The 277,037-nt window shown below is 52.6% G+C and overlaps 12 protein-coding genes, 1 long non-coding RNA gene, 1 other non-coding gene and 1 pseudogene across 20 annotated transcripts in view; 9 read left to right on the plus strand and 6 right to left on the minus strand.

Moving 5' to 3' along the window:
• The first annotated feature begins 699 nt into the window (after positions 1-699).
• LOC110569486 (uncharacterized) lies at positions 700-1,472 on the plus strand (annotated as a pseudogene).
• Positions 1,473-20,480: 19,008 nt separating this feature from the next.
• On the plus strand, positions 20,481-21,584 carry LOC135276672 (4-galactosyl-N-acetylglucosaminide 3-alpha-L-fucosyltransferase FUT5). The gene has a single exon (XM_064380732.1). The coding sequence runs from the start codon at positions 20,481-20,483 to the stop codon at positions 21,582-21,584; it is 1,104 nt and encodes a 367-aa protein (XP_064236802.1).
• Positions 21,585-27,656: 6,072 nt separating this feature from the next.
• Positions 27,657-48,693, minus strand: NRTN (neurturin). Its single transcript, XM_012436439.2, has 3 exons — positions 48,311-48,693; positions 31,573-32,144; positions 27,657-28,232 (listed from the first exon to the last, which is right to left on the minus strand). The coding sequence occupies exons 2-3, from the start codon at positions 31,739-31,741 to the stop codon at positions 27,808-27,810; spliced, it is 594 nt and encodes a 197-aa protein (XP_012291862.1). The 5' UTR covers positions 31,742-32,144; positions 48,311-48,693; the 3' UTR covers positions 27,657-27,807.
• A 12,179-nt stretch (positions 48,694-60,872) lies between these two features.
• Positions 60,873-69,798, plus strand: DUS3L (dihydrouridine synthase 3 like). 2 transcript variants are annotated; one of them, XM_012436391.2, is made up of 13 exons: positions 60,876-61,512; positions 62,477-62,780; positions 64,193-64,717; positions 65,531-65,572; positions 66,053-66,205; positions 66,502-66,618; positions 66,807-66,872; positions 67,257-67,367; positions 67,584-67,680; positions 67,886-67,961; positions 68,609-68,797; positions 68,897-69,025; positions 69,118-69,629. In XM_012436391.2, the coding sequence occupies exons 1-13, from the start codon at positions 61,415-61,417 to the stop codon at positions 69,188-69,190; spliced, it is 1,980 nt and encodes a 659-aa protein (XP_012291814.2). In that variant the 5' UTR covers positions 60,876-61,414; the 3' UTR covers positions 69,191-69,629. The 2 variants fall into 2 exon arrangements, with proteins under 2 accessions (XP_064238098.1, XP_012291814.2); XM_064382028.1 differs by having other exon boundaries at positions 60,873-61,512; positions 67,257-67,680; positions 69,118-69,798.
• An 18-nt stretch (positions 69,799-69,816) lies between these two features.
• PRR22 (proline rich 22) lies at positions 69,817-71,548 on the plus strand. The gene is made up of 3 exons (XM_012436392.3): positions 69,817-69,959; positions 70,051-70,113; positions 70,437-71,548. Exons 1-3 carry the CDS (start codon positions 69,830-69,832, stop codon positions 71,534-71,536), a joined length of 1,293 nt encoding a protein of 430 aa, XP_012291815.3. The 5' UTR covers positions 69,817-69,829; the 3' UTR covers positions 71,537-71,548.
• Positions 71,549-75,159: 3,611 nt separating this feature from the next.
• Positions 75,160-126,470, minus strand: CATSPERD (cation channel sperm associated auxiliary subunit delta). Its single transcript, XM_064380733.1, has 22 exons — positions 126,306-126,470; positions 123,086-123,140; positions 121,488-121,564; positions 119,366-119,438; positions 117,539-117,653; positions 116,688-116,755; positions 112,800-112,913; positions 110,371-110,454; positions 107,740-107,890; positions 104,922-105,017; positions 102,264-102,346; positions 98,013-98,189; positions 95,885-95,998; positions 91,845-91,934; positions 90,523-90,581; positions 87,114-87,192; positions 85,762-85,814; positions 84,144-84,218; positions 81,316-81,444; positions 80,148-80,325; positions 77,741-77,898; positions 75,160-75,469 (listed from the first exon to the last, which is right to left on the minus strand). Exons 1-22 carry the CDS (start codon positions 126,377-126,379, stop codon positions 75,160-75,162), a joined length of 2,412 nt encoding a protein of 803 aa, XP_064236803.1. The 5' UTR covers positions 126,380-126,470.
• Positions 126,471-127,038: 568 nt separating this feature from the next.
• LONP1 (lon peptidase 1, mitochondrial) lies at positions 127,039-150,383 on the plus strand. 2 transcript variants are annotated; one of them, XM_012435899.2, is made up of 18 exons: positions 127,039-127,481; positions 132,548-132,636; positions 133,559-133,678; positions 134,840-135,071; positions 137,462-137,523; positions 138,036-138,165; positions 138,724-138,807; positions 139,852-140,072; positions 142,574-142,712; positions 143,658-143,836; positions 145,924-146,011; positions 146,362-146,484; positions 146,561-146,677; positions 147,926-148,066; positions 148,146-148,311; positions 148,893-149,110; positions 149,191-149,355; positions 150,006-150,383. In XM_012435899.2, exons 1-18 carry the CDS (start codon positions 127,053-127,055, stop codon positions 150,180-150,182), a joined length of 2,880 nt encoding a protein of 959 aa, XP_012291322.2. In that variant the 5' UTR covers positions 127,039-127,052; the 3' UTR covers positions 150,183-150,383. The 2 variants fall into 2 exon arrangements, with proteins under 2 accessions (XP_012291322.2, XP_064238100.1); XM_064382030.1 differs by lacking the exon at positions 127,039-127,481 and adding an exon at positions 127,907-128,984.
• A 109-nt stretch (positions 150,384-150,492) lies between these two features.
• Positions 150,493-152,770, minus strand: RPL36 (ribosomal protein L36). The gene is made up of 4 exons (XM_012435900.2): positions 152,712-152,770; positions 152,439-152,533; positions 150,700-150,834; positions 150,493-150,626 (listed from the first exon to the last, which is right to left on the minus strand). Exons 2-4 carry the CDS (start codon positions 152,529-152,531, stop codon positions 150,537-150,539), a joined length of 318 nt encoding a protein of 105 aa, XP_012291323.1. The 5' UTR covers positions 152,532-152,533; positions 152,712-152,770; the 3' UTR covers positions 150,493-150,536.
• Positions 152,771-154,665: 1,895 nt separating this feature from the next.
• On the minus strand, positions 154,666-157,968 carry HSD11B1L (hydroxysteroid 11-beta dehydrogenase 1 like). Its single transcript, XM_012435901.3, has 7 exons — positions 157,834-157,968; positions 157,620-157,750; positions 156,241-156,352; positions 155,769-155,860; positions 155,354-155,447; positions 155,064-155,229; positions 154,666-154,972 (listed from the first exon to the last, which is right to left on the minus strand). Exons 1-7 carry the CDS (start codon positions 157,904-157,906, stop codon positions 154,777-154,779), a joined length of 864 nt encoding a protein of 287 aa, XP_012291324.2. The 5' UTR covers positions 157,907-157,968; the 3' UTR covers positions 154,666-154,776.
• A 4,573-nt stretch (positions 157,969-162,541) lies between these two features.
• Positions 162,542-165,721, plus strand: MICOS13 (mitochondrial contact site and cristae organizing system subunit 13). The gene is made up of 4 exons (XM_012435911.3): positions 162,542-162,644; positions 163,312-163,489; positions 163,673-163,724; positions 165,495-165,721. The coding sequence occupies exons 1-4, from the start codon at positions 162,616-162,618 to the stop codon at positions 165,590-165,592; spliced, it is 357 nt and encodes a 118-aa protein (XP_012291334.1). The 5' UTR covers positions 162,542-162,615; the 3' UTR covers positions 165,593-165,721.
• Positions 162,939-167,353, minus strand: LOC135276805 (uncharacterized). The gene is made up of 3 exons (XR_010344375.1): positions 167,054-167,353; positions 166,455-166,613; positions 162,939-163,016 (listed from the first exon to the last, which is right to left on the minus strand). It is a non-coding gene; the product is annotated as an uncharacterized LOC135276805 (long non-coding RNA).
• A 10,664-nt stretch (positions 167,354-178,017) lies between these two features.
• On the minus strand, positions 178,018-220,355 carry SAFB (scaffold attachment factor B). Of its 4 annotated transcripts, none has more exons than XM_012435915.3 (21): positions 220,044-220,355; positions 216,746-216,830; positions 204,197-204,261; positions 203,908-204,114; positions 200,012-200,074; positions 197,051-197,078; positions 195,601-196,111; positions 195,125-195,174; positions 194,321-194,415; positions 192,428-192,577; positions 192,267-192,349; positions 191,794-191,933; positions 191,532-191,620; positions 188,718-188,824; positions 185,427-185,714; positions 183,410-183,547; positions 183,128-183,170; positions 179,331-179,449; positions 179,018-179,115; positions 178,581-178,647; positions 178,018-178,326 (listed from the first exon to the last, which is right to left on the minus strand). In XM_012435915.3, the coding sequence occupies exons 1-21, from the start codon at positions 220,230-220,232 to the stop codon at positions 178,197-178,199; spliced, it is 2,745 nt and encodes a 914-aa protein (XP_012291338.1). In that variant the 5' UTR covers positions 220,233-220,355; the 3' UTR covers positions 178,018-178,196. The 4 variants fall into 4 exon arrangements, with proteins under 4 accessions (XP_012291338.1, XP_012291336.1, XP_012291337.1 ...); XM_012435913.2 differs by having other exon boundaries at positions 179,018-179,121; XM_012435914.2 differs by having other exon boundaries at positions 185,427-185,717.
• Positions 220,356-220,661: 306 nt separating this feature from the next.
• SAFB2 (scaffold attachment factor B2) lies at positions 220,662-256,503 on the plus strand. Of its 2 annotated transcripts, XM_012435916.3 has the most exons (21): positions 220,662-220,909; positions 222,009-222,096; positions 227,607-227,671; positions 227,758-227,961; positions 230,433-230,495; positions 231,439-231,466; positions 232,369-232,879; positions 233,310-233,359; positions 233,887-233,987; positions 238,862-239,011; positions 239,102-239,214; positions 243,302-243,432; positions 244,682-244,773; positions 247,961-248,097; positions 249,586-249,873; positions 250,858-250,998; positions 252,143-252,188; positions 253,167-253,297; positions 255,530-255,642; positions 255,743-255,809; positions 256,106-256,503. In XM_012435916.3, exons 1-21 carry the CDS (start codon positions 220,724-220,726, stop codon positions 256,260-256,262), a joined length of 2,862 nt encoding a protein of 953 aa, XP_012291339.2. In that variant the 5' UTR covers positions 220,662-220,723; the 3' UTR covers positions 256,263-256,503. The 2 variants fall into 2 exon arrangements, with proteins under 2 accessions (XP_012291339.2, XP_064238101.1); XM_064382031.1 differs by having other exon boundaries at positions 220,667-220,909; positions 255,530-255,809.
• Positions 226,091-226,231, plus strand: LOC135276906 (U4 spliceosomal RNA). The gene has a single exon (XR_010344456.1). It is a non-coding gene; the product is annotated as a U4 spliceosomal RNA (small nuclear RNA).
• A 17,901-nt stretch (positions 256,504-274,404) lies between the features above and the next one.
• TINCR (TINCR ubiquitin domain containing) overlaps positions 274,405-277,037 on the plus strand; it is a 6,108-nt gene continuing 3,475 nt past the window's right edge. The window contains exon 1 of the mRNA XM_064382148.1: positions 274,405-274,664. Within this exon, the coding sequence (XP_064238218.1) occupies positions 274,405-274,664 (260 nt within the window). The remainder of the gene's footprint in view (positions 274,665-277,037) is intronic.

Below are 277,037 nucleotides of genomic sequence, written 5' to 3' on the forward strand. Positions count from 1 at the left end.
CTGGTAGCTGTAGATGAAGCCTGCTAGCTCCAACATGCCACGGTGGGCTGTAAATGAGGGCGCTCCAGGCTCCACCCAGGGGAGCAGAGCTGTGCACAGCCCCGGCTGGGATGGATCGGGGCCTGCTGGTGGGCCCCCCCTCCCCTCCTCACCCGTGTCTGGCCCCATCTCTTTCCTTTTCTCAAGCCCACCCATGGGGCCTCGATGTGGTGAGAAGCCAGACTTCACTTTCAGCCTCATCTCTTCTGTCAGCCCCCAAGTAGAAACAGCCTGGATCTCCCAGGCCCGAGCAGTCCTCCCGCCTCAGCCTCCCAAGTACCTGGTGCAGCCACCGCCACTATGCCTGGCGTATTTTTAAAAATATTTTGTAGGCTGGGCGTGGTGGTTTGAACCTGTAATCCCAGCACCTTGGGCAGTCAGGTGGGAGGACTGCTCGAGGCCAGGAGTCTGGGACCAGCCTGGCAACACAGTGAGACCCTGTCTCTGCTTAAAAGATTGTCTTTTTGAGACGTAGTCTTGCTCTGTCACTCGAGCCGGAGGGCAGTGGCAGGAACCTTGACCACCCGGCCCATGTGGCCCTCTCATCCCGGCCTCCCCGGTAGCTGGACTGCAGGTGTGCACCACCGCAGCCAGCTAATTGCTTTTATTTTTATTTTTTGTAGAGACAGGTTCTCACTGTGTTGTGCAGGCTGGTCTCAAACTCCTGGCCTTGACCAGTCCTCCCTCCTGAGCTTCCCAAAGTGCTGGGATTATAGGCATGAGCCACCGTGCCCGGCCACCCTGTGTGGAGAGAGCACAGATGTCTGGCCCAGGCGGGGCCACACAACAGCTCAGGGTCACTTCCGCCTCCGGGGCTGAGGGCCTGGGCCTGGGCTGGGGCTCCCTGAGAAAGGGTAGACACACCCACCACAAGCCAAGAGGGGCAGGGGCCCTGTCCAAGCCCTAACAGAGTCATTAAAACAGGCTCTGGGTTCAAATCCCACCACTGTGCCCTCGGAGGATGGCAACACCCAGGCCTCAGCTTTCCCACCTAGTAAATGGGAATAAGGGCCTCAGAGATGCCCCACAAAGAAGAAAGACGATTCAGCTCCCTGCAGGTATCCTGTCCACTCCAGGGCACCAGCCTCTGCCTCCACTGGGGCCGGCAGGGGGCAGCACCCACCACAGCACGGCCTGCCAGCGTGGGCCCAGAAGGTATCCCCAGGCCCCCAGCCCCAAGGTGACACAGGCGTCAGATTCCATCCCTTCCTCCACATTTCAGGCCTTTTTCTGTCTCCTTATCCCCCTTCCTTCCCATGCATCCTGCCCGCAGCAGCCGGGAGATGACAGCTTCTAGGAATCGGCAACCCAGCCCCAAATCTGCGGCCAAGGACACTAAGGACCATACGGGAGAAAGGACCAGTCCAAGCTCCCACCACACTCACCCTTAGCCCTGCACCAAGGCTGCTTCTGGGGCTGGTTCCATGCACTAAGGCCCAGGGTGGGGGGGTGCTGGAAATTTAGAGGCAACAAGCCCCTTCCCACCCCCCAGCCACAGTTGTCCCCTGCGTTCAGGGGAGCCAACGGCTCAGAACAGGGGCTCTGCCCACCCAGCTCATTCCGGGCCACCCGCCAGGGTTGGTGCAGGCCTGCCAGCTCCCCCCCAACCCCGCCTGCAGGACAGGCCCCCCCAGAATGGAACAGGAGGGGGCGGCCTCTTGCTGGGCTCCAGGGAACCCCAAAGCCCAGGCCCCCTGGCCCATAAACATTTACTAGGTTGTGGAGGGCTGACGTCACTCCCGCCCCACACGCAGGAGGGCCCCCATCTGGAACATCTGCCCCCACGAGCTCCCTGGGGGGCAGTGGGGGACCCTTCTGGAGTTTCCCCCGAGCTTCACAGCGTTCTTCCCAGCCCCAGACAGTCAGGGCTGGAACTGAGGAGGGGCAGAGCCTCCCTGGGGAGCTCGGAGGGCTTCCTAGAGGAAGAGGGGGTGCAGCAGAGAAGACCCAAAGATGAAGAGGCTTTTCCAGGTGTGCCCAGCAGGAGGGTGGTCCAGGTAGAGCACACAGCGACAGGAAAAGGCCTGCTGGCAGGGAGAGCAGTGGGCGATCAGCCGTCTCCTGGCCAAGGAGAGGTCCTGGGGGCTGCAGGGCGCGCACTTGCTTCCCAGAAGCCAGTCCTGGAGACACGCCCCCAGCAGAGGCAAGGCTCCAAGAACACTGGCCTGGCCCGGCGCAGTGGCTCACGTCTGTAATCCCAACACTTTGGGAAGCTGAGACGCGGATCACTTGAGGTCAGGAGTTCGAGGCCACCCTGGCCAACATGGTAAAACCCCATTAGAGTGAGTGAGACTTGGCCTCAAAAAATTAAAATAACAGTGGCCTGGCTGGCGCTGACCCAGTCTCTCCAGGCCCTGCCGTCGGGGGTCTCTAAGCTCTTAGCGAGCCAAGAAAACGTTCATAAGACCAAAAAAATGGGGGTGGGATGGGGAACAACAAGCTTTCCCACCTGCCAGGCAGGTGCGGTTGTTATTTTTCAGCTCATTGTAGTCCTTTATGCAGCCCTGCGTGAGCTCTGTAAGGCATTAGTCCTGTTTTACAGATGAGGAAACTGAGGCCCAGGAGATGCACATAGCAGACACTAAAAGAAACGTTACTCTGGGGCAGGGCTTGGTGGCTCACACCTGTAATCCAGGCACTTTGGGAGGCCGAGGCGGGCGGATCATGACATCAGGAGTTCGAGACCAGCCTGACCAAGATAGTGAAACTGTCTCTACTGAAAATACAAAAATTAGCCAGGTGTGTTGGCGGGTGCCTTAATCCCAGCTACTCAGGAGGCTGAGGCAAGAGAATCACTTGAACCTGAGAGGCGGAGGTTGCAGTGAGGCGAGATCACGCCATTGCACTCCAGCCTAGGCAACAGAGCAAGACTCTGTCTCAAGAAAAGAAAAAGTGTTACTTCTCCTCCTGATAGCAACTGTTTGGAAAGTGGCAAGTTGTTCCTTTAAGACTTTCTAAGTGGTCTCAGCGATTGGAACGAAAACACCCCAGTGAGAAAAGGAAGGTGCTCTCGCTGCGAGCTTGAGCACAGCTGTACCCCAACAAGCTCCTTTAAACTTGTGTTCAGTGCGGGCTGCAGGTTCCTAGAAATGTGTTTGACATGGTTGGGATGGGACACAGGTGAGAAGACGCCCCCTGGGGCTGACACGTGCCCCTTCTTGGGGCTGGAAGGCTGGTCCTGCCCTCCCGAATCTCAACCCCCTTGGCCTTCAGAATCTGTCCCAAATCTGCCTCTGGTCTGATCCCATCATCACGACAAACCTAGTCCCCTCCACCCTGGTCACCCTGCTACCCCCTGAGCGTCCCACAGCCTGTCGTCCCCACAGCAGCCAGAGGCGCCTGTGAGTCCCTAAGTCAGGTCCCGCCCCTCCTCTGCCCACAGCCCTCCATGGCTCCCACCTCCCTTAGGGAAAAAGCCCGAGTCCTCTCTACAGTCCACCAGGCCCTGCAGTCCCGCCCCGTCCCCTCCCCCACTCCCCTCTTCACTGTTCCAGCCCCACCAGCCTCCTCACTCTTCCTCCAACACTCCAGGCACAGTCCTGCCCCAGGGCCTTTGCATAGGCCGCGTCCTCTGCCTGCAGTGCCTGTCCCCCAGATGTCCCGAGCTCACCCCTCACCTCCTTCAGTCCTCAGCTCACAAGCCACCTCCTCATCCGTCCCCCACCCCCAGGCCAGCAGCACTGCACACACATTTGCCTTGTAGTTTTGCCGTAGCCCGTGCCAGCTTCTAAATCCCATATCACCATCGCGTGTGTTGTTTACATGTACGGAGGGCTGGGACGTATCCTGGCTGTTACATCCTCTGCTTACACCCCGGCACCCGGCCGAGAAACGCGGCAGAGCTGGAGAACTATGTGCGGAATGGATGGATAAACAAATGAATGAATCTCCAGGTCTGCAAAGGGTGGGAGGTTCAGAGGTGGGGCCTGAGAACCACTAGGGGGTGGCTGTGCACCCTGCCTGGCCCTGCTGCAACGCCAGGGTGGTGTGAACTCTGGGCGGGGGATCAGGGTCCTTCTTACCCTCCCCCTAATGAGATGATGGCTGCAGTGGAGCGAGGGAAGGCAGAGGGAGAGAAGCCCTCCAGACCCGGGGGCAAGACTCAGAATTCATTCAACAAACACAGTCCTGTGCAGCGTAACAGCATTTGCATCACTGACGGCCGCATTTGTGAAGGGGGTCCCGTTAGATTTTTTTTTTTTTTTGAGACAGACTCTCTATCGCCCAGGGCTTCAAGCCATTCTCCTGCCTCAGCCTCCCGAGTAGCTGGGATTGCAGGCACCCACCACCACACCCAGGGAATTTTTGTTTTTTGTTTTTTGAGACAGAGTTTCACTACTCTGTTGCCCAGGCTGGAGTGCAATGGCATGATCTCGGCTCACTGCAACTTCCGTATCCCGGGTTCAAGCGATTCTCCTGCTTCAACGTACCGAGTAGCTGGGATTACAGGCTTGCACCACCACGCCTGGCTAACTTAAGTGTTTTTAGTAGGGACGGGGTTTCCTCAAGTTGGCCAGGCTGGTCTCGAACTCCTGATCTCACATGATCTCCCCGCCTCAGCCTCCCAAAGTGCTGGGATTACAGGCATAAGCCACTGCACCGGCTTCCATAAGATTTTATATCATACTTTTGCTGTACTTTTCTGCATGTGGGTGTTTAGAGACAGATACTTACCGTGTTACAGCTGCCTGCAGTATTCAGTACAGTTATGTGCTGTGCAGATTTATGGTCTAGGATACTGTAACACCCAGTGTGCAGCAGACTCTAATCTGAGTGTGTGTACGCTAGGATGCTCGTATCTTGGCAAAATCATCTAATGACGAATTTCTCAGAACATGTACCCATCAGGATGCAACTATTGACTGTATTTTTTTTTTTTTTTTTTTGACATGGAGGCTCACTCTGTAGCCCAGGCTGGAGTGCAGTGGCATGATCTCAGCTCACTGCAACCTCCACCTCCTGGGTCCCGGTTCAAGCAATTCTACCTCAGCCTCCCAAGTAGCTGAGATTACAGGCACTAGCCACCATGCCCAGCTAATTTTTGTATTTTTAGTAGAGACATTTTTAGGGTTTCAACCATGTTGGCCAGTCTGGTCTTGAACTCCTGACCTTGTGATCCATGTGAGTCACTGCGCCCAGCCTATTTTTTTTTTTTTTTTGAGACGGAGTTTCGCTCTTGTTACCCAGGCTGGAGTGCAATGGCGTGATCTCGGCTCACCACAACCTCCGCCTCCTGGGTTCAGGCAATTCTCCTGCCTCAGCCTCCTGAGTAGCTGGGATTACAGGCACGCACCACCGTGCCCAGCTAATTTTTTGTATTTTTAGTAGAGACGAGGTTTCACCATGTTGACCAGGATGGTCTCGATCTCTTGACCTCGTGATCCACCCGCCTCGGCCTCCCAAAGTGCTGGGATTACAGGCATGAGGCACCGCGCCCGGCCTTTTTTTTTTTTTATAAAGTAAGGTCTTGGCCCGGCACGGTGGCTCATGCCTGTAATATCAGCACTTTGGGAGGCCAAGGTGGGCAGATCACTTGAGGCCAGGAGTTGGAGACTGGCCTGACCAACATGGTGAAACCCTGTCTCTACTAAAAATAAAAAATAAATGGCCAGGTGTGGTGGCTCACGCCTGTAATCCCAGGACTTTAGGAGGCTGAGGCGGGCAGATCACCTTAGGTCGGGAGTTTGAAACCAGCCTGGTCAACATGGCAAAACTCCATCTCTACTAAAAATACAATAATTAGCCGGGTGTGGTGGTGCGTGCCTCTAATCCCAGCTACTTGGGAGGCTGAGGCAGAAGAATCGCTTGAGCCCTGGAGTCGGAGATTGCAGTGAGCTGAGATTGTGTCACTGCACTCCAACCTGAGGATAGAGCAAGACTCTGTCTCCAAAATATCAATCAATCAATCAATCAATCAAATTAGCCAGGCATCATGGCATGAGCCTGTAATCCCAGCTACTGGGGAGGCTGAGGCAAGAGAATCGCTTGAAATCAGGAGACAGAGGTTGCAGTGAACTGAGATTGCGTCACTGCACTCCAGCCTGTGGGATAGAGCAAGACTCTGTCTCCAAAATAAATAAATGAAATAAATAAATAAATAAATAAATGAAATTAGCCAGGCATCGTGGCGTGAGCCTGTAATCCTAGCTACCCGGGAGGCTAAGGCAAGAGAATCGCTTGAACCCAGGAGGTGGAGGTTGCAGTGAGCCGACTGTACTCCAGCCTGAGAATGGTCCAGCCTGTGGTTGGAATATTACACTGTCGTTACAAAAGAGGGGGAAGTTCTGCACTCGAAGAAAAGGCATCCGAGCTGCATTGTTAGGAGGCAGCTACCGTTCGAGATGTTGTTTCCGTGGGGAAAGGAAAAAGTGGAACACGGCTGGCGGGAGAAATGAGAAACAAGCAGCCGGGGACGGGAACGGCGTGGGGCTCGGGACGGCTGATACTCTAATCACCCGCTGGAATCTTTTCACTTCTCTGGCATGAGTCTGTTTTACCTCTAAAAGAAGGAAGGTAAACTATAAAATGTATTTTAGAAAGACTGCTGAGGAAAAAAAACGGCAAAATAGAAGACTTTGGATGGGGTGGCGGGGGGTGGCCGTAGCCTCCGGGCCGGGCCGTCGCTCTGCCTGCAGCCCCTCTGTTGGGGCTGAATCCCCCAGCAGGCCCCCTGCGAGGCCCCCCAGAGCCCTGCCCTTGCCCTGGCTCACACCTTTTCTACTCTGCTTCAGCGAGGCCTCAGAGCCCAGTGGGGACCCCCGGAAGGTGAGATGTGGGCTGGGCTGGGGCCAGGGACAGGGCGAGGCCTGCCGGAGCCCCTTGCAGCCCGGCCCGACCACCCAGCTTTCCAGGAAGCCCGAGGGGAGGCTCGGCTGGCTCAGAGGAGGACCTGTGCCTGCCAGTGGTGGGGCTGGGGGCCAAACCAGGCCCCTATGGGCGCCCACACTCTGAGGAGGACCACAGCAAGTGGAGGGAGGGTGGCTAGAGAGGAGGAGCTACGCAGGGAGGGAGGCCCGGGCTGCTGTGCCTCAGTTTCCCCGTGGGCCAAGTGGCTCACTGGCTGCGTGGCCCTTGTGGACACAGAGCATGCTCGAGATGAACCGGGACCAGGGAACTATGGCTCCCTTGGGCTCTAGCCTTCGATGCCCAGCCACGCAGGACAAGGCAGGGGCAAGTCCCGCCGCAACTTCTGGAGTCCTGAAGTAATGAGTGATTAGGCTTTAAGGGGAGCCTCCCGCCAGAACCCAGCCAGGACAACTTCCCGTCCCCTTTCCTAAGATCTCTATCCCCAGTCTACCCCCTCTACCTCCCGCTGTGCTTTGATGGGGACCCTGTGGGCACGGGGATGTGGCACGCCCCAGGCACTTGGGGCTCTGGCTATGTCTTTTTTTTTTTTTTTTTTTTTTTTAAGACGGGGTTCCACCATATTGGTCAGGCTGGTCTCAAACTCCTGACCTCAGGTGATCCGCCCGCCTCAGCCTCCCAAAGTGCTGGGATTACAGGCGTGAGCCACCGCGCCCGGCTCCAGCCACGTCTTTTTTAGAGACAGGGTCTCGCTCTGTAACCCAGGCTGGAGTCCAGTGGCAGGATCATAGCTCATTGCAGTCTGGGCCTCCTGGGCTCAAGTGATTCTCCCACCTCAGCCTCCTGAGTAGCTGGGACTACAGGTGTGCGCCACCAGAGCTAGCTTCAGCCCCCTTTTTGAGTGGCTCTTTTGCAGGTATCTTAGTGGGCCAGTGTTGCTCCCAGGGGTTTTTGCCAGGAAAAGGGAAGCGTTTGGCCCAGAAGTGCCTGTCTATGGTGGGAGCATGATCTGCAGCTGGCCACGGTGGCTCACGCCTGTAATCCCAGCACTTTTGGGAGGCTGAAGCAGGAGGATCACTTGAGGCCAGGAGTTCAAGCCTGGGCAACATAGTGAGACTCTATCTCTCCAAAAAATTTAGAAATAGGCCAGGTGTGGTTCATACCTGTAGTCCCAGCTTCTTGGGAGGCTGAGGCAGGAGGATCATTTGAGCCCAGGAGTTTGAGGTTGCAGTGAGCTATGATCTCACCACTGCACTCCAACCTGGGGAACAAGGCAAGACCCTGTCTTGTTATTATTATTGTTATTATTTTTGAGATGGAGTTTCGCTCTTGTCGCCAGGCTGGAGTGCAGTGTTGCGATCTTGGGTCACTGCAACCTCCGCCTCCCGGGTTCAAGCGATTCTCCTGCCTCAGCCTCCCGAGTAGCTGGGATTACCAATGTGCACCACGACGCTTGGCTAATTTTTGTATTTTTAGTAGAGACGGGGTTTCACCATGTTGTCCAGGCTGGTCTCAAACTCTTGACCTCAGGTGATCCACCCGCCTCGGCCTCCCAAAGTGCTGGGATTACAGGCAGGAGCCACCGTGCCATCCTTGTCTGTTTTTTTAAGAGACAGGCTCTCCCTTTGTCACCCAGGCTGGAGTTCGTGGTGCAGCATAGCTCACTGCAGCTCCCGGTGCCTGGGCTCCAGCGATCCTCCACCTCAGCCACCCAAGTAGCTGGGACTACAGGTGTGTGCCACCACGCCCTGATATTTTTTTATTTTGTAGAGATGGGGTCTTCCCATCTTGCCCAGGCTGGTCTCCTACTCCTGGGCTCAAGCTATGTGCCTGCCTCAGCCTCCCAAAGTGCAGTGATTATAGGCGTGAGCCACTGCACTCAGCCAATTAGCTTAAAATTTTAAATAAACACTGGCTGCCCCTCCTCTGGGGTCCCAAGCACAGTTCCAGCACCTTCTGTACGTGATTTCTCTGCCACCTCAGTTACGAGGGAGGTGCTGGTGTCTCATTTTTACAGATGGGGAAAACAAGGCTCAGTGAGGCATAGCTACTTACCCAGGGTCACACAGCAAATGGGAGCAGAGCCGGGGCAGCTATGACTGACACCAGAGCATGTCTGTCCGCTGTGAGATGGACCTTGCCCAAGACAGACGGAGTCCCCTCCCAAGGTGCACAGCCCAGCGGGGGAGACAACACAGTGTAACTCGGGCAGAGCAGGGTGTGATGAGGTCACACAGGCAGATGGAGACCCAGAGCAGGTACCTGACCCATCCAGGGTGTCCAAGGAGGATTCCAGGGGAAGGGAAAAGTTGTTCAGGAGAGAGGAACAGCATGCGTGATGGCTCAGAGGAGAGACAGGAGAGTGGCTAAGAGCACCGAAGAGTCTGAGGTTCTAGATCCTCCTCTACTCGTCAGTTTCCACTCCTTAGCAGTGAGCCGTTCTCTCGACCAAGCCTGGCATGTGGGTAGCTGGAGGGTCAAGGCTGGGGCAACCATCCTACCCCTGCCTGGGATATGGGGAGGCAGGAGTGCCAAAGCAGCCCTCTCTGTGTCTGGGGGGCCCAGCAGGACCCCATCCAAGTGGAGCTCGGGAGGGGTGAAGGTGTCCAGAGGTGCTTCCCTGGTCTCCCGCCTCAACAGGAAAGGAAATGGCAGGTCGGGGGTGGCAGCAGTCTGCTTCCCGCCCCCGCCTCAAATTGGATACTTCCTGCCCCAGGCCAGCTCCTCGGTGGGCTGGGACCCCTTCTCACTCCTCATGGGCTCTCCAACCCCCATTAGTGAGGCCGCCCGCTGCGAGTCTGGGAGTCCCAGGTGTTCCAGGCCTGCGCTCCCCCTGCTGAGTGAGGACCATTAAAGATGAATAATGAGTCCAGCTGGAGGGACCTGGGAGGTAGTAAGGGGCTGGCGCTGGGGGTGGGGGCCAGGGAGGCCCCGAAGCCTCCTCCGTTGGGCTGGTCCCAGAGGCACCTGGGAAGGCCATCAAGGAAGGAGTCCGAGTCCTGGAAGCCACCTGAGCGCCTGGTGTGGCTCTGATTTCACCTCCTTACTGCCTGCCTTTGCTCTTTGCACCTACCCCCTGCAGGGAACCCCCTCCACTCCCGCCCAGCTAAAGTCATCGGAGTTACCGAATAAAAATCCAAGGCATCCGGTTAAGTTTGGCTTTCAGAAGATAATGAATCGTGGCTTGGTGTAAGTATATCCCTTGCAACTCTTGGGATATACTTATAGCATCATTCATAACTTTTTTTTTTTTTGAGACAGGGTTTTGCTCTGTTGCCCATGCTGGAGTCTGGTGGTGCAATCTTGGCTCACTGCAACCTCCACCTCCCAGGTTCAAGCGATTCGTGCCTCAGCCTCCCTAGTAACTGAGACTACAGGCGTGCATCCCCATACTCAAGTAATTTTTGTAATTTTTGTTTGGTAGAGAAGGGGTTTTGCTATGACACCAGCCTGGTCTTGAACTCCTAGTCTCAAGTGATCCTCCTGCCTCAGCCTCCCAAAGTGCTGGGATTATAGGCATGAGCAACTACACTGGTCTGGAGTGCATTTTTTTTTCTTTTTTTGTGAGACGGAGTTTCGCTCTGTTGCCCAGGCTGGAGTGCAGTGGTGCAATCTCAGCTCCCTGCAACCTCCGCCTCTCGGGTTTAAGCAATTCTCCTGCCTCAGCCTCCTAAGTAGCTGGGACCACGAGCGCCTGCCACCACACCCGGCTAATTTTTGTATTTTTAGTAGAGATGGGGTTTCACCATGTTGACCAGGATGGTCTCAATCTCTTGACCTCATGATCCACCCACCTCAGCCTCCCAAAGTGCTGGGATTACAGGCGTGAGCCACCACGCCTGGCTGTTTTTTGTTTTTTAATATTTTAATTTTTTAATTTTTTTTGAGACAGAGTCTTGCTCTCTCCCCCAGCTGGAGTGCAGCGGTGCAATCTTGGCTCACTGCAACCTCTGCCTTCCGGATTCAGGCAATTCTCCTGCCTCAGCCCCTGGAGTAGCTGGGATTACAGGCGCCTGTCACCACTTCCAGCTAATTTTTGTGGAGTGGACGTATTTTAATATCTCACCATCTGCAGGAGGTTTCCACAGCCCACCAGCCCTGTCCTGTCCTTGTCCCTTCCTTGACCCTTCTCTGGCTCAGTGAGGGTGCCTTAGGTCCCCGGCAGGTCACTGGCACAGCAGGCATCTCTTGGAATTTACACGAAAAGACCCGAAGTTGCTGTAACTCTGGAAGCCTCTGGAGAGGTCCCTCCCTGGGGGGGAGGGAGTGAGGGGCTGCATGCCCGCTTCCCCCAGGAACTCATCACTCGGAGCCTCTTGCATCTCCCCTGGCTTTCAGGGAAGCCTCCAGGTGAGAGCACCACTCCCTGAACCCAGGGTTCGAGTCCTAACTCCGCCACTTGCCAGTTGTGTGGCTTTGAGCCTCCCTCTTTCTCGGTGCCTCGGTTTCCCTGCCTGTAAAGTGGGGATATACACTGCAATGCCATTATTGATACCGGCTGTCGGGGTTGTTGAGAGGACCGAGTGCGTTGATTGCTTCAAGGTCCGGCACACAGCACTCACTCAAGTGATGGCCAGGCCCCAGCCTCCCTCCTGGCCTGGGAGGAGGGGCCGAGCGGGAAGTGGAGGTTAATTTTAGCCCTGATGACACCCACTGGCCGCCTGCCTTGTCCAGACATCCCCAGCCAGGCGTGAGGTTCAAAGCGTCCCCCCACCCCCAGCCTCTGACATCCAAGGAGCCTGTTTATTCATTCTCGTCCTCGGCAGCATTCTTTGCCTGCCTGCGCCTGCCACCCAGGCTTCTCCATCTCCAGCCCTGCAAGGTCCTGCTCCGTGTCACTGGGGGTGAGGGCTACCTCACCTGCAGATCTCCCTGAGACAGGCTGTAATCCCTGGGGTGGTCAGCAGGGGGTGGGTAGGGGCAGGGTCACTCCTGTTCCAAAGTCCAGAGATCTTTATTCTTTGTTGATAATTTTCCAAGTGGGAGTTCAAACTTCCATCACAGACAGGACATTTACTCATCACCTGTTTACTGAGCGCCTACTGGGTGCCAGGTCATATTGGGCACCCAAGCCCTGCCCCGTGAGCTGCCCAATCTGGGAATGACACTGACAAACCAAGAATTAAACAGGATTTTTTTTTGAGACAGAGTCTCTGTCACCCAGGCTGGAGTGCAGTGGTGCAATCTCGGCTCACTGCAACCTCTGCCTCCCAGGTTCATGTGATTCTTGAGCCTCCACCCCTCAAATAGCTGGGATAACAGGCACCCACCACCACGCCCAGCTAATTTTTGTATTTTAAGTAGAGACGGGGTTTCGCCACATTGGCCAGGCTGGTCTCGAACTCCTGACTTCAGGTGATCCACCCACCTCAGCCTCCCCAAGTGCTGAGATTACAGGAGTGAGCCACCGCGCCCCACCTATTTATTTTTATTTATTTATTGAGTGAGTGAGACCGAGTTTCACTCTGTCGCCCAGGCTAGAGTGTAGTGGAGTGATCTCAGCTTACTGCAGCCTCCACTCGGGTTCAAGCGATTCTCCTGCCTCATCCTCCTGAGTAGCTGGGATTACAGGCATGCGCCGCCACACCGGGCTCATTTTTTGTAAGGTTCTGCCCTTGTTCTGAAGTCCGATCTCAGCACCGTCATGCTTTGGGAGGGGCGTGATCAGGGTCTGCAGCTGGGCCGAGAGGCTGAGTGGCTGCAGGTGGAGGCCAAGTGTAAATGAGGGCTATGGAACATTCTGAGAGTCTGGGTAGGGGAAAATTGCGACTCTCCAGAGAACACCAGCAGGGACAGAGCAGACTGCAAATTCCGGCGCATCTTCCCACGGTGGCGTCTTCATATGCTCCCCGCAGGGCTGGGCCGGGAGCCCAGGTTGCTGACTCTCCTGGCTGTAATTTTTGCCGATGGAGAGACAGGTATCTTAGAAAACCCGAAAACAAACCAAGAAAATTAGGCTTTTAAGCTCCAGGTTCCCACAGACCTTCTCCTAACTGTTTTCATTCTTGAAAATACCTCCACTGGGCCGGGCGTGGTGGCTCACGCCTGTCATCCCAACCCCTTGGGAGGCCAAGGCAGGCGGATCATTTGAGGTCAGGAGGTCGAGAACAGCCTGGCCAACGTGGTGAAACACCGTCTGTACTAAAAATACAAAAACTAGCCGGGCGTGGTGGCGGACATCTGTAATCCCAGCTACGGGGGAGGCCGAGGCAGGAGAATCGCTTGAAGCCAAGAGGTGGAGGTTGCAGGGGGCTGAGATCGCACCATTGCGCTCCAGCCTGGTGATAGAGCCAGACTCAGTCTCAAGAAAAAAAAAAAAAAACCAAATACCTCCATTGGCTTTTCTGATTCTAAAACTGCCACTCGCACACCTCACAAAACCTTTCCAGAATGAGAGAAAGGCCTCTTTGTTCCCCCGCCCCGTGTATTCCCTGGAATTTTCTCTCCCCAGGCAGGAGGTAAATGCTATTGTTGTTTTCCCAAACACAAGGTTTTGCAATGGGCTTTATTTCCACTCCACAACACATGGCCCCACGGCCTTTATTGCTAGAAATCGGAAAATGAAGCATGTCCGGGCCCCGCCTCTTCACCCACCGCGGGCTGAAATTCAAGCTGCATGAACCCAGCTGGGCCTGGGTACGAGGGGTGGGCAGACCCCAGTGTATTGGTGCCAGGGGGTCGGGGGTGAGGCCAGGGTCAGGTTTCTAGGGGTGCCAGGTTTCTGTCACCGTCGCCTGGGGCTTCCCCCACTCCCTGTTTGGTGGCACCAGCACCATGTAGATGAGCAGTGAGAGGCTGAGTTCTTAATAGTATTACAGGAGGGGAAACTGAGGCCTACCATTCCAGCCTGCAGAGGGGGTATGCAGAGACCCTGTGGGGTGGTGGGAGGATCAGCGTGAACCTCAGCCTCCTGAAGAAGGTCCCGGCAGGAGCTCCACTCTATAGCGGAGGTGGCTGAGGTCCAGAGCAGTTGAGAAACTCACTCAAGCTACACAGCTGCTGGAGGTCAAAGTCGGTTTTCTGAAGATCTTTGGGTCAAGAGCTCCAAAATCAGGCAAGTCCCGCATAGAGCCCTGCTCCACCACTTAGGGGCTGCAGGTGGCTTCTGATTGTAAATGAGGACGTCTGGAACATTCTAGTGTTGGGGGAAATTGCTGCTTTCTAGAGAATGCCAAGGGGGACCCAGTGGTGGAGGGTAGTGGTGAATCCCAGGGACTCTCTGAGCCTCAGTTTCCCCATTGGTACAGTGGAGGTGCAGAGGTGCCTGTGATACCTCCTTGAGGCCCAGGCGGGACGGTGGAGGGGCGTAGGGTGGGAGGGTGTGGGGGGTCTGGAGAGTCTCTGCCAAGCCCCCTGGTGACCCCAGGCCTGAGCCAGCCTCGCTGGGCCCATCACTCACCTGCCACCCACACCACACACCTGGGCCCCTCTCCTCACCACCTGGCTACAAGCCAGGGGTCCCGGTAGGGCGGGCCACACTTCCTGGCGGGCTGGGGCAGGGCCCGTCCCCAGGGGGTAAGAGGTGTGAGGACAGGCTGCTCTGTCCCCTGGTGCCCCTGGAGCCCCCGTGGTCACCGCCTCTACCTGAACTCACGTCAGCATCAACAGCTCCCTTTTCCAGCTTCTCTTTCTCTCCCTCTGGAATTTCCTCTGAGGCTTAGAGGGATGTGGAAACCCTCCTTGGGTCCCACAAGGGCAGAGGCCCAGCCACCTGGCCAACACTGGGGGACCCAGGCCTGCCCCCTGTGGAACCCCGGCAGCGCCCCAAACCCCCATTGCCTCCCGTCTGCCCCAGCTCTCACGTGTGGTTCACGGCACACCCAGCCCAGCCCGTGGGCCTTCTCCCTCCTCCTGAGCGGCAGCTGCCCTTGGCTCCCAGCCCTGAGACCCCAAGGGGAGAGAAATTTCCAGCAGGCTGGCAGCTCCATCACCCACCCAGCCCAGGCTGAGGGAGGACTGAGGGGTCCAATGAAGGCCAAGACCCCAACGAGGTCACAGATGGCATCACTGCACACCCCAAGCAAGTCTCAGCTCATCTGAGCCAGAGGGAAGAGATCCTTGTGGCCTGAGCTAGGATCGGGGCACAGGGGTGGCTGGAGGAGCCAGTGGAAGGGACTGGTCAGGCTGGGAGGGGAGGAAACCCCCTCTCTGGGGAGGCTACCTGAAGGAGCTGTCTGCACCGAGCCCTGAAGGATGAATGGGAATTAGGCAGGAGGCAGGGGGCAGAGTGTCCAACTGGAGAGTGTCCAACTGGTGCATTGGAGACCCCCAGTGATTGAAGTCATGAGCGCCCTCTCGGGATCTCAGTCTTCACACCTGTAGGACCGCTGTGTAGGACAGAAACCTTCCCCATCCCGGCTTGCCTGGGGCTCCAGGACAAAGTGACACCAAGACTGACAGCCCCATGAGTTACAGTTTTTTGTTTTTTTTCTTTTTGAGATGGAGTCTCAGTCTGTCACCTCGGCTGGAGTGCAGTGGCCCAATCTTGGCTCACTGCAACCTCCGCCTCCCGGGTTCAAGCGATTCTCCTGCCTCAGCCTCCAGAGTAGCTGGGACTACAGGTGTGCACCACCACGCCCGACTAATTTTTATATTTTTGGTAGAGATGGGGTTTCACCATGTTGGCCAGGGTGGTCTTGAACTCCTGAACTTAGGTGATCCGCTCACCTTGGCTTCCCAAATTGCTGGGATTACAGGCGTGAGCCACCGCGCCTGGCCTCCATGAGTTATGTTTTAATCAGTCAGAGACAGTGCCCAGGGAGGACATGAGCACAGCACAGACTCAGGCCACGCCTTCTGGAAATGGCCTGCTTGGGAGACCCCAGCCCCTGGCCCAGCCCTAGCCCATCTGTCCTCCCCGCTGGCCTGGGTCTGGCTGGGCACTGAGATGGTGAAAGTCAGGGCCAGCATGATACAGCCTCCAGGAAAAGATTTCTAGAACAGGGAAGTCGTGATACCTGAAGGTGAAATATGAGCTCTGTGGCCTCTGCACCCAGTTTCGGAGTGACAGAGTTTAAGGACATCCTCTGTAGGAGGGGGCGGGGAAAGGGAGTGGCTTTGAGGCACACAGAGGGGCTTGATGAGGCCACCAGAGGAGGCCTCCGCCACCAACATGTGGCCAGCGCCCAGCGTTGGGAAGAGAGCATCTCAGGCTGGGCGTGGTGGCGCAAGCCTGTCATCCCAGCACTTTGGGAGGCCGAGGTGGGCTGATCACTTGAGGTTAGGAGTTCAAGACCAGCCTGGCCAACATGGTGAAACCCTGTCTCTAGTAAAAATACAAAAATTAGCTGGGCATGGTGGCGGGCGCCTGTGATCCCAGCTACTGAGGCTAAGACAGGAAAATCGCTTGAACCCAGGAGGCGGAGGCTGCAGTGAGCCCAGATTGCATCACTGCACTCCAACCTGTACGCCAGCCTGGGCAAGAGAAGAAGACTATCTCAAAAAAAAAAAAAAAAAAAAAAGGAGGCAATTACAGGCAATCACCACCACACCTGGCTAATTTTTGTATTTTTAGTAGAGATGGGGTTTCACCACATTGGTCAGGCTGGTCTTGAACTCCTCAGCTCAGGTGATCCACCCGCCTCAGCCTCCCAAAGTGCTGGGATTACAGGTGTGAGCCGCCACGCCTGGCCAGAAGGCCACAATTTTAATTGTTCCCTTATAAGGATTGTGTGTTGTGTGACTCACCCACCAGTTCCTTGCGGGAGTGCCCGGCCTGGCACTTAGTAAGTGCTCAGGAAATATTGGTGGTTTTGCGTTTTTTGTGAGGGAGTCTCTTGCTGTGTTGCCCAGGCTGGCGAGCAGTGGCTCAGTCTCAGCTCACTGAAGCCTTTGCCTCCTGGGTTCAAGCAATTCTCATGCCTCAGCCTCCTGAGTACCTGGGATTACAGGCACCTGCTACCACACCCAGCTAGTTTTTGTAATTTTAGTAGAGACGGGAGTTTCATCTTGTTTCCCAGGCTGGTCTCGAACTCCTGACCTCAGGTGATCTGCCCGCCTCGGCCTCCCAAAGTACTGGGATGACAGGCGTGAGCCACCACGCCCGGCGGATGAAGCTATTTCAAAATGACACAGTGGTCGCCTGCTTTCTTCGTTGGGCCAAGTTGGTCTTATCCTTGCAGTGCAGAGTGGAAATCCCACCAGGTGACCTGATTGTGACAAAAAGGGACCCAGAGGCCAAGTCCCAAGCTCACGCCAAGGTTCTGGAAAGAGACTCAAAACACAGGCCCTCCGGGGACAGTCCCAGCCAGGAGTGGGAAGGAGGCTGAACTTTAACCAGTTCCTGCTTTGCACCACTGGGCCCTGGAGCCTCGGCACAGGTCAATTTTTATAAAGCAATTGATAGCAACATGGAATTACATGGGCCCTGGTTTCACGGCGGCTCCTCTTAGGAGATTGTGAAGTGTTTGTTAACGACCTTTAGAAGGGAAGACTGGGGACAGGTGTGGTAGCTCATGCTGTGAGTAATCCCAGCACTTTGGGAGGCCGAGGTGGGAGAATCGCTTGAACCTGCGAGGTGGAGGTTGCAGTGAACTGAGATCACATCACTGCACTGCAGCCTGGGTGACAGAGGGAGCCTCCATCCCAATTCAAAAAAAAAAAAAAGAAGGGTAGACTGGGGGAAACTGGGGGAAATGGGTGATTCAGGGCTGGTCAGGGCTGAGGTTCCACCCAAGTTGAACCCAAGATATTTTTTTTAGAAGAATGCCCAGTTCCACCTGGTTTGGCAAATCAGCCAGAACCTTCCACCCCCTCCTCCATCCTGCTACACACAGCACCCAGAAAGACCCCTGGCTGTGACTAGGGGCTGCTGGCCACATTCCAGGCCACCACACAGCCTGCGGACCCTCCTCAGGGGATTTCGTGCCCACTCAGCTAAATCCTGAATCACAGCAAACGAGACCGGGGCCAAGGGGAGGACAGATGGAGCCAGGAGGCCTTTCCACGCGTTCTGGGCTGGGAATGAAGATGCCCCAAGACTCTCTCCCCGGGCAGCGGGGGCAGTGTGCCCAGGGTGAGAGCGCCTCCGAGGGAGGCTGAGGACACAGTGCCAGCTGGATTCTCAGGACGTGGCAGAGGCCAGACCAGGTAGCAGAAGGAAGGAGTAAGTGTACCTGGGGTAAAGCCAGGCTCTGTCCAACCACTGCATCTGCGATCAGGTGACCCAGGGTGTCCCGTCCTCAAAACAAATAAAACAGCTTCTTGCTTGGTATATTCTCAAAAAACAGCAAAAAAAAAAAATTAAAAAAAAAACAGCTTCATCGGGATGTAATTCACATACCTTACAGTGAGCTCAGGTAAGGTGTACAAATCCATAAGTCAATGGTTTTGGCATGTTATATTATTTTTTCATTGTAATTCCACATATACATACATATATATATATATGTGTAACATAAAAGTCACCATTTAGGCCTTTTTTTTTTAGACTGAGTTTCGTTCTTGTGGCTCACTGCAATCTCCGCCTCCCAGGTTCAAGTGATTCTCCTGCCTCAGCCTCCCAATTAGCTGGGATTACAGGTAAAGTAGCTCATTAATAATTTTCTTTTGCTCCTTATGTGTATGAGATCATTAATGATTTTCTGCATTAATTACATGTTGAAATAACGCTTTGAATGTATTGGGTGAAATAAAATACATCATTAAAATTCAATTGGCCAGGTACGGTGGCTCACGCTGAAATCGCAGCATTGCACTCCAGCCTGGACAACAAAAGTGAAACTCTGTCTCAAAAAAAAAAAAGCCTCAATGGGCCGGTGTGGCGGCTTACGCCTGTCACCCCAGCACTTTGGGAGGCTGAGGCAGGCAGATCACCTGAGGTTAGGAGTTTGAGACCAGCCTGGCCAACATGGTGAAACTGTGTACTAAAAATACAAAATTTAGCCACTGCGCCTGGCCAATTTAATTTTAATGATATATTTTATTTCTACTTCACATCCTTTCTTTCATCCTGAGAAATAACAATCATATCGGAATTGGTCACCATAAACACGTCTCTATGTAGGCACTACATTTTCCGTGGCGTTGGTGACATAGGTTTCTACCAAAACGATACTGTTGTGTTTGGTGGGGAAAAAAGTTTTATTTAGGTCAGGTGAGGTGGCTCACACCTGTAATCCCAGCACTTTGGGAGGCTGAGGCGGGCAGATCATTTGAGATCAGGAGTTCAAGACCAGTCTGGCCAACATGGTGAAACCCTGTCTCTACTAAAAAATATAAAAATTAGCCAGGCATGGTGGCACCCACCTGTAATCCCAGTTACTCAGGAGGCTGAGGCAAGAGAACCACTTGAACCTGGGAGGCAGAGGTTGCAGTCAGCCAAGGCAACAGAGTGAAACTCTGTCTCAAAAGTAAGTAAATAAAGAAAATTAGCCGGGCATGGTGGTGTGTGCCTATAGTCCGAGCTACTCTGGAGGCTGAGGTGGGAGGATTATTTGAGTCTGGGAGGCCGATGCTGCAGTGAGCTGAGATCATGTTTTACTGCACTCCAGCCTGGGGACAGAGGAAGACACTTTGTTATAAATGTATTATTATTTTTTGAGACACCATGTTATAAATTTATTACTATTATTTTTTTGAGACAGTCTCATTCTGTCACCCAGGCTGGAGTTCGGTGATGTGATCTTGGCTCAATTCAAGTGATTCTCCTGCCTCAGCCTCCCAAGTAGCTGGAACTACAGGCGCCAACACTACGCCTGGTTAATTTTTCTGTTTTTAGTAGAGACGGAGTTTCGCTCCATGTTGGCCAGGCTGGTCTCAGACTCCTCACCTCAGATGATCCACCTGCCTTGGCCTCCCAAAGTGCTGGGATTACAGGCATGAGCCCCCCGACTCGGGCTATAAATTTTCTTTAATGTACTGTTCAGTTTTTAGACTTACATTTGAAATTGTAAACAGCCCACCCTGGCCTCCAAGCCTCACCTCACCCATCACAAAGCATGGCTCAGGTTCCCTCCTCCTCCTCCAATCGCCCTCTTAGCCTCTTTGAAGGTTTTTCTTTTCAGTCTTCCCAGAACCAGTGCCTCCACTCTGTGGGTCCTGGGCTCCCTCCAGTTCTGTGCTGGGCTCCAGGTCTTCGCCACAAGCTTGCTCCTCCCTCGGGTCCCCGGTCCCCCCACTAACTGCCTGGTCAGTCCCTGCTGCCCGAGTCTTCACACCTGCCCATTCTCCCTCCTATCTTTCCCACCTCTCCCCAAGCCTCGGCCTCTCCCCTAGGATAGGGATGGGGTGTCTGAGGGCCAGAGGGGTTATCTTTGAGTGTTTGTTGATTGAAGCACCAAGTGAGTAGACAATCAAGCCTAGACCGGCAGCCCTGAGCACTTCCTTTTATTTGCAAACTGCTCAGGTGTCACCATGCCAGGCTTTGGCACTGGCTCTTTCCTCATCCAAGGGACACTCTTTCCGTCAACTCCTGCCTTAGCTGGAGAACTCTTCTATTACCTGCAAAACCCAATCCCATTGTACCCTTTCCCTGTCAGAACCATACATTCAATCCCCAACTCAGGGGCACTGGGGGCATTTATTACGAGCTGTGTCACAAATTGCACCAGTTTCTCTCAGGATGCTTGGCCAGGAAGTGGGCGATTGTCCTTAATGGCCCTCACTCCTCTCTCCTCTCGTCCCAGCTGTTCTGACCCATGGGCCCCACCAAGCCAAGATGGCCGTGGCGCCACTGTCTGGCCGGGCTGCTATTTCAGCTGCTGGTGGCTGTATGTTTCTTCTCCTACCTGCGTGTGTCCCGAGGCGATGCCACTGGGTCCCTCATGGCAGTGGAACCTGTCACTGGGGCTCCCAATAGGTCCCACTGCCAGGACAGCACGGGGACCCCAGCCCGCCCCACCCTCCTGATCCTGCTGTGGACGTGGCCTTTTAACAAACCCGTGGCTCTGCCCCGCTGCTCAGAGATGGTGCCCGGCACGGCTGACTGCCACATCACTGCCGACCGCGAGGTGTACCCACAGGCAGACGCGGTCATCGTGCACCACCGGGACATCATGTCCGACCCCAGGGCCCAGCTCCCACGCTCCCCGAGGCCGCAGGGGCAGCGCTGGGTCTGGTTCAGCATGGAGTCCCCCAGCCACTGCTGGCACCTGCAAGCCCTGGACGGATACTTCAACCTCACCATGTCCTACCGCAGCGACTCCGACATCTTCACACCCTACGGCTGGCTGGAGCCGTGGTCCGGCCAGCCTGCCCACCCACCGCTCAACCTCTCGGCCAAGACCCAGCTGGTGGCCTGGGCGGTGTCCAACTGGAGGCCACAGTCCGCCAGGGTGCGTTACTACCAGACCCTGCAGGCCCACGTCAAGGTGGACGTGTACGGGAGCTCCCACAGGCCGCTGCCCCGGGGGACCATGCTGGAGACGCTGTCCCGGTACAAGTTCTACCTGGCCTTCGAGAACTCCTTGCACCCCGACTACATCACCGAGAAGCTGTGGAGGAACGCCCTGGAGGCCTGGGCCGTGCCCGTGGTGCTGGGCCCCAGCAGGAGCAACTACGAGAAGTTCCTGCCGCCCGACGCCTTCATCCACGTGGACGACTTCCAGAGCCCCAAGGACCTGGCCCGGTACCTGCAGGAGCTGGACGAGGACCACACCCGCTACCTGCGCTACTTTCACTGGCGGGAGACGCTGCGGCCTCGCTTCTTCAGCTGGGCACTGGGTTTCTGCCAGGCCTGCTGGAAGCTGCAGCAGGAACCCAGGTACCAGACGGTGCGCAGCATAGCGGCTTGGTTCACCTGAGAGGCCGGCGTGGGGCCTGGGCTGCCGGGGACCGCATTTTCCTGGGGCCTCACCTGAGTGGGACCTCACCCACCTAGGGACTCACTAATCTGGGGATTTACCTACCTGGGGCCTTCTCTGCTGGGGCCTCATCTACTGGGCTCACTTCCCTGGGACCTCACCTACCTGGGGCCTCACCAGCCTGGGACCTCACCTACCTGGGGCCTCACCTGCCTGGGACCTCACCTGCCTGGGACCTCACCTGCCTGGCACCTCACCTGCCTGGGGCCTCACCTGGCTGTGGCCTCACCTGCCTGGGGCTTCACCTGCTGGAGCCTTTGGTGGCCAGGCATGTCACTTACCTGGGACCTTACATGCTTCACTGCTTCCAGGAGCATCCCTTGTGGAAGCCTGGCCTGCTGAGGACCTCACCTGCTGGGGACCTCACCTGCTGGGGACCTCAGCTGTTGGTGACCTCGCCTGCTGGGGATCTTGGCTGTCGGGGACTTTACCCACTGGGACCTGCCCCCAGAGGCCTTGCCACACTGCATCTCACCTCCTGGGGACCTCACCCTAGAAGGCACTGGGCCCTGGGAACTGGCACCCTTGGGGCCCCATCCACGAGGGAGAGTTCCGGCTGATTTGTTTGTGATGTTGTTAACCGCCTGGGAGGGGTGCAGAGAGACAATGACTGTACCCTTTCCAGATGTCATACTGCAAGGAAAACCGATGAGGTGGCCGGGCGTGGTGGCTCATGCCTGTAACCCCAGCACTTTGGGAGACTGAGGCTGGTGGATCACCTGAGGTCAGGAGTTCAAGACCAGCCTGGCCAACATGGTGAAACCCCATCTTTCTAAAAATACAAAAATTAGCCAGGCGTGGTGGCAAGTGCCTGTAATCCCAGCTACTTGGGAGGCTGAGGCAGGAGAACTGCTTGTACCTGGCAGTCAGAGGTTGCAGTGAGCCAAGATTTTGCCATTGCACTCTAGCCTGGGCAACATGAGCCAGACTCCATCTCAAAAAAAAAAGAGACAGGTGTGGTTACTCATGCTTGTAATCCCAGCACTTTGGCAGGCCGAGACAGGTGGATCACAAGGCCAGGAGTTTGAGACCAGCCTGGCCAAAAAGGTGAAACCCCATCTCTACTAAAAATACAAAATTAGCTGGGCACGGTGACAGGCACCTGTAATCCCAGCTACTCAGGAGGCTGAGGGAGGAGAATTGCTTGAATCCGGGAGTCAGCGGTTGCAGTAGCTGAGATCTCGCCGTTGCACTCTAGCCTGGGAGATGTGAGCAAGACTCCATCTCAGAAGAAAAACAGAAAAGCAAACTGATGATGCGTTCTCCTCATTCTAGGACAGTGGTTGTCTCCCCAGGGTGATTCTACCCCCAGGACACTCAGCAAGGTCTGGAGATATTTGTGGCCATCGAAGTGCGGGAAGGGGATGAGGTCACCTAGTGGGAGAGGCCAGATTACTCTCAACCCCCTATGATCCATAAGATGCCCCCCCAACCAACAGTGATCCGGTCCCAAGTGTCCAGAGATAGAAGTTTCTATGGCCCCGGGGGCAGGTGTCGGAGCCCTGGGAGATGCATCTCCAGGTGCTTCTAGATCTGTCTGTTCTAGACCTTTCTTTTTTTTTTTTTGAGATGGGGTTTCACCATATTGGTCAGACTGGTCTCGTACTCCTGACCTCAGGTGATCCACCCGCCTTGGCCTCCCAAAGTGCTGGGATTACAGGCCTGAGCCACCGCGCCCAGCCTGTTCTAGACCTTTCTATGGCCCTGGGGGCAGGTGTCTGAGCCCTGGGAGATGCATCTCCAGCTGCTTCCTTGGGGTGGGCTCTGACAGAGTGGGGTGAGGAAGGCCCAGTGTGGGTGGGGAGTGGGGTCCCAGCTGTCTAGGGGACAAAGTGGGACCTGGCTGGGACAAGGGGAACTTTCCCACCCAGACGCAGTGCCAGGTGGGGCCAGTTAAGTCAGCCGAGGTGTTAAGGACAGGACAGAGAAGGGCAGAAGCTCCCCGAGAAAAAGGGGGGTGGGTGTGTCAGTGACCTTCAGCATGCGGGTGCACGTGGCTGGGGCGACACTCAGTGTATGGCCGCCAGGAACACATCACTGTGGGTGTGACTGTGTGTGCATGTGTATTCGTGTGGTGATTATTCCAAGTGTGAGACTGAACGTGAAGGCCCTGGGAGTGTATGTCGCTTTTTGTTTTGTTTGTGTTTTTTGTTTAGATGGAATCTTGTTCTGTTGCCCAGGCTGGAGTGCAGTGGCACGATCTTGACTCACTGCAACCTCCACCTCCCGGGTTCAATCAGTTCTCCTGCCTCAGCCTCCCAAGTAGCTGGGGTTACAGATGTGCCCTACCACGCCTGGCTAATTTTTGTGGTTTTAGTAGAGATGGGGTTTCACCATGTTGGCTAGGCTGGTCTCAAACTCCTGACCTCAAGTGATCCACCCACCTTGGCCTCCCAAAGTGCTGAGATTACAAGCATGAGCCACTGTGACCGGCCTAAGAGTGTGTTTTTTACTATTTATTTATTTATTTATTGTTTTAGAGACAGATGGGAGTGCAGTGTCATGATCACGGCTCACTGCAACCTGGAACTCCTGGGCTCAAGCGATCATCCTACTTCAGCCTCCCAAGTAGCTGGGACTGGAAGCATGCACCATCACGGGGGTCTCGCTATGTTGTCCAGGCTGATCTTGAACTCCCGGCTTCAAGCAATTGTCCGGCCTCAACCTCCCAAAAGGCGGAGATTACAGGCATGAGCCACCGCGTCTTGCCCTGGTGTGTACCTTCGCATGTGGGACAGTTCAGGGCCCCTCTCTGAGTGTGCAAGGCTCTCTGTGTCTATGTGGGTCTCTCGCTGTGTGGCTGCTGCAGGGCTGTGCATGGACACAAGTGTGTCTGCAGGTGTGATGAACAGGATGGCGACTCAGGCTACCTGTGCACTCTGAGTGTGTGTCTGTGACCATAGGTGTGATGCAGTGTGCTTTTGCGAATGAGAAGTGACTTTGAGAGTGTTCCTCTCAGGCTGGACATGGTGGTTCACACCTGTAATCCCAGCACTTTGGGAAGCTGAGGCGGGAGGATCACCTGAGCAGTTTAAGACCAGCCGGCCAATGTGGTGAAACCGCATCTCTACTAAAAATACAAAAAACAATTTAGCCAGGAAGGACACAGAGGCTCGCGTCGGGAATCCCAGCACTTTGGGAGGCCGAAGCGGGCAGATCATGAGGTCAGATTGAGACCATACTGGCCAACATGGTGAAACCCCGTCTCTACTAAAAATACAAAAATTAGCTGGGCGTGGTGGCAGGTGCCTGTAATCCCAGCTACTCAGGAGGCTGTGACAGGAGAATCGCTTGAGCCAGGGAGTCAGAGGTTGCAGTGAGCCAAGATCGCGCCACTGCCGTCCAGCCTGGCAACAGAGTGAGACTCTGTCTCAAAAAAAGAAACACACACAAAAAAACAAACAAGCTAGGCTTGGTGGTGGGTGCCTGTAATCCCAGCTATCTAGTGGCTAAGACACAAGAATCACTTGAACCTGGGAGGCGGAGGTTGCGGTCAGCAGTGATTGCACCACTGCACTCCAGCCTGGGTGACAGTTTAGACAAAGAAGAGAAAACGAGTGTCCCTTTTTGAGTGTGCACTTCTCTCACTGGGTCCACATGGACCCTCAGTCTCTTCATCCAGAGTGGCTCCACCTCCCTCTACTAACTTCAACTCCGCCTTCTTCCTCCCCAGAAGCCCACAGAGTGGGAACTGCAGATGAGGAGTCGCTGGGGAAGCAGGTTGAGCTGGACCTCAGTCTCCTCGTGCAGTGTGGCCCCCATTCCCCTCTCCAGAAGCCCATACAGCCCATGTAGGGTCATGGGTCCTGCCTGCTCAACCCTTGTGCAGTCCCTGTGCCTTGTGTGTGTGTGACAGACCCCCAGCCGGTGTGCGGCCCTGATGAGAATGCGGCCCCCGGGGACTGCAGGGGCTTCTCTGTTTATTTATGTTCCAACTCCCTGGCGGGCTGGGCCGTCGGCCTGTGGCGGGGACTTTGGATCTGCGTGGGGCACAGGAAGGCCGAGGTCCCAGGAGGCCCTGGAGGGTGAACAACACTCACACACACATATACACAGCGGCAGGGGAGCTTCGGGGCGGCAGACCCCCGTGTGTGTCCTGGGCTGAACAACTCTCCTCTCTCTGAGGCCAGGCCATCTAGGATGGGGGAGCTGAGGCTCAGAGCAAGCGTCACTTGGGCTTCTGGAGCATCTGAGAACTCCAGCCTCTCTGCGGAGGCCAGTCTGAGTCAGCCCAAACGGTGGAGGAATCCAGCACCCCAAACCTCGGTCAGGAGACTGCGGGGGTGGGCGGGGACCCCAGCCAGCAGCAGCCCTGAAACTGCTTCCCAAGCAGACCACCCACGGGCTGGGGCCTGGCCGCCAAGCCCTGCTCTCGGGGCTCCCGGGAAGTCCTGCTGATTAGCCGCCGTGAGTGTCCCCAGCTGTAGCCGGGGGTTCCCGTGAGCCAGGTGCCAGGGATTCTCCCTGGGGGCGGTCTTTGCCCTGATCTTTGCCCTCCAGCTTTGTGGGGGGAAGGGAGGGCAGGGGCGGGCTGAGCCTGGGGTGGACGCTGTGGTTAGAGGGTGGTCCTAAGGGCAGATGTGGGGGAGAGAGGGGAGGGGGCCCAGTTGAGGGGAAGAATTGTAGCCTCGGGAGCCCCAAGTCTGAGGGGCAGGAGGGGAGGGGTCCCGCCTCGCCACTGCCAGCCCTGGGCTCGCAGTGCCCGCCCCTTCCCCGCCCCTCAGACCGTGGGACCCGCCGACCCCTCCCGCGCTCTGGGAACCCAACACCCAAGGCCTGCCAAGCATCAAGGTGACACCGTGGGCAAATCTAAACACCGTGCCGGGCTTTTTCCATCCTCCGCAGGGGCTCGTCGTAAATCCCCCCTCGAGGCGCAGCCAAGGCTTTTATGAGCAGAGGACCCAGGTCTCTGGGGACCCAGCTCTACCCCAGCAGGCGCCGGCTTCGGGCTGGATGGATCTGGCGCCTGCCCCAGGCCTCTCCCCGCCGGGAGGTGGGCAGCTTGCGGGTATTTTTAGTAGCTGGTGGAAGGAGATAGTGGCTTTCAGCTCACCCTGGTTGGGGAGGACCGGCCCGAGGAGGCCGTTGGGCAAGGCAGATCTGGGTCCACATGGACCTCAGTCTCTTCATCCACAGAGTGGCTCCCCTGCCCCTCCCCAGAAGCCCACAGAGCGGGAGAAGTGCGGACCGGGAGACGCTGGGGAACTGGGTCCACCTGGACCTCAGTCTCTTCATCCACAGTGTGGCTCCCCTCCTCCTCCCCCGAAGCCCACAGAGCTGAAGTGCGGACCGGGAGACGCTGGGGAACTGGGTCCACCTGGACCTCAGTCTCTTCATCCACAGTGTGGCTCCCCTGCCCCTCCCCAGAAACCCACAGAGCTGAAGTGCGCGGACCGGGAGACGCTGGGGAACTGGGTCCACCTGGACCTGTCTCTTCATCCAGAGTGGCTCCACCTCCCTCTACTAACATCAGCTCCGCCTTCCTCCTCCCCAGAAGCCCGCAGAGTGGGAGACTGCGGACGAGGAGACGCTGGGGAGCTGGTCTAGTGGGGCCTCAGCCTCCTCGTGCAGTGTGGCTCCCTTTCCCCTCTCCAGAAGCCCATACAGCAGAGAGGTACAGACGGGGACAAGCTGGGGAAACGAGGTCCACCTAGACCTCAGAAGCCCACACCGCGGAAAGGTGAGGACGGGAACGAGCTGCGGAAACTGGGTCCATCTAGACCTCGGTCTCTTCCTCCGCAGCGTAGATCCCCTTCCCCAGAAGCCCACACGGCCGAGAGGTGCGGACCGGGAGACGGGCAGAGGGACCCGTAGGGAGGCGGGAAGGACGGTCTCTGCCAACGTATCCCCGTTCACCCTATTTTCCTTTTTGCCCGCCATAAACTTGACCCACTTTGCATCCACCCTTCCCTCGAAGCAAACGGCATCCTCCCACTGGTCCCCGTTTTCACGGCGGAGACGGCTCCACGGCGCACCTGCTAGCCCCTCGCCGAGGGTGAATCACGAGCCAGCTCCATTTCCCACACTTTATCTCAGTACAGTTATCGCGAGAGTCACGGGGCCGCGCCAACGTGCTCTGCGCACGCGCAGTCTGCCGCTGGGCCGGCCGGTGGTGCCGTCGGGGCGGGGGGCGTGGCCATCGCGCCGGCTGGGTGAGGTAGGGTCACACGCAGGCGCACTCGCGCGCTGACAGCTCGCGCACCGTGTGGTAGCGGCTCTGCGCGTCCAGGAAGGACACCTTGTTCTCGTAGGCCGTCGGGCGGCAGCAGGGCTGCGCGCGCACCCGCTCCCGCCTCAGGCGCCGCCGCTCGCGCAGGCGCTGCAGCCCCAGATCGTAGACGCGCGTGGTCTCCTCGCAGGCGCCTGCGCAGTAGCGAAACAGCACCGTCTCGTCGGACGCGTAGCCCAGGCCCAGCTCGCTCACGCGTACCTCCAGCTCGCGCAGCCCGCACGGCCGCGCCCCCGACCGCTCACGCGCGCGCCGCCGCGGGGGCCCCTCCCGACGGCGCGGACCAGGGGGCTGCCCGGCCCAGGGCGTCAGCTCGCGCAGCTCCACCGCATCCGGGGCGCCCTGCAGCAGTGCACGGTCTGCGAGGGGAGCAAGAGAAAGGAGGGGGTCAGTGGGTGCAGGGGAGCCTCCGCTGTACCCCTGCAAACGGAGACCCTTGGTGGGACGCCAGGCCTGTACGACTTCTCATCTCACTCCCAGATCCCAGGTTTCCCCACCCTCTTGCTGAGCTGCTCATGCACCCTCTCTGGGCGGCATTGAGGGGCACGTGCACACTCACACCCCCACGCTGGTCCAGCACCCCTTTCTCAACCCTGAACCTATATCGGCTGCCCAGAACCTGGTTCACCCTTTCTGGGCCTCTTTCCAGCCCATCCCACCTTTAACTGAGCTGATCAGGGTCTGGAACTCACCTCCTCTGGGCCCCACTCTCACCCCATTGCTGCTCCGTTCTCCCTGTCCTCCATCACAACCCTATCTGGACCCCACCTCTATGCTGGGCTGCCCCAGGACCCCGGTGCACCCTCTCTGGGGAGTGTTAGGGGGCTGCTTCCCATGCCCCCATTCCTCTTTAGTGAGGCTGTCATAGGTGTCTGTCTCTAGAGCCCCCTCTTCAGTCCCCAACGTCTTCTCTCAGCCCCGGAGCTTTTCAGACTCCATCCCTGCTGCTCTGCCCGTGCAGTGGAGCCTCAGTTTCCCCATTCAAGAAACTAACCGGGGTGTTTGGTCTTCTTAGAATGCAGAGGAGCAGCAGGCACTGCAGCCCACTGTGTTCGAGGCCTGTGTGGGGACCCCACTCCATGGGGTGGCAGCAGGTATTGTCAGGGCCACCCCACGTGACAGATGACAGATAGGTGGCCGAGAGAGACAGGCTTAAAGGACATTCTTCCTGCCTCCATCGTTCACCCAAATTTGGCCCAGGTCCAGCCGCCTTCTCCCACACTCGCCAGGAGGTGCCCAAGTCACCGATTCCCAGGGCCTGACAGCCTAAATTTATTACCCAAGCGGCTGGCTCCACCCCCAAACTCTGAAGCCCCGGGAGAGCAATGCAGACGTTGGAATGACAGGCAGCGCTGCTGACGGACCTGCAGGCGGGGGACTCCCAACCCCAGAGCAGGTGGCCGTCACGCCTGTGCTTGGGAGAGGAAATCTTGGGTTGAGTCTCCACCTGCCCCCAAGGCTAGTGCACCTGGCTGTCAAAAGAATGAGCCTCTGGGTGGCCCTGGGGGAGGAGGGGCTGTCTGTCTCCCGAGGGCAGTGGGGGAGGTGTCTGTTCCCACAGGGGGTCTCAGAAGCGGGACAAACCCAGCCTCAGAGACTGACTCTGCCACTTTTGCAACCTCAGTCTCTGTTTCCCTGTTCGTTCCGTGAAGCTCGCAGAATCTCTGCCTTGGCTGGGGCTGAGAGGGTGAGAAGTCAGTGTTGGGGAGCGGCCGATGACTGAGCAACCTGTTCATGTTCTTGAAGCCCTGGAGCGGGACTGGAGCGGCCAGGACTGTGCTGAGGGGTTAGGGGCACACCCAACCCAAAGGGGTGCATTGAGGCAGACATTTGTGGGCTTGCCAGATATAATACAGATGCCGGGCTAAATGTGCATTCCAAATAAACTACGAATAATCTTTCAGGATGTCTGTCCTTGCCTCCCTGCAACAGGGCTGGCTGCTTGCACAGGGACCAGAACACAAGGTCCCCAGCCTGAATTCCACCATGGAGCCTAGAACATGGGGACTTGGGGACTCAGTGGCCTCTCCCTTTTTGCAGTAGGGCAGGCAGGCACCCGCCCATGGGCTCTGACCCTCCCCAGTGCCTGAAACTCCTCCATTCATGATTTGCCCCCCAAGTCCTGGAGCATGGACTTTTGGGGACCCTGCCTGGGGTCTCTGTCCCAGTGTCCTAGGAAGGACTTCTCACTGCTTGCGGAGGGAAGTGCTGGGAGGACAGACGTGGAGCTCGTGCCGGAGGCCACCCTTGTGCATTGTAAGGACAAGAAAAAAGGATTGTGTGGGCTGGCAGGGGCGGGCGCAGACGTGCACACGGGCGTGCTCGCGGTCCTCACCCAAAGGTGCTGCACACGCACCTTGCTGGCATCTGCACCTCAGATGCCCGAGTGTCTGCACGCACGGACATGTGCATGGGCACGGGAGTCAGGGCCCGCGTACCGCCCTTGCCCCATGGCACCTGCAGTGGGGCAGGCACTAGGGATTGGTGGGGAGTTGGGAAAGGGTCTCGCCCTCAGGGTAGGTATTTCCATGTCCCTACAGCAGCCCTTCTGCCCGTGTCTGTCTGCCCTCAACCCTGTTTTTCCTTTCTCTTTCTCCACCCCGCTTACCCCCAAATCTCTGGGTCTCTGTTGTGGTTTTTAGCTTGCACTCCATCTCCTGCCTCCCCTTGGTCCCTGTCCCCTGGGGCAGGTCACTGGGACCTCAGATCCAGCCTTTCTCTCCCATCCCTCCCCCCTGCTGCGCTGCGGGGGCCAACCGGGCGAATGCCCAGGTCTAATCTCCATCTGGCCCCCAGGGGACCTCAGGGCAGAGCCTAATTCCTTGTGACAGCTGAGCTGAAAGACCCCGGTTCCCAGAAGTCACCCTAGCTCCGCCAGGCCACTGGGGGAATTTGCAACCTCCCTCCACCCCATCTTTTTTTAGAAAATTTATTTATTATTATAATGTTTTGAGACAGAGTCTTGCTCTGTTGCTCAGGCTGGAGTGTAGATGTGCAATCATCGCTCCTGCAGCCTTAAACTCAGGCTCAATCGATCCTCCCACCTCATCCTCCCAAGTAGCTGTAACTACAGGCGTGAGCCACCACACCTGGCTAATTTCTAAAGGCTTTTTGTAGCGATGGGGGTCTTGCTGTTACCCAGGCTTGTCATGAACTCCTGGGCTCAAGCAAATCCTCCTGCCTGAGCCTCCCAAAGTGCTGGGATTATAGGAATGAGCTACCATGCCTGGCCCTGAATAATCTTTTAGGATGTCTTTCCCTGCCTCCCTGCAATGGAGCTGGCGGCCTTTTTCCTTTTTTTTTTTTTTTTTTGAGACAGAGTCTCACTCTGTTGCCGAGGCTGGAGTGCAGTGGCATGATCTTGGTGCATTGCAACCTCCACCTCCCAGGTTCAGTGATTCTCCTCCCTCAGCTTCCTGAGTAGCTGGGATTATAGGCGCACACCACCACACCCAGTTTTGTATTTTTAGTAGAGATGGGGTTTCACCGTGTTGGTCAGGCTGGTCTCGAACTCCTGACCTCAGGTGATCCGCCCTCCTCGGCCTCCCAAAGTGCTGGGATTACAGGCGTGAGCCACCGCGCCCAGCGGCTAGCCCTATCTTTAAAAGACCTATGACCCCCTGCAACTTCCTACTCCACTGCCTGAAATTTCACCCCCTACATTGGGGGTTTGTCAGCCCACAAAGGGGAGGAGCTTACACTGGGCCAGGCGGGCGATCCGGGCGTCCAGGGTTCGAGGCAGGCGGCGCAGGGGGACCAGCGCAGGTCTGAGGCGGTGGCTGAGGAGCAGGCCCTCTCGACACATCCAGATGGACAGCACAGAGCTGCAGAGCACCGAGGCCAAGGCCGCCGCCTTCCAACGCTGCATCCTCAGCCTGCAGGCACGGGATGGTCAGCCGCACGCCCCGGTCTGTCCCTCCGGCAACCAGTGGGCGCAGGGCGCTGAGCCAGGACTCAGTGGGGTCCTTGACTTTGAACAACGCCTGCCAAATGGTCGATAATCACATGGGAATGATTCCTCAAGGAACCATTGAACAAGGAAGGGGTTGGGCTCCGTGCCAGGAGTCACGGGGAACCGCCCCCATCTGGGGGTCCTGGAGTGCCTTCCTGAGGAGCCGATGACAGGGTCCAGACGTGAACAAAGGTAAGAGTTGGCCAGGCAGAGGAGAATGGCATCACAGGCAGGGGACACAGCCAGTGCAAAGGCCCCGAGGCCAGACCGAGTGTGGTGTAGTATCCCAGGAACAGCGCGGAGGCCGGAGCGGCTGCAGCTGAGGAACCAGGGGAAGAGTGAAAGCAGGAGAGGTCATTGTCTGCAGGTGGCACTGCGGGACAAGGGCAGGAGGAGCTAGTGTTCAGGACGGTCTGGAGGCAGGAATCTGGGGCTGACACTGTTCCCTACACACTGGTGTCCTCCAGTGACTCCGCCCCTCTCTGAGTCTGTTTCCCATCCGGATGGATAAGCAGGCCCAGAAGTGAGCAGCAATGGACCAGTGCTGTCCCGGACACTGAGTCCCAGCTCCGGGCATTTGCACAGCCAGGTCCTTCCATGGAGAACACTCCCTCCCTCCCTCCCCGCTCCCATACCCCCCTTTTTCTTTTTGGTTTCTTTTTTATTTTCTTTGGAGATGGAATCGCTCTGTCACCCAGACTGGAGTGCAGATGGCGCGATCTCCGCTCACCGCAACCTCCTCCTCCCGGGTTCAAGCGATCCTCCTGCCTCAGCCTCCCGCGTAGCTGGGATTACAGGCACGTGCCACCATGCTTGGCTAATTTTTGTATTTTTAGCAGAGAGGTGGTTTCACCATGTTGGCCAGGCTGGTCTCGAACTCCTGACCTCAAGTGATCCACACGCCTTGGCCTCCCAAAGAGCTGGAATTACAGGTGTGAGCCACTGTACCTGGCTTCCATGCCCCTTGCAATCTCAGCTTGGACAGCACCTTCTCCAGGAAGCCTTCCCTGACTGCCTACCCTATTTACTTCAGCCTCTGGCTGGTGCAGGGGTACCCATGGGCCCCCAGAAATGCCCTGAGCTTCCCCCTTGCTCTGAGTGCCCGGTGGCTTCTTGATCACTGCGTATAGTCGGTGTTTAACGACTCACGTGTACACTCCCCACCAACCCCGACCCCGTCTGGGCTCCTCCCCAGCGTCCTGTGGCTCCACAGCCCGCGTTTACATTCCCCCTCCTGGCTGCCCAGTGTGGGGCGGCGTGGAGCCTGGCGGCCGGCCAGGGGTAAACATTTACACGGAGCGCTGAAAGCCGGGCTGGACGCAGGTCAGCGTCTCTGCGCCTGGGCTCGGCTCGCGGGGTCCCCAGGAGCCCCCCGACGCACGCACCCTGCCCTCCCGCCTTGTGCGCGACCCCGCATTGCGCGCGACCCCGCCTTGCGCGCGACCCCGCCTTGTGCGCGACCCCGCCTTGCGCGCGACCCCGCCTTGCGCGCGACCCCGCCTTGCGCGCGACCCCGCCTTGCTCACAGACTTTTATTTGCGTCAGATTTGCATTTCATTTGCATGGACCACGCCCCGTGTCCTGATGCGCAGAAACTCCAACCACCCCTTCCCCACCCTGTTCACCCTCATGGACAGCGGCCACAGGAGCTACACCCGCCAGACCTTAAGTAACAGGACACATTTATTAAGCACCAGCTGTGTACCAGGCATGGTGCTGAGCCCACAAGAGAGGCACTACTATCTCCATTTTACAGCTAGGGAAACCGAGACAAAACCGGTAGGGGCTTGTCCAAGGGCTAGAAATGGACATGGGATTTGAACTCGGGTTCTTTGACATGGCACACACCGTCTGGGCTGAGCTGGGCTTGGGAGCAGATGTCGTCACCCTGAGAACTCGCCACTATGGGTGGTACTTGCTACTGTTTGGTATTGGTGGTGGTTATTCTTAGGGAATGAGCTCCCGAATAGGAGGGCGTCTAAACAAATCCTAAACCAGCCTGGGGACTGATGAGAGTGAATTGCAGGGGAAGTTGATTCTCCTCCAGGGCCAGCCCAGCTGGTTCAGTGGCATAGAATAGGCGCTCGTAGACATTTGCTGAATGGCGAATGAATGAGTGAATGAATGAACCAACCAATGAACACAAAGAAGCTAGGCTGGCTGGATGCGGTGGCTCACGCCTGTAATCTCAGCACTTTGGGAGGCTGAGGTGGTCAGATCACCTGAGGTCAGGAGTTCGAGACCAGCCTGGCCAACATGGTGAAACCCCATCTCTACTACAAAAATGAAAATTAGCCAGGCGTGGTGGCATATACCGGTAATCTCAGCTACTTGGGAGGCTGAGGCAGGAGAACAGCTTAAACCTGGAGGCAGACGCTGCAGTGAGTCAAGATCCTGTCACTGTACTCCAGCCTGGGTGAAAAAGCAAGATTCCGTCTGAAAAACAAAAAAACAAAGCTGGGCACTGGGTGGCCCAGGTCCTGAATTGGAGGGTCCAGAGTTTCAGGAGTGAATGGATTGATGGATGGATTTACTGGGAGGATGAAAAAGTCCACAGTTGAAATCTCTGGGCTTAGTATACAGTTAGTGCATAATAAACAAGGTGAGTGTCTGGCTAGATTCACTGGGGGTGAGCAGGGGGGCCCTCCCTGAGGAGGTGAGGCATGCACTAACCCAAGCGTCGCAAGTCAGCCGTAGGAAAATCTGGGGGCAGGTGTTGGAGGCAGAGGCATGGCCTGTGCAAAGGCCCTGGGCCAGGACCATGCCTGGTGTGTTGGAGGAACAGTGAGGAGGCCCGTGTGGCTGGAGCAGAGTGAGGAGGGGGAGAGCGAGAGGAGGAAAGGTCGGGAAGGGGATGGGGCAGCTCGTGCAGGGACTTGTGTGGGCCATCGGGAGGACATCTCATGCTTGAGGTTTTGGGGAAGTGGATGGCAGCAGCAGCATTTTGTCAAAACCCATCCCCTTTATTTTATTTTTATAGAGACGGGGTTTCACCATGTTGGTCAGGCTGGTCTTGGACTCCTGACCTCGTGATCTGCCCGTCTTGGCTTCCGTAAGTGCTGGAATTACAGGTGTGAGCCACCGTGCCCAGCCCTTTTTAATTTTTTTAGATGGAGTTTGGCTCTGTCGCCCAGGCTGGAGTGCAGTGGTGCCATCTTAGCTCACTGCAACCTCCACCTCCTGAGTTCAAGCGATTCTCCTGCCTCAGCCTCCTGAGTAGCTTGGGATTACAGGCACATGCCACCATGCCTGGCTAATTATTATTATTTTTTTTTTTGAGACAGAGTTTCGCTTTTGTTACCCAGGCTGGAGTGCAATGGCGCGATCTTGGCTCACCGCAACCTCCGCCTCCTGGGTTCAGGCAATTCTCCTGCCTCAGCCTCCTGAGTAGCTGGGATTACAGGCACGCGCCACCATGCCCAGCTAATTTTTTGTATTAGTAGAGACGGGGTTTCCCATGCTGACCAGGATGGTCTCGATCTCTTGACCTCGTGATCCACCCGCCTTGGCCTCCCAAAGTGCCGGGATTACAGGCGTGAGCCACTCGCGCCCAGCCTAATTTTTTTATTTTTAGTGGAGATGGGGTTTCATCATGTTGGCCAGGCTGGTCTTGAACTCCTGACCTCAGGTGATCCACCCACCTTGGCCTCCCAAAGTGCTGGGATTACAGGTGTGAGCCAACAAGCCCGGCCATCATCTCCTTTGTTCTTAATGATCATCTACTTTATGTCCAACCCCATTCTACAAACTTAACACAGATAGTCATTCCATTCCAACCTTACAAATGTCCTAAGAAGCAGGTAATACGTAATACCTTTTTTTTTTTTTTTTTGAGACAGGATCTCGCTCTGTTGCCCAGGCTGGAGTGCAGTGGTGCAGTCACAGCACTCACTACAGCCTCAACCTACCCAGCTCAGGTGATCCTCCCCTCTCAGCCTCCCAAGTAACTGGGACCACAGGCATGCACCACCATACCCAGCCAGTTTTTATTTTTTAATTTTTATTTATTTGTTTTCAGACAGGGTTTCGCTCTTGTTGCCCAGGCTGGAGTGCAATGGCACAATCTCAGCTCACTGCAACCTCCACCTCCTGGGTTCAAGCAATTCTCCTGCCTCTGCCTCCCAAGTAGCTGGGATTATAGGCATGCGCCACCACGCCCAGCTAATTTTTTGTATTTTTAGTAGAGTCAGAGTTTCACAATGTTGGTCAGGTTAGTCTTGAACTTCTGACCTCAGATGATCTGCCCACCTCGGCCTCCCAAAGTGCTAGGATTACAGGCGTGAGCCACCACGCCCGGCCAAGTCTTAAATTCTATGTAGAGACGAGGTCTCATCATGTTGCCCAGGCTGAACTCCTGGGCTCAAGTGAGCCTCCTGCCTTGGCCTCCCAAAGTGCTGCGATTACAGGTGTGAACCGCTGCGCCTGGCTGCAAGTAATAACCTCATCTGCTCTGTGTGAATGAGAAACAGGCCCAGAGCTGGCAAGTGACTTGCCCAAGGTCACAGAGCCAGGATTTCAGTGCCAGTGGCAGAGGGGAGAGACAGGCAAGAAAGAAACCTACCCAGCCCTGGACCTCTCTGGACCCCCTCCACCCCGCTTGTCCACAGATACAAATCTTGGAGTGGTGTGACTCAGTTTCCCCATTGGACTGGAACAAGCCTTCGGCTGTGGTGATCTGTTTCTACCGAGGGCATAGCCCCAGCATAGGCTAGTCACAGGACCCTCCGGAGGCCTCGGAGCTGCAGACTCTCCCCACCTAGAGCTCTGGTGAAGGGCAGGAAATCGGGGGGCCATCGGCGGAGGGGGCCCAGCAGGCAGGGCTGATTAGCAGCCATGAACAATGGACCTCTCTGTTCTCTGGGGTCACCTAACTGGTTTGTCTGTGGCATGGACACGACCGGGTGGGGGTGATGTAGGTGTGGCGGAGGGCACGGGGAGGGGCTGGGTGTGCACAATGCGTGTGCCTGTGTCCCGGAGGCCCTCGCCTGGGGAGACATCTGTACCCGTCCAACTGCACAGAGATGGCCGGGCGCGGTGGCTCACGCCTGTAATCCCAGCACTTTGGGAGGCTGAGGCGGGCAGATCATGAGGTCAGGAGTTTGACACCATCCTGGCCAACATGGTGAAACCCTCTCTCTACTGAAAAAGAAAAAAAAATCCAACTGCAAAGAGACACACACTTGTAGGTACGGGAATGCCCACTGTCATTTGCAATCTAACCCAGATCATCTGCGCCTTGAGACCCCTCATCCTGGCCACACACACAGGGGAACACAGGTGAACACGCTGCCAGCATCCACAGCTGCCAGAGCCCAGGAGTTTGAGACCAGCCTGGGCACCACAGGGAGATCCCCCATCTCACACAGCACACTTGCAGGTTTACATGTGTGTGCGCACTCACACACCCAGGCCTCTCATGTCCTCACAATCACACATGCTCAAGCGCTCCACATTTGGTTGGGCGCGGTGGCTCACGCGTGGAATCGCAGTGCTTTGGGAGGCCAAGGTGGGTGGATCACCTGAGGTCAGGAGTTCGAGACCAGCCTGGCCAACATGGTGAAACCCCGACTCTACTAAAAATACAAAAATTAGCCAGGCGTGGTGGCGGGTGCCTGTAATCACAGCTACTTGGGAGGCTGCGGCAGGAGAATCACTTGAACCCAGGAGGTGGAGGTTGCAGTGAACCGAGATCTTGACACAGCACTCCAGGCTGGACGACAGAGTGAGACTCCGTCTCAAAACAAAACAACACTCCCACATTCACTGTTTTCACACTTCCACACTCAAACAGGGTTACACACACATCCCAGAATGGTTTCACATCCACGCACACACACTTGGACTTTTTCACATGAAACACAAATCACACATTTGATCACGATTGCACTCACCTACTTGGGCCCTCCCTCCTTCCCTCTCTCCCTCCCTCTCTCCTTCTCTCTCTCTCTCTCTCTCTCTCTCCCCCCCCCTCCCCCCTCCCCCCCCTTCCTCCCTCCCTCCCTCCCTGTCTCTGTTCCTTTCTTTTCTTCTCTCTCTTTCTCTCTCTGTCTTTGACAGAATCTTCCTCTGCTGCCCAAGCTGGAGTGCAGTGGTGCAACCTCGGCTCACTGCAACCTCTTAGTCCTGGATTCAAGCAGTCCTTCTGCCCAGCCTCCCAAGTTGCTGGAATTACACGTGTGCGCCACCATGCCTGGCTACATTTTTTTTTTTTTTGGTAGAAACGGGGTTTCACCACGTTGCCCAGGCTGGTCTGGAACTCTTGGCCTCAGGCGATCCTCACACCTTAGCCTCCCAAAGCACTGGGATTACAGGTGTGAGCCACTGCACCCAGCCAGTTTTTTCTTTCTTTCTTTTTTGTTTTTTAGATGTAGTTTCATTCCGGTTGCCCAGGCTGGAGTGCGATGGCGTGATCTTAGCTCACCACAACCTCTGCTTCCCAGGTTCAAACAATTCCCCTGTCTCAGACTCCCAAGTAGCTGGGATTACAGACTCCCACCACCACACCTGGCTAAGTTTGTATTTTTAGTGGAGACGGTGTTTCTCCATGTTGGTCAGGCTGGTCTCGAACTCGTGACCTCAGGTGACCCGCCACCTTGGCCTCCCAAAGTGCTGGGATGACAGACATGAGCCACCACAGCCGGCCTCAGTATTTTCATACTTAGACCCAAACGTGACCACTTGCACACTCAGATGCTTTCAGGCTCACATATCCTAACACAATCACACCCATACATCAGAACACCACATGAATGCACTAATGTGTTCTCACACTGACACTTGAATGCTGACGTGCTCACACGCTAGGGTGTTTTCACCTTCATTCAAAACACTATCATTGGCCGGGCAAGGTGGCTCATGCCTTTAATCCCAGCACTTTGGGAGGCCAAGGAAGGTGGATTGCTTGAGGCCAGGAGTTTGAGACTGACCTGGGCAACACAGCGAGACCCTGTCTCAGAAAAGACAAGGCCGGGCAGGGTGGCTCACGCCTGTAATCCCAGCAGTTTGGGAGCCCGACGCAGGCGGATCACTTGAGGTCAGGAATTTGAGACCAGCCTGGCCAACATGGCGAAACCCCGTCTCTACTAAAAACACAGACATTAGCTGGGCGTGGTAGTGTACACCTGTAATCCCAGCTATTAGGGAGGCTGAGTGAGGCAGGAGAATTGCTTGAACCCAAGGGGAGGAGGTTGCAGTGATCCGAGATGGCGCCACTGCACTCCAGCGTGGGTGACAGAGCGAGACTCCGTCTCAGAAAAAAAACAAAACCCACCACGCTCACACACTTGGGTGCTTTCACACTTGTGCTGAAACATAGTCACGTGCTGCCGTTTGCACACTCAGGTGTTTTCACACTCAAGCATCACACACACACACACTGGGGTTTTCCCCACCCACACCCGGTATGCTGTTCTCACAGAGACACGTGCTCGTAGGTTCAAGCGTATCCACTGTCATTTGTGCTCTGGCCAAGGTCCCCAAGACCCCTCCTCCTGGCTACACACTCACACACACAGGGGTGCACGGCTGCAAAAATTCCATGGAGCACAGACATGGTGGGCTGAGAGTGAGAGGAGGGGAAGCAGAGGGGGCCAAGGACTGGGGAGGGAACGGCCCCGCCCTGACCACCGCTCAGGTGCACCCCTGCGGGGATCTTGGGTGCTGTCTCCACCGCCTGTGCAGGGCCTGGGCAGAGGTCCCTTCCCGGTCCTGGAGAAAACCTAGGGACCCTGGAGAACCCACACTGCCTGGGGGGAGGGAAGATTCCTTCCTTCCTCGGGGGCCGTACCAGTCTGAGTTGTAGCAAGCGGACATAGGACAGATCCCCTCTTCTAGGCCACAGAATCCCAGAGCTGGGGAAGGAAGGGGAGAGAAGAGAAAGGGGCTCAGAGACAGGAAGTGAGCGGCGCAACGTCACACAGCGAGGCAGGCCCTTCCAATCAACCCGAGCAGCAGACAGCTGCTGTAAGGGTGTGTGTTTCCGGCAACTTCCTTGGTGATGCCAAGAAATGTTGCTCATTTTATGCACAGGCAACGCCCTGGCACCCTCACCCCCTTCCCCACCAAACTTCCCAGAGGACACCTGCCAGACACACCCAGTCCCAGGGATAGAAGCCTCTGTCCCAAAGAACTCCTGGTCTCAGAGTGGCACCTGAGAGAGGAGGAAGTGGAGGGGGACCCTCTCTCCATCTGGTCATCTCTTCTGGTCTCAAGGAGGCCTGGAATGGGGGCCTGTCTTAATTTGGCAAACTCCTACACTACCCTAAAAGCCCTAGCTCCTACAGCCCCTCCACCAGAAAGCCTTCCCGGCTACTATTTTGGCCACCCCAGCCATGGGTGCCTTCCTCTTGCCAAGCCCCGTGAGCATAGTGTCTGTGCCCATGACTGTCTTTGCTGGACTGGGAGTTTCTAGAGGTGCGTCTTGGACTGAGTGTTTGCATGGCACAGGGCTGACTTCGAGAATTCAGTTTACGGAGGCGTGAACTTGCCGCAGATCCCAAGCCTGCATACTTTTGCCTGTGGGGGAGCTGCCCTGCACACACTTCTCCTTCCTCTCCACGTCAGTCCTGTTCTGTGACTCAGTTTCCCCCCATTCTCCATCAGAGTGGAGTCTCACTCTGCTGCCCAGGCTTGAGTGTAATGGTGCTGTCCCAGTTCACTGCAACCTCTGCTTCCCAGGTTCAAGTGATTCTCCTGCCTCAGCCTCCCGAGTAGCTGGGACTACAGGTGCCTGCCACCATACACGGCTAATTTTTGTATTTTTTCTTTTTTCTTTTTTTTTTTTGAGACAGAGTCTTACTCTGTCACACAGGTTGGAGTGCAGTGACACGATCTTGGCTCACTGTAACCTCTGGCTCCTGGGTTCAAGTGATTCTCCTGTCTTAGCCTCCTGAGTAGCTGGGACTACAGGTGTGTGCCACCATACCTGCTAATTTTTGTATTTTTAGTAGAGATGGGGTTTCATCATGTTGACCCAGGCTGGTCTGGAACTCCTCACCTCAGGTGTTCTGCCCTCCATGGCCTCCCAAAGTGCTGGGATTACAGGCATGAGCCACCATGCCCGGCTCCCATCGTTTTTTTTTTTAAGAACAATTTTTTTTTTTTTTTTTTGAGACAGAGTCTTGCACTGTCACCTGGGCTAGACAGTGGCATGATCTCAGCTCACTGCAATCTCCACCTCCCGGGTTCAAGCGATTGTCCTGCCTCAGCCTCCCTAATAGCTGGGATTACAGGTGCAGACCACCACACCCGGCTAATTTTTTGTATTTTTAGTAGAGATGGGGTTTCACTGTGTTGGTCAGACTGGTCTTGAACTTCTGACCTCATAATCTGCTTGCCTCGGCCTCCCAAAGTGCTGGGATTACAGGCGTGAGCCACTGTGCCCAGCCAAAAAAAAATTTTTTTTTTTTTAAATGGCGTCTCAATCTGGAGTGCAGTGGTGCAATCTCAGTTCACTGTAATCTCTACCCCCCGGGTTCAAGCGATTTTCCTGCCTCGGCCTCCCAAGTAGAGTAGCTGTGATTACAGGCGCTTGCCACCACGCCTGGCAAATTTTTTGTATTTTAGTAGAGACGGGGTTTCACCATCTTGGCCAGGATGGTCTTGATCTCTTGACGTCGTGATCTGCCTGCCTCAGCCTCCCAAAGTGCTGGGATTACAGGTGTGAGCCACCGCGCCCGGCCTCCCATCTTCAGTAGGGCCTGAAGGGTGCCCCCCAGCACTGTGGGAAAGCCAGGGAGGGCCTGGAAGAGCTTGACCAAGTAGCTCTTGGGTTCTCATCACTGCCCACAAGGAGAGGATGCCAGGCTGTGAGGCTGGCACGTGCCAGTGAGGAAAAGCCCGTGTGTGTGAATGCTGTGGCATGCACGTGTGTGCGCGCGTCTGCGCCTCTGTCTTCCCTAAGTGCTGACAGCTTGAGGGCTCACAGCTGGGTCTGTTCCTAGGGCAGCCTCCTGGTCTCCTTTTCCCAGGTGGCCCCTGGGAGTTCCCTGAGGATCCACCGATGGAGAAACTGAGGCCCCACGAGGGGCGAGACTTGGCCAGGGGTCTGGGCCTCTCTCAAGGCAAGACTCAGTGATTCTGTAAAACACAAAACAAATTCCACAGCCCACAAAAATGTGCCCCTCCCTCAGAGGGCCCCAGGGCCTGGGCCCACCCCATGGCAGGATGAGGCGGCCAGGACAGCCGTGAGCTGGCGACACACATCTGGGGGCAAACCAGGAACATCTGGTGAGCACAGCTGGTTCAGATGCTGCATCTGCAGGGGCCAGGGGCCAACCTCTAGGGGGGCTTCATGTGTTGGGGATGCAGACACTAACGCCGCGGGCTGCCCCTGCCGGGTCTGTCAAGGGGAACGAGTCCAGCCCCTCCTCTTCTTCCCCCAGAACAGAAGGTGAGTGCTGCCCCACTGCTAGAACTTTCACTGGCTCCCTGCTACCCTGGGAATCAAGTCCCAGCCTGCGAGCTTGTCTCTCGGGTCTGTCTTTGCCAAAGTGAAGCTGAGGGCTGGACAGTCAGGGATCGTGGCTTCTGGGGAGGATTATAGTGGCTGTTTCGTGATAATAGTGGTAAAATAATAATTAATAATAATAACTGGGATGGGTGCAGTGGCTCACACCTGTAATCCCAGCACTTTGGGAGGCCGAGGTGGCTGGATCACTTGAGGCCGGGAGTTTGAGACCAGCCTGGCCAACATGGTGAAACTCCATCTCTACTGAAAATACAAATACAAAAAAACAAGCCGGGTGTAGTGATGCACTCCAGCAGTCCCACTTCTCTTGAGGCTGAGGCAGGAGAATCACTTGAACCCAGGACATGGAGGTTTCGGTGAGCCAAGATCGCGCCACTGCACTCCAGCCTGGGTGACAGAGCGAGACTCCATCTCTAATGATAATAACTGAAACCAACACTCATGAACAGTAGTGTTAGTGCCATACTAAGCACTTTACATGTAGTAACTTGTACCAAGGTATGGACTATTCTATCCCCATTTGATAGGCGGGAAAACCGAGGTCCAGAGAAGTGAAGTAACTTGCTCAGACTCAAACAACCTAAGTGGCTGAGCTGAGATTTGAACACAGGTGGTCAGCAAACTCCTACTCATTCCTCAAAGACTCACTTCTAATGCCCCTCCCTCCATATTCTTCTTTTTTCTTAATTATCCAATCAGTGGCAGCATAACTTCCTGTTTTTTTTTTTCTTCAAGACAAAGTCTTGCTCTGGACTGCAGTAGCACAATCTTGGCTCACTGCAACCTCCACCTCTGGGGTTCAACCAATTCTCCTGCCTCAGTCTCCCGAGTAGCTGGGACTAAAGGTACACACCACCACAACCGGCTACTTTTTTTTTCTTTGTATCTTTAGTAGAGATGGGTTTCACCATGTTGGCCAGGCTAGTCTGCAACTCCTGACCTCAAGTGAGTGATCCTCCCGCCTCAGCCTCCCAAAGTGCTGGGATTACAGGCATGAGCCACCACGCCCAACCTATAACCTCCATATTCTCTTTTTTTTTTTTGAAATGGAGTCTTGCTCTGTCGCTCAGGCTGGAGTGCAGTGCCACAATCTCAGCTCACTGCAACCTCCACCTCCCAGGATCAAGCAATTCTCCTGCCTCAGCCTCCCGAATAGCTGGGACTACAGGTGCACACCACCACACCCAGCTAATTTTTGTAATTTTAGTAGAGACAGGGTTTCACCATATTGGCCAGGCTGGTCTCGAACTCCTGACCTTGTGATCCACCCGCCTCGGCGTCTCAAAGTGCTGGGAATACAGATAGGAGCGACCACGCCCGGCTCCTAACCTACATATTCTTAACCACGTGCTGTCTGGCCTCTCTAATAACAATCACAACACCAATAACAGTAACACTCAGCATTGGCTATTCCGTTTATATACAGGCAGACACTGTGATGAGTGCCTTCCCTACATTTAACTCTCCCACAGTCCCTGAAAAAGACAGTATAATTACTAGCCCTGTTTTCCATGTGGGGAAACTGAGGCTCAGAGAAGCTAAGTCACTTGTTCAACGGCACACAGAAAATAAGCGGCTGAGGTCGGTCGTGGTGGCTCACGCCCATATCAGAGCATTTTGGGAGGCCAAGGCGGGAGGACTGCTTGAGGCCAGGAGTTCAACACCAGCCTGGGCAACATGGTGAAACCCCGTCTTAAAATAAAAAAAAAGCTCAAAAGTGTCTGAGCTGGGACTGGAACCCCGGGTCTGACTCCAAACGCGTTCTCTCCCTGACTCCACAGTACTGCCTGGGAGCCCCCTGGTCTGCGTTACCACGAGGAGAGAGGGCTTAGGCCCTGCTGTTGGAGAGGACAGTGGTGCTGAGACCCAGAGAGGTACAGGATTTTCTTAAAGACACACAGCAGAGCAGACCCAGCAAGTAAAAGGCCCCAGTGGCAGAAAGCCCAGAGTGTCAGGCTGGGTCCCGCCTCCAGCACATGAATGAACCTGACAAAGGCTTACTGAGCGCCTACTGTGTACCAGGGCCTGGCTGGGGGCCAGGGACTGGGTGGTAACCAAGGCCACCTGGGCCCCTCCCTGACAAGCTCACCATCCAGTTGGGGAGACAGGTAATAAATATGAAATAAACAAGATAATTAGATGTCAAGAGGACAGAAACAAAACCAGAATGGGGCTGGGCGCAGAGTGACTCATGCCTGGAATCCCAGCACTTTGGGAGGCTGAGGTGGGAGGATCGCTTGAGCCCAGGATTTTAAGAGCAGCCTGGACAATATAGCGAGACCCCCATCTCTACAAATATATATATATATATATATATATATTTTTTTTTTTTTTTTTTTTTTTGAAACGGAGTCTCACTCTGTTACCCAGACTGGAGGGCAGTGGCTCGATCTCAGCTCGCTGCAACCTCTGCCTCCTGGGGTCAGGTGATTCTCCTGCCTCAGCCTCCTGAGTAGCTGAGGATACAGGCAAGTGCCACCACATCCAGCTAATTTTACAAAAATATTTTAAAATTAGCTGGGCTTGGTTGCATGCACCTGTAGTCCCAGCTACTCGGGAAACTGACGCAAAAGAATCGCTTGAGTCTAGGAGGTGGAGGCTGCAGTGAGCTGTGATTGCACCACTGCACTCTAATCTGGGCGACAGAACAACACCCTGTCTCAAAAAAAAAAAAAAAAAGGATGAAGCCATGGTGACTGGAGGCTGCTTGTAGATTTCAGAGTCAAGGAGGGCTTCTCAGAGGAGTAGGCATTTGAGCTGACACCTGGCCGACAGTCAAGAGGCCACCATTGCAGATCTGGAAAGAGTGTTCCAGGCGGAGGGAGCTGCCCGTATAAAGGCTTGGAGGCAGGACCGTGCCTGTTCGAGGCGACCAGTGTGGCAGGAGCACCAGATGAGGTGGGAGGGAATGAGGGCCCTGTGGCCTGTGGGGTCAATAACCCACAGTCCCCCACTGGCACCTAGAGCGCTCTCTTCCTGCACCCGCCACCCAGCCATGCCTAGGGAGGGAGGCTGGGGAGTGTGTGTGTGCCAGGTTCTTAGGCCCACCGTTTCTGACCCTGGCCCTCTGTGGGTGGGCTATGAAGTTGCCACCTCGACCACACCAGGCTCTGGGCTGGCCAGGCTGGCCCGGGGCTGGCCTCACAGGCATCTGGAGCTGGCAGGAGGGGGGTCCCTGGGGTGGGATGACAGGATGAGCCTAATGAGGCCTGGCACGGCTAAGCAGCTGGCACGAGGCCCAGAAGGTGGCTCAAGCGACGTGGGTCTCCAGGAGCAGCCAGGAGGGCGCCACCGGACACTGGCCATCTGATGGAAAGGGAAACTGAGGCAAAGATCCCCAATGAAGGTTAAACCCTAACATTGGGTGAGACTGGGAACCACCCCTCAGTTTCCTGGGAAACAGGTCAGCGGAATCATCTTGTCTTTCTTTTTTTTGAGACAGGGTCTCTCTCTGTCACCCAGGCTGGAGTGCAGGGGCATGATCTCAGCTCCCTGGAGCCTGGACCTCCTGGGCTCAAGAAATCCTCCCACTTCTGCTTCCCAAGTAGCTAGGACCAGAGGGTCACACCTCTACAGCTGGCTAACTTTTGTATTTTTGGTAGAGAGAGGGTCTCGCTATGTTGCCCAGGCTAGTCTGGAACTCCTGGGATCAAGGGATCCGCCTGCCTTGGCCTCCCAAAGTGCTGGGATTACAGGCGTGAGCCACTGCGCTGGGCCATCTTTTCCATCTCCCCAAATTCAACTTGGGAATGGTGCCCCTCTCTAGGTCTCTGTTTCCCCACTTAGGAAGTGGGGGCCATATGCTGCAAGCTGGCCCCACTGTCTGATTTCTTCCAGGGCTTGCCCGAAGCCTGATTTCTTTTGGATTTGACAGGGAGACCCCTCCATTCCAACACCATCATCTCCCAGAGGCCCTTCCTGCAAACATGTCCCATTCAAGTCCACTCCCTATTCAGGCTTCCTTCAAGGCCATTACCAACCCTGCAAGTGCAAGGCTGGTTTGCGAGCGTCTGTCCACCTCCCACCTCCCAACCCCCACCCCAGCCACCACCTCCACCTTGAGGCCCCAGAGCCTCTGCCTTACCTTGGGGGACCAGGGAGATAGATCAGCGGAGGAAACCCACAGCCCCTCAGCAAAGATAGCCTGGCCCAGTGACTCCAGATAAATTAATGACTTACGCCGCTCTCCTCTGTGTATTCAGCCCCTACCTCCAGGAATGCAACCTTGAGTGCCCCAGCCCGATTCTTCCTCTACCAACCTTCCAGAACAGCCTCTCCCTCCCACACTCAGCAAGCCACCTTGACTATCCCATGCCTCCAGATCCTTGCATGCACAGTTCCGGCCACCTGGAATGCATTTTCCTTTCCCACTTAGAAAACTCCTACTCATCCTTCACAGCCCCACCTCCGAGGCCCCTCCTCCAGGAAGTCTTCTCTTACCCTCCTACCCTGAGGTAGAGCCCTCCATCCCCACTCTGGGCTTCCCCAGCCCGGTGTCCTTGGGTCTAAAGCTGGCTCCCTTGAAGGACAGCACCCAAGAACGCTGACACCAGTCAACCATGCGGGTTGCCATCGACCCACATTTGTTGAAACAATCTTTTGACTGTGTTGTGCCTAGGGGCAAACTTTGAGTCCCTTCCGCCCAACTCTTGAAAGCTGTATCCTCTGTTCGCTCCATGAAAACTGAGGCCTGAAACCGGAGGGGGCCACCACTGGTGGTGGAATGTCCGACGCAGTGGCCAGCTGAAGAGGGGAATGTTTTATTTTCTTCCCTGCACCCCTAGAAGAAGCTTTTTGCAGCTTCCTGGGGGTGGAGTGGCTTTGGCGCTCTGAACCTCGGGAGTCTTAGGATGAAGGGAGGAGGGAGGAGTGTCCCAGGAGCCCCAGGGCAAGAAGCTAGGGGTGGGAGAAGCTGGCAGTGTGGGTGGGATTCTGCCCTGCGATGACATTCTCCTAGTCTGGTCACGCCCCAGACGGGCTTCCTCAGCCCCCGGCACTCAGAGACAGACAAAGAGAGCCATGGAACAGAGACAAGGATGCAGAGAACAGGGAAAGGGCAGGGGAGGCAGGCAGGAGGGAGGAAGTCAGGGGTCTGGCCGCCTGCAGCCCCCTGCTTTAAGCCCCTGGCTCTGCTCCCCAGATCTGGACCAATGACCAGCTCTGCAGGTAACCACAGGCCTGTGGGCAGGACGGATGTGTTCTGGGAAGAGGGCAGTGGTGGCACTGACCCTGGGAGAGCCATTTCTCTCTCCAGCACACCCCTCCTCCCCACCAATCTGTCTGCAGTCCCCCTGGGCCTAAGGACTCCTAATCCGAAAACTACCTCCAGGGACGATTCGGGGCTACCCCTGCAGGAGACACCTTTTATAAAAAGCAGGAAAGGCAGGCATGGCCTCCCCCAACTTCAAATCCAGGCTATGCCCTTAAGGGACCCCCCCCCCAAAGGGTTTCACGCCCTCTGGCGGCTGAACGGGCTGCTCCAGGAGTCGAGAGGGCCCGGCCCTCACCGGAGGACACCGTGTCCCCGGCGGCGCGCAGGGAACGCGCCGCTGACAGATGTTTACTTCTGCGCGCAGCTGGGCCGCGACGGCAGCACCCCGCCCGGGCTCTGCGGGATCCGAAGCCCCCCACGGCCCCTTGGAGACCACATGGCTAAAGGGGTGTCTGGGTCTCGCCCTCCTAGAGGCTGAGGAGGGGATTCTGGGGAGGGGCACTGTGCCTTCCTCAGACGGACACTTGGAGGTCTCAGGAGGCAAGCGTGCGCCCGCCCCGTCGGACAGGGACACGGCGGCCGGATTCCGGCTTGGAGAGCGGCTTAGGATCTGGCTCCACGCCCCCGCCCCTCCCCACGCGCTGACCTGTCGCCCCCCTGACCCCACCCTCATCCACCCGCTGGCTCTGCCGCAGGAGGGAATCTCCTGGTCTACCCGGAGTCCCCAGCACCCTCCACGCCCCGTCCATGGGGCGCAGGTCGTCCCTGTCGTACCCTGCTGCCCCCACTCCTGCCCTTGGCTTACCTGCTATGGGCTCCCGACTACCCGTCAGAGGCGGCCGCGCCGGCCCCAGCCCCTGCCCCTGCCGCCGCGACCGCCATCCGGGCCGCCTGGGCCCGCGGTGCCCGGGGGGGGCCCGGGCCGGAGGGGGCGGCCGCGGGGGGGGCGCGGCGCGGGCCGGCCCATGGGGCCCCCCCGGGCTCGCTTAGCCGCGGGCAGCGGCCATCCCGGCCCGGCGGGGGCTGGGGCTGGGGGTGGGTGCCCTGGATGGCCGACGGCTCGGAGAGCGCGGGGCGCGGGGGCGCACGGACGGCCCAGGCAGCCTCGGAGCGCAGCGCGGGGCTCCGGGGCGGTGGCGCGAGGGGCCTGGGCGCTCGGAGCGGCTCCACGGCGCACTCTCCCGCCGCTCCCGCCGCGGACGGCTCGGCCGGCGCGGGGCTGGGGCGGGGCCGGGGGCGGGACTGGGGGCGGTGGCTCGGGTTTCCCCAGCCTTCCCTTCCCTCCCCATCCCCGCCGGAGGGGGACCCCAGGAGCGCAGGTGGCAGAGGCGCCGGAACCAACCACAGACCCCAGCCTTAGACGGCTTTCTCCCCTGGCCCCTGGCTCCCATTCGGGAAAGCCAGGACCCCAAGGCACCTGCAGTTGACCCGACGCCAGTGCCTTTGGCCCTCGGCGCCCCCCGGTTCTACCGAGGATCTGACCTCGCTGCCAGAACCCCCAAACCTGCCCAGGACCCCTTCCGGAAAACGAGGCGCCCAGAAGTCCCCTCACTAAGGAAGCCCCTCAAGGGAAGCTCCTAGTGCGGCCCCCTCCCAAACTAGCTGTTTCCCATCCCCACTCTGGGGACCCCCGACGGCGCCTCTTGCCTAAATTCGGAGCCCCAAGACGCCCCCACCTCGACCCCCTCTGGCGAACCAAGAGCCAAGACACCCACCCAGACAGCAGTGGCCACTGCCCACAGCTCCCCTCCTCCGACTGAGGATTGGGGAGTCCCCCTCCAGTCTTGCCCCAGGTCCTCCTTCCCCAAAAGCTGAAGGAGGCCCCTCCCAAGAAAGCTCTTCCAGGGAACTGAGGCGCAAAGTCTTCCCCTCAGACGGATGACGACACCCGCTCTCCTCAGCGGCCCCCATCAAGCAGCAGGTCCCCCCAGTGTGGCCTCGGAGCCCTGCAGGGGATTTTTCGCTCCCGGTTCCCGCCGGCGCCCCCTCCTGGCACCAAGATCCGCGGGCCGGGAAGCCCAACCCGTCCCGGGCTCCTCCCCGACGGCTCCGCGCTCCCACAGCGCCCCCTGGCGGCGCCGGGATAACTCGGGGGCGGGGCTGGGGTGGGAGGCGGGACTGGAACTGCCGCGGCCCCGCCCCTGCCCCGCGGGGTGACGGAGAAACTCCCGCCCTGCAGACTCCTCCCCGCGCCGCCTGCGTTCTTGGGGCCCCCGTGCTCCGGTTTCTCGCTCCCGCCGTCTAGGTTCTCCGGCCTTCTCACTCCGGCCCTGGCTGCCTGCATTTTTCCGATTCCAGCAGCCTGGGGGTTCGCATGTAGATTAGGCCTTCCTAGAAGATCCCGAACCCCCAACACATGCACGTCCCCCCAAGGGGCCTGTACAACTTGCAGGGCTGCGCAATGCGTGAGGTGACGGGGACACTCATGCAGCCTCGCCTCCTGCTGCACTAGGGCTGATGCACGGTGTTGTGCACGTGCGCGTGGTGCATGCTGGAATGTGTTTGGGGGTGGAGGGTCGAGAGAGCGGGCCTGTGTCAGAGAAGTGGCAGCCCGTTCCAGATCTAGGATGGAATGTGGCCTTGGGCCGTCCCCCGTGCCTCAGTTTCCCCACTTGTAACGATATTACTAGTAGATCTTCATTGGGTTCTCGTAAGGATTGAATGAGTGTGAATCAGCCTGTATAAGTAATGAGTGAATGTGAATAAGGGAGTAAGCTGGCTAAGTGGGGCGTGATGTCCCAATGTCTGCCATCACTGGTGTTCCCAAATGTTCACTCCCAGAAACCCACTCCAGTGACACACACGCCCTGACCTGAAACACACACCCTTAAACCTTTGTTCCACGTGGGGTCACACCCACTGCCATCTCTCCTTTTTATGAGACGGAGTCTTGCCCAGTCTCCTAGGCTGGAGTGCAGTGGTGCGATCTCGGCTCACTGCAACCTCCGCCTCCTGGGTTCAAGTGATTCTCCTGCCTCAGCCTCCCAGTAGCTGAGATAACAGGTGCCCACCACCAAGCCCGGCTAATTTTTTTGAATTTTCAGTAGAGATGGGGTTTCACCATGTTGGCCAGCCTGGTCTTGAACCCCTGACCTCAAATGATTCACCCACCTCGGCCTCCCAAAGTCCTGGGATTTCAGGAGTGAGCCACTGCGCCCGGCCATAATTGTTCAAAAATATAGACGGGGACCAGCTATGTTGCCCAAGCTGGTCTTGAACTCCTGGGCTGAAAGGATCCTCCCACCTCAGCCTACTAAAGTGTCAGGATTACAGGCCTGAGGTTCTTATGGCCTCCTTCTCACTCCATCCTGAACTCTCTCCTTTTCAAACAAACCTAGATGCCCTAGTGAGCACAGACATTCCTGCACAGCCACACCCCGCCCCCCCACCCCCAGGTCCTCACACGCAGACACGTGGTGACACAACCCCTCCACGGGTATCTCACAAGGACACGAGAACACTCTCCTTCGGGGGTCCTTCCTTACACCATGCCCTTCTGAATGCACTCATGCATACAGACACGGGGTTCACCCTGCCCCAATACACACACACACACACACTCTCAGCAGATCCTTACACACCCCCATGCTGCCTGGCACTAGTTAGCACGCGCATGCGCGCACACACACACACACACCAGCCCCGTCTGGGAGGTACAGCCACCCGTGCACACATACAGCCCGGCAGGAGCCCACCCCCACCCCAGCCCTCCACCATTAAGCTGTCACTAGCTGCCTCTCGGCCGCCTCCGGCTCACTCCACACAGCCTGTGCCCCCCCTCCTGTGCCCCCCTCTCCGCCATGGCTGGGGGCCGTGGGGGCGGGGGACACACACACATGTGCCCACCATGTGGACGCTTGTAAAACGGTTGCCCTGGAAACAGCGACTTGAAAGACTTGGTTCTTCCTCTGGGATGGTGGGGGGGGGGGGCGGGACGCTAGGGGGAGGGGCCAAGGTGGGGGGCGGGGACCCACGCCCAGCTACAGCCATCCCACTCAGGAACACACACGCTGAAATAACCACACACGTGGGCAGAGACCCCGTCGCACCCGGGGACGCGGAGACCCTGCCTTGCTCAGGGCCGGCGCTACGTGGTTACACCAGAAACAGTTTCTTCCACACTGACACCCTCCCAAGTCACCTGCACACCCTCTCTGTCACCCACCCACGCAGTGTCTGTGACAGGCGGCGACAGACACCCTGTCACACTTGCTGACCCACACCAAAGCCGGAAACTGAGGTGCATACAGACACACTGTCTCCTTCAGGACCCCTGCACCCCCTATCCCGGAAGGGAACCCCAGAGACCAGAACGCTCCATTAAGAACAGTCCTCTGTGAGCTAGGAGTGGTGGCTCATGCCTGAAATCCCAGGGGTTTGGGAGGCTGAGTCAGGAGGATCAGTGGAGGCCAGGAGTTTGAGACCAACCTGGGTGACATCCAGAGACACCCCCATCTTTACAAAATAATTTTTTTTTCAAATTAGCCTGGCTTGGTGGTGCACGCCTATATTTCCAGCTATGTGGGAGGGTGGGGCAGGAGGACCCCAACCCAGGACGTCAAGGCTGCAGCGAGCCATGATTGCACCACTGCACTCCAGCATGGATGACACAGCGAGACCCTGTCCCAAAAAAACAAAACACCAGCCCTCTGAATTCCACCCCTTTCCAAGAAACTGTCTGGGCTTGGCTGCCTGGGAGGCCAGGGAATTCAGGGGCCGGTTCTATTTGCAGGAAACACGGGTATTTACAATGCTATATTTTTAAATATTTTTTGTCCCAGACTTAGGCTGCCACAGGGCGGGGCGGATGTTGCCAAGTACTAAGACTCTCTCGCTTCGAGTGCAGCCCGTGGATGGGATCTGTAGTCTTCCCAGAGCACAGATGTGGGGAAACTGAGGCTCTGAGAGGAGCAGGGCACCCACAGGCATCTGATCTTTTTTTTCATTCTTTTTTTTTTTTTGAGACAGAGTCTCACTTTGTCGCCCAGACTGCAGTGCAGTGGCTCAATCTCAGCTCACTGCAACCTCCGCCTCCTGGGTTCAAGCAATTCCCTGCCTCAGCCTCCCAAGGAGCTGGGATTACAGGAGGCTGCCACCAAGTCCGGGTAATTTTTGTATTTTTGGTCGAGACGGGGTTTCGACATCTTGGCCAGGCTGATCTTGAACTGACCTCGTGATCCGCCCGTCTCAGCCTCCCAAAGTGCTGGGATTACAGGCATGAAACACCGCGGCTGGCCCTGACCTTTTTCTTTCTTTCTTTGTGGAGACAGGGTCTCACTTTGTCGCCCAGGCTGGAGTGTAGTGGCACCATCATAGCTCACTGCAGCCTTGACCTCCTGAGCTTAAGACCTCCTACCTCAGCCTCCGAGGAGCTGGGACTACAGATGTGCACCACCACACCCAGTTAATTTCTTAATTTTGTAGAGAGATGGGGTCTTGCTGTGTTGCCCAGGCTGGTCTCCAACTCCTGGGCTCAAGTGATCCTCCTGTCACGGCCCCCCAAAGTGCTGGGATTCAGGCGTGAGCCACCGTGTCTGGCCCAGGCACCCGACCTCTTTGACCGATTCAAGCCTGCTGGCATCAGGGTCAAGGCCGAGGCAGGGGTGGAACCATGCAGGGTGGCTGAAAACCACACCCCAAAGCCTGCCTGCCCTTTCTGGTGTTTGCCTGGAAATTAGGTCTGCTTGTTCACTGCCTCCTTAGATGTCTCCCCCAGGTAGCTCCTGGCGACACTCACCCCACCTCCGCCTGCTCTCTGCCCACTTGGTGGTTGCGAAATTCAGGGATCAGAGAGGTCAAGCCGCTAACCTAAGGCCACACAGTAAGGAAAAGGCTGGAAAGTGGGCTGGATGGCTGTACCACAATCCGCCCCTGTCCTCCCAGAGGCTGGCCCCCTGTCCTCCCCAGAAGGCCACTGCTCCCAAAGGGAGTGTTCTGTTCTCGGGTGGAGACTCCGGGGCAGAGGTTCTGGGAGGCAGGGGGCCGCTGGCCAAGACTCAGACTTGGCTGATGGAGAAGTTTCCATCTTAACACCAGGAGCTGGGCCAGGTTCCAGGGGCTTGGGCTGTACCTCGGGACCCCCAGGGACCAGCCCAGTGGGGGTGGGGGTGGCTAAATGCCCACTGTGTCCCCTGGCCGGAGCACTGCCACCCCTGCACACTGAGCACCACCCCAGCCCCCAGTGTGCTGGTGACTGAGCTCATGGGCCTCAGTTTCCCCATCTGCCAAATGGCTCCCACGTTTGTTCTATGCCCGGTGCTGTGGATGTAGTATCTCATCAGAGCCTTGGCGGTGGGCGCATGGAGAGGTGGAGCGACTTACCCAGGACACCGGGGCAGCTCAGGGCTCCCCAAACATGATGTTTTGGGGCTACCAATTCAACAAAGTCACTCTTGCCCCAGGCCAGACCATGCTGCGCACACACAGAGGCCTGAGCTCAGGCAGGGGACACAGAGCTGGAGACACGCTCCTGGCCGGGGTCACGCTGGCCCCAAGCAAGTTGTGCAGGAGCTGGGAGAGGAGCCCACCAGGCTAGGATGGGACCCACAAGGCCCGTGGGCGGCAGGAAGGGGCCGGCCCATTCCAGGCGAGGATGGTAAAAACAGGGCCAGCAGCCGTCCCCGCAGGGCCATTTACAGCCACAGGTCACACGTCAAGGGCCCCATCCCTGGGGGCCTTAGGTCAGCAAGGTGGGAAAACCATCAGGCCGGCCAAGGAGGCCGGGAGAAGGGGGATGGGGACTCGGGAGCGAGGTTGTTCGGGCAGGGAGCTGGGCTGGGGTTGTGAGGGTGTGTATGGGACACAGCAGTGGCTGAGCGGCTCTTCTCAGGACTCACAGTGGCACCAACATTCATGCACACACACACACTCAGAAACACACAGAGTCACACACAGGCCACAGCCACTAAGGCATATACACATTCCCTCATACAGCTTCATAACACAATAGACACGAAATCACACAGACACACAATCACACACACGCAGGCCTCCCCCAAGTCATGCCTCCGCGACAGACTGGCTCCCACACGCACTCACACTCAGGGACACGCGCTTGCACCCGGCTCCCCCGCTCTCTGCCACCTCCCGCTTGTCCTTGGCCCGGGCTGCCCTAATCCCGGGCTCGTGTCCTGAAGCCACTAGATAAGGGGCAGCTGCAGCTGCAGATAAAGGAGTCGCAGCCACAAATCCGGGGCGGCCGCGGCAGCGTCGGGCACTGAGCCCAGAGCCGCACCTGCCCTGTGGCCGCCACCCCCATCCGGTCTGGGCGGCGAGAGGGCTGCAGAGAGTGCAAGGGGGGGCTCAGAGAGAGGGAGCTAGAGGAGGGGAGAGATGCAGAGAAAAATTCGAGAGAGATTCAAGACGGACACAGAAGGAAATACAGAAAGAAAACGCAAAATGTTTTTTGAGTTAGAAACAGGAAGAATCAGGTCCGGCGCGGTGGCTCACACCTGTGATCCCAGCACTTTGGGAGGCCGAGGTGGGTGGATCACCTGAGGTTGGGAGTTCGAGACCAGCCTGACCAATATGGAGAAACCCCAACTCTACTAAAAGTACAAAAAAAATTAGCCGGGCGTGGTGGCCTGTAATCCCAGCTACTTGGGAGGCTTGAGGCAGGAGAATCGCTTGAACCTGGGAAGTGGAGGTTGCAGTGAGCTGAGATGGCACCACTTCACTCTAGCCTGGGTGACAGAGTGAGACTCTATCTCAGAAAAAAAAAAGAAGAAAATAGAAATTTGCAGAGCCCGAAGTAGGCACTGGACCCGCCCTGAGTCAGGGAGGCTTTTTTTTTGTTTTTGACGGAGTCTTGCTCTGTCACCCAGGCTGGAATGCAGTGGCACAATCTCGGCTCACTGCAGCCTCCATCTCCCAGGTTCAAGTGATTATCGTGCCTCAGCCTCCCAAGTGGCTGGGATTACAGGTGTGTGCCACCACGCTCAGCCAATTTTTGTATTTTTTTTTAAGTAGTGTCAGAGTTTCACCATGTTGGCCAGGCTGGTCTCCCAACTCCTGACCTCAAGTGATCCGACCGCCTCAGCCTCCCAATGTGCTGGGATTACAGGCGTGAGCCACCATGCCAGGCCTAGTCAGGGAGGCTTTTGGAGGGGAAAGAGGTGATTTACAAGGGTGGGTGGAATAAGCAACATGCCTGGGTGTAGGGAACAGTGTTCCTGGAAAAGGGAACAGCCACTGCAAAGGCTAGGAAGTCAGACTAGTTCACGAAAGGTCTGAAACGAACTTGGGGCTTGAGTGTAGGGAGGAGGGGGTGATGATGGATGAAGTGAGGAAAGGGAGGAGGGGCTGGGGTACAGGGCTGGGGCAGTAGGGAGCCCCAGGGTCAGACTGGTGTTTTAGAAAGAGCTGTGTCCGAATGCAGGGTGGGGTGCGGGGGGCAGGATGGGAGACTGAGGCCTGGAGGGGGGTGACAGGGAGAAAGGAGGGGGGATGGGCTGGAGGGGAACTCGAGGGAAAGTAGGGCCTAGAGACCACCAGGTTGAGGGGGAGACAGAGAAGCAGAATGGGGAGCTGGTGCCCGGTCTCTGGCCCGGGACAATGGGGCAGCCTCTGGGCTGGCATCTAGATTTCGAAGGAGTGCTGAAGCCAATGTGGCCCCCCAGGTGTGGGGGCCTAAGGAAGACACCAGCTACCAGGAGGTGAATGGAGACATGAGGGGAAGCTTTTGAGGCCACATCAGGTAACAACTCTTTTTTTTTTTTTTTTTTTTTTTTTTTGAGACGGAGTTTCGCTCTTGATACCCAGGCTGGAGTGCAATGGCGCGATCTCGGCTCACCGCAACCTCCGCCTCCTGGGTTCAGGCAATTCTCCTGCCTCAGCCTCCTGAGTAGCTGGGATTACAGGCACGCGCCACCGTGCCCAGCTAATTTTTTGTATTAGTAGAGACGGGGTTTCACCATGTTGACCAGGATGGTCTCGATCTCTTGACCTCGTGATCCACCCGCCTCGGCCTCCCAAAGTGCTGGGATTACAGGCTTGAGCCACCGCGCCCGGCCAACTCTTTTTTTTTTTGAGGCAGAGTCTCGCTCTGTCACCCAGGCTGAAGTGTAGTGGGGCAATCTCGGCTCACTGCAACCTCCGCCTCCCGGGTTCAAGTGATTCTCAAGCCTCAGCCTCCCGAGTAGCTGAGATTACAGGTGTGGGCCACCATGCCCGGCTAATTTTTATATTTTTAGTAGAGATGGAGTTTTGCTCTGTTTCCCAGGCCGGTCTCCAACTCCTGCACTGAAGCGATCCACCCGTCTCAGCCTCCCAACATGCTGGGATTACAGGGGAGAGCCACAGTGCCCGGCTCATCCCGGCTCAGGTGAGTTCTCATGGGGGCAGCATAGAGTCCCCCTGGAGGCTGAGGGCGTGTGGGGATACTGAAGCAAGAGGAGCGGGCACTCAGGTGCCCTCTGCGGCCCATGGAGCCAGGTGGAGTTGGAGGGATGCTTGTTCCCTCCACACCAGAACAGAGAGACAAAGACGGGAGTTACTCCATGAAAAGAGCTGAGAATGGGGCTGGGCATGGTGGCTCGCGTCTGTAATCCCAGGGCTTTGGGAGGCTGGGTACGTCTAATTCTTTCTTTCTTTGTTGTTTTTTTGAGACAGAGTCTCACTCTGTCACCAGGCTGGAGTGCAGTGGTGCGATGTTGGCTCACTGCAACCTCCACCTCCCGGGTTCATGTGATTCTCCTGCCTGAGCCTCCCAAGTAGCTGGGATTACAGATGCCCACCACCACGCCCAGCTAATTTTTGTATTTTTAATAGAGGCAGGGTTTCGCCATGTTGGCTAGGCTGGTCTCGAACTCCTGACCTCAAGTGACCCACCTGCCTCTGCCTCCCAAAGTGCTGGGATTGCGTGAGCCACCTCGCCTGGCCATTTATCTATTTATTTTTAGATCCATGGCCTCACTCTGTTGCCCAGGCTGGAGTGCAGTGGCTCAATCATAGCTCACTGCAGCATCGACCTCCCAGGCTCAAGCAATCCTGCCTCAGCCTCCCGAGTAGCTGGATCCACAGGTACATGCCACCATGCCCGGCTAGTTTTTTTCATTTTTTGCAGAGAAGGGGTCTCCTCTCTAAGTGGCCCAGGCTGCTGGTCTGGAACTCCTGGCCTCAAGCGATCCTCCTGTCTGTCTCCGAAGGTCTTGGATTACAGCCTTAAGCCAAGGTGCCTTTTCCAGTTTTCCATTCCCCGGGTTCCACTGTTTTATTCCGAGACTGTCCTGCAGAGGGCAGCCGAGGCAAGAGATGGAACACAAAATCCCCGCCCACCCCCCCAACCCCCGGCTTTCTCCCAGGTCCTGAAAAAGTAGATTCCAAGTCTGTTGTCTCGGGCAAATCCCTTCCCTCTTTGGGCCTCAGTTTCCCCTTCTGTTATACAAGGAGCGCAGTGCCTGCCTCCCTTCCCACTCCAGGAAAACCTTTGTCAAGTTCAGAGTTAAATGCAAGGGTGGCTAAGGAATGGGCTGATTCCACTGCTCACAGTGTCCCGAAAGTAATTCAGGAAAAATGATAATACTTGTTTAAAATTTATTGTTACTTATTGAATCCTTACCTACTGAAAAAGATACTTTGCTTTTTGTTTTTTTGAGACAGAATCTTGATCTCTAGTCCATGCTGGAGTGCAGCGGTGCGATCTCGGCTCACTGCAACCTCTGTCTCCGGTGTTGAAGCGATTCTCGTGCCTCAGCCTTCCAAGCAGCTGGGACTACAAGCGTTCGTCATCACGCCTGGCTAATTTTTGTATTTTTAGTAAAGGTGGGGTTTCACCATGTTGGCCAGGCTGGTCTCCAGCTCCTGGCCTCAAGTGATCCACCCACCTTGGCCTCCCAAAGTGCCGGGTTTATGGGTGTGAGCCTCCTCGCCTGGCCTAAAGGAGATTCCCTTTTTTTGTTGTTGTTGAGACGGAGTCTTGTTCTGTCACCCAGGCTGGAGTACAGTGGTGTGATCTCAGCTCACTGCAGCCTCCGCCTCTTGGGTTCAAGCGATTCTCCTGCCTCAGCCTCCCGAGTGGTTGGGACTACAGACACATGCCACCATACCTGGCTAATGTTTTGTATTTTTAGTAGAGACGAGGGTTTCACCACGTTGGCCAGGCTGCTCTTGAACTCCTGATCTCAGGTGATCCGCCCACCTTGGCCTCCCAAAGTGCTGAGATTACAGGCGTGAGCCCGCGCACCTGATCTAAGGAGATACTTTTATCAGCCCCATTTTATTGATGAGATGACTGGGGTGTAAGAGAGGCTATTGTTTCCAGCTGGTAAGTGGAGGGGCGGGGATTCAAAGCTGGCTGAGTCCAGAGCCCTGAGTTTCCAATGCACACCAAGGAGTTTTTTTTTTGAGACGGAGTTTCACTCTTACTGCCCAGGCTGGAGTGCAGTGGTGTGATCTCGGGGTATTGCACAGCGCCTCCGAATACTCTGGAACGCTACCTTAACAACTGCAGTTGCAGCGGTGAGCTATGATAGTGCCGCGGTACTCCAGCCTGGGCCACAGAGCCAGAGTCTGTCTCAAAAAAGTCAATGAATAAATTTATTTTTTAATAAATAAATAAATTTAAATAAATAAACTCCGTCTTTAAAAAACAATTACAGTTTGGCTGGGTGCGGTGGCTCACGCCTGGAATCCCAGCACTTTGGGAGTTCCGGACCAGCCTGGGCAACATGGTAAAACCCCATCTCTACTAATACAAAGTTTAGCCAGGTGTGGTCGTGGGTGTCTGCAATCCCAGCTACCTGGGAGGCTGAGGTAGGAGAATCTCTTGAACCAGGGTGGTGGAGGTTGCAGTCAGTCAGGTTTGTGTCGCTGCACTCCACCTTGGGTGACAGAGATTCTCTTTCAAACAGATAAATCAATATTTAAATTTAAATAACTTAAAACTCGCAACACCCAAGGATGGGTGTGATGGCTCATGCATATAATCCCAGCACTTTAGGAGGCCAAGGCAGGCAGATCACTTGAGGTCAGGAGTTCGAGATCAGCCTGGACAACATGGTGAAACCTCATCTCTACCAAAAATATGAAAATTAGCCAGGCGTGTTGGCGGGCACCTGTAATCCCAGCTACCCTGGAGGCTGAGGCAGGAGAATCGCTTGAATCAAGGAGGCGGAGGTTGTGGTGAGCAGAGATCACGCTATTGCACTCCAGCCTGGGTGACACAGCGAGACTCTCTTTCAAAAAAAAAAAAAAAAAAATTGCCACAGCCAAGGGTGGCGTTCCTAGTTGGCTTACTGCTTTATTACCACCTCGCTTATGGTTTAATCTACGCATGTACAGTTGACCCTCGAAAAACGCGGGCTTGAACTGCATCCATCCACTTATAAGTGGTCTTTAAAAAATAAAATACAGTTGGCCGTCTGTATCTGCAGGTTTCTTAACCGCTATCAAATGCGGAGGCGGGATGGGAAAGCTGCAGATACAGAGGGCGGACTTTTCCTGTACAGTGGTTCTGCTGGGCGACAGGGGGACTGGAATACACGCGGATTTTGGTATTCGCGGAGGTCTTGGAACCAATCTCCCAAATTCTGAGGTTTTTTTTTTTTTTTTTTTTGTCTGTGTTTCCGACTCCCAAGTTAGCTCTTTATTAAAGGCAAGGATTTCTCCATTTTGTTTACCACCACACCCCCAACATGTAGGTCGGCATCCGGCATACAGGCGCTCAACTAATTATTTGTTGAACTAATGTCCTGCATAAAGACAGTGTAATTTAGTGTTTTTGTTTTGTTTTGTTTGTTTGTTTTGAGACGGAGTATTGCTTTGTTGCCCAGGCTGGAGTGAAGTGGCGGATCTCAGTTCACCGCAAACTCTGCCTCCCGGGTTCAAGCAATTCTCCTGCCTCAGCCTCCTGAGTAGCTGGGAGTACAGGCGCACACCACCACGCCTGGCTAATTTTTGTATTTTTAGTAGAGGCGGCGTTTCACCATGTTGGCCAGGCTGGTCTACAACTCCTTACCTAAGATGATCCGCTCGCCTCGATCTCCCAAAGTGCTGGGATTACAGGCGTGAGCTACCGCGCCCGGCCTAATTCACTTTTTTTTTTTTTTTTTTTTTTTTTTTTGGAGACGGAGTTTCGCTCTTGTTACCCAGGCTAGAGTGCAATGGCGCGATCTCGGCTCACCACAACCTCCGCCTCCTGGGTTCAGGCAATTCTCCTGCCTCAGCCTCCTGAGTAGCTGGGATTACAGGCAAGCACCACGATGCCCAGCTAATTTTTTTGTATTTTTAGTAGAGACGGGATTTCACCATGTTGACCAGGATGGTCTCGATCTCTTGACCTCGTGATCCACCCGCCTCGGCCTCCCAAAGTGCTGGGATTACAGGCGTGAGCCACCGCGCCCGGCCCCTAATTTACATTTTAAAAAACCCTAGCAGGGACCTGGAACCCCAACATTTGGGAGGCACAAGTGGGACAATCGCTTGAGCCCAGGAGTTCGATATCAGCCTGGGCAACCTGGCGAGACCTCGTCTCTACAAAAAATTTAAAAATTAGTCAGGCCTAGTGGTGCATGTTTGTAGACCCAGCCACTCGGGAGGCTGAGACAGAGGATTGCTTGAGCCCAGGACGAAGCTGCAGTGAGTAGTGATCGCACCACTACACTCCAGCCTGGGCGACAGAGAGAGACCTGCTTCAAACAGAACAACAGACAAAAACCACTAAAACACCCTATCAGTATAGTCCGATGAATGCAGAAGTCGACTGCAGTCCGGTTTGCAACTGGCCAGGCTCTGGTTTATATAGGAACTGAGGCTCCACCCACGTGCAGGCACCGCCCCCGTGACGTCACGAGCGCGCAATGGCGTCATTGGAAAGGCAGGACCATGCGCACTTCCCCAGCATAACCACAGAAGACACGCGCGACCCGGAAGGCTTTCCTGCCACACTCCAGAGCGGGATTGAGCGGCGCCGATGGCGGAGGGAGCGGCGGAGGCCCCTCTAGAGAATGGCGGTGGCTGTGACTCAGGAACCGGCGCGTTGGAACGGGGTGTGGCGCCCATTAAGCCTCAGTGAGTCTCCGGGGCAGGAGGGAATCTCATGGGTCCTTCTCGGCACCCATAATGCGGCTTGAGCGGTGCATGCCGGGAGGTTAGGCAGCGGCTGAGGGCGAGAAGCCCCAGGTTCTTCAGTCCCGGCCGTTCTTCCGCCTGCAGCGTGGTCAGCGGAGGCACCTGAGATCCCGCACGTTGGGGACTGTCACATGCGCGAAAGACACCACGTGCATGCTAGGGCAAGCGGGATTTGAGGTCAGGCCCGCGTACATCCTGGGGATTGTAGTCCCTTCATATGGACGTACCGCGCATGTGCTGCGCCAGCGGCCTTTAGTGCTTGGAGGGAGTGCTGCGGCGCATGCTGGGGCTTGCGGTGTTTGAAGGGCCGAAAGGCGTGCTGGGAAATGTGGTGGCTTGGACTCCAAGGCATGCTGGGACTTGTAGTTTTTCTTAGCCCGACGTGCTTAGGGATGTTCTTGGCTGATAACCTGTAGTTTCGCGCAATACTTTTGACAACGAGGACCCAGGCACAATAGTATTATTACTATTTTTTTCGAGACGCAGTTTCGCTCTGTTGCCCAGGCTGGAGTACGGTGGCACGATCTCGGCCGCCACCCAGGTTCAGGTGATTCTCCTGTCAGCCTTCTGAGTAACAGATTATAGGTGCGCACCACCGCGCCCGGCTCGTTTTCTATTTTTAGTAGAGACGGGTTTTCTCCATGTTGGTCAGGCTGGTCTCGAACTCCTGACCTCAGGTGATCCACCCGCCTTGGCCTCCCAAAGTGCTGGTATTACAGGCGTGAGCCACGGCGCCCAGTCAAAATAGTCCTTTTTGAGGCCCTGGGTGCTCCCAGGCTAGGAGCTGGCTGGTTAAGTAGTGAGCTCCCCGTCAGCAGAAGGATTTAAGCACGGACAAGTGTTTCTAGTCTCGTTTCCCCAGTGTTGATGTTCCGAGGGTTTTCCTTTACCTTTCTATCGGCAGATACCTCACCACCAAGGAGCAGTTTCACAAATTCCTGGAAGCTAAAGGCCAGGAGAAGCCTTGCCGGGAAACCGAGGTAGGAGACCCTGGGGGCAATGACCTGGCTGAGCCTGAGGCTAAGCGTATCCGACTGGAGGATGGACAGTCGGCAGAAGGACAGACGGAGGACGGGCAGAAGGAGGAGACAGCAGAGCCCCGGGAGCAGCAGCAGACTCAGAAGAGGGCCCGGGGCCAGAACAAGGGCCGGACCCATGTGAAACCCACCCACTATGACAGGAGCAGGTTGTGCCCCTCCCTGATCGAGGTGAGCTCAGCCACGGGAGCATTGCTGCCGGCGCAGGCAGGAGCAGGCTGTATTTTCTGGCACTGGGTCATTGAAAGCTCCTGGGCCTTCAGCAGTGAGCCGTCAGCTTGCTCTGGTGCCATTCCGTCTTCCTCCTCCTCGGGGTATATTGTAGGGTTTGTCACCGTTTGATTGTGTAGCGGGAAATTAGAGATTTGGAGAGACTGCTGGGGTTGCAGGAGGATTTTATTTAATGTGATTACAGGCTTAGCAGAATTGCTTTTTTTTTTTTTGGTGTGATGAAGTCTTACTCTGTCTCCAGGCTGGAGTGCAGTGGCGTGCTCTTGGCTCACTGCAACTCTGACTCTGGTTCAAGCGATTCTCATTCCTCAGCCTCTTGAGGAGCTGGGATTACAGGCACGCGCCACCATGCCCAGCTAATTTTTGCATTTTTAGTAGAGATGGGGTTTCACCATGTTTGCCTGGATGGTCTCCATCTCCTAACCTCGTGATCCACCCGCCTCAGCCTCCCAAAGTGCTGGGATTGTAGGCCTGAGCCACCGCACCCGGCCCGGAATTGATTTTTAATTTTGAGCAGAGGACAGAGAAAATGGGTGCCTTTTATGCACCTGCGTGGTGCAGGATGACGAAGCAGAGAGCAAGTTTACAGAAGCCAGGACAAACAGTAATTAACTCGTGACGTATTTTGTGACGTCCTTTCCATTTGAAAAGTAACATTTTGAGAAACGCATTTTGCAGTTTTGAGTTTATTTGCTTTGTGACCTTGCAGCTGGTTAGCAAGAAAACCAGGAATCTTCAGATGCCTGGGAACTTTGCTAAGAATGGATAAGGTTTAGTGGTTTGCAGGACGGCAGTTACTTTGCCTTAAACAGAGCTGGAAACGTACGATATTAAACAGCACACGACAGAGCAACTACAAATTACAAGGTTTTGTTTTACCATAACTGGTATTATTCAAAACAAATTTTTTTTCTTGAGACGGAGTCTTGCTCTGTTGCCCAGGCTAGAGTGCAGTGTCCCGATCTCGGCTCACTACAACCTCCGCCTCCCGGGTTCAAGCAATTCTGCTGCCTCAGCCTCCCGAGTTGCTGGGATTACAGGCGCCCGGCTAATTTTTGTATTTTGAGTAGAGACGGGGTTTCACCATCTTGGCCGGGCTGGTCTTGAACTCCTGACCTCGTGATCTACCCACCTCAGCCTCCCAAAGTGCTGGGATTACAGGTGTGAGCCACCCCGCCTGACCAGTAGTATTTTTCTTCTTCAGTTGTACAAATGGAGACGCGGCAGCACAGTGAGGTGCCTGACTTGCTCAGGGACACAGAGCCAGTAGGGGTGATCTAGCTTGAGTCCCGGCTGCTGGGCTGCCCCAGGGTCTCCCCGTCCTCCCTCACTCCCTCTCTGTGTCCCCGCAGGAGTCAGCCGCTAAGTGTTTCTTTGGGGATCGCTGCCGCTTCCTGCATGACGTGGGATGCTACCTGGAGACCAAGCCGGCCGACCTGGGCCCCCGCTGTGTGCTCTTCGACACCTTCGGCCGCTGCCCCTATGGCGTGACCTGTCGCTTCGCTGGGGCCCATCTGGGGCCCGAGGGCCAGAACCTGGTGCAGGAGGAGTTGGCAGCTCGCTATGCCCAGCCCCCGCCCGTCCGCAATGGCCTGGACAAAGGCCTGCAGCGGCGGCTGCGGAAGCGCGAGGTCCGCTTTGAGCGAGCCGAGCAGGCCCTGCGCCAGTTAAGCCAGGGCCAGCCCCCTGGCCCCACACCTGCTGCCACCGTCCCCGAGGGCGCAGCAGCCGGGGGTGCTCCAAGCCAGGACGACTGTGGCACCCAGCAGGCCCCCGCAGGGCCAGGCGCTGGCTCCCCTCCCAGCAGCCCCGTGCGGACCTGCGGGCCCCTGACGGACGAGGACATGGTCAGGCTGCGGCCCTGTGAGAAGAAGCGGGTATGTGTTGAGGACAGTGCCAGTGGCAGATCCGTCTGTCTAGTGTGCATTCATTAGGCACCAGCTGTGTGCATGTTCCTGTTCGAGATGCCTGGGAGTCAGAGGCTGTGCCCTGAAGGAGCTCCTGGCTGAGATGCCATCTGTGCTGTCTTGGGCCCAGCCCTCAGGAGGTCCCGCTCCGGTGGGGACAGAAGGAGCTGGACAGGGCTGAGCATAGTGGCTCACGCCTGGAATCCCAGACTTAAGGAGGCCAAAGCAGGCAGATCACTTGAGGTCAGGAGTTCAAGACCAGCATGGCCATCATGGTGAAACTCCATCTCTACTAAAAATACAAAAATGAGCCAGGTGTGGTGGCGGGCACCTGTAATCCCAGCTACTCAGGAGGCTGAGGCAGGAGAACTGCTTGAACCCAGGAGGCAGAGGTTGCAGTGAGCTGAGATTGTGCCCTTCTTCTCCAGCCTGGGCAACAGAGCGAGACTCTGTCTCAAAAAAAAAAAAAAAAAAGCCAGACACACTCTCAGTCCTGGAGGGTCAGGGTTGAGCAGGGCGGGCGGTATGGAAGGCTTCCTGGAAGAAGAGGCATTGGGGCTGGGTTTGGATGATTGAGTAGAAGCTCTCCAGTGGAGGAGATGATAAGGAAAAGAACATTCCTTATCAAGGAACTGATTGGCACACGCAGAGGCCCAGAAAGGGAGCCAGGCCATTTGGGGTGGGGCAGAGTGCAGCCTAGACTGTGGGGTAGGGGCGGCTCCAGGGCCTCAGCAGCCAGGGTGGAGGGCCAAGCTTCACTGGGGCGTATGTCTTTCCCTCCAGCTGGACATCCGTGGCAAGCTGTACCTGGCCCCCCTCACCACGGTAGGAGCCGGCTCTGACTGCTGGGGTGGCAGGGTGGCAGTGTGGTGACTCCAGCAGGCTCAGCGTCTGTCCCCACCTGCTGGGTTTTGGGGCTGCAGTGCATATCCAGGGGCCCTGCCTGCCACATGGTCACTCGTGTGTGTGTGTGTGCACGTGTGTGTATGCATGCCTGTGCAAGCGTGTGTGTCCTGCCACTGCCGGTGCGTGTGTATGTATGTATGCCAGCATGCGTGAGCGTGTCCTGCCATCCTGAATGTGCGTGTGTGTGTGCATGCATGCAGGCATGAGTGTGTCTGTCCTGACACCCCGTGTGTGTGGGCATGTGTGTGTGCATATATGTGCAGGCATGTGTTTGTCCTGCCACCCCACAGTGTGTATGCGTGCGTATATGTGTGTGCGTGTGTGTATGAGTGTGTTTGATGTGATGCGTGTGTGCCTGTGTGCGCATGCGCCAGCGTGTGTCTGTCCTGCCACCCGCAGTGTGGGAACCTGCCCTTCCGGCGGATCTGCAAGCGCTTCGGGGCGGACGTGACGTGCGGAGAGATGGCCGTCTGCACCAACCTGCTGCAGGGCCAGATGTCCGAGTGGGCCCTACTCAAACGCCACCAGTGCGAGGACGTCTTTGGCGTCCAGGTCAGTGCCCGCCCTGGGGGAGGGAGAGCAGAGGGGCCCTCGGCTGCCGTCTCAGGGCCCGGTTCCAGGCCTGTCCTGGTTGCCTCCCCGACCCCCTGGCCGCAGCTGTGGGATGGTGACGGCCGTGGCCGGGGACAGGCGCCTCACAGACAGACCTTGGCTCCTTCCGGGGAGGCCCTGAGGGAGGAGGCCGCTGGCTCAGCGCTTCCCAGTAAGCAGGGAATGGCCAAGTGGGGACAGTTTGGACTGTCCTCACCCCCCCACCCCCTGCCCCTTCTGCCGTTGGCCACCTGCAGCTAGAGGGCGCCTTCCCCGACACCATGACCAAGTGTGCCGAGCTGCTGAACCGCACCGTCGAGGTGGACTTTGTGGACATCAACGTCGGCTGCCCCATCGACCTCGTGTACAAGAAGGTAGCAGACCTGGACATGTGCCTCGGTTTCCCCATCTGGGCAGGAAGGCACTGAGCCAGCCGGCCATGTTGTGGGTGGTGGGTCTGGGATTTGGGCTCAGGTGTGGCCTGTGGCTTTGCATCTGCTGGCGGGGTCCTCAGGGCAGCAGGGGTGAGGGGTCTTGGCCTAGGTCCTGCTCTCTCCTCCAGGGTGGGGGCTGTGCCCTCATGAATCGCTTGGCCAAGTTCCAGCAGATCGTCCGTGGCATGAACCAGGTACAGCCAGCCACGTCCCCATGTCGGCCCCCAAACAACTGCCCTGCCTCCCACCTCCCCCTACCATTTCCCAGCACCTCCCACCATCTTCCAGCACCTCCCACCACCTTCCACCATCTCCCACCACATCCCACCGCCTCCCACCACCTCCCACCATCTCCCACCATCTTCCAGCACCTTCGACCACCTCCCACCGCCTCCCACCACCTCCCACCATCTCCCACCATCTCCCACCGCCTCCCACCATCTCCCACCATCTTCCAGCACCTTCCACCACCTCCCACCATCTCCCACCGTCTTCCAGCACCTCCCACCGTCTTCCAGCGCCTCCCACCACCTCCTACCATCTCCCACCACCTCCCACCGCCTCCCACCATCCTGTAGGTGCTGGACGTGCCGCTGACCGTGAAGATCCGCACAGGCGTCCAGGAGCGCGTGAACCTGGCGCACCGCCTGCTGCCCGAGCTGCGAGACTGGGGCGTGGCACTTGTCACGGTGGGTCTCAGGACACCTCGGGCATCAGGGCCTCGGGGTCGCCCTTTGTCCCTTCCTAACGGCTCCTCTCCTCCCGTCCCTCCCTCTTCACCTCCACACCTCCCTCCGTCTCTGCCTCTGTCTCTCTGTCTGTCCCTCTCAGCCTGGCCCTCTTGGTCTCTCTCTCCCTGCGTCTCACTCTCTGCCTCCTACCCTGCGTGGCGGCTTCTCCCCCAGCTCCATGGCCGCTCTCGGGAGCAGCGCTACACCAAGCTGGCTGACTGGGAGTACATCGAGCAGTGCGTGAAGGCCGCCAGCCCCATGCCCCTGTTCGGTGGGTACTCCGGGAGGCCGCCTCCCTGTCCCTGCCACCCTGGGCCACTCACACCTCTAGGCTGCTCGCCTTCCCACCTGGGACCCCCTCCTACCACCCTGATGGGGGCCCCTGGGTCAGCCAAAACTCCCAAAGGGCTGGTGAGCAGAACCCTACGGTCCCACCTGCCTGTGGCTCCCTGAGACCCCAGCTTCTGTCTCCTCAGGAAACGGGGACATCTTGTCATTTGAGGACGCCAACCGTGCCATGCAGACTGGTGTCGCTGGGGTCATGATTGCCCGGTAAGTGCCCCGGGGGATTACCGAAGTCAAGCTCCAGCTTCGTGCACAGCAGCAGCGCCCCGAACCCGACACGCCGTCACCCACCCCTGCTCTGTGGCGGGACGGTCCCGAGATGGGAGGGGAGAGTGATGTCGGGAGTTGCAGCTGCTGGGATCTGATTATTGTGGTTTGAAAGTCCTGGGTTTTGGCCGGGTTTGATGGCTCCCGTCTGTAATCCCAGCACGTTGGGAGGCTGAGCCACGTGGATTACGTGAAGTCAGGAGTTCAAGACCAGCCTGGCCAACATGGCGAAACCCCGTCTCTACTGAAAATACAAAAATTAGCCAGGGGTGGTGGCACAAACCTGTAATCCCAACTACTTGGGAGGCTGAGGCAGGAGAATCGCTTGAACCCAGGAGGCGGAGGTTGCGGTGAGCCAGGATCACGCCACTGCACTCCAACCTGGGCTACAAGAGCAGGACTCCATCTCAAAAACAAAAAATAGAAAGTCCTGGGTTTTGAAGGTGGTGTGCTCACAGCTGGGAGGCATATTAGGCTTAACAGGTTTCGTGGTCTAGGCTCCAGCTCAGTCCAGGCCTTGGAAACAGAGGCCACGTGATCCCAGGCGGGCTGGTGGCTGTGCCCACTGACCGTCACCCGCCCCGCAGGGGCGCCCTCCTCAAGCCGTGGCTGTTCACGGAGATCAAGGAGCAGCGGCACTGGGATATCTCGTCGTCCGAGCGCCTGGACGTCCTGCGGGACTTCACCAACTATGGCCTGGAGCACTGGGGCTCGGACACGCAGGGTGTGGAGAAGACCCGGCGCTTCCTGCTCCAGTGGCTATCCTTCCTGTGCCGGTGGGTACCGGGGCTGGCCGGGGTGGGCGGCGCGCGGGCCGTGGCTGGGGAGGGCTAGCTGGGCTGACTGGAGCCTGCTGCCCACCCACCCACCCACAGGTACGTGCCCGTGGGGCTGCTGGAGCGGCTCCCACAGAGGATCAATGAACGGCCGCCCTACTACCTGGGCCGAGACTACCTGGAGACGCTGATGGCCAGCCAGAAGGCAGATGACTGGATCCGCATCAGGTGCCCGGGGGCTGGAGTCAGGGCGCCCTGGGTCATGGGGGGCACTGCGCAGGCCCGGGGCCTGACCCTGCTTCTCTCCCGCCCTCCCACAGCGAGATGCTCCTTGGGCCGGTGCCCCCCAACTTCACCTTCCTGCCGAAGCACAAGGCCAACGCCTACAAGTAGTGTGGGGGGCTTCCCCAGGGGTACCCTGGGGGGAGAAGAGGACAATAAATTTTATTCTTTTAAAATCGAGGCCTTTCTGTGACCCTGAAGCTGCCCCTCCCCAGCCCCCACCTTCCCCAAACCTTTTGGCCGCCTTTGTGCCCTGAGCTCAGTGCTGCCCCCAGAGAGGCCTTGACCCCCAAGAAGGTAGCAGGTACAAAACCTGGGGGACCTCAGCCTGCGTGGGTGTGGATCAGAGCAGCCTGCCTGGAGGAGGCAGCCTTAAAGCTGTTAGAGGGGTGTTGCTGGAAGAGGCAGAAGGCCTGGTCCAGGGTCCTCCCGCCGCTGGTGATGATCACCTCTGCCACCGTCTGCCCCTGCCCACCCCCGATACCCAGAATTCTAACCGGTGAGGAACACCTCTGCCACCGTCTGCCCCTGCCCACCCCCGATACCCAGAATTCTAACCGGTGAGGAACACCTCTGCCACTGTCTGCCCCTGCCCACCCCCGATACCCAGAATTCTAAACGGTCAGGAACCCGCTGCCGGGAGTAACCAGCCAAACAGAACCCCACTGGGTACTCAGCCTGTGCTGCGGTTGGGCCTGTGCTCCCAGTGCCGCTCTCCTGGCCTGCCTAGACTGGGCCCCCCGCCGCTCCATGCAGCACCCCAAATCCTTCTATGCTTCTGCAGTTCCCCAGGAAGGCTTCAGCCCCCAGAGTCTGGAGGGGGCCGAGGTGCTGGGCAGCCAGTCCGCTCCCAGCTGCACCGAGCCTCCTCCCGCCATGGGTATGATGGGGTTGGTGTGGACGCCTGCTGGGGAGAGCTTGGGGGCCCACCCACCTCAGGGCCCCGCCCACCCGGCCACCTTTGTCCACAGCCTCGTTGAACCTCTGTCATCCTCCAAACCCAGAGAAAGAGATGTTTCCGGCCCCTCCAGCAGGTACCAGCCTCCCCTGCACCCTTGACGAGGCCGGGAGTGGGTTTGGGTGTTGGGGGCCCAGCTTGCCCCTGCCCCACCCCTAGGTGGGGGCCCAAAGGCGTGGCCTCTGCTCCCCACGCTTCACAAGGTCCCCCAGTGAGCCCCAAAGACAGGTCCCCCGTCCCCATCACCCAGCCAGGGCCCCAAAGTGGTATCTGTCTCCCATCCCCCAAAGGGGCTCCCCAATGGCAAAGTTCTCCTGGCATCCCCCAGACAGGCCCCCAGGCTTGGGCTGGGCCCCCCAGGCGGCAGCTTCTCTCAGGGCACCCGCCCGCCACCCACAGGTTTCCAGATGGCCCCATGCGGGTGCTTTTTCGACCCCCGCGTCTATCGGATCGAGTGGACCACCCCCGACGTGGGCCAGTTGGTCCTGTACAAGCTGGCAGCGAGTGGCGAAGGGGCAGCGAGTGGCGGGGGGCCAGCGGGGTGCCCTTCCACCCCAGGCAGCTACATCCTGGAGCCGCAGCCCTACCTCAACGCCCCAGGGCGGCCCCCATACCCCCACTACCAGCCGGTGCCCAGGGGGCCCCAGTTCCTCCTGCCCTACTTCCCGCCTGAGGGCCCTGGGCCAGAGGCTCTGGGCTTTGCAGGGGACTCGGGGCCCACCACCTTCATGGAGCTGCCCCTGCTGCCACTCGAGGAAGGCCTGGCCCCGCCGCCAGCCCCACCCCCCAAGGAGAACAGGCTGCCCCCTGTACTCATCCCGCTGCCTGCAGAGTCCACGCTGCCCCTGGACACCTACAGCCGCCTCCAGGGCCACCCTGGCCGCTTCCCTGGGCCCGAACCCCTGGCCTTCCCCACCAAGGAGCCGCAGGGCACTGGGGCCGGGCCCAGGATGCTGCCGTACCCACCCAGCTCCAGTGAGCCCAAGGTGGCCAGGGCCAAGGAGGGGGCCCTGCTGGGGGCGGGCAGGGCCAAGAAGGGGGCCCTGCTGGGGGCGGGCAAGGCCAAGGCACTCCCAGACAAGGTTCTGCTGGAGGACGCCATGAAGCTCTTTGACTGCCTGCCAGGCACCACCGAGCCCAAGAGGACCCCGCGCAAGGTCCCCAGGCCGGCCCTGCCTGACGGCGGTGGCAGGAACTCGGCCAACGACATCTGCTCGCTGCGTCTGCCTGAGGAGCTGCTGTCCTTCGACTACAGCGTGCCTGAGATCCTGGACACCGTGTCCAGTGTCGAACTCTTCAACTTCAAGGCACTGGACGAGGAGCAGCCGCCCCGCCCGGGGCCCCCTGTCCCCGATGCCGAGGCCCCCATTCTGCCCGGCAAGAGAAAGGCCTCGACAGCCAAGAAGGGAAAACCGAGAAAGAAGGCCAGGCAGCCTGCAGGCCCAGCCAGCGCCACTACGCCGGGGCCCAGGCAGGACCTGGGAGCCATCCCCCATTAAAGCACATTTCACCTTTCAGCTCCATGTCCATGCCGTAACCTTGGGGATGTGGAGGGGCCTGGAGGTGCACGCCTGACCCCTCACCCCATCATCCCGAGGACTGGCGAGGCTGCACCCTGGGCCTCACAGTGAGGCCCCCAGAACCTAGCAGGGGAGCCCTGGAAGATCAGACTCTGCGGGCAGAGGCAGGGGCCTCCTGAGCTGCCCCCCAGATTCACATGTTCTAAGGATTTTCACACCCATTTGGTGGGGAAAAGCAAGGCTGCCCAGAGAGGGGCAGGAACTTCCTTGGAGACACAGCTGTCAAGGCAGCGCTTGAGAAGCAGCCTCCAGGTCCCCACCCAGGCACCTCCTGTCCCCAAGAAGCCACAGCCACTGCAGGGAGGGCGGGAAGGGCCAGGCTCTTGTTCAGACAGGTGGGTGCAGGGGGCTTCACCGGATGGTCTGAGGGTAGGAGCAGATGCTGGCGTGTGGCCGGGGCAGGGATGGGGAAACCGTGCTGGCGTGAGAAGGAACGGGGCACATGCAGCACCTGGGGACCCTGGAACATGGTGACATGCGACACCACCCAGCACCCAGGAGAGGATCAGGGGCCCTGCTGGGCCAGTCACACTGCAGGGTCCAGGATGGCAGGGACAGCCCAGCCACTGGTTCCGTAATGAGACAGGCCCAGCCTTGGAAGACGACCCCCGGATGCTGGTTCCCTTCATCACTCACCCACATGAAGGTCTCGAGGGCCCTCCTGGGGGCCACCTGTACCCTCCTCCCCTGAAATGCTCATGGTGGCCCTGGAGATGCCGACCCCATCCCCCTAGGGACACGTAAGGAAACAGGAGGCCCAGAGCCATCCAGCGCCTCCTGGAGTGGGGATATCCTTCTGGGCTGGGACCCTTCCGCCTGCGCCTTCCCCAGGCTGAGGGCTGGATCTCCTGGGTCTCTGGAGTCTGGGTTTCAAGGTCTCTGCTGGGGGAGCCGCTGGGGGGCTCACCTAGAGTCCAGGGGGCTGGTGGGTGTTTGGAGGCAGAGCGGAGACCATAGTTCCCCCTCTGTACTGGGCACTGTGCCTTCTGCTTTCTGGAGTTCCTCTCCTGGAAACCGTTATTCAAAACTCAAGAAGAGGCTGTGTGCGTGGGCAAATGCCTATAATCCCAGCACTTTGGGAGGCCAAGGCAAGCAGATCACTTTAGGTCAGGGGTTCGAGACCAGCTAGGCCAAAACAGTGAAACACCGTCTCTACTAAAAATACAAACATCACCTGGGTGTGGTGGCGGGTGCCTATAATCCTAGCTACTCAGGAGGTTGAGGCACGAGAATTGCTTGAGCTGAGAGGTGTAGGTTGCAGTGAGCCAAGATCACGCCACTGCACTACAGCCTGAGTGACAGGCGAGACTCCGTCTTTTTTTTTTTTTTAAGATGGGGTTTCACCATGATGGCCAGGCTGGTCTTGAACTCTTGACCTCAGGTGATCCACCCACCTCGGCCTCCCAAAGTGCTAGGATTACAGGCGTGAGCCACCGCGCCCAGCCAGAGACTCAATCTCTAAGACCAAAACTCAGGTAGACATGGTGTCTTGGGGCCATGCCTTTGCGGCTTTCCCTCTGTCCCAGGACCTGTGCCGTGTGCCCTCCTGGCATCTGCAGGGTTCCCCATTTATCCCTGTTTCATCCACTACACAGTCTGGGAGAGGCTTTGAGCCCAATTTTCTGTTTTGTTTTGTTTCTTTTGTTTTTTTTTTTTTTTTGAGACAGAGTCTTGCTCTGTCACCCAGGCTGGCGTGCAGTGGTGCGGTATCAGCTCACTGCAACCTCCACCTCATGAGTTCAAGCGATTCTCCTGCCTCAGCCTCCCAAGTAGCTGGGATTACAGGCACCCACCACCACACCTGGCTAACTTTTTGTATTTTTAGTAGAGATGAGGGTTCACCATGTTGGTCAGGCTGGTCTCGAACTCCTGAGCTCAGGTGATCCATCCGCCTCAGCTTCCCAAAGTGTTGGGATTACAGGCCACCGTACCAGGCTCCAAGTCCGCTTTTCTCAGCTGCCTTCCAACTCCTTCTCCCCACAGCCTCATTAAAGGTATCTCTGAAACAAACAGCAGGTGTCTCAGTGAAGGGGAGGCCCTGGCTGGTGAGGAGGTGGGGCAAGGGCCTGGGATCACTTTGCCTGAAGCTTAATGTGGAGCGAGGGTCACAAAGTGGATGTCTGCAAGGACCCAAGCAGCAACTTCCTTTTTTTTCCTGAGACAGGGTCTTGCTCCGTCACCCAGGCTGGAGTACAGTGGCATGATCACGGCTTACTGCAGCCTCCATCTCCCGGGCTCAAGCGATCCCCCCACCTCAGCCTCCCAAGTAGCTGGGACTACAGGCATACTCCACCACACTCAGCTAATGTTTAAAAAAAAATTGGGGTCTTGCCATGTTGCCCAGACTGATCTTGAACTCCTGGCCTCAAGCAATTCCCCTGCCCCAGCTTCTTGTAGCTGTGTCGGGTGATTTAAAATGACCACGGACTGTATATATATACATATATACACACACACACACATATATACACATGCATTTTAAACAAAGAGTAATCAGCAGTTGTGAGACTGACTAAATTTTCACTTATAAGATGAGATGGCTGACCCTGGTGCAATGGCTCACCGGAAGTCCAGCACTTTGGGAGGCTGAGGCAGGAGAATCGCTTGAGCCCAGGAGTTTGAGGTCAGCCTGGGCAATATGTCAAAACCCCGTCTCTACCAAAAAAAAAAAAAAAAAGTACCTAGGCATGGCGGTGTGAACTTGTAGTCCCAGCTACTCGGGAGGCTGAGGTGGGAGGATCACTTGAGCCCAGGAGGCAGAGGTTGCAGTGAACGAAGATCACACACTTGCACTCCAGCCTGGACAATGGAGCAAGACTCCATCTCAAAAAAAAGGGTGAGGGCTGGGCAGGCATGGTGGCTCACGCCTGTAATCCCAGCACTTTGGGAGGCCAAGGCGAGTGAATCTCTTGAGGTCAGGAGTTCGAGACCAGCCTGGCCAATATGGTGAAAACTGGTCTCTACCAAAAATGCAAAAATTAGCTGGGTGTGGTGGCAGGCACCTGTGATCCCAGCTACTCAGGAGGCTGAGGCAGGAGAGTTGCTTGAACCTAGAAGGTGGAGGTTGCAGTGAGCCAAGATTGTGTCATTGTACTCCAGCATGGGTGATAGAGGGAAACTGTCTCAAAAAAAAAAAAAAAAAAGACGGTAACCCTGGTACAGTGACCCATCCGTAATCCTAGCACTTTGAGAGGCTGAGGCAGGAGGATCGCTTGAGTCCAGGAGTTCGAGACCAGCTTGGGCAACAAAGTGAGACCCTGTCTCTACAAAAACTAAAAGTAAAGTTAGCCAGATGTGGTGGTGGTTCCTGTAATCCCAGCTACTCAGGAGGCTGAGGAGGGAGGATTGCTTAAGCCTGGGAGTTTGAGGCTGCAGTGAGCTGTGATCGTACCACCGCACTCCCAGTCTGGGCAACACAGCGAGACCCCCGACACCAAAAAACCAAATTTAAAAAAAAAAAAAAAGGTGAGCACACACTGCTTCCTGCTGGGTTACACTAAACTTTATTTAAAGACGAAGGGTCGGGACCCTGTGGACCGGCCTCAGTGGTCAGCCCTGCCTCCCTGAGGAGTCGGGTGGTGTCCCGGGGGCTCTGTGCCCACCCCGGCTGTGGCTGAGGCACTGAACTGAAAACACCCGCAGGCCGTCTTGCATCTCCCGCACAGCTGGACCACAAACCTCCTGATCCTCTGGCCTCGTCGTGTGCGCAGCAGCTTGGGGGTCACGTAGGCCACCCACACGGCCCCCAGGATGCTGGAAATGAGCAGCAGAATGATGATCCCGGCAAACCCCAGTGGTATCGGGAACGCCCCGAACACGTAGATGCTGAAGACGGTCTCCAGTTTACAGTAGCTGCAGGGGGAGGTGGGGAGAGACCGTTGGGTGCTGCCTTTGGGTGACTTCACCTTCGCCCTGGCAAAGGTGTTCAGACCCACAGGAGGGAGAACCGGACCTGCAGCTGTGACCGGGTATACCCACTTCTGTTTCCACCCACTTTGACTGTTTTTTTTTTGTTTTTTTTTTGAGTCAGAGTCTTGATCTTGGCTCACTGCACCCTCCGCCTCCCGAGTTCAAGCAGTCCTGCCTCAGCCTCCCGAGGAGCTGGGATCACAGGCATGAGCCACCAGGCTTGGCTAATTTTTGTATTTTTAGTAGAGACGGGGCTTCACCATGTTGGCCAGGCTGGTCTCCAACTCCTGACCTCAAGTGATCTATCCGCCTCCGCCTCCCAAAATGCTGGGATTATAGTCGTGAACAACGGCACCTGGTCCACTTTGACTTTTATGGGCTTTTTTTTTTTTGAGATAGTGGAATCTGGCTCTCATCCACACTGGAGCATAGTGGTGCAATCTCGACCCACTGCAACCTCCGTCTCCCAGGTTCAAGTGATTCTCTTGCCTCAGCCTCCCGAGTAGCTGGGATTCAGGTGCCTGCCATCACACCTGGCTAACTTTTAGTAGAGACAGAGTTTCTCCATGTTGGCCAGGCTGGTCTCGAACTCCTGGCCTCAAGTGATCCCCCTGTCCCGGCCTCCCAATGTGCTTGGATTACAGGCATGAGCCACCACACCCAGCTGACTGTTACGGGTTCTGAGCTGCCATCCTCTCTGTGCCCTTTGGCAGCTGTCACCAGGATCCCTGTTCTCCCACAACGCCCAGACTCTGGCTAGAGAGGGCGGAGGGAGCAAAAAAACTAAGTGGTCTGTCAACAGCGGGAAAGTGGTGGAGGACAGTGGAGGCTGCGCAGGGCAGGAGAAGCCTCAGGGCTGTCACAGAACCCACGGTGGTGGGGGGACAGTGCAGGTCTCGTGGTACAGGGAGCAGGTGTGGCAAGGGAGAGTCCCACACCTGTCTCCTCTCTCCTATGGATGTCCCCGCCCTACCCGGGGCCTTCCACCTGCAGCCACTCAGAGCTGATCCTCCTAGTCTGAGGCCTGTAGGGAAGGCAGGATCTCCACCAGTGTTTTCAGGGGTGGGACTTTCACCCTCTGGAGAGAACAGGCGACGGCTGACAATGACTTCCAGTGGCGGTAAGGACGTGGGGAAGATGCCACCCTGAAAGGGACTTGTGGATCTGCATGGCATGGCTTAGACCTGGCTTTATAATTCCCTCAGTGCCTGTCAGTGCTAAATATTTAACAACTGGCTCTCAGAGAGGCAAGGCCCCCTGGGTAGTATCGGCTAATTCTTGTGGCGTAAATATTTCCACCATGGCTGATTTCAAGCCACTGACATGAAATTGGTGTAAGATTCCTGTTGTTGTTTTTTGTTTTTTTTAAGATGGAGCCTCACTCTGTTGCCCAGGCTGGAGTGCAGTGGGGCAATCTCGGCTCACCGCAACCTCCGCCTCCCGGGTTCAAGCGACTCTCCTGCTTCAGCCTCCCTAGTAGCTGGGATTACAGGCACCTGCCACCATGTCCAGCTAATTTTTGTATTTTTAGTAGAGACGGGGTTTCACCATGTTGGAAGGGCTGGAGATTCCTGACTATTTCAGAGTCTACTCCTACAAGCCAGTCTGAGCCAGCTCTGGCCATCTATCAGCACACCCCAGACATGGGGAGGAAAAGAGGGTGACTTGGGTGCACCAGGGCAGGGGTGCAGCCTCAGGTCACCGGTGTCCCCCCAGCACCCAGTGCAGGACTCTGAAATGAGTATTTGTGGCCGGGTGTGATGGCTCACGCCTGTAATTTTAGCAAGGCCAAGGCCAGTGGGTCGCCTGAGGTCAGGAGTTCAAGACCAGCCTGGCCAACATGGTGAAACCCCGTCTCTACTAAAAATACAAAAATTAGCCAAGCGTGGTGGCGCATGCCTGTAATCCCAGCAACTCGGGAGGCGAAGGCAGGAGAATCGCTTGAACCCGGGAGGCGGAGGTTGCGGTGAGCGGAGATCGCGCCACTGCACTCCAGCCTGGGCGACAGGAGCAAATCTCCATCTAAAAAAAAAAAAGTATTTGTTTCACATGGGAAGAAATGTCACCCAGAACTTAACATCGCTTGCCCTGGGGATGGCCTGGGCCGCTGGGGGTATTCAGGTTTAGTCAGGACCTGCAGGAGCCCTGCAGCATGGGTGACCTGCCCCCAGGGGCACCAGGTGTCCCCTGTCGTTGGGGAGATGGGCCCCTCACCTGTAGTACGGGTCCACAATAGAAATGTGGAAGACATAGATGCCATTGTTGTGGCTGAAAATTATCTGGTTTGCTGTCCGGCCACCCAAGATCTGGTACTGGACGTCTGGCCATCTCAAAGTAGCATTCCTGTTGGGGTCGTGGCAGCTCACGTAGTTCTGTGGGAGACAGAGGTGTGCCCACTTGTCCTGGGGGCTGGAAGAGAGCCCTGAGCCTCCTTCCTGCGTGCAGAGACCCTGCGCCCACCCCAGTCCTCATGAGAAGTGCATGGTGGGAGTCTGGGGCCAAGTGCCGACGGTGTGGGCAGGTTCATGCTCCCTGCAGAGGAGGCTGTGGACGGAGGCTGCTCAGCCTCCATCTCCCCTGCCTCCTTCCTGGCCTTCCTGGGCTGTGGAGGCTGGAGGCTTACTAACTCAGTCTGGGTGAGAGTTGGGCACTGCCAATGAGTTTTGTTTTTTTTTCCAGATAATGTCTTGCTCTGTCCCTCAGGCTGGATGCAGTAGCGTGATCTCAGCTCACTGCAATCTCTACCTCCCAGGTTCAAGCAATTCTCCTGCCTCAGCCTCCAGGATAGCTGGAATTACAGGCACCCACCATCATGCCCAGCTAATTTTTGTATTTTTAGTAGAGACGGGGTTTCAGCATGTTGGTCAGGCTGGTCTTGAACTTTCTTAACCTTGTGCTCTGCCCACCCCAGCCTCCCAAAGTGCTGGGATTAGAGGCATAAGCCGCCGCACCTGGCCTAATTTTTTGTTGTTGTTTTTTTGAAATGAGGTCTCACTCTGTTGCCCAGGCTTCCCTCAAACTCCTAGCCTCAAGCAAGCCTCCCTCCTCAGCCTCCCAAAGTGCTAGGATTACAGGCATGAGCCACCGCACCCAGACAGCTTTCTCTTTCAAAAAATGGTCAAAGAGGCGGTGGTTGGATAAGGCCGTCAGTGCACCAGGTGTCACAGGGTTGCAGTCTTTAAAACGGTTAATTGGGCCGAGTGCAATGAGGAGAGCTTCAGGCTGTGCATTTAACAAAGAAAATGCAGGCCGAACACAGTGGCCCACACCTGTAATCCCAGCACTTTGGGAGGGCGAGGCAGGCAGATCACTTGAGGTCAGGAGTTCAAGACCAGCCTAGCCAACATGGTGAAACCCCGTCTCTACTAAAAATACAAAAATTAGCTGGGCGTGGTGGCGCACGGCTGTAATCCCAGCTACTTGGAAGGCTGAAGCAAGAGAATGGCTTGAACCCGGGAGGGGGAGGTTGCAGTGAGCAGAGATTGCAGCACTGCACTCCAGCCTGGGTGACAGAGTCAGACTCCATCTCAAAAAAAATAAACAAACAATAAGGCTGGGCATGGTGGCTCATGCCTGTAACCCCATCTCACTGGAAGGCCGAGGTGGGGGATCACCTGAGGTCAGGAGTTCGAAACTAGCCTGGCCAACATGGTGAGACCCCGTCTCACCCCAAAAAAAAAAAAAATTAGCTGGTATGGTGGCAGGTGCCTGTAGTCCCCAGCTACTCAGGAGGCTGAGGCAGGAGAATCACTTGTACCTGGGAGGTGGAGGTTGCAGCGAGCAGAGGTCCCACCAGTGCACTCCAGCCTAGGCGACAGAGCAAGACTGTGTCTGAAAAAAAGAAAAGAAAAGAAATACACATTGAGGCGGGGTGTGTTCGCTCATGCCTATAATCCACACTTTGGGGAGCTCAGGTGGAAGGATCGCTTGAGCCCAGGAGTTCAAAACCAGCTTGTGCAACATAGTGAAACCCTGTCTCTACAAAAAAAAAAAAAAAAAAGATAAAAAAATTAGCAGGGCATGGTGGCACACACCTGTAGTCCCAGGTAATTGGGAAGCTGAGGTGGGGGGGATCACTTGAGCCATGAGGCTGCAGTGAGCTGAGTTTGTGCCACTGCACCCCAGCCTGGGGCACAGAGCAAGACTCTGTCTAAAAAACATAAAAAGCAAAAGCACGCTGATTAGGACAGCCTGGGAAAGCCATCCGCACCTCAGCAGCAACCACTGGGACGGTCCCAGGCTTCTCTCTTCATCAGCAAGCCCTGAGCACCTTGGTGCCTGCATTTCACTCTGTGGCCCAGGCTGGAGTGCGGTGTCGAGAGCTCGGCTCACTGCAACCTCCTCCTCCTGGGCTCAAGCGATTCTCCTGCCTCAGCCTCCCGAATAGCTGGGATTACAGTCGCCCACCACCATGCCAGGCTGAGAGATGGGGTTTCACCAAGTTGCCCAGGCTGATCTTGAACTCCTGAGCTCAGGTGATCCACCCGCCTAGGCCTCCCAGACTGCTGGGGTGACAGGTGTGAGCCACCGCGCAGTTCCATGGCCGCACCGTGTCCTCACGTGTGCTCCCACCCCCTGGTGGCATGCTGATTCTTCTGAAACGATCCTAGGGTCCTATTACCTCTCTGTTCCAGACGAAGGGCACCCCGAATTCCTTTATCATGGTGGTCCAGTTCTGTGGCTGGGAGGTGCACAGCGCCGACTTGGCGTTAAGGGAATACCTGTAGGAGAACTGCCCATTCACCTCCAGTAACACGTACTCGGCTTCGACAATCTCCTGGAAAGTGTCTTTTCGCCACCTAGGACACACACACAGGGCAGAGCTGCGTGGGGAGCGGGGGGCAACCCAGGACGACCCAGGCCACAGCCACCTGGATGGCTGTGAAACCACTCGTTTTGGGTGGGGAGGTGGCAGAGAGCAAACCAAAGAACCCTGTCCCTCCCAGGTGAGGCTGTGGTGTGCAGGCTGCAGGGAGGCTGGGAGACAGAGCTGGGTGGACAGGGAGATGGGCAGCAACCAGCATTGACCACGGATAACAGGGAGGAAAAAAAGTCCACTCAGGGCCCGGCACGCTGGCTCACGCCTGTAATCCCAGCACTTTGGGAGGCTGAGGTGGATGGATCCCCTGAGCCAGGAGTTCAAGACCAGCCTGGGCAACATGGCAAAACCCTGTCTCTACTAAAAATGCAAAAAATAGCTGGGCATGGTGGTGCACACCTGTAGTCCCAGCTACTTGGGCGGCTGAGGCAGGAGAATTGTTTGAGCCTGAGAGGTGGAGGTTGCAGTGAGCTGAGATCGTGCCACTGCACTCCAGCCTGGGCAACAGAGCAAGACTGCATCTCACAAAAAAAAAAACAACCAAAAACTTACATATGGCTGGGTGCAGTGGCTCACACCTGTAATCCCAGCATTTTGGTTTTCAAGACCAGCCTGGCCAAGAAGGTGAAACTGCATCTCTGCTAATTAGCCAGGTGTGGCGGTGCGTGCCTGTGGTCCCAGCTACACAGGAGGCTGAGGTGGGACGACAGCTTGAACCCAGGGGACAGAGGTTGCAGTGAGCTGAGATTGTGCCACTGCACTCCAGCTTAGGCAACAGAGTGAGGTCCTGTCTCACAAAAAGAAAAGGTGTCCCAGGGAGAAGGCCGGGGCGGGAGCACGGTGGAAAAAAGTGACCACCATCATTTTGAGGGATCTAGGGGAACCTGGAGGGCCAGGCTGGTACCCCAGAGCCAGGGAGCATGAGGTCCGGCCAACGCCCGCTCCCTGCAGTAGCCCCCTGGGGTCTTACAGCTCCACCACGGGCTTCCATGGGGTGTCGTAGTAGACGAGGAGAGGACAGCCCAGTTGCTCGTAGGAGTACGGCACGCGCAGGTCCTGGGAGGACGGCTGCCCCTGGAAGCTGGGGTCGTAGAATTCCCTTCAAGACACCAGGAAGCAGAGACGGGGAGTCTGTGAGTTCTGCCCAGACCGCCAACCCTTCACAGCCTGTTTCTTTTTTTGCAAACAGGGATCGTCCATGAGAGTGGGTGGAGGTGGCATCTGAGGTGGGCGATGGAGAGCCATGGCCCAGATGATGCTGAACCTCCCGTTTTGGTTAATTTTTTGGTTGGAGTGCAGTAATGCGATCACGACTCACTGCAGCCTCCACCTCCTGGGCCCAAGCAATCCTCCCACCTCAGCCTCCTGAGTAGCTGGGATTACAGGCACACGCCACCACACATGGTTAATTTGTTCATTTTTTGTAGAGATATGGTCTCGCTGTGTTGCCCAGGCTAGTTCCAAACTCCTGGCCTCAAGTGCTTCTCTCACCTCAGCCTCCCAAAGTGCCGGGATTACAGGTGTAAGCAACTGAGCCTGGCCAAATTTCTGTTCTTTAAATTAGATCAGTACAAAAATAATCACAGTTTTTGCCCTTTACTTCCTTCCTTCCTTCCTTCCTTCCTCCCTCCCTCCCTCCCTCCCTCCCTTCTTTCTTTCTTTCTTTCTTTCTTTTTTTGAGACGGAGTTTCACTCTTGTTGCCCAGGCTGGAGTGCAGTGGCACGATCTCAGCTCATTGCATCCTCTGCCTCCCAAGTTCAAGCAATTCTCCTGCCTCAGCCTCCCAAGTAGCTGGGATGACAGGCACCTGCCACCAAACCCGGCTTTTTCTTTTTTGTATTTTTGGTAGAGACAGGTTTCATCGTGTTGGCCAGGCTGGTCTTGAACTCCTGACCTCAGGTGATCTGCCAGCCTAGGCCTCCTAAAGTGCAGGGATTACAGGGGCGAGCCACTGCGCCCATTACAATGACAAAAACCGTGACTACTCTTGCAGCAACTAATAAATCGCCCAGTTTAAGGTCTTTCATGATAGCAGCCGGTACAGACTCACATGACTTTCCCCTCTGTGTCCTCTGCAGGTTCCAGACTCACTGCCCCTTCGCAAGCCTGGAAGCACCAGTTTAGGTCTCAGCTCTGAACAGGTAACTCAATCTTGACTTGCATTTGAGGGGTCAGGTCTTACGAAACACACAGAAGTGTGCACTCGCGTGGCAAGGAGCTCCCCCATGCTGGGTGCAGTGAGGCGCCTTACTATGGTTTGGATATTTGAGATGCAGTTTCTCTCTTGCTGCCCAGGCTGGAGTGCAGTGTCGTGATCTCAGCTCACTGCAACCTCTGCCTCCCGGGTTCAAGCAATTCTCCTGACTCAGCCTCCTGAGTAGCTGGGATTACAGGCATGTGCCACCATGCCCGGCTAATTTTTTGTATTTTTAGTAGAGGCAGGGTTTCTCCATGTTGGTCAGGCTGGTCTCGAACTCCTGACCTCATGATCCACCCGCCTCGGCCTCCCAAAGTGCTGGGATTACAGGCATGAGCCACCACGCCCGGCTGATTTGGATATTTGTTCCTTCCAAAGCTCCTGCTGAAAGTGGATCCCCAGTGTTGGAAGGGGGCCTAGTCAGAAGTGTTTAGGCCACAAGGTCCGATCGTCTATGAATGGCTTAGAGCCATCTTCGTGGTGCTGAGTGGGTTTTCAGCCTCAGCTTCCATGAGAACTGGGTGTTTAAGAGCCTGGCACCTCCTCCCTACCTTTTTTTCCTCTAGGTTGCCCAGGCTGGTCTCCAACTCCTGGCCTCAAACAGTCCTCCTGCCTCAGCCTCCCAAAGTGTTGGGATTACAGATATGAGCCACCACACCCGGCCTCTTCCCCGCCCCGCTCTCTTTTCTTTTCTTTTGTTTGAAACCGAGTCTCACTCTGTCGCCCAGGCTGGAGTGCAGTGGCTCTATCTCCGCTCACTGCAACCCCGCCTCCTGGTTTCAAGCGAGTCTCCTGACTCAGCCTCCCGAGTAGCTGGGATTACAGGTACCCACCACCATGCCTGGCTAATTTTTGTATTTTTAGTAGAGATAGGGTTTTGCCATGCCTGAGTTCAAGGGATCCACCTGCCTCTGCCTCCCAAAGTGCTGAGATTAGAGGTGTGAGCCACTGCGCCCGGCCATAAGTCTCTTTTCTTTATAAATCACCTAGCCTCAGGTAGTCCCTTAAAGCAGCACAAATTGACTAGGGCCCAGAGTCTCCTACCTGCGTGGGGGCACATGCCCACTGAGTGGGACAACATGTGGAACCAGCCAGCTGAGGTAAGAGGACTGCTTGAGCCCAGGAGGTTGAGGCTGCAGTAAGCTATGATAACACCATTGCACGCCAGCCTGGACCACGGGCCAGAGCCCATCTCTTAAAAAAAAGGAAAAAAATGTCTGGACATAGTGGCTCAGGCCTGTAATTCCAGCCCTTTGGGAAGCTGAGGTGGGCAGATCACCTGAGATCAGGAGTTCGGGACCAGCCTGACCAACATGGAGAAACCACGTCTCTACTCAAATAAAAAAAAACACAAAATACAAAATTAGCTGGGCATGGTGGCGCATGCCTGTAATCCCAGCTACTTGGGAGGCCGAGGCAGGAGAATCGCTAGAACCCAGGAGGCAGAGGTTGTGGTGAGCCGAGATTGCACCATTGCACTCCAGCCTGGGCAACAAGAGCGAAACTCCGTCTCAATCAATCAATCAGTCCTAATTTGCTCTTGGCTTTTGCAGGCCCACTGTCGCCTTGGGTGTCAGGTTGTCGGGGTACACTGCCTTACTTCTCGATGATGAAGCTGTAATTGTCTTGTAGGGTCAAAGCGTCCAGGATGCCCTTGGAACAGGCGGAAATTTTGCTGTAAGCAAAAAAGGACGTTGAGCAATTTCCCGACCTCACAAGGAACCAAACCATTAAGTATTGGACAGAGAGGGAGGGGCCGGGCATGGTGGCTCAGGCCTGTGATCCCAGCACTTTGGGAGGCTGAGGCAGGCAGATCACCTGAGCTCAGGAGTTCGAGACCAACCTGGCCAACATGGGGAAACCCCGTCTCTACTAAAAATACAAAAGGTAGCCAGGCATGACATCTTCGCCTCTAATCCCAGCTACCTGGGGGGTTGAGGCAGGAGAAGTGCTTGAACCCGCAGTGGTTGCAGGGAGCCGAGATCGTGCCATTGCACTCCAGCCTGCGTGACAGAGCGAGACTCTATTTCAAAAATAAATAAATAAAAATAAAATAAGAAACGAAATGGAAAGGGAGGGCACACCTCTGTGTCCAATGCACGAGCAGCTATCAAATGAGCAGATATGGAAAAAAAAACGCAGGAAACACCAGCTCTGGCAGGGGCATGACAGGAAATGGCTCTGCACTTCGCCATTAGGGGTGTCGCTTGTGTAGCTTTTTCAAAATCTTATTTAGGCTTGGCGCGGTGGCTCACGCCTGTAATCCCAGCACTTTGGGAGGCTGAGACCAGCAGATCGCTTGAGGTCAGGAGTTGGAGATCATCCTGACCAACATGGTGAAACCCGGTCTCTACTAAAAATATCAAAACTAGCCGGGCGTGGTGGCGCGCGCCTGTAATCCCAGCGACTCAGGAGGCTGAGGCAGGAGAATCACTTGAACCCGGGAGGCGGAGTTTGCAGTGAGCCGAGATCGCACCATTGCACTCCAGCCTGAGTGATAGAACGAGACTCTGTCTCAAAAAAATAAAAAATGTGGATATCACCAACAGGTGAAGGAGGAGAGACCAACATGCTGGAAACAAACTTAACCTATTAGCGTGAATCATTTAACTTTTAACTGTGGCAATAATATATATAAAACAGAATACTCTAACGTCATCTACCTCAGCAGTTGTTACCGTGTGGCTAATGGTGCCAATCAACTCCCTTCTCCCCACTGCACTCCAATATCAACAACTTACTTTCTTTTTTTCTTTTCTTTTTTTTTTTTTTTGGAGACAAGAGATGGCCAGGTGTGGTGGCTCACACCTGTAATCCAAGCACTTTGGAGGCCAAGGCGGGCGGATCACCTGAGGTCGGGAGTTCAAGACCAGCCTGACCAACATGGTGAAACCTCGTCTTTATTTAAAAAAAAAAGAAAGAAAAAAAAAAAGTCGCGCTGTGTCACCCAGGCTGGAGTGCAGTGGCTCGATCTCAGCTCACTGCAGCCTCCACCTCCTAGGTTCAAGTGATCCTCCTGCCTCAGCCTTCCAAGTAGCTGAGATTGCAGGCGCCCGCCACCACGCCTGATTACTTTTTCTTTTTCAGTAGAGACAGGGTTTTGCCATGTTGGCCAGGCTGGTCTCGAGCCCCTGTCCTGAAGTGATCTGCCCTCCTTAGCCTCCCAAAGTGCTGGGATCACAGGCATGAGCCACTGTACCCGGCCTCAACACACTTACTTCTGGATGACGATCTTTTTATCCAGGTCACAGCCGACTGAAATCAGTGTTGACTGCAGAGGAGAGAGACACAAATGCAGATTCAAGTCAGTGAGGGACACCCAGATACAGTGAACCCCATACAGGAACACGCTCCCATGGAAAGCGCTTGGAAGCCATGTGGTCTGCATCCCGACTGGGTGCCCCTGATGCCTGGGATGCGCTGTAACCGCAGCTGGCCCCTTGGAACTTCAGCTCTAAGAGCCTGGAGCATGGCTAAACTCCACGTGTCGCCTGACGAGCTTTTAGTGGCTTCACGGGGACCAGAACTAATTTTTTGAAATTAATTTTTTTCGAGACGGAATCTTGCTCTGTCACCCAGGCTGGAGTGCAATGGCACAATCTCGGCTCACTGCAACCTCTGCCCCCTGGGTTCAAGCGATTCTCCTGCCTCAGCCTCCTGAGGAGCTGGGACTACAGGCGCGTGACACCACGCCAAGCTAGTTTTTGTATTTTTAGTAGAGACAGAGTTTCACCATGTTAGCCTGGCTGGTCTTGAACTCCGGACCTCAGGTGATGCGCCTGCCTTGACCTCCCACAGTGATGGGGTAACGGACGTGAGCCACCGCGCCTGCGCAGGTCTGTGGTTTTTAGACATTCACAGAGCAATGTGACCATCACCTCTAATTCCAGAACATTTTATTTCATTTTATTATTTTATTTTACTTTTTTTTAAAAAATCCCCCAACCCCGCTACTTTTTTTGAGACACAGCCTCCCTCTGTTGCCCAGACTGAAGTGCGGTGGCACGATCTCGGCTCACTGCAACCTCCACCTCCCGAGTTCAAGCAATTCTCCTGCCTTAGTCTCTGAAGTAGCTGGGACTACAGGTGTGCCCCACCACACCCAGCTATTTAATACATTTTTTTTCCTCTAGTAGAGGTGGGGTTTCACCAAGTGGGCCAGGTTGGTCTCAAACTCCTGACCTCAGGCGTGAGCCACTGCGCCCGGCCGGTCTCTGCTGTTTGGGCATTGTGAAATATGCTGCTGTGAACATTCGTGGCCAAGCTCAACGGTGGACCATGTGTGGTCTTCCATTCTCTTGGAGCATCTAGAAGTACGTTACCTGAGTTGCCCTGACACAGTTCTGGGGATACCCAACAAGAAACAGGCACATGCTTTCAGGATGGTGAGTATGAGGAGGCAGCCCTGGGGTATAATGATGGGGGAGGGGACAGTGACCCCAGCGATGGGGACAGGATCACCTCCATCTCCAGACCCTAAACAAGGGCTCGGACAGCCCCTCAGGGCCAGCTTCTATAAGTCCTAACACTTAGGACACCAAATATGAGACAGCAAAGATTTGGGACCTACCAGGGGCTTGACATCCACACATGAAATTTCCTTGTTTGCTATGTCCACAGTTAAAGTAGATATGGTGGCTCTCTTTAAGCTGCAAGGCAATGGAACCTGTGTTATTAGAGAATGGCACCCCTGTAAGCAAGGCTGCATTCCATTCATCCTTCCACCCATCCATCCATCCAACCATCCATCCATCCATCCAACCATCCATCCGTCCATCTATCTATGCAACCATCTATCCATCTATCAATCCAACCATCCATCCATCTCACCCATCCTTCCATCCATCCATCCAACCATCCATCTATCCATCCATTCCATCCATCCACCCATCCATCCATCTCATCCATCCTTCCATCCGTCCATTCATCCATCCAACCATCCATCTATCCATCCATTCCATCCATCTACCCATCCATCCATCTCATCCATCCTTCCATCCGTCCATTCATCCATCCAACCATCCATCCATTCCATCCACCCACCCATCCATCTCATCCATCCATCCATCCAACCATCCATCAATTCCATCCACCCACCCATCCATCCATCTCATCCATCTTTCGATCCATTCATTCCACCCACTCATCCATCTATCTACCCATCCATCTCTCTCTCCATCTACTCATCCATCTACCAATTTATTCATCCATCCATTCCATCCATCCATCCATCTATCCATCCAGCCATCCATCTATTTCATCTATCCTTCCATCCATCCATCCAACCATCCATCCAACCATCCATCCATTCCATCCACCCACCCATCCATCCAACCATCCATCCATTCCATCCACCCACCCATCCATCTCATCCATCTTTCCATCCAACCACCCATCCATCTCATCCATCTTTCCATCCAACCATCCATCAATTCCATCCACCCACCCATCCATCCATCTTATCCATCTTTCGATCCATTCATTCCACCCACTCATCCATCTATCCACCCATCCATCTCTCTATCCATCTACTCATACATCTACCAATTTATTCATCCATCCATTCCATCCACTCACCCATCCATCCATCTACTCACTCATCCATCTACCCATTTATCCATCATCCATCCATCCATCCATCACCCACCCAACCATCCATCTTTCCCCCTATCCATCTGTCCACTCATCTGTCTACCCATTTATCTACCTGATATGGTCCCATCCATCTGTCCACTCATCTGTCTACCCATTTATCCACCTGATATGGTCCCATCCATCTGTCCACTCATCTGTCTACCCATTTATCCACCTGATATGGTCCCATCCATCTGTCCACTCATCTGTCTACCCATTTATCCACCTGATATGGTCCCATCCATCTGTCCACTTATCTGTCTACCCATTTATCCACCTGATATGGTTTGGTTCTGCATCCTAACCCAAATCTCATGTCAAATTGTAATTCTCACATGTTAGAGGAGGGACCTGGTGGAAAGTGACTGGATTATATGGGCAGTTTCCCCCGTGCTGTTCTTGTGATAGCGAGTGAATTCTCACAATAGCTGACAATTTAAAAGTGTGTGGGGCCAGCCTCGGTGACTCACTCCTGTAATCTCAGCACTTTGGGAGGTCGAGGTTGGTGGATCACCTGAGGTCAGGAGTTTGAGACCAGCCTGGCCAACATGCCGAAACCCTGTCCCTACTAATAATACAAAAATTAGCCAGACATGGTGGCACATGCCTGTAATCCAAGCACTTTGGAGGCCAAGGCGGGTGGATCACCTGAGGTCGGGAGTTCAAGACCAGCCTGACCAACATGGTGAAACCCCGTCTTAAAAAAAAAAATGTATGGCAATTTCTTTATCTCTATCTGTCTCCTGCTACCCTGAGAAGACATGTTTTTTTTCCCCTTCACTTTCTGCCATAATTGCATGTTTCATAAGACCCCCAAGTCATGCTTCCTGTTAAGCCTGAGGAACTGTGAGTCAAAAGCCCTCTTTTGTTTATAAATTATCCAATCTCATGTAGTTCTATCTAGTAGTGTGAAAACAGACTATTACATCGTCCATCCATCCATCCATCCATCCCTGAATACTGGCTGGGTGAGGTGGCTCATGCCTGTAATCCTAGCACTTTGGGGGGCTGAGGTGGGCAGATCACTTGATGTCAGGAGTTCAAGACAAGCCAGGCTAACATGGTGAAACCCTGTCTCTACTAAAAATACAAAAATTAGCTGGGCTTGGTGTCATACACCTGTAATCCCAGCTCCTCGGGACGCTGAGGCAGGAGAATCGCTTGAACCCAGGGGGCGGATGTTGCAGTGAGCTGAGATCATGCCACTGCACTCCAGCCTGGGCGACAGAGCGAGACCCTGTCAAAAAAATCCAAATACTAACTGAGAGCCTGTGGTCACAAATGGGGCTTAAACTTCCATTGAGTTTTCACTGCTTCTTGAGTCAGTTTTGTGAGGGGTTTGGTTTTGTTTTGTTTTGAAACAAAGTTTCTCTCTTGTCACTCAGGCTGGAGGGCAATGGCATGATCGCGGCTCACCGCAACCTCAGCCTCCTAGGCTCAAGCAATTCTCCTGCCTCAGCCTCTCGAGTAGCTGGGATTACAGGCGCCTGGCACCATGCCCAGCTAACTCTTCTGTATTTTTAGTGGAGACGAGGTTTCACCATCTTGGTCAGGCTGGTCTCGAACTCCTGACCTCAGGTGATCCACCCGCCTTGACCTCCCAGAGTGCCAGGATTACAGGTGTGAGCCACGGCGCCCGGCCTCCCTTCCTTCTTAAGGCTGAGTCATATTCCGCCATGCAGGTGGATCACACTGTGTTTATCTTTTCACCTGCGGATGGACACGTTGGTTGACTTTGCCTTTTGGCTGTTGTGAATCGCGCTGCTGTGAGCACGGGTGTGCAAATACCTCCCTGAGTTCCTGCTTTCTATTCCTTTGGGATGGATGGCCGTGGGTTTGTCAGAGCAGATGGTAATGTTGTGTTTAAGTGTTTTGAGGGACCATTTGTAAAGTGTTTTTGTTTTTGTTGTTGTTGTTATTGTTGTTGAGATGGAGTCTCACTGTGTCGCCCAGGCTGGAGAGCAGTGGTAGGATCTGGGCTCACTGCAACGTCTGTCTCCTGGGTTCAAGCCATTCTCATGCCTCGGCCTCCTGAGTAGCTGGGATTACAGGCACGCGCCACCACACCCAACTCATTTTTGTATTTTTAGTAGAGATGGGGTTTCACCATGTTGGCCAGGCTGGTCTCAAACTCCTGGCCTCAGGTGATCCGCCCACCTCGGTCTCCCAGAGTGCTGGGATTACAGGCGTGAGCCACCTCACCTGGCTCTTATAAAGTGTTTGAATCGTCTTGTTTCACTGTTCTGGAGCTGGGGCTCTGATCTCAGCCCTGCTTCTCTTCCCCTCCTGCTAAGGGAACCCCCGTACGCAGCCCGGTCCCCGCCTCTGTCCAGGAGACAGCATACCTGGAAGTGAAGTTGGGGTCGGTCCTGCCCCAGTGCTGCTGCTGCTTTAGGTAAATATCCTGCCGGGTCAGGAGAAAAAATCCCCAGTGCATCCGCGGAACACCATGGGCATCCCTCAACTCAGGACGGTGGGAGAGATGGGGTGTCAGAGGGGACATGGAGGGGATGAACCGGGAAGCTGCTTAGCCCACTCTGTTCCTTCATTTTTTTAAGATAGAGTCTTGCTCTGTCGCCCAGCTAGAGTGCAATGGCATGATCCTGGCTCACTACAACCTCTATCTCCCAGGTTCAAGTGATTCTCCTGCCTCATCCTCCCGAGTAGCTGGGACTACAGGTGAGTGCTGTCATGCCCAGCTAGTTTTGTATGTTTAGTAGAGATGGGGTTTCACCATGTTGCCCAGGCTGGTCTCCAACTCCTGATCTCAGGCGATCCACCCACCTGAGCCTCCCAAAGTGCTGGGATTACAGGTGTGAATCAACACGCCCAGCCCAGCCCTGCTCCATTCTAATCCCACCATCTGTGAAAGGCTCCTGGAAGCTCACGGAAACAATGGCCCCAGTATGATGGCTCCCATTCCCTTGCTCCCTGAGTTCTGGGGACCCACAGTGAGGAGTGACTGTTTTCCTCACTCACCTACATGTGATGTGATGAGCCTGGTCAAAGGAGTTTGCTGTTACTGACTTGCACCTGGTCAGGCCCTTGACCTATGGAAACTGCACCCCCCACCTCCAATCCTCATCCCTCAATTTACTCAGCTAACTCAGATCTCCAGCCCTGCCCTGGGCTGGGTTAGGCTCCTCCCTGTCATGCCATCCAGGAATCTCCCATGTGACACTTACTGATCGATTGATTGATTGATTGAAATGGGTTCTCACTCTGTGGCCCAGGCTGGAGTGCAGTGGCACTATCTCAGGTCACTGCAACCTCCGCCTCCCGGGTACAAGTGATTCTCCTGCCTCGGCCTCCTGAGTAGCTTGGATTACAGGCATGCGCCACCACGCCTGACTAATTTTTGTATTTTTAGTAGAGACGGGGTTTCTCTATGTTGGTCAGGCAGGTCTCGAATTCTTCACCTCATGATCTGCCCACCTCAGCCTCCCAAAGTGCAGGGATTACAGGTGTAAGCCACCATACCCAACCCGTGTGACATTTTAATGAGGTCAAGCGCATGGGTGACGTCTGCCTAATCATCTTCCCACCACGGGGCAGGGCTAGGGGCTGTGTCCCCTGGAAATTCCTCAGCTCTTTATGCTGGTAAGGGAAGGAGGAAGAGGTGGCCCTCGAGGGACACGCGGCCAGGTTTGGTGGGGACATAGCTCACCAGATTGTACTTGGTGTTCCCGTCTAATGTGTGACTGCTCTCATAGAAGGTGGCCTGGAATCCCAGGGAGTGGGGGTTGCTCACCATCACCTAGGGGTGGGGGGAAGAGAAGCTGAGGCTGTACAGAGCCAGCAGGCAGACAGGGTGACAACCCCCCAGAGTGACGCCAGCACACCTTCAGATGAAAAACCAGGCCCCGTCGTGGTGGCTCACACCTGTAATCCCAGCAATATGAGAGGCCGAGGCAGGTGGATCATTTGAGGTCAGGAGATCGAGACCAACCTGGCAAACATGGTGAAACCCTGTCTCTAGTGAAAATACAAAAATTAGCCAGGCATGGTGGCAGGAGCCTGTAATCCCAGCTGCTTGGGAGGCTGAAGCAGAAGAATTGTGTGAACCCGGGAGGCAGAGGTTGCAGTGAGTTGAGATTGCATCACTGCATTCAAGATTCCCTCTCAAAACAAAAACAAAAACGAAAGACTGGCTGGGCGTGGAGGCTCACACCTGTAACCCCAGCACTTTGGGAGGCCGAGGCAGGCAGATCACCTGAGGTTGGGAGTTCAAGACCAGCCTGACCAACGTGGAAAAACCCCATCTGTACTAAAAATACAAAATTAGCCAGGTGTGGTGGCGCATGCCTGAAATCCCAGCTACTCAGAGGCTGATAGGGGCAACATGCTTGAACATGGGAGGTGCAGGCTGCAGTGAGCCAAGATCGCACCATTGTACTCCAGCCTGAGGAACAGGAGCGAAACTCTGTCTTAAAAAAATAAGGAAAAATTTAAAACACGAACTTGCTCTGCAAATGCGGCTGCAGGTGCAATCCCTGATGTGTCCCCCCTGCCCTGCTCCGCCCCAGCATCACCCACAGCCCCCAGCTGTGGCCTCGAAGCCCCGCAGTGCGGACAGCATGGATTTGCAGAGCCGTGAGCCTGGGCCTGTCCCGCAGAGGGAGACACAGAGGAGGGAGCCCTGGGTTTGAGCCAGAGGCAGCCTGCGGTGTCCCCCTGCAGGCCCTGGTCCCCTTGTATTTTGTGACACTCCCCCATATCCTCACAAAAGCCCTCCCCATTTTCAGTGTAATTACAGATATTCCTTGACTCATGACGGGGTCATAGTCCCATCAATCTATCATAAATGGGAAATATCAGCCAAGTGCAGTGGCTCATGTCTATAATCCCAGCACTTTGGGAGGCCAAGGTGGGAAGATTGCTTGAGTCCAGGAGTTCAAGACCAGCCTGGGCAACACAGCGAGATCCTGTCTCTACAAAGAAAAAAATAAAGTTGAAAATATACTAAGTTGAAAATGCATTTATTTATTTATTATTATTATTATTTTTGAGACGGAGTCTCGCTCTGTTGCCCAGGCTGCAGTACAGTGGTCCCATCTCGGCTCACTGCAATCTCTGCCTCCCAGGTTCAAGCGATTCTTCTGCCTCAACCTCCCGAGTAGCTGGGACTACAAGCACCCTACTACAACTAGCTAATTTTTGCATTTTTAGCAGAGGCAGGTTTTCACCATGTTGCCCAGGCTGGTCTTGAACTCCTGAGCTTAGGCATTCTGTCCACCTTAGCCTCCCAAAGTGCAGGCATTACGTGTGTGAGCCGCCATACCCGGCCCGCAAATGCATGCGATACACGTACCCTACCAAGCATTGGAGGTTAGCCCAGCCGACTTTAGATTGAGAACAAACCGAGCAGTACCGAAAGGAGAGCAAAACCCACTCACCCTTCCCCGCCTTGGATCATGACTTCAACGTTTCAGGGGTCCAGCCTTTCTGAATGTTTGTAGAAATAGATAACACATTCGGATAAATGTATCCATCTTTAAGTATACAATTCAATGGCATTTGGTAGATTCACATACTGTGCAGCCATCGCCACCACCCATTTTAAACTTTCTCCTCACCCCAGACAGAAACTCTGTCCTCATGAAGCAATAGTTTACCTGCTTTAAAATTTTTATTTACTTTTTTTATTTATTTATTTTGAGACTGAGTCTTGCTCTGTTGCCCAGGCTAGGGTACAATGGTGCGATCTCGGCTCACCACAACCTCTGCCTCCAGGTTCTAAGCAATTCTCCTGCCTCAGCCTCCTGAGTTGGGATTACAGGCGTGCGCCACCACACCCAGCTAATTTTTGTATTTTTAGTAGAGGTGGGGTTTCACCATGTAGGTCTGGCTGGTCTCGAACTCCTGACTTCGTGGTCCGCCCACCTCAGCCTCCCAAAGTGCTGGGATTGCAGGTGTAACCCACCACACCCTGCCTAAAGGTTTTATTTTTTAAGAGATAAGGTCCTGCTCTGTTACCCAGGCTGGAGTGCAGTGGCATGATCATAGCTCACTGTAGCCTCAACCTCCTGGGCTCAAGTGATCCTCCTGCCTCAGCCTCCCAAGTAGCTGGAACTACAGGTGCAAGTGACTGCATGTGGCTAATTTTTATCGTTTTTATAGAGACAGGGTCTCACTATGTTGCCCAGGCTGGTCTCAAACTCCTGGGTTCAAGTGATCCTCCCACCTCAGCCTCCTGAAGTGCTGGGATTAAGGGCATGAGCCACTGCACCTGGCCCTCATGCAGTTTATTGAATACTATACTAACAGTGAAAAACAGAAAGATTATATCAGTACTGGAAGCACGGTTTCTACTGAATGTGATCGTTTTTGTGCCACTGTAAAGTCAAAAAACTGTGGAACCATCTGCACTTGCAACTAATGTTAGGCTTAGACACATGGATTTTAGATCCAGAAACAAGCCCTTCCTGCTGGGTCAGGGAAGGCTGCAGGGGTCAGCGCTCTTAGCTGCTAGCAAGAGAAGCCAACTAAGCCTGAGTTAAGAAAATGAGGCCAGGCACTGTGGCTTATACCTGCAATCCCAGCACTTTGGGAGACTGAGGTGGGTTGATCACCTGAAGTCAGGAGTTCGAAACCAGCCTGAACAACATGGTGAAACCCCATCTTACTAAAAATACAAAAATTAGCCAGGCATGGTGGCATGCATCTGTAATCCTAGCACTTGGGAGGCTGAGGCAGGAAAATCGCTTGAACCTGGGAGGCAGAGGTTGCAATGAGCTGAGATTGTGCCACTGCACTCCAGCCTGGGTGACAGAGCAGACTCTGTCTCAAAAAAAAAAAAATAAAGAAAGAAAGAAAGAAAAGTAAAGAAAAAGAATTTATGGCCAGCTCAGAAGGATGGAGGAGTCACAGAGGCAGCACGAGAGATGACAGGTGGCCAGCTGGACAGCCATAGCCTCATCATGCCCAAACATGCAGAGGCCACCTGGGGCAAGACACAGAAACGGCCGGGCGTGGTGGCTCACGCCTGTGATCCCAGTGCCTTAGGGGGCTGAGGTGAGTGGATCACTTGAGACTAGGAGTTCAATATCAACCTGGCCAACATGGCGAAACCCCATCTCCAGTAAAAATATAAAATTAGGCCCAGCGCGGTGGCTCATGCTTGTAATCCCAGTACTTGGGAGGCTGAGTTGGGTGGATCATGAGGTCTGGAGTTCGAGACCAGCCTTTCCACTATGGTGAAACCCTGTTTCTACTAAAAAATACAAAAATCAGCTGGGCATGGTGGTGCACGCCTGTAGTCCCAGCTACTCAGGTGGCTGAGGCAAGAGAATCACTTGAACCTAGGAGGTGAAGGTTGCAGTGAGCCAAGATCATGCCACTGCACTCCAGCCTGGTGACAGAGTGAGACTCTGTCTCAAAAATACATATATACACAAAATTATCCAGGTGTGGTTTCGGGTGCCTGTAATCCCAGCTACTTGGGAGGCTGAGGCAGGAGAACTGCTTGAGGCTGGGAGGCAGAGGTTGCAGTGAGCTAAGTTCACACCACTGGACACCAGCCTGATTGACAGAGTGACTCTGTCTCAAAAAAAAAAAAAAGATACATAGAGATGGTTTCTATGCAGAATCGTGGTGAGTGAGCATCTCTCCTTGCGGGGGGATGCCAGGGGATTTCCAAAATCTGGGCGTGGGCACCGGGCATGTGGCTGAGAATCCTAGGCAGCAGAAACATCCAGATGTACTTACCAGAGGAATCAGGGATGCGCCTGGCTGAGGTATCAACGAAGCCGTCAGTTGCAGCTGGCTGTTCATGTCGATGCTATACATCCTGTGTATAAATTCTCCCGTCAGAAACTCTATCTAGTTAGAAAGGCAAAGAAGGAAGAAAATCATGCTCCTGTTCCCAAAAGGAAAGGGCACGGAGGCGGGAAGGTGGAAGGGAAGTTCCGGGTGCTGCAGCCTGAATCTCCACTTGGGCCGCCGTCTTCCCACTAGACTCTATACTTGCAGAAGGGGCTGGAGATGGGCACAATGCCAGCCCCTCCCTTCTCTCCAGATGTATCCCCCAATCCTGACATTCACAGTAATTGCTTCTTTCTGTTCCTTTATTTTTTTTGAGACAGAGTCTTGCTCGGTCACCCAGGCTGGAGTGCAGTGGATGCAATCACGGCTCACTGCAGCCTTGACCTCTCGGGCTCGAGCGATCATCTCTCCTCAGCCTCCTGAGTAGCCAGGACTACAGACGTGCACCACTATTCCTGGCTAATTAAAAAATTTTTTTTTTTGTAGAGACAAGGTCTTACTGTGTTGCCAGGCTGGTCCCAAACTCCTGGGCACAAGCAATCCTCCTGTCTCAGCCTGCCAAAGTGCTTGGTGTTACAGGTGTGAGCCACTGTGCCTGGCGTTTTTCTGTTTCTTTAGAGTAGAGCTGCCCTAGTATGCATGTCAAGACCATAACTATTCCCCAGCACTGTTATGTCTTTTAAGCCTCTTTCAATCTCCAGGTTTGTTGGCTGGGTTGAGTTCTCACACCTGTAATCTTGGCGTGAGAAGATCACTTAAGTTCAGAGGTTTGAGATCAACCTGGACAGCACAGGGAGACTCTTGTCTCTACAAAAACTAATTTTTTTTTTTTTTTATTCTACCCAGGCTGGAGTGCAGTGGCATGATCTCAGCTCACTACAACCTTCGCCTCCTGGGTTCAAGCCATTCTTCTGCCTCAGCCTCCCAAGTAGCTGGCACATGTGACCACACTCAGCTAATTTTTGTATTTTTAGTAGAGACAGGGTTTCACCATGTTGGCCGGCCTGGTCTCGAACTCCTAACCTCAGGTGATCCACCCACATCAGTCTCCCAAAATGCAGGGATTGGGATCACAGGTATGAACCACCGTGCCCGGCCAAAAATTAAAATTTTAAAAAAGACACAATCTATAAGTTTCTCCTCTATCCCTTTTCCTTTCTTTATTATTATTTTTTATTTATTTATTTATTTTTGAGACAGAGTCTCACTCTTGTCGCCCAGGCTGGAGTGCAGTGGCATGATCTGGGCTCACTGCAACCTCCGCCTCCCAGGTTCAAGTGATTCTCTTGCCTCAGCCTCCTGAGTAGCTGGAATTACAGGTGCCTGCCACCACACCCGACTAATTTTTGCATTTTTGGTAGAGAGGGGGTTTCTCCTTGTTGGTCAGGCTGGTCTCAGACTCCTGACTTTGGGATCCACCTCTCGGCCTCCCAATGTGCTGGGATTACAGGCGTGAGCCACCGTGGCCGGCCTATCCCTTTTCCTTTCTATGGATGTTGGAAGACGCCATGCTGTTGGGCCTGTAGCATTTCTCAAAGTCTGGATTTCCCTGGTGCAGGCAAACCCTTTCTCTGTCTTTTGCATTTGTGGCATATTTGCAGCTGGACTGATGCTTGCCCCATCAGATTAGAGTTTGATTGTGTTGGCAAGATTCAATGGGTGATGTGATTGGTCTCTTATTGGTGATGAATACTATTGTCTGTCTTATTTTGTTAATTTTTTTATTAGTTTTTTAGAAATGGGAGTCTCATTTTGTCACCCAGACTGGAGTGCAGTGACTCCATCATAGCCTCAAACTCCTGGGCTCAAGCAATCCCCACACCTCACCCTCCTGAGCAGCTTAGACCACACACCACCGTGCCCAACTTTTTTTTCTTTTTTTCCTTTTTTTTGTAAAGATGGGGTTTCACCATGTTGGTCAGGCTGCTCTTGAACTCCCGATCTCAGGTGATCCGCCCGCCTTGGCCTCCAAAGTGCTTGGATTACAGGCGTGAGCCACGACGCCCAGCTGAATTTGTCTTTTTAAAAAAGAGTGCATTGAACATTGATGTAAACAGTTAGGATCACATACAGTGCACCTCCCAATGTGGAATTCAGGATCCATGAGAAGTGCCTGGATATTCACAAGGCACTTCTGGAAATCAAAAGCTGGAAAGGCTGTGTCCCGCAGTGGGGTCAGTATTTCCACCATCCCTGGGCTCCTGAACATGAGGGCCGCCGCCTCCGACCAGATGGGTTGGTCTGCAAACTAAGAAGAAAGTGATTCCTGAGATCTATTCATTCTAATTGTTTTTTTGGAGATATAAATTTTATTTCATGATGCAGATTTAAAGAAGCTAGAGGGAAGAAAGAAAATAAAGAGAGAACGAGAAAGGGCCAGGTGCGGTGGCTCACACCTGTAATCTCAACACTTTGGGAGGCCGAGGTGGGTGGATCACGAGGTCAGGAGTTCAAGACCAGCCTGGCCAACACGGAGAAACCCCGTGTCTACTGAAAATATAAAAATTAGCCGGGTATGCTGGTGAACACCTGTAATCCCAGCTACTCTGGAGGCTGAGGCAGGATAATCACTTGAACCTGGGAGGCAGAAGTTGCAGTGAGCCAAGATTGAGCCACTGCACTCCAGCCTGGGTGACAAAGTGAGACTCCATCTCAAAAAAAAAAAAAAAAAAAAAGAGAAAGAGAAAGGAAGGAGAAAGGGCTGGGGGAGGGAGGAAACACAGTCATATGAAACTTGTGATCCAACTATTCTTCAGCATCATTCATCCTTTGGTAATTATTCTTTTTTTCTTTTGTTGAGATGGAGTCTCACTCTGTTGCCCAGGCTGGAGTGCAGCAGCACGATCTCGGCTCACTGCAACCTCTACCTCCCAGGTTCAAGCCATTCTCCTGCCGAACAAGTAGCTGGGATTACAGGCACACGCCACCATGCCCAGGTAATCTGCATATTTTTAGTAGAGACGGGGTCTCACTATGTTGCCCACGCTGGTCATGACTCCTGGCACCAAAGTGCTGGAATTGCAGGAAGGAGCCACTGTGCCTGGCCAAAATAATTCTTTTATTTTAAATTTTTGTTAGTTTATTATTTTAAGACACAGAGTTTCATACTTATGATCTAACTACTCTTCAGCTTCATTCATCCTTTGGTAATTATTTTTTTTTTTCTTTTTTTGAGATGAAGTCTCACTCTCACCAGGCTGGAGCACAGTGGTGCGATCATAGCTCACTGAAACGTCAACCTCCTGGGCTCAAGTGATCCTCCTGCCTCAGCCTCCCAAGTAGGCAAGACTACAGGTGTGCACCACCACACCCAGCTAATTTTCTTTTTCTTTTAGACAGAGTCTTGCTCTGATGCCCATGCTGGAGTGCAGTGGCACGATCTTGGCTCGTTGCAACCTCTGTCTCCCGGGTTCAAGCAATTCTCCTGCCTCAGCCTCCGAAGTAGCTGGGATTACAGATACCCACCACCACGCCTGGCTAATTTTTGTATTTTTAGTAGAGACGGGGTTTCACCATGTTGGCCAGGCTGGTCTTAAACTCCTGACCTCAGGTGATCTGCCTGCTTTGGCCTCCCAAAGTGCTGGGATTATAGGTGTGAGCCACTGCACCTGGCCAAAATTTTAAATTTTTTTTCTAGAGATGTGGTCTCCTTATGTTACCCAGTCTGGTCTTGAACTCCTGGCCTCAAATAATCCTTCTGCCTTGGCCTCCCAGAGCTCTGGGATTACAGGTGGGAGCCACTGCACATAGCCTAATACTTTTTTTTTTTTTTTTTTTTGAGATAGAGTCTCACTCTGTCGCCCAGGCTGGAGTGCAGTGGTGCGATCTTGGCTCACTGCAACCTCCCCCTCCTGGGTTCAAGTGATTCTCCTGCCTCAGCCTCCTGAGTAGCTGGAATTACAGGTGCCTGCCACCACGCCCAGCTAATTTTTGTATTTTTAGTAGAGATGGGGTTTCACCATGTTGGCCAGGCTGGCCTTAAACTCCCGACCTTGTGATCTGCCCCGCTCAGCCTCCCAAAGTGCTGGGATTACAGGCATGAGCCACCACGACTGGTGCCTAATTCTTATTCACAGATCATGGATGGGAGCTATGGAACCTCTCCCCAGAATACATGCTGGCCCCATCAGAACGTCAGGGTTAAGTCCTAAGAGATGGTTCCTCTGTTTGTGCTCCACACCCAAATAATCCGTCTTAATCCACAGTCAGGCAACTTGCAGGCATTCTAGTGGCTGTAGTCTAGCTGCAAAAACACTGAAGTAGAAGTCTGTAGACCCCAGGGACTCTTTTGGCTCAGCCACTAACAACTTGATGTGGCCTTGGGAAAAAAAGAAGCTGGAGCGACGATGCCTATAATCCCAGCACTTTAGGAGGTCGAAGTGGGAGGATTGCTTGAGCCCAGGAGTTCAAGAGCAGCCTGGGCAACACAGCAAGACCCCATCTCTACAAAAAAATTCAAAAAATTATCCAAGCATGGCGGTGTCCCCCTATAGTCCCAGCTACTTGGGAGGCTGAAGTGGGAGGATCATCTGAGACCCGAAGGTCAAGACTGCAGTGAGCCAAGATCACGCCACTGCACTCAAGCCTGGGGTTCGAAGTGAGACACTGTCTCAAAAAAGAAAAAAACGAAAGCTAGAGCTTTTGTTTTCTCATTTTAAATGGTGGATGATATTATCTCCTTCACGGAGTTACTGTGAGGATAGAAATACAATTAATTTTTTTTCATCTCCTTTTGGAAATACAGTTAGATAGACATACTGGCTGGACGCAGTGGCTCACGCCTGTAATGCCAGCACTTTGGGAGGCTAAAGTGGGTGGATCACTTGAGGTCAGGAGTTCAAGAACAGTCTGGCCAACATGGTGAAACCCTGACTCCACTAAAACTACAAAACTTAGCCCAGCATGGCAGCACGCACCTATAATCTCAGCTACTCAGGAAGCTGAGGCAGGAGAATCATTTGAACCTAGGAGGTGGAGGTTGCAGGGAGCCTAGATCATCCCACGGCACTCCAGCGGGACTCCATCTCACACACACACACAAAAAAGCCAGGTGTGGTGGCTCATGCCTGTAATCCCAGCACTTTGGGAGGCTGAGGTGGGTGGATTACCTGAGGTCAGGAGTTCAAGACCAGCCTAGCCAATAGGGAGAAACCCCATCTCTACTAAAAATACAAAATCAGCCAAGCGTGGTGGCGCATGCCTGTAACCCCAGCTACTCGGCAGGTCCTGAGGCAGGAGAATCGCTTGAACCTGGGAAGCGGAGGTTGCAGTGAGCCGCGCCATTGCATTCTAGCCTGGGCAACAAGAATGAAACTCCGTCTCAATAATAATAATAATAATAATTAGATAGGCATAGTGCACAAGATAATATCAGATGACACTTGTGCCACCACTTAGTACCACTTTGAGCACAGACAGACGACGTAGGTCTCTCTGCCTCAGTTTTTCCACCTGTCAAATAGGAACCATATGAGGATCTACTCCTAAGATGACGCTCAAGGCTAAATAATGTAACCCACAAAGGTACCTCGACCAGCACCTCCTGCATTTTAAATACTCTTCCCTTTTAGCTGTTGTTGTTGTTACTGTTATTATTTTACTAACTGGAGGGATTTCTAGCCTGCAAAAAAAGGATCAGAAGTTTGTGAACAAGACAATTATTCTTTTTTTTTTTTTTTTGAGACGGAGTTTCGCTCTTGTTACCCAGGCTGGAGTGCAATGGCGCGATCTCGGCTCACCACAACCTCCGCCTCCTGGGTTCAGGCAATTTTCCTGCCTCAGCCTCCTGAGTAGCTGGGATTACAGGCACGCACCACCGTGCCCAGCTAATATTTTGTATTTTTAGTAGAGATAGGGTTTCACCATGTTGACCAGGATGGTCTCGATCTCTTGACCTCGTGATCCACCCGCCTCGGCCTCCCAAAGTGCTGGGATTACAGGCGTGAGCTACCGCGCCCGGCTTGACAATTATTCTTTTTTAAAAAATTTCTTTTTCTTTTCTTTTTTTAGTGTAGCACCGAAGGTAGACAGTCATTCCTTATCAACTTCATAACCTCACTTTTTCTTTTCTTTTCTTTTCTTTTTTTTTTTTTTCACTCTGCCTCCCAGCTCAAGTGATTCTCCGGCTTAGTCTCCCAAGTAACTGGGATTACAGGCGCCCACCACCGCACCCGGCTAATTTTTGTATTTTTAATAGAGGCGGGGTTTCACCATGTTGTCCAGGCTGGTCTGGAACTCCTGACCTCAGGTGATCCACCCACCTCAGCCTCCCAAGGCATGAGCCACCTCCCTCAGCCCATAACCCCAGTTCCTTTTTACCTACTTTGATTACGGAACTTGGCACGACACCCAGATTCCCATAATACAAATTGTCCTCCCGAGTTATAACTGCCAGTTCGTTTTCATCTGAGAAAAACAGAACAAGACAAAACAAAAATTGAAATGCTGGTCATTTCCGTGTACAAAAAGATAAGCATGGCCAGGTGCGGTGGCTCAGGCTTGTAATTCCAGCACTTTGAGAGGCTGGGGCGGGCAGATCACTTGAAGCCAGGAGTTCGAGACCAGCCTGGCCAACATGGTGAATCCCCCTCTCTACTAAAAATACAAAAATGAGCTGGGTGGGGTGGCGCGAACCTGTAGTTCCAGCCACTCAGAAGGCTGAGGCAGGAGAATCTCTTAACCCAGGAGGCAGAGGTTGCAGTGAGCAGAGGTCACGCCATTGCACTCCAGCCTGGGCAATAAGATTGGAAATCCATCTCAAAAAAAAAAAAACTAACATGACTGCTATTTTCTGGTTATAATCACAACGTTCATGTAGAAAAGCCAAGCAATATGAAAAAATATAAAGTTTTTAAAAATTGCTCCAAATTGGATCAGCAAACCTTTTTTCTTTTGAGACAGACAAGGTCTTGCTCTGCTGCCCGGGCTGGTGTGCAGTGGCATAATCACAGGTGACGGCAGCCTCGACCTCCCGGACTCACTCTGTGCTCCTGCCTCCTGAGGAGCTGGGACTACAGGTGCACACCCCTGCACCCAGCTAATTTTTTAAAATTGTTTTTATAGAGGCGAGGTCCAACTGTGTTGCCCAGGCTGGTCTCGAACTCCTGGCCTCAAGTGATCCTCCCATCTCAGCCTCCTCCGTAGCTGGGAGTATAGGTGTGTTCCACCATGCCCAGCTAGTTTTTTGTATTTTTTGTAGAGTTGGGATCTCACTATGATCCCCAGGCTGGTCTTGAACTTTTAGGCTCAAGCAATCCTCCTGCCTCAGCCTCCCAAAGTGCTGGGATTATAGGCGTGAGCCACTGTGCCTGGCCAAAATTTTTTTTAAGGGAAATTTGCACACAGAGACAGACGTGCACAGAAGGACGTTGGTTGTCTGTAAGTCAAGGGATGCCTGAGCCAGGAGAGAGGCTGTAGACAGATTCTTCCCCGGAGCCTCCAGACGGAGCCCAGCCTGAAGATACCAGACTTTACTCTTCCAGCCTCCCAACTGTGTGACATGCATGCATTCATTCATTCATTCATTCATTCATTGTTTCACTCTGTCGCCCAGGCTGCAGTGCAGTGGCGTCATTGCAGCCTTATCCTCCCTGGCTCAAGCAGTCCTCCCACCTCAGCCTCCAGAGTAGCTTGGGAACACAAGCACATGCAAACATGCCTAGCTAACGTTTTTTTTTCTGAGATGGAGTCTTGCTCTGTCCCCTAGTCTGGAGTGTAGTGGCCCAATCTCAGCTCACTGCAACCTCTACCTTCTGGGTTCAAGCAATTATCCTGCCTCAGCCTCCTGAGTAGCTGGGATTACAGACACCCGCCACCATGCCTGGTTAATTTTTGTATTTTTAGTAGAGACAGGGTTTCACCATGTGGGCCAGGCTGGCCTCGAACTCCTGACCTCGTGATCCACCTACCTCAGCCTCCCAAAGTGCTAGGGTTACAGGTATGAGCCACCTCGCCCAGCCTTGTACTATTTTATTAGAGACGGGGTTTCATCATGTTAGCCTGGCTGGTCTCGACCTCCTGACCTTAAGTGATCTTCTCATTCACCCTCCCAAAGTACTGGGATTACAGACATGACCCACAGCGTCTGGCCTGAGACAACAAATTTGTCTTGTTCTAAGCCATCCAGTTTGTGGCACTTTGTCACAGCATGCCCAGCAAAGTGATACCCAAGGAATAATCCATTTCGTTATTAAAGGACGTGAATGCTCATGCCCTCAGTCATGCCTGAATGTGTAATAATTAGGTTTTGGCCAGGAGCAGAGGCTCATGCCTATAATCCCAGCACTTTGGAAGGCTGAGATGGGAGGATCACTTGAAGCCCGGAATTGGAGGCCAGCCTGGCCAACATGGTAAGACTCCATCTCCACACACGCACAAAAATTAGTTGGGCATGGTAGCGTGCACCTGCAATCCCAGCTATTCAGGAGGCTGAGGTGGGAGGATTGCTGGAGCCTGGGAGTAAGAGGCTGCAGTGAGCTATGACTGTACCACTGCACTGCAGCCTGGGCAACATACGAAGTCCCTGTCTGTGGAAAAACAAAAACAAAAACGGGGTGTGGTTTGATTTTGGGGGGGGTTTTGTTTCGTTACTGTTACTGTTGTTTTTCGAGATGGAGTCTTGCTCTGTGTCCAGGCTGGGGTGCAGTGGTGCGGTCTCGGCTCACTGCAACCTCCGTCTTCTGTGTTCAAGTGATTCTCCCACCTCAGCCTCCCGGGTAGCTGGGATTACAGGTGTGCACCAGCACACCCGGCTCATTTTTGTATTTTTAGTAGAGACGGGGTTTCACCATGTTGGCCAGATTGGTCTCGAACTCCTGACCTCAGGAGATCCACCCGCCTCTGCCTCCCAAAGTGCTGGGATTACAGGCGTGAGCCACTGTGCCCGGTTGATATCATGTTTCGGCTGGGCTGGGTCTGGCAGATGTGTGGTTAATAAGCCAGGTCTAAATATTTCCAGGCTACCGGTGGGTCGGGCACGCACTGACGGCAATGTTGTGGATGGTGACATTGGCTTCGAACATGGAAGAAAACAAGGTCTGGTCTCCTTTTTTCACCCGGACGGTGTCGACGAGCTGACCTAGGAGATAACAGGACAGGTACATGAGGCCCCGTGTATATCCTGGGAAAGGGGATGCCAACTGCTGGGACCCCAGACCCCCTGCCACCACCCAGCCCACCTGGCCAGTGGCTCTTCCGTGTTCCTTACAGCTTTTGAGAGGTTCGCTATTCAAAGGAGAATGAATCAATGCAGGCCTGGTGCACAGTTTTGTTAAATATGAGAAGGAATATGCTTTGGTTTAAGAAAATCCATAGCTGGGCATGGTGGCTTGCGCCTGTAATCCCAGCACTTTAGCAGGCTGAGGTGGGAGGATCACTGGAGGTCAGGAGTTCGAGGCCGTCCTGGCCAACATAGTGAAATCCCATCTCTACTAAAAATACAAAAATTAGCCAGGTATGGTGGCACATGCCTGTAGTCCCAGCTACTCGAGAGGCTGAGGCCGGAGAATCACTTGTTCCTGGGAGGCGGAGGTTGCAGTGAGCCGAGGCCATGCCATTGCACTCCAGCCCAGCCTGGGTGATAGAGTGAGACTCCGTCTAAAAAATAAAAATAAAAAAATAAGAAAACCTGACCCTTCTGCCAGGTGTGGGGGTGCATGCCTGTAATCCCAGCACTTTGGGAGGCTGAGATGGGCGGATTACTTGAGGTCAGGAGTTCAAGATCAGCCTGGCCAACGTGGTGAAACCTTGCCTCTACTAAAAATACAAAAATGAACTGGGTGTGGTTGCACGTGACTGTAATCCCAGCTACTTGGGAGACGGAGGCAGGAGAATCGCTTGAACCCAGGAGGAGGAGGTTGCAGAGCCAAGATCGCGCCACTGCACTCCAGCCTGGGGGACAGAGCCAGACTCCATTTCAAAAAAAAAGAAAAGACAGCTTGACCCCCACTAGTCTTCTCTGTAAGCAGGCTCAGAGGGATGGCCGTGAAGTTTTTTGTCGACCAGGGGATTGAACACAATGAAATGTCTTCTAATACAGGTGAGCACTATAAGGAATAAAACAGGTCCTGTTTGGCAGCTCTCATCTGTAACCCCAGCACTTTGGGAGGCTGAGGCTGGAGGATCACTTGAGCCCAGCTGTTTTGAGACCAGCCTGGGCAACAGAGTGAAAACCCATCTCTACAAAAAATAAGTTAGTCATGCATGGTGGTGCACCTGTGGTCCCAGCTACCGGGAGGCTGAAGCAGGAGGACTGCTTGAGCCCGAGAGGTGGAGACTGCGGTGAGTCACAATTGCACCACTGTGCTCCAGCCTGGATGACAGAGTGAGACCCTGTCTTCAAAACAAACAAAGAAAAAAATCCCATTGTGAGGATAAAACAGGCTGAGTTCTCCACTGCCCTTATATGCAAGAAAAAACGAAAAACAAACAAACAAACAAAAAAAACAGGCTGAGTACAGTGGCTCACAGCCATAATATCCAGAGTTTGGGAGGCTAAGGCAGGAGGACTGCTTGAAGCCAGGAGTTTGAGACCAGCGTGGGCAACATAGGGGGACCCAGTCCCTACAAATAAACACAAAATTAGCCAGGCATGGTGGCACATGCTTGTAGCCAGCTACCCTGGAGGCTGAGGTGGGAGGATCGTTTGAGCCCAGGGAAGGTGGAGGCTGCAGTGAGCTATGATAGCACCTCTGCACTCCAGCCTGGGTACAGTAGTACAGTCAGGACTCAGCGCAGCCTGCACCTCCACAGAGTAACACCCTGTCTCAAAAAAAAAGAAGAAGTCTGGCGGCTGGGCGCGGTGGCTCACGCCTGTAATCCCAACACTTTGGGAGGCCGAAGTGGGCGGATCACGAGGTCAGGGGATCAACACCATCCTCACCAACATGGTGAGACTCTGTCTCTACTAAAAAAACAAAAAAATTAGCTGGGCTTGGTGGCGCATGCCTGTAGTCCCAGCTACTTGGGAGCTGAGGCAGGAGAATCGCTTGAACCCAGGAGGCGGAGATTGCAGTGAGCCTAGATCGGGCCACTGCACTACAGCCTGGGTGACAGTATGAGGCTCTGTCTCAAAAAAAATGCTGGGCAAGGTGGCTCACGCCTGTAATCCCAGCACTTTGGGAGGTAAAGACGGGTGGATTACAAGGTCAGAAGTTCGAGACCAGCCTGGTCAATGTGGCGAAACCCCGTCTCTACTAAAAATACAAAAATTAGCTGGGCATGGCGATGCATTCCTGTAATCCCGGCTACTCGGGAGGCTGAGGCAGGAGAATCGCTTGAACCAGGGAGGCGGAGGTTGCAGTGAGCTGAGATTGCGCTGTTGCACTCTAACCTGGGTGGCAGGGCAAGACTCCGTCTCAAAAAAAAGAAAATGTAGATTTACTGTACATGAACTAAAGTATCCCAGGAATGTAACTATTCGCCTTCCCCACATCAATGAAATGTTAAATACGATGCCTCCTGAAACTCTGGAAAAGCAGCCTCAGACGTGTCAGACTAGCGATTTTCCTAGACGCGCCCTACAGCTGGCAGAATAAATCTTGATGGAGATTCTTGTCACTGTCACTAATTCGTCATCACTGTATGCCCGGCCCTAAGTATCTCGCAAGCCAGGAAGCTAGGGGAGGACGCAGAGAGATCCATTGAATCACTATGGGCTTGTGGTCCACTCTGAACATGGAAGAGAAAAACTAACTGAGTGGTCAAAGGGTTACTCCTTCCCTTCCCCTTATCGAGGCTGTACCCATCCCCTCTGGAGGAGGCCACCGGGCAGCAGCCCCACCCTGGGCCTCTGGAGTCACCTGCATTATGGGAAAACAGCAGGCTGTGCTCGAACCACAGAAGCAGGATGCCTCTCTGGCCAGGGACGATGACGATGTCGAGAGTCCCGTTATAGTCAAATGACAGCCCTAAACTCCGGTTGAGGGGGTGGTCTGAGTACTTCAACATGCCCTGGGGAGAAAAGACAGCATTCAGCCTCTCCCCAGACCTTACTGTGGAGTCCTGATGAGGGCAGAGGAGTCCAGCCAGCAGGAGCAGGGGAAAGCAAAGAAAGCAGAGAAGCCACAATTCTGCCTTTCTGTTGTATTTTATTTTATTTATTTATTTGTTGAGACGGAGTCTCACCCTGTCACCCAGGCTGGAGTGCAGTGGCGTGATCTCGGCTCACTGCAACCTCTGCCTCCCGGGTTCAAGTGATTCTCCTGCCTCAGCCTCCTGAGCAGGTGGGAGTATAGGCACCCACCACCGCGCCTGGCTAATTTTTCTATTTTTAGTAGAGACGGGGTTTTCACCATGTTGGCCAGGATGGTCTCGATCTCTCGACCTCATGATCCACCCGCCTCGGACTCCTGAAGTGCTGGAATTATAGGCGTGAGCCACCGCGCCCGGCCTCTTATTTTTATTAAATACAACTTTACTGTTTTGCTAGGGTTACGTTTCAGTTTAACCATTGAAAATTTAGCTCTGAATGGAGAATTACTCCAAGTGTCAAATGTACAATGCATTTTGAAGACTTATTTATTTTATTTTTGAGATAGAGTCTGGGTCTCATGCAAAGGCCAGAGTGCAGTGGCGCGATCTCGGCTCACTGCACCCTCCACCTCCTGGGTTCAAGCGATTCTCCTGCCTCAGCCTCCCAAGTAGCTGGGATTACAGGCACCTGCCACCATGCCTGGCTAATTTTTTTTGTGTTTTTAGTAAAGATGGGATTTCAGTATTTGGCCAGGCTGGTTTCAAACTCCTGACCTCAAATGATCTGCCCACCTCGGACTTCCAAAGTGCTAGGATTACAGGTGTGAGCCATTGTGCCTCGCCACATTTTGAAGATGTAGTACAGAAAAATGTAAACTGTCTTATCCGTGAGTTGTTTATATTGATTACGTACTGAAATGGGACTTTTGGGCCAGACACAGTGGCTCACGCCTGTAATCCCAGCACTGTGGGAGGCCGACGTAGGGGGATTACTTGAGGTCAGTAGTTCAAGACCAGCCTGGTCAACATGGCAAAACCCTATCACTACTAAAAATACAAAAATGACCTGGGCTTGGTGGTGGGCACCTGTAATCCCAGCTATTCAGGAGGCTGAAACATGAGAATCATTTGAGTCCGGGAAACGGAGGTTACATTGAGCCCTGATGACACCATTGCACTCCAGCCTGGGTGACACAGTGAGAATCTGTCTCACAAAAATAAAAAAAGAAATGATACTATTTCTACTGAGGCCCAGAACTGTGGCGCACATCTGTAATCCCAGGACTTTGGGAGGCCAAGGTGGGCGGATCGCCTGAGCTCAGGAGCTTGAGACCAGCCTGGCCAACGTGGTGAAACCCCGTTTCTACAGAAATATAAAAAACAATTAGCCAGGCATGGTGTTGTGCGCCTGTAATCCCAGCTACTCAGGAGGCCAAGGCAGGAGAATCACTTGTAGGCAGGAGAATCACTTGAACCCAGGCAGCAGAGGTTGCAATGAGCCAAGATTGTGCCGCTGCACTCCAGCCTGGGTGACGGAGAGAGACTCCATCTCAAAAAAAAATAAATAATAACTATTAATTTAAAAAATACATTATTAATACGGTTTGGCTGTGTGTCCCCAGCCAAATCTCATCTTGAATTGTAATCTCCATGTGTTGGAGGAGGGGCCTGGTGGGAGGTGATTGAATTATGGAGGCGGGCTTTCCCCCTTGCTGTTCTCTTGATAGTAAGTGAGTCATTAGGAGATCTGATGCTTTAAAAGTGGCACTTTCGGCAAGGCATGGTGGCTCACACCTGTAATCCCAGCACTCTGGGAGCCCAAGGCAGGCAGATCACGAGATCAGGAGCTCAAGACCATCCTGGCCAACATGGTGAAACCCCAAAAATTAGCTGGGTGTGGTGGCGGGCACCTGTAATCCCAGCTACTCGGGAGGCTGAGGCAGGAAAATCACTTCAGGGAGGCGGAGGTTGCAGTGAGCCGAGATCGCGACACTGCACTCCAGCCTGGGTGACAGAATGAGACTCTGTCTCAAAAAATAAATAAATAATTTTTTTTTTTGAGATGGAGTCTCGCTCTTGTCTTTATTTTTTGAGACGGAGTCTCGCTCTTGTCACCCAGGCTGGAGTGCAGTGTCACGATCTCAGCTCACTGCAACCTCCGCCTCCCGTAATTCTCCTGCCTCAGCCTCCTGAGTAGCTGGGATTACAGGTGCCCGCCACCACACCCAGCTAATTTTTGTATTTTTAGTAGAGACAGGGTTTCACCATGTTAATCAGGCTGGTCTCGAACTCCTGACCTTGTGATCTACCTGCTTCAGCCCACCCAAAGTGCTAGGATTAAAGGGGTGAGCCACCGTGCCCATCCATAAATAAATTTTTTTAAATTTGTGAGTTGTAACAAAAACCTGGGCTTGGGCAAAGGTCATCTGAGTAGTTCTTCCCTGTATTAAGTTACTTACCTTCCCTTGATCAACTACAAGCATCCCAACCTGTGACAAAGAAAAAAACTGGAAGATTCCACCTAAAGACCCGGTGATTTCTGCCTATGAAACAAACAGAAAATACTTCATATAAATAAATCTTAATATGCATGTGTTTGTCAATTTCAGTTCAGGCCAGGCTCGGTGGCTCATGCCCGTAATTCCAGCACTATGGGAGGATGAGGTGGGCAGATCATGAGGTCAGGAGTTCGAGACCAGCCTGTCCAGTATGGTGAAACCCTGTCTGTACTAAAAAATATAAAAATTAGCTGGGCATGGTGGCGTGCACCTGTAGTCCCAGCTATTTGGGAGGCTGAGGCAGGAGAATCACTTGAGCCTGAGAGGTGGAGGTGGCAGTGAGCCGAGATAGCGCCACTGCACTCCAGCATGAGCGACAGAGTGACACTCTGTTTAAAAAAAAAAAAATGGGCCAGGCGCGGTGGCTCATGCCTGTAATCCTAGCACTTTGGGAGGCCGAGGTGGGTGGATCACCTGAGGTCAGGAGTTCAAGACCAGCCTGGCCATCATGGTGAAACCCCATCTTTAAAAATTAATAATAATAATATTTCTTTAAAAATTTGGCCAGATGTGGTGACTCATGCCTGTAATCCCAGTGCTTTGGGAGGTGGAGGCGGGTAGATCATGAGGTCAGGAGTTCAAGACCAGCCTGGCCAAGATGGTGAAACCCTGTCTCTACTAAAAATACAAAAATTAGCCGGGCATGGTGGTGGGCACCTGTAATCCCAGCTACTCTGGAGGCTGAGGCAGGAAAATCACTTCAACCCAGGAGGCAGAAGTTGCAGTGAGCCAAGATCGTGCCACTGCACTCCAACCTGGGTGATAGAGCAAGACTCTATCTCAAAAAAAAAATAATAATACTTTAAGTTCAGATTAATAAGTTATAATGAAGGAAAACTATTTATTTATTTATTTATTTTGAGATGGAGTCTTGCTCTTTTGCCCAGGCTGGAGCGCAGTGGCACGATCTCGGCTCACTGCACCCTCTGCCTCCCAGGTTCAAATGATTCTCCTGCCTCAGCCCCCTAAGTAGCTGGGACTACAGATGCCTGCCACCAGGCCTGGCCAAATTTTGCATTTTTAGTAGAGATGGGGTTTCACCATATTGGCCAGGCTGGTCTCAAACTTCTGACCTTGTGATCCACCACCTTAGCCTCCCAAAGTGCTGGGATTACAGGTGTGAGTCACTATGGCCTACCAGAAAGTCTTTTTTTAGAAAAACAAAACGAAAAAACAAATACTGCCCTCTGTGGAAATACAGCATGCCACCGAGCTTGGGGGCTCACGCTTGTAATCCCAGCGCTTTGGGAGGCCAAGGTGGGCAGATCACCTGAGGTCAGGAGTTCGAGACCAGCCTGGTCAACGTGGTGAAATCCCATCTCTACTTAAAATACAAAATTAGCTGGGCGTGGTGGGGCGCACCTCTAATCCCAGCTACTCAGGCGGCTGAGGCAGCAGAATCACCTGAACTGAGGAGGCAGAGGTTGCAGTGAGCCAGGATCGTGCCAGTGCCATCCAGCCTGAGTGACAGAGTGTGACCTTGTCTCAAGAAAAAAAAAAAGAAAAAGAAATATGGCACTCGGGGCAAAAACTTGAATTAAGACAGTTTTGGTCTAGGTATTTGGAGGAAATTGATATGACCCAGACTGCTAAAAGGCTGCCTGGGTCTTTCATTCCTGCCTGGGGCTCCTCATTGCTGACTGTTGGCTGGACAGCAAAGTGTCTAGCAGCTGACTTGTAACACGAGTCAAGAACCCCACCTAGGGAGAGTGAGATAGATTGCCAGAGCAGCCCGACTGGCTACCTCCAACAACTTGCAGAGAGATTTATTTATTTATTTATTTATTTATTTATTTATTTATTTATTTAGAGACGGAGTTTCGCTCTGTCGCTCACGCTGGAGTGCAGTGGCGCGATCTTGGCTCACTGCAACCTCTGCCTCCTGGGTTCATGCATTCTTCCCTGCCTCAGCCTTCCAAGTAGCTGGGACTACAGGCACCCACCACCATGCCTGGCTAATTTTTGTATTTTTTAAGTAGAGACAAGGTTTCGCCATGTTGGCCAGGATGGTCTTGAACTCCTGAACTCAGGTGATCTGCCCGTCTTGGCCTCCCAAAGTGCTGGGATTACAGGCATGAGCCACCGTGCCTGGCTGGTGTGTGTGTGTGTGTGTGTGTGTGTGTGTGTGTGTGTGTATAAATTTTCTTATACAAAAAAAATTTTTTTTTAAAGATGGGGTTTCACCATGATGGCCAGGCTGGTCTTGAACTCCTGACCTCAGGTGATCCACCCACCTCGGCCTCCCAATGTGCTAGGATTACAGGCGTGAGCCACCATGCCCGGCCGGTACATATATTTTTATTTTCACATTCTTACCAAATTTAACATACCTGTCTGTCATAGTGATACTTCCAAAAAATGAATCCCCCAGTATTCGAATAATATATGTAGGTCTGAGATATCTGATCTCCTCGAAAATAAGCAAAAACCAAATTACTGATCTCCTATTAAAAGAAAAAAGAAAGAAAAAATGAAAGGAAGATGCCAACAAGTGCACTCCTGAACATTATTCAAGAAATGAAAACATATCCGCACAAAAACCTGGATATCTGGACGTGACAGTTCATTTGGGGCTGTTTCTGACAGCCGAAAAGTGGATACATGCCAGACATGGTGGCTCACGCCTGTAATCCTAGCACTTTGGGAGGACGAGGCAGATGGATCACTTGAGGCCAGGAGTTCAAGACCAGCCTGGCCAACATGATGAAGCCCCATTTCTCCTAAAAAATACCAACATTAGGCAGGGAATGGTGGCTCAGGCCTGTAATTCCAGCACTTAGGGAGGCCGAGGTGGGCGGATCACTTGAGGCCAGGAGTTCAAGACCAGCCTGGCTAACATGGTGAAACCCCATCTCTACTAAAAATTAGCCAGACATGGTGGTATGCACCTGTAGTCCCATCTACTCAGGAGGCTGATCCAGGAGAATCACTGAAAGCTGGGAGGTGGAAGTTTCACCACTGCACAACGTGCCTGACCCTGCTTGCTTATTTATTACTTATTTATTTTATTTATTTATTTATTTATTTTTGAGACTGGGTCTCACTCTTGTTGCCCAGGCTGGAGTGCAATGGCCCAATCTTGGCTCACTGCAACCTCCGCCTCCCAGGTTCAAGGGATTCTCCTGCCTCAGCCTCCTGAGTAGCTGGGATTACAGGCATGAGCCACCACACCCAGCTAATTTTGTATTTTTAGTAGAGATGGGGTTTTTCCATGTTGGTCAGGCTGGTCTTGAACTCCTGACCTCAAGTGATCTGCCTGCCTTGGCCTCCCAAAGTGCTGCCATTACAGGTATGAGCCGCCATGCCCAGTCCGTTTTTTTTTTGTTTTTTTTTTTAAGACAAGGTCTTGTTCTGTCCCCCAGGCTGGAGTGCAGTGTTGCAATTATAACTCGCTGCAGTCTCAAACTCCTGGGCTCAAGGTATCCTCCCACCTCAGTCTCCAAGTAGCTGCGGTTACAGGCACACACCATTAGGCCTGGCAAAATTTTTTTTGTTTTTTGTTTTCGTTTTTTTTAAGACGGAGTCTCCCTCTGTTGCCCAGGCTGGAGTGCAGTGGCGCAATCTTGGCTCACTTCGACCTCAAACAATCCTCCTGCCTCAGCCTCCCAAGCAGCCGGGACTACAGGTGCGCGCCACCACGGCTCGCTAATTTTTGTATTTTTGGTAGAGGCAGGGGTTTCACCATGTTGGCCAGGCTGGTCTCGAACTCCTGATCTTGTGATCCACCCGCCTTGGCCTCCCAAAGTGCTGGAATTATAGGTGTGAGCCACCGCGCCTGACCTGTTTTTGTTTTTAAGACAGAGTTTCACTGTATGCCCAGGCTGGAGTGCAGTGGCTCAATCTCGGCTCACTGCAGCCTCCGTTTCCCAGGTTCAAGTGATTCTCCTGCCTCAGCCTCCCGAGTAGCTGGGATTACAGGCATGCACCACCATGCACAGCTAATTTTGTACTTTTAGTAGAGAGAGGGTTTCCCCATAATGGCCCTAAATGACAATCATAGACTGTTTACATTAGTAGTAAGGCTTCCAGGCAACAGTAGGCTATTAGTAATTAAGTTTGATTTTCGTTTGTTTTCATTTTGAGACAAGTCATGGCTCTATTGCTCAGGCCAAGTGCAGTGGTGTGATCTCAGTTCACTATAACCTGTGCCTCCTGGGCTCAAGCCATCCTTAGCTTCCCAAGTAGCTGGGACTATAGGTGTGCACCACCATGCCTAGCTATCTTTTCTTTTCTCTTTTTTCTTTTTTTTAAATTATTATTATTATTATTTTAAAGAGGGGATTTCACCATGACGGCCAGGCTGGTCTTGAACTCCTGACCTCAGGTGATCCACTCACCTCAGTCTCCCCATGTGCTAGGATTACAGGCATGAGCCACCGCGCCTGGCCTCTCTTTTCCTTTCTTTTTTTTGAGATGGAGTCTTACTCTGTCTCCCGGGCTAGACTGCACTGGCGCAACCTCGGCTCACTGCAACCTCCACCTCCCAGTTCAAGCAATTCTCCTGCCTCAGCCTCCTGAGTAGCTAGGATTACAGGTGCTTGCCATCATGCCCAGCTAATTTTTGTATTTTTAGTAGAGACGGGGTTTCTCCATGTGGGTCAGGTTGGTCTTGAACACCTGACCTCATGATCTGCCTGCCTCCAACTCCCGAAGTGCTGGGATTACAGGCGTGCACCACTGCACCCGGCCTTTTTTGTATTTTGAATAGACACAGGGTCTCACCATGTTGCCCAGGGTAGCCTCGAATTTGTGAGCTCAAGTGATCCACCCACCTTAGCCTCCCAAAGTGCTGGGATTACAGGCGTGAGCCACCATACCCGGCCAGTAATTAAGTTCCAGGGAAATCAAAAGTTACCTGTGAATTTTCAACTGTGTCAGGTGGAGGGTGGTACCTCTAACCTCTACCTTGTTCAAAGATCAGCTATAAATGGATGTATTTATAGTATGTCAGCCAGTGGATCTGAAAACAGCCCCAAAGCCTTTTCCATCTCCTGAATGTGCTCTCAGCCCATGGGAAATAACAGTGACCAAGTTCTTCACATTCTCCGTCTCAAGCCTTATATTGTCCTTTCTTTTTCTTTTTTTTTTTTTGAGATGGAGCTTTGGTCTTGTTGCCCAGGCTGGAGTGCAATGGCGTGATCTCAGCTCACTGCAGCCTCCACCTCCCGGGTTCAAGAGCTTCTCCTGCCTCAGCCTCCTGAGTAGCTGGGATTACAGGTGCCTGCCCACCACGCCTGGCTCATTTTTTATATTTTCAGTACAGATGGGGTTTCACAAAAGAAAAAAACAATAAAAAAAAAAGAGAGAGAGAGATGGGGTTTCACTGTGTTGGCCAGGATGGTCTCAAACTCCTGACCTCAGGTGATCTGCCCGCCTTGGCCTCCCAAAGTGCTGGGATTACAGGCGTGAGCCACCGCGCCCGTCCCCAACTAATTTTTTGTACTTTTAACAGAGAGAGCGTTTTGCCATGTTGGCCAAGCAGGTCCCAAACTCCTGGCCTCTAGTGGTCCACCCACTTTGGCCTCCCAAAGTGCTGGGATTACAGGCATGAGCCACCGTGCCCAGCCTCTTTTTTTTTTTTTTTTCGACAGTCTCACTTGTTGCCCAGGTTAGAGTGCAGTGGCATAATCATGGCTCACCTCAATCTCAGTCTCCTAGACTCAAGCAATCCTCCTGTCGTAGCTGCGACTACAGGCACTTGTCGCCATGCCAGCCTGGTTATTTTATTTTTTGTAGAGATGAGGTTTCACTATGTTGCCCAGGCTGGTCTCCAACTCCTGGGCTTCAGCAGTCCTCTTGCCTCAGCCTCCCAAAGTGCTGGGATTACAGGTGTTAGCCACTGAACCCAGCCTTTATTTCTACTATAATTGTTTGTGTTCAGAGAAGAGTAAAAGAAATGAACAGTTGGCTGGGCGCGGTGGCTCACGCCTGTAATCCCAGCACTTTGGGAGGCCAAGGTAGGCAGATCACGAGGTCAGGAGATCGAGACCATCCTGGCCAACAAGTTGAAACCCCGTCTCTACTGAAAATACAAAAATTAACTGGGCATGGTGGAGTGCGCCTGTAGTCCCAGCTACTCAGGAGGCTGAGGCAAGAGAATTGCTTGAACCTGAGAGGTGGAGGTTGCAGTGAGTCAAGATTGTGCCACTGCACTCTAGCCCGAGTGACAGAGTGAGACTCTGTTTCAAAAAAAAGAACAATTATCCAGTTATACTCACCATACAAAACAGAGTTTCAGTATAACAGCAGTTATCACCGGAAACATGTGTAACAGGGTGTTTTATACCTGAAAGGAAAATATGATTTTGAAATGTTTATGAATTCCCTGAAATTTAGAGAAAAGTTTAGTTTTTGTTTTTTTTTTGAGACAGAGTCTCCCTCTGTCATCCAGGCTGGAGTGCAGTGGTGCAATCTTGGCTCACTGCAACCTGGGGCTGAGTCTCCTTCCTCAGCCTCCTGAGTAGCTGAGATTACAGGCACACATCGTCACACACAGCTAAGTTTTGTATTTTTAGTAGAGATGGAGTTTCTTCATGTTGGCCAGGCTGGTCTCGAACTCCTGACCGCAGGTGATCCACCTGCCTCAGCCTCCCAAAGTGCTGGGATTACAGGTGTGAGCCACCGCACCTGGCCAGCGTCTCTTGTTTGTTTCTTTGTGATTTTTTGTTTTTTGAGATAGACTTTTGCTCTTGTTGCCCAGGCTGGCGTGCAATGGCGCGATCTCTGCTCGCTGCAACCTCCTCCTCCTGGGTTCAAATGATTGCCAGGCCAGTCTCGAACTCCTGACCTCAGATGTCCTCCTGCCTCGGCCTCCCAAAGTGCTGGGATTACAGGTGTGAGCCACCACATCCAGTGAATGTCTCTTGTTTCAGTCAGTCCAAGCAGCTTTTGTGGCTTGTGACTATAGTCCACACTGGGAACACTAGGTTCGCTGTCTATGGGATGGGGCTCAGGCCAGTCTTTATTTTGACTGGAAAGGACAAAGTAACGTCCCGGGGCTGACATCCAACGTTAATACTCTCATGTTGACTACACTCAGACAAAATTAAAAAATACAAAAGGTACATACCAAAAGTCACATTCCAGGAATTATTTTCATAATCATAAATATAGACTTTTTGAGCCACTACTAACAGCAATAGTGAACCGGCAAAATGTGCTGATGTCACTTCTGGTACACCGACCTGAAAGTTATCATATGGATGATATCAGTGAGAGGATCTTTTCAAACACTGATTCAGAAAGCCACGCTTCTAGACATGCATTGAAAGAAAAATTTATGGCTGGGCATGGTGGCTGACACTTGTAATCACAGCAATCTTGGAGGCTGAGTGGGGGATCACCTGAGGTCAGGAGTTCGAGACCAACCTGGCCAATGTGGTGAAACCCTATCTCTATTAAAAATTCAAAAATCAGCTGGGTGTGGTGGCAGGTACCTGTAGTCCCAGCTACTCAAAAGGCTAAGGCAGGTGAATCACTTGAACCTAGGTGGCGGAGGTTGCAGTGAGCTGAGATCACAACACTGCTCTCCAGCTTGGGTGACAGAGCAAGACTCTGTCTCAAAAAACAAAACAAAACAAAACAAAACAAAACAACCCATCTCTGAGGCTGGGCATCGTGGCTCATGCCTGTTATTCTAGCTCTCTGGGAGGCAGAGGCAGGTGGATCACCTGAGGTCGGGAGTTCGAGACCAGCCTGGCCAACATAGTGAAACCTCATCTGTCCTAAAACATACAAAAATTAGCCAGGCGTGGTGGCTAATTTTTGGGATAATCTCAGCTACTTGGGAGGCCTAGTGGGAGAATGGCTTGAACCCAGGAGGCAGAGGTTGCAATGAGCTGAGATCGAGCCACTGCACTCCAGTTTGGGTGACAGAGCGAGACCCCATCTCAAAAAACAAACAAAACAAAACAAAATATTCTCAGAGGACAAAGCCTAAAGTCTAAATATAATGAATGGCTAGCGTTAACCGTTAAGTGTCGCTTTTAGGAGAAACATTGGTATGCCGATAAATGACAAAACTTCATTTTTATTTATTTATTTTGAGGTAGAGTCTTGCTCTGTCGCCCAAGCTGGAGTGCAGTGGCACAATCATAGCTCACTGTGACCTCTGGCTCCCAGCTCAAGCAATCCTCCCACCTCAGCCTCCTGAGTTGCTGGAACAACAGGCATGCACCACTGCACCACCACGCCACCGCGTCACCACACCACCACACCTGGCTAACTTTTTAAAATTTCTTGTAGAGTTGGAGCTTCGCCATGTTGCCCAGGCTGGTCTTGAGCTCCTGGGCCCAGGCATTCTGCCCACCTCAGCCTCTCAAAGTGCTGGGATTATAGGCGTGAACCACCTATTTAGTACAGGTGTCGATGGTATAGTTTCTCAAGTATTCACTAAGGGTGTGGTTTTCCTGCTTTGGTTTATGACAATTTGGGGAGTCTTTTTTTTTTTTTTTTTTTTTTTTAACAGAAACAAGGGTCTCCCTATGTTGCCCAGGCTGGTCTTGAACTCCTGGACTCAAATGATCCTCCTGTCTCGGCCAATCAGTGTGTGAGGATTAGAGGTGTGAGCCACAGTACCTGACCAAGGGAGGTCTTGAAATTACTGCGTGTAAAGTAAGATACCATCCCACCTATCTATCTATAATATAACCAATGTAAGGAAGAATACCTACATCCACTCTTTTTTCTTTTTCAGGAATAAAAAGTCTATTTTGGTAGTAGGAGCAGAATAAAACCAGCCCTTCTTTAGGCTTAGAAATTACCCTTAATATCTTTAAGAGGTACATTGTAAAATAAACCTCTAAACTAACAAAAACAGACTAATCCGATATATCTGTATTTTCCCTCAAATATTACTTATACTAGCATCCTTCAAATCATTCAGTAAAATAATTACCTGCATTGATGTAGGAATGGCAAAGGGAAGGAGACTAGTCTCAAAGTTATCTGTTGTGAAAAAAACTTGTTTTCTGAAACACACAATAAATGAGTTAAATTAGGATAATGTCACACAGGGAAAGAAAAAAGACTGTAGAGTTACTCTAGGTTTCCATTCAAACAACATTTTTATTGTAACCAGGAGTCATTTAGATAAACTTTACTTATTTTGCATAAATAAACCTCTATAGTCCAGGTATTTCACCTCTAGAAATAACAGTTTAAATGTGTGAACACATCAAATATGAAACTATATAAAATGTACACTGATTGACAGGATGTACTTCAGTATCATAATTTATATGGCTCTAATTCCACTAAAGTAAATAGTTTAAGATCAGGAATGCGTATGTAAGAAATAATTTGTTCTTTCATATGAGAAACTTTTATGTAGGAAAAGCCATCCATGAACATGGTATATCATTTTATCATCCAGGTCTCCTCCCCTGACTCCCAAGAAATTTTATGGTTTTCATTTCATATGGTTTTCAACAGATAAGAGTTACTGAGTTAATTCCTATTCTTTTTAATTTTTATTGCCATCATGAATATTTTTCATAGTAGCCCTTTTTTAAAAAAAAAGAAAGAAAGATGGGTGGTCAGGCACGGTGGCTCACACCTGTAATCCTAGCACTTTGGATGGCCGAGGTGGGTGGATCACCTGAGGTCAGGAGTTTGAGACCATTTTGGCCAGCATGTTAAAACCCCATCTCTACTAAAAATATAGAAATTAAAAATTAGCCAGTCATGGTGGCACACACTTGTAATCCCCGTTACTTGGGAGGCTGAGGCAGGAGAATTGCTTGAACCCAGGAGACACCTGTGAGGTTTCAGTGAGCTGAGATTGTACCACTGCACTCCAGCCTGGGCGACAGAGCAAGACTCTGTCTCAAAAAAATAAAAAAATTTAAAAAAAGATGTCTTTTGCTATGTTACCCAGGGTGGTTTTGAACACCTAGACTCAAGGGATCCTCCTGCCTCAACCTCCCAGCCATAATTACCTTTTACAATTGGTCTTGGCTGATTTATAAAAGAACTGCTGATGTGTCTGTGTTTTTTCTGCAGAGAGTCTTTGTCATCCAGACTGGGGTACAATAGTGTGCTCATGGCTTACTGCACCCTCAAACTCCTGTACTCAGGTAAATCTCGTATCTCAGCCTCCCAAGTAGCTGTGCACACCGCCACCCCTAGCTAATTTTCTGTATTTTTTGTAGAGACTGGGATCTTACTATATTCCCAGGCTAGTCTTGAACTCCTAGCTTCCAGCGATCCTCCTGCCTTGGCCTCCCAAAATGCTGGTACTACAGGCATGAGTCACTGCACCTGGCCTCCGGTCCCCTCTTTGATGCTGCCAGAATGATGCAGCGCCCCCATCCTCCACCTCAAGGTGAGGGCAAACACCTTGGCATGGTGTATGTACCTGGTTTTCTAACCTGCTACCCTTATGAACTCGAGTGAATGTTGGCCATGGTGTTTTCATTCTTTTGAGTGCTCTGCTCTAAGCCCATACACATTTGGTTGCTCCCACCATCCCAGTGAACTCCTATTCATCCATCAAAAGCCATTTTTGGCATCAACTCCCCGGTAGAATCTTCCTAGGCATTTTCTCCTGAGGCACCCAACAGCGCTTATACCAAGCACCTTTTATTTTTTTTTTCTTTGTCTTTTTTCTAGTCCCCAGCAACTCCAGTATTTCTACATAGCGAGCATCGCTGACAGGTGGTACCACGCTACTGCAGTTGTTTTGGTTCCTGGCTGATCCCTTCAGCGCCCTTCCTCCAATTCTAGCCCCTGACTGTGGACTCCTACAGGCCAGCAACTAGCAACACAGGGCAGAGCCAACTTCTTTAATGTTTGTTGAATGAATGAATGAATGAAGGAAACCTAAAGGTTAAATTTACCAGTATTTTTAGTAGAGAAGGGGTTTCAGCATGTTGGCCAGGTTGGTCTCGAACTCCGCACCTTGTGATCCACCCACCTCGACCTCCCAAAGTGCTGGGATTACAGGCATGAGCCACTGTGCCTGGCCCCTAAAGATGTAATTTTAAAGGAAGATAACAGTACACAATGTGGCCGCTTACCCTAGATATAGTGCTATATTTTTCTTGCAAGGATGTGTAATCAAGCGTGGTGTTGTAGATGAAAAAGACAGGCGGTCCTAGAGAGATAATCACAAAATCTTAATATCAATAACCATAAACAGCTGATAGAAACACTTTTTAACAGGGACCATAAAAAGATAAATAAAAATAAAAAAAAAATAACAGGGACCATATCAACATAAAGGGTGAAATCTGAATTAGGTAGGTGGATTGTATCAATGTCACTTTCCTGTTTTGATATTGTACTATGGTCCTGTCAGATGTGACTGCTGGGGGAAGCTGGTGGAGGGTTTGGGACCTCCCTGTACTGGATTTGCAACTTGCTGCAAATCTGTAATTATATCCAAATAAACAGTTTTTAAAATTCACAGCATAGGCCAGGTGTAGTGGCTCATGTCTGTAATCCCAACACTTTGGGAGGCTGAGGCAGGAGGATTTCTTGAGGCCAGCAGTTCAAGACCAGCCTGGGCAGCATAGCAAGACCACATTTCTACAAAAAATATAAAAATTAGCTGGGCATGGGAGTACATATCTGTAGTCCCAACTACTGAGGAGCCTGAGGCAGGGGGAAGGCTTGAGCCCAGGAGTTTTAGGATGCAGTGAGCTATGATCTCACCACTGCACTCTAGCCTAAGCAACAAAGAGAGACCCTGTCTTTAACGGAAATAATAATTTAAAAATTAGGCCAGGCATAATGGCTCATGCCTGTAATCCTAACACTTTGGGAGACCGAGGTGAGTGTATCACAAGGTCAGAAGTTCAAGACCAGCTTGGGCAACATGGTGAAACCCCGTCTCTACTAAAAATACAAAAATTAGCCGGGCACAGTGGCAGGTGCCTGTAATCCCGGCTAATCAGGAGACGGAGGCAGGAGAATTGCTTGAATGCAGGTGGCAGAGGTTGCAGCAGTGAGCCGAGATGATGGCACCACTACATTCCAGCCTGGGAGACAGAGCAAGACTCTGTCTCAAAAAATAAAATCTATTTAAGGGAAGAGTAAAGAGAACGCTTGATAAAAACTCAGACTATCTTAGTTGTCTTCCCACCTCTACCTCTTGGCTTTGTTCAGATTTTTTTTTTTTTTTTTTTAGATGGAGTTTCACTCTTGTTGCCCAGGCTGGAGTGCAATGGCTTGATCTCAGCTCACCTCCACCTCCACCTCCCGGGTTCAAGCGATTCTCCTGCCTCAGCCCCCCAAGTAGCTGGAATTACAGGCGCCCACCACCACACCTGGCTAATTTTGTATTTTTAGTGGAGATGGGGTTTCACCATGTTGGTCAGGCTGGTCTCAAACTCCTGATCTCAGGTGATCTGCCCACCTCAGCTTCCCAAAGTGCTGGGATTACAGGCATGAGCCACCACTCCCAGCCTGTTCAGATTGCTTGATCTCTCTAAACTTGTTTCTCAGTGAAATGGGAAGCATTAATCCCTACCTCAAAGGGCAGTGAGTTGTAAGGACTGGATAAAGTAATGATCACTAAGTGCATGACAAGACCAGCACCCAAGAAATAGGAAGAAATGTTACTTCTGATCCTGTAATTAAAGTGAAGGATGAATTTAAGTGTGGAGCCACATACCCCTTGAACATCCTGCATGACATTAAATACTTTTCCTGTCCTCACTCTGCGAGCACTAGAAGTGACAAGAAAGATCATCTGTCAATTTTTATTGCATATTCAGCATGACGACTCCTACTCAGTCACCTCAGGGTTAACCCTAAAGTATTCGGGGGTTTTTTGTTTTGTCTTGTTTTTGAGACAGAGTCTTACTCTGTCGCCCAGGCTGGAGTGCAGTGGTGTAATATCGGCTCACTGTAACCTCTGCCTCCCGGGTTCAGGCGGTTCTCCTGCTCAGCCTTCCAAGTAGCTGGGATTACAGGTGTGTGCCACCACGCCCGGCTAATTTTTGTATTTTTAGTAGAGAAGGGATTTATCCGTGTTGGCCAGACTGGTCTCAAACTCCTGGCCTCGTGATCTGCCTGCCTCAGCCTCCCAAAGCACAGGGATTACAGGCATGAGCCACCATGCCAGGCCAAGTAGCTGTTCTTGATGTTTTTAGGGTTACAGGAGGCCCTAGAAAATGGGGTGAGGCCAGTGCAGTAGCTTTACTCCCAGCACTTTGGAGGCTGAGGCAAGTGGATTACTTGAGGTCAGGAGTTCAAGACCAGCCTGGCCAATTTGGTGAAACCCCATTTCTCCTAAAAATATGAAAATTAGGGCCGGGTGCAGTAGTTCACACCTGTAATCCCAGCACTTTGGGAGGTCAAGGCAGTGGATCATCTGAGGTCAGGAGTCAAGATCAGCCTGGCCAACATGGTAAAACCCCGTCTCTACTAAAAATTAAAAAAAAAAAAAAAAAGTTGTGCATGGCGGCAGGCGCCTGTTGTGGCAGCTACTCGGGAGGCTGAGGCAGGAGAATCGCTTGAACCAGGGAGGCAGAGGTTGTAGTGAGCCAAGATCACGTCACTGCACTCCAGCCTGGGTGACAGAGCAAGACTTGTCTCAAAAAATAAAAGGAAAAAAGACATTTGGATGAAACTCCTCTCCCAGAAGCAGACATATGTACACATAAAATGTAGAAATAATTCCTGAGAATGTTTTTTTGAGAGAGTCTTGCTCTGTTGCACGGGATGGAGTGCAGTGGTGTGATCTCGGCTCACTGCAACCTCTGACTCCCAGGTTCAAGCGATTCACCTGCCTCAGCCTCCCAAGTAGCTGAACTACAGGCATGTGCCACCACAGCCAGCTAATTTTTTTTTGTAGTTTTGGTAGAGACGAGGTTTTATCATGTTAGCCAGGATGGTCTTAATCTCCCAACCTTGTGATCCCTTTGACTTCGCCTCCGAACGTCCTGGAGGTGTGAGCCACTGCCCCAGCCAATTCCTGAGAATTTCTAAAGGCTCATTCACAGACCCCAGTTAAGGAAGATTATGAATTCCTGCAACAAAGTATTTGAGGGTCCTTAAGGGAATGTGTGGTGCCTGGAAGGATGGTACAGTTTACAGCAGAGGTGCTCAATTTTGAATATGCATCTGAATCACCGGGGTTGTGAGGTGGGGGGGTCTTGATAAACCATTGTTTGATGGGTCCCATCGTCAAGTCCCTGACTCAGTAGGTCCAGAAACCGGTTGCATTTCTAACCAATTATAATAAATTCCCAGGTGATCTTGATGCTGCTGGTCCAGGGAGCTCTCTGAGAACCCATGTGGGGAAATGAATTGGATATAACCCATCTTTTCAGACCTTGAGACAAATCCTATTAGTAAATTTCAGTGGAGAATCTTTCTCCCCACTTACTAGCTATGCGTTGTTAGGCAAGTGTCTTTTTCCTAAGGATGCTTTCATACCTATAAAACAAGGGTGTGGGCTGGCACGGTGGCTCACGCCTCTAATCTCAGCACTTTGGGAGACTGAGGCTGGTGAATCACGAGGTCAGCAGTTCTAGACCAGCCTGGCCAACATTGTGACACCCCGTCTCTACTAAAAATACAAAAAATTAGCTGGGTGTGGTGGCAGGCGCCTGTAATCCCAGCTACTCAGGAGGCTGAGGCAGAACTGCTTGAACCCAGAGATGGATGTTGCAGTGAGCTGGGATCGTGCCACTGCACTCCAGCCTAGGAGACTCTGTCTCAAAAAAAAAATAAAAAGCAAAATAAGGCTATGGCTGGACATGGGTGGCTCACACCTGTAATCCTAGCACTTTGGGAGGCTGAGGCAGGAGGATCACTGGAGCCTCGGAGTTCAAAACCAGCCTGGGCAACACAGTGAGACTCCATCTTTAATTTTTTTTTGAGACAGAGTCTCCCTCTGTCACCTAGGCTGGAGTGCAGTGGCATGATTTCAGCTCACTGCAACCTCCACCTCGTGGGCTCAAGAGATTTTTCTGCCTCAGCCTCTTAAGTAGTTGGGATTACAGGCACATGCCACCAAGACCGGCTAATTTTTGTATTTTTAGTAGACAAGGTTGACAGGGTTTCATCATGTGGGCCAGGCTGGTCTGAAACTCCTGACCTCAAGTGATTATCCCACCTCAGCCTCCCAAATTATTGGGATTACAGGTGTAAGCCACTGCGCCCAGCCAGTGAGACCCTGTCTCTACAAAAAGTAATAAATAAAATAAAGGAATCATTAGGAATCTTCCTGTAAACATCAAATGAGGCCATACACCCCAAGACTACAGCTCAGAGGTCCCTACTGAATGTGACAGTTTAGTCCACGTGGGAGTTCCCTGAGAGCAAGAATGGCGTTTCAGCAACAGCCCCCCATGGCAGGTTGCAGTATCCCTAACCTAACATTTACCGAAATTTAAGAATGTGCTGGGTAAGGCCAGGTGTGGTGGCTCACGCCTGCAATCCCAGCACTTTGGTAGGCCGAGGTGGGTGGATCACGAGGTCAGGTGTTCGAGACCAGCCTGGCCAACACAGAGAAACTCCATCTCTACTAAAAGTACAAAAATTAGCCGGTGTGGTGGCAGGTGCCTGTGATCCAAGCTACTCAGGAGGCTGAGGCAGGAGAATAGCTTGAACCCGGGAGGCAGAGGTGGCAATGAGCCGAGATCGTGCCACTGCACTCCAGGCTGTGCCACAGAGCAAAAACTCCGTCTCCAAAAAAAAAAAAAAAAGAAAAGAAAAGAAATGGGAGGGTTTAGCGTCGGGCTGGGAGGATGGGATGGAGTGGGGAGACTGAGGCATCAAGTCCGATTCCTAAAAAGAGCGAACGGGGAGCTGGCCTGGCTCCAAGATGAACCAGCACCCTCCCAACCCCCGGCAGCAACCCAGCCCCAGGAGGGCAGCCCCACCGGCAGAGCGGCTGAGCTGTGACCAGCGGGCAGAGCCACAGGGTCACAGCCGCCACCAGCATCAACATCAGCATCCAGCCTGGGCCTCTGCCGCCACCACTGTCCCTCAACCGCCACAGGGAGTCGCTGCAGAATCCGAAAACGCGCAAGCTGGACACTGCGCATGCGCACCAATGAGCCCCTGAGTGGGCTTGCGCACACTGCAGCCCCACGCTCTGCCTGAACCCTGAGCATGCGCAGACGAATCCCCGGAAGCCCGAATCCGCACACCCCAACGCGCGCTCAGAGCCTGGGCATGCGCACATGGCCACCCGTGGCCACGCTAGTCTGTGCAAGTCTGAGCAAGCAGGCCGTCTCCAGGGAATCCCAAATCCTTCAACCACTAGAAGCCCCAGAGCCTGAGAATGGGCATGTCGTCCGCGCATGTAAGCGTGTGCACTGGCTGTTCACGAGTTCCTAAACGCTGCGTTTGCAGCATTACCAATTTTCTGTATGGGTGCTGGCGCGTGCCCACAACCTTCCACGTGACCGTAAAGGCCTTTGAACGCCTAAGATCGGAAACCGGAAGAGGCAGCGGACATGCTGACGGTCGAATTCCGCTCCCTTCCTCCGCGTAGGCCCCGCCCCCTGAAGTGACTACTTCGGGCCACGCCCCCATCAAGTGCCGAGGCACGCGCCGGGCGTCACGTGCGCTACATGGCGAGCGGAAATGACGTGAGTTGTGGGCGCAGCCAGTATGGCAGGGTTATGGCGGCGGGCACAGGCTACGTGCGATTGTGGGGCGCTGCGCGGTGCTGGGCGCTGCGGCGGCCGATACTGGCTGCCGCCGGTGGGCGGGTCCCCACGGCAGCTGGAGCGTGGTTGCTCCGAGGCCGGCGGGCTTGCGACGCCTCTCCTTCTTGGACTCTGTGGGGCCGAGGCCCGGCAATTGGGGGCCAGTGGCGGGGACTTTGGGAAGCGAACAACCGTGGTGGAGGCTCTTTCTCGGGGGAAGACGACGCCTCCGAGGGCGGCGCGGAGGAAGGAGCTGGGGGTACGGGGGGCAGCGCAGGCGGCGGGGAAGGCCCGGTCATTACGGCGCTCACGCCCATGACGATTCCCGATGTGTTCCCGCACCTGCCGCTCATTGCCATCACCCGCAACCCGGTGTTCCCGCGCTTTATCAAGATTATTGAGGTAATGGGAGTCCCCGCCTCGGCCTCAGGTTTCACACGTCTGCAAGCAGCGGGCTGAAACTTGGGATCACTTTAGCGCCCTCGTGCTTCGCAGCTTTTTCAGACATGAGTTTCTCAGAGGCTGCAGTTAGAATCCTTGTCTGCTCACCACTAGCTTGGGGACCTTGAGGTAAAGTCCTCTTCCTTTCGGATCTCTTAGGATCCGTTTGATGAAAGGAGTTGAACCCAGTGAGCCTAGGATTATCCACTTAGAGTCCCGGTCATAGAAATCCGGGATCCGGAGAGACCAGAGTAGTGTTATAGCGCCGTTAGTTTTCTGCTTACTTGGCACACAAGTTTTGTAACGCTTCCTCTCCCCAGGCGCTGTGCCGTCGGGTTACGAGCCCCAATGGGATCAGAATTCATTCTTAAATACTTCTTGACTGCTTATTTGCCAGAGAGTGTTCTAGGTGCTGGGGATATGGTAGTGAACGAGGCAGACAAAAATTTCTGCCTTTGAAGCTGGGCATGGTGGCGCGCGCTGTAGTCCCAGTTACTCCGGCGGCCGAGGCGGGAGGATTGCTTGAACCCTGGAGTCTAGCTTGTCAACATGGCGAGACCCTGTCTCTTAAAAAGTAAACTGCCTTGGAGCTTACATCCTGGCAGGATGAGATGGGCAGTAAAGATGATTAGCAACTATGTTGTATTAGAAGGCAGTAATTATTACGGGAAATAATAGAGAATGGATGGAACTGGAGGCTTAGGAGGGTGGGAAGAGGACGTTATTCGTTCAGAGTGTTCTTGACCTTCTACCACGTAACACGTGCTGAGAATACTGTAATGAACAAGTCATACAGTCCCCGGCCTAAGAAACTTATCTTTCCGTGGTAGAAATTACATCATTTCAGAGTAGGAGCCTTGGGGGTGGGGAGGGAGCAGAATGATGTAATAGAAAGCAGTAAGTGTAAGGAACTTGAGCTTGTAGAGTAGGGAGGCCCCAAATACCTTCTCCCCCAGCTCCCCTTCCCCCCCCCCAAAAAATACTGATGTGGAAACTGGGATCTATGGGAAGGTTATCTGTTAACTATCAGAGCAAGGTCATACAGTGAGTCAGCCTCTGCTAAACAAATCTCAAGGATCTATTGGGGAAGGGAAAAGCCATTTCAGAGGGACAACAGCCAGAGGGACAGAGAGGGCTCTCCCACACTGCTAGTTTGTGTGTCTGAACGACCCCTCCAATGCCTTTCCTGTTTTCTTTTTTTTTTTGATACAGAGTTGCACTCTGTCACTAGACTGGAGAGCAGCACCTCTATCTCAGCTCCCTGCAACCTCCACCTCCTGGGTTCAAGTTATTCCCCTGTCTCAGCCCCCTGAATAGCTGGTATTACAGGCACCCGCCACCATGCCCGGCTAATTTTTCTATTTTTAGAAGAGACAGGGTTTCATCATGTTGCCCAGGCTGGTCCTGAACTCCTGACCACAAGTGATCAACCCGCCTCAGCCTTCCAAAGTGCTGAAATTGCAGGTATGAGCCAACTTGCCTGGCCCCAAGGACTTTCCTTGTTGTTAAGTAGTAGTTACTGATGCAGGCCCCAGAGCAAGATTCTGTGGGGTCCTGTCCGGCTCCGTAACCTTCAGCAAGTTACTCCTTTGGCTTCCATCTTCTCATCGGTGACATGGATGTATTAGCATCTTATTAGTTGTGGGAGTTAAATGAGGCCACGTGGGCTGGCCACTGTGTCTCACAGGTGTAAATCCCAGCACTTTGGGAAGCTGAGGTGGGAGGATAATTTGAGACCAGCCTGGGTCCACGTAGTGAGATCCTGTTTCTACCAAAAATAAAAATAAAAAGGCTGGGCACAGTGGAGTGAACCTGTCATCCCAGCTCCTCTGAAGGCTGAGGCAGGATTACTTGAAACTGGGAGATCAAGGCTGCGGTGAGCCACGGCGTCGCCACTGCACTCCAGCATGGGCAACAAACTGAGGCCCTGCCTCAGTAATCACGTGGTGCTGTTTCCTCTTTGGTGCACTTCTGACATTTCAGGACCCTGTCCCAGACGCCTTTTTCCCATCCTTGACTTCACCTCTAGCAGTTCTCTTTACCCTCCCAGGTTTCTGGGCCCAGGATGGTGTCATCAGGTCTAGTCCCCTCAGCTCTGCAAAGCAACAGATGTCTGTCGCTCCCAGCACCTGAGCAGAGACGATTCTTCTGAGAGTTCAGTCCGCCCACGTGGTGCTAGCCCAGAGCATTAAATGAGTGGCTGCGGATGTTATTTGGGAGACTGGCAGGTGGTTCTCATTGTGTTTCTGGTTGATGATGCGTTGTAAGTCACAAAAATGGATCCTGCCAGGGCCAGGAGGCAGGTGCCGAGAATGCAGCTGTCAGCTGTTGGCAGACAAGGAATTGGGGGGCATCTTCTTTGGGACCCAATAAATGTTTCTGGAATTGTTAGCAAAGCTTGATTTACTCTGTAGTTTGTGCTTGACTATGTGGCCCACTTGCTCTAGAAGCTTCTCTCCTCATTAGCGACCTCTGAGTATAGAACAGTGGCTCTTAATTTTTGGTGGGTCACATACCCTCCTGTCAGATGTTATCGACTTTCTTCCCAGAAAAAAAAAAAGCATCTATAGTGTCAGGAACTTCTGGACCGCAAGTAAAGAGCCCCTGTTAGGGAATGAATCAAAACCCTGGCTTTCAAAGTGGGTGGTTGACCAGCAGCGTCAGCATCATGTGATGCTGTTTGTTTGAAATGCAGATTTTTGGGCCCGTCCTAGAAGGGAATCAGAAACTCCAAGAGTGGGGCCCAGCTGGGAGCTGCTGCTTTTTTTTTTTTCCCTCCAGATCAAGTTGCATTCTTGTTGCTCAGGCTGGAGTGCAAAGGTGTGATCTTGGCTCACCGCAACCTCTGCCTCCTGGGTTCAAGCAATTCTCCTACCTCAGCCTCCTGAGCAGCTGGGATTACAGGCATGGGCCACCATGCCCAGCTAATTTTTTGTATTTTTAGTAGGGAAGGGGTTTCCCCATGTTGGTCAGGCTGGTCTTGAACTCCCGACCTCACACCTCGGCGTGATCCTCCCGCCTCGGCCTCCCAATGTGCTGGGATTACAGGTGTGAGCCACCATGCCCAGCCAGCAGTGAGCTTTTAAAAATTATTTGTGTCATCCTGATGCCCACAGAAGTTTGAGGGCCATTACCTTTGTATGGGTGTGTATATGTATTTACTTCTTTATTATATGATAAAGATGGAAAATTTCAAAAAGAAAATAGAGATGGAGTCTTGCCATGTTACCCAGGCTGGTCTAAGACTCCTGAGCTCAAGCAATCCTCCTCCCTCAGCCTCCCAAAGTGCTAGGATTGCAGCTGTGAGCCACCGCACCTGGCAAGCCATTACCTTTAATCAGGGTCTGTCCTGTGAATTAACAACAGCTTGAAAGAAATAGGGTGAGCTCCTTGCTCCTTCAAATGCTTGTAGAAGACATCATTAGCCCTGAGCCTGCCATTGCGTTGCCATTGAGAATGTGCTGTGAGATCCTGGGGGTCTTGATCATAAATGAACAGCACATGATGTGATGAGGAATTTTCAGTGAAACTTGGAGGGCCTGGGAGCGGTGACTCAGGCCTGTAATACCAGCACTTTGGGAGGCCAAGGTGGGCAGATCACCTGAGGTCAGGAGTTCAAGACCACCAGCCTGGTGGCCAACATGGCGAAACTCTGTCTTTACTGATAATACAAAAGTTAGCATGTGTGGTGGCATGTGCTTGTAATCCCAGCTACTCATGAGGCTGAGGCAGGAGAATCTCTTGAACCCAGGAGGTGGAGGTTGCAGTTAGCTGAGATTGTACCACTGCACTCCAACCTGGGCGGCAGAGTGAAACTGTTTCTAAAAAAAGTTGGGGCTGGGCACAGTGGCTCACGCCTGTAATCCCAACACTTTGGGAGGCCAAGGCGGGTGGATCACGAGGTCAAGAGATCCAGACCATCCTGACCAACATGGTGAAACCCTGTCTCTACTAAAAATACAAAAAATTAGCCGGACGTGGTGGGGCATGCTTGTAATCCCAGCTACTTGGGAGGCTGAGACAGGAGAATTGCTTGAACCCAGGAGGTGGAGGTTGCGCTGAGCTGAGAATCCGCCATTGCACTCCAGCCTGGGCAACAAGAGTGAAACTCAGTCTCAAAAAAAAAAAAAAGTTGGAGGAAGTTATCAACCTCTGGGGTGGGCCCCATTTGAATTATTTATGTTTATTCTGATATTAATAAAGGCAGAATGGTTTTGATTTTCAAACCAAGCCATTTTGTCATGGAAATCCCTTTTGAAGCCAGATATTAAGTCAATTTCTTGGTTCTGGCCATTCATCTACTTTGAATTTACTTTGGGAAGCAGGAGAAGCACTAAGAAATGCAGCTAGTCAGTTCCGCCTCACTATTCAGTTCCACCTCACAGTCAGTTCCGCCTCACTATTCAGTTCCGCCGCACAGTCAGTTCCGCCTCACTATTCACAGTCAGTTCCGCCTCACAGTCAGTTCCGCCTCACTATTCAGTTCCACCTCACAGTCAGTTCCGCCTCACTATTCAGTTCCGCCTCACTATTCAGCAGCACAGCCCCGGCCCCCAGCCCCGTTTGTTTGTTTAGGGGTTCCCAGACTGTGTTGATTAGTATCCTGAATCTGCTTTGCACGTCCTCAGAGAATAATCTAAACAACATAAGAGCTGCTGTCCAAAAATGTCAGCTAGAAAAGCTACCCTCAGCTGGGCATGGTGGCTCACGCCTATAATCCCAGCACTTTGGGAGGCTGAGGTGGGAGAATCACCTGAGGTCGGGACTTCAAGATCAACCTGGCCAACATGGTGAAACTCTATCTCTACTAAAAATATAAAAATTAGCTAGGTGTGGTGGTGCATACCTGTAATCCCAGCTATTTGGGAGGCTGAGGCAGGAGAATTCCTGGAACCCAGTGGGGGTGGAGGTTGCAGTGAGCTGAGATCACGCTACTGCACTCCGTCCTGAGCAACAGAATGAGACTCTGTCTCAGAAAAAAAAACAACCCTACCCTGCGTTTCACTTTGCGGTCATTGTCATGCTAGGTTAAAAATAAGAAGTTGGTTGAGCTGCTAAGGAGGAAAGTTCGTCTTGCGCAGCCTTATGTCGGCGTCTTTCTAAAGAGAGATGACAAGTAAGTGTGTGATTTTTCCTTCCTTCCCTTGTTGAGGTTGCCCTAGAGTCCAGCTCCCAGGTCTGCCCTGACTTTGTACCTTTGACCCTTGACCCAAAGAGAACTAGAGAGGACCTCCAGAGTAAAGGCCAGGAACCAGGCAGCCTACCTCCTCAGCCTGGGTGGAGCACTCGGCTTTAGCGCTAAACTTCCACTTCCCGTATTCAGACGGGGAAATTAACTTCGGGTATCTTAGCAGTGAAATGCACCATGAGGCTGCCCGAAAGCTGAGCTAGCCAGTCGGACATTGTGGCTCCATGTAGAAATGAGTTTTGTGGGCCAGGTGCAGTGGCTCGCGCCTGTACTTCAAGCACTTTGGGAGGCCGAGGCGGGTGGGTCAGCTGAGGTCAGGAGTTTGAGACCAGCCTAGCCAACATGGTGAAACCCCATCTCTACTGAAAATACAAAAAAAATAGCCAGGTGTGGTGGCAGGCGCCTGTAATCCCAGCTACTTGGGAGGCTGAGGCAGGAGAATCGCTTGAACCTGGGAGGTGGAGGGTGCAGTCAGCCAAGATCCCACCATTGCACTCCAGCCTGGGCAACAAAAGCGAAACTCTGTCTCAAAGAAATGAGTTCCATGCATGCATTCCAAGCGGGCTTTGTGATAGGGGCATAGAGAATCAGAGTCCCATCTAGACCCATCCTCATGGCTGACTTAGCAAGGAGCCACCCACCCAGTGCTGTGACCACTGGGTGCAGCCTGGACCAGGCAGAAGCTCCTCTAGGCTCTGGAGCTCCTCCAGGAGCCCAGGAGGCCGCTTGTGGGTTTCAGTAGCACTTGGTAGGGGTGTTTCTTTTCTCTCCCTCCTCCCTCTCAGCCAGGGATGTCCTGCTGAGCCTGCAGGCTCGTGTTCCAACACCCCTCTTTGCTTATCTCCTACAGCAATGAGTCAGACGTGGTGGAGAACCTGGATGAAATCTATCACACGGGGACGTTTGCGCAGATCCATGAAATGCAGGACCTTGGAGACAAGCTGCGCATGATCGTCATGGGACATAGAAGGTGGGTGGCTGGCGGGGCGTTGGAGGGGGAGGGCAGGGCAGCACGCAGGAGGCCGGCGGGAAGAGCAGCTGGAGTGCCCAGGCCTCAGTGGCAGCCTGCCCTGTCCATCTGCCCTGCACCTTTCTCACTAGCACTGAGGCCAGAGCTGGGGGCAGGAGTGAGACGTGTCACCTATGGACCCCTCCTGTCTTAGAAAGGGGTGCGCTGCAGGGCCGGGCACGGTGGTCATGGCTGGAATCCCAGCACTTTGGGATGTCAAGTCAATTGATTGCTTGAGCCCAGGAGTTTGAGTCCAGCCGGGCAACATAGTGAGATCCCATATATAAAAAAAAAAATAGAAAAATTAGCTGGATGTGGCGGCTTATGCCTGAGGCTCCAGCTACGCAGGAGGCTGAGCTGGGAGGATCGCTTGAGTCCAGGAGTTTGAGACCAGCCTGGGCAACACAGCAAGACCCTGTTTCTACAAAAAAATAATAAAAGATTAGGCATGATGGCATGTGCCTGTGGTCCCAGCGACTTGGGAGGCTGGGGCAGGAGGATTGCTTGAGCCCAGGAGGTCGAGCCTGCAGTGAGCTATGATCCCACCACCGCACTGTAGCCTGGGCAACAGAGCCAGACCCTAAGTTCAGGTGGTGCCTGGTGCTCTGGGGAGAGATGCAGACAGCATGAGAGGTGAAGGTGGAGGTGGGTGGGCATCTCCGTGAAGTGCTCGGGAACAGTCTTTGTGATGGTGTCCTTCAGACTGAGACATGAATGACAGGAAGGAGCCACGGTGAGATGAGGGCAGGGTGCAGAGCAGGGCAGGCAGAGTCTCAGAGCCCAGCCTGTGCTTGGCCAGGCTGCCACTGTTTGGGACAGGAGGCCCTGGGGCTTGTCACTGCAGCATATCCACAATACTTAGGATGGGGACAGAGAGGCATTGGTGTGGGACGAAGCGGTTGCCTGAATCTGGCTGGAGCCTAAGAGGCGGAGAGGACACTGTTTGGGAGGCTCCGAGAAAGCGGCTCAGTCTGCAGCCTGGGGACCCTGTGGCCACCCTGTGGCTCCAGGGGCCTGGGCTCAGCGGGACCCTTCGACCACCTGTGCCGCCGGGGAGGCCTCGGCCGTGGCCAAGGTGGCTCCAGCCTCAGTGGCTTCACGCCGGCTTTGCTCCTGCATCAGGGTTCATATCAGCAGACAGCTGGAGGTGGAGCCCGAGGAGCCAGAGGCGGAGAACAAGCACAAGCCCCGCAGGAAGTCGAAGCGGAGCAGGAAGGAGGTGGAGGACGAGCTGGGCACCAGGCACCCGGCCGAGCTGGCGATGGAGCCTGCCACCGAGCTCCCGGGCGAGGTGCTCATGGTGGAGGTGGAGAACGTCGTCCACGAGGACTTCCAGGTCACGGAGGAGGTGAAAGTGAGTCCAGGCGTCACGTGGGACGGCTCCCTTGAGCTGTTACCGAGGCCTCTCCGGGAAGAGTCGTCTCCCACCTGGAGTCCCTCAGGAAGTGTCTGGCCTGTCTGGAACTTAATTCTAAGGGAACAGAGAGGGCGCTTTTCCTCCCAGAGGTGTTTGGAAGACAGTGGGATGGGAGAGGCACAGGAAATTCACTGGGGCCTGTAGCTGCTCGGGAAGGAGGCAGGGTTGGAAACCAGCCCCAGCCCCAGCCCCAGCCCGTGTCTCCTGTGCAAAGCCTCCTGCAGTTACCAAAACACCTTCCAGCCCCAGCTCCATCCCACCAGGCCTGGGAGGTCGGGGAGGGGAAGCTGGGACCTGTGGTTGCGGGACAGGAAACAGCCTTTTGGCCACCCCGATCCCTAGCCTAGGGCCATCCTGCCTGCCTGGTGGCACAAGGAGTCAGCTTCCGAGATGGGCAGGCTTCTGGCGGTGCCACCTGCCCTCCCGCCATAGGGGTGATCGGCACAGCCAACCAAAGCCCCGAAACATGTCAGCTCCTTACCTGTGTGCCTGGCATCATCGGCCTCCTCCCCAGGCTGCTGCAGAGCCTGGGGAGAAAGTGCTGTGAGCAACTGGCGATGTCTGCCACAGGCACTGGGAGGGGTGAACGGTCCTGTCCGCAGGCCCACGTGGCTTCTTGAGGTCAGCACTGTTACCTTGCCTTACTCGCCCGTGAATTTTTTTTTTTTTTTTTTTTTTTTTAAAGACAGAATCTGGCTCTGTCACCCAGGATGGAGTGCAGTGACGCAACCTCAGCTCATGGCAACCTCGATCTCCCAGGTTCAAGTGATTCTTGTGCCTCAGCCTCCTAGGTGGCTGGGATTACAGGCACATGCCACCACGCTCAGCTAATTTTTGTATTTTTAGTAGAGATGAGATTTCACCATGTGGGCCAGGCTAGTCTCAAACTACTGACCTCAGGTGATCTGCCCACCTCAGCCTCCCGAAATGCTGGATTATAGGCGTGAGCCACCGCGCCCGGCCACCTGCGAGTATTGAGCACATATAGCCGCTGTGACCAAGGAACAGAATGGAACATTTCAGTGGCCGGGTGCAGTGGCTCATGCCTGTCATCTCGGCACTTTTGGAGGCCTGGAAAGGAGGATCATTTGTGCCCAGGAGTTCAAGACCAGTCAGGGCAATATTGAAACTCCTGTGTCTACAAAAAAAATAAAATCAGCTTAGTGTGGTGGCACACACCTGTGGTCCAGCCTGTGTGAGGATCACTTAAGCCCAGGAAGTTGAGGCTGCAGTGGGCTGTGATCGCATCACTGCAGTCCAGCCTCGGCAACAGAGTGAGACCCTCTAACTAAAAATTACAGTTAAAAAATTCAGCCAGCCACAGTGGCTATACTGTCCCAGGCAGCGCAGGGCTCGAGTTCCCTGTGAGAATCAGTGGGAGAAGACTGGCTTGACTTACACATGTGATTGGAATTAGCTAGACCCCTGAGGGGCAGCGAGCTTGTTCTTAAAGCAAGTGCTCCGGACCTCCAGCGGGCCTGTTCTTGTGCCTTCTGCCAGGGTCAGCTCAGACAGTTCAAAGACTAGAGACGAGGTGATGACGTTTTATTCTTTTTGGAGACAGAGTCTTGCCCTGTCACTCAGGCTGGAGTGCAGTGGCACGATCTCGGCTCACTGCAACCTTTGCCTCCTGGGTTCAAGCCATTCTCCTGCCTCAGTCTCCTCAGTAGCTGGGATTACAGGCACCCACCACCGTGCCCAGCTAATTTTTTTCTGTATTTTTAGCAGAGACGAGGTTTCACCATGTTGGCCAGGCTGGTCTCAACCTCCTGGCCTCAAGTGATCCTCCCGCCTCGGCCTCCCAAAGTGCTGGTGTTACAGGTGTGAGCACTGCGCCCAGCTGAGACCACGTGATTAAAACTTGGTTGTAGGCAGGCGTCGTTATTCGTGCCTGTGGTCCCAGCTGCTCCAGAACATAGCGGGGGGAGGATCGCTTGAGCCCAAGAGCTCAAGGCTGCATTAAGTCATGAAGCGCACCACTGTTCTCCAGCCTGGGTGACAGAGCAGGACTCTCTCTCTTAAAAAATAACAAAGGAAAGAAAACAGTGTGTTTTCTTCCTCCGAGACAGCTTGTCCTAAGGACAAGGCTCTGAGGAGTAAGGAGACAGGGTTTGGTTTTAGTTTTTACTCTCTTGGTCCTGTGTCCCTGGGACTGGTGAGTTTGGGCTGCCCCCCTCGGTGTCCAAGGCCATCTGTGACCAGGCCAGGTGGGTGGGGAGTTGCTGGAGCAGCAGGCGGGCAGGGCTCCCAGGGCCATGCCTCCCACCCACCCCACCTCCTGCTAGGGCAGTGTTGGGCCCCAGTGACCCTGCCCCACTACTTGGCAGGCCCTGACTGCAGAGATCGTGAAGACCATCCGGGACATCATCGCCTTGAACCCTCTCTACAGGTGGGCCTCCATGCAGGCAGCTGGCCAGGCGGGGGCATCTCTGCTGCTCTTTCTGCAGCTGGGGGGCAGGGGGCTTCCTCAGCGTCCTCCTGGGAGGAAAGCTTGCATGGGGCAGGGATTCATGGCCCAAGGAGTGGCGGCGATGGAGGAGCCTGTTTCCCCTGGGGCGAGGGTAGGTGGGAGGCCTGGGGACAACTCAGCAGACCAGGTTCCTCATCCCCTTCTGCTGAGGCCAGAAGCTGTGGCTGGCATCGGCTAGGGGAGCGGGGAGCCGACTGCTGAGGTGAGGTCACTGCATGGCTCCTGGGGGGATGCCGCTTGCGTTTCCAGCCTGGGATGGGTGCACCCTGAACTCTGGGGACCAAGCAGCAGGCCTAGCTCCCAGCAAGCACCTCTAGGCCCTGCCCGCAGCTATGGGGGACAAGGACCGTGAGGACCGGGTCCTGGTCGGGGGTTGCAGTGCAGTAGAGTGTGAGGCCCTGGCCACCGAGGCAGCTCCCTCTGTCCCCCAGGGAGTCGGTGCTGCAGATGATGCAGGCCGGCCAGCGGGTGGTGGACAACCCCATCTACCTGAGTGACATGGGTGCCGCGCTCACCGGGGCTGAGTCCCACGAGCTGCAGGACGTCCTGGAGGAGACCAATGTGAGTGCCCCCCACCTCCACTGTGCCCTGGCCGTGCCCGGCTGCCCCACCCCTTCACTGTGCCCCATCCACACCTGGCTGCCCCCACCTCCACTGTGCGCTGCCCATGCCGGGTGGCTGCCACTCCTCCTCGGCTCCCGCATGCCTGGCTGCCCTCACCCCTCCACTGTGTGCCATTCACCCCCGCTGCGTGTCCCTGGCTGTTTCTGAGATGATTTCCGGTCAGGCGTGCCTTGGTCCACATCCATCAGGCTATTGCCTTTCGGTAGCTTCAGAGCCTTCGGTTGGGAGTCACCGCCACACGTTCGGTGGGATCCTCTGGGCCGAGTACTCAGGGGGTCACCAGTCTTTTGCTGTTGTGAGCAGCACTCCTGAGAGCGTCCCCATGCATGCAGCTCGAGGGCTTGCGCAGGTGTCCGTATGATGCATTTCCAGCACGGGATTTGTCGGTGCTGCACCGCACCGGCAGCATCTCACGACGCACCTTGTCCCCACCCCGGCCCCGCGCGCACAGACGCTGCCCTCTGCTCATCCTTTTGGTCCTCCCTGTCTCGGCAGATTCCCAAGCGGCTGTACAAGGCCCTATCCCTGCTGAAGAAGGAATTTGAACTGAGCAAGCTGCAGCAGCGCCTGGGGCGGGAGGTGAGCCCCGGGCTGGGACACAGCCACTCTTAGGGGCCTTCCCAGGCCACATGGCATCAGGCAGGCTCTGGAGCACATGGAGGGACAAGTGGCATCAGCCAGGGCAAGCCGAGAAGGCCTGTCTGGGTTTTGAGGGCTTCGTGCTATCAGCTGCTCTGTCATTCTGGGCCGTGAAACTCTCCGCGTTGAACGGAGGAGCTTAAAGCTGGTCCCAGTGTGATGAGCCCAGTGTGGAGCAGTCAGGACCACCCTCCGTTGAGGGAGGAATTCCTCTGCCTTGGTGATCTTGGGGACAGTGTTGGAAATTGGGAACCAGCCTGGGAAAAGTGAAGATGCTGTTTGTTAAGAACCCAGCCATTGAGGCTCCCCGTCCTGATTTCAGCAGACCACAGTCTGCCTGATGGTCAGTCACTTCATGGTCGTGGCATTTCTCGGAATTTTTGACTTTGAGACAGGGTCTCCGACTGCTGCCCAAGCTGGAGTGCGGTGGTGCGATCTCGGCTCACTACAGCCTCCACCTCTGGGGCACAGGCGATCCTCCCACCTCAGCCTCCAGAGTAGCTGGGATTATAGGCGAGTGACCACTACACCCAGCTGATTTTTGTGTTTTTAGTAGAGACAGGGTTTCACCATGTTGGCCAGGCTGGTCTGGAACTCCTGGGCTCAAGTGATCCACCTGCCTTGGCCTCCCAAAGTGCTGGGATTACGGGCATGAGCCATCACGCCCAGCCCCATCTCTACAAAAAGTTTTCAAATTAGAGCCAGGTGTGGTGGCCGGTGCCTGTGGTCCTAGTTACTCGGGAGGCTGAGGTAAGAGGGTTGCTGGAGCCCGGGAGGTTGACGCTATGATGGCAGCATTGCACTCCAGCTTGGGCAACAGAGGAAATACCTATCTCAAAAAGAAAAATGGAACCAAAGGCTTTGTTCCCTGGGTTTCATTTCTTTTCTCTTGAGTCCTGGGGGAGCAGAGGGTCCCCACTCGTCCGGGGATGCATGCCCTCACCTTCCCAGGCCCAGGCCTGACGGCGGCGCCTCACCCCGCAGGTGGAAGAGAAGATCAAGCAGACCCACCGGAAGTACCTGCTGCAGGAGCAGCTGAAGATCATCAAGAAGGAGCTGGGCCTGGAGAAGGACGACAAGGACGCCATCGAGGAGAAGTTCCGGGAGCGGCTGAAGGAGCTTGTGGTCCCCAAGCACGTGATGGACGTGGTGGACGAGGAGCTCAGCAAGCTGGGCCTGCTGGACAACCACTCCTCGGAGTTCAAGTGAGTACCCATCCCGGGCGGCCCCGCCCTGAGGGCGACCCCTCCTCAGCCCCCGTCTTGAGCAGGCCAGGGGACCCGGCAGGAGAGCCCTGTGGCACCTTCTGTGTGGCAGGTGCTTGGTGGTGGGCCAGGAGGCGCCTGGGGAGCGTCAGTCCTGTCCCTGGGCAGGACACGTCATCGCCACCTCCATTTTACAAGGAAATCCAGGCTCAGGGCTATCGAGTTGGTGTCCAGGGCATCCGAGCTGCTAGGTGGTGCCAGGGATTTGAACCCAGGGACTCCTGGTTCTAAGCTAGTCCTGCCTCTTTTTTTTTTTCCTTTTCTTTCTTTTTTTTTTTTTTTTTTTGAGATAGCGTCTTGCTCAGTCCAGGCTGGAGTGCAGTGGCACAATCTCGGCTCACTGCAACCTCCATCTCCCAGGTTCAAGCAATTCTCCTGCCTCAGCCTCTTGAGTAGCTGGGATTACAGGCACCCACCACCTCCCAGGTTCAAGCAATTCTCCTGCCTCAGCCACTTGAGTAGCTGGAATTACAGGCACCCACCACCACTCCCGGCCTATTTTTTGTATTTTTAGTAGAGACAGGGTTTCGCCATGTTGGCCAGGCTGGTCTCGAAGTCCTGACCTCAAGTGATGTGCCCGCGTTGGCCTCCCAGTGTGCTGGGATTACAGTCATGAGCTGCTGCACCGAGCCTGAGCCAGGGCTTCTCAGCAGGACCAGGAGTCCCCGTGGCTGTCTTTCCAAGGCTGCCTCTTGCTTCTGCTTCCCTTTGAGAGTCAGCCAGGAAGTGACTATGCCCTTCCCGGGGGCCACTGTTTCGAGCATGCTGTCAGTCATGGTGGCTGCCCAGGTTCCAGGGGCTCGGGTACCTCTGAGGTCGTTTCAGCCGTACCCTCGTCCAGCCAGGCCAGAACACCCTGGCCGCTTCCCATGACAGCATGCTCCTTTCAGCCCAGGACCACGTGCCATACCAGGGCAGCCTCTAGGCAGGAGACATCCCCAGGGCAGGCTGGGCAGGCCCTAGGACAGTGCTTACAGGGAAGGCATGAGTTTTCCTCCTGGCTGCTGGGCCAGGACCCTAAGTCGGCTTCAAATGTCAGGGGGTCGCTGGAGTCTCTTTCCCAAGGGCCCTTTGAGGTGCTGGTTGCCTGCGAAGGCTGTGGCTCCTCTCCCAGCGCACCCCTGTGGCCTGTGAGCTCCCGCTGCTGCTCCAACAGGGCCATAGCTTAGCGCCTTACACAAGGTAGAGCCCTGAGATCCAGCTGTGGGCTGGTGCATCCCTCCCAGAGGCTCTGGGGGGAGTCTCTCCCGCCTTTCCCAGCCTCTGGAGACACCTGTATCCCTTGGCTCGGGCCCCTTCCTCCTCCTCCACAGCCCCAGCACAGTCTCTTCCAGTCTGTCTCTGACCTCCCACCACCTCTCGTGAGGACCCTGGGCCCCTGGGTCACCCAGGATACATCTCAGGGACCTTCACTGAGTTCCATCTGTGGTTCCCTTCTGCTGTGTGAGGGCCTGTGCTGCCACCTCATATGGAGGAGGTCAATGTTATGGGGTCCTTGTGTCGCCCATTGAGCAACTCAGTCCCCCTCAGGGCTGGTGGAAATACCTGCTCAGGCCAGGCCTTGTCCTGCAGAAGCAAATAGCTCCCTCCCCCAGGAACTGAGCGAGTCTATAAGGTGGGTTCTGTCCTCGGGTCCTGGGGAGCCACAGGGGACAGGCCCTTAGTGTCTGCTTCTCACCAAGATGCCTGCAGCGGGCCACCAGCTGCCTCCCCCATCCAGAACATTCTCTGCAAAGTGTCAATGCCTACCTACATCGCTTCCACAGGGACTGTGTGTCCCTAAAGTCACCTCCAGTATCCGTGTGGCCCAGCTGGCCTGTCCCGGTGCGTCTCGTATGCCAACCTGGTGGCAGTACGCCCTGGCAGTGCCTGCTCATGGGGCCACCTGGCCTTCCTCGGAAGCCATCCTCCTCCTCTTCCCCAATCCTGCCCCGTGCCCCCGCAGCCCTCCCTGACTTGTTCCTGGCCCACAGCGGCTGCTGCTCACAGCTGCTCGGCTCCCAGCTCCGGGGCCAGTATGGAGTTGCCCTCCCCTCCTGCAGCCTCACTATCCTGGCAGCGGACCTGGCCTCTGTTTCCCCACCTGCCCTGGGTCACGCCTCGTCCCCTCTGTGGTCCTGCTCACTCAGCCCCAGGCAGAAGCCAGTGTTGTCTCGGCTCTCCTGATGGGGCAGCAGCAGCCCTCCAGCCGTCCCCTCGATGCACTGGGTGCTTTAGACAGGGCAATTTGTGAATTGTTTTATAGAGATGGTCTCGCCGAGTTGCTCAGGCTGGTCTTGAGGCTCAAGCGATCCTTCTGCCTGGGCCTCACAAAGAGCTGCGATGACAGGCGAGAGCGACCGCGCTCGGCCGCACATGTGGTTTCAAGCCCTGGCCAAGTACAGCAGAGGTGTGGGTGGCTCCTGAGCGCCGCTCAGCATCTCTCGTCTGTCCTGTGGCAGCGTCACCCGAAACTACTTAGATTGGCTTACATCCATCCCTTGGGGCAAGTACAGCGACGAGAACCTGGACCTGGCGCGGGCCCAGGCAGTGCTGGAGGAGGACCACTACGGCATGGAGGACGTCAAGAAGCGCATCCTGGTGAGGCCGGCATCTGGCCTGCTGTGGGTTGAGATTTCAAAGGAGCCTCCTGGGGAATTGGTAGGCCTGGGGGTGCTGGTGGGGGCCTGCAGGGCATAAGGATGGTGTGGGGGGATCCGGGCAGGGAGGGAGCATCCTGCCCTGCTCCTGGGGGCTGGAGGATTTCCCAGGCCGCCTGAACTCATGCCTGATTGGCCGGGTGTGGTGGGGCTGCCTGTGCTCCCAGCTTCTCAGGAGGCTGAGGTGGGAGGATCACTCGAGCCCAGAAGTTGAGGCTGCAGTGAGCTGTGATCATGCCACTGGACATCAGCCTGGGTGACAGAGACCCCATCTCTACAAAAAATTTAAAAATTAGCCAGGTGTGGTGGTGCATGTGTTTAATCCCAGCTACTTGGGAGGCTGAGGTTGGAGGATTATTTGAGCCCGGGAGGTTGAGGCTGCAGTGAGCTATGATGGTGCCACTACACTCAAGCCTGGGTGACAGAGCAAGACCCTGTGTGAAAATTATTTGAAACTAATTGTTAAAATGTCACTCCTGAGACTGTAGAAAGCAGCAGGTGGGAGTCGGCGACTGATGACAGAAGCGAGAGGCATGGGGCAGAGCGGGGGGGTGCCCTGCCTCTGGGGTTGGAGCGGAGAGCGGGGAGCACTTGTGGTTTCAGGGTCCTGGGGAAAGGAACCCGTTAGGAGGTGGGGAGCTGCTGAACAGGCCTGACCCTGCCGGGCGGCCACACTCTCCTAACACCTAGGTGTCCTGTTGGAGCCGTTGTCACAGGCTGCCCCTCCCCGTGGCCAATGGCAGCTCTGATCTGCTCAGCCTCCCGGACAATCCTGGTCCCTTCTCAGCCCTCAGATGTCTGAAAGGCAGCATGCAGGTGGTGAGAATCATGCCCGGGCCCCGGGCTGCCCAGCCCACGTGCCCACTGAGCCCGCCTCTGTCCACAGGAGTTCATTGCCGTCAGCCAGCTCCGAGGCTCCACCCAGGGAAAGATCCTCTGCTTCTACGGGCCCCCTGGCGTGGGCAAGACCAGCATTGCCCGCTCAATCGCCCGCGCCCTGAACCGAGAGTACTTCCGCTTCAGTGTCGGGGGCATGACGGACGTGGCTGAGATCAAGGGGCACAGGTAGGCCCGGCGCTGACGGCCGTCCCCACGTGCTCGCCGCTGCTGTGCTGCCAGGCTCCATCGTCTCTGGGGCACCCATTAACGTCTGTTAGAGCAATCTGGGTTTCGAGCAAGCAGTTCCCCTCACGCTGCAGTAACTGAAAAGTCCAGGCATGCAGCAGACTTCAGGCCTGGCTGATTCCAGGCGCTCAAATGGCGCTGGCGGAATCTCCACCCGGGCCAGCGCTCAGCAGACACCCCCCGGTACCTCCAGCTCAGTCCTTACAACGCCCCGGCCAGAGCTGCAGGCCCACGTTTGCCATGCAGGTACTGGTCTTTGTGGGCTGTGGCGGCTGATGCCCTGGGATTGGGGGTGGCGTCGGCCCCACCCGAAGTCTTTGGGCAGTCAGGAGAGAGTCTCGAGTGAGGACCAGGCTGTGCACCCAGAGAAACCTTGGCGCCTCTGTGGACTCACTCCTCCCGACTGGCCTCAGGCCCAGAGTAGGGGCCACAGCTCTCTGTGTCCAGCGCCTTCCCACCTGGCTCTTCAGGTGGGCAGCCGGGCGCAGCTTTTCTAGGGCTTCCCTCCTCGCCTGCCTCTGTAGACAGAACTGCATCCCCAGTGAGAGCCGAGTGTGAGGCGTCTGCTGAGTCCGCCACCTGTTCCCATCTTGCAAGGCGTGCAGTTGAGTCTGTGTTTAAAGTGAACATTTCTGGCTTCTTTAGAAACATCCCCAGCTCTGGCCCCAGGCCTTCCTGGGTCTGCCCGCCCTCTGTGAGGGTGAGAGCATGCCGGCCCACACCCTGTTCAGTCCCCAGGGGGCGGCCACTCTCACCATCTGGGAGTTGGGAGGAGCTGGAGCTAGTGCAGTTTTGGGGGTCCCAGATTGCCCAGGAGGGGTGGGGGCCTTGAGGATGAAGGGGTGGGGTTTGAGCAGCAAGAAGCAGCTGGGTGAAGGTGAAGGGATGGGGAGGGCACCCAGTCCTTCCTAGGCACGGGGTTTGAGGTGGTCCTGAGGCCTCCTGGGCCCTGGTTCAGGGATGGCCAGAGGTGCAGACAGGGGCCACCGACAGCAAGAGGAGAGACCTGGCCAAGTTCTGAACCAGCCTCAGCCACCTCCGGCCTTGCGAGGGAGTCACCAGGGATCGGGGCTGCAGGGAGGGCAGGCTCGGGCAGGCGTCAGTGCTGACGTCTCTGGGTTCCTGACCAAGGACAAGGATGGCAGACTGCAGGGAAATGAATCACTGTTGACGGCAGCAAAACCCTTCTCTGCCCACAGCTCTCCAGGGCACTCACACAGCAGCCCGCAGGCCTTGCGTGACCTGTCTCACCTCCTCCGCTTTCCCTCCCCCTCCCTTCTTCCCTTCCCCGCTTCTCCTCTCCCTTCCACCCCCAGCCTTACGGCCTCCTCACTCTTCTGCAGCACATCAAGCGTGGTCCTGTCTCGGGCCTTTGCACGGGCTGCGTCCTGGACCTGGAACACGCCCCCAGAACCCCACATGGCTTCCTCCTCACTTGTGTTGCTTTCAGCCTGTCCTTGACACTCCTTGCCCCCTTCACGCTTAAAGTGGCACACACATCCCAGTGGCGTCTGAGCCCCTCCATCCCTGCCTCTCTGTCTTCATCCTGCATACAGAGCCTTCCTCACTGGCCCCCGCACGCCAGGCCTCCTGTTCAGGGGCAGAGCATGGAGCTTGCAGGAAGCCCTCCTGAGAGCCAATGCTGGCCGTGGCCCGGGCGCGCCTGCCATCCCTCAGTGGGTGGGAAGGCCTTCTGCCCGTGCCTTGCTGGCCCCAGCCCCCCTTTCTGTGGGTGGGAGGCCTCAGGCTGGCCTTCACTATGGGTAGGAGGTGCCAGTTGAGGGATGGCACTGAGAGCTGGCTGTGAATTGGTGCCCCCAGAATAGTTCTTCTGAGCACAGGGCAAGTCTGGTGAGTGACCAGTGTGCCTGCCGGTGCCACACGCCTGGTGGCTGCATTCCCAGCACCCCTGTGGCCACATCTTGTGGCTGTCCAGGTGGCCTCACCCCATGGCCCTGGAGGGTGCATGGTGTTGTCATGGCCGAGTGGGGCTACTGAGTGACTCTGACCCTGCTGTGTGCCCACAGGCGGACCTACGTGGGCGCTATGCCCGGGAAAATCATCCAGTGTCTGAAGAAGACCAAGACGGAGAACCCCCTGATCCTCATCGACGAGGTGCGTGTGGAGAGGGCGCCCTCTCGCTCTCCCTGGTGCCCTGAGCTTTCCTAACCCAGAGCCCCCAGCGGCCCTGACCAGGCAAGGCTGGGTGCAAGATGAAGCCTGGAGCCCTCCGGGTCCCAGGATCCCCAAGTCACCTCAGGGGCTGTCACCGTGATGCTGGCCCTGATGGCACGGATGGGTACCTCCCGCCCACAGCCATGCCCAGCAAGCTGCCCGTCCAAAGCCCAGGGTGTGGGTGCTGCTCTGACTCAGGGTGTCCCCAGCCCTGACCCTGGGGTCTCCCCACTGGGCGGGCTGGTAAGGGGCACGGTGTGGCCAGCACCACCGGTCGTCTGCCGCCCCAGGTGGACAAGATCGGCCGGGGCTACCAGGGGGACCCTTCGTCGGCGCTGCTGGAGCTGCTGGACCCAGAGCAGAACGCCAACTTCCTGGACCACTACCTGGACGTGCCCGTGGACTTGTCCAAGGTGGGGGCCCTGCCTGGGGCCTGGGCTGGGGGGAGGGTGACAGGCCAGTCTCCTAGGACCTTGCTGCTGCCCCCAGGTGCTGTTCATCTGCACAGCCAATGTCACGGACACCATCCCTGAGCCACTGCGGGACCGCATGGAGATGATCAACGTGTCCGGCTACGTGGCCCAGGAGAAGCTGGCCATCGCAGAGGTAGGCCAGCCCCTCCCCACCGCTGTCCCCATCCCTGGAGCAGGGGCTGACCCCCAGAGCCTGTGCCTCTAGGAGCTCCCGTTCCCGGTAGAGACTGGCAGGACCTGCGGCCAAGAGGAGCAGATGAGGCCAAGGCGGACACCTGGGAACAGCTGCTGGGCTGGCGGGAGCTGGCTCCGGCTTTAGAGCCCAGGACCGTCCCACACGCCATCTGGGGATAGGTGGCTCACCACCATCAGGCCACACAGCCGTCAGCTGTCAGTGCATCCGCACTTGGTCTCCCAGGGCAGGGCCCCCACCTGCGCTTCTTAGAAGCCAAGTCTGTGTCCAGTCCAGGGAGGACCCTGCCCCACCCCAGGCCCAGACTGTAGGGAAGGTTTCTGGCAGCCCGGAAGCAGTGTGACCTGAGGTTGAGACTTGGAGGAGGAGGGGTTTCACTGAGGAGCATGCGAGGTCCATTCCTGTGGGGGTGGAGGGCTCCTGTATTTCTGATGTTTTCTTTCTGGGAAACCGTAGAGGGCTTTTTTCCCCAGGAGCCCTTTGACAACCTGTGCTGGGCACTGGTCCCGTCCCTCAGGGCCTTCCCAGCTTCCCGTGTCTCCTGGGGGCTTCCGTGCCCACTGCTGGGCCCAGATCCCAGCCTGACTTCCCAAGGGGCAGGCCTGTAGTTCGTGGGGACAGGAAGGAGGGGGCATGCATGGGGATCCCTCAGAGCACCAGGAGTGCCCCCAGCATCAGGGGCAGGTGTAGAGTGGTATGCATGGCTCTGTCCTTGTCTCGCAGACGCTCTCCCCCTGCTGCCAGAGCTCAGAACTGTAGCAAGAATTCTGTGAGTCTGCAAGTGACCTTGGAGCTCCCCCCCCCCCCCGCCCCGCCTGAACCCAGTCCCCCTCATGTGATGAGGGCAGCAGCCACCTAACCAGTCAGCTACCGTACAGGCCCTGGGTCTGTGTATGGGGCCAGCCCAGGGGCCACCAGGAGGCCTTCCTGGCAGAAGTGGCATCTAAGATGCCATTGGGGGACAGGACGTGGATCCAAGCAGAGGACACAGCACAAAGCGCCTCTGGACATGCTGGGTGGCAGGGCCAGGTGTCCCAGGTCCTGGTTTCACCATCAGAGACCTGTGCCAGGCCAGGGTCTGGGGCCCATGCAAGAGGCATTGGCTCCTGTCGAGGGTCCCTGGCTTCTAGACTGGCTGGTGGGCAAGGTCCCTCCAGACCCAGCTGTGACGGCCAGCTTCCCTTGCAGCGTTACCTGGTGCCCCAGGCCCGCGCCCTGTGTGGCCTGGACGAGAGCAAGGCCAAGCTGTCGTCGGACGTGCTGACGCTGCTCATCAAGCAGTACTGCCGCGAGAGCGGCGTCCGCAACCTGCAGAAGCAGGTGGAGAAGGTGAGTGGCCACCCTGCCTCCTGGCACCTGCCCACCCAGCGCAGCTTCCCGAGCCCATTGTGCTGCCTTGCCCACCCAGGTGTTGCGGAAGTCGGCCTACAAGATCGTGAGCGGCGAGGCTGAGTCCGTGGAGGTGACACCCGAGAACCTGCAGGACTTTGTGGGGAAGCCCATGTTCACCGTGGAACGCATGTACGACGTGACGCCGCCCGGAGTGGTCATGGGGCTGGCCTGGACAGCCATGGGTGAGCGTGGTGGCGGGAGGAGACCCAAGCCAGTCCCATTTCTACCCGAGAACAAGCAGGTCCCACCTTGTGCAGGGGTGCAGTTGGAAGGCTTCTGGGTGGGGGGGGATGGGGTGTGGGGAGCCCAGGGGGCTCTAGGGCTGACAGAGCGGAAGGCTGTGAGCACAAAGGCGGCACACCATGGGCCTTAGGGATTTCGGTGACTCCTTGATAGGCTTACATACAGGTGGGGACGACGGGTCCCTCAGCACGAGCTCATCCAGACGAGGGCCCTGGGGCCACCACGCAGAAAGTTGGTGAGAGGGCAGGGGGACTGGAGAGGGGCTTGTGTGTCTCGGCAAGGCAGCTGGGGTCCTTGTAGCCCTGGGCATATTCTCTGGCTAGCAGCTGCGCTATGGGGCAGGCAGAGCCAGGAACCTGCCACACAGCAAACACGGAGGCCTTCGTTGGCCCATGATGGGACACAGCCCCTGCCCAGAGGTGCCAAGATGCTGAGCTGGGGCAGGAGCAGACAGGGTGCTGGGGGTGGAGCGGGAGTGGGCCCGAGGCCTCCTGTGTTCACAGCTCTGCACCCGTTCCAGGAGGCTCCACGTTATTTGTGGAGACGTCCCTGAGGCGGCCACAGGACAAGGATGCCAAGGGTGAAAAGGATGGCAGTCTGGAGGTGACAGGCCAGCTAGGGGAGGTGATGAAGGAGAGTGCCCGCATCGCCTACACCTTTGCCAGGGCCTTCCTCATGCAGCACGCCCCCGACAACGAGTACCTGGTCACCTCACACATCCACCTGCATGTGCCTGAGGTCAGTGCACTGCCTGCCCCCACCCAGCCTCTGGGCAGCTGGCCACCTGCTGACCCACTTCCCCCCACATTCCCCCGCAGGGTGCCACCCCCAAGGACGGCCCAAGCGCGGGCTGCACCATCGTCACGGCCCTGCTGTCCCTGGCCATGGGCAGGCCCGTGCGGCAGAACCTGGCCATGACTGGCGAGGTCTCCCTCACAGGCAAGATCCTGCCTGTTGGCGGCATCAAGGAAAAGACCATCGCGGTGAGCACGCAGGCTGGCACCGCCCGCCGGGCAGGGCAGTCAGGGAAGCCCCAGGCTTTGCACCCAGGCCCATGTGGCCTGACCACCCTAGCTGTCTCCTCCACACTGTCTGTGGCTTCCCCAGTAGTGTTTGGAGCGGGGAGCGGGGCTGCGCTGAGGGAGGGGCTGGACATGGGCCCAAGGTTTGGGCTTTGTTCTTGGCTCCCAGCCCTGCATGTCCTCAGACCAACCTGCCGTGTGTCTAGGAAGCCTGCTGGGGTCATTCTGAGGGGACTCCGCCAGGAGGGTAGGCATGGTCAAGTGGCTGTGACCACCTGGACACCAGCCACACACTCCCTAGATCATAAAAGTGGCAGGGCTAACTGGGAGGCTCACTGATCCAGGGCCCCAGACTGCTCCCCCTGCATGGCCAGACTTGCTGGGTCACGGGCTGGGGAGGACCTGGCTCTGCTCGCAGGCTTCTGGAGCAGAGGCCAGTGCTTTTGCCTTGAGCCCGTTTCCCCGGGAAATAGGGATCCCAGTGGTTTTTGGGAGCCTCGAGTTGGCATCCCTGTGTTCCCGGTCCCCACGCAGCCCTTCCCTGCCTGGAGGACACACACCTGTGGCCCTCCTCCAGGTCCAGGCAGGGCTGATCCTGACTCTGCCCCCAGGCCAAGCGCGCAGGGGTGACATGCATCGTCCTACCAGCTGAGAACAAGAAGGACTTCTGCGACCTGGCAGGCTTTATCACCGAGGGCCTGGAGGTGCACTTCGTGGAGCACTACCGCCAGATCTTCGACATCGCCTTCCCGGAGGAGCAGGCAGAGGCACTGGCCGTGGAGCGGTGACAGTCACCCCAGGACTGCAGGCAGCAGATGTCAGGCCCCGTCTGGGCCCGAACTGAGCCCTTTAGGGAGCGCAGCAGGGCCTGGCAGCACAGCGGAGCCACCAAGCAAGCAGCTCGGTCCAGCAGCCCAGATCCCAGGGACCCCAGTTGGTTTAATCAGTGTGGCATAGGAACTATTTAATCATTAAAGTCATTTCCAATATGGGGCCTCCTTGCCTGCTGCCCCAGGAAGGGTGGGTGGGCCAGGGCTTGAGCACCAAACCGATGCTTGAAGGACCTCCCCTACCCCAGGACAGCAGCAGAGCCAGGGCTTGGGTGCAGCTGTTTATTTCAGGGAGACGGCAGGGGAGGGGGCTCAGTCTTTCTTGGCAGCAGCTTTCCTCATGGCGGCCAAGACATTGCTCAGCTCCTCCCGCTTCCTCTTGGCCCGGATGTGTGTCCCCACCTGCCAGGGATAGGGTCACTGTCAGCCCACCTGCAACTCCCACCTTGCCCCTCCACCAGCAGTGCCCACCTACCCTTTTCTTGATGAACTTGAGGGCCCGTTTGTCCTTGGAGACCTTCAGCAACTCCATGGCGCGCCGCTCGTACGGGGCAAAGCCACACACCTCCCGGATCATGTCCCGCACAAACTTGGTGTGTTTGGTCAGACGCTGGGGGTGGGGGTGGGGCAAGAGCCGGCCGTTAGGGTGGGGGGGACCCCTGCATTCTACGTAAGCAGCTTAATCACACCATCACCCATTTCCCTGGCCACTCTCCCTGGCGTGGCGGCCCATCGCCTAGGCTGAGGTGCAGTGCTGCAATCATAGCTTATTGCAGCCTTGACTTCCAGGGCTCAGGTGATCCTCCTGCCTCAGCCTCATTAGCTGGGACCACAGGCACATGCCACCATGCCTGGCTAATTTTTTAATTAAAATACTTGTTTGTGGTTCGGTGCAGTGCCTGACACCTGTAATCCCAGCACTGTGGGAAGCCGAGGCAGGTGGATTACTTGAGGTCAGGAGTTCGAGACCAGCCTGGCCAACATGGTGAAACTCCACCTCTACTAAAAATACAGAAATAAGCTGGGTGTGGTGGGGCATGCCTGTATTCCCAACTACTCGGGAGGCTGAGGCACAAGAATCGCTTGAACCCAGGAGGCGGAGGCTGCAGCAAGCCGAGATCGCACCACTCATGCCTGTAGTCCCAACTATTCGGGAGGCTGGGGCACAAGAATCGCTTGAACCCAGGAGGCAGAGGCTGCAGCAAGCCGAGATCGCACCACTGTACTCCACCATAGGCACCAGAGCTCCAGCTCAAAAAAAAAAAAATTGTGGCCAGGTGCAGTGGCTCAGGCCTCTAATCTCAGCACTTGGGGAGGCCGAGGCGGGGGTTCACTAAGGCCAGGAGTTTGAGGCCAGCCTGGCCAACATGATGAAACCTCATATCTACTAAAAATAAAAAAGCCAGGAGTGGTTACCCGCACCTGTAATCCCAGCTACTGGGGAGGCTGAGGCACAAGAATCGCTGGAACCCCGGAGGCGTAGGTTGCAGTGAGCTGAGATCTCTGGGTAGCTGTGAGAACCGAGATATTAGCCCTTAGGGCTTTTCTTGTTTTGAGACGGAGTCTCACTCTGTCGTCCAGGCTGGAGTGCAGTGGCGTGGGTCTCGGCTCACTACAACCTCCGCCTCGCGCGCGCGTCACCATGCCCGGGTAATTTGTATTTTTAGTAGAAACAGGGTTTACACCATGTTGGTCAGACTGGTCTCAAACTCCCGAGCTCGTGATCCGCCTGCCCCGGCCTCCCAATGTGTTGGGATTACAGGCGTGAGCCACTGCGCGCGGAGCAGCTCCCATCCTCACCAAGTCCCAATCTCTGCAACACCTGCAGGACGCACCTGGAGTCGGGGCTGCCCGCTGAATAAAGGAGCCAAATAAACTGACACACCTGAAATCCCCCAACCTCACACACTGCAACCTCGGGCCAGCTCCACAAGGAAACTCCTACTCATGGGTCAGAACCCCAAACCCACTGTCCCGGGCCGCCCTCAAGTTGCTCCCTGTGCCCCGGCGTGGATTGCACGGGCGGGGAAAACCCAGATGAATGCTCGCCTTCGAGCACCAAGTAGGAACCCCCACTCCCCCACCGCGTCCCTTCAAGCCCCGCTTAGTTCCGCGCGCCAACCCGCGTTCCTTCACGCCGACAGCCTTTGCCCAAGCCGTGCCCACTGCCCTCGAAGAAGCCCCCGAAGACCTCCGCACGGTGCCCTCACTTACCCCGCGGCGGCGGCTGTGCCTGGGCTTGCTCACGTTCTTGGTCACCTTGTGGCCCTTGTTGAGGCCCACGGCCATAGGATACCGAAGAGCCATGGCTGTAGACAGCGGCGGGGAGAAGGGAGGGAGGTTGAGTCCCGATTTGGTCCCCGAGGTCCAGAACCCAGCGCCCCGGCCCCTTCAGCCTCGCTTGCCACAACCAACCATCCACCAACCCGCACAGAGACCCGGGAGTACAGATGGCGGCGGATTCCCGCCGTGCAGGAACCCACTCACCTGCTACTCTCCAATGGCGACCGTGGCGGAAGGGCTGGCGCCGCGCTGAACTCTGGGATATCTACCAGGCTCAGGATGCGCGGGCCAGAGAGGCAAGAACCGCGCGCACTCCCCCTGGCGGCTGGAGGCGTCCCCGCAGTCTCGCTCAGCATGCGCGACCGGGCTCTCTGAGCATGCGCACTTACTTCTTCGAGCCTGCGAGCTGAAGTTGGAACCAGGGGGCGTGGCTATGGCTGCCCGCCGCCCTCTGTCTGTGACATGAGTTCGAATCCCAACTCCGCCGATTGCTGACCGACCCTGCGTCAACGACTTCACCTCTCAGACTTTCTTCACTTGTAGAACAAAAAGAATATTACCAAACTGTTTGAAGTGTTAAAACGCCCATTAATGAGAGTATTGGTTTCATTATCAATTGGTCAGCTTCTGGATTAGGTATGAATACGGCAAGGCATAATAGTGCCCCTTGGGGACGTCTGATGTAATTTTACAAGATGCAGGGACGGGACGCTAATTAACTGAATCAGGTGGAGGGAAACACACAAGTTTCCAATTTTTCTCTTTTAACGCTACTAATATACAAGAGCGAGTCTCAATTTAGGGCTGCTCTAATTGGGGTTAACACTTTCATGTTTTTTCCAGACAGGGTCTTGCTCTGTTGCCCAAGATAGAGTGCAGTGCTGCAATCATTCCTTATTGCAGCCTTGACTTCCAGGGCTCAAGTGATCCGCCTGCCTCAGCCTCCTTAGCTGGGACCACAGGTGCATGCCACCATGCCTGGCTATTTTTTTTTCTTTTTTTTGAAGAAGGGGTTTCACCATGTTAGTCAGGCTAGTCTTGAACTCCCGACCTCAGGTGATCCGCCTGCCTTGGCCTCCAAAGTTCTTGGATTACAGGCGTGAGCCACCACACCTGGCCAACTGGCTAATTTCTTAATTAAAATATTTGTTTATGGCCAGATGCAGTGGCTGACACCTGTAATCCCAGCACTTTGGGACATCGAGGCGGGGGGATCACCTAAGGTCAGAGTTCCAGACCATCGTGGCCAACATGGTGAAACCCTATCTCTACTAAAAATACAAAAAGCCAGGCGTGGTGGCCCGCACCTGTAATCCCAGCTACTCGAGAGGCCGACACATAAGAATTGCTTGACCCCAGAGGCGGAGGTTGCAGTGAGCCTAGATCACACTACTGCACTCCAGCCTGGACTGAGACTCCGTCTAAAAAATATTTTAAAATACGTAAAGACAGGGTTTCACCATGTTGGCCAGGCTGGTCTCAAACTCATGACCTCAAGTGATCCGCTCGTCTTGGCCTCTCAAAGTGCTGGCATTATAAACGTTAGCCACCGCGCCTGGCCTCTCAGCCTCCATTTCTCCACCTGTGAAATGGGATTGAGAGTCCAAGCCCCTGATACACACACCGCTCCCGCTGTCCGCCGGCTGCCAGCAAATTGAAATTACCAAGGAATTTGAACAAGAGATACGCAAGGGAAGAAGCGTTTTTATTCTCAAACGGGAGACTGGGTCCAGCCCAAAACACACTCTTTCCCTCCTCCTCTCTCTTAGACCCTGCCACCAGGTACAGCGACAGTGCAGACATCCCTGCAGGTGTGAAGAGTCCCAGAGCCCCAAGCTGGGGGAAGCCGGCAGGTGTCGGGAGGGGATCCTCCCAGATGGAACGAATGAGTGCAAAGAATAAATCGGGGACGAAGAGGCGCAGGCAGGAAATGGAGTGGGGTCCATGGCTGGCTCAAGGGTGGTGTGACCTCTCTGAGCCTTAGTTTCTTCATCTGCAAAATGGAAGCAGTCATGTCATCAATCATGTCCAAACTGGTGAGGCGTCACAAGTCCGGGACAAGGCGCCTAACACAGGGCGCCTGCGCCTCCGAAACTGTGATTGGTTCCAGGCACCCGTCGTTTTTCCGGGTTTTGCTTTTCTGTCTTGAAGACTTTATCTTGGGCTGTGGCCACCCTCTCAGGGGTGTCTCTTCTGAGTGTCCTGGCTCCAGGGACAGTTGGAGGGAGGAGCGTTCCCGTTCGGGACGTGGAGGGGTACCCCTCGGTGCTCAGGCTGCAGCCGCGGCCGTGACGTTGAGCTCCTGGCGGATGAACCAGGCCCGCGGGCGCGGCAGCCAGCGCCGGAGCAAGCACAGCAGGTGGAAACGCCACGGGTAGAAGACGCCGGCCGCGCGCGTGGCGCCGCCGCGGATCACGGCCAGGGCCGCCTTGGGCCCCGGGGCCGCCCTGATCCTCGTGACTCCCCTGGGGACGGGAGGGCGCGGTGGGGGCTGCAGCTGGGGCTGGGCAGCTGCCCATGGCCCCCAGCCCAGCCCCCGGCTCGCCCGGGCCTCACCTGACTGCCTCGGCGGCGGAGGCGCGATCTCGGAGGCCCAGGACACACATGGTGATGGCCACGTTCACGTCCTGCACGTCCAGCTCCCGCCGCAGGGAGCCGAAGAAGCCGTCCAGCGCGAACTTGGCCGCCGAGTACGGGGTGGAGAACGACGCGGGCACGCGGCCTGGGGGCGCGGACGGCGGCTGAGCGGCTCCCCCTCCTCCGGGAAGCCTGCCCAGGCCCTCCAGCCTCACCCGCATCGAGCTCCCCATTCCCCGTCCCGCAGAGCCGGGGCCGAGCGCACGCACCGAGCAGCGAGGACACCACCACCAGGGAGCCCTTGCTGTCCGTCAGGCTAGGCAACGCCCGCGACGTCAGTTGCACGTAGCTCAGAAAGTTGACCTGCAGGCGGCACTAGCGAGTCACAGACGCAGGCGGAACCCAGGGGCAGGGCGGGGCCAGAAACCCGGGGCGGGGCCAACAGTGGGCGGGGCTATTAACTGGGGGCGTGGTCAAGGCCGGCTGGCCTAGAAACTCTAGAATCCCGGAGGGCAGGGCGGGGCCTTGGGCTCGGAGGGTCGTGGCCGGGGCGGGAAGGGCTGAGGGCCGGCCCGGGAGGAGGCAGAGCCCCGGTCGTGAAGGGAGCGGAGCTTGAAGAGAGGGAGCTGGAGCACCGGTCCCTGAGATCGAGGGCCGGGCCCGGGCCGCGGAGGGGCGGAGCACCTGCATGAGCCAGCGCGTTGCCTGGGTGCTGCGGGCCCGCGTGCCGGCCGGGGCGCCGCCGAGGTGGTTCAGCACGAGGTAATCCAGCCCGCCTGGCCCAGAAACGCCGGTCAGCCCCGGAGGCCCCTCCCCCTGGGCACAACCAAACCCCGCCCCCGAGCTTAGCTCCGCCCAGAGCGTTGACCCTGTGAGCTCCGCCCCAGGGAACGCCCCCTACGATCAAAGAGACCCAGCCCTGGGCTTTATTCTCCTGGATCTAGCAAAGTTTCGTCCCCATTCAATGAGGCTCCGTTTGGAGCTCTTCTCCGACGATGCAATGAGGCTCCACCCCCCCCACCACGTCCCCAGTCCTGGCATACGTCTCCACCCTGAGCCACCTGTTACTGTAGCCACACCCACACCCCAATTCTGGTCCTGTCCCTAAGGCCCAGGGCACGGTCCCCGACTGCAGACTCCAGGCCTAGCCCCTCACCCAGCTTGTCCAGCGCAAACTGCACCACGCTCTCGGGCGCCTCAGGGGAGGCCATGTCCGCGGCGATGTAGAAGACCTTGGGGGCGCCCAGCTTCCGGCAGTTCCCTACCACCTGGGGGGGCCAGAGCTGCCCGTGGGCCTCTCCTCTCCAGCTGCCCCCCCACCTGCCGGCCATAGGGAGGCCACCGCCTGAAAATCCCTCCCCTACTCTGAGCCTCTGGACCCATTCAACATCTTTCCCAAAGATTTACTACTGCGGGAGGTGGGGAGGCTCAAGGTGGAGGCCCGCGGGCCAGAATGTTGGCCGATTAATCAATCACCAAAATCTAAAACAGGACATTTCACCTACAATTTCCAGATTTCTAGCTTCTCTTGAAAATTTGAAAGGTTTGTGTCCAAGAGCCATACGCTGACCTGAAGTAGCAATGGGCTGTTGGTTGCCAAGAAGTGCCCATCCTCCCTTTGGAGTTTGAGAATCCCAGCTATCAATACAGGCTTGCACATGCAATACTCTCATTTGCTGAAGAATGCACCGCACTTTCTAGTCAGCCATCTCACTGCACTGGTGCAGCATCCTAACTCATGAAACGGTGGGAGTTTGTTGGTTTGTTTAAGACAGAATGTCACTTTGTTGCCTAGGCTGGAGTACAGTGGCATGACCTCGGCTCAGTGCAACCTCCGCCTCCCGGGTTCAAGTGATTCTCCTGCCTCAGCCTCCCAAGTAGCTGGGATTACAGACGTGAGCCACCATGACTGGGTAATTTTTTTTGTTTTTGAGATGGAGTCTCGCTCTGTCACCCACGCTGGAGTGCAGTGGTGCAATCTCAGCTCACTGCAACCTCTGCCTCCTGGGTTCAATCAGTTCTCCTGTCTCAGCCTCCCAAGTAGCTGGGGTTACAGGTGTGTGCCACCATGCCCAGCTATTTTTTTTTTCTTTTATATTTTTAGTAGAGATAGGGTTTTACCATGTTGGCCAGGCTGGTTGACAACTCCTGACCTCAAGTGATCTGCCCACCTCGGCCTCCCAAAGTGTTAGGATTACAGGCGTCAGCCACTGCACCCTGCCTAATTTTTGTATTTTTAGTAGAGACACGGTTTCATCATGTTGTCCAGGCTGGTCTTGAACTCCTGACTTCAGGTGATCCACTTGCCTCGGCCTCCCAAAGTGCTGGGACTATAGGCATGAGCCACCACGCCTGGCCAGAAGGTGGTTTCATTGTCCCCGTTTTGAAAATGAGGAAACTGAGAGGCTCAGAGAGGCTAGGCAACTTGCTCAGGGTCGCACAGGAAGCTGGGGTCACTGTCGGGATTCAAACCCAGGCCTTCTTCCCTGTCCCCACACGCACCCCCAGCACTCGTCTAGACATGGGGGGGCTCACCTTCTGCAGGAAGGCCTCGGTGTGGGCAGTGAGCACCAGGTGGGAGCCCAGGCGCGCGTAGTGATAGGCCAGCTCCTCACCGACACCAGCGTTGGCCCCTGTTAGCAGCACTCGGGCTCCCTGGAGGCTGGCTGGCCAGAGTCCGGGTGGTCACTCTGGGTGGAGGACAGGACAGCCAGCCCGGTTTCTCCCTCCATAAACCCCAGGGACTCACCTGGGTCAAAGTTGTCATCCCAATAATAGGTGAAGAACAGGGCCCCCAGCCCTGTGAGGAGAAGCACCTTCATGGTCCTCCGTGGGCCTGCAGAGGGACAGGGGACAGAGGTGGCCAGCAGAGGCCAGGCCCACAGCCACCCCCATTTGATGGGCATTTGATGATGCCACCACCTTGGATCCATCCCCTCCTCTCCACCTCCAGAGCCACCACCCGTCCAGGCCACCATGCTGGCTCCAGGAACCGTCGCACCTGCACCCTTGCCCTCCTTCCTTCTCAGCCTTCTTTTTCCCCATGCCTTGTCTCCCCTGGACCACTAATCCTTCCTGTTCGAGTTAGAATAAAAACCAGACTCCTGGCTGGGTACAGTGGCTCATGCCTGCAATCCTAACATTTGGGAGGCCGAGGTAGGCAGATCATAAAGTCAAGAGATCAAGACCATCCTGGCCAACATGGTGAAACCCTGTCTCTACAAAAAATAGAAAAAATTAGCTGGGCATGGTAGTATATGCCAGTAATCCCAGCTACTCGGGAGGCTGAGGCAGGAGAATCACTTGAACCCAGGAGGCAGAGGTTGCAGTGAGCCAAGATCACGTCACTGCACTCCAGCCCCTGGTGACAGAGAAAGACTCTGTCTCAGAAAATACACACACACCCCCCCCCCCCCAAAAAAAAACAGACTCCTTGGTGGCCACAAACGTTCTGCTGGACCTGTCCTCCACGCTCACTCTGCTCCACTAAAATAGTCAATCCCTTGCTATTCCTCAAAACCAGCCAGTCACCATCCTGCCTCAGGGCCTTCGCATGGGCTGTTCCTACTGCCTAGAATGCTGTTCCCGGATATAACCCAATGGTTTGCTCTCTCACTTCTTTCAAGTCTCAGTGCAAAAGTGACCTCCTTCAGCTGGGCGAGATGCCTCACACATGGAATCCCATCACTTTGGGAGGCTGAGGCAGGCGGATCACTTGAGATCAGGAGCTCGAAACCAGCCTGGTCAACATGGTGAAACCCCATTTCTACTAAAAATACAAAAATTAGCTGGTCATGGTAGCAGGTGCCTGTAACCGCAGCTACTTAGGGGGCTGAGGCACAAGAATCACTTGACCTCGGGAGGCGGAGGTTGCAGTGAGCCAAGATTGCACCACTACACTCCAGCCTGGGCAACAAAGCAAGACTCCATCTCAAAAAAAAAAAAAAAAAATTAGGCCGGGTGCAGGTGGCTCACGCCTGTAATCCCAGCACTTTGGGAGGCCAAGGTGGGTGGATCACATGGTCAGGAGTTCAAGACCAGCCTGGCCAAGATGGTGAAACCCCAATTCTACTTAAAAAAAAAAAAAAAAAAATTAGCTGGGCGTTCTGACAGGCATCTGTAATCCCAGCTACTCAGGAGGCTGAGGCAGGAGGATCGCTTGAACCCCAGAGGTGGAGGTTGCAATGAGCCGAGATCATGCCACTGCATTCCAGCCGGCACAACAGAGCGAGACATCTCAAAAACAAAACAAAACAAAACAAAAAACAGAGATCAAGACCATTCTAGCCAATATGGTGAAACCCCGTATCTTCTAAAAATACAAAAAATAGCCGGGTGTGGTGGTGTGTGCCTATAGTCCCAGTGACTTGGGAGGCTGAGGTGGAAGAATTGCTTGAACCAGGGAGGCCAAGGTTGCAGTGAGCTGAGATTTCGCCACTGCGCTCCAGCCTCGAGACAGAGCAAGACTCCGTCTCTTTAGTTTTTTTATTTTTTTCCTTTCTCTTATTTTTTTTTTGGTAAGACTCAGTCTCAAAAAAAAAAAAAAAAAAAATTAGCCAGGCATGGTGGCACGTAACTGTAATCCCCCCAGATACTTGAGACGCTGATGCAGGAAAATGGCTTGAACCCAGGAGGTGGAGGTTGCAGCGAGCCGAGATTGTGCCACTGCACTCCAGCCTGGGCAACAAGAGCCAACTCTGTAACAACAACAACAAAAAATGCCGGGCGTGGTGGCTCACGCCTGTAAACCAAGCACTTCGGAGGCCAAGGTGGGTGGATCACCTGAGGTTGGGAGTTCAAGACCAGCCTGACCAACATGGTGAAACCCGGTCTTTAAAAAAAAAAAAAAAAAAGTCTGGGTGTGGTGGCTCAGGCCTGTAATCTCAGCACTTTGGGAGGCCAAGGCGGGTGGATCACCTGAGATCAGGAGTTTGAGACACCCCGACCAAAATGTTGAAACCCCGTGTCTACTTAAAATATAAAAACTCAGCCGGGCATGGTGGCAGTCGCCTGTAATCCCAGCTACTCAGGAGGTTGAGGCAGGAGAATCTCTTGAACCTGGGAGGATGTTACAGTGAGCCAAGGTCATGCCATTGCACTCCAGCCTGGGCAACAAGAGCAAAACTCCGTCTCAAAAAAAGAAAAAAAAGTGACCTCCTCTGAGAGAGGGCTTCATTTTCTTTTCTTTTTTTTTTTTTTTTTTTTTGAGATGGGCTCTCTCATTGAAGAGTCCCTAAATCTTCCATCTCCAGGTCCAGCCCTAGGTTCTCTGCCTCTGCTGTCCTCTGGGCACCTCCACCTGACCACCTCCAGGCCCCTTAGAGCCAGCAGGATCCAATCCAGGCTCAGCATGTAGCCCCATACCTCCTTCTCTTCCCAGCTCACCATGATGGAAAGGGCCCCACTGTCCCCTGTCCCTTCTGAATGGGAGACCCAGGCATTGTCCTCAAGCCCTTCCATCCTTTCACCCCATGACCTCATGTTTTCAGATCTTATCAGTTCTCCCTCTGCAGTCTCTCCCCAACTGTCCCTTCCTTTCTCTCTGCAGGGCTCCCAGATTGTCACCTCCCTCCTAGACCCTTCCCCCGGCCTGACCATCCCCATCTTCTTTCCCCTGGCCTCCCTCCCACCTCCCATTTGGTATCCCCTACCTCCACACTGGCTTCCCCATCTCCACACTCATTCCCTGCCTCTCCTGTCCGTGTAGCCAAAGGCATCTGTATCAAAAGCAACATAGCCACGGCCTTCCTGCTCCAAACCTTCTCAGGGGTCTCCACTGCAACTGACGGAAACGAGGCTCCTCGCTGCAGCCCATGAGGCCCTGCAGGTATAGCCCCTGACTTCCTGTCTATCCTCCTCTCCATCTATGAATCGTTCACTTCTCAAAGGAATGAACTCCTCAGCTTCCCCAGACACACCAGTCATGCCCACAGCAAGAAACGAACTTCCACCTTTTCCCCTCCCAGGGACAGTCCATGAAGTCCCTCTGCTCATCCCTCTTTCCACCCCCAGCTCTACATTGACTGCAGCAGCCCGGCAGGGGGAAGTGAGGCCAGATGGACAGACGGATGGACGGAGGAGTGGATGGACAGATGCAAGGATGGATGGGTGGACAGACAGAAGGAGGGATGGTGCATGGATGGATAAATGGATGAGTGGATGGATGTATAATGAATTTGGGAAACAGATGGATGAATGGATGGGTGGATGGAAGGATGGGTGGATGGATGGGGGAGCAGATGGATGGATTGATGGGTGGATGGATTGATGGGTAGGTGGATGGGCAGACGGATGAACGGATGCGTGGATGGATGGGGAGATAGATGATGAATGGACGTGTGGATGGATAGATGGAAGGATGTTCAGATGGATAGATGGCTGGATGGGGGAGCAGATGGATGAATGGATGGGGGAGCAGATGGATGAACGGATGCGTGGATGGATGGGGAGACCGATGAACGGAAGTGTGGATGGATAGATGTATGGGTGGGTGGATGGCCAGATGGATAGATGGATGGGAGAGGGGACAGATGGATGGATGGAAGGATGGACGTATGGACAAATGGATGGGCAGATGAACGGTTAAAGCAGCCTGGCCGAGATGCAGAGGAATCGGGGCGGCCGGGGGCGGGGAGGTACAAATCCCTGCAGAACCCACCGGCCCCTTCTAGACCTCGGCGGGACTTAGCTTTCCCTCTGAACAAAGGGGGCGTGTGACCTGCTGCGCAGCCCTAAACTGTGTACTTACCCACTCAGGCCTCAGTTTCCCCCACTATTCAGCGGGGTCGGGGTCCCGGCCTGGGAGCCACGCGAACGTCCCAGGATGCTCTCTTCCCGGCCGCCTCCTGCCGGGTCCCTGACCGCGCCCCCTCCCGTAGGGCCCGGGTCACCTGACTCCAAACCCACCTCCTCGCAGGGAGGGGCCGGGCCGCGGGGACCCAGCGCCGTAGCGTCGCCGGGCAACAGTCCCCGCCTGGTCTCCACTTCCCCGTCGCGGCCCCGCCCCCTGGGCGGAATCCCCGCCCCCGAATCCATCACGTGACGGGACCGCCGCTTTCGAACAATCCCACCCTCGCGTTGCCTTGACAACCACCTTCTATGGGCACTCTCTCTAGGTCCGGGTCCTTATCTCTCTGGCTTCGACTTCTTCTCGGGTCACCTTCAGGCTTCAGTCCAGGCACCCGACGCCTCGTTCCCCTCACGCTCCTAGGGCCAGGTTGGGCCGGGCTGGGCCGGGCCGGGCCGGGCCGAACTACATTTTCCAGGAGGCTCCGCGGCCAGGCGCAAACACCGCGGTGCTGACTACATTTCCCAGACAGCCTTGCAGCGGCCCGGTTCCTAAAGCGTCCATTTCCCAGCGGCCCTTGGCGGCGGGACCGTAGCCCTTCTCTGGAGTCTCAGCGCCCTAAGAGACTACCACTCCCAGGGGCCTTTGCGTCGCACAAGAAAGACTACGCCTCCCAGAGGTCTCTGCGGTGCCACCGGAAGCGGCGGGCGAGTCGAGTGTCCTTGCGCGTGGAGCCAAGCGACTATGGTGGCCCGGGTGTGGTCGCTGATGAGGTGCGTGGGGCCGCCGGATGGGACCCGAGTCCCCGAAAAAGTCCCATTTTGTGGGCACCCCTGTCTCCAGTCTGCTTGTGATCTGCTCGTCGCTTCCTGTAGTTACCTCCCCTTCCTCCCTCGCCTATGGGCCAGATAGGGAAACTGAGGCTCCAGCGGGGTGGGGCTTCCCGAGGTCGCCAGTCCCTTCCCTCTTGCCTCCCAGCGAGCCCTTTCCGTTCCACTCACGGTGTCTGCCTCCGCCTCCGAGCCTCAGTTGTCTTCTCTGTGAAGTGGCAATGCCCGGTGAATCCTGGTGAATGCGTGCTCGGAGCGAGTGACAGCGGGCAGGAGGCGTCCAGGGACACTTGGTTTCTCCAAGACTGGAAGGCTCTGGAAAGTCAAGGATCTTTTTCACTGCCCCTGCTCACTGTGGGACCTTGAGTGACCCACTCTCCCCCTCTGGGTTTCAGTTTACCGGTTAAAGTGGCGTCCAGCCGCCCTGCCTTGCACATTGTGAATCGAGTGCTGTATGTGATAGGGGTCTGGGTCGACGGTGCTACACTACAGAGTGTCACCCTGTGGACGGTGAGCCCCCGGGAGGATCTGACTCTCCCCGTGGGCCTAGGCTCCTAAGGGTGGCGGTCAGTGTCCGCTGAGCTTCTGCTCCACCCATCCCTACCCGCAGGTTCCTCATCAAGGGAAGTGTGGCTGGGGGCGCCGTCTACCTGGTGTACGATCAGGAGCTGCTGGGGTCAAGCGACAAGAGCCAGGCAGCCCTAAAGAAGGCTGGGGAGGTGGTCCCCCCTGCCATGTACCAGTTCAGCCAGTACGTGTGTCAGCAGACAGGCCTGCAGATACCCCAGGTACTCTGGGCTGGGAGCGAGGCCAGGGCTTGGCGAGTGGCCGGCTCTGGGGGTGTCTCCAGCCCTGCATGATGTCCTCCGTATTGGTGCTGCCTGATTCTCAGGCCTGTTCTCCTCCCTCTGTCTCTGGGGCCGGGCTGCTGGGTCTTTTCATCAGTTCTTTCTGCCCATCTCTCTTCCCAGCTCCCAGCTCCTCCAAAGATTCACTTTCCCATCCGTGACTCCTGGAATGCAGGTAGGCACCTGGTTTCTTTGCTTGGGGAGTTTGCTGCAGACACCCTAATCTAGCCCCTCTCCCCACATCCTGGCCACTTTTTCTATCCATCCCCCTGCCTGCCCCACACGTGTCTCTTAGGGACCTAAAAGGGAAAGGAGGCTAGGCCTGGTGGCTTATGCCTGTAATCCCAGCACTTTGGGAGCCTGAGGTAGGCAGATCATCTGAAGTCAGGAGTGTCAGGAGTTTGAGACCAGCCTGGACAACACAGTGAAACTCTGTCTCTACTAAAAATACAAAAATTAGCTGGGTGTGGTGGTGGCTGCCTCTAATCCCAGCTACTCTGGAGGCTGAGGCAGGAGAATCTCTTGAGCCCTGGAGGTGGAGGTTGCAGTGAGCCAAGATTGCGCCACTGCACTCCAGCCTGGGCAACAGAGCAAGACTCTGTCTCAAATAAATGAATAAAAGGGAAAGGAGTGGAGATTCTAGGGAAGGGGATGAGGGTGGAGCCTTTGAGGACTGGACTGTGCACTGCCTGTTAAAATGGGAGGCGGGAGGCCTGGGCCCACATCCGAACTTGTCCTATGAACTTGGACAAGGCAAGGCACTGCTCCTCTGCTGCCTCAGTTTCTGCTGGAAGTTGTTCTTCTAAAAAAGACTTGCTTGCTAGGTGTGGTGGCTCATACCTACAGCACTTTTGGAGTCTGAGGCGGAAGGGCTGCTTGAAGCCAGGACTTTGAGAACAACCTGGGCAACATTGTGAGACCCCATCTCCTCAAAAAGAAAATCTGCTTTTTTTTTTCTTTTTTGAGATGAAGTTTTGCTCTTGTTGCCCAGGCTGGAGTGCAATGATGTGATCTCGGCTCACTGCAACCTCCGCCTCCCAGGTTCAAGCGATTCTCCTGCCTCAGCTTCCCAAGTAGCTGGGATTACAGGCATGTGCCACCATGCCTGGCTAATTTTGTATTTTTAGTAGAGATGGGGTTTCTCCATGTTGGTCAGGCTGGTCTCAAACTCCTGACCTCGTGATCTGCTTGCCTCAGCCTCCCAAAGTGCTGGGATTACAGGCGTGAGCCACCATGCCTGGCCCTTTTTTTTTTCTTGAAATAGAGTTTTGCTTGTCGCCCAGGCTGGAGTGCAGTGTTGAGATCTTGGCTCACTGCAACCTCCACCTCCTGGGTTCAAGCAATTCTCCTGCCTCAGCCTCGCGAGTAGCTGGGGTTACAGGCACCTGCCACCACGCCTGGCTAATTTTTGTATTATTATTATTTTTTTAATAGAGACGGGGTTTCACCATGTTGGTCAGACTGGTCTTGAACTCTTAACCTCAGGACATTCACCCGCCTTGGCTTCCCGAAGTGCTGGGATTACAGGCATGAGCCACCACGCCTGGCAAAATCTTTTTTTTTTTTTAGATGGGGTTTCACCATGTTGGTCAGGCTGGTCTTGAACTCCTGACCTCAGGTGATCCGCCCGCCTTGGCCTCCAAAGTGCTTGGATTACAAGTGTGAGCCACTATGCCTGGCCCAAAAATCTTTTTTAATTAGCCAGGCATGGTGGCATGTGCTTGCAGTACCAGCTCCTTGGGAGGCTTACGCAAGAGGATTGCTTGAGCCCTGGAGTTCAAGGCTTCAATGAGCTATGATCACACCACCATACCCCAGCCTGGGCGACAGAGGGAGACTCTGTCTCTAAAAAAACCAAAAACCCTAGAGTTTAGCATTTCCCAGGGGTTGGAGGCTGGGTGAGGCTGGGAGGGGAGCATCACCAGTGGCCATCCCTTCCCCACAGGCATCATCACGGTGATGTCAGCTCTGTCAGTGGCCCCCTCTAAGGCCTGCGAGTACTCCAAGGAGGGCTGGGAATACGTGAAGGCGCGCACCAAGTAGCGAGCCAGCAGGCCACCCACCCCGGCCAGAACGGACAGGGCTGCCACTAACCTGGAGACTACAGCCTGGGACCCCACTCCGAGGGCAGCTCCCGGCCTTGCTGGCCCAATAAAGGACTTCGGAAGTGTTTCCTGACCCGTATGCTGGCCCCCGGGGGACACAGGGTCGGCCTGCCGGTGCCCAGAGCACCGAGGCCTGGGCTTCTGGCTCCTGATGGCTTGTCAGGGCTTGACCTTGACCACAGGCCATGGCTCACCCCTTTGACATCTGCTCTGGCATCAGAGGTCAGAGCAGGTGCTCCCGGTGCTCCAGTGGCCGTGCTCTGGGGCCGGGAAATTGCTTTGGCCAAGTCTGGGTTGTGGGAGGGGTCTTGGTTTTGGTGGGCTGAGCCCAGGGTGGGACAGTGTAAGAGCCAGAGTGGACAGAAGTGGGGTCTGCTTCCCTGGGGACACAGGGCAGGAGCCCCTGGGACCGATGGTTCCCGCCTTCCGCAGCTCCCATCTGTAGTCCAGTCCCCAGCCCTTCCTTGCCCAGACTCCGCCACGATTCCACCTTCTCCCTGACAACCCTGGCAGGGGATTCCTGGCCATCAAAGCAAATCCAGGTGTTTCTTGTGCCATTCAGAAGGCCTCCTGCACGTCCTCTCCCCGCTGGGACACCTTCCCTGACACCCCTTCCGCACGCTGGCCGAGCAACCTGGCAGCCTGCATGGGTCTCCCGAATCAGGCATGAGCCCCGGGAGGGCGGGCCTGTCGAGGGACCCCTGAGAGGCTGCCAGCACCTAGCCACAGAGGTCGGTCCACAGGGTTGGTGATGAGAAGAGGCCTGTGCCCAGAGCAGGGAGCCAGCAGGTGACACTCACCGAGTTAGCACGGGGGCCCCATTGCCACAAGTTCTGGGGCTGATGTTGCTTGGTGTAGGGCCCGAGCTCAGGAAGTGACAGCTGGTCCGAGAAAAGGAGCAGAGAGTAGAGGCCGAGGCATTTCCCCCGCTGTCCCACTCAGAGAGGAGAAGCACTGGCCTGAGCAGAACATGGGAGGAATGTGGCTGGGATCAGCGGCCTCGTCTGGTGGAAGAGGAGCCCACAGGGCCTGCATCACCCCATTCCTCCCAGGAGCATGGTCCTGGCAGGGCTCACACATCTGCTGCGCCCCTGCCCTTACTGGGCCTTAGCGGTGGGGCAGGACTAGGGTGAGGGTGGGATGAGCAGGGCAGGGGACCATCCCCGACTCTCCGAGCTGCAGGAGGAAGCTGGTGCTTGCCGTCCCGGCCAGGAGCACCCATACACTGCCCCCGTGACCCCATCCACCAAGCCCTTCCCAAAGCCCCAGGAAGGAGCAGGCTTTGGGCCCATTTTACAGATGAAGAAGCTTGCAAAAACAGACAGTTCTGTCTGCCCAGCCTGTCTGGAGCCAGGCTGTTACCACAAACCCTCGCTGGGGATGCAGAATTTCCAATCACCTGGCACGCAGGCACCCAGCCCAGCCTGTGAGGACAGGAGGGGTCTGCACTGAGTGCTATAATACCATGGCTGGTCCGGGGGTGTCCGGCCGCTCCAGGAGTCCTCTGCAGCCTCAGCCACCCGTCACCATCACTGTTAGAGGGGAAGGACTGGACAAGGCCAGTGAGCAGCCACCCTCTGGGCCCCTTCATCTCCATCCAGGCAGCCAGGTCCTGCAGCTCCATGAATGTGGCTTGGTTCTTCCCCGGGGTCGTGGGCTTCATCCCATCCACTGGCACCTGTGTGTGAGAACGTGCCTGGGGTCAGGGGAGTTGGGGGCCATGGAAATGGGGCCCCAGAGAGCAGAGGTGGGTGGAGCAAGTCTAGGGTGACTTTGGGAAGGCGGGAAGGGGCTGGGGAGATACCTGACCACACTCACAGCCAAGACCACAGAGCAAGGCAAGGCTGGCGTGTGGCACAGTGCCACTTGACAGCTGGAAGTATGATGGGCTAGGAAGAGTCTAGGAAAAGCTAGTCTGTACCAATGTGGGCAGGGCAGAGCTAGAAGAGAGAGCAGGGAGAGTCCATAGGCAGAGGCCAGCTGGGGCTGGGATGTGGGGGACACCGAGTGGCTGACAGTCATCAGTGGCTGCCCTTCCTTTCAGCTGTCACTACAGGTGCCCATGGTGTTGCTCCAGCCTTGAGCATACCTTGCCTGGCCCTGACCTGGAGTGCTAACTGGACGTCCCAAGGGGTGGTGGGTACAGCAGAAATGGAGGTGATTAGCTGGGGGCAGTGGCATGTGCCTGTAGTCCTGGCTGAGGCAGGAGGATCACTTCAGCCTGGGACATTGAGACTGGGAGTGAGCCATGACCACCACTGCCCTCCAGCCCTGGGTGACAAAGCGAGACCGTCTTTTACATAAATCTATAAATAATGGCTTGGCAGGGTGGCTGACACCTGTCATCCCAGCAATTTGGGAGGCCCAGGTGGGTGGATCACGAGGTCAGGAGTTTGAGACCAGCCTGGCCAATATGGTGAAACCCCATCTCTACTAAAAATACAAAAATTAGCCAGGCATGGGTGCCTGTAGTCCCAGCCACTTGGGAGGCTGAGGCAGAAGAATCACTTGAACCCAGCAAGTGGAGGTTGCAGTGGGCTGAGATCGCACCACTGTACTCCAGCCTGGGCGACAGAGCGACAGTGGCAGCCTGGGTTCTTCCTGTGTGGGCTGAGGGCTGAGCAGCCAGTTTTAATTAAATCTGAAAGGACAAGGTGACACCCGAAGCAGCTGACAGCCACACGTCTTCCCATCTCATGCGGCCCTGGAAGTGAGTTTGCTGTCAGTAGCGATGTAGGATTTTTCTTCTCAGTCACTTTGCCAGTCAGGGACCTCCAGCTGGCAACACCTATGACACATAGCCTGGCCCTCGCTCGGCCATGCTGGCCTGTGTTACAGCTTGTACCTGTGTTCCGTGGTTCCCCGGCTACTGTACTATGCCCAAGACGAATGAGGATACCCTAGACACTGAAGGCTGAGGAGGGAGGAGAGGACTTGTATGGGGCAACAGAACCGTGTTCAGCGGAGAGGGGATGCGGGGGTGGCTCTCTTCTCCTGTAGGGCTCCAGGACTTTTTCTTTTTTAAACAATAATCTGTGAAAGTTTTACCACCTAAGAATTTTCACTCCAAGAAAAATACATAGTAACACTAACTTGCAGGACGGTGAGTTAACAGATACGTTTTCTCTTATGGAAACTTACTAGCTTCAGTGATGTTTCTGGATGAAGCATTAAGTTACTCTGCACATTTGTAACATTTTTAAAAGACTGGTCCAGCAGTATTGTCTCTAATTTTAATTCCTCCTCTTCATTTAAAGTATTGGCAGTAGCATCATTACATGGATTGTCTAAAATGTCTTCGTTTAATCCATCTGACTCTTTGTTTTTTTTTTGAGAAGGAATTTCGCCTTGTTGCCCAGGCTGGAGTGCCGTGGCACCATCTCAGCTCACCTCAACCACCGCCTCCTGGGTTCAAGCGATTCTCCTGCCGCGGCCTCCCGAGTAGCTGGGACTACAGGCACCCACCACCACGCCTGGCTACATTTTGTATTTTTGGTAGAGATGGGGTTTCACCATGTTGGCCAGTCTGGTCTCAAACTCCCAACCTCAGTTGATCCGCCCGCCTCGGCCTCCCAAAGTGCTGGGATGGCAGGCGTGAGCCACCACGCCCGGCCTTGACACCGCCTTTTGATCCTCATCAGTATTAACCTCTTCACCTGTCTGTGTCCTGGGTGTATTCATTAACCTGTCATTTCCTAGGGACTCAGCAGCTCTGCCTGCCTTGTTTATTTATTTATTTATTTATTTATTTATTTATTTATTTTTTGAGACGGAGTTTCGCTCTTGTTACCCAGGCTGGAGTGCAATGGCGCCATCTGGGCTCACCGCAACCTCCGCCTCCTGGGTTCAGGCAATTCTCCTACCTCAGCCTCCTGAGTAGCTGGGATTACAGGCATGCGCCACCATGCCCGGCTAATTTTTTGTATTTTTAGTAGAGACGGGGTTTCTCCATGTTGGTCAGGCTGGTCTCCAACTCTTGACCTCAGGTGATCCACCCGCCTCAGCCTCCCAAAGTGCTGGGATTACAGGCCTGAGCCACCGCGCCCGGCTGCCTGCCTTGTTTCTAAGGCCAGATGCTTATTTTTGACAATTCTTTGTTGTTGCTCTTCTGTTAGGCTTTTATGTGACTCAGAAGCAAACATCTCACTTTCAGATGAGTTTGTCAGAAAGGGATCTAGTTCAGCAGCAGTTACTTCCTGGTCATTATTTTCCACAACTTCATCATTATTGCTAACATAATCTTCTTCTTCTTTTTTTTTTTTTTTTTGTGACAGAGTCTTGCTCTGTCACCCAGGCTGGAGTACAGTAGTTTGATCTCGGCTCATTGCAACCTCCGCCTCTCGGATTCAAGCGATTCTCCTCCTTCAGCTTCCTGAGTAGCTGGGACTACAGGCGCACACCACCATGCCCGGCTCATTTTTGTATTTTTTTAGTAGAGATGAGGTTTCACCATGTTAGTCAGGCTGGTTTTGAACTCCTGACCTCATGATCCATCCGCCTCAGTCCCCCAGTGCTGGGATGAGAGGCATGAGCCACCGCAGCCAGCTGCTAACATAATCTTCCTATAAAATAGGAAGATCGAGTCGAATTCATTTTAAACAGGTCTCATGACCTTTTCCTTTGAATTCTGCTTTATCAAATGCATGCCTTAAGGCTGGAAGTCCTCTCTCTGAAATTCATCTCTGAGCATCCAACTTGGGTGTATGTCTTTTAACTGTTCTCCGTGGACAGAAACAGGTGCTCCACTTCCTGACTGTTCATCAGGCTCAGCCCCGTCTCCATCTTGTCTCTCTGGAGAGGCTGGAGGTGGGAAAGGAGAAGTTTCAGCTTGTGCATGCTCATGATCTGGTAGCTCCACGCGCCATTCTCCTGTGGTTCCAGCATCTTTTCCTCTGGCTTTCCTCCCTTTCTGTCCAGGGCTTTCTATGGGTCAGAATAGGGGAGGGGCAGGCCATAGGTAGTATTCGAAAGGGGAGCATTTGATTGGAATTGAAAGGCATTATTCAGAAAGAATCAATCAGGAAAAGGCAGGCAAACAGGAACAGTTCTCACTCTTGGCCGGGAGAATGCGTGGTGGCTCACGCCTGTAATCCCAGCACTTTGGGAGGCCGAGGCAGGTGGATCACCTGAGGTCGAGAGTTGGAGACCAGCCTGACCAACATGGAGAAACCCCGTCTCTACAAAAAGTACAAAATTAGTCAGGCATGATGGCACACGCCTGTAATCCCAGGTACTCTGGAGGCTGAGGCAGGAGAATCACTTGAACCCAGGAGGAGGAGGTTGTGGTAAGCTGAGATCACACCATTGCACTCCAGCCTGGGCAACAAGAGTAAAACTCTGATTTAAAAAAAAAAAAAGCCGGGCGCGGTGGCTTAAGCCTGTAATCCCAACACTTTGGGAGGCCGAGGCGGGTGAATCACAAGGTCAAGAGATTGAGACCATCCTGGTCAACATGGTGAACCCCGTCTCTACTAAAAATACAAAAAATTAGCTAGGCATAGTGGCGCGTGCCTGTAATCCCAGCTACTTAGGAGGCTGAGGCAGGAGAATTGCCGGAACCCAGGAGGCGGAGGTTGCGGTGAGCCGAAATCGTGCCATTGCACTCCAGCCTGGGTAAAAAGAGCGAAACTCCATCTCAAAAAAAAAAAAAAAATGGAGTTCTCACTTTGGGTGGTGGGTTTTATCCAGGACCAGCAGTCTGGTCTTTCAGCCTTCGGGCTGTTTTTGGCTTGAAGGTGGGGTTTCACTGGGGACCTGCCCCTATCTGCCTAGGCACTGGGCTGCCTCCTGTCACTGTCAGCAGTGGCCCCAGTGAACTTGGACTTGAGAGCTGCTCTATGCCTTGCCAGAATTTGGTGTCTGGAGCTGCAGGGAGAGGGAATGCAGTCCTGGGATGATGCCCTTCACTCTGCAATCCCCAGAGCAGCTCCGTAGCCTCATTTTACAGGTCAGGAAACGGAGGCTCAAAAAACTGCAGGAATTTACCCAAAGTTGGCAATGCCAGAGGCAACAGTGGAAGCCCTGTGCTCTGACCCCTCTGCTGGCCTCTGGCAGCAGCAAGGCCACTGGAGAGCTGGTGTCCTTCATCCCCAGGGGTGGTCTCTGGGAGAAGGAAGAGGCTGAGGGGAGGGGTGGTTTCCTTGTGGTTGAGGCTGGGAGAGAACGTCCAGGTCTCACCTCTACACCGCCTCTGCATTCCAGGGGACATCAGGGCCCTGCACACCCTGCCCCATCTCACCTTGCAGGAGACTAAGACTCCTCCCCGCCTCATCCTGGCAGACCCTCTCCTATATGCAGGGTCATCATGCCCCTGTTCTGAGGTAGAGTTCAGCACCTTTTCCTCTCCTTGGGCACCACAGTTTGCTTTTATGTGACTTAGCTCAAAGGATGCAAGCTCCCTGACCATGTATTAATTGTAGATGTGTTCCCAAAACCCAGCGTAGAGCCTGGGCTATAGATGATTAGTGAGCACGGGCAGGGTGCGGTGGCTCATGCCTGTCATCCCAGCACTTTGGGAAGTCGAGGCGGGTGGATCACCTGAGGTCAGGACATCGAGACCATTCTGGTCAACACGGTGAAACCCCATCTCTACTAGATATACAAAAATTAGCTGGGCATGGTGGCGCGTGCCTGTAATCCCAGCTACTGGGGAGGCTGAGGCAGTAGAATCGCTTGAACCAGGGAGTCAGAGTTGCACTGAGCCAAGATCATGCCACTGCACTCCAGCCTGGTGACAGAGCAAGACTCCGTCTCAAAAAAAAAAAAAAAAAAAAAAGATTAGTAAGCATGGATGAATGAATGGATGAGTACGGTCAATAGCTTGATGGATTAATGAGGGGATGGGATGAATGGTTAGATGGGTAGATGCATACATGGGTGGGTGGGTGGATGGATGGCTGGGTAGGTGGGTGTGTAGATGGATAGGTAGATGGATGGATGGATAGGTGGATGAATGGATGAATAGATGGGTAGATGAATGATGATGTAGATGGGTGGGTGGGTGGATGATGAATGGATGGGTAGGCGAACTGGGTGGACGAATGGATGGATGGATAGGTAGATGGATGAATAGGGTAGATGGATGGGTGGGTAGATAGATGGGTGGATGGATAGGTAGGTAGATGGATGAATGGGTTAGATGGAGGATGGATGGGTGGGTGGGTAGGCAGGTGGGTGGATGGATGGGTGGGTAGGCAGTGGATGGGTGGGTGGGTAGGCAGGTGGGTGGATGGATGGGTGGGTAGGCAGTGGATGGATGGGTGGGTCGGCATGTGGGTGGATGGATGGATGGGTGGATGGATGATTGGGTGGGTGGATGGATAGGTAGGTAGATGGATGAATGGGGTTAGATGGAGGATGGATGGGTGGGTGGGTCAGCAGGTGGGTGGGTGGGTGGATGGATGTACAAGGACTCAGTAGTCTACTCCACTTACCCTCAAAGCACTGGTCCATCTTGGTTCAGACAGTCTTGCCAACGAAGGCCTGCTCTTGGGGAGAGCCTGGCACTGTTGGACTGGCTGCCAGTAGAGGCATGGCCAACTGTGCAGAGGTTTCCCTGGCTGAGGTGCAGCCGAAGTGGACACTCGTGCCTCGCTGTGCTGAAACCAAGGGCAGGGTCTGTCCCTTGGGGACCTGGGCTTCAGCTGCTTCCTGGAGATGTGTAAGGATGGGGACCATGATTGGGAGGGAAAAGCCTCCTCTTACTCTGTAGAACAGCCTCAAGAGACCATCAAGTAGCCCATGACTGGAGACTTTTCACTCCTAGAGTGTTAAAAACACATAGTGCTATCCCTTGTGGCTATTCCCCTCTTCCCCTAAAGCCTTCTGCTTCTCCCACCAGCTTGCTCCTGCTGGCCTCGGAGCCTTCACAGTGTGTTCCCCCAGGCAGGAAATGCCTCCATTCCTTCTCTGGTCAGGGCGACCTGTACCATCAAGCTGCACTTTTTTTTTTTTGAGATGGAGTTTCACTCTTTTCCTCCAGGCTGGAGTGCAATGCTACGATCTCAGCTCACTGCAACCTCCGCCTCCTGGGTTCAGGCGATTCTCCTGCCTCAACCTCCTGAGTAGCTGGGATTACAGGTGTGCACCACAACACCCAGCTAATTTTTTATATATTTTTTAGTAGAAACAGGGTTTCACTATTTTGGCCAGGTTGGTCTCAAACTCCTGACCTTGTGATCCACCTGCCTCAGCCTCCCAAAGTGCTGGGATTACAGGCCTGCACCACAGTGCCCGGCCTAAGCCACACTTCATAAGCTCACCATTTGCATGTGTGTCCGCCTTGAGGGCAGGCACCAACTGGGTCTGTTGTGTGAATACATCTGGTCAGTGCCAGGGACCCTGCTTGAGAAGGGGCTCTGGAAATGGGAGTTGAATGAATGGGTAGTTTGAAGCTTGGATCTTTTCCACTGTCAGCTGGTGGTCCTCACTTAAGTCAGTTCACCCTGGTAGGCCTCAGTTTTCCTGTCTGCAAAATGGGGTTGTACAACTTCCCAGGGTCACATTGAAGATGGTGGGCAAGAGCAGGTACAGCTCAGTGCCTGGCTGACAGCAGAGTTGAATCCCTGTCCTTCCCTGTGTAACAAGCAGGACAGCAAACGGTGCTGCCTGGGCATTAGAAGTAGAACACCATGGGCTGGGTGTGGCAGCTCACGCCTGTAATCTCAGCACTATGGGAGGCCTAGGCAGATGGATCACCTGAGGTCAGGAGTTCAAGACCAGCCTGGTCAACGTGGTGAAACCCTGTCTCTACTAAATATACAAAAATTAGCCAAGCATGGTGGTGTATGCCTGTAGTCCCAGCTACTCTGGAGGCTGAGGCAGGAGAATCGCTTGAACTGAAGGAGAGGTTGCAATGAGCTGAGATTGTGCCATTGTGCTCCAGCCTGGGCAACAGAGTGAAACTTTGTCTCAAAAAAGAAGAAGAAAAAAAAAAAAAGTAGACCACCACATACAAATGACTCAAGACTGTGGCCAGGGAGAAGCACTTTGAGGCATCTCTCCTGCCTAGGAGACTGGGCTGTCCATGTTGTCCCATTCCTGTGATCCCAGCACTTTGGAAGGCCAAGGCAGGTGGACCGCTTGAGCCCAGGAACTCAAGACCAGCCTGGGCAACATGATGAAACCCCATCTCTACAAAAGATACAAAAATCAGCCAGGTGTGGTGTCACCCACCTGTAGTCCCAGCTACTGGGCAGGCTGAGGCGGAAGGATTGCTTGAGCCCAGGAGATGGAGACTGAGGTGAGCTGATTGCACCACCGCACGGCAACCTGGGCGACAGAACAAGACTGTCTCACATACACACAGCTTGCAGCAATGTGCCACAGCAGCCCTAGGGAACTCACACAACTGCCATAGATTCCGATTTCATAGGTCCGTGTAGGTGATGCAGTAGGGGTTTAGAATCACTGCTGTGGGCATTTGGTTCTTACAGCTACAGTGTCCAATCTGTGCCCTCAGTTGTTTTTATTTTGTTAAATGGGGCTGATGATACCTGGCAGGAATGTATGAGGCCATGTAAAGTGAATTTATAAGAGTCTGGGGCCTGGCGCAGTGGCTCACGCCTGTAATCCCAGCACTTTGGGAGGCTGAGGCGGGCGGATCACCTGAGGTCAGGAGTTCAAGACCAGCCTGGCCAACATGGTGAAAGCCCGTCTCTACTAAAAATACAAAATTAGCCGGATGTGGCGGTGTGTGCCTGTAATCCCAGCTACTCCAGAGGCTGAAGTTGCAGTGAGCTGAGATCGTGCCACTGTACTCCAGCCTGGGCAACAGAAGGAACATGCACCAGATGTTCACAGACCTCATCTCTGCTAGCAGAATCTGTCTTTTTTCTTTTCTTGAGACAAGGTCTTGGTCTGTTGCCCAGGCTGGAATGCGGTAGTGCGATCTCGGTTCACTGCAACCTCCACCTCCCGGGTTCAAGTGATTCTCCTGCCTCAGTCTCCTGAGTAGCTGGGACTATAGTGCACCACTATGCCTGGCTAATTTGTGTGTGTGTGTTTTCCTTTACCAAAGGCATCAGAGAGATAATTTTTGTATTTTTAGAGATAGGGTTTTGCTATGTTGGCCAGGCTGGTCTCAAAATCTTGACCTCAGGTGATCCACCTGCCTCGAACTCCCAAAGTGCTGGGATTACAGGTGTGAGCCACCACGCCTTGCCTGTCATTTATTTCAAAAAAATACCCCCTAAAACTGACCAAAGAAATGGGGTCTTGCTATGCTTTCCAGGCTGGACTTGAACTCCGGGCTTTAAGCAATCCTGCCTCGGCCTCCCAAGTAGCTGGGATTGATTACTGGCATGCACAACCACATACGGCTCAAATGAAAAAAAAAAAAAAAAGGGCCAGGCTCGGTGGCTCACGGCTGTAATTCTAGCACTCTGGGAGACCGAGGCAGGCAGATCACCTGAGGTCAGGAGTTTGAGACCAGCCTAGCCAACATGGTAAAACCTGTCTCTACTAAAAATGCAAAAATTAGCTGCGGGTAGTGGCGGGTGCCTGTAATCCCAGCTACTTGGAAGGCTGAGGCAGGAGAATTGCTTGAACCCAGGAGATAAGAGGTTGCAGTGAGCCGAGATCACACCATTGCACTCCAGCCTGGGCAACAGAGCGAGATTCATTTCAAAAAAATAACAAAAAAATGTACAGAGAATATAAATTGCCTGTGTTCAAAAAAGAAAAAAAAAAGGTATGAAAGGAAGGCTGATAACACAGCTGCTGGGGGTTACCACTGGGTTCCTTCCTGGATGTCACATCCCTTCTGAACCAAAGCATTCCATCTTCGCCAGGGACGGGTTCCAAGAGAGGCCAGCATAGGACTCTGGCTAAGGAGACTTGGGCAAGTTTGCCAAGAGGCCTTTGAGTGCAAGTCCCCGTCCCTGGCCCTCCTTCTCCTGCTGGGCAGGCCCTGCTCCACTGTGGGTGAATAGGATTTTTGGAGGCCTTTCAGCCATCCATCATCCATGACAGCTTCAAATCTTCAGAGAAATGGAGCCTAAAGTGGGCTATGGTGAGCCCCTGGAACTGCCTATCTATAGACTTCCTGTTAAAGCAGGCGAGGACCCCCTTTACCACCTAAGCCACCACTGTGTTGGCGGGGTCACTTGTCCTTTGTAGTGTCATCAGCCTCCGCAGTCTTGCTAGAGTGTCACCAGTCTCCGCTGTCTTGCTAGAGCGTCAGCAGGGCTGTGCCATCATCTTGTTAGAGCGTCACCAGGGCTCTGCTGTCTTCCTTTGCTGGACGCTGCTTCATCTCCACTCTTCACTACAAAGCGAGGCTTACAAAATGGGGGAGGCACCTCCTTCACAGTTTGAGGCATGTCCCGAGTGTGGTCTGGCTTCCTGGAGTGGGATAGCTGCTGGATCCCAGGTGCCGTGGCTCCAGCCTGCTGTTGGTGTGTGGAGGGTTGGCATCGGGCTTGTCCCTTCCTGCCGACGCAGAGGCCGGCCCTGGGCTGGTCAGAGCCCCATCCTGGCACGAGGGGCCGTGCCCGCGCACATGCACACCGTGGGGCCTGAGATGCTGCCGATGACCTTGCGCCTTTCACTGCTTACACCCGACTCTGCGGTGAAAATACTGTTTTGTCCTCTGAGTTAAACGGTAACGTGAAAGCATCCACATGAAGGATGATTGGACTTCGTAAAGTCCATGTGGAGAGCGGCAGCTGGCAGTCGTCGCAGGCTTGGTTTGAGTGTGATCTGCAAGGGAGGCATCTGCCAGCTTTCATCAACGACATGGGTGAGACCCCCACACCCTGACGGGGATGCCACCCAGCACCCAAGAGCAAAGCAGCCCCATCTGTGCTAACATTAACAGAGAGCTCGCTGACCCGAGCAACCAGGCGAAACCAGCACAGCACGGGCCCATTATGCAAAAACCAATCACTGGTGCACTGGAAAGCCTCTTCCACACCTGGATGTCTTCCCAGAGGTTTTCTATCTCGTGAGCTTCATACCCATTTAGAAATAAACATAGTTGTCTGGACACGGTGGCTCATGCCTGTAATCCTAGCACTTTTGGAGGCCGAGGTGGGCGGATCACAAGGTCAGGAGTTCAAGACCAACCTGACCAATATGGTAAAACCCCATCTCTACTAAAAATACAAAAATTAGCCCAGCATGGTGTGCACACCTGTAATCCCAGCTACTCAGGAGGCTGAGGCAGGAGAACTGCTTGAACCCTGGAGGCGGAGGTTGTAGTGAGCCAAGATCGCGCACCACTGCACTTCAGCCTAGGCAACAGAGTGAGACTCTGTCTCAAAAAAAAAGGAATAAAGAGTCAGTGTGTATCAATACAACTAAAAGACACTCTATAATTCTGTTTCATTTAAAGAGGCAGAGATAAAGAAATGACACTTTAAATAAAGGGTATGTGAACGGAAACACATTTATTACAAAAAAAAAAAACGAAAAACAAATTCACATTGTATTGAGCTACAATATGGCAACAGATTAAAAAAAAATATTTTTACACAGTTTGAGATAACTCCTAACAGAACATAGGCTTGTTGCCACATGACAGGACACAGGATTCCAAGTACTCAGTAGCGGCGAGTGAAGCGGGCGTCGCTGGGCCTGCTCCCCCGGCTCTGGCCCCCGAACCCGCCTTGCATGCCTCCGTGCGGGATGGGGTGGCCCCGGGAGGCCCCGCCCGGGGCAAAGCTGCCTCGCCTAGAAAGAAATTCACATGGTTTGACTGTGAAGTGCTACTGCTCACCTGGCCATCCCAGAGCCGGCAGGCAGTGCCCCTTCCCGATGCCCTCCCCTCCTGAGTGGCAGCAGGCTTCACAGTGCCCCATGTCTACCCTCGCATCACACTTGGGCGAGGAGGTGTTACTTGGAAGGTCTTGGGTGTTGTTAAAGCTCCCCCAAGGTAGGCCAATATGCAAAGCAAGGGAAGGGGGGCCGCCCCCAGCATGCCTTACCCCGACATCCCTCCCCGGTTCATCATGTGGCCAGGCCCGGAGTGACCAGACATGCTTCTCTCACCACCTGGAAGAGAGACGTGCTTTCACACAGTGCACCTGCACACACGGCCTCAAATGCATGGCACATTGAGCCCACTCCACTTCTTTCCGTGAGTCCCCTGGATACTTGGAACTAGCAGATCACAGGATGCCTTGGCACAGGGACCACAGACGTACAGCTTTCTCCCAGTGGAGAGGACTCGAGAACACCCACTGTCCAACTCCTGGGCCATATCTCCAGAGAGCAGGAGGTGTCTGGAGTGCTCTTCACTCCTCATTCCAGCACTGAGGGCAAAGGACCTCCTGTGCTCCCCCGAGGAGTGAGAGGAGGCGCGGCCTCTATTGTTCCATCACTCCCCAGCACACCCTGGTCCCGGCCCAGAGCCGCTCCTCACCTTGCCACCTCTTGTGATCCCTGTCCATCATGCCCCCGTCAGCCGTGCCCTGCCATGCCCGGTCATCCTCTCTTCGGCCATGGTCCCCCCAGTCACGTCTGCCCCTTGAAAAGAGACATCTCTGATTTGGATTGCCCCCATGTCTGGCTCTCATGCTAATATATGTGGTGGCTTCTGGAGGGTGAAGCCCTATATGTTTCCTGCCCTGGGCCCACATCCCAGTGACTTGGGGGCCCCCTCGGTGGGACAGATCTATCTGGTCAGCTGACTCTGTGAGGCCAGGGACAGGCAATGCAGGGTGTGGGACACAAACCTGGGGGGAGGAGGCAGCCCCCGGCCCTCGCTCATCCTCTTGTCGGAGCTGTATCCCCCCCAGCCATCACGGGAGTCCCGGCCGTGGCGCTCTGGTCCTCCATGGCGTTCTGGGTAATGCTGGGCATCATAGGGCCAAGAGGAAAAAAAAAAGCTTCAGTGTCAGCTCCTAGACCCACAGCTTTGCAGGCAACAGGCTAACGCTGACAATGACAGTCACTCTGGACAGAAGTGCTGGCAGGCTCTGTCGGTTCACATGACACAGCTGCCCCCCTGAAATCTGGAGGCCAGAGGCCCTGTGCCCTAGGCTCCTGGCCTGTACGCAAAAGGTACCAGTATCAAGGCACCTCCCCGTGGCACCACCAGAGCCGGGAAGGCCACCAGGGGTCACCTACTAAAGATAATGCTTACAAGATTCCCTAGGTCCCACAGCCCAAATGGTTAGTGCCCAGAGCCAATGGTATTCTCTTAAGTGTCTTCTACTAAGGAAAGATCACGTTTATAAACCTTTAATGTGTGCATATATCAGAAATAGTTTTTACAATTTTTTCCCTTCCACAGTGAAGGAAGTAAAGGAAGTACCAAACGTAGCACTTTATCCGAAATAGTTTTAATTTTGTTCCCTTTTTTTTTGAGATGGAATTTCGCTCTTGTTGCCCAGGCTGGAGTGCAATAGCGTGATCTTGGCTCACCACAACCTCCGCCTCCCACATTCAAGCAATTCTGTTACTTCAGCCTCCCAAGTAGCTGTGGTTACAGGCGTGCGCCATCACACCTGCCTAATTTTGTATTTTTAGTAGAGATGGGGTTTCCCCACATTGGTCAGGCTGGTCTTGAACTCCTGACATCAGGTAATCCACCCGCCTCAGCCTCCCAAAGTGCTGGGATTACAAGTGTGAGCCACCGCACCTGGCCCAACCAGAATAGTCCTTACGAATTTTTTCCTTCCACAGTGAAGGAAGTACCAAACGCAGCCCTTCATCCAACCAATTGCTAGGTAAGGATCCTTCCTCATAGTCAAGTTTCTCGGAAGTTTCTGCTGGATGCCTGGTCCAGGGCCTTGCATCCTGCTCTGCTCAGGACACAGGACACTGAGAGATAAACGGCTGGAAGACAGCCGTCCCCTTGGCCAGCCCCACCATTCCCTCCTGTCACTGTTTTTGTAAACCACATGGCCAACACAGACCAGGAGTTCTTGACCCTGCTATCTGAAGAAAGACGAGAGGGGACGAGTCATTCTTGATGTCTGCTTCTTTGACAGCCAAGGTTAATATTTACACCCACAGCCTGTTTCTGTGGCTAGAAGCACTTTCCAGCCTGACTTTCACAAAAGGTAGTAAGGTGGCTGTGGCTCCACAGTCCTGTTCTCTTTCCACAAATACTGTGACCTCTGGGTTTTTTGCCTCATGACCACGTTCTAGGTGGAAGAAAACTACAAAGCAGTCCTGGTAAGGTAACCACCTCGACGCACCCTGGTCGTTGTACATGTCCAAGTTCACCTCCCCATTAAATGGAGAGCTCTGCCACGGCGAACACAAAGATGGTGGCATGCTCCGCCATGTGCAAGATGTCCCACGCACCACTGCCTGCTTCCCTGGCCTATTCTCCCCAGACGTGTGCTCTGACGCCTCCCCTCAACAAATAACAATAGGGGGTTCCGTTTACAAGATGGACAGAGCACCGCATGCTTCCTTCCATGTCACCAGCACAACCACAGTATCCGTGAGAGGCAGTGCTGCCAAATGCAGGAGAGCTTCTGAAACGGGACTCCTGAAATAAGCTCTTCCCCTAGTATTTGAAAATCGAATCAACATTTACATTTTTCTGTCCAACCAACGAGGCCCAGAAGTTCTGTGCTAGTTTCCTCTGCAGGGAGATGCCACCATTTGCCTTTGAGGCAGCTCTGATGACTTATAAATTTATGACTGTGCATGTGAGGAGAAAGGATCAAACTGTCTTCCACTGTTAGGAGAGTGTATCTGACCCCTGCATGAAAGTAGCTGGTGGCCAGGTGTGTTGGTTCACATCTGTAATCCTAGCACTTTCGGAAGCCAAGGCGGGAGGATCACTTGAGCTCAGGAGTTCAAAACTGGCCTGGGCAACATAGTGAGACCCCGTCTCTATTTAAAAAAAAAAAAAAAAAAAAGGGCGGGGGGGCTAGGTACAGTGGCTCACACCTGTAATCCCAGCACTTTGGGAGGCCGAGGTGGGTGGATCACCTGAGGTCAGGAGTTTGAGATCAGCCTGACCAATATGGTGAAACCCTGTCTCTACTAAAAATACAAAAATTAGCCGGGCGTGGTGACGAGTGCCTGTAGTCCCAGGTACTTGGGAGGCTGGGACAGGAGAATCACTTGAACTGGGGAAGTGGAGGCTGCAGTGAGCCGAGATCGTGCCACTGCACTCTAGCCTGGGTGACAGAGCAAGACTCTGTCTCAAAAAAAAAAAAAAAAAAAAAAAAAAATGAAAAAGAGAAAGGTAGGCCAAGCCCAGTGTCTCATGCCTATAATCCCAGCACTTTGAGAGGCTGAGGCAGGCGGATCACCTGAGGTTAGGAGTTCAAGACCAGCCTGGCCAATATGGGGAAACCACGTCTTTACTGAACATACAAAAATTAGCTGGGGATGGTGGTGCGTGCCTATAGTCCCAGCTACTCAGGAGGCTGAGGCAGGAGAATTGCTTGAACCTGGGAGGCGGAGGTTACAGTGAGCTGAGATCACACTACTGCACTCCAGCCTGATAAAACACATTTGTACAGACACGCACCCACCTCATATAAACCGCCTACCACTCCACACTCTGTAGAAGCAATGTTACCTTCATTTCACTGCTGGGAAAGACAGGCTCGGCAGGAAGGGGTGACACTAGGGTGTGACCCCAGTTCCGTCTGATTCTGGAACCTGGACACGGAACCACTGGGCTATGCTCCTCCACCAAAGAAAATCCACAAGACTAGTTCTAGGTTTCACTGCATATAATTTGCCTCCAGGAGTAGGGGAAAAGAAACCCCACGAGGCTGACAGAACTCCTGAGGATCCTGAGACATAGCCAAGTACTTGGCTCTGCTCAGGCACAGTAAGGCACCAAGGGAGACAGAAGCGGGAAGCTGATGCTGGAGTCAAGGAAAGGATGGCAGGAGGAGGAAGAGCCCACGAGGAGTCCTCAGAGAGGAAGGCATCTTCCACAAAGCAACCTGCTGCCTCCAAGTTTACAGGAAAACCCACTAGAGGTCCAAGGCTCTCTTTGGAAGTCTCAGTCTCAATGTAAGATGGAAGGAGAAAATGGAGCTTATTGTTCTAACGTGCTAACCCTCCAAGGAGAACGAGCACAGACCAGAGACCTAGTTGTTGTCCAAGGCTAAGTGGGGCCCTGGTGATGAAGGATGTCCTTATTTTCCAAAGAGTGTGAGCACTCGGGGACAGACACAGCAACCCCAGCCTCTCCAGGTGCACGTGGATGCACCTGTCTGAGTCAGCTGTGCGGCTCACCAGACACTTCCCAGCAGAGCCATTTTGCACCCACCCCAAGTTTTCCTGGCACTGTCGCATGTGTGGTGAGTGTGGCACACAGAACCCCAGGGTCAAGGCTAAAAATGGCTTCAGAGTAACTGTTCAGACTGACAGCCAAGACTAACCCCAAATAATCCCAAATTTCCATCCCACAAACCTAGAAGGTGCTGTACATTTCTTTCCTCATTTTGCCTTTTGCACAAGGAAAGAGCGGGAAGAAGGCATGCTGAAGGGAAAAGAACCCATTCTACAGGAAATTCTGTGGCTACCACTGTAGCTTCAAACTTACCTGTCCTTCTCTTTCTCCCATCATTGACCTTGAACCTTCTCTCCTGAAAAGGTAATTTAAAACGAACCATAAGAAGAGGAAGAGGCTTGTTCATAAAGAGAGGACCATCAGGCCCCCAATAAAAAGCAGCATTTCCACAACTGGAGGCAGGAGACTTGCAGGCCTGACTCGGCATACACCTGATGGACAGAGTAGGCTCAGAGAGCCCACAAGTCCTTGTTCTCAGTCTGAGAATGAGCCAAGGAAAAAGAAACCCCGCAGGCCAGCAGAGGCCCAACTGACCTGTCAACTGAGTGGTCGGGGTAGCGGCCGCGGTCCCTATGATCAAAGTCGTGGAAGCGGTCCTGGCGGTTAAAGTCAGAATGGTAGCGCTCATCCATGGCAGCCCGCTTGGCTTCCGGCCAATAGGCATCATCTCGCCTGTGAGGGAACATGAGACAGAGATAGAGGGATCCCCCACCCAAATTGTATCTATTACCTTTGTGGGAGCTGGCCCCTAGCCCTTCACAGAATGAGGATGACTCTCACCAAGACTGTTCTCTGCCCTAGGAGGTGAGATCTGACTTGACCCCAGTGACTGCACAGCTTTTTATTTTGTCCCACACGTCTACCTGCCCTGATGCAGAATGGCCTCAGTTTCCCAAAGGGGATGCCATTAGTTAATCAGGCAGTCCTATGGGCCGCTGGCACATGGCATCTGGAGCCCTACACAGCTACCTCTGCTCAGGAAAGGAGCATGAGGGGCTCTGTCAAGTACACCTGCCAGCAGCACTGGACATGGACTACTGCAACACGTGAATGACCATAAATAACTCTCATCAGCAATATTTCGTACCAAGGCATTATAGATACTAGAACAATTTACACGGCCTTTTATAGAAGTTGCATTGTGTATTACCTGAGTTCCTCTTGAACCCATGCAATGGAAAGAAACAACAAACTGATTTGTGCCAAGTTGCAGTGCATACAGAAAGCCTGACACCATCACTGCTGGACGCATGCACCTGACTCCTGACAGCAGCCGTGCTCAGCATTGTGTATTTGTACCTCCTCAGTATGTTTGGGAAACTAAAATTAATCTTACTGCTGGGTGCCGTGGCTCATGCCTGTAATCCCAGCACTTTGGGAGGCCGAGGCAGGTAGATCACCTGAGGTCAGGAGTTTGAGACCAGCCCGGCCAAGATGGTGAAACCCTGTCTTGACTAAAAATACAAAAGACTTGCCAGACATGGTGGCACATGCCTGTAATTTCAGCTACCTGGGAGGCTGAGGCAGGAGAATCCCTTGAACCCAGGAGGTGGAGGTTGCAGTGAGCCGAGATCACATCACTGCACTCCAGCCAGGGCAACAAAAGGGAAAATCCGTCTCAAAAAAAAAAAAAAAAAAAAAAATCTTATTTCTAGAATAAGTAAACACAAATTACAATGGATTAAAAAGCCAGGACAAGGCCGGGCAGATCACCTGAGGTCAGGAGTTACAGACCACCCTGACCAACATGGTGAAACCCCTCTCTACTAAAAACACAAAAACTAGCCAGGCATGGTGGTGGGCGCCTGTGGCAGGAGAATCACTTGAACCCAGGAGGCAGAGGTTGGAGTGAGCTGAGATTGCGCCACTGCACTCCAGCCTGGGCAACAGAGCGAGACTACATCTCAAAAAAGAAAAAAGCCAGGACAGGGCTTAAAAGGAGGTACAACTGGCAGCCCCTCCTCTGGGCACTTGTGACCGGCCGCTCTTTGTGCCTTAGCTTCCCTCCTTAGTTCTGTGCCACTCTAGAACCTGATGAGTTAACCAGCACTACTTTATCCAACTTCCTGTCTCTTGAGCTCAAACCACTTTGGGACCCTGCTAGAGTACAGCAAAGCCACAGGGCTATAGCATGGACCTGTGCTTGCTTATTTTTATTTTTTATTTATTTTGAGATGGAGTCTCACTCTGTCATCCAGGCTGGAGTGCAGTGATGCAATCTTGGCTCATTGCAACCTCTGCCTCCTGGGTTCAAGCGATTTTCCAGCCTCAACCTCCCAAGTAGCTGGGATAACAGGCACGCACCACCACGACCAATTTTTTGTATTTTAGTAGAGATGGGTTTTGTCATGTTGGCCAGGCTTGTCTCGAACGCCTAAGCTTAGACAATCCCCCTATTTCAGCCTCCTAAAATACAAGGATCACAGGCGTGAGTCAGCGTGCCCAGCCTGTGCTTCCCTTGAATCAAAGATCTCAAGGTAACTCAATTGTGAGGTCCCCAACACGATTCTGAACGCCACATGCTACCTAAAGGCAGCGCAGCTCTGCTTACCGGTCCAGGTCATAGGGCCGCCGCACCGCAGGCCGCCGCTCCTGCTCGTAGCGCAGTTCCTGCTGGCGCCGCAGCTCCTCACGCTCACGGTGGATGCGCTCCTGCTCGCGCCTGCGCTCATGCTCTACGTGCATGCGCTCACGCTCCAGCCGTTCCCGCTCCATGCGTTCGCGCTCCAGCCGCTGGCGCTGGAAGGCCAACCTCTCTCGGGCAATCTCCAGCCGCTCGCGCTCCTCACGCTCCCACTGTGCCTGCATGCGTTGTTCGCGTTCACTGCGCTCACGCACCCTGCTGCACAACAGCAGAGCTGCAGAAGCGGACCTAGATACTCCCCGGCCGGGTCCCAGGGCTGACATGAAGTCAGACGCTGGGTAGGGCAGACTCCAGGGCTGTGCTTCCACCTGCGTGGTCTGCAGAACCTTACACTCCAGTGGGAGAAAAGGCTTCACAGGCCAGGAAGGAGGAGGAGGAGCCCAGGAAGATCCCAGGAATGAGGCCCAGGCTCTGCATGTGTGATCACGTATAATGTGAACTGGGCCTCATTTCTCCAACATTTCCTGGAGCTTGACAACTGATTTCAGGCAACAGCCAGTTGAAAATAAGCAACAGACTATATGCTTCATAGAGAGTGAGTCTCAATTAGAACCTTTACTCCCTAGACCACAGGATTAAATTAGTCTTTGTGAAGTGACGCTGGCAGGACCACCCTCCAGGTGTGAGGACACTGCCAGCTGTATTCTTTTGACAGTGATACAGACAACGTTTTACTGCATTTCTCTAGTCTTTGTATGTAAAACCGGAAAGACAGGAGCCAGACTGTCTCTTTCTTTTATGTAGAGACAGTTGCCCAGGCTGTTCTCAAACTCCTGAGCTCAAAACAATCCGCCTATCTCTGCCTCCCAAAGTGCTGGGATTACAGGCGTGAGCCACTGTGCTGAGCCTCAGATTCTCTTCTTTTGATCCTTTACCTACACAGTGATAAGATACACAGCCTGGGCGATAGTGAGACCCCGTCTCCACAAGAAATAGTATTACGGGTGTGGTAGCTACATGGGAGGCAGAGGTGGTAGGATCAATCACTTGAGCCCAGGAGGTAGAGGCTGCAGTGAACTATGATTGCACCACTTAACTCCAGGGTGACAGAGTGAGACCCTGTCTCAAAATAAAAATAAAAATAAAATAAAAATAAAAAAATTGGAGGTGTTCAGGGAGCTACTAAAAAAGAAAAAAAAAAACACCTCAGTAAAGCATAACAACTTCTGACACAGCATTTTCATCATGTTAGAAGCTATCTAGAAATGATTTAAAGTGTACAGGAGGATGTGCATGGGTTATTTGCAGAAATACCACACCATTTTATATCAGAAACTTGATCCTCTGCAAATTCTGGTATCTACAGGGGTCCTGAGGCCAATCGTCTCTGGATGCCCAGGAATAACTGTGTGTTTCTGTCCCAGCAGAAATGTATAATCTTGCCTCACTGTATTCTGGACCCAAATAACTGCAACTTCCTCAGTTCATCCAACATGTCTTGGATTCTCCCACATCTGCCTCTGTGGATCTTAGCACTTTCAGGAGGAGCCCGTAGTATGAAGGGGCTATGGTTTATGTAATCGCACTAGGGAACTTTTCAGTTCCGTCAAAATGCTCACAACCTGACAGGGGACACTCAAGCCCACAGGGCAGACATGGGGAGGCACCGAGGGTCTGGAACATGTTAGTGTTCAGCACTGCAGGCTCCCGTGGGCTCCCGCTAGGCTGCCCATGTTCATTATTCCCCCAGCATAAATGCCACCTCCCAACACCTTCATTCATAGGACTATAATAGAGTTTGTATTTTCTTTTCCTTTAAAAGGAATTAAAGGGTGGCTACTCTTTAGGCAGCAGTGCTCACTCCCCCTCCTTTTAAACTAATGGTCCTGATTTTTAAATTTGTATTTATTTGAGATGGAGTTTTGTTCGTGTTGCCCAGCTGGAGTGCAATGGTGGGGTCTCAGCTCACTGCAACCTTCACCTCTAGAGTTCAAGCGATTCTCCTGCCTTACTCTCCCAGGTAGCTGGGATTACAGACATGCACCATCACACCTGGCTAATTTTGCATTTTTAGTAAAGATGGGGATTCACCATGTTGGTCAGGCTGGTGTTGATCTCCTGACCTCAGGTGATCCACCCGCCTCAGCCTCCCAAAGTGCTGGGATTACCGGCGTGAGACATCGTGCCAGGCGGTCCTTACTTTAAAACTGAACTTAACAAATTATTTCTTCATAGAAAAATTAGCTGTAATTCACTAATAATGTTTGTGTTTAGTTCTTTCCTCACTTATTTAAGAATGAGGCCCTGTGAGGCCTAGAACACTGGCTCACGCCTGTAATCCCAGCATTGCAGCACTTTGGGAGGCTGAGGCTGGCAGATCACTTGAAGTCAAGACTTTTCAGAGCAGCCTGGCCAACATGGCGAAACCTCATCTCTACTAAAAATACAAAAATTAGCCAGGTGTGGCAGTGCCTGCCTGTAGTCCCAGCTACTCAGGAGGCTGAGCCAGGAGAATTGCTTTAACAGGGGAGGCAGAGGCTGTGGTGAGCTGAAATCATGCCATTGCACTCCAGCCTGGGTGACACAGAGACACTCCATCTCAAAAAAAAGGAAAAGAAAAGAATGAGGCTCGCTCTCGCTGGGTCCACCTCATGGTCTCTTTTCCTGTATTCACATCTGCTGGAGCAAATTTGGTTTTGCACTACTGATGCTGGAAAGCATTCCATCTCCCTGCCTTTGTTACCTTCTATCATCTTTGGGAAGAGACTTATTTGAAAAGAGCCGTAGGTAGGCCGGGAGTGGTGGCTCATTTCTGTAATCCCAGCACTTTGGGAGGCTGAGGCGGGTGGATCATATGAGGCCAGAAGTTCGATACCAGCCTGGCCAACATGGTGAAGCCCTGTCTGTACTAAAAATACAAAAATTAGCCAACGTGGTAGCAGGTACCTGTGATCATAGCTACTCAGGAGGCTGATGCAGGAGAACTGCTTTAACCTGGGAGGCGGAGGTTACAGTCAGTTGAGATCATGACTGGGTGACAGAGCAAGACTGCCTCAAAAACAAAAAACAAAAAAACAACAAAAAAAGAGCCACAGGACGAAAGTTAAAATACAAGTCAGTATGAACTGAAAGCCAATGGAGCAAAGAGGTTGACAGCAGTATCCCACCCCACAGAACTCTGTAAACGTCCTCCCAGGACACAGTCATGAACACAGTCTAGAAAAAACACCAAACTGTTCCTGGATCCCAAAGACTCACCTATGGGACTCTGAGTCTCTCGATTTCCGAGACTCCTTGACCTTATCAAAGGACACCACAGACCGCTTCTCTCTGCTCGCCGATTTCCGATCCTGGCTTTTGGAAACCTAGTTCACCAAAGAACATTAAAAAGTTAAAGCAGAGGCTGGGCACGGTGGCTCACACCTGTAATCCCAGGACTCTGAAAGTTCAAGGCAGATGGATCATTTGAGATCGGGAGTTTCAGACCACCCTGGCCAACATGGGGAAACCTTGACTCTACTAAAAATAAAAATTAGCTGGGCTTCTGATTTAAGAAATATCCAGAAAAAAAAAAATTAGCTGGGCGTGGTGGCACACGCTTGTAATCTCAGCTACTTTGGAGGCTGAGGTGGGAGGATCCCTTGAACCTGGGAAGTGGAGGTTGCAGTGAACCCAGATCACACCACTACACTCCAGTCTGGGCGACAGAGTGAGACTCTGACTCAAAAAAATAAAATTGCTGGGCACAGCCTGTATGTAATACCAGTACTTGGGGAGGCCAACGCGGGTGGATCACTTGAGGTCCGGAGTTCAAGACCAGCCTGGCCAACATGGCAAAATCCCATCTCTACTAAAAATACAAAAATTAGCCGGGCATGGTGGTAGATGCCTGGATTCCAGCTACTGGGGTGGCTGAAGTAGGAGAACCGCTTAAAAACCCCCAAGAAGGCAGAGGTTGCAGTGAGTACACTGTGCCACTGTACTCTAGCCTGGGCCACAGAGCGAGACTCCATCTCAAATAAATAAATAGGCTGAGTGCAGTGCCTCATGCCTGTAATCCCAGCACTTTGGGAGGCCGAGGTGGGCGGATCATGAGGTCAAGAGATTGAGACCGTCCTGGCCAACATGGTGAAACCTTGTTTCTACTAAAAATACAAAAATTAGCTGGGCATGGTGGCGTACTCCTGTAGTCCCAGCTACTTCGGAGGCTGAGGCATGAGAAACACTTGAAACCAGGAGGTGGAGTTAGCAGTTAGCCGAGATTGTACCACTGCACTCCAGCCTGGCAACAGAGTGAGACGCTGTCTCAAAATAAAGGAAGAAAGAAAAATAAATAATTTAAAATATGAAAAAAGTTAAAGTAGATATGACAGGCAAACAGAAGAATCAGGTATGAGCTATTTAATCTAAGGAAGCCTTTTACATTTTGCTTCTCATAATTCAAAGACACAGAATTTCATCCACATTTAATGGTAAATATTATGATCTACCAAGTACATTTAGTAGAGAAAAAATGGAAATGAGTATTGCCTCCCAAAACTTAAGATCAAAAAACAACTTTATGTCTTTTGCTTCAAAATAAATTCCTTAATTTTGCTTTTTCCTTCATAATTAAACACTGCATTCCCAAATAAAGCACTTCTGATACGCTTGACAAGTTCCTTATTTGTGCCAACTGCATTTTTAAGAGACCTACTCATTTTATCCCTAGAACTCACACTTTCCTTTCTCCATTTTCCAAAGGTGTTTTAGAGAACAAGGGTAAAAGGCTATGACATATTATAATACTGGCACAAACACAGACTGAAAGCTCCCAAGCGACCCACTCCATTCACCAACTTAAATGGTTCCCCCTCCGTGCCACTGAGGGTTGACGGGGCAGGTTCAAGGTCCCTCTCCTTCCTAAAGGAGGGGCTGTTGGCAAGATTGGTCCTGGGCTGGCAAGTGGGAAGTTGGCTGTGAGAGTGTCCCCAGTTGACAGTTAACCAGTAAAGTTGGCTCAGTGTGCACAGACCATGCAAACAATAGGTGGTTTTTTTTCTGAGATGGGGTCTCGCTCTCTCTCCCAGGGTAGAGTGCAGTAGGATGAACATGGCTCACTGCAGCCTTGACTTCCCAGGTTTAAGTGGCATTCTCCTACCTCAGCCTTCTGACTAGCTGGGACCACAGATGCATGCCACAAAACCTGCCTAATTTTAAATTTCTTGTGAAGATGGGTCTCACTATGTTGTCGAAACTGGTCTCCAACTCTTGAGCTCCAATGATTCTCCCAGTTCAGCCTACCAAAGTGCTGGGGTTAAAGGCATGAGCCACTATGCCCAGCTCACACTGCAGCCCAGCAAGGAGGCAGGAGTACAGGAAGGAGTCAAGGTGGAGAGCAAGCTGGAGGGAGGCTGGAGAGACAGGCCGGTCACTACGGCATGCCCCACACTGCTGGGTGCAGGAAGGCATGATGGGGAGCTGCTGACACCTTTCAGGGTAGACAGGAAATATGGACTGCCACACACCGACTCAGGGAAACTGCTCCCATACGTGAATTTTAAAGTTAGCTTTAGAAAATAAGTAACAGTCATCAGAGCAAAAGTAAGAATAAAGGAAAGCTTTCTGTATTTTAAAAACTAGTTTGAGGCTGGGTGCAGTGGTTCATGCCTGTAATCCCAGCCCTTTGGGAAGCCAAGGCAAGAGGATGGGAAGCCAAGGCAAGAGGATCACCTGAGGTTAGGAGTTCGAGAACAGCCTGGCCAAGATGGCCAAACCCTGTCTCTACTAAGATGATAATGGCACATGCTTGTATTCCTAGCTACTCGGGAGGCTGAGGCAGGAGAATCGCTTAAGCCTGGAAGGCAGAGGTTGCAGTGAGCTGAAATTGTAGAACTGCACTCTAGTCTGGGCGACAGAGTGAGACTCTGTCTCAAAATAAATAAATAAAATAAAAGGGTTTGAGATTTCTACATTTTTGAAACAGTATACAAAAGCTTTTTTCAAATGAAGCTCAATAATTCCCTAAGACGCTCAACAAAATACGAACTGAAAAGTAAAGCAGAATACCCTAGTTAGAAAATTAATACTCACTCTCTCTTTGGACCCAGATGTTTTTACACTAATCACAGGTACCCCTTTGGATTTATCCATTACTACAGTCCGCTCAGTCCCTCGACTTCCTAAGGAAAGACAGGGAAAGTTTAAGGGGAAAACCATGAACACCCAAAGGAGAAAAACCCTCTGCACCATGAATCTAGAATCTAGTTTGTGTTACCAGTTGATCATAGCAACGTAACAAACCACACCAGGCTCAGAAACAAGACAAAATCTCCCGGGCCCATCAGCTGCCCACCTGACTTTGTGGCTCGAGATCGCTCTGAGGGGCCAGGTTTCTGATCATCTTGGTCCTTATTCTTTTCTCCACTTCCGTCTTCACCCTTCTTAGCATTGTCTTTTCTGTCAGCTTTATCGTCCCTCTTAAGATTTGCAGATCTAGAAAAAACAGACGTGTTGGCTGGGCGTGGTGGCTCATGCCTATATTCCCAACACTTTGGGGGGACAAGGTGGGTGGATCACATGGGACCAAGAGTTCGAGACCAGCCTGGCCAACATGGCGAAACCTTGTCTCTACTACAACTACAAAAATTATACGGGCATGGCTATAATCCTAGTGAACCGGGAGGCTGAGGCAGGAGAATCGGTTGAGCCTGGGAGGTGGAAGCTGCAGTGAGCCAACATCTCACCACTGTATACCAGCCTGGGCAACAGAGTGAGATTCTGTTTAAAATACCCTGCCCCTTTAATTTAACCAGGGAGAAGGGGTACCTGTCGCTGTTGCTCGACTTCTCCTTTTTCCCGTCACTGTCTCTTTTGTCAGAGGTTTTCTTTCCCACAGGTTCATTTTTGGCCTGAAGAAGAGAATCAAGTGCAAGTATTACCTCATTTCCTAATGTGGGCTACATCCTGAGAAGAAAACGGCCACTCACTTTCTCCACGGAGATCATTTTTCCATGGAGCTCTGTCTTGTGCAGGTGGTTAATGCATTTCGTGGCCTCTTCTGCTGTGGACATCGTGACAAAACCGTAACAGCGAGCTCCAGGACTCCGGGCATTTGTCACAACCTTGGCGCCTACCACCTCAAAAGAAAGTGGGCAAATATGGCTCAGACACTGAGCAGGGCATGGGAACATGAAAAGCCCACAGGGAAGCCTGCTCATTGGGGGTCCCACAGTGTTAGACTGGGGAGGATAATGCTACCAATGCTGCTGTTTTGCTGTTACTCCTCTGAGGACCTCTGGCCAGTTTTAACTGCTCGTCTAGTTCCTCAAGGGGGACTAGGAGAGCAGTGTAGGGGAACAGAGGAAAGAGAAATGAAACAGGGTTCTGCCAGTGTTCCTTTAATATGGTCTAAAACTCATGAGGAAATGATTCCAAATATAAAGTTATGCTATGTAGGTGGTAAATTACGAAGTGATGTAACATGGGCAAAAAAAAAAAAAGACTTCGCCACAGACAGAGTGACGCAAGGACAAGTCTGCAGGCCATGCTCTGGAACTCAGACCCATCCTATCACTGACCTCCCAGGTTTAAGTGGCATTCTCCCACCTCATTATCCTAAAACTCAGTGACAGGTTTCAGACACTGTAGACGAATCTTTTCCACGCCACTTGGTTCTCTCAACTCCACTTGCCCTTTGACAGCAGAAGACACCACAGCTCAGGAAAAGCCCCGAACGAGCGAGTGGCCGTGGGTGCTATTCACACACATTGTGCCACATGGAATCCTAGCCCCAGAGGACACTCTCAGAGGGGTCTGATCCTCTACTTAAACCACATCAGGCCAGCAATGTATCCAAGACACTGCAGTCTCTAGGGCAACACTTCCCACTGAGCACCCACCTGCCAAGGGCCACCGTGGAGTCAGGAAAGGAGCTCTAGTGGGGGAAACTTGGTGCAGGTGTTGCCAGCCACACGCCTTAGATCACTGAGGCCCAGGAAGCTCTTAGTTATGTCCATAATAATGACATACTTAGTTTGATCCTCTTTTTTTAAGTTCTTCAAAGTCAGTAATTGGGGAAAACACTTGGTTTTCTATATTGCAATGTGTTGAATGAACCCTCACTGTGCAAAACAAAGGACTGGACTCCTTCCTTTGGCTGTCCCGAAACTGAATGTGAGAGAGATGAGGAGCCCTGGATGCAGGAGGCTATCTGGGAGGCAAGTCTGGGAAGCATTGAGGGGAGGGGAGGGAGAAAGCACAGGGAGGGCCAGGTGGCTGTGCTGGGCACCAGGAATGCAGAGCTGGTGCCACCAGCTCCACCTTCATGGGCTTGAGAAAGGCAGGTGCTGCAGACAAGAGGCGGCTAGAACTCCTCCCAGAGGTGAACTGAGGCAGCAACTTTGAGAGCCCCCAGCTGCTGAGGTGAGGTTCAGTCAATGGACGCAACACACCCGTGGTCAGGGGACCCCCCATCATCAGACTCCAGGGTCCTTGTTCTTGAATTCTGAGTTACAGCACCACAAACACTGTTCTAAGAAGACCACTGCCTCTCTGGCATGCCGACTAGCATCCCCACCTGCCTACCCTGGCAGGCCAGCCTGAGTATGACGTCCTGAGGACAGAGAAACGGATCCACAAGCCATTATAGGGAAGGGGGCAAGCTTGCAGAGAAGGGGAGAAATACAGTAGAGATGCGGGCTCTGGAAGCTTCCACACCACTCTCACCTCTAGCTATGGAGGGGCAGACCCTCCTCAGCCATCAGCAAGCGTTAAGCTCTTGGTATCTTTCTAAGAACTCACTGAAGGGAGGAGGATCTGCATGTAAAGGCCACACAACACTGGTCTCAAACTATCTTCTCCAGAAAAGCTCTGGCACTTACCTTCCCATATTTGCTGAAAAGATTCTTCAAATCTGTAGCTCTGGTTGTAGAAGAGAGTCCACTAACCCAGAAATTTCTACCACAACTGCTGCGACCTATTTCAAAAGAAAGTTCTAGTCAAAAGCCAAATACCCACAAGATCTCAAGACTTAAGAGACAACCTTTCCAAACCTCACATGGTTTCCACTTTTCCCGAGGCAGTGCCAGCACTAAAAACCAAATGGGGCCGTGGGCCTGACCACTGTCCTCACCAAGACCCTCCAGTGTGACATGAGGCCCAGCAACACTGCCACAGGGCCCATCACAATACTGAATTGGGCTGTTGGGGCCATGTGAGGTTTCCTAAGAAAGTCAGCAATCGCTTAATTACAGGAGGAATTGCAGTGGCCACGTAGCAAAACAGCCAAACTCGATGTTGACAACGCATCCCATTTCTCTGTCTCCATCCATGGCTTTGTATCTATCCCACATTTTAACTCCTTTAGAACACTGATCAAGAAGGAATTTGGTAGGGTAAAATTATTTCTCAGTTAATGGATTTAATGAAAGGTTACAGGATGAACGTGCTCCCGACACACTCTGAAGCAAGGGTCTGCACGAAATCAACCTATTAATTCTTAGGACCTGGTTTGCTTCCTATAACCCAGAACCTGTAGAGTTAATAGCAGAGAAGGAGAAAGACTGCACAAAAGTCTCAGGAGTCTCCTGGGTAAGGAGCGCGGTATGCGATGAACCAGAATCAAATGCCCGCCACTGTCTAGGCCATACATGCTCCAAGGGACTGGTGTCGCTGGGGTGACCTACCTTTTTCCTCTTTGGAAAGCCTTTTTGTATCCGAGTCATCTTCCGGAGAACTAGAGACAAAAGACAATGTCATTCCGCAAGGAAGAAGCATGGCGGAAACAAACTCAAAACCATAAATTTCGTGCTGAGGTTGCATACCTACCCGAAATTTAGTTCTGAAAAAAATGAAACCCCGACAAACTTGTATTGCAAATCTGACCTAACCATAAGATTTCAGACCCACAGGAGTTAATTAATTCTGCTGGGCTAAAGGTAATTAGGAAGAATTAAAGAATACAACCATGATAGGTTGAGAAAAGAAAAAAGATTATGTAATCAGTGTAAAATACACAAAGAGAAATAAAACATTCTTTAGGAGCAAAACTACAATTTCGTCAGTCTGGCTGGCCAATTGCAGAAAAAAACAGCTTATGTGTGTCATTAAATGACCAATGAAAAGGAGATAGCGTCTGGTCTAAAACTGAGAAAAAACAAACCTCATTTTCTGATCAGCGCCCTCACTGGTTGAGGACTCTTTAGGAGCCGGAGGAACTTCATTACAAGCTTCAAAATCAAACTTCCTCCCGTCTTCTTTGCTATCTCTGGCTTCGGGGCTTGGGGCTTCCGTGGGCGCTTCCGCGAGCTCCTCGCTAGAGGCCTCCGCGAGCTCGGAGGCCGCACTACTCTGCTCAACTGCTGGCTCTAGCCCTACAGGTTCACAGTCCGTCCTCTCGCCATCGCCTGGCTGCTCCACGGGCTCCCTTTTCACTACCGCTAACAGGCTGTCTGCCTTGCTCGACTGAGCGTGTGCTGTTGACTCGCTGGCCAAATCTAAATCACCCTCCTCCGGATGGGCGCTGTCAAATAGGTCCTCTTCCTCCGCAAGCTTTCTGTCTGGCCCCACGCTACTTGTGTCCTGTGCAAATGGCTGCTCCAGCTCGGAATTTTCTTCTTTTACTGGCTCAGATTTACAAGTTTCCCCCAAAATGTCGAGTATTTTCTCATTTTCTACGGATTTAACAGGAATAGAATGGCACAAGGTTTAATTACCAGGGAAATAAAGCAATCACAAATGTGGAACTGGCACGGCTGCCACACTAACACGAAGAGAACTGCTAGCTACACAGAGATTGGAAAACCCGCGGGTACACAAAGTTACACTGGTTACACTACCTGCGCTGTGACCGCCTCTAGGTAAGCCTCTACGCTACACGGAAGAGAAAAGCATCCCAGTGATTTAACCCCCAAAACCTTCTGGCTGATTCTTGAGAGTCTTCATTCTGTCGTCGTTTAGATATGACTCTTCCAAATTTAGCTTCCAAAGTCCAAGTTGCTTAACTGAATGTATCACCATTCACTGAACAGCTCAATTTCCAAATTTCTTTGAATTTCTTTTAACAGAACAGTCCAACATGAAAACCAGAATCTCTTCCATCCGTGCTGAGATATTTGCAGTCCAGAAAGTGAACAGTATTTGGAATTCTCATGAAGACACTCTTTCCTCTTCTGGAATCCAGTTATGTCTCAAATTTGTTTTAAAATGTATCTCCCTACCACTGCCTGAGCTGCCTGAATTAAAAACCACAAAATTAAGCTACTGCCCAATATCACAAGATCTGTTTTGTGGGTGCAGAGGTATTAGCTCTCAAGAAAGGCATGTGGAATTCTTTCTATGTATGCTTCAACGCTGTTGATATTCAAAAAGGCATGAGATGCTCTCATCTCACTGATACATTTTGTAAAATGACAAGTGAGCCACTTTAACAGATCTGGTGATATGGCTGGGTTTCCAATCTCTATGATCCTGGTAGGTTTTGGACTGTAAACCTTTAGAACAATGTATACTATAGTAAGGCAATTTTTTTAAAATCAAAGAATTCCAATTAGAGAAGATGGAAAACTAGAATGGTTCCAAACCCCCGCTGGTAAGTTTTCATTTAACAGTACCTGGCTCCAGGGATGGCTCTTCAATTTCCTGCAAGAAAAAACATAAATAAGACTGTGCCAGATGGATGACACCTACAGTTTATTAAAACTAAATCCAAGAATAACTAAAGAGGGAATCAAAAAAATAAAGGGATAGAAACTCACAAAAACAAGAGGTGGAAAACCTCCTTATTCTAGGAATGAGCCCACAACACTGGCATCCACTTCAACGCAGCCCACCCGCCATCCAGTCTCCCCTGCAGGGGCCCGGCATTGATCTCACTTCATGGTGAAGCACTCATCACATGTGTGCCTGTTCCTCTAAACTGAAGTCTCAGATCCAAAGAAAGCAGTGTTTCTATTTTTCTACTGTTAGCGTCTAGAAGAATGCATGGCACATTAACAGTGACTTTTTCACTGAATGAAGCTAAGATAACTTTCTGATAATCAAAAGACTGAGGGAATATGGTGCAGGTGGTTTGATTTCCTTTTATTTTGCATGGTGGTACCAGCATGAATACCTGTGAATACCCTTCCTCCTTTATTTCCTCTTCCAATCAATGTCCTCACCAGGCCAGCTCCAGAAGTCATTCCAACTCTTAACAGGAAGCCTGTCCACTCAGGCTGGTGCTCTCCTTGCCTATTGTGGTTGTATTACCCGCATCCCATCTCTCTGCATCTTGTGTCCACAGTGAGCACATGTCCCTCTGTGGCCTGTGGCCTTCAGCCTTCAGCCAATGGATCCCTATGCCACCTCCCTCCCTGACAGGCCCAGCCCTCCCCTGCCCTGTTCCAGCCAAGTCATATACATCCCTCAGTATTCAGGTCAGTAGGATCTCCTTTTAGGAAGGCTTTCCCCTAAGGGATCCCTCTCTAACCCAATTCCAGCTGAGCTGTGCGCCACTAAGCAAAGGAGCTTTTCCAACATGATGTGATCCCCCTGCCCCGTTTCCTGTGCACACAAGGTATACTTCTCTGGAATTCCAGCCAACACTGATGAGCACTGACTAGGTTCCAGGCACAAATGTAAGCACCTAAATACGCAGACTCGTCATTGGTCGCAAGAGGTTGGTCCTAATGGTAGCACCCTTCTTTTTAAGACTGATCAGAGAGACTGAATAACTTGTGCAAGGACACACAGCAGGTGGGAAGCAGAGACAGGCTCTGAGCAAAGGCCGTACAAGTGTGGGTCTGCACTGTTAGCTGTCAGGCCAGGCCTCTTCCAATACTTTGTTAACATGTGGCCTTCACATGGGAAGGGCGGGCCCCATGAGCACAGGACCATCCTTCTTTCTCATTCATCTGCATAAAGCTGGTAGTTAATGCCACACCTGACACATCACAGGGGCTTCACATATACCCAATAAGTAGGTGTGACTGAATTATAACTTCTCCTGGGAACTGCCTTGCCATTCCAGGATCCTCTAAGAAACTGTACATTTGGTTGGCTGTGGTGGCTCACACCTGTAATCTCAGCACTTTGGGAGGCCGAGGCAGGTGGATCATGAGGTCAGGAGTTCAAGACCAGCCTAGCCAACATGGTGACACCCCATCTCTACTAAAAATACAAAAATTAGCTGGGCATGGTGGCGGGCACTTATAATCCCAGCTACTCGGGAGGCTGACACAGGAGAATTGCTTGAACCCGAGAGGCAGAGGTTGCAGTGAGCTGAGATTCACGCCACTGCACTCCAGCCTGGATGACAGAGTGAGACTCCATCTCGTGGAAACAAACAAACAAACAAAAAAACTGTACACTTTCCTCATGGTTTTAATCAGTTCTTTTCCCCATGTACCCTACCCCATTCTGGGAATTCAGACCACATTACTGAAGCAAATGATCAATCTTGGCAGAATAATTCTCCCTCATTTTCTCTAGAGAAGCAAATACATGCCTATTTGTTTAAGAGAGACTGTATGCTTCCCGTTTTAACAGGGGAGACTGTGACCAAGAAAGATCCTGGGGAAAGTGACAAGATCAGGCCCCTCCTGTCTGTTGTGAATGGCTGTGTCAACTCGCAGGTGGAGAGACGTCAGCGCTAAAGGCAAGCTGGGTTTCACCAGATTTTCTTGAGATTTGAGCCTTCCTCAAGGCTGGAGCTCTGGCTTTCCAATATCTCCCTTACCCTTGCTTGGCAGAAGTAAATGGAGATCTTCTCCAAAAGGTGGTATCTAATTACAATAGCATAGATGACATTTAGAAAGAGAGAGAGAGGAAAAAAAACCCAAAAAGGCTAGGCAAGAGCTGACTCTATCTACATTTCTCCACAAAAAGTTCTCCTAAGAATTAGCTAGCTATCTAGGTAAGCATATTCTAACGATTTATATCTATGAAGGCTGGGGGAACAAAAAAGAAAACTCAAGACCCACAAATATAAAAATCATACCTGGAAGTTCTCATCTCATCTGTTCTTATCTAAAATTTAATATTTACATAGAAGCTAATGAAACGGGCAGGATGTACAGTCATTAAAAGAAATCTGGGCAATTTTAGTAAAAAAAAACTTCCCAGAGACAAGACGGGAACCCAAGACCCCACCTTCCCAGCAGGGCTGTCAACCCTCAATCCCCATCTGGACCCTATTCATCTTTTCTAGGCAGATATGCCCCCTTGCTGTCTCATCAAATCATCTTTCTGCAGGCGATGCCACCCAGAGTAGATGAGACAGGCTGCCATCCCCCCTACACCCTCCCCCCAGCACAGCAATGAAATTAACAAGAATGCCACAAAACATGTCTCTAATCACTGCTGGTAAGCCACAGCCTTGGAGGCCACTCGTCGAAGCCTAGAGATAAGTCCCTGGCAATGTGTACATCATATTTGGAGGAAAGCAGAAAGCAAACACCCCCTAAAGATCTTAACAAAGGAAACAATCCTTGTGGTGATTATTAGCTGGAACTGGCATACGGTGTCTGAAATGGTTTCCAGAAATTATGGTCCGATCTTTCATTCTAAAATTACTGAGACATACAACAGTTTACCTGTAATATAGTGAAGTCAGATGATGAAGTATCTAAATTGTTTATAGCTTCTTTGTCCTCCATCTGTAAAATAAATGGAGAAAATACAGTTCATCAAACCAAGAATAACGTAACATAATGGTACATCTGTACAATGAAAAGTGAACAGCTGGTCAGGCGTGGTGGCTCATGCCTGTAATCCCAGCACTTTGGGAGGCCAAGGCAGGGGGGATCACGAGGTCAAGAAATCGAGACCAGGATCCTGCACAACATGGTGAAACCGAAACCCCATCTCTACTAAAAAGTACAAAAATAGCTGGGCATGGTGGTGCGTGCCTGTAGCCCCAGCTACTCGGGAAGCTGAGGCAGGAGAATCGCTTGAAGCCTGGAGGCAGAGATTCTGGGGTGAGCCGAGATCATGCCACTGCACTCCAGCCTGGCGACATAGTGATACTCTGTTTCAAAAAAAAAAAAAAAGTGAACAGCCATGAAAAATAATTTACAACAAAATTTAAACCAAGGGCAGAAATTGAAACGCCAATATAGTATAACTGCAGCTAAACTGAAAGAAATGTTGTATGTCAATTTCCACCTGCACACAGACTAGGAAATCTACTAAAATGGTATCTGGGTAGGTTTTTAAATACGTAAACCAAAGGAAAAAGTCTAAATCAAATAGAAAAGAGATTAAAATGAGGTAGTACATAGACTGTCTCTAAATGGATCTCAGCACAGAGTTTAAGGGCTGTTCTTCCAGGAGCAATGGCTAGAGTCCTGCTGAAGTGCAGCCTTCAGCCACCACTGCTCACCCAGCCTGGATGCTGATGATGTGGGGCCTGCTGCCCCTGGGGTAGGTACCTCCCTCAACGGAACAGCATCTCCTAGCACCAACTTCCAAATCCGAGTGTGGGGAGAGGAGCTCGAGACTGGCAATATCCTATGCCCCACCTGCAGGGGAAGAATAGCTTTTATTCTAAGAAGCAGGCTCTGCCCAATAAGGCAAAGGATTCCCCAAAGAAAGAAAGGGGGTTCAGATAATCTGTGACTGAAACCAATTTGGCCATCTGCTATAAAGCCCTGAGGTTTGAAATATTTTTAAGGGGGAGATTTTTTCAGATATTTTATAACCAGCATGTATTTTTATCAGTTTTACTTCACTAGGAAAGACATACACATGATCCAAAGACTCAAAAGGTACAAAAGCCCATTCACTGGAAACCACTCTCCACTACTGCTTTCTTCCTGCCAGGCAGCTGTCGTTGCATATGCTATAGATGTGTTTAAGTGCCTAAGACTACGTCCCCTGCATGAGAGGCAGCAGGCCATTCTGAACATATGCTATAGACGTGTTTAAGTGCCTAAGACCACCTCCCCTGCATGAGAGGCAGCAGGCCATTCTGAACTCTCCCCGAGTTTTGCTTCTCTTTTGGAGATAGTTTTAGTTCATTTCGATGGTTACATAGCAGTAAGAACTGTATTTGTGGTAGTAGTACATTTCGTACTAACTCTATGGTGCTTTCTATATGCTAGGCATTGCTCTAGGCCAGGAAGCATTTTGTTAGAGCTGCACGGTCAATTCTTCAGGAACTGCAGAACAGATGAGTCAGGACTCCTCATCTCTGACACTACAGCACAAAAACAGCCACAGACAACATTAACAATAGGTGTGGTGCAGTGTGTCCTCACAAAACTTCATTTACACAGTAAGACCCTGTCTTAAAAAAAAAAAAAAGCAAAACAAAACAAAACAAAATCCCCCCCCCCAAAAAACAGGTGAGAGCCAACTTAATAACTGCCGCGTTACATGTTTGATAAACATCAATCCACTGAATCTTCCACAATTGAGGAGCAGAGGTTAAGGAGTTTGTCCAAGGACACACAGAAATCGGCTGAACTCCAGAATCTATGCTCTCAATTTTTTTTTTTTTGAGTCTCACACAGTGGCATGATCTCAGCTTACTGCAACCTCCACCTCCCTGATTCAAGCGATTCTCCTGCCTCAGCCTCCCGAGTAGCTGACATTACAGGCATGCGCTACCACGCCCGGCTAATTTTGTAATTTTGTATTTTGAGTAGAGACGGGGTTTCACTATGTTGGCCAGGCTGGTCTCAAACCCCTGACCTCAGATGATCTGCCTGCCTCGGCCTCCCGAAGTGCTGGGATTACAGACATGAGCCACTGCACCCGGCCAAGCCACTGCACTGGCCTCATCTCTTAAAACTATACTGCTTCCAGACATTTAGGATGCTTCCAGCTTTTGTTAAAGAATGCATCACTTTCTGCTCAGGAGGGAAAAAAACCAACCTTAAGAAGATGCAGCCATTCAGGAAGGGTAAGTAATTCCTGCTGCTATGCAAGTGTTTCTGCTACGCCTTTTTAGAAGCTGGTGAATGGGACTCACCAAAAATTGCACACCCTATTTGTATTAGAATAACTCTCAGGCACTTCTCAGACTCGAATCCCCCATTCAAATACGACAATCTGTCACCTCTTTGGGTACTCAGAATCAGTTCCAAGAGGAAATGCAAAAGTGTTCTGAGGAGATGGAGAAGCGGACTCACTGGCATAGAACAAGGCTTCTGTCCACCAAGACTGGAGAAGTGCTCACTGAGGAAGACCTGAGCACCAGGACAAGAATGGGCCCCCAGAATGGGCCAACACATAAAGGGCGCCAAAGAGACACCCCACAGCTTCTCGTTTGCATCACCTTTTCAGTCTGACAAACATTAGTCCTCAGGTAAATGAAATTAATATCAAATTAATGGCACCAAGACAATGTCATACGTGAGTTAAGTATATGGCCTCTGGAATTAGCTGATCTTAGTTCTTATGAGCTGTGTGTCATCTGGAGATATTTTTTAGTTCTTGCCTTCCTAATTTCCTGAAATGAAAATGGGGACAACACCCACCTTGTATTGTTATTAAAAGAATTAAAGGGCACAGGCCAGGTGTGGTGATTCACAGCTGTAATCCCAGCACTTTGGGAGGCTGAGGCTGGAGGATCACCTGAAGTCAGGAGTTCAAGACCAGCCTGGCCAACATGGTAAAACCCCGTCTCTACTAAAAATACAAAAACATTAGCCGCACTTGTTCGTGGGTGCCTGTACATCAAGCTACTTGGGAGGCTGAGGCAGGAGAATCATTTGAACCTGGGAGGTGGAGGTTGCAGTGAGCTGAGATTGCGCCACTGCACTCTAGCCTAGGCAACAAGCGCAAAACTCTGTCTCAAAAAAAAAGGCATAATGCTTAATGCCTGGCAGGTGGTATTCAGGAAATACTACCCACTATGATCTTACCATTTGATATGTTTCTAACAGGAAAAAAATGAAGGTTTAAAAGCAGTATCAAGGTTAGTATTAGAGGTTAACTCTTAGATGGGAATCAACTGGTGCTTCTTTTTCTTCTTAACAAGAGATAGGGTTTTCTGTGGGGCTCTGTCACCCAGGCTGGAGTTCAACTGCATGATCGTGGCTCTCAGTACAGCCCTGAACTCCTGGGCTGCTCCCTCCACCTCAGCTTTCTGAGTCACTGGATTACAGGAGCGCATCAAGGTGCTCAGCTCAACAATTACTTCTTAACAGGAAAACAACTTCTAACCTCTTCCTTTCAATGTTTTAAAGCATGTAGGCCATAACACCACAGATCAAGTCCTGCAACAGGAAGGGTCTCAATGGTTGTCCTCAAAATGTCTCATACTGTATGCTGCAAATGGAAGGCCAGTACGTGTGAATGTTGTTAAGACATCACTTTTCAACAAAGCAAAGCGTGTTTCCCAATCGCCTGAACCAACTGACCCTTATTCTACTGAACTGGCATTACAGGAACAACTTACTTCCTAATATAAAACGGATCACCTATTTTAATTGTGGAACTGACACATTCAGGGCACATTCTAGAGACATTGCCGGTTACCTACAGCATGTTCCTGAAGCTGCTCCGGAAGCTCTTTCATTTCCCCTTCAACTAGCTCTCTACTATCGGACAGGGACTCCTGGAGGTTATCAGCATCGTCGTCTTCGACACAATCTGCAACGCTTCCGTTATCAATTTCTGCTTCATCCAACACACTGATATCCATGATGTCGATATCCTGCAAGTTCTCCAAACTGGTCTCAACATCCTCCTGTGACATAACCAGACCAAACCATCACGTGACCGCCACTGGTCCACCCATCACGCTGACTCACACACAAGGCCACACATACCTGTCCATCCCCAGAGTTTTCCTCCAGCCCGTTATCTTCCACACCCTCTTCTTCTGGTTTGCGCCCTGAAGACAGAAGCATTTACAGCATGAGATCAGTGATATGCACTTTACAGAAGCAACAATGCCCTGAGCACTACACAAGTAGACACTTCCTAATCCAGGCCATTCCAGACAAGACAGCCCTGCCCCACCCCTAAGCAGAAGAGGTTCTATTCTTGTCAGTGAGCTGTGGAAGCAGAAGTGTAGGAAACACGTTCTTAGTAAAGTTGAACAGGATCAGACCTGCCCTCAGCTCTGTCCTTCTTCCCAATCTAAGTGTCCTTGTTTGAGGGAAGAAAACCATTTGCTACAAACATGCTGCCTTTTAGTTTAGGAACATGCTTTTCCACAGAAACTGCGCCCCACCGAGTATGGACATTTTAAATGCTTAAAAACAAAATCCCAAAATCCCATATACTATCAAGATACTCCAGAGGGGCTGGGTGCGGTGGCTCATGCCTATAACGCCAGCACTTTGGGAGGCCAAGGCAGGCGGATCACTTGAGGTCAGGAGTTTGAGACCAGCCTGGTCAACATGGCGAAAACTGGTCTCAACTAAAAATACAAAAAATTAGTTGGGCGTGGCGGCGGGTGCCTGTAATCTCAGCTACTCGAAGAGCGAACTGCTTGAACTTGAGAGGTGCAGGTTGCACTGAACCAAAATCACGCCACTGCTTTCCAGGCTGGGTGACAGAGCAAGACTCCATCTCAAACAAAACAAAACAAAACTGCTGAGGAAGGTTTTTTTAACTTATACATTTCTATGAACAGCGAATTAAAAAGTGCCAATCTTTCTGAATCTCTGTTAAAACTTGCTATTTTTCTTTATCTTTGCCAATATTCTAGGTAAAAAAAGGAATACTTGTATTAACACAAATTTATCTCCTGACTATTCAAATTGCTTTGAGTCATTTGCTTTTTGTTGCTGATCACCTGTACTTTTCTAAAACTTTCTGACGAATACCCTCCCCAGTTAAAAACTTTGGCTCCATTCCCTGTCATTTTAAATGTATATATCATATATACAAAATATATATTTTACCAGTTCTTTTTACTAGTCTTTTAATTTTGTTTATAGGTTTTGAGTACATTTCACTCTTTTTTTGGGGGGGTGGGGGTGGGGGAATGGAGTCTCACTCTGTTGCCCAGGCTAGAGGGCAGTGGTGCGAACTTACTGTGACCTCTGCCTCCCGGGTTCACGCGATTATTCTCTCTCAGCCTCCTGAGTAGCTGGGATTACAGGTGCGTACCATCACACCTGTTTAATTTTTGTATTTGTAGTAGAGAAGGGTGTTTTACCATACTGGCCAGGCTGGTCTCAAACTCCTGACCTCAGGTGATCCGCCGATCTCAGCCTCCAAAAGTGTTGCGATTAGTGCCTGGCCCATTTCCCTTTTATGTGGCCAAAGCTATTGTTTTCTAAATGTAAATGGTTTTTACCTTCATGCTTAGAATCCCTCCTCCACACTGAAGCCTAAATGATATATACCTGTATTTACTTCTTTTGAGGTTTTAAACATTTATTCTCTCAGTTTCACGTTGAGTGAGACTATTTTCCCAATAGTTATCCCATTTGGAAACGGATTTCCCAGCACCGTATACTAAATAGTACTTGCCCCCGATCAATTTGAAATGTTGACCTCCTCAATATTATATTCGTATTTATGTTTGGGATTGCTCGTTTACATTCTCTTCCACTGATGTGTTATTCTTGTTCTAGTTTTAGATATGTGACATTACCATGTTTTTCTAAATAGAAAATACTGGCTGGGTGCAGTGGCTCATGCCTGTAATCCCAGCACTTTGGGAGGTCAAGGTGGATGGATCACCTGAGGTTAGGAGTTTGAGAACAGCCTGGCCAACATGGTGAAACCCTGTCTCTAGCAAAAAATACAAAAATTAGAAGGTCATGGTGGCATGTGCCTGTAATCTCAGCTACTCAGGAGTCTGAGGCAGGAGAATCGCTTGAACCTGGGAGGCAGAGGTTGCAGTGAGACAAGACTGTGCCACCGCACTCCAGTGTGTAACAGAGAGACTCCATCTCAAAATAAATAAATAAATAAATAAAATAAAGAGAGTTAAGTAATTTAAAAAAATGTAAAAAACATCAAGAAGCTACATACTTTCTTAGGCTCATATTTCTCATGCCAGCCAACAATGCTAAAAACAGGGAAGTTATTTCCCCCATCTCCCCTTGTGCAATCTCCAAATTTTCTTTATTGATCGATGATTTTTAACAATTGCAACAGTTCATAAGGACAGGCATGCAGGCACCTTCCTCCAAACAGCAGTATTTATATGGTCACTTGCTTTTTCATATATATGATAAAATGAGTAGAGAATAGAAAAGTGTAAATGACGATACTACAAATAACACAACTGAAGCAAAAATGGAAGTCATTAGGCATGTCAAAAATGATATTTCTGGTGTCAAGAATAGGCGTGCTCAAATTAAACTCTGACTGTCTTCCATGTGAAGAATAAAATCACATGGATGAAATATATGAAACAGATGATGGAAGACCACATCTCAAAAGCAAGGCATAATGTAGCATACATAGTTTGTGTTTCAGAGCTACTGCCAGACATAGCTTCCTAGAGGTCCTTATAGAAGGCAGTGCTCAGCATTTTGAAGAACATGGGAGAAAAGCTGATCAGTCACAGAACCTTGGGAAAACTACTTTCTGCCAGGCCTTTCTCAGTGTGAAGAATAGTCTCTTTTTCTCATCGAGGGATCCTCCCACCTCAGTCTCCTGAGTAGCTGGGACTACAGGCGCACACTATCATGCTTGGCTAATTTTTGTATTTTTGTAGCAGTGGGGGTCTCACTATATTGCCCAGGCTGGTCTTGAACTCCTGGGCTCAACTGAGTCTCCTGCTTGGGCCTCTCAAAGTGCTGGGATTACAGACACAAGTCACCACACCCAGCCTGAAGATCAATTTTTTAAAGGCTACATGTTGTTTCAAGTGGTATAAGGAAACAAGGTCTGGCGTGGTGGCTCACATTTATAATCCCCAGCACTTTAGGAGGCTGAGGTGGGTGGACCACTTGAGGTCAGGAGTTTGAGACAAGCCTGGCCAACATGGCAAGACCCTTTTTCTACTAAAATATAAAAATTAGCCGGGCATGGTGGCAGGCACCTGTAATCCCAGCTACTCGGGAGGCTGAGACAGGAAAATCACTTGAAATCACTTGAACCTAGGAGGCGGAGGTTGCAGAGAGCCAAGATCGTGCCACTGGACCCCAGCCTGGGTGACAGAGTCAGATCCTGTCTCAGAAAAAAAAAAAGTGAACAAGACATTAAGTTGTCTATACCAGAAACTATTCTTATAACTGGATATATGTGTAAAATACTGGGGGAGAAAAAAATAAAAGCAAAGGACAAAAATTCCAAACCTAATCATTTATATTGTAATTGAGGCTTAAAAAAAAATCTCTCTCAGGGATAAGAATTTCCTTACAACATCTAGGTATATACTATCTGATTTTTCTATATTCTAATTCCATTCATATTTTTAGAATTACCTTATTTACAAAGATAGAAGACCATCAAACTAAACTAGAATTCAATACATGACGTTTTGGTCAGCTGGCTGGGAAATCCATCCCCATTTTACACCATTATTTCTTTGGCAAAACATGCCTCGAGGTATACAAACCAATTGGAACTCACCAACCCAGTGGTCTTTGTAAACATGCTGGGAAGAGACAACAGCAGCATTTCCACAGAATGATTTGATAAAGCTGCTACAATTCTATGATACATACAGTGGTTTCTGTCCAATTCTATTCCAGACACTAGGAAAAATCTATGTAACTTATCAGAAACTTGCTGTCCTTCATACTGTGTTTCTCTCTTCCTCAAGGGGGGCACTAGATTTTCATTAAACACAATCAGGGTTTTCCACTTCTATGACCACTTTTCTCCCAAGCAGTATGTACAGGTATACTGCAGCCAAATTCTTCCTAAGGGAAAACTCCGCCGAGGTCAAAAGTGACTGGAAATGTTGGGAGAACATACAATTTTCAAAATGTCTAATCTTCAATATATAAAGCACATCCCTGACTGAAATGTTTATTAATCGACACTAAGACGCTATTCTCCAAAGAAGAAAAAAAAACCAACATGTCTAAAAAAGCCAAAAATGAATGCAATTGGGAAAAGTATAACTCTCTGGCAAAAACTACAGAGCCATTGATTTGTCTTTAGTATCAAGGCCAATGTGCCCCTCGAATCCTACCTCAGCTCCTCACCCTTGTTTGTGGTCTCAACTATAGGCATGACCATGTCGCCTGCGTCGCCTGCTCGTAGCTCCCTGCCTGGAATTCCATCTCTTCCCTTTGGTTAAGCTTCCGTCTCAGACACTGTCCAATCTCACCGCTTACTCTGCTGCCCCAGATTTCTGCTGGGATGCTCGCACAGTACCCAGGGCTGCATGTGGGTGGTTCATTACTTTTTAATTTGATTACATAAACACACTCCCCTAATTATGCAAATATACCCATTAAACTTTACTGCAGTAATAGAAGATTCATCCTTCTAGGCATAGGAAGTATAAAGCTATAATACCTTCCCTTTTCCCCACAGTCCTCTTAAAAGGACACCAACGTTACTGGCTTGGTGATACTTCAGGACATTGTCTTGAGTCTTTATATACATTATATGATGCATATGGAAATAAGCTTGTGATGGAGATGAAATCTTATTGTTGGTGAGTAATGAAAGCAGGTTACGGAAACTACTAGCAGGCCCTGGACATTTTACTATCCTGCATGTTGAGTCACCTCCATATTTTACTCCATGCTACAGCAGTTCCCTGCTTTAGCTGCCCTCTCAAAAAGGCTGCAGTAATTTATCATCTCTCACAAAGAGATGATATCTTTGTGAGAGATATCATCTTCCCCATGCCCTTGCCAATGTGGGAGAACAGGCACTGTGTGTATTTTTACAGTTTGATAAGCAAAAATCCTATGTCATTTTAAAATTTGCTTTCTCCAATTAGCAGCAAGGGAATCTTTTGGTCTCTCTGCCACACGTGCTTCTTCATGTATCTGCGAGTTGCCTGTTTATAGTCTCTTCTCCTGTTGCCTGTGTTGCTTGTTTTCCTCATTGATTTGTCAGAATATTCAGTGCTTTCTGGATATTCATTTCTTCCTTACTCTGTGCTCTATTTTCTCTCAGACTGTGGCATACCTTATGATATCTTTTAACAGAGACTTAAAACTTTTATGCAGCCAAATTTCTCTCTTTGTCGTTTCTCAGTTTTATTCTCACTTCAGGTCTTCCTTATTACTATATTATAAAAAGTACTAAACTAGCTGAAATTTCTATTTCACACTAGAGTTTCCCCCCACCATTAAATAAACAAACCCTCCAACTTTACATTGCTTGCAATAATAACCTATCATCAAAATTAGAAGAAATCCCTGTATTTACCACCCCCCCCAGAATTTTAGTTATTCTTGTGCATCATCACAGATAAATGGGGGAAAAAAGGGCAAGCTATTCCTTATCACAGTAAACCAAGTAATAAACAATAACAAAATTAGAAAATCACCATTTGGCAACCACCAAGGGATGAACAGGATATTTACACAGTCTCAAAATATCTTCCCCACACATATAACTGTGAAAAGGAAGATAGTAACTTTCCAAAGGAGAAATCTGGCCAATAGCATTTGACGTCAGCTCACAAGGCCAGTAGCGGCTCAAATTGACAGCATGTACCTCTGGATAGGATACTCTGATGACAATATAGGCTGGCCGTGGTGGTTCATGTCTATAATCCCAACTTTGAGAGTCCAAGGTGGGAGGATCGTTTGAGCACAGGAATTCAGGGTTGCAGTGACCTACGATTGCACAACTGTACTATGGCCTGGGCAACAGGGCAAGACCCTGTTTCAAAACAAAACAAAATAAAAAACAGGAATATGACACGTATGGTGTATTTCTGACAGACATATAACTTGATCGTTATTATGGGGTGGAGGGAACCCCAAACAATTCAAATCGAGGAACAAGCTACAAAGTAAGTGGAAGTGTTTAAATTAAAGAAAAAACTTTAAATAGTAATCACCTGTTCAGAGAATAGAAAAAAGAAAAAAAAAAAGGAAAAACTAAGGAAACATGACAACCTGATGCAATGCATGACTCTGGACATTTTTTCTGTCTGAGTTACAGAGAACATTATTGGAACAAACTACTGAATCTAAATGAGGACTAAGACAAGATGGCAGTATTGTGTCAATGCTGATTTCTTAATCTGGACATCTACAGTTAGGTAATATCCTTGCTTTACTGCAGTATGTAGGGCAAAGGGCCATATGCGCCTTGCAATTTACCAAGTGGCACAGTAAAAATATACATACAGAGAGAGAAAAGGGTAAGGCAAATGCAGTCCGATGCCAACATTTAGGGGCTCGGGGTAAAGGGTATACGCGAATTCCTTGAATTATTTTTGCAACTTTTCTTAAGTATGAAATTACCAAACTGAACAAAAACAAAACAAAACAAGCCAGCAGTACAGGATTGGGTAATACTTAACCAAGCAAACCGGCCAATTTTGCATGTCCAGTTACGAAACATTCCCAAACACCATAAAACATCCTATTAATTTGTACTTTGTGATAATGTCACTACAAATAAATTTACTTTCCTGGTAATTGTTTTATTTTTTCAAGACAGGGTCTTGCCCTGTCATCCAGGCTGGAGAGCAATCTCAGCCCAATCATGGCTCACTGCAACCTCAAATTTCTGGACTCAGGCGATCCTCCCACCTCAGTCTCCTGAGTAGCTGGGACTACAGGTGCATGGCATCACACCAAATTTTTCTAATTTTTGGGGGGAGATGGGGGTCTCACTATGTCACCCAGGCTGCTCTCCAACTCCTGGGCTCAAGTGATCCTTCTGCCTTGGTGTCCCAAACTGTTGGGCTTACAGACGAGAGCCACTTCAAGCAGCCCTGATAATTATTTCACAAGAGTCTGCTAAACACATTAGTTGTGAAGGAGTACTGAGATTACTTGAGATATGCTTTTTAGAATTTCAAATCATTTTGAATTCATTCATTACAGAGGTCATTCTATTTTCAGTTAAAATCTTAGTAAAGATCGGGTGTGGTGGCTCACACCTGTAATCCTAGCACTTTGGGAGGCCGAGGCAGGGTGGCTCACAAGGTCAAGAGATCAAGACCATCCTGGCCAACATGGTGAAACCTCGTCTCTACTAAAAATACAAAAATTAGCTGGGTATGGTGGCGTACGCCTGTAGTCCCAGCTACTTGGGAGGCTGAGGCAGGAGAATTGCTTGAACCCAGGAGGCAGAGGTTGCAGTGAGCTGAGATTGCGCCACTGCATTCCAGCCTGGCACCTGGCGACGGAGCAAGACTGTTTCCAAAAAAAAAAAAAAAAATCTTGGTAAAACCTACTGGTAAAGTAGTTGAAAATAACTCAAGAAAACTTATAGACTGGCCCTATCAGGTATCAAAATGTACCGTAAAGTTCTGGAATAAAACTAATCAAAAGAAGCAAAACAAAACAACAAATGAGACACAAAAGGGCTAGTGCCGCATGGCTCCAATTCACATGAAGTTCTAGAACGGTTTATTTTTGCAGGAGTGGGGCAGGGAGGCTCACTGGGAGGGGCAGGAGTAACCCTTCCGATGACAAATGTTTCTTTTTGTTTTTTGAGACAGAGTCTTACACTTTTCTCCAGGCTGCAGTACACTGGCAGGACCTCGGCTCACTGTAACCTCCGCCTCCCAGGCTCAAGCGATTCTCCTGCCTCAGCCTCCAGAGTAGCTGGGATTACAGGCGCATACCACCACGCCCAGCTACTTTTCGTATTTTTAGTAGAAATGGGATTTCACCATGTTGGCCAGGCTGGTCTTGAACTCCCAACCTCAGGTGACCCGCCTTCCTTGGCCTCCCAAAGTGCTGTGATTATGGGTGTGAGGCAGTGTGCCCAGCCTAAATGTTTTGTATTTTGATCCCTACCTACCTCACACCAACTGCAAAATACATTATAAATGAATTAAACCTCCAAATGTAAAATGTAAAAAACCATAAATATGACTCTCTCTATATGTAACGAGAGCTGTATTTTTTATAATTTAAAAGCAAAGAAGTACTTTTAAAGCACAACATAAAATCTAGAAACCTAGTGATCAAAATACCACAAGTCCAATCAAATGATAGATTAAAACAATAGGAACATTTTATATGGAGTCCTTATAACTCAGTAAGACAACCCAGCATGGAAATTGGCAAAGGGCATAAAAAAGCCATTCAGACAACACAAATGTCCAATTATCAAAAGAAATGCAAACAAGAACCTCACCTGCAGAAAAATGCAGACAAATATAATGAAATATTTTTCTTCAATATAAGAGGCAACACTTAACAAGGTAAGTTTGACGCTGAGTTTAGTGAAATAAGCACTCTCACCCACTGCTGGCAGGGCACAACCTGTGTTGGGACAGCCTTCTGTTATCGTTGTTTTTTTTTTTTTTTTTGAGATAGCCTCACTCTGTCGCCCAGGCTGGAGTACAGGGGCGCAATCTCAGCTCACTACAACCTCAGCCTCCGAGGTTCAAGCCATCCTCTTGCCTTAGCCACCTGAGTAGCTGGGATTACAGGTACCCGCCACCACACCTGGTGAATTTCTGTATTTTTAGTAAAGACGGAGTTTTGCCATGTTGGCCAGGCTGGTCTTTTGATCTGCCCACCTCAGCCTACAAAAGTGCTGGGATTACAGACATGAGCCACTGTGTTTGGCCAGGACAGCTATTTGTAAACTAGCTATGTGAAAATAAAAGGCCATATCCTTGACTCTCAAACTCTTCTTTCACTAAGTTACCAAAAATTTGACCACACAAATAGTTATCTCTGATTCGTGAAAACACTTAACGCTGAAAGTAATGGGTGATAATTGGAAACAAAAATCTCCAAACGTCTAGTAATAAAAAGAGCGATGGGCTAAGTTGCCGTACATTTATTTATACTGATTATTAACCTATTAAAAAAAAGAGAAAATTTTGTATAGCAAGATCAGGGTGTTTTTTAATGAAAAAATATATGCATACAGGTGTGTGCACATATCTATACATTTACTTTTTTCCCCTCTTACTCTGTGCCCAGGCTGAAGTGTGGAAGCACACTCATGGCTCACTGCAGCCTTGACCCCTTGGGCTTAAGCAATCCTTCCACCTTGGCCTCCCTAGTAACTGGGACTACAGATGTGTTCCACCATGCCCGGCTCATTGACTTTTCTTTAAGTTTTTGTTTTTCTAGACACAGGGTCCTGCTCTATAACCCAGGCCTAAGTTTACTCTAAACATCATACACACACACAAAGTCTGGAGAAGTACACCTCAACTTTTAGTAGTGGGCTGGCCCCGGACTGTGATGAAACTTCTGCTTTTTACTCCCTTGCACGTATTTTAAAACCTGCTGGGCGAAGTGCCTCACACCTGAAATCTAAACGCTTTGGGAGGCTGAGGTGAAAGCATGGCTTGAGCCCAGGAGTTCAAGGCTGTGAACTATGACTGCGCCACTACACTCTATCAGAGTGACAGAGACCCCATCTCAAAAACAAAACAAAAGCAACAAAAGCCTGTAGTACAAGTACTTGCTTATGTCAGAAGGAAAAGGAAAACAAAATCGGTGATCCACAGGCTCCATTTTTTCCCACTATAATTTCTTTCTCCATTGATTTTCTGGGACTCTTAGCCTTGGCAGATGGGTACTTGGGCAAAGGCAAAAACACACAATGCATCATGAACCACAGAAGTGACTTCACTGCGCCTGTCAATGGGGCCCGCCTCTCAGACATTTAAACCCAGTACTTCGCCATCAAGTATCATCTCATTTAGTTTTGGGCTCTGAGAACAAGGCCTTCAATTACAGGTTGTGCATCCCTATCTAAAACTCTGAAATCTTCTGAGCCCCGACATACTGCCACAAGTGGAAAATTCCACACCTGAGGTGGTGGGTTGCAGTCAAAACATTAGTGAAAGCTTTGTTTCACGCACAAAACTGTCAAAAATATGGTATAAAATTATCTTCAGGTATATAAGAAACAAACTTAGTGTTTAGATTTGGGTCCCAATCCCAGAATATCTCATTATGTGTATGCAAATATTGCAAATACAAAAACTGAAACCCTTCTGGTCCCAAGCATTTCAGATAGGGAATACTACACGAACCAAGAGAACATTCGGTCCACAAGCTCAGCTTTGGCTACTTCTCTTTTCACGGGGGATGGAGTCTTGCTGTTGCAATGGCGCAATCTCAGCTCACTGCAACCTCCGCCTCCTGGGTTCGAGCAATTCTCCTGACTCAGCCTCCCAAGTAGGTGAGATCACAGGCACCCACCACCATGCCCAGCTAATTTTCGTATTTTTAGTAGAGATGAGGTTTCACCATGTTGGCCAGGCTGGTCTCCAAATCCTGACCTCAGGTGATCTACTGGCCTCAGCCTCCCAAAGTGCTGGGATTACAGTGTGAGCCACCACGCCCGGCCTTGGGTGATTCGTTCTTAAGCCAGTAGTTGAGTGTTACCAAGTTAAACCATTGAGGGGGAAGGAAAAATAAGCAAGACACAGCTCCAGTCCTCAACAATCTGGTCTCGACAGAAGGCACGACGACATAAATATTAAACCAAGGTATAAGGGACTATGCCATGGGAAGACAGAGGACCCAAAGAGATGAGTCGCTATTGGTGGGATGGATCAGTTGTCTTTTGAGGAACTGGGTCTCTAAGGCAGACAGATGGGGAAGGGTGGGCAGAGCGAATTCACAGAGCCAGTAGAGTAAATCAAGTGTTCGGGGCCTGACTAAAGCACAGGGCGTGGAGGAGCGGCAAGGGAGATTTCGGTAAGATGGTGGGAGTCATATCATGTGGAATGTGACTTGTACTGTATAAGCAGTTTCCCGCCCCCCCGCCCCCAACAGCCCCAAAACAGAGCCTCACTCTGTTGCCCAGGCGAGAATGTACTGGCATGATCTCAGCTCACTGCAACCTCTGCCTCCCAGGTTCAGGCGATTCTCCTGCCTCAGCCTCCCAAGTAGCTGGCATTATAGGCGTGTGCCACCATGCCCAGCTAATTTTTGTATTTTTAGTAGAGATGGGGTTTCACTGTTGGCCAGGATGGTCTTGATCCACTGACCTGGTGATCCGCCCACTTCGGCCCCCCAAAGGGCTGGGACTACAGGTGTGAGCCACTGAGCCTGGCCTGTATAAGCAGTTTTTAAAAGAAACGTTAAAGCGACAATTCTGTTTTGGTCAGGTGGTATTTAAAAGGGATGTTATTTTCAACAAGTCTGAGCGATAGGACGCTCAAGCAGTCCTAAATACTCTTTTTGGACTCCAAGGTGGAGTTCAGTGACACCATGATAGCTCAGTGCAACCTTGAACTCCTGGGTTCAAATGATCCTCCCGCCTCAGCCTCCCAAGTTGCTGGGAAAACAAATGTGTGCCTTGATGCCTATTTTTTTTTTTTTTTGTCAGCAGATAGAGACAGGGTCTTGATATGTTGCCCAGGCTGGTCTCAAACTCCTAGATTAAAACTATTCTCCTGCCTTGGCTTTCCTAAGTGTTGGGATTACAGGTGTAAACCACTGTGCCCAGCATTTTTTTTTTTTTTTGAGACAGTCTTGCTCTGTAGCCCAGGCTAGAGTGCAGTGGCATGATCTTGGCTCACTGCAACCTCTGTCTCCCGGGTTCAAGCAATTCTCCTGCCTGAGTGCACACCACCACGCCCAGCTAATTTCCCACCTCAGCCTCCCAAAGTGCTGGGATATACAGGCGTGAACCACCGCACCCGACCATTTTTTTTTTTTTTTTTTTTAAAGAGACTGGGTCTTGCTGTGTCACCCAGGCTGGAGTGCAGTGGCACATTCACAGGTCATTGCAGGCTTAAGCTCCTGGGTTCAAGTGGGCCTCCCTTCTGAAACTCCAAAGTAGCTGGGACCATAGGTACATGCTACAATGCCTGGCTAATTTCTTTTTTGGTAGAGATAGGGGTCTCCCTATGTTGCCCAAGTTGATCTCAACCTCCTGGGGTCAGGTAATCCTCCCAGCTCAGCCTCTCAAGCAGCACAGATGCATGCCCCACCACACCTGGCCTTTAAAACTTTTTTTGTAGAGATGGGTTTTGCTATGTTGTCCAGGCTGGTCTTGAACTCCTAGGCTCATGTGATCCTCCCACTACAGGGGCCCCCTGAGCTGCTGGGATTACAGGCACTTGCCACTGTGACTGGCTCCCTAAAGACTCCTTATTTAAGGACCTCTGACAATCTACAGAGGAAAATAAGGGAGAAAATACTCCATCCATCCTCTGTTGGAATTCCCAGATACCAAGGTAACAAAACACAGTAGAGATCTTGGAAGAAAATGTAGTTTTTTTGAAGGCTCCCGATTCAGAGTGGTTTCACAAGTCCAACGCACAGACAAGTAAACAAGGCACGAAAGCTTTTAACTTAAACTTGCTGTTGAAATCTTCATACCTTTGCTGGACCTCTTCGGCGTTTTCTTGTTTCCTTCAGAGGTAATTTCAATTTCGTCAGGATTACCACCTTCATCTTCAATTGCCTAAAAACAAGAGAAAAGTAAAGTTGATCCAAAAAGCCAGCATGCAAATTGCTTTCAGAGAGCCTTCAAGTGACAAGGAAACTGTATTTTTTTTTTTTTTGAGACTGAGTTTCACTCTTGTTACCCAGGCTGGAGTGCAATGGCACGATCTCGGCTCACCGCAACCTCCGCCTCCTGGGTTCAAGCAATTCTCCTGCCTCACCCTCCCGAGTAGCTGGGACTACAGGCATACTCCACCATGCCCAGCTAATTTTTGTATTTTTAGTAGAGACGGGGTTTCACCTTGTTGACCAGGACGGTCTTGATCTCTTGACCTCGTGATCCACCCGCCTCGGCCTCCCAAAGTGCTGGGATTATAGGCGTGAGCCACCGCACCCGGTCGGAAACTGTATTTTTAAGATCAAAAAGCTGCTGCCGCCCTCATCACCCAGGGCCTGTGGCCCATCCACTCATCTGTTCTCTTGCTCTAGTAGAGGCTGACTGACGCCACCAGTTCTTAGCTGGGTCGTGCCAGGTGAGTTTACTTAGGTGCTCAGTGTTTGTGAGGACTCTATTAGCCATGAAATGGAAGCACTCAACAAACAGTAGACTTATCTGGTTCATCTTCTTCCTAAGCCCAGAACTCAAAAAGGGAAAGGCACACTCTCCAATTTCTTCTGATTTTACCCACAAAATATTCTTAACCCTCCAGAGACTCCCTCCACGCCGTGCCTGTACTCAGTACCGTGTGGATGGAATACTAACGCTCACTGGCTGGGTTCCTACTGGGTGTTATACATGAGACCCGTCACGACACGCATCACCTCATCCGATCCCCATCATGTACATTCACAACTGACTTCAAAGACCTCATTCTCAACCACCACGTGATCATGCCTCATCGGACACTGAATTATAAGAATTTCTAGGCACGCCCAGCCTCCCATCCCAAGACTCTGTCATTCATTTCAACTGTGCCCACACTCATCACAGTGCCTGGCACCAACTAAGCCATCAGTTCCCAATATGTCAATCATGATGGCATCCCTAGAATCTGGGCTTCAGGTTAAGTTTTACTGATAACTTTTTCAGTCTTTACTCTCCTATCCCATGAGCACAAGTTTTGTTTACGTCATTTCATGTACTGTGTTTTATCTGCAAAGGTTTGGAAGCCTCAAAGTTTCCCAGATGGGTAAGTCTGATTGAGATCAGGCCTGGGGATTCCACAACTCATCTTTACCCGCAGCAACAAAAATCTCTCCTCTCAGAAGCCAGAAAAGGGACGGAAGTTCTTTCCTGGCATCAAGGAGAAGTATGATCACAAAGTGCCTCACCCTTTTCCCTGGACAGACAATTGTGAAACATCACCAGGAAAAGAGAGGCGATGCCCTAGGCAGGTGTCCCATTTCTACCTTGTGCTCCTTTGCAAGAAAGGGACACCAACAGGATGACAGAAGCGAGAAGAGATGGAGATCACAAACTCCAGACTGGCATAGGCGAGTGGCAGACAGGGACATGGGCTGGCTGTATTGTGTTTTGGGACCACATCATCTTGAAGACAATGAAAAGATGGAGAAGGAAAGAGGAACAAATCTGTGGTCTCAGAGATAATAGGGAGTGATGGAAGTCTCAGTCACCAGCTTGACAGAAGGGTTCAGTGCCATCCAAGCAGCTTCGCAGGCCCATGGACCAGACTGGGAGAAAAAAAGAATAAATCCTCCATTTAGCGTACTTTAAGGCCCTGGGGGTGGGGCACCACACCTGCCCAGCCGCCAATCTCCACTCAGCATTTTCTCTGGGTAACTATGTAGATCGATGAACTTCCTGCCTTGTCTGAGTAAACAGAGAATCCACAGTGAAGAGAAACACAAGCTTGAGCAAATTTTAAAAAGCCCACGTGACTCTGGGCAAGACGACTATCCACTCCTGAGCCCAGGGTTTCTCATTAGGAAAGAAAATAATAATCCCTACTTCTTCTCTTCACCAATTAATAGTAAAGCCCTGTGATCTCTGTAGTTCCGGAGCCAGGGTGGTGGAATGTGTCACCAGCCCCAGTGCCGGCAGAGGCCGTTGCGGGTGGGCGGCCAGGCGGAGCAGCCATAGGGCAGAGGTCCCAGAGTAGCCAGGTGGAAGAAAGGCAGAGAAAGAAACAGACAGAGATAAAGAAAGCGCAGGAGAAGCAGAAGGTGGCCGTCCTTCACTTCACTCTGCTTTTCCAAGGCATCCCTCTGAATCCTCCAAGGTAGAACTTAGAGCCCCCAATCTGCAAGTGACGACTCGGGGTGGCATAGAAAGCAGCAGCGAATCGTGATGACAACCACACACCGCGTGTTTACAGGCGCCAGGCAGCACGCCAAGCCTGCTCCACGCAACCTTATTCAATCCCCAAACCAAAGCCCTGTCGCTTTTTTTCCTTCTTACAAGAGGGAAAAAAAAAAAAAATGCACTCAGAAGGGGTCCAAGGTCTTCTATGCCCAAGATCAGGTCACCGAGACCTGGCAGAGTCCCGAGTCCAGAGAGACTGACCTGGAGGAGCCCAGGCTCCGCCCGCCTCCCGAGAAATTCTGGGCTGATTTTAAAGCCCACCCTCAGCGCACATTTCGGATCGCTATCGTCCACGCCTTTTCCCTCCTGCATGTAACTTCCCCGGGCCAGCACCGGCAAACCGTGAAAACGGGGGTCTTTTCGATTTTTCCCTCCGAGTAGGTCCTACGGGTGTTTCCTTTGTAATCAACCCCCGATTCAGGCTGGTCGGCCTCCCCGTGGGTCAGAAAGCAGCTTCCCCGGGGAAACCAAGCCGCAGCTCAGGAACCCCACGCCCCGGTTCAAATGCCGACGCCGCCCGTCCTCGGCCGTGTGACCTTGAGCGAGTCCCTTCCCCTCGCCTAGAAAGTGAGGGTTTCAGGGTCCCCCCCTCTCCAGTTATGGAGGCGGAGACGAGACGAGGGAAGAACCCTCCTCTCAGTGGACGATGTCACCCATCACGGCTTCTCCCGCACGCGTGCCCTTTTTCTGGTTCTCCTGGCCCCAATGCGGCGTTACGATTTGAACCCAGGCCCAACCGGCCAAGGACTTGCTCCCGCCGGGGCCTGGAGGAGCCGAGGGACGCGAGACCGCCAGGTGCGGGGAGGCCGCGAACGGGGTCGGGGGCGAACGCCAGGGCCCGCGAGGCACCGTCGCGCCCGCGAGGACCCCAGACGCACCCTGTGCCCACCCTCGGGGCCCCAAATCCACCTTCTTCAGCCGCTCCATCAAAACGCTCTTGTTGCCGCTCGAGTCCACATTCCGTTTCCTCAGCTCCGCCCGCAGATCGATCACTCGCAGGTCGCTGAGGCGCCGCGTCCCGGTCTCTGACGAGGCGGAGCTCAGAGCCGCCGCGCCCGCCGCTCCAGAATCTCCTAGGCCTGACAGAGTCTCCGCCATTCCAGGGACCCTGGCTCCACCGCCCACTTTCCACAGAACCGGGCCGGTTTTATCAGGCTCCTAGCACAAAATGGCGCCGCCTGCGAGGGAACCGCTCCAGTCGCCCCGGCGCGCCTCGCTTCTGCGCAAGCGCACCAAGCGCAGGGTCGACTATCCTGGTTGCATCTGCACATGCGCAGCGAGAATAACGCAGGGGCGTGCGCAGACGCGTTGCGTCTCGCCAGCTTCTCTCCGGGAACGGCCGGGACGCATGCGTGCTGCAGTTTCGGCGCATGCGTGTTGTGCCGGGGAACGCGCGGTTGGTCGACGCGCGAGCGTCCTTGCTGCTAAGAACGCTGGTGGGGGCCGGTGCGCGTGCGCGTGCGCGGCCGCAAAGCGGGGCGGGAGGAAACGAGTGCGTTTTCCTCTTAGGCGGCGCCATTTTATGCTCAGAGCCGCTACAGCCGCCGGCGGTGTGCCATTGAGTCGCTGGCGAAGACGGGAAAGCGACGATGGCGGAGAATCTGCCGGGGTCGGGCGACTCGGGCCCTGGCACGGTTGCTCTCGGCCCGGGCGTTTTGGAGACTGGGACGAGGCGGCTTAGTGAACTGCGGGTGATCGACCTGCGGGCGGAACTGAAGAAGCGGAACCTGGACACGGGCGGCAACAAGAGCGTCCTGATGGAGCGGCTCAAGAAGGTGAGGCGGCGCGGGGCTCGGGGGTGGTGCAGGAGGCCCAGGCACGCCCCTATCAGCGCCTGTCACCGCGGCTCCCGGACCCGGGGGCGCTCCGGGCCCGCCCCCCATCTTGACGGACCCCGGCCCGAGCTGTCGGGCACCCAGGGGGCCGGCTGTGTGACCTTGGCCCATCACCGCCCCTCTCTGTGCTTTCCTTCCTATCCTCCTTCCACTTTTTCTCAAGCGCGCTCAGCGTCCGGTCTTCTCAGCTACCAAGGTGGCCCCGGGACCCCTCCTGGGGCGCGCCTTCGAGCTTGGCTCTGCGATCTGTTTCTGCGCCTCAGTTTCCTCCTCTGGAGAATGGGTGTCTGTCGGACTCCTGAGCCTTTACAGGAAAGGGGGCGGTGCTTGTTTCTGTCCCAGAGCCTTGGCATTTGCGAAGCTGTCCCCCCGGATCCCCCAGGTCTCCTGGCCGGCCCCTTGTTGTCATTTTGGGTCTGCCTGAGCCATCAGCTTCCTGAGCGCCCTCCCTAAGGCGCTGCCCCACCCCCTGGCCAGCTCTTCCTGCGTTTTGGTCACACCTCGCTAAATGCAGGGGACTAAATGCAAAATGCTTAACGGAGTGGGGATTGTCTGTCTCCGCAACTGGAACAAACTCCTTGAGCATGGGGAGGGAGCTTGTGGGTGCCCCGTCCTGGGCCAGGCAGGTGACAGGCGCTGAGGGACCTGTTGAGTCTCCCCAGGCTGGGCGGCCAGCTCTTCACCGAGCCCGGGCCAAGTGCAGCCTCTCTGTTCTACTTTGTCCCATTGTAGAACTTCAGAGTCGAAAGTTGGGCAGTGGCCAGATGCGTTGCCGTTTGGGGACTGGTCCTTGACCCCAGTTCTGGAGCTCGTGCTCACAGACTCCCTCGCCTTTGTCTTTTGGGCTCTGGACCCAGAGAGCCCCAAGTTGTACGGGATTCCTCTTCCGCCTTTTGGGCTTGCAGCCCAGATAGCTGACCCAGAGTTGCTCTCTGCAACTCCCTGCAAACCTTTGTTTCACGGGAAGTTGTTACTTGTAAGGAACAGTGTGTGCCCTGCAGCTCTTAATCATGTTGTAAAACTCATCTCTCCGTAATAGGCGGTTAAAGAAGAGGGGCAAGATCCTGATGAAATGGGCATCGAGTTAGAAGCCACCAGCAAGAAGTCAGCAAAGAGATATGTTAAAGGTATCGGCTTGTACTTACACTGCTTGGGGCTTGAGTGTTTAGAGAATTTAGAGAAATGGTGTGTAGCGCTCTTCCTGCCCTAGGCTGGGAGAATTTCCAGGTCTTCCGTGTCCCGGCTCTAAGAGTTAGCTTTGCTCTTCACAATCCAGCAGGTAGCTGTGTCAAGGACACAGGCAGCAGGAAAGAGGTGTATAGGTGCCAAGTACAATTAGAATATGAGAAACGTTTCAGCTTCTGCCATTGAGATTAAAAGTCGGGCCGGGCGCGGTGGCTCACGCCTATAATCCCAGCACTTTGGGAGGCCGAGGCGGGTGGATCACAAGGTCAAGAGATCGAGACCATCCTGGTCAACATGGTGAAACCCCATCTCTACTAAAAATACAAAAAATTAGCTGGGCATGGTGGCGCGTGCCTGTAATCCCAGCTACTCAGGAGGCTGAGGCAGGAGAATTGCCTGAACCCAGGAGGCGGAGGTTGCGGTGAGCCGAGATCGTGCCATTGCAATCCAGCCTGGGTAACAAGAGCGAAACTCCATTTAAAAAAAAAAAAAAAAAAAAAGTCAACTAGAGTAGGGCAAGTTCTTAGAGCTGCTTCTACTGGTCTGAGGAACCACTTGGCTTCCTTTCTGGTTCAAAAAATAGGTCTTAACCCAAGGAAAAGTACACCAACCCGAGACTAAATAGAATTCAGCTTCTCTAGGGTCCAAAATACATCGTTGGGGTATTTGCACTCAGCCTGTTTTTTTACTATTACGGTTTTTGAACATGAACATTCAATTCACAGACTGTTAAAATCACCAGGTTACAGTGTACAATTCAGTGTGTACACAAGGCTCTGCGTCCGCCACCACTGTCTCCTGGATTTTCATCCTCACCCCAAAAGGAAGCCCTGTCCTCATGAGAAGCTAGTCCCCTTTCTTTTCTCCCTCCAGTCCCTGGCAAGTACTAATTCACTTTCTGTCCCTATAGATTTGCCTGTTGTGGACATTTCATGTAGATGGAATTGTATGATGTAGGACCTTTCACATCAGCTTTCTTTCACTTAGCATGTAATGTTTAAGGTTCATCTGTGTTGTAAGATGTATGGATACTTCATTCCTGTTTATGGCTGATACTGGTTATTTTTGGAAGCACTGAATTCTATAAAACTTTGAAGCTTTGACTGTCATGATTGGTATTGTCCTCATTGTTAGGTCTTATGGTGATAAGCATAATATTTAGGTTTCCTGTGTAGTGGGCCTGTTTTCTTGAAAAAGTGCTAAATTCAGGCAGTGGCGGATCACTGCTTAAAAAGTGGAAAAAAAATGGTAGCATTTTTAACAGCTTTTTCTTCCTAATGTGTTTTGTAACAATTAACTGTTTAAAAGTGTGCATGGGCCAGGTGCTGTGGCTCACGCCTGAAATCCCAGCACCTTGGGAGACCGAGGCGGGCAGATCACCTGAGGTCGGGAGTCTGAGACCAGTCTGACTAACATGGAGAAACCCTGTCTCTACTAAAAATACAAAAATTAACCGCGTGTGGTGGCGCATGACTATAATCCCAGCTACTTGGGAGGCTGAGGCAGGAGAATCACTTGAACCCGGGAGGCAGAGGTTGCGGTGAGCAGAGATCGCACCATTGCACTCTAGCCTGGGCAACGAATGAAACTCCATTTCAAAAAAAGAAAAGTGTGCATGTGGTTTGAAAGGTTAAATCTTGTAGTTAGGCCAGAGCTTAAGTTAAAATTTAATTTTGAAACACTGATGTGTTTGTATTGTCCTTGTGACTGACTGTGTTTCAGCTAGAAAGCCCGACTGCCTGAGCAGATTCAGAATGTGAGAGACTGGTCCACAGCAGGAAACATAGTTTCTTTCTACTGCTTACATGTTCACTTATGCATGATCTGAAATTTGTTTTTTTTAGTGGTTGGGAAAACTGCTTAACGTAAAGTTTAAAAGGTTTTTTTGTTTGTTCGTTTGTTTGTTTTGAGGTGGAGTTTCACTCTTGTTACCCAGGCTAGAGTGTGATGGCGCCATCTTGACTCACCACAGCCTCCGCCTCCTGGGTTCAAGTGATTCTCCTGCCTCAGCCTCCCGAGTAGCTGGGACTACAGGCATGTGCCACCACGCCTAGCTAATTTTGTATTTTTAGTGGAGACATGGTTTCTCCATGTTGGTCAGGCTGGTCTCAAACTTCCAGCCTCAGGTGATCCGCCCACCTCACCGTCCCAAAGTGTTGGGATTACAGGCATGAGCCATTGTGCCTGGCCAAGTTTAAACGATTTTTTATGTGGTATTCATTTAAAACTGTGAAGTTCAAGACTTACTAATCAAAATATCCTTGGCTCTTAGCAAGAATTAAGCAGGGATCATTTCTTTTTTTTGGTTTTGACATGGCGTTTTGCTCTTGTTGCCCAGGCTGGAGTGTGCAGTGGCACGATTTTAGCTCATGGCAGCCTCTGCCTCCCGAGTAGCTGGGATTACAGGCACCCACCACCACGCCTGGCTAATTTTTTGTATTTTTTGATGAAATGAGGTTTCAACATGTTAGCTAGGCTGGTGTAGAACCCCTGGCATCAAGTGATCCTCCCACCTTGGCCTCCCAAAGTGCTGGGATTACAGGTGAGAGCCACCACATCTGGCCTAACAGGGATCATTTCTAGTGATCTTTACATCATTAGAAAAACTAAACTTTAGCTGAGTGCTTTGAAGACCTGCCTGAATGTCTAGATTAAAGCCTAAGTCAGTTCAAAACTACTTGGAGTTGGTGTTTTGTCAGGAAAGCTTGCGTGGTAATTATTTCATTGCTATAAAAAGAACATTTGTAGCCTCAGCTCTGCTGACGATTAGAAGGGCTTCTGGTCCCTTCCCATTCCTTTTTCAGAGAAGTAGCCAAGCCCAGAGAGCACAGGTCTTCAGGCAGAGCTCAGCCCCCTCAGGGCCCAGTCTTCCGCCATGAACCAGTGATGTTCTCTAGGTGTCGGGGCATGTAGCTGATGTATGAAGTGCAAGAGCTTTATGACTGTGTGGTTACAGTCAGGTCCCGTAATTACATATAACTGTTAGGTCAGGAGGAATTAACCAGCTGAGGTTTGTTTTGAGCACTATGCAGCAGCGTTCAAGGAGTCCAAAGTTGGACTAATTCTGGGAACTCACTAGTAACTGCTTCCATGCCAAAGCTGAAGTAGCCAGACTTGTTGAGGGAAAGCATCCTCGTTATAAACCAGCGTAAGAGTCTTCACCAAGATTGGGAGTCCTGGGCAACATTGTAGGTGGGTTTTAAAAAAATAAAACTTTGATTAAAAATTTAAGTTTTAGATGCCATGTGGGATTAAAGTTGGGTTTTCTTACATCTGTGTCCCTGACAGTGGCAGCTTTTCGTTGGCCCAGGTGCTGGGGATCGGGGTGTCGCCTGCCTATGACGCCGCATTAGTTTTTTGGTCAGCATTTCTCCTGTTTCCGTCCTATGTGGGCACTGCAGGCTACTATTTAGGGGCCTAGAAATTGGGTGCAATTACCAAACATTTTTAGACAACGTGTTTCAAAAGGATATGCTGTATTTAGATATAATGGGAAGTGGGACAGCTGAGTTTCAGAGTGCCAGCTCTGGAGTGCAACCAGATTCTCATGTGTCAAATGCGGATAATAAAACTGGCTAGCGTTGTTAGACGTCTTAAACGATAGACTGGAAAAAGCTAACGGTGTGTGACATGTAATTAAACTGCATTTCTTGAGGGATTATTGAAAACAGTGGTGAGGGAGACTCGAGATGTAGACCCTGCAGGTTTTTCATGTTTAATTTTCTTTTTAAAACAGTTTATGGAAGTAATACTTTTAGATAATTTGGAAAATGTAAAAGTGTGCACGTGAAAATAAAATTCTTTCTAATCTTCCCCCTGAGTATTTTAACTACCGTTGATGATTATCTTGGCCATATCCACTTGGATTTTATAAACATATCCTGACACTTGCGTGTATACAGATAGACACTAGCTTTTCAGAAAAGTACATGTTTTAGCTTTGCACAGTGGCAGTATTGTAGCCAATGAAGTTTATTCGAGGCATGGTTATTGCTAATTGAAAACTTTTCCCATTACCCCTCCTAGATGACTTGAAATATAGTCGGCATTGGCAATTTTTGACAGCCTCTATGGAGACTGAATAAAAAATAAAAAAGAACAATATATCTTTTTTTAATGTTTGAGTTTTCTTTGTGGGGGTGTGTGTGTGTGAGAGATACGGTCTTACTCGGTTGCCCAGGCTGGAATGCAGTGGCATGATCACTGCAGCCTTAAGCTTCCAGGCTCAGAGCATCCTCCCTCATCGTCGCCAGTAGTTGGGACTACAGGTGCATGACACCACGCCTGGCTAATTTTTGTATTTTTTGTGGAGATGAGGTCTCACTGTGTTGCCTGAGCTGGCCTCTTAACTCCTGGGCTCAAGCAGTCCACCTGCCTTAGCCTCCCCAAATGCTGGGATTACAGGCGTGCCCACACTGGGCATTTTTTTGCTTCATTAAATATTCTTTAAAAACATAAATTTTTTAAATATCGTGAGACATTGGATGGTGTCCCACAGGTTTCTCAGCGTTGGCACTCTTGACAGTTTGGACGAATACTTCTCTATGGTTGGAGAGTATCCTGTGCATTGTAGGGTCGTGACCAGTGTGACTAGCTACCGATGCTAATGGCATTCCTCCAAGTCTTGACAGCCAAGAATGTCTCCAGACATTGACAACCGTTCCTCCTGGTTGTGAACCACATCGGAGTGAAAATGTGCCATAATTTGATTCCCTTTTGGGTGTTTAGCAGGTGTAATAGACAGATATCTATGTTTCAGACTCCTTGTCAGACATTCTAAGACTCGAATTCCTGGAACAAAGGATATGCACATTTTTAAGGTTTTTGATACCTACGGAGACTCAGGTTTATTCTCAAGGTTTCCACTCTTGATTCCCTCCAGCTTCCTTTTGCAATACCTAACAGAATTCTACCAAATAGTTATTTTATGGTCGCAAAACCCAGGATGATTCTTGACTTTATGGCAGCCTTTGCCTTTTTGGCTTGGGGGGAAAAACAAGTTCTTGAGTTGAAGAATGACAAAGGCCTATTTGAAATGGGTGGAATAGAACCAGCAAATCAGTAACTCAGTATGTTATTTTATGTTGCATTCTTTGGTTACTAGATGGATATTGCATTTTTTTGTTGGTTTGTTGAAAATGCCTGTTTTTATCCTTTGCTCATTTTTTTGTGATCTTTTTCTTAGGTTTGGAGTGTTTTTGAAATATTTGGAAACTTTCAGAATTTTATGGAAAATCAGATTACTCTGATAATCTAGCAGGAATCCTAGATTTTCGTGTCCCTGTTGATGACTTACTTAGAACACCAATTGAGACAAAATTATGCATGACAGGAGAGGGGAGACTTTTAGTTTCTCTTATAATGTGTTGTATTCTAAGATTGAAATCTATTCTGCATAAACTGTGAGGTAGAACTTGAGTGCTTTCTGATTGGACAATTATTCTGTAATTAGGACTGAAGATGGAGGAGGAAGGCACAGAGGATAACGGCCTGGAGGACGATTCCAGAGACGGGCAGGTAAGTAACGCCAGGGTGGAGATGACAAGCAGCAGCTCTGTGTCCTGGTCCAGGTGGTCGTTGATGCCTCTACTTCCTCTTTACAGGAGGACGTGGAAGCGAGTCTGGAGAACCTGCAGAATATGGGCATGATGGACATTAGTGTGCTAGACGAGACTGAAGTGGAGAATAGCAGTGCTCCAGATTTTGGGGCGGATGGCGCGGACGGCATGCTCGATTCCTTTTGTGATAGTAAAGAATACGTGGCTGCACAGCTGAGACAACTCCCGGCTCAGCTCCCAGAGCATGCTGTAGGTAACTTGGAGACACGGCGGGATGTGCCCATAGCCCCGAGGCACCCTGGCGCTTGCGTGCTGCTCATGTGAGGGAGAACACAGCTAAATCACCATGAACACATAGTTTGGTGTCTAAACCCTGGTGTTGAACCGTGTCCATTTAAATGCTGCATAGGTCAGGGATTAACAGCTTTTCTGTAGTACTAGGGAATGTTTTTATAATTGTCTGGGAGAGACTTTCAAAGCATGCGATAAGTCATAAAATAGAAAGCTCTGACATACTTAAAAGATTTTTCTTTTTTGAGATGGGAGCTCACTGTTACCCAAGGCAGCCTTCAACTCTTGGGCTCCAGGGGTCCTTGTGACTTAGCCTCCTGAGTAGATGGGATTATTGGCACAGGCCAGAGTGCCCAGCTAGTTTTTCCCTTTTAAAAAATAGTTTTAAGAAACAAAAATGGTTTGTTTATTTATTCAGAGACAGCAGGCTGTGCAGGCTGGAGTGCAGTGGTGTGATCGTAACTCAGTGCAGCCTCAGCCTCCCAGGTTCAAGCAATCCTCCTGCATACCTGAGACTACACAGCAAACCACCATCCCCAGCTAATTAAAAAAAATTTTTTTTTTAGAGGTAGGATCTCACTAGGTTACCCAGGTTGATCTTGAACCCCAATCCTCCTGCCTCAGCCTCCCAAAGTGCTGCGATTATAGGTGTGGTCCACCACTCCCCGGCTCACAAATGGTTTCTAATTTCATCATGTAGATATTCCTGTTAATGTCGTGTGTGTGTGTGTGTGTGTGTGTGTGTGTGTGTGTGTTTGTTTTGCTTTTTCTTGAGACAGAGTCTTGCTCTGTTGCTTAGGCTGGAGTGCAGTGGCAAGATCTCGGCTTACTACATGCAACCTCCACCTCCTGGGTTCAAGCAATTCTCCTGCCTCAGCTTCCTGAGTAGCCAGAATTACAGGTGTGTGCGACCACACCTGGCTATTTATTTATTTATTTTTTTTGAGACGGAATCTCGCTCTGTCGCTAGTCTAGAGTGCAGTGGCGTGATCTCTGCTCACTGCATCCTCTACCTCTCGGGTTCAAGCAATTCTCCTATGTCAGCCTCCTGAGTAGCTGGGACTACAGGTGTGTGCCACCACGCCCAGCTAATTTTTTATATTTTTAGTGGAGTCGGGGTTTCACCATGTTGGCCAGGATGATCTTGAATCTCCTGACCTTGTGATCCACCCGCCTCAGCCTCCCAAAGTGCTGGGATTACAGACGTAAGCCACTGCGCCAACCCACCCAGCTAACTTTTTTTATTTTTGGTAGAGATGGCGTTTCATCATGTTGGCCAGGCTGGTCTCAAACTCCTGACATCAAGTAATCCACCCACCTTGGCCTCCCAAAGTACTGGAATTCCAGGCGTGAGCCACCCACCCGGCCTGTTAACGTTGTTTTAAGCAAGGTTAGGCAGCTATATTAAAAGATGTAAAGTACAGTGAAGACAAGTGCCAACCCTGCTCCCCAAAGGGACCGACTATGAGCATCCTTGTATGTGTTTGTTAGGGCTTTCCCAGCTTTTCACTTCTGGTGTTTTGGTGTAGAGCTCTCTGGTGGGGCTGTTCAAATACCACAAGCAGTCACTGTCTTCGATCTGATTGTCCTTTTAATCTGACTGATGTCAGGTGCCCAGTGGGTGGTTTTATTTCCCTAAGGCATTGCAGCTTTCAGCTTAGGGGTGGAAATGCCCCCGTAGGACTGAACCTTAAATCTTAGGGTCAAAAGTCACCTCCAAATTAACCGTCGTTTGCCCTAGTGTAGCACAGAGCAACTGATTTGTCTCATTTCTCAGCCTGACACTGCTGTGTGCTAACCGTTTTCAGAGTGTGTGCTTCCTGGGTAACGAGGCATCTAAGTCATGGGTTCAAATCTAGAAAAGGAAAAAATAATAAAATATGTGGGAGTGGACTTTTTGTGTTTCACTTAAAAAGGGCTTCAAATTTAGTAAACTTAGAGATAACTTTTCTTTTGTTTGGCATACAGTAAAGAGAGCAAATGACCAAGTGAGATGTTTGTTTTTAATAAAGTAGGCTAGGAGAAAGTGCCCAGTTAGTGTTACCTTAAGAGTATTCCTACCGGGTGAAATTGGAGGAGTGCCGAATGTATCATTTTGAGTTCTGCTTTGGAAATCCTGTAACTGGGGAGTATGTGTTAATCACCAGTACTTAGAAACTGCCTGGGAAATTCATTCATCCATTCACCCGATACAGACAGGGCATACCCACCTGCAAGCCACTCCAGAGACGCTGGCGGAGCGGAGTCCTTGAATGCGTGTTCTGGTGGAGAGGGAGGTGCTGAACTGAATGACCCATTAGTAGACTTGCAGATGGCAAAAGGTGCCATGAAGGAAATAAACACACAAGTCGCCTAGAAAGTAGTGAGGTATTGGCCGTGGTTTTCACAGCTCCAGTCTCCACAAAGTAATCTTCCATTTTGTTTTTCAGGTGGATGGGGAACGATTTGAGAACACTTTGGAAACTTCATCGTTGGACTTCAAAGTAACTCCGGTAAGTTACCATCTGATTCTGCATCACTGGAAATTTTAAATGAGTGGTTGATTTTCCGTAGGAAAAGGGCAGTGTGTACGTATATAGAAATGACTAAATACTGTGCTGGATGCAGGGGTTAAGAGGTTAGCAAACCAGAAGCAGTCTGAGGACTGGCAGTCTAGCAGGGGCAGGGGTATAAAACCAAGTACGTCACCAGAAGGGGAAGAGAAGTGTGATGAGGGAGCAGTTCAGGGCGTTGGGTTCAGGAGTGCCTGGAAGTCTTCCTAGGGGAAGTTGTGTTTGAATTGAGCCGATGGTAGGTTGGGAGTTAGCCGTTGGGAGTTGGCCGGCTGAAGAAGGAAAGAATAATTTTTAGCAGAAGGTGTAGGCGGCAGCTCTGAGGCAGAAGAGAGAGGGCAGCACACAGGGTTGGGGAGAAGCCAGAGGTCTTGGTGCACAGCAGCTGGGTTCACCTCACCGAGTCTGGGCCACCAGAAGGATTGGACCTATTGTCCTAAGTGAGCCAGATGTTGGAAGAGGTTTTCAGCGGAGTAGAGGGATCATTTTGTTATAACGGGTTTTGGTTACAAATAAGTTTTTAGGAGAAGTTTTTTTTTCTTAAATTCACTGTGACCTCTCCTCTGACCAGGGGGTCTTTGGCAGCTGCAGCAGCCACTAGGTCAACTCGGTCATGGGGTGAGTGGTGTGGCAGTGTAGGTCCCAGACTCGGGAAATGGACGAGCTGAGTATTACCACTAGGGACCTGATGTTAATAGAGAAACTGGCAAAATGAGCTGGTTTTCATCAAGTTATTGTAGGAGGGAATACATTTTTTTGAGAGGAGAAAGTTTTGTGGAAACAGGCATTTATTCACAGATGATTGAAAACTGTATTTGCTGGGGAAATGTGTTTGTCCCGTGTTTAAAGTGACTTGTGGATTTGCTTTTTCTTTTTTAAATAGGATATTGAAGAACCTCTTTTGGAGCCAGGTACTGATAAGAGAAACACGACACTTATGGTTTGAAAGTTTTCACACAATTATTTTAAAGCTGTCTATATTTTAAGCTGTGTTATGATCTTGTAAATTACTCTTAATGGTGGACAATCCAGATCATACAAGGATCAGAGATTGGAAACCCATTCGTATCACCAGATCTGTAGAAGAGCCATTCTGGCTTCTTGAGGTCAAACACGTTTGGTGCAATGTAGTGATTATTTTCATCTCTAACCACGTAGAGTGGCGTTTAATTCCCCCCTTCCCATGATTCCTCCATGTGTTTCTACACATGAAACAGATCTTGTGATATTTTGCTGCAGTCGTTTTGATTAACGCAGTTAAGGCAGGATAAAGCTGTTGTCAGGGCACTTACCACCTGAGAAGTGACTGGATTCCAGAAGAGGAAACAGAGTTTCTTCATGAAAATTGTCAACTACTATTCCCCTTCCGGACTGCGTTTACCTCCCACCGTCAGAAGAGATTCTGATTCCCATGTTGGACTGTTCTGTTAAATGAAATTCAAAGAAATTTGGAAAGTGAGTTGTCATTGAATGATGATTACATTCGGTTCAGCACTGTGGACATTGGAAAATCAGAAGACCCAGACTTGAACAAAAACTCGAAGAAGACTGTCGAGAAGCAGCCGCGTGGTTGTAGGTGTTTAAATCTGTGGGGGCCTTTTCTCTTCCGTGTAGCGTAGAGGCTTACCTAGAGGCGGTCACAGCGCAGGTAGTGTAACCAGTGTAACTTTGTGTACCCGCGGGTTTTCCAATCTCTGTGTAGCTAGCAGTTCTCTTCGTGTTAGTGTGGCAGCCGTGCCAGTTCCACATTTGTGATTGCTTTATTTCCCTGGTAATTAAACCTTGTGCCATTCTATTCCTGTTAAATCCGTAGAAAATGAGAAAATACTCGACATTTTGGGGGAAACTTGTAAATCTGAGCCAGTAAAAGAAGAAAATTCCGAGCTGGAGCAGCCATTTGCACAGGACACAAGTAGCGTGGGGCCAGACAGAAAGCTTGCGGAGGAAGAGGACCTATTTGACAGCGCCCATCCGGAGGAGGGTGATTTAGATTTGGCCAGCGAGTCAACAGCACACGCTCAGTCGAGCAAGGCAGACAGCCTGTTAGCGGTAGTGAAAAGGGAGCCCGTGGAGCAGCCAGGCGATGGCGAGAGGACGGACTGTGAACCTGTAGGGCTAGAGCCAGCAGTTGAGCAGAGTAGTGCGGCCTCCGAGCTCACGGAGGCCTCTAGCGAGGAGTTCGCGGAAGCGCCCACGGAAGCCCCAAGCCCCGAAGCCAGAGATAGCAAAGAAGACGGGAGGAAGTTTGATTTTGAAGCTTGTAATGAAGTTCCTCCGGCTCCTAAAGAGTCCTCAACCAGTGAGGGCGCTGATCAGAAAATGAGGTTTGTTTTTTCTCAGTTTTAGACCAGACGCTATCTCCTTTTCATTGGTCATTTAATGACACACATAAGCTGTTTTTTCTGCAATTGGCCAGCCAGACTGACGAAATTGTAGTTTTGCTCCTAAAGAATGTTTTATTTCTCTTTGTGTATTTTTAATGTGTGATTCAATTCCTTTGCTTTTTCTCAACCTACCATGGTTGTGTTCTTAAATTGTTAATCGTTACCTTCAGCTAAATCGAATTGATTTTTATCAATCTGACATTGTATTTTTGGCGTCAGATTTTCCAATATAAGCTTGCAGAGGTGCCTGTTAAAATTTTATTTCAGACTAATTTTCTGGTAGGTATTCAGTTTTAGCACATAATCATATTTTTAGTTTTGTTCTCTTTCGTTTTTTTCCTGTATGAGTAACATTAACTTTTGTCTCTAGCTCTTTTAAGGAAGAAAAAGATATAAAGCCAGTCATTAAAGATGAAAAAGGTATGCTTTAACTTATGCGGTAGGAGCCATGTATGGATCCCTTATTTTGGGAGGAGGGGACTGGAGATAGCCATGCTCTGGACCCAGTCATTTAATTGTTTTGTTACGGGCTACTGGAATGAACCACCTAGTGGTTTCTTGAGAGACTAGTTTAGAAGTTCACAAGCATCTGCACTGTACGTTTCTGTTGTGGTTGTCGCTTATGCGATAGTAAAAAGGAACAATTCTGCCCGTTGAAGAATGTTTCAGGGATTTTTAGAGACTGCTCTCTTTTGAGATCTGATCATCAAAAGACATTTCAGTTCATAACTGACATGGGCATGATTATTCCTTGAGTAAGGAAACTCAGTTTTTGCTGTCCAGATTTTCAGCCTTCTGTGTGTTGGCATGTATGTGTGCATTAAATTGAGTCAGAACAGTTGGGATTGGGCGGCATTAGGGTTTTCTAAGAGGGTTGTGATCTTAAGAATGGTCGTGTTTCCTGTTAGGCCTTGAGATGATGCCTAAGACTCTCCCTCTCGTGCCAGGTCGGGTCGGCAGCAGTTCTGGTCGCAACCTGTGGGTCAGTGGGCTGTCCTCCACAACACGAGCTACGGATCTGAAGAACCTTTTCAGCAAGTACGGGAAGGTATGCCTTCCCTCGCCGCACACCATTCACTGTGATTCAGAGTTCAAAAGGAAGCTGTGCCGGGCACGGTGTTTCACTGCTATAATCCCAGCAGTTAGGGAGGCTGAGGCAGGAAAATTGCTGCCCAGCAGTTCAAGACCAACCTGGGCAACATAGGAAGACCTTGTCTCCAAAAAATCAAACCACAACAATGCTCGCCCAGTCTTGTGCAGTGCGCCTTGTTTCCTGACGTAGAGTAACCAGGGTGCCAAGCGGGGCAGGTGATTGGTCCTAACACAGCAGTGCTCAGAACAGCTGTATATAAACAGCTTCTGTCTCAGTGTTCTTGTGGTTCCTTCTAGCTGGTCTCAAAGAGACTGATAGTCTTTTGTCCTATGCTTAAAGCTGACATGCTGAGTTTTTTCCCTTAAGAATAAGTTGGGAGGCTGAGGTGGGTGGATCACCTGAAGTCAGGAGTTTGAGACTAGCCTGGCCAATGTGGTGAAACCCTATCTACTAAAAATACAAAACAATTAGGTGGTCACGTGGCAGGCGCCTGTAGTCCCAGCTACTCAGGAAGCTGAGGCAGGAGAATCACTTGAACCTGGGAGGCAGAGGTTGCAGTGAGCCGAGATTGCACCACTGCACTCCAGCCTGGGTAATTGAGGTGGGCAATTTAAAATGATTCCACTCTTTGGAGTTAATTAATGTAATATATATATATATATATATATATATTTTTTTTTTTTTTGAGACTGAGTCTCACTCTGTTGCCCAAGCTGCAGTGCAGTCATGTGATCTGGGCTCACTGCAACTGTAACTTCCACCTTCCAGGTTCAAGGGATTCTCAGGCCTCTGCTTCTTGAGTAGCCAGGATTACAGGTACCTGCTACCACGCCAGGCTAATTTTTGTTATTTTCAGTAGAAACAGTGTTTCACCATGTTGGCCAGGCTGGTCTCAAACTCCTGACCTATGTGATCTGCCTGTTTGGCCTCCCAAAGTGCTGGAATTACAGATATGAGCCTTCGCACCTAGCGAAGAGTCTTCCGATAAGCAGGTGGCACTGCCCTGGTCTCCTGGATGCCCCTGAGTAGTGGTTTTTGAGGGAGAAGGCTCAGTACCACTTAGTGTCTGGAAGGTGCTCTGATTCCAGGCAGAGTGGGGCCTGTGTGATGCAGCTTTCTGGCTGTCAAAGGCATTCCTTTGTCTAGGTCTGTGACATCTGATCAGGTGTTGGTTAATGTTTCATTGCTTAAGAAGCAGACAGGATCTAGAGAAAGCATTGTGTTAAATTTTTTCTGACATTGTGTGTTCAAGAAGGGCTTAGGAAATTCTTATAGCTGTAAACCTGTTTATTCAGTTGTCCTGTTGACTTCATTCAGACACTGATGATTAAACAGAAGCAGATGGATGTGTGGTCACTGTCCTCACAGATTTTTTTATTCTAGGGGGAAAAAGACAATTTAAGAAAGAAACACGATGTGTTGTGATGAGCATGTTGAGAAAGGTTAGAGCTCACCATTAGTGTGTGGGGGAGACTGTTTAGATTGGGGAGGTGACTCAGCAGACCTCACTGAAGAAGTGACATTTCAGCCGTGGCGCGAGTGATAGCGTTGGCCTTGCCCGTGGGGCTCAGATTTGGACAAAAACAGGAGGACAGGAAGGCCCAGAGGGGCAGGACACTGCTTGGCTACTTGACTGAAGCATGCAGAGGCTGCTGTGACAAGCTCCAGGGTGGAGGGCAAAGCCCAGGGGTGGGGACATACAAGCTTAGCATCGTGCCTGCTCTCATTTGGGTTTTGTCTATCGTCAGAAGAGATGTCCTCATAAGAGTGATTAATTTTATGGAGGATGACCCCATCATTGGCCCAGCAACCTGACCTTGAGAGGGAAGAAAACAGAGCTTCAACTCTCATATGGGAACTGGCATCTGTGTTTCGGCAGAGTCTCCTGACCCGTTGGCCCTGGACAGATTCAGGCAGAGCCTCGATTCCTCCATTTGTGTGGTCAAAACCCCAGGACATTAGAGTTTGATGGGAACCTCGAGCCCGTAGGTTCCACCTTGTCGTTTCTCAGTTGGGGCCATGAGGTCCAGAGAATGGGGGATGCCTTACTCAGATTGACCCACTGAGTCAGAGATGGGTCACAGAGCAGGACCCTGTGTCTCAGGGAAACATTTACTCCATGCACCAGTAGTGGTAGGGTTGGTGTTAAATCTGCTATCTTGCTGTCTGTTTTCTGTTCATAATGTTTGCTCATTGATTTCTTTTTCCCATTTATCTGCCTTTTTGTGGGTCGAGTCCTTTTTATGTCTGATGGCTTATTTGCTGTAACTCTGTGTTGTGGTTTACTGGCTGCTTGTAGGATGAGAGTACGCATCTTCCCTTACAGTCTGCCTGCAAGTGGTGCTCTGCTGGTTTCAGCGTAGTGCAAGAACTCTGTGGGAATATGCTTGCATTTCCCCTCCCGTCGATCTTTGTGATGTTACACAGTTTACTTCTCTTTAAGAAGGAACCCATTATTGGCTTTCACTTGTTGTGGTTTGGTTTTTTTGCTTTGAACATTTATCTTTTTTTTTTTTTTTTTGAGTCGGAATCTCACTCTGTCGCCCAGGCTGGAGTGCAGTGGTGCGATCTCGGCTCACGGTAACTTCTGCCTCCCGAGTTCAAGTGATTCTCCTGCCTCAGCCTCCTGAGTAGCTGGGATTACAGGTGCGCGCCACCATGCCCAGCTAATTTTTGTATTTTTAGTAGAGACGGGGTTTCACCGTGTTGGGCAGGCTAGTCTTGAACTCCTGACCTCATGATCCGCCCACCTCAGCCTCCTAAAGTGCTGGGATTACAGGCATGAGCCACCGCACCCAGCCTAAACAGTTATCTTTTAAAGAGATGCAGAAATGATGGGAAAAATTATGTTCACCTCGCCAGGTGCTCTTCATTGCTTTTTGTTGTACAGTCGGAGATCATCTTCCTCATGAAGGACTTGAACGTTTCTTGTAGTTGGGAGTTGCTGATGATGCGTTGTTTCTTTTGCATGTCAGGAAAAGTCTTTCCTTTGCCTTTATTTTGAAATAAATTTTTTCTGGGTATAGAATTCTAGGTTAACTTAATCTTTGTTTCTTCGGTTCCCAGTTTTTCTGTTTCCTCTGGCTGCTTTTAAGTTTCTTGGTTTTTGTTTGTTTGTTTGTTTTGTTTTCCCTTAGAGACAGGATCTTGCTGTGTCGCTCAGGCTGGAGTGCAGTGATGCTCACTGGCTGCTTCGACCTCCTGGCTCAAGCGATCCTCCTGCCTCTGCCTCCTGAGTAGCTGAGACCACAGGCACGCACCACCATGCGCAGCTCATTTTTGAAATTTTTGATAGAGATGTGGTTCCTCTGTGTTGCCCAGGTTGGTTTTGAACACCTGGTCTCTAGCGATCTACCCACCTTGGCTTTCCAAAGTGCTGGGATTACAGACATGAGCCACTCTGCCCAGCCTGTGCCTGGTAATTTTTTACTGGATATTGTGAATTGTATTTTGTTGGTGCTAGTTACGCTTGTATCTGTACAAATACCCTTGAGCTTTTTTCTGGTACACAGCTAAGGTACTTGACACACTTTGGTCCTTGTGAGGCTTTTACGCTTTGTAAGTCAGAGCCAGAGTAGCCTTCAGTTTGGGCTGATTTTGTCTCACCACTGGGTAGTGCCTTCTGAGTAGTTCTGATGCCGCTTGAATTACCAGCCTTTCCACCCTGGCTATCGGGAAGAGCAAACCATCTGTGGCCCTGAGTATACCCCCACCCCCCAGTGATTGTTCCCTCTGCTGCTTATGGGTAGCACTGTCCCAGCCTCTGGTTTCCTCGCACACATGTGCACTGGGTGAGAGGAGCCCTTTGTGGGTCTCTTCAGCTCTCTGTGTGGCTGTGTCCTCTCTGTACTTAGTTCTGTGAACTCTCTCTGCCTTGGTCTCAGAATCTCAGTGCTATCTTACCCTGCCCCCACAGTCCTCCGACTCATGGCCTGGGAAGTCCAAGCAGCCAGCAGGAGTTAGTCAGGGAGCTCTCAGGGATCGCTGTCCCAGGCAGCCTGATGTCCAGGATCTGAAAATCATTGTTGATTACATTTCATCCCGTTGTTAGCTGTTTCAGGCATGAAGACAGTGCTTAGTTCTCCCGTCTTGGCCAGAAGTGGAAGTCCTTTCCCCCATGGGAACATTCATCACAGTCCACGTCCTTGTCAGAGCTTTTCCCAAGTCCAGCTGGCATGGATGGGTGCATTTCTAAGTAGCCCTACAGCTGTTTGTGGGCACAGTGGAAATAGAGAAAAATATGTCTTTGGGTAGGGCTTTTGGTTATTAGTTGTGAGTAATGAAGTTTAATGGTCTTGCAACCTCGCATGTTTGTGTGCTTCCATTATGATAACTGATCTTGTATCAAAAATAATTGTATTTGGTGGCTGGGTGCAGTGGCTCACTCCTGTATTCCCAGCACTTTGGGAGGTTGACTTGGGTAGATCACTTGAGGTCAGGAGTTGGAGACCAGGCTGGCCAACATGGAGAAACACCATCTCTACTAAAAACACAAAAATTAGCCAGGCATGGTGTAGTGTGTACCTGTAATCCCACGTACTCAGGAGGCTGAGGCAGGAGAATCTCTTGAACCCGAGAGGCAGAGGTTGTGGTGAGCCGAGATCACGACACTTCACTCCAGCCTGAGTGACAGAGCAAGACTGTCGCAACAAAAAAGCAATTGTATTTGGATAGGTCAGGATTGATTAGAACCAATTCAGTAACGAATAATGGAAAACTAAATGTGGAGAGGTGAAAAATAGTGAAAATGATTCTGATTGTCAGGTAATAACTTTAGCGAGTTGTGTGCTCATTTGTATGAGAGAGTAAGAGTGCCCTTTTTCATGAAGGTTGTCGGGGCCAAAGTGGTAACGAATGCCCGCAGCCCGGGGGCTCGATGCTATGGATTCGTCACCATGTCGACATCTGACGAGGCGACCAAGTGTATCAGCCATCTTCACAGAACTGAGTTGCATGGACGAATGATCTCTGTAGAGAAGGTGAGGCAGTTGTCGTCTGTGGTGACTCGCAAATGGAGTTTCCAAGTGAGACTTGGGCCACACATCATTTCTGTCTGTATTATATTTTAGGCCAAAAATGAACCTGCTGGGAAAAAGCTGTCCGACAGAAAAGAGTGCGAAGTGAAGAAGGAAAAATTATCGAGTGTCGACAGACATCATTCTGTGGAGATCAAAATTGAAAAGTAACGTGGTTTTTCAAACCTTTCTTGGAATCCCCGGGAGGAGGGCGAGGGCAGGCGCTGTGGGCCTTGAAAACCACGCACCTGTCCCCACCTCTACACATGTAGCCTTGCCAGATTCCTGTTTGAGTCTTCGCTGATTTTTGTATTTTGCTGCCACCTCAGTATTCAGCTTTTATTTACTTATTTTTTGGAGACAGCAACTCACTCTGTTGGTCTGGCTGGAGTGCAGTGGCACTGCAGTCTCCACCTTTCAGGCTCAAGTGTTTCTGCCGCTTCAGCCTCCCAAGTAACCGGGACTGCAGGCACACGCTACCAAGCCAGGCTAATTTTAGCATTTTTTGTAGAAACGCAGTTTCACCATGTTGCCAAGACTGGTCTCAAACTCCTGAGCTCATGTGATCTGCCCACCTTGGCCTCTCAAAATGCTGGGATTACAGATGTGAGCCACCACGCCTGGCCAGTCTTCAGCTTTCTGTTTAAAGCTCTTTAATGAAGTAGCCTGTGTCTTTAAAAAGTGGATACAGATGATCTTCAGTGTGTATTTGTGTCCTGATAGTAGCCTTTTGAAGAAATAGTACACACAAAATGAAAGTATGTGTACCTGCTATTTTTTATGTCCTTTTCCATATTCTGGTTCATCGTATAGCCTCTCAGACCTTGGAATCATTTCCTCATCCACGTTGATTTTCATACAGTTCTCACTTACTAATCACAGCAACTATCAGGAACCCAGTTTTTCAAAGATAAAGCATCATCCAAATGTATGTAGTGTGATCTAGTGTTGCAGTAAATGACCTTGAGCTTGTGGTTGGTGCTGTGTCTGACAGATGGCAAGCATTGCTGTGTTTACTTCAAAATTAAAAATATCCCAAGGCACCCTTTGAGTTCATGGTGGCACCCTGGGGTACCTTGGCATAGTAGTTGGGAACCATGGGTCTGAGGTTCTATTTTTATAAAGGGGTGATTTATATCTTTAATCAAAATGGAGGTAGGGACAGACCTTTCAAGGCAGGTGAGGCTTATTGATATTTTTAGTACAGTTACTGGCTTGTTTTGAGAAGGTAGATTTCGGTGGTATGTCTGATCATGGCGATGTCTCAAGGCTGAGTGTCTGCATTGAGTTTACATTGTCAACACAGTTTAGATGGTAAACATGTCTGTGGACACAGTTGAACTGGGTTTTTGAAGATGTAATTACAAATTTACATCATGGCCAAATTGGAATTATTATTTTATTTGTTTGTTTGTTTATCTTGAGACGGAGTCTTTCTCTGTCACCCAGGCTGTAGTGCAGTGCTGTGATGTTGGCTCACTGCAGCCTCCCCCTCCCAGGTTCAAGGGATTCTGCTACGTCAGCCTCCTGAGTAGCTAGGACTACAGGTGTGCGCCACCACACCTAGCTAAATTTTTGTATTTTTAGTAGAGACAGGGTTTCACCATGTTAGCCAGGATGGTCTCGATGTCCTAACCTCGTGATCCACCCACCTCGGCCACCCAAAGTGCTGGGATTACAGGTGTGAGCATCCGCACCCGGCTGGAATTAGTATTTTTAAAAAACATTTTACTTTTTGAGATGGGTCACCCAGGCTGGAGTGCATTGACGCAGTCATGGCTCACTACAGCCTCGACCTCCCAAGCCTATGATCCTCCCACCTCAACGTCCTGAGTAGCTGGGGCTACAGGCTTGGGTCAACACTCCCAGGTAATTTAAAAAATTTTGATAGAGACAAGGTCTTGCTCTTTTGCTCAAACGATCTTCCCACCTTGGCTCCACAAGCAAAAGACTGGGAGTATAGGTGTGAGCCACTGTACCTGGCCCCAAATTGAAATTAATAGGCCCCTGAGTAGTGGGTATCAGATGAGCCTTCATGAACTTGTGGATAAGACCCCTAATTTAACCAGCAACTTCAAAAAGATGTATCCCATCAGCATTGCTAGGAAAAAAAAAAGTCTGTATTGGTGAAAGATAGGGACTGTTGCAGGTTTACAATATTCTTGGTATCTTGCATGTGTTTCATTCATTGCTTTTCTGTATTTGTGGGAAAGGTGGTGATAATGAGCTAACATTATAGGGTGGCCCTGTGGCAAGCATCAGGAATGCAGCCACTTACTGGGTCCTTGCGGTAGCCCTGTGAGGCAGGTGCTCTGTAAAGGAGAGGGCAAAGGCCTAGAGAGGGGAGCGCGGCCGCCTGAGGTCGCTGGGAAATGGCAAGGCTGGGATTCAACCCATGAAAGTTACCTGGAGCCTCATGGCTCTTAACTGGGTATGAACTTAAGATCTTTAAGACCAAACTGTGTGCAGATTGTTTGCCTAGGAGGCTGAGCATTTTAAAATTTGTTTTGACCTTGTTTTTTTTTTTTCCCAAATAATTAGCCTTCATTAGCCTTCCCTTCCATTTGAAGGATTTCTAGATTTAGTGGTCGGCCTTGTGAAATAGAGAAGCTTTCCAAAGAGGGGAAGAAGAGGCTTAGTTTTGCCATCTTGGATGAGTAGCAGTTTTTATACAGTTGTTATACAGAAAGCACATGTAAATGTCAGGTGTGATTCCAACACCCAGCGGTGATACTTTTTGGTGGATATCTCTCCAGTCTTTTTTCCAGCATTTATATTTATCTACTAGAGGGAAAGCAGATGAATAAATCTGTGCAGCAGGGGAAAGGAGTTGACACTTTTTATTCCCTCTGAGTTCTGCCTCGGAATCTAAAGACTCCTCTTTTTTTTTTTTTTTTTTTTAAAGACAGAATCTTGCTCTGTCTCAAATTTTTTTTTTCTGTATTTTGTATTTTTTTGTATTTTTTGTAGAGATGGGGTTTCACCATATTGGCCAGGCTGGTCTCGAACTCCTGACCTTGTGATCTGACTACTTCAGCCTCCCAAAGTGCTGGGATTACACGAGTGAGCCACCACGCCTGGCCTAATGACCCTTCTTTAAAGCATACCTTGAAGTGACAAAAGCAAGCTGTAGAGAAGTGTATGAAGTATGGCCTGGTTCATGTCACTCCTAAGACACTGTATAAAACACCATGTAGATCACTGAAGTCAGGCGGACCCAGTGATTCACAGTAAGGCCACCCTGGTGGTTGTCACAGGGATGAGGGAATGGAGATGAGATGATTTACAATAGTAAGTTCTGGGATGTACCATTAATTGGTATGGTACGTGTGTTTAAAATTTTTCTCAAAATGAGTATTATTAAAAAAAAAAAAAAAAAAGACAACTCCATGATGTAGAGGTTGAGGAGGGCAGGAGGAGACAGGGCCATCTGAGAGGCTTCCTTGGCGTGGCTGGAGCTCTGCCAGGTGCCCCACCTGGGTCAGTGGTGAGGGAGAGGCCAACAGGTGCTTGCTCGAGGGCCCTGCAGGGGTCCGACTTTTCCTGCCTGGATCCTGGCACGTGGTTGGTGTTGAGTCAGTGTGCAGTTTAATGGCCTGAGACAGACGGCATTAGGGAATGTGGCAGCTGCGTTTGAGTGACAAAGATGATTTATTTCACTGCTTAGAAGAAAGTTTGCCTTTGGTTGAAATGGCACTGACACTTTCCTGTATTCACTGGTGCGTCACACGTCATTTTAACTCCCTAAAAGTATGCAGCAGTTACCGGTCGAGGGGTGTTGGCTGCACAGGTGAATAGCCTACTGCTCTGTGCAGCGGGGGCTTGGCGTCCTGTCACCGTGCCTCCATCCTGTCTACGTTGGATGGTGAAGAAATGCTTTTCCCTGTAAAACTTATTAACAGTGTTCCACACGTACATGATGAAACATTTAAAATAAACCTTTTAGAAGTGTTCTCATGTAGTTGGCATGTTTCTCGTGTACACTTGCACACCGGTCTTGCATGCTGGGCTGTCTGACATTTTGGAAACGCATCCCTAGGAACCTCCAGTTTCATTGTGCAAATAATAAAAGTGGGAATACAGCCTGTATCTAAAGAGGAATATTATTGTTACCATGGTTTTCATATCATTTTTCCCACCGAATTGCTGCCGGGGTGATGTGTTTGTGTGGACATCTGAGTATGTGTGAGTGAGGCTCTGGGTGACTCTTACAGAGTCTTGGGAACTTAAATTTGTAACCATATTTTTAAATAGAACCATAATTAAGAAGGAAGAGAAGATTGAGAAGAAGGAGGAAAAAAAGCCTGAAGACATTAAAAAGGAAGAAAAAGACCAGGATGAGCTGAAACCCGAACCTACAAATCGGTCTAGAGTCACCAAATCAGGTGATGAGAGCCTTTCAAGTGCTGGTGGAACGGGAAGGCCTAGCACGGGTGGTGCGTAGGTGGGGTTCCGAGGGAAGGTGGGGTTCCGAGGGAAGGTGAGGATGGCAAGCTCTGGTGACCTGGCTGTGTTTCACTGTTCATATGTTGCTGTTAAACAAGAGCCTGTTGATGAAATGATGATGTTTCCATACATCAGGAATCCAGAAGTACTTGGGATGGGCTCATCTGTATTGCTGAACTCAGCCGCCTGAGTTCTGGCTTTTTCAGGGCCTTTGGCTGGATATAATGTGGGATTTGCAAGAGTGAGTTGTCCAAGTTTCTTGTAACTAACCTGATGCTATTCTGCAGGTGTGCAGTCAAGTTTTTCCCACGTTATGTTAAAGCTGGAGGTGGTAAAAATACAGAGAAAATGGAAACCTCCAAGCATCTGTTGAAGTGGTTGTATTTGGACGATGCCACTTCTGTTGTCGTTTTATAAAAGTTCATTGTGCTCTACACCTTTGAATCTCTGTGAGACTCTCAGAATGTTTCATGGCAAAAAAAATAAACCAACTCCACCTCCCCCATCAAGGAAGAAAAAAACAGAAACAAAACCCAACCATCTGGAGCATTGAAATTTGGTACAGCACATTACAAGCTGGATCTTAAGCGCTCGGGCTAATTTACCCCGAGTCTCATGAGGAACATGTCTTTAAAATGTTCCTCAAGTATTATAAATCTCCCCAAATAAGTCATTGTTCCAGCGGTTAGAGCCTGGTGGTTCTGTCGTCAGGAGAGAGAATTGGTTTGGAAGCCTTTATTGCTGGAGATGAATGGGGGGAAGCCCACCCGTCTGGCAAGGCACTTGCTCAGAGATGCAGTGTGATTCTGAGCACGGGCCGCATACTGTGGATCTTCACAGAATGTCAGGGAGGAGTGACAGCATAGACTGGCTCCAGAGCTGTGCAGGTTCAGTGTGGAGGGTCACAGGCTCTGCAGCATGGCTGTGCTTGTGTGCCTGGTGCTGGTTTAAGCTGTAGGATGGGAACAGGTCCCTGTAGTGTAGAGACCTGTGAGGGTGCCCCAGCTATGCTGTACCCGTGTTACCCTGTTGCTCATAGTAGATGAGAAAGAGAGGCTCCCAAGGCTAGTGTCAGTCACCTGACTCATGCCTTGTGTGTCCAAAGCCCAGGGTCTTCAGAGTGCTGTTTACTGCAGGAAGTCGGGGTGGCCACAGGTTTTGATAGATTGCTGTTTTATTTTCCTGAAGGAAGCAGAGGGATGGAGCGGACGGTCGTGATGGATAAATCGAAAGGAGAGCCCGTCATTAGCGTGAAAACCACCAGCAGGTCCAAAGAGAGAGTGAGTATTGCTTCCACCATCTCAGAGCCAACTGTTTGTTACTGTGGCTCCACGACCCGTTTGATTCGCATTATGAAAATGACACTGTTGGGCCTTTAAAATCTTAAGAGTTCTTTAAAGTTTGTAGGAGGTGTGATCATTGTGTGGATTGCAGATACAGACACACGAGTGAGTTCAGGTGCTTTCTGCAGAGCAGCGCCCGTTGTGTTTGCTTCCCTCCATGTGCTGGGCCTGCATTGCTCCTGTCTGGGATGTGCTGCCTTCTGACAGAGCACTGGTTCACATGGTAGCTCACCGTAGGCTGGGACGGGCCAGACCCAGGCTCTTCAAGCTGGAAGGCAGGTCCTACCCTTTGGTTGACTTAGCAGGTTATATTGATTTTCTAGTCTTCTATCAAATTAACCAAAAAGATAGAGACCAGTCTAGGACAGAGTGTCAGTCATGTTACCAGATCAGGAGCTTCACCTTTCAAGTTGTGCACACAGCTGGACAAAAGAGCATCTCCTTTGCCTTTTCCACTCTGCTTCCCAGCTGCAGGTTCTAGCCAAGATGTTCATGAGATAACAGTGCTTTTTTAGTGAGTGGAGAGTTCACTCTATTCAGCCAGGAGCACTTTGTGTTGTTAAGACTTTTTTTTTTTTTTTGAGAGAGAGTCTTGCTGTGTTGCCCAGGCTGGAGTGCAGTGGTGTGATCTCGGCTCACGGCAACCACCGCCTTCAGGGTTCAAGCGACTCTCCTGCCTCAGCCTCTTGAGTAACTGGTATTATAAGCATGTGCCACGACACCCGGCTAATTTTTGTACTTTTAGTAGAGACGAGAGATTACAGGTGTGAGCCACCTAAGACTTAGTTTTTAAAATGAACTTTTGGATTTTATAAAGCATAAGTTCCTAACGTAATTTTCCACATGAAAAATCATAAAATACAGAGAAATCTAGAGTAGAACACTGAAAAGGACCCATAATCTTATTCCTATGTAACTGTGATGTTGAAAATAAATAGTGACAGCATGTGCGTGATGAGAACAATCAGGTCGGCTCAGGGAGATACCGCGCAGGCGCACTGAAGCCTCCGCACGTCCGCTTGGCTCCTTGGCTTCCTCTTCGCATACACATCCCGTGCGCGTGCCGTGGGGCCACAGGCGGAGGCTGTGCTGGAGCTCACTTTTTCTGTGTAATACGCCTTGGAGGTCTCTAAACAGAGACATGGTTTGGCCCTCTTCCTTTTTCCTTTTTTGTCTTTTAGCTTTTACATGTATTTTTTATTTTATGGATAATATTCACTTATTAAAAAAATAAAGGGTGGGGGTGTTTCACTTCGTTGCTCAGCCTGGCTTCAAGTGATTCTCTCGCCTTGACCTCCCAAACTTGCTGGATTATAGTGTGAGCTGCTACCCCAGCCTCTTTCAGCTTTTAAATTTTGAAATAAAGGGCTGTTCAGAAAGGTTGTGGAGGAGACTTAAATCTCCTGGGTTGTTGCACATGCCAGGTTGCTGGTAAGTGGCTAAGCTGGCCTGAGAACCCAAGAGTCCTTTGTGGGCACTGTTGCCTGCTGTGCTGCCCGCTGTGCAGTGCAGTGCTGTGTGGGCATCTGTCCCCTTCTCACTCCACTGCAGGGTGTGTAAGACATCTGCCCGTCTCATGGGCAAGGCATGCCATCCAAGTGATGGGTGATGTGTGTCTCCCATGTGTGCACCCCTTTCTCCCCAGCCTGCTTTTTTTTAATAACTAGTGGAATGTCTCACCTTGGCCTTTGCCTGTCTTTCTCTTGGGTTGCTTTTCATTGCTCTTTCTTTTTCTCCTGTGGGAGCTAAGTAGGAAAATAAGCTGAGTACCTTTTTAAAAATGTCCTTTCCCAGGTCCCTGCCCCAAAGATTCTGTCTGGATCAACAGGAGGCCTCAGGTTCTGTGTTGTTTAAAAGCTTCCTGGGAAGGTCCGATGATGTGTGGCCAGTTTTGGTGAGGCCTTGGAGAACCTTGGAAATGGGAGTCAGCTATTACAGTTTTGAGCTTTATCCCACCAATAGAAGATCATGAATGTAGGCTGGGTGTGGTGATTCACGCCTGTAATCCCAGCACTTTGGGAGGATGAGGCAGGTGGATCACTTGAGCTCAGGAATTTACCAGCCTGGGCAACACGGCAAAACCCTGTCTCTACAAAAATACAGAAATTAGCCAGGCTTGGTGGTGTGCACCTGTGGTGCCAGCTTCCCAGAAGGCTGAGGTGGGAGGATCACTTGAGCCTGCAGTGAGCCGTGATTGCACCACTGCACTCCGGCCTGGACAACAGAACAAGACTGGGTGTCAAAAAAACACAAAAACCTACAAAAAATAAATTACAGAAGTTGGTGATTAGTGTTCCGTACCTTACTACGTACACTGTTTTTGCATTAAAGCCTTTTTTTTTTTTTTTGAGATGGAGTCTCACTTTGTCGCCCAGGCTGGAGTGCAGTGGCTCGATCTTGGCTCACTGCAACCTCTGCCTCCTGGGTTCAAGCAATTCTTCTGTCTCAGCCTTCTGAGTAGCTGGGATTACAGGTGTGCACCACCATGCCTGGCTAATTTTTGTATCGTTAGTAGAGACTGGGTTTCTCCATGTTGGTCAAGCTGGTCTCGAACTCCTGACCTCGTGATCCACCCGCCTCTGCCTCCCAAAGTGCTTGGATTACAGGCTTGAGCCGCTGCGCACAGCCTGGCATATTCTCTTTAGTGCTATTTGCTTGAGTCCTGAGCCAGCAGTTGAGATGTGAAACATGCAGTCTGCCCTCCAGCTGTCCAAACAGCTGGCCTAACTGCTGTCCTGTTCTGAACTAATGGCCGCAGTAGCCCTGTGCGGATGTGCCCCATGGCGCTGAGAGGCCTAGGTTTGCTTTAGATTACGTGAGTCCTTGGCTGTGCTATGCTAGAAAACCCGTGCCTATAGGTTTTCTGAGGTGTGGGCCAACCTCTTCACTTCCATGAATGCCTCCTGACATCTGAAAGCAGGATTCTGGCTTAAGCAGCAAAATGCAGACTTGGAGGAAGCAACCTATGCCTGGCCTCTGGTCTACAGACCACAGCCTTCTGTCTACACCATGAAGGGTGTAGGGCCAGAGAATCTTAGTCTCATCCACAGTCGCATACTGAATTTCCATTGTGTATGTGTTGCAATCATTTTCCTGACATTAATAAACCAGTTTTGGTAAACAGAGCTCCAAGAGTCAGGATCGCAAATCAGAAAGCAAAGAAAAGAGAGACATCTTGTCGTTTGATAAAATCAAAGAACAAAGGGAGAGAGAGCGCCAGAGGCAGCGGGAACGGGAGATCCGAGAAACGGAGAGGAGGCGGTGAGTGGAGCTAAGTGGAGTGGTGGGCTGGTGGCTTCCACTCAGGGCGGTTGTCCTTCCCCCAGCTGTACTTGGAGTGAGGAGTCTGTGTGCCAGAGAGCCAATGCCTGGCCAGTGGGTGTCTTGTGCTTCGCTTGAGTCCTTGAGGCAGGGACCAGCTCCTGTTCACATGTGACCCGCCAGACATGCCAGGTGGTATGGAAGTCATCAAAGGGCCAGGTGCAGTGACTCACACCTGAAATCCCAGCACTTTGGGAGGCCAGGGCCAGAGGATCACTTGAAGCCAGGAGTTCAAGACCATCCTAGGCAACATAGCGAGACCCCACCTCTACAAAATATTTAAAAACTATCTGGGCTTGGTGACGTACCTTGTAGTCCCAGCTACTGAGGAGGTTGAGGTGGGAGGGTGGCCTGAGCCCAGAAGCTCAAGGCTGCAGTGAGCCGTGATCGCACGACTACTCTAGACTCGGTGACAGTGAGACCCTATCTCTTAAATAGAAAAGAGATAAAGTCATCGAAGCCCGTTACAGTAGATGGGGTTTGGTCGTGTTGCCAGGCTGATCTTAAACTTCTGGGCCCGAGCGATCCTCCTGCGCCCGCCTCCCTAAGTTCTGGATTACAGGCTGAGCCTTCTGCTGGCTCCAAGCCCATTTCCGCCCCTCTCTGGTGTTGGGCCTTGGCCTGTGTGGAAAGCCCAGCCAGGTCTGGTGTTGGTGGCAGACTCTGGGTGCTGAGGCCTCGGCCTTCCCTGCTGGAACCTCTCACATAATAAGATCAGAAACTGCAAGGAGAGTCCAGTTGTTATTTTGCCACGGCTCCATTCTGGGCTGTGGTCTCGAAGGCGTTTTGTCCCTCTGCCTTGACATTCGGCCGTTTCATGTCTCAATGCCTGGCTTCTCTTGTCACTTTTCCTCAAATATTGCTCAGTAAAGCAAAAGCTGTGCTCATAGCATTTGGAAAAGTGTTCTCGAGTGAACCTGGAAATGCTGCCAGCTGTGCTGCCTTTTCTTTTCTTTTTTTTTTTTTTTGAGACAGAGTTTCACTCTTGTTACCCAGGCTGGAGTGCAATGGAGCGATCTCGGCGCACCGCAGCCTCTGCCTCTTGGGTTCAAGCAATTCTCCTGCCTCGGCCTCCCGAGTAGCTGGGACTACAGGCGTGCGCCACCATGCCCAGCTAATTTTTGTATTTTTAGTAGAGATGGGGTTTCACCCTGCTGACCAGGATGATCTCGATCTCTTGACCTCGTGATCCACCCGCCTCGGCCTCCCAAAGTGCTGGGATTATAGGCGTGAGCCACCACGCCCGGCTGCCTTTTCTTTTTTTAAGGTAACTTTCTTAAATGAGGTAACCCCTGCACGCGCAGCGCTAGGGAAGCCGGATAGGCTTTTGGACCCTTTTCTGCTTCCCGTTGACACCCAGTTTCGGTGCGGGCTTCCTCCATGGAGGCTTATGCAGGGAGTTCAGGGCAGCATTACTTGTCCCGGCAGGGAGCGTGAGCAGCGGGAGCGGGAGCAACGCCTTGAGGCCTTCCATGAGCGGAAGGAGAAGGCGCGGCTGCAGCGGGAGCGCTTGCAGCTCGAGTGCCAGCGCCAGCGTTTGGAGCGGGAGCGCATGGAGCGGGAGCGGCTAGAGCGCGAGCGCATGCGCGTGGAGCGGGAACGCAGGAAGGAGCAGGAGCGCATCCACCGGGAGCGCGAGGAGCTGCGGCGCCAGCAGGAGCAGCTGCGCTACGAGCAGGAGCGGCGGCCCGGGCGGAGGCCCTACGACCTCGACCGGTGAGTCCCGCCCAGAGCGTGGGCAGGACGGAGGCCTGCATGGCAGCGGTGTTCATCCTTCCAGCAGAACAGCGGCTTCCCTCCTGTCCCAGTCAGTGGGGAGAATGAAATTTGATATGCAGCAGGCGCCCTGGGGACGCCCTGCAGATCTCACTGGCTGCTGCAGGTTTATTAGTTCACTGTCAGCACCGGAGGCTGTGTTCTCTTTTCGCCATCTTGAGTTATTCTAGGAGTCCTGATGGCTGCCGCTTGCTCAACGGTTTGTGATGCTTTTCCTCTCCAGTTCCCCGTGGAGCATTCACTGTTCTGTCTTGCGAGACAACTGAGCGCCCATTAGGCCCGAGTTGGCCACCACTGTCTCTGCTGGTCTCATGTGTCCTTCTAGACGGAAAGGCAGTAAAGGAAATTGCCTCTGGTTTAGAAAGTAGGTTTATTGGTCTCTAGCTACCCTGAACGGCTTCATCGACAGTCACCCGTCACCCCACTCTCCGTGAGCCTAGTTTTCTGGTAAAAATCAGGAAGATGATAATTGGATGCCGTCTGGAGCTGCGTGTAGTTCACTATCACCCGGTCCAATTCCCTTTGCTTTTGCAAAAAACTCAGAGGGACATTCAGGTTCCTGCAGGAGGCAGGGAAAGTAAAAATGTGGCAACTCCAATGCCATTTCAGAAGAATCAGATAGTTCTTTTCACTTGCATTTGTGTTCATGAGGGGGATCAAGGTATTAACAGCCTCACGAGACAATGAGCTCACAGCGGTGCTCCTCTCGGGACTGTTGGATGAGAATACAAGTGTGCCTCTCCACTGTTTGGGGGTTTTAATTTGTCAAATCAAAGCAGTGATGATCGAATCTTAGCCCTGCAGGACGTTTTAGACGATACTGGGTCTGGGGAGAGAGCTCCCCTCCCCACCTCCACCTCCTTCCTTTTTCCTCCTCCTTTTTCATAAATGAAATTTGCTTTCTTTCAAAATAAAAACCAACAGACGAGATGATGCCTACTGGCCAGAAGGAAAGCGTGTGGCGATGGAGGACAGATACCGCGCCGACTTTCCCCGGCCTGATCACCGTTTCCACGACTTTGATCATCGAGACCGGGGCCAGTACCAGGACCACACCATCGACAGGTCAGTGGTTCCGTCCCCTCCTGCAGCCACAGTCATTCGGGACGCCGGGGTATCCAGCTGACCTGGTTCTCAGCCCAGCGCAGGGGTTCCTGTGTTCTCTGAAGCCTCGTTTACTTCTGAGAGCCACAGTGGGTGACTGTGACCTTGCACAGAACATGAGTGTGTTGCTGGAATTGGCAGCCTCTTACAGAATCCCCAGCTTGCCTCATAGGAAGGCATCTCAGAACTCATTCCTTCTGCCGACCTCTTTTTCGCTGGTGGGCCAGGAGGGTTCTGAGCCCAGGCCCCCCACAGCGAGTTCTCTTGTGAGGCAGCAGTGTTTGTCAGCACAACCTGGTTCTGGGTTTCATAGCTTCCTGCGGGCCTCCATAGCTGCTCCCTCTCTCCCCCATCCCTCCCATGGAGCTGGGAAGGACTTGGGGTGGGGCCTGGGCCAGCCTCCTTGTTGGTGCAGCTGAGGAAGCCGGTATAGAGGGGAGGTGCGACCTGAGGCATTCTGGGGCTGCGTGGGGCCTGGACAACCAGCAGAGCTTCCTGCTTGCGGGAGCTACCAGAGAATTAATTGATGGAGGATGTGCAGAATTTCTCATGAGGCCTGCTTTGCATTTTGAGGGTCTGGGTGGGTTTTTCAGCCTTTTGTAATGAGGAATACACCTAGTTTATTTAAAAGGCAGCCCTCCATCTTCCGGTTTAAGAATCCTGTCTTTGGGCTTCCCTCACATCTCTGAGCCATTTCCCCATTCGTTGGCTCCTTTAGAAGGAATGTCAGTCAGGAGAACAGAAAGGGAGGCTGTGAGAGGCCACACTTAATTCTGCTGGAGTTTGGGGTGGAGTTGTGCGTTGTGCTGAGTCCCACGTGTTGGGTCAGACTGAAGTTGAGGGATCACTGGAGACGTTCCTTTGTCCCTGTTCCCCTGAGAGCTGTCCAAGGAATTTTAGTTCAGTGAAATCTTTATTCCCATCTCTTTAGGATCCAACTTCATTCCTGCCCCTGGGGAAAAAAGCCTTTCGATTTTTTTTTCCAGGCCAGTTAGAGTTTGTACGTGATGGAATGGAACACGCATCCCAGTTGTGAAACTTCCTGACCTGTAGAAACGTGTAGTAGTGCCAGGCGCTGTTTGAATGAAATCTTTTCCTTTTGCAGGAGGGAGGGTTCGAGGCCAATGATGGGAGAGCACCGGGATGGGCAGGTGAGTAGAGCCCCATCGCCAAGCCCTGGGCCACTGTGCTGCTGCGCGGGCATAGCTCTTTCTAACCAGGCGGCCGGTTCACCCCAGAGACGTGGCAGCTAAGTCAGCACATGTGCCGGCTGTGGAAATGTGGGTTCTGGCCAGTGACTAGGAGTGCAAATATTTGATTGTTTTCTAATGCTCAAGTTTCTGTCATTTTCATGTGTGTCAGGCTTGTTCTTGCTTCATTTTATCCAGTAGAGACTACAAGTGTCTCTTCGTTGTTCACTTGCTCAGGGAGTCTTTGGGTCTTGGTGCAGGGCCTGTGGGGTGGTGCCCTCGGAGACCCAAATGGTGCTTGTGGTTTAGCCCACATGTGCCAGGGGAGGGGGAATGGGGGTGGGCACTGAGGGCTGAAGACCACAAGAGTGGTCCCTGAGTCTCTGGTGCCATGCGGGTGCCCCATGCGTGGTGCCAGAGTGTGAGTTCTGAGAAAGCAGCACCCTGGTGGAGAGGTGGGAGGCAGGCGGCAGAGCGATGGCCTATAACAGCAGGTGGCGCCTGCCAGCTTCTGGCTGCTGGCTGAGTTGGTTGGCCAGGGAGGCTGGAGGTGTGGCCCTGCTAGAGGACAGAGGGGCTGACCGCCTGGGCCTCCTGTTACCACAAAGGAGGCAGCACCTGACTCCTCAGGGAAGACAGGACTTGCTGACATCTCAGTGGACCTTGAGCAGAGCTTGAGGGCAGTAACGCCAGGGCTCCCCACGCTCCTGGGGCAGCTCAGGCAGGGCAATGATGCAGCTGTAGGGGTGTGAGGAGGGGAGCCAGGGAGCAGAGCATCAGCGAAGCAGGGCCCAGCAGGGCTGAGGCTGCGCCCACCCCCAGTCCTCTCAGCCCCAGCCCACCTGCCGCCCTGGGGCCTGCGGTGGACAGACCTCCCGGAAGGGGGCGCCTATGTGGGTGATGTGGTCAGTGTCACCCTGTCCCTCTTTTGCCTTCCAGCACTATGGAGATGACCGCCATAGCCACGGAGGACCCCCAGAACGCCACGGCCGGGACTCCCGTGATGGCTGGGGGGGCTACGGCTCTGACAAGAGGCTAAGTGAAGGCCGGGGGCTGCCACCTCCCCCCAGGTTAGTGGGTGAGCCCCAGCCATGGGGAGAGCATCTGTCCTAGTCTGGGAAGAGGTCGGTGCCTGGCTGGGCACATCCTCAAGGTTTGATTCAGCTAGGGCAGCTTTAGTTTAGGACAGGCTACCAGGGGTCCTGCTGTTTGAGAACCCCAACTCAGAAAGGCCAGGTTCTCAAGAAGAAAGCACAGAACAGGCTCTCAGGGATGGAGCTGTTCAGGTCGCTCAGAATAGCCCCTCCCTGTTCCTGAGCTGAGGGTGGCCTGCTATGAATGTCTCCATCGCAGGGGCTGCGTGCCCACTGGGAGAGACAGCGCTGAAGCTCTTAGTCCTGCCCCGTTCCTGCTATAGCAGCCTCGCCCCTGCCTCCACATTGCCTCTTTACACGTGTCTTCCTTGGGTTTTCTCTCTGACCCCTGGTTGGTCTGGGGTGGGACTTCTCAACCCTGCCCTGCCTATTAGAATCTCTTATAGGGACCCTCCCCCCAGGACTAGAGGCTGAGGATGCTGGGCCAGGTCCTCGAAGGTATCCAAGGCCACCTTCACCAGCACTGGGCTGGGGGGCGGGGAGGGGCTGTCCCAAGCCTGTCAGCCTTGTGGGGGTACAGGGTTGTCTGGGAGGACTCTCTGTCCCTCTTTGGTTTCTTTGGCCAGCTGCAGTCACCCCTGCCTGTTTGTCCTGTTGCCGCCTGGGCTGGCCGTGACCGCCTTGCGGCTGCTGCCCTGCTTTCCTCCATGAAGAGTGTCTTGTCTGTCTCCAGTCCCATCCTAGGGCTGCTTCAGCCCCTGCCCAGTGCCACAGGGTGCTCCTCTGTTCCTTCCCTCTGCCTTGAGAGGCATTTCCACCTCTGCCAGGGACTTTGACTCAGAGCTGTGCTGAGTGTCCCAGGACACCTGAAGCTTGTCCCGCATCTCTGGGCAGCACAAACGGGGGCAGTGCTGTATCAGTTGGTGTCGTGTTCTTATCCTGTCACGTAGTGGGTTTTGTAGTAAATACCTCGGGAATGTAAATGGGAAGCTCATCCTCAGAACCAAAGACACAGTGAACGGTGGCTGGGCGCCGTCGGGTCACCGAGGGCAGGTGCCCCCACGTGCGTGCTTTCCTCTCCCTCCAGGGCGGTATTGCACTTGCCTGGCCGGTGTGTGTTGGAGGCTCTGTGGCCCCTCTCGGGCCTCTGGGCTCACTTGGCCCAGCTCTCTCCGCACCCAGCATCCCGCAGCAGGCAGCCACTCCTGCAAACTGGATCTGGCTGTTTCCTGCACGGCCACTGTGACTGCTGGTGGCTGTGCAGGAAATTTCCGTCTGAAACTTGAAACCAATAGCTTTGTTGAGGTATAATTCATACAACGTGCACTTTCCAGTTCACGTGTGCAGTTAGTGGAGGTTTGCACATGCGCAGATCTGCAGCCACCCCACAGTCCAGTCCCAAGCATTTTCATCACCCAGAAAGAAACCCTGCCCCTCTTAGCGGCCACACCCGCTTCCCCCCACCCCTGGTAGCCACCAATCCCTTTCTGGCTCTGGATTTGCTGTCTTGAGTCATTTCTTGGAAGCGGTGTCCTGCACAGTGTGCCTGCTGGGCCTGGCTTCTCCCTGAGCCTGGTATATTCAGGGTTCGTCCCCACTGCAGCCTGGGCCGGCGCTTCCTTCCTGGGCACGGCTGAACACTCCATGGTCCAGACACACCACGCAGTGTTGTCCGTTCATCAGGTCATGGGCATTGGGGTCCTTTCCTCCTTGTGGCCGTTAGGAATCCTGCTGCTAGGAACATTCATGACAGATGTCTTTGGCCATGTTTTCATTTCTGTCAGGTAGGAATGGGTTTGCTGGGTCATGGTAATTCTGCACTGAGCTTTTTAAAGAAGCACCAAACTGTTTTCCACAGTGGCTGCACCATTTTCCGTGTCCACCAGCGGTGGACGAGGGTCCCTCACTTTCCTCGCACCCTCTGCCATGCTTGTTACTGTGTGATTCTAGCATCCTAGCAGGGTGAGGTGGCATCTCGGTGTGGCTTGGATTGGCATTTCTGGGTGGCATTGAGCACCTCACGTGGTTACTGGCACGTCTGTATTTAGGGAAATGTCACTTCCCATCATTCGCCCACTCGTCTGCAGCCCTTGCTGTGTGGCATGACCTGCCATGCGACTGAGGCCAGGGTGGGCGCACCTGCTCCTGGTGTCACCCTGGAGGCTTATCAGACGGCTGCATGTCTGCTTTTTTTTTTTTTTGGCAAAGGGGCGGCCGTGACTGGGGAGAGCACAACCAGCGGCTGGAGGAGCACCAGGCGCGCACCTGGCAGGGCGCCATGGACACGGGCGCAGCTGGCCGGGAGCACACCAGGTGGCAAGGTATGGGGCTGGCTCTGGGAACGAGGGTGGCTGTGGCCCCCACGCATGTCCAGGGGCTTCCCCAGAGACTGAGTGTTTGCAGACCCTTCTTCTCTTCCAGGTGGCGAGAGAGGCCTGTCTGGGCCCTCAGGGCCGGGGCACATGGCAAACCGCGGCGGAGTGGCGGGGTAAGGCGTGTTTTCCGAGGAGAATGGTGGTTCGATCCTGCTCCTCACTTCCTCTCCCTTTTTTGCATGTTTGATCAGCTGGCTGGGTTGGATGTTTTGCAAACAAAAGCAAAAAACAGCTCTTTGTAATTTATGCAAGTAAGGCTCTTCAGTTACCTGGAATACAATGCGTGATGATTTTGCTCACCTGGAAAAAAACCCAAGCGTTCTAAAGGCTGCAGGACCGTTACTGAACCCATGTTACAATGAAAACGTTGAGCGCTTCAAGGGGAAAAAATGTATGACTTTGTTCCTAGGCGAGGCGGCTTTGCACAAGCTGGACATTCCCAGGGCCACGTGGTACCAGGTGGCGGACTGGAAGGTGGCGGAGTGGCCAGCCAGGACCGGGGCAGCAGAGTCCCGCACCCCCATCCCCATCCCCACCCGTACCCCCACTTCACCCGCCGCTACTAAGTCTCAGTCACTGCGAGTTTTCAGGTAGGCAGACGCACTGTTGAATCTGGTAGCCAGGGTTCCCTTGAACTTGTGGGATCTTTTAAAAAGCAAAGCAAATCCTGCCACCGTGTTGTAGCTCAATACAATGTGAACTCACTTTTTTTTTTTTTAATAAATGTGTTCTTGTTCTGCCATTTTTAAATCAAGGTTTCAGTTAACGAGGCATTCCATTTTCCATTAATAAAGTTTACCATTCGCACTCTTGTGTGCGCGTGTGAGTCCTGGTGACCACAGAGCTCGGGATGGGACCGGCCCTAGGCATAGTGGTGTGACTGCATAGGGGCTGTTGGCTCTGCCAGGTGCTGCCAAAGTCTTTCGCCTGCGTCATCCTACTGAGTTCTCATAACCACTCCAGGAAGTGGGGCATCCAGATCTCCATCATCAGCCCATGAGAACTAGGATTTCTTCAGTGGGGGCTGTGCACCATGGGACCCTCAGACCAACCCCTTCACCCTATGCCTGTCTCTGCGTGATTAGCGGTGAGGGCGTCCCAGGCCCCGGGGAACCCTCCGCCTGCTGCCTCAGTCCAGGGTAGTGTGCCGTGCTGGTGTGTGGTGGGCCTGCCATCCCCTGGATGCCATGTGTGTCCTGCTCAGTGCCTGCTGCTGGCAGCCGGGCAGGAGTGGGATGTCGCTGACTCGGCACTGGGCGTGGCAGAGCTGGTCCCTCCGTTCCTCTGGGAATGTACATTTGTCTGTGAAAGTGCTTTTGAGTGTGATGCCCATTTTCTTTTTTTTTTTTTTTTGAGAGGAGTTTCACTCTTGTTACCCAGGCTGGAGTGCAATGGCGCAATCTCGGCTCACTGCAACCTCCGCCTCCTGGGTTCAGACAATTCTCCTGCCTCAGCCTCCTGAGTAGCTGGGATTACAGGCACGAGCCACTATGCCCAGCTAATTTTTTTTTTGTATTTTTAGTAGAGACGGGGTTTCACCATGTTGACCAGGATGGTCTCGATCTCTTGACTTCATGATCCACCCGCCTCGGCCTCCCAAAGTGCTGGGATTACAGGCTTGAGCCACCGTGCCCGGCCCTTACGATGCCCATTTTCTTTCTTAAAGACTGTGTCAGACAAAGCCCCTCGCTGGCCGGGGTAGCAGGCAGGCTGCCGGCCCTTTCGCATAGCCCTCCATGCCAGGACCCTCCAGGGGTGGCTGCCATCCACTGTGAGGCCCAGTTGTCCTCTTCAGAGCTGGTGCTGACTCGGGGCGGGGCTGCAGGCATCTTGGGGCAGAGGGTGGTGCACAGGTTGGCCTGGTGCCCTCGGCAGGAGGGACAGCCCAGCCCAGTGTGGTGGTGTGGTGAGAGTTAACTGGCGGGGCCACCTGCTGGGGACCTTTTTCCTCCCCTCCGTATCTAGGGCAGCCACCCGCAGGCCCCTCCTCCAACTGCGGCTTCTGCTGGTGTCCCCCGTGCCGCTGCTGGGAAGTTGAGTTTTTAAAAAGCCGTGTGAAAATCCAGCCCAGCTTGCCACAGACACTGGAGCGTGAAAGGCAGGTTGGCCCTGGCCCTTGGCATCCTGTCTGGGCCTGGGCCGCCGTGAACGCATTAAGTAGCCTCCCCTACGGCGGCTTTTGGAGTCATTTTCCAGTGGCACATGGACCCAGCGCCTCCGGGTTGCACACGGGGTCTCCGAGGCTCACCTGTCTCCCCAACAAGCCAGAGTCTAGAAAGCAGGGTTGAAAGCTTCCCTGGGCAATAGAAGGCAGGCTCAGCCCACACTGAAGAGGCAGCCTGGGATCAGGAGGAGTCCTTGTTTTCAGACCTCTGTGTTTCCCTTCCCGGAGTGGGGCATGGTCTCTTGAACTATGAAGTGGGGAGTCAACCACTGCCAGACTGCCCCAGGGGAGCGAGAGGGGGAGCCAATCCCACCAGACATCCTCCAGGAGCAGAGGAGCCCTTTCCAGCGAGCTGGGCCTGGAACCCCCTCTGTTCCACGCAGAAACAAAACACTCCCGTGACAGGCTGCTGTCACCAAGCACCACAGAGTGGCGACGGAAGCTCATTGGCTCTCAATTCTTGAGGCCAGGAGTCTGTGATCTGGGTGTGGGCAGGGCTGGGTCCTTCCCAGGCTATGGGGGAGAACCCCTCCTGCGCCTCCCAACTTCTGACAGCTGCTGAGTGCCTCCAGCGTTCCTTGGCTTGTAAACACATCGCCCAGTCTCGGCCTCCATCTTCACATGGCCTTCTTCCCGTGAGCGTGTTTTGTCCTGGTTTCCTCTTTTTTTGAGGCAGGGTTTCACTCTGTCGCCAGGCTGGAGTGCAGTGGCAAGAATCTCAGCTCACTGCAACCTCCCTGGTTCAAGCGATTCTCCTGCCGCAACCTCCCTGGTTCAAGCGATTCTCCTGCTGCAGCCTCCTGAGTAGCTGGGACCACAGGCACCCACCACCGCGCCCAGCTAATTTTTAGTAGAGATGGAGGTTTCACCGCGTTAGCCAGAATAGCCTTGATCTGACCTCATGATCTGCCTGCCTGAGCTTCCCAAAGTGCTGGAGCATTACCAGTAAGCCACCATGCCCGGCCTGTTTCTTTAATAATTGAGTGTAGGTACATTATATTAACTCCTAACTTTTATTTCAAGAGAGAAAAGGTGGGTGGAACAAAATATTTGTCATGAAAAGGAGATGCCAATGGACGTGTGGGTAGTGCCGCCCTTTGGGCAGTTGTGAATCACGCTGCTATAGCATTTGTGAATGTGGCTGTGTTTAAACACCTGTTTTCCATTCTCCTGCTAATGTGTCTAGGACTAGAATTGCTGGGTCCTGTGCTGACTTGTAACTCCCTATGTTTTACTTCTGGAAGTACAGCCAGACTTTTCCACGGTGGTGCACCATTTTACATTCCTACCAGCACTGTACAAAGATTCCAATTCCCTTTTTTTTGAGACAGGGTCTCCCGGTGTCTCCCAAGCTGGAATGCAGTGGCGTGATCATAGCTCACTGCAGCCTCAAACTCCTGGGCTCAAGCCATCCTCCCGCCTTGGCCTCCCAAGTTTCTGGGTCTACAGGCATGTGAGCCACCATGCCTGGCCTTGGTATACCTTTGGTGGTGAATTGTGTTATGTACCATTTCCCATAATTTTTAAGACATTATTAAAGGGGAGGAGAACTGCGAGCCTCTGGGGCAGAAGCAGGGAGCTTCTTGTGAGTGAGTTTAGAAGCCAACTGCTTAGCACGCAGCCTTCTCACTACCTGCCTGCCCACGGGCAGGTAATCATTACTCTCTGCCTTGGCTGCTTTAACCGGAAGAAGGGAGTAATTGTAGTTGCCATATGGGATCTTTACAAAGATTAGTTAATCCACATAAAAAGCCTGGCATGCAGTAAGTGCTTAATACATGTTAGCAGGCCTTGGGGAGCCCTAGAGGAATCGAGCCTCGGGTACTCAGGTTTCACAGGGGCCCTGGCAAAATGTAATGCGTTGAGTTCTGGAGGGGGTCCCGTTTTCCAGCCATACAGAAAATGGCAGAATCAGAATTAAGACCTCATGGCTGGCTGGGCGTGGTGGCTCACGCCTGTAATCCCAGCACTTCGGGAGGCTGAGGTGGGCCTATCACCTGTGGTCAGGAGTTCGAGATCAGCCTGGCCAACGTGGTGAAACCCCATCTCTACTAAAAGTACAAATACTAGCTTGGTGTGGTGGTGCGTGCCTGTAATCCCAGCTACTCGGGAGGGTGAGGCAGGAGAATTTCTTGAACCCGGGGGACAGAGGTTGCAGTGAACTGAGATCACGCCACTTCACTGTAACCTGGGTGAAAGAGGGAAACTCTGTCTCAAAAAAAAAAAAATAGAATTAAGACCTTATGAAATGTCTCCACAGCTACAAAAATGTGTCAACTTCACCAATTGCTAAATTTTGTATTCATAAAGATTTCATTACATTTCAAAACAGCTCCTAGGTTAGATTTTCTCATTCCCAAGGAGCTCCCAAGCCTCCGCAATGATTGCCAGTCTTAAACTGCATGCATAACTCCTAGTCACATCATTTCAAAGGCAAAGTTAGAACAGGGCCTTTTGATTACAAAAAAAAAAAACGCCATCAAGTTGACATTTAATGGGGATGCTGTGCCTTTTAACAGATGTGCTGGCGGGGGCTTCCTTGAGTCTCAGTGACCCCCGTCCCTACCTGGTCATTCATATGATGGTGACAAATCAGGATTTGGACTGCGCTCTCACTGCCGGGTGGGTTCAAATCTCAGCCCTTCAGCCACTTCTTCGGTCAGCTGCATACACTAAGGGAGCTTTTTTATTTTTATTTTTGAGATGGAGCCTCGCTCTGTCACCCAGGCTAGAGTGCAGTGGCGCAGTCTCGGCTCACTGCAACCTCCGCCTCCTGGGCTTAAGCGATTCTCCTGCCTCAGCCTCCCGAGTAGCTGGGATTACAGGCACGTGCCACCACACCCAGCTAATGTTTGTATTTTTAGTAGAGGTGGGGTTTCTGGCCAAGCTGGTCGAACTCCTGACCTCAGGTGATTCTCCTGCCTTGACCTCCCAAAGTGCTGGGATTACCGGTGTGAGCCACCACAGCTGGCCAGGAATTCCTTCACGCTAATCACATGTGCAGAGTCCCTTTATCTTGGAGCCCAATGTATTCACAGGTTCCAGGGATTAGCATGTGGGCACCCTTGTCTGTCACCCTGGAACAGGGTATGACAGAATCCACTTTGGAGAGCACCCGATGTGATTACCAGTCAAGCAAATTAGATAACTCTGGTCCCCTTGGCCAGCCACCGATTTATACGAGGACACATATGGACATCATGCGTCACCACCAAACCCAGACATAGCCCGGGTACAGCTTCTCAGGAAACTGGAGTCAATTCCTGGGAAAGTGAACTGTGGAGGAAGGTTCTGAGCCCGAGGGAGGCTGAGACCCGCCCAGAGGCTGCGAGCCATTGAGCCGAGGCTCCGGCCCAGGGTCCCTGCTCCTCAGCCTCCCTGGGTGACAGGGCGCCCCATGCCGAGGTCACATGGTGGTGAAGGGATAGGTGTTTTGGGCACCAGTGAACAAGCTGCGTATGTGACTGTGCACATAATTTTACACGTGCACTTGACCTTTGGAGTTGACCCCAAGGATAACTTCTACACGTCCTGCGGTGCTGTCAGAGATGATACTGGGCCAGAAACTGCCCCTAAATGACTCCCCGAAATGCCAAGAGCCACTTCTCCGCACTCCTGAAACCTCATGAGATGCAGCCACCCTGTGTTTGCCTCCACCTGCAAATATTGACAAAGCAGCTGCGGGGTTCGATGGAGCATAAGGCCCTGAGAACCCGAGACGCCGCCCTCCTCGGAGTGCTTCCCGGGCGGTCTGTGAGCCAGGGCCCAGTGGCTCATGCCTCTAATCCCAGCCCTTTGGGAGGCCGAGGCGGGAGGATCGCTGGAGCCCAGGAGTTTGAAAGCAGTGTGGGTAACATAGCAAGACCTCATCTGTACGAAAAAATAAAATTAGTTGAGCTGCTGGTGCACACCTGTAGTCCCAGCTACTCAGGAGGCTGAGCTGGGAGGATCTCTTGGGCCCAGGAGGCAGAGGCTGCAGTGAGCTATGATCATGCCGCTGCACTCCAGCCTGGGTGACAGGCTGTCTCAAAAAAGAACAGCATGGGACCAGCTGTGACTGAAGAGGCCGGCCTCACATGGCCAGCCCCTTCAAATTCCGCCTCCAGCAAGAGGTCTCCTCTGACCACTGTGTCAGCAGTGCCGATCACCCTCCGCCTGGTCCCTGTCATGCCTGCCTGTCCCCACAGCTCTGGCCACTCACTAAAGCGTCATTGTCAGCACTCTTCACCACATAAGCATCGTTGGGGCAGGCATCTGCGTCTCCCCAGTGTGCGGCTTTTTAAAATGCAGGTTTCGGCCGGGCAAGGTGGCTCACGCCTATAATCCCAGCACTTTGGGAGGCCAAGGCAGGCGGATCATGAGGTCAAGAGATCGAGACCATCCTGGCAAACATAGTGAAACCCTGTCTCTACTAAAATACAAAAATTAGTTGGGCATAGTGGCCCGCACCTATAGTCCCAGCTACTTGGGAGGCTGAGGCAGGAGAATTGCTTGAACCTGGGAGGTGGAGGTTGCAGTGAGCCGAGATCACGCCACTGCACTCCAGCCTGGGTGACAAAGCAAGACTCCGTCTCGAAAAATAATGAAAATGAAAATAAAATGCAGGTTTTGTCCAGGTGCAGTGGCTCATGGCTGTAATCCCAGCACTTTGGTAGGGCAAGATGGGTGGATCACCTGAGGTCAGGAGTTTGAGACCAGCCTGGCCAACATAGTGAAACCCCATCTGTACTAAAAATACAAAAATTAGCCAGGTGTGGTGGTGCCCACCTGTAATCCCAGCTACTTGGGAAGCTGAGGCAGGAGAATTGCCTGACCCCAGAGGCGGAGGTTGCAGTGAGCCGAGATCGCACCACTGCACTCCAGCCTGGGTGACAGAGCAAGACTCTGTCTTACACAAAAAAATACAGGTTTTGGTTGGGTACAGTAGTTCACTCCTGTAGTCCCAGCACTTTGGGAGGCTGAGGCAGGCAGGTCACCTGAGGTCAGGAGTTGGAGACCAGCCTGGTCAACATGGTGAACCCCTGTCTCTACTAAAAGTATGAAAAACTAGCTGGACGTGATGCTGCATGCCTTAGTCCCAGCTTCTCAGGAGGCTGAGGCAGGAGAATCGCTTGAACCCAGGAGGTAGAGTTTGCTGTGAGCCGAGATCACGCCACTGCACTCCAGCCTGGGCGACAGAGCCAGATTCCATCTCAAAAAAAAAAAAAAAAAAGCTTTACACTATTTGGCATGCAGTAGGCGCATAGCAAGTGGTTGCGGTTCTTTGAATTCTTTTAGCAAGTCGGGTCTAAACCAGGGCCTCCCACCTCCTTGCCCAACAGAAACCCCTCCCCTCTGCCCTCTAATTTAAGAGTGGCCCACAGACTTAGCAAAGGGAGATCGCGTGGCCTCAATTTCCATCACAGCTGTAATCTATAATGTTGCATTAGTGATTTTTAAAACAAGAGGCTCCACGTTGGCCTCTTGAATGTTTCACGCTGTGGAGTTAAGTGCTGGAAGCCACCGATGGTGTCTCTTGGCTTCTTCCAGTCTTGCAATCACAGCCACCTCATGCCAACCAGCTGTGAAACTGCTGGGGTGCCCTGTGTACCCAGCCACAGAAAACACGCATCAGGCCTCGCGGGGTGCTCGTAAAAGGCACTGAAGCTTCATCTGCATGGATGCTGCCGGCCACAGCAGACCAAGTATTTACAGACTCAGCTGAAACGAAACCCAGCGGGGTAGATTTCATGAGTGGTCTTGGAAATGTCCCCTCGTCCCATCGCTGGGGAAACAGTGCACGGAGCGGGAAAGAAACCCACTTGGCCAAGGCCCCTGCCAAGCAAGGCAAGACCAAAATCCAGGCTCAAGAGCTGGCCTGAGTCCTTTGTCTTCTTGCTCATTTAACTTAGCACACACGCTCTGTGTCAGGATGTAAGCATGACTGAGACAGACCTGCAGGTGCCTGCTGGCTGAGGGGGAATCATGCTGGCTTCCTGGAGGAGGGGACTGGGCAGACCTGTCATGAGGAATGAAGGTGCCCTGGAAGGGCTTTCCAGGAGAAGGAACAGCATTTGCAGAAGGCCCAGGAAGGAAACTGCATGCCCCTCTCCTTTTCTTTGGAGAGGTGGGGTCTTGCTTTGTCACCCAGGCTGGAGTACAGTGGCATGATCATAGCTCACTGCAGCCTTGAGCTCCTGGAAGTGATCATCGTGCCTCTGCCTCCTGAGTAGCTGGGACTCCAGGCATGAGCTACTGCACCTGGCCTAGCACCTTGGAGCAACTGAGCAGGCAGGAACATGGGGACCTGGGGCCGCAGTGGCTGATTAGGGATGGGGCCACCAGCCTGTAGGGTTTTCAGTCCTTGAGAGGAAGAGAGCCATCCCTCCTCGAAGGGTTCGAAGGCAACACTCAAATGTCTCTCTTCCGGCCCTTCCTTGCTTGAGTTCCAAAACCTCACTGTCCCCATGCCCCCAGTCTCCCCATGCCACGAGCACCTTCACCTGCAGGAAGCTCAGCCGGCCTTGGGGAAGGAGGGGTGAGCCACGCTGGACTCAGGGGCCTGGCTCTGTTTGGACAAAGACACGGCAGGGGGGCCACTAGCCACCTCCAGTTTTTCAATCCCTGCTCCAAAGACCAGAACATAGGAGCAAGCAGGCTGGCAGAACTGGTGAAGTTCAGCTGGGCACAGTTCCTCATGCCTGTAATCCCAGCACTTTGGGAGGCCAAGGCAGGTGGATCACTTGAGACCAGCCTGGTCAACATGGTGAAACCCCATCTCTACTAAAAATACAAAAATTAACCAGATGTGGTGGCGCATACCTGTAATTCCAGCTACTTGGGAGGCTGAAGCAGGAGAATCACTTGAATCTGGGAGGCGGAGGTTGCAGTGAACTGAGATTGCACCACTGCACTCCAGCCTGGGTGACACAGCAGGACTCTATAAAAAATAAAAGTAATTAGCTAGGTGTGGTGGCTCACGTCTGTAATCCCAGCACTTTGGGAGGCCGAGGTGGGTGGATCACCTGAGGTCAGGAGTTTCAGACGGCCTGGTCAACATGGCAAAACGCTGTCTCTACTAAAAATACAAAAATTAGCAGGGTATGATGGTGCACGCCTGTAATCCCAGCTGCTCGGGAGGGTGAGGCAGGAGAATCGCTTGAACCTGGGAGATGGAGGTTGCAGTGAGCCAAGGTCGCACCACTGCACTCCAGCCTGGGCGACAAAGCGAGATTCTGTTGGCCATCACCCCCTGCCCTGCCCCTCCCGCCCCTGCCCCTCCTGGCTGAGTCATAGCAGGTGGTGACTTATAGGGGCCAAGATGCCATCGAGGGAGGGAGCCCAAGAGATGCGGCTGTAAGTGGGGTGTGCCAGGTCACTGGGATGCCTGGCTTGCTTACTGAAGAAGTCTCAGGCTTGGGGGGTAGGGGAACCCGTGGGGGAGGGAAGGGGAGAAAAAGAGGGATGGAGAGAGACAGAAAGACACCGAGACACAAAAAAGATTCAGGGAGAGGAGAGACAGAGGCTGAGACACAGTGAAACAGACACACACACAGGGACGCAAATAGACACAAAAGCAGAAACAGATGGACGGACCCAGGGCCTGCGATGTGGATCTGCCCTCTACTCCATATGCCCACTAGGTGGCGCCCAAGAGCCACGCTCTGCAGCGCAGCCGACCCGGCTGGGACCCTCCTGCGGCGGGAGCCCTCATCTCTCTGCCCGCCCTGCGTTTCCCCCACCGGCCCAACGTCGCGTAAGTGGGAGGCCCTGGGGGCGCAGGTGGAGGCTGGAATGGGGGCTTCCTCCAGGATCGAGGGTCTCCGGAGCCTTCCTAACCCGGCCCCCCGCTAGGCGAAGGCCCAAGTTGTGTGCGTGTCTGCTTCTCTTAGAGTGAGTTTGCACCGGTCTCAGGAGTGGGCGTGGTCTCGGGAGTTAAGCCGTCACGTGGGGCTTAAGGCTGTGTGTGTGTGTGTGTGTGTGTGTGTGTGTGTGTGTGCGCGCGCGCGCGCGCGCGCGCATCTGCATTTGTCATAGGGCGTGTGTCCCTGTGTGTATCTGTGTTTGCTGTGGGGTGCATGTGTCTCTGCGCATGTGACTGCATGTATCTCTTTTCTCTTGCTGCGTATCATGGCTATATTTGCCTTGGGTGTGTCTGTGTCTCTGTGTCTGATGTCTCCTTGTGCTGTGTACATTTTGGTGTATCTGGGCTGGCAAGTGACTTGATGTGTGTCTCATGTCTCCACGCCCCTTGGAAACCTGCCTCTCCCGCCCCTGCTCACCTTCCCTGGCAGCCCTGTATAGAGTCACCAAAGAATTCAAGAACCGACACATTTATGACAAGTGCTTCCTGGGGGCCCCTGGAGAGACAGGAGAGAGAGTTCATGGAGCTGTGTGTCTGTGGGTCTGACCAAACAAGGTTTACATCCTGCTCAAGCCGGGCGCAGTGGCTCACGCCTGTAATCCCATCACTTTCAGAGGCTGAGGTGGGTGGATTGCCTGAGCTCAGGAGTTCGAGACCAGCCTGGGCAACATGGTGAAACCCTGTCTCTACTAAAATACAAAAAAAATTAGCTGGGCATGGCGGCATGTGCCTGTAATCCTAGCTACTGGGGAGGCTGAGGCAGGAGAGTCTCTCGAACCTGGGAGGCGGAGGTTGCAGTGAGCTGAGATTGCACCACTGCACTCCAGTCTGGGCGACAGAGTGACACTCCATCTCCAGAAAAAGGAAGAAGAAGAAGAAGATCCAGCTCAAATGAAGCACCTACTATGTGCCAGGCCTTGGCTAGGGTACTGCTTTCATGCTATGGATTCAGCTTCCTCATCTGTAAAATGGGCCTGATATTAGCACCTACTTCATAGCATTGTTAAGTGCTAAGGTGAGTTGAGGTTTGTAAAATTCCTTGAATACTGCCTGGCACATTCTAAAGACTCAGTGAGTGTGAGAAATGATCTCAGGCTGGGTGTGGTGGCTCACACCTGGAATCCCAGCACTTTGGGAGGCCAAGGTGGACAGAATGCTTGACCACAGGCGTTTGAGACCAGCCTGGGCAACATGGCGAAAACCTGTCTACAAAAAAAATATAGTAATTAGCCACTTGGGATGGTGTACACCTATAGTCCCAGCTACTCAGGAGGCTGACATGGGAGGATCACTTGAGCCCAGGAGGCGGAGATTACAGTGAGCCGAGATCACGCCACTGCACTCCAGCCTGGGCGACACAGAGCTACGCCTTCTCTCTCTCTTTTTTTTTTTGAGACAGTCTTGCTCTGTCACCCAGGCTGGAGTGCAATGGCACGATCTCGGCTCACTGCAACCTCTGCCTCCCGGGTTCAAGCGATTCTCTTGCTTCAGCCTCCTGAATGGCTGGGACTACAGGTGCCCACCACTATGGCTGGCTAATTTATTTTTTATTTTTTTATTTTTAGTAGAGACAGGGTTTCACCATATTGGCCAGGCTGGTCTTGAGCTCCTGACCTGTGATCCACCCACCTCAGCCTCCCAAAATGCTGAGATTACAGGCATGAGCCACTGTGCCCAGCCCAGACCTTCTCTCAAAGAAAAAAAAAAAAAGGAAAGACCAATTATCTCATTTAATTCTAATAACTACAAGCACAACTATTAACCCATGGGTCAGTGGGAAACCCCTGAGAATTCTCCACTCACTGCTAAGAATTTGAGGGTTGTCATAAAGGCCTAAATAGATTGGATGCTCAGACATCTCTGTGTAAAGACTTTCTTTGCTTTTAGCAGGTTGGGCATGCTGGCTCACGCCTGTAATCCCAGCACTTTGGGAGGCCGAGGCGGGTAGATCACGAGGTCAAGAGATCAAGACCATCCTGGTCAACATGAAACCCTGTCTCTACTAAAAATACAAAAAATTGGCCGGGCGTGGTGGCTCATGCCTGTTAATCCAGGCACTTTGGAGGCCAAGGCGGGTGGATCACCTGAGGTCGGGAGTTCAAGACCAGCCTGATCAACATGGTGAAACCCCGTCTTAAAAAAATAAATAAATAAATAAAAATTTTTTTAAAAAGTTTTAAAAAAATTAAAAAATAAAAATAAAAAAATAAAAGTACAAAAAATTAGCTGGGCATGGTGGCGCTTGCCTGTAATCCCAGCTACTCAGGAGGCTGAGGCAGGGGAATTGCCTGAACCCAGGAGGAAGAGGTTGCGGTGAGCCGAGATCACGCCATTGCACTCCAGCCTGGGTAACAAGAGCGAAACTCCGTCTCAAAAAAAAAAAAAGAAAAAAAAGAAAAAGAAAAACACAATTTGCCAACAGGGACCACCATGAACCTTCATTTGTCCAACAAATATCCTGGCAGTGAATCCCTCCCCCCCCTTCCCTCCCTCCTTCCTTCCTTCTTTCCATCCATCCATCCTGGTTTGTTTGTTTTTTTTTCCATGGATTTTCGCTCTTGTCACCCAGGCTGGAGTGCAATGGCACCATCTGGGCTCACTGCAACCTCCGTCTCCCAGGTTCAAGTGATTCTTCTGCCTTAGCCTTCCGAGTAGCTGGGATTACAGGCCACCGTGACCAGGATTACAGGTGCATGCCTGTAGTCCCAGCTACTCAGGAGGCTGAGGTGGGAGGATCGCTTGAGCTTGGGAACCTGAGGCTGCAGTGAGCCGTGATCGTGCCACTGCACTCCAGCCTGGGCGAGAGAGCAAACCCTGTCTTATAAAATACAATAAAATAGTCCAGAATGCTGTTCCTCAGAGGCTGGGCAGCAGGGGGAGGTGTGGGTGGGTTTGCCTGCATTCCACCAAAGGCAAATAGGGAAGGAGGGTGGGTGACGGGGCCACTTGGGGCCGCCTGTAACATATCCACTGCCCTGAGCGTTGCCACATTCTGGAATCATAGGCACTTTGCCTCTTGTAATATAGAGTTCCTTCTTTCTTTCTTTCCTTCTTTTCTTCTTTCTTTTCTTTTCCTTCCTTCCTTTCTTTCATTCTTTCTCTCTTCTTTCCTTCCCTCCCTCCCTCCCTCCTTCCCTCCCTCCCTCCCTCCTTCCCTCCCTCCCTCCCTCTCTCTTTCCCTCCCTCCTTCCCTCCCTCCCTCCCTCTCTCCCTCCCTCCTTCCTTCCTTCTTTCCTTCCCTCTCTCCCTCTCTCCCTCCCTCCCTCCTTCCTTCCCTCCCTCCCTCTCTCCCTCCCTCCTTCCTTCCTTCTTTCCTTCCCTCCCTCCCTCCCTCCCTTTCTCCCTCCTTCCCTCCCTTTCTTCCTTTCTCTCTTTCTTTCTTTCTTCTTGCCCTGTTGCCCAGGCTGGAGCGCAGTGGTGTGATTATAGCTCACTGCAGCCTCCAACTTCTGGTCTCAGGTGATTCTCCCGCTTCAACCTCCCAAGTAGCTGGGACTACAGGAGTGCACACCACCACGCCCAGCTAATTTTAAAATTCTGGCTAGGTGCAGTGGCTCACAGCTGTTATTCCAGCACTTTGGGAGGCCCAGGCAGGTGGATCACTTGAGGTCAGGAGTTTGAGACCAACCTGGCTAACATGATGAAACTCCATCTCTACTAAAAATACAAAAATTAGCCTGGCATGGTGATTCATGCCTATAATCTCAGCTACTCTGGAGGCAGGAGAATTTCTTGAACCTGGGAGGCAGAGGTTGCAGTAAGCCGAGAATTTGTCACGCACTCTAGCCTGGGTGAAAGAGCCAGACTCCGTCTCAAAAAAAAAAAAACAATTTTTTTTTTGTAGAGTCAGGGTCTTGCTATGTGGCCCAGGCCGGTCTTGAAATCCTGGCCTCAAGTGATCCTCCTGCCTCGGCCTCCCAGAGTGCTGGGTTTCCAGGCAGGAGCCTCCGTGTCTGGCCTCTGGCCCATTTTTAAAAGCCTATTCCTCTTGCTTCCTGCTGAACTCCCTTAAAACTTACTCCTCCATCTATTCCTCCCCTGAGACAGCCAGAGGGGACGTATGGTGATTACCGCTCAGAGCCCCACCCACCCACTGGAGAGCGCTGAGATTCTACAGCATTCAGGAGGACTGAAAGCAGCTGTTCTAAGATCCTAGGAGTCTACATTGTCAGTGATCCCACGATTCTGAGCCTCTCAGACCCCAGAGCTCAGGGATTCTCTGAGCTTGTCACGTCTGCCTGGGTCTTCCATAATTGCCCACAACAGATAATACAAGCGTCTGGAGGCAGAAACCATGATCCCTGTAATCCGTAGACCCAGGCAGAGGGACGGTCGCTGGCCGCCACCAGGCTTTTCCTAACAGCTTAATGAGAAAGTCAGAATTAAGTGGAAGTGGCACCCAGCACTCCCAGGGCTCAGCGAGGCCTCTCCGTTTTAAAGCCAAGGGTCGGCCAGGCACGGTGGTTCATGCCTGTAATCCCAGCAGTTTGGGAGGCCGAGGTGGGCGGATCACAAGGTCAAGAGATCGAGACCATCCCGGCCAACATGGTGAAACCTCGTCTCTACTAAAAATACGAAAATTAGCCAGGCGTGATGGCGCTTGCCTGTAGTCCCAGCTACTCAGGAGGCTGAGGCGGAAGGATCACTTGAACCCGGGAGGCGAAGGTTGCAGTGAGCTGAGATTGCCCCACTGCGCTCCAGCCTGGCGACAGAGCAAGACTCCATCTCAAAAACAAACAAACAACAACAACAAAAAGCCAAGGGTCCCCAGGCCTCCCTTTGACCTCCTTGGACAACCGGCAATTATGATGGGCGAGGCCTGGAACTCAGCTCGAATAGGGAGGTGACTGGGGCCGCGGTACCTAGTTCTTCAGGTTGAGCCAGCCCGCCCACCTTCCCCGGAGTCTGCACATCCCAGCCTGGACTCTCATTCTGCCACTACTCCTCTCTGGGCCTCAGTTTCCCTCCTTTGTGCGAGGAGGCCAAGGATCGTGCCAGCCTCCTGCTTTGCTGTGTTTGTTACGTGTAAATTTCGTGGCACGTGTATCCTGCCCTCGTCTCTCTTTGTGCACACGGATACCTTCCCAGAAAGGACGCTGCTGGCTTTACCTTTTTCAAGCAGCTTTTGTCAGAGAGCTCACACCATTTCACACTCTGACCCCCGCCAGCATGAGGCTGCTGTTCCCTCAAAACCCCGGCAATACAGTGAGTGAACGCTCAGACTTTTTCATCTGTGCCAGCCAGACAGATGAAAAGAAAAAAAAAGGTATTTCATGGTAGTTTTATTTTACATTTAGGTTACCATGAGCGAGAATGAACTCCCTTGCCTGTGCTCAGAAGGTACTTGTATTTCCTTTTCAAAAATCCGTTCATGTGTGGTGGTTTATGCTTGTAATCCCAGCACTTTGGGAGGCTGAGGTGGGAGGACTGCTTGAGTCCCAGGAGTTCGAGACCAGCCTGGGCAACATGGCAAAACCCTGTCTCTACTAAAAATACAAAAAAATAGCTAGGAGGGGTGGCACAAAGTTGCAGTGAGCCAAGATTGCGTCAGTGCATTCCAGTGTGGGAAACAGAGCAAGACCCTAGCTCAAAAACAAAACAAAAAAACCATTCATGTCTCTCACCCCTTTTTTGACTCACTTGTTAATCCATATTGATTTCTAGATGCTTTTTACATATTAAGAAGATCACTCTCTTGTCTATCATGTTTTGGAAAATTTCCCCCCTTGACGTTGCCTGTTGATGTTCTAGTATTTTTCTTTTTTTTTAGACCAAGTTTCGCTCTTGTTACCCAGGCTGGAGTGCAATGGCGCGATCTCGGCTCACCACAACCTCCGCCTCCTGGATTCAGGCAATTCTCCTGCCTCAGCCTCCTGAGTAGCAGGGATTACAGGCACGCGCCACCATGCCCAGCTAATTTTTTGTAGTTTTAGTAGAGACGGGGTTTCACCATGTTGACCAGGATGGTCTCGATCTCTTGACCTCGTGATCCACCCGCCTCAGCCTCCCAAAGTGCTGGGATTACAGGCGTGAGCCACCGCGCCCGGCCCTGTTTTGTTTTTTAAAGACAGGATCTCACTCTGTTGCCCAGCCTGGAGCGCAATGGTGCAATCTTGGTTCACTGCAATGTCTGCTTCCTGTGTTGAAGCGATTCTCCTGCCTCAGCCTCCCGAGTAGCTGGAATTACAGGCTCACGCCACCACACCTGGCTAATGTTTGTATTTCTAGTAGAGACAGGGTTTTACCATGTTGGCCAGGCTGGTCTCCATCTCCTGACCTCAGGTGATCCACCTGGCTTGGCCTCCCAAAGTGCTGGGATTACAGGAGCGAGCCACTGTGCCCAGCCTCTCACCCCTTTTTCAATTGGCTTGTTAATCCTTATTGATTTCCAGGTGTTCTTTACATATTAAGGAAATCAGTCCTTTGTCCATCATGTTTTGGAAAACTTTCCCTCTTGATATTGCCTGTTGATATTCTAGTATTTTTTTTTTCTTTTCTTTGTCTTCTTTTTTTTTTCTTTTTCTTTATTTCTTTTTTTTTTTTTTTAAAGATGGGGTTTCACCATGTTGGTCAGGCTGGTCTCAAACTCCTGACCTTGTAATCCCCAATCCCTGGGATTACAGACGTGAGCCACCACTCCCGGCGATCTAGTATTTTTTAATGTGTATATGTGTGTAGGAATTTTATATTTATATGTGGCCAGTTATTAATCTCTTTTTTTCTTGAGACAGTCTCATTCTGTCACCCAGGCTGGAGTGCAGTGGCGCCATCTTGGCTCACTGCAACATCTGCTTCCCAAATTCAAGTGATTCTCCTACCTCAGACTCCCAAATAGCTAGGATTACAGGCATGTGCTACTACGCCTGGAGAATTTTTGTATTTTTAGTAGAGACGGGGTTTCACCATGTTGTCCAGGCTGGCCTTGAACTCCTGACCTCAGACGATCCACTGACCTCGGCCTTCCAAAGTGCTGGGATTATAGGCCTGAGCTACCGTGCCCGGCCCAGTTATTAATCTTTTAATTAAAGGTTTCTTGGTTCAGTATGCTTTAACATTATTTTTAGTTTTAAGTCGTATGTTTTCCCTAATAGTTGTATAGTTTCTTTCACTGGGGGCAAGTGTTGAAGGGGACATTTGGAATTTAATTTCATTTGAGTTACCTTTACAATCTCCATGTGAAGAAAGAGCAGAAAAAAAAAAGTCTGGATGTGGTGGCTCCGGCCTCTCATCCCAACACTTTGGAAGGCCAAGGCAGGAGGATCGCTTGAGCTCAGGAGTTGGACACCAGACTGGGCAACATAGGGAGACCCTGTGTCTATTAAAAATAATAATAATTGGGCCGGGTGTAGTGGCTCACATGGTTAATCCCAGCACTTTGGGAGGCTGAGGCGGAGGACTGCTTGACGTCAGGAGTTCAAGACCAGCCTGGGCAACACGGCCAGACCCTGTCTCTACAAAAAGTACAAAAATGAGTTGGGCGTGGTGGCAGCGCCTTTAGTCCCAGCTACTTGGGAGGCTGAGGCGGGAGGATCGCTGGAGCCCGGGAGGTCGAGGCTGCAATGAGCCATGATTGTGCCACTGCCCTCCAGCCTGGATGACCGAGTGAGATTCTGTCCTTAAAAAGATCAAATAGGGCCGGGTGCGGTGGCTCATGCCTGTAATCCCAGCACTTTGGGAGGCCGAGGCAGATGGATCACGAGGTCGGGAGTTCAAGACCACCCTGGCCAAGATGATGAAACCCCGTCTCTACTAAAAATACAAAAAAATTTAGCTGGGCACGGTGGCGCACGCCTGTAATCCCAGCACTTTGGGAGGCCGAGACGGGCGGATCACGAGGTCAAGAGATCGAGACCATCCTGGTCAACATGGTGAAACCCCGTCTCTACTAAAAATACAAAAATTAGCCGGGTGTGGTGGCACACGCCTGTAGTCCCAGCTACCCAGGAGGCTGAGGCAGGAGAATTGCCTGAACCCAGGAGACGGAGGTTGCGGTGAGCTGAGATCGCGCCATTGCACTCCAGCCTGGGTAATAAGAGCGAAACTCCGTCTCAAAAAAAAAAAAAAAAAAAAATCAAATAAAGGGCCAGGTGCGGCGGCTCACGCCTGTAATCCCAACACTTTGGGAGGCCGAGGCGGGTGGATCATGAGGTCGGGAGTTCAAGACCACCCTGGCCAGGATGATGAAACCCCATCTCTACTAAAAATACAAAAAAAATTTATCTGGGCCTGGTGGCGCATGCCTGTAGTTCCAGCTACTCGGGAGGCTGAAGCAGGAGAATCGCCTCAACCCGGGAGGCGGAGGTTGCAGTGAGCCGGGATCGCGCCATTGCACTCCAGCCTGGGTCACAGGGTGAGACTCCATCTCAAAAATAAATAAATACACACGTAAAATAACGTGGCCCCCCCAGCCTCCCTCCCTGGCGCCTCCACCCTGTGACCCCCTGGACATTCCGGGATGACCGTGTCGCGCGCGACCACCCCGCCTCTAGACCCCCGGGCGCACTCTGGGGCCAAGAGTTGGGAGCGGACGCCTGAGCGGACTGTGGCACCCGCCCCGCCCCGCTGGGCCTGCCCCCTGCGTGCCGGGCGTGTCCGGGCGGGCGGAGCGCGGGCGTGGCGGGGGCGGGCGGCCGGGCCGGTCGGGCGGGTGCGCGGGGCGCGCGGGGCGCGCGGGGCCCGGGGCCGGAGCCGGGCGCACGCCATGGAGGGGCTGCGGCGGGGGCTGTCGCGCTGGAAGCGCTACCACATCAAGGTGCACCTGGCGGACGAGGCGCTGCTGCTGCCGCTGACCGTGCGGCCGCGGGACACGCTCAGCGACCTGCGCGCGCAGCTGGTGGGCCAGGGCGTGAGCTCCTGGAAGCGCGCCTTCTACTACAACGCGCGGCGGCTGGACGACCACCAGACCGTGCGCGACGCGCGCCTGCAGGACGGCTCGGTGCTGCTGCTCGTCAGCGACCCCAGGTGGCCGCGGGGCCCGGGTGGGGGGCGGCGGCCGGGGAGGCTGGCGCCCAGGGCCCGCGCCGCTTTCCCTCCTCGCGCTGCCCGCTCGGCCTCTCTCCCGACCCGGCCCTGCTGGTGTCGCTTCCGGGCTCTCAGTCTCTGCTGTTTTTCTCCGTCTCTTCTTGTTTCTGTCACTGTCGTTCGTCCTCGTTGCTCGCTGGTCTCTGCCTCTTGTCTCTCTTTGGTCTCTGTCTCTCTCATCTCTCTCCCTCTTCTTTTTGCCTCTTGTCTCTCTTTTTTTTGTTGTTTTGTTTTTGTTTTGGAGACGGAGTTTCGCTCTTGTTACCCAGGCTGGAGTGCAATGGCGCGATCTCGGCTCACCGCAACCTCCGCCTCCTGGGTTCAGGCAATTCTCCTGCCTCAGCCTCCTGAGTAGCTGGGATTACAGGCACACGCCACCATGCCCAGCTAATTTATTTTTGTATTTTTTTAGTAGAGACGGGGTTTCACCGTGTTGACCAGGATGGTCTCGATCTCTTGACTTTGTGATCCACGCGCCTCGGCCTCCCAAAGTGCTGGGATTATAGGCGTGAGCCACCGCGCCCAGCATCTCTCTCTCTTTTTTTTTTTATCTCTGTGCCTGTCTTTGTCCCTTTTATCTCTGTCTTTTGTCTCTCTCTTTCATCTTTGTCTCTCTCATCTCTTGTTTCTGTGTCCCTCGTCTCTGTCTCTCTCTTTTATCGCCGTGTCTCTCGCCTTTGTCTCGTCTCTCTCTCTTTTGTCTCTGTCTCTGCGTCTCTGCCCATTTGGTGTCTGTGTGTTTCCTCTCTGTGTGTCTCTCTGTGTCTCTCTCCGTCTCCGTCTCTGTCCCCGTCCCTGATGATTCTGTCGCCTGTCATTGCCTCTGAGTCTCTGGCCACTTCTGTCTCTGCCGTTTTCCTCCCTGTCTCTCCCTCGTCTCTGTCTCCCTCCCTCGTCTCTGTCTCTCTCCCCGTTTTGGTCTCTCCCTCTGTCTCTGCTCGTCTCTGTCTCTGCTGTTTTTCTTTCTCTGCGTCTGCCTCTTTTGTGTGTGTACATTTTCATCTCTGTTTTTCTCTGGGTCTCTCTCTCCTTGTCTCTCTGTCTCTGTGTCTCTGCTGTTTTCTCTCTCTGTCTCTCTCTTTTGTCTCTGTCTCTGTGTCCCTGTCCGTTTCTGTGTGTGCCTGCATCTCTCTCTGTGTCTCTGTGAGTCTCTCTTTTGTCTCTGTGTCTCCGTGTGTCTCTGCCCATTTTGGTCTCTGCTTTCTTCTCCCTGCGTGTCTCTCCGTTTCTGTCTCTGCTGTTTTTCTCTCTGTGTGTCTCTTTTGTCTCTGTTTCTCTGCGTGTCTCTGTCCATTTCTGTCTCTTCCCGCTGTGTGTCTCTCTCTGTGTCTCTGTCTCGATCATTTTGATCTCTGCTCTTTTTCTCTCTGTGTGTCTCAACATGTGTGTCTGTCTCTGGGTCTCTGTCTCTGTCTCTCTGGGTGTCTGCGCATTTGTCTCTGCTGGTTTTCTGTCTGTCTCTGGGTCTCTGTCTCTGTCTCTCTGGGTGTCTCTGTGCATTTCTCTCTGCTGGTTTTCTCTCTGTCTCTGGGTCTGTCTCTCTGTCTCTGTCTCTCTGGGTGTCTCTGCGCACTTGTCTCTGCTGGTTTTCTCTCTGTCTCTGGGTCTGTCTCTCTGTCTGTCTCTCTGGGTGTCTCTGTGCATTTGTCTCTGCTGCTTTTCGCTGTCTCCCTGAGGCCGTGTCTCTGTCTTCCTTCTCTGGCCTCCCGGTACCCCCTCATCTTTCGCACAGCCCTACTCTAATTTCTGCTGCCCACACTCAGACTTGGATATCTGGGTCCCCAAAGAGGTCTCCTGGCCATGATGACCTTCAAGAGAGGCGTCTTCTGGCCCAAGGAGGGGTGTGCAGAGAAGGGTGCTGGGGCCACGGGAACAGCTCACTGGAGGCCTGGGGCAGCTCTGGGAAACGGGTCGGGGGTGGCCGTGAGGTAGTGAAGATGGCAGAGCCTGGGACTGCCCCCTTGGGAGCGTCGAGCAGGAGAGGGACGGGGGCCATATGTATTACCCTGGATTTTATGGGGGTCACACTCACTGATCCTCTAGAGGCTTGAGTCACCAAGCCTGGGTTGACGTTTTGAGGGCAGGAGGCTCAGACGTCATCCTGTTGTTGCAGGAGGCTGAGGCTGGAGTGGGGGCGGGAGAGACCCCGTCTTGAGGGACGGTCTTAGGGCAGGAGGAGGCTGGGAGGATGATGAGGGATGGAGGTTCGGAGCTTGGGGCTGCGAGTGGGTGTTTTCTATGAGGTCTGGGGGCTGGATGACCCTCAGAAGTCTAGATTGTAATCATGCAGTACAGAGTCAGCATTTATGTGCG

Source organism: Aotus nancymaae, unplaced genomic scaffold, assembly GCF_030222135.1.
Source record: "Aotus nancymaae isolate 86718 unplaced genomic scaffold, 86718_ANA_hifiasm-v0.15.2.pri h1tg000028l, whole genome shotgun sequence".
Classification (NCBI taxonomy): Eukaryota; Metazoa; Chordata; class Mammalia; order Primates; family Aotidae; genus Aotus; species Aotus nancymaae.

Bases quoted from the DNA above. Each gene is read 5' to 3' on its own strand.
- LOC135276672 (XM_064380732.1), top strand. From the start codon at position 20,481: ATGGGCCCCACCAAGCCAAGATGGCCGTGGCGCCACTGTCTGGCCGGG.
- NRTN (XM_012436439.2), bottom strand. From the start codon at position 31,741: ATGCAGCGTTGGAAGGCGGCGGCCTTGGCCTCGGTGCTCTGCAGCTCT. The intron at 28,233-31,572 runs GTAAGCTCCTCC...CTCCCCTCGCAG, and splicing joins GATCGCCCGCCTGGCCCAGT to ACCGTGCACTGCTGCAGGGC.
- DUS3L (XM_064382028.1), top strand. From the start codon at position 61,415: ATGGCGGAGGGAGCGGCGGAGGCCCCTCTAGAGAATGGCGGTGGCTGT. The intron at 64,718-65,530 runs GTATGTGTTGAG...CTTTCCCTCCAG, and splicing joins GGCCCTGTGAGAAGAAGCGG to CTGGACATCCGTGGCAAGCT. The intron at 67,962-68,608 runs GTAAGTGCCCCG...CCCGCCCCGCAG, and splicing joins GCTGGGGTCATGATTGCCCG to GGGCGCCCTCCTCAAGCCGT.
- PRR22 (XM_012436392.3), top strand. From the start codon at position 69,830: ATGCAGCACCCCAAATCCTTCTATGCTTCTGCAGTTCCCCAGGAAGGC. The intron at 69,960-70,050 runs GTATGATGGGGT...CTTTGTCCACAG, and splicing joins CGAGCCTCCTCCCGCCATGG to CCTCGTTGAACCTCTGTCAT. The intron at 70,114-70,436 runs GTACCAGCCTCC...CGCCACCCACAG, and splicing joins GTTTCCGGCCCCTCCAGCAG to GTTTCCAGATGGCCCCATGC.
- CATSPERD (XM_064380733.1), bottom strand. From the start codon at position 126,379: ATGCTGATGTTGATGCTGGTGGCGGCTGTGACCCTGTGGCTCTGCCCG. The intron at 112,914-116,687 runs GTGAGTATAACT...TTCTTTTAATAG, and splicing joins CTGAAACTCTGTTTTGTATG to GAGATCAGTAATTTGGTTTT. The intron at 81,445-84,143 runs GTAAGGCAGTGT...GGTGTCTTGAAG, and splicing joins TACAGCTTCATCATCGAGAA to GGAATTCTACGACCCCAGCT.
- LONP1 (XM_012435899.2), top strand. From the start codon at position 127,053: ATGGCGGCGGGCACAGGCTACGTGCGATTGTGGGGCGCTGCGCGGTGC. The intron at 142,713-143,657 runs GTGAGGCCGGCA...CTCTGTCCACAG, and splicing joins ACGTCAAGAAGCGCATCCTG to GAGTTCATTGCCGTCAGCCA. The intron at 148,312-148,892 runs GTGAGCGTGGTG...CACCCGTTCCAG, and splicing joins GCTGGCCTGGACAGCCATGG to GAGGCTCCACGTTATTTGTG.
- RPL36 (XM_012435900.2), bottom strand. From the start codon at position 152,531: ATGGCTCTTCGGTATCCTATGGCCGTGGGCCTCAACAAGGGCCACAAG. The intron at 150,835-152,438 runs GTAAGTGAGGGC...CCCCACCCCCAG, and splicing joins GGCACAGCCGCCGCCGCGGG to CGTCTGACCAAACACACCAA. The intron at 150,627-150,699 runs GTAGGTGGGCAC...TATCCCTGGCAG, and splicing joins TCAAGTTCATCAAGAAAAGG to GTGGGGACACACATCCGGGC.
- HSD11B1L (XM_012435901.3), bottom strand. From the start codon at position 157,906: ATGAAGGTGCTTCTCCTCACAGGGCTGGGGGCCCTGTTCTTCACCTAT. The intron at 155,861-156,240 runs GTGAGGGGCTAG...TTTCTGGGCCAG, and splicing joins GTTTGCGCTGGACAAGCTGG to GCGGGCTGGATTACCTCGTG. The intron at 155,230-155,353 runs GTGCGTGCGCTC...CCGCGCCCCCAG, and splicing joins GGTGGTGTCCTCGCTGCTCG to GCCGCGTGCCCGCGTCGTTC.
- MICOS13 (XM_012435911.3), top strand. From the start codon at position 162,616: ATGGTGGCCCGGGTGTGGTCGCTGATGAG. The intron at 162,645-163,311 runs GTGCGTGGGGCC...CCCTACCCGCAG, and splicing joins CGGGTGTGGTCGCTGATGAG to GTTCCTCATCAAGGGAAGTG. The intron at 163,725-165,494 runs GTAGGCACCTGG...CCTTCCCCACAG, and splicing joins CCGTGACTCCTGGAATGCAG to GCATCATCACGGTGATGTCA.
- SAFB (XM_012435912.2), bottom strand. From the start codon at position 220,232: ATGGCGGAGACTCTGTCAGGCCTAGGAGATTCTGGAGCGGCGGGCGCG. The intron at 200,075-203,907 runs GTAGGTAACCGG...TTTATTTTACAG, and splicing joins AGCAGCTTCAGGAACATGCT to ATGGAGGACAAAGAAGCTAT. The intron at 188,825-191,531 runs GTGAGTATTAAT...TTGGTGAACTAG, and splicing joins CATCTGGGTCCAAAGAGAGA to GTTTCCAAAAGCCAGGATCG.
- SAFB2 (XM_064382031.1), top strand. From the start codon at position 220,724: ATGGCGGAGAATCTGCCGGGGTCGGGCGACTCGGGCCCTGGCACGGTT. The intron at 222,097-227,606 runs GTATCGGCTTGT...TTCTGTAATTAG, and splicing joins AGCAAAGAGATATGTTAAAG to GACTGAAGATGGAGGAGGAA. The intron at 231,467-232,368 runs GTACTGATAAGA...TTAAATCCGTAG, and splicing joins AGAACCTCTTTTGGAGCCAG to AAAATGAGAAAATACTCGAC.